This window comes from Protomyctophum parallelum, assembly GCF_964188405.1.
Source record: "Protomyctophum parallelum genome assembly, chromosome: 8".
Taxonomy (NCBI): domain Eukaryota; kingdom Metazoa; phylum Chordata; class Actinopteri; order Myctophiformes; family Myctophidae; genus Protomyctophum; species Protomyctophum parallelum.
In genome coordinates, this window is record NC_139703.1 from 40,420,325 (window position 1) to 40,636,568 (window position 216,244).

General features: G+C 43.7%; 4 protein-coding genes across 5 annotated transcripts in view; 2 read left to right on the forward strand and 2 right to left on the reverse strand.

Annotated features, from left to right (window-relative positions):
• The window catches only part of tox4b (TOX high mobility group box family member 4 b), a 17,440-nt gene extending 11,270 nt beyond the window's left edge, over positions 1-6,170 (reverse strand). The window contains exons 1-4 of one of the 2 annotated variants that reach the window (XM_083770466.1): positions 4,942-6,170; positions 3,537-3,605; positions 1,756-2,064; positions 182-448 (exon numbers count right to left, since the gene is read on the reverse strand). In XM_083770466.1, the coding sequence (XP_083626592.1) occupies positions 182-448; positions 1,756-2,064; positions 3,537-3,605; positions 4,942-5,034 (738 nt within the window). In that variant the 5' untranslated portion in view covers positions 5,035-6,170. Of the gene's footprint in view, positions 1-181; positions 449-1,755; positions 2,065-3,536; positions 3,606-4,914 lie in introns of both variants that reach the window. The other variant, XM_083770465.1, reaches the window with a different exon arrangement.
• A 40,441-nt stretch (positions 6,171-46,611) lies between these two features.
• On the reverse strand, positions 46,612-78,977 carry LOC310862614 (signal transducer and activator of transcription 1-like). The gene is made up of 24 exons (XM_083770602.1): positions 78,859-78,977; positions 77,578-77,708; positions 76,502-76,646; positions 75,475-75,564; positions 75,164-75,250; positions 72,076-72,142; positions 70,706-70,800; positions 69,843-69,994; positions 67,643-67,765; positions 66,832-66,924; positions 64,868-64,927; positions 64,753-64,767; positions 64,431-64,539; positions 63,917-63,949; positions 58,184-58,267; positions 57,595-57,690; positions 56,979-57,114; positions 55,783-55,826; positions 55,464-55,540; positions 54,915-55,060; positions 51,865-52,035; positions 50,314-50,374; positions 49,766-49,832; positions 46,612-47,951 (listed from the first exon to the last, which is right to left on the reverse strand). The coding sequence occupies exons 2-24, from the start codon at positions 77,706-77,708 to the stop codon at positions 47,889-47,891; spliced, it is 2,145 nt and encodes a 714-aa protein (XP_083626728.1). The 5' UTR covers positions 78,859-78,977; the 3' UTR covers positions 46,612-47,888.
• Positions 78,978-80,015: 1,038 nt separating this feature from the next.
• Positions 80,016-88,238, forward strand: LOC310863038 (uncharacterized protein; the record flags this gene model as incomplete). The annotated part of the gene is made up of 8 exons (XM_083771161.1): positions 80,016-80,082; positions 82,064-82,243; positions 82,325-82,418; positions 83,398-83,507; positions 84,680-84,757; positions 85,547-85,694; positions 87,728-88,105; positions 88,216-88,238. The coding sequence occupies exons 2-8, from the start codon at positions 82,145-82,147 to the stop codon at positions 88,236-88,238; spliced, it is 930 nt and encodes a 309-aa protein (XP_083627287.1). The 5' UTR covers positions 80,016-80,082; positions 82,064-82,144.
• mcm3ap (minichromosome maintenance complex component 3 associated protein) lies at positions 88,172-161,707 on the forward strand. Its single transcript, XM_083772075.1, has 33 exons — positions 88,172-88,520; positions 89,680-89,989; positions 91,467-91,592; positions 101,785-102,001; positions 103,168-103,418; positions 104,841-104,922; positions 106,001-106,148; positions 106,981-107,216; positions 108,943-109,082; positions 111,263-111,460; positions 112,083-112,259; positions 113,120-113,211; positions 113,631-113,793; positions 115,839-115,999; positions 117,607-117,848; positions 119,891-120,204; positions 121,774-121,874; positions 122,018-122,149; positions 123,750-123,863; positions 125,133-125,285; positions 125,999-126,196; positions 126,880-126,948; positions 127,763-127,897; positions 129,000-129,153; positions 130,829-131,099; positions 135,293-135,390; positions 137,172-137,402; positions 143,495-143,657; positions 143,828-144,112; positions 144,587-144,713; positions 147,902-148,090; positions 149,991-150,141; positions 161,417-161,707. Exons 1-33 carry the CDS (start codon positions 88,300-88,302, stop codon positions 161,627-161,629), a joined length of 5,862 nt encoding a protein of 1,953 aa, XP_083628201.1. The 5' UTR covers positions 88,172-88,299; the 3' UTR covers positions 161,630-161,707.
• Positions 161,708-216,244: the final 54,537 nt, after the last annotated feature.

Sequence of the window (216,244 nt, forward strand, 5' to 3'; positions counted from 1 at the left end):
ATGTGTTCCCCAGGACTCACCCGCCTGAAGTCCTCCATGTCGTCAAAGTGACAGATGTGTTCCCCAGGACTCACCGTCTGAAGTCCTCCATGTCGTCAAAGTGACAGATGTGTTCCCCAGGACTCACCCGCCTGAAGTCCTCCATGTCGTCAAAGTGACAGATGTGTTCCCCAGGACTCACCCGCCTGAAGTCCTCCATGTCGTCGTCCTGCAGGGAGCTCGTTGGCGAGCCGGCGGCCGACAGCGGGTGCTGCTGCTCCCCCGGGGACGCCATGGCCCCGCCCCCCAGGCCCAGCCCCAGCTGAGCGCTGAGCTCCGATTGGTCGATGGTGGTCAGCTGGCTGCTGCCCAGCAGGCCGTGGTGGTGGTGGCCCATGTCGCCCAGCGGGACGTCGATGGTCATCGGAGAGGAGCTGCTGAACTGAGAGCCCAGTGGGTGGCCCAGGTCCTGGAAGGACATTAATAACATTTTAATAACATGTTAATAACATGGCCCAGGTCCAGGAAGGACATTAATAACATGTTAATGTTGCACGGGGTTATTTAATCCATTCAATCAGAGCGTCCGATCGATTTATAGCAACGGAGCACTTTTACCGACTATCGCGACCAGCGACTGGACAGCGGGGGGGGGGGGGGGGGGGCGTCACTCTAACACATGATATTGTCTTAGAATTGGACGGGATGATTTAGATCAAGAGTTATTAACGTTTTAAGATTTTCGTCGTCGTCGGCTAAACGGGGGAGGGAGTTTTTCGATGACGTCTCACTCTTAACGAAACACAGAGGATTGCCCAACAGATGCTCCTATAGGCTGTGGAGCGATGCGATCCTATAGGCTGTGGAGCCATGCAATCCTATAGGCTTTGGAGCCATGCGATCCGTTCTCATATCAATAGACTTTTGGATAAAACTTGGGTGCCCTGGGTGCTGCTGGGTGTTACTAATAGAAAGGACGGTGAACTTCGTCTTCGTCTTGTGAATTCAATAGTTTTATTAGGTTAATATTGCTATATGTTTGTAACCGTTTTAGAAAAGCAATAAGCCACCCGAGGCCCCAGCTTACCGGGTATTTTACACTGTCTGGGAAGGTAGAAGACCCTCCGCTGTGCGTCGGGTCTGCCTACGCCCCCAGCCAGTGTAAAATACCCGGTGACCTGAGACCTCTCGTGGCTTATTGCTTAATTATTAACACTAGTCCTTACCCCTTGTGGCCGTGAAGGGTACTGCGCCTGGGTGCGTTTGTAATTGACTAATAAATTAATTAATAATCATTAATGTGTCAAATCGAAAAAAGGGCTTCGTTACGCCCTCCATATTCATATGGTCAATGCCTGTGTGAAAAGTGGGAGTGATTGGTGCAGGCAGTAAGGAGCTACGGCAATGTTTCTGACAGACACACACACACACACACACGGACACACAGACATTCGGTTAATTATAGTATGATGATGTGAATAAGACAGCCCCCCCCCCCCTCCTTACCATGCCCAGTCCAGACTCCAGCATGGACCCTCCTCATTAATAACATGTTATTAACATGTGAATAAGACAGCCCCCCCCCCTCCTTACCATGCCCAATCCAGACTCCAGCATGGACCCTCCTCATTAATAACATGTTAATAACATGTTAATAACATGTGAATAAGACAGCCCCCCCCCTCCTTACCATGCCCAGTCCAGACTCCAGCATGGACCGTCCTCATTAATAACATGTTAATAACATGTGAATAAGACAGCCCCCCCCCTCCTTACCATGCCCAGTCCAGACTCCAGCATGGACCCTCCGGTCTGGCCCATCAGGTGGTGGTGGTGCTCCCCCCCCCCCACCCCGTGGTGGCTGACGAAGGTGGAGGCGAAGGAGGGGTCGTCCCCGCCCACCACCACGCCCCTCCCCCCCCCGGGGACCACGTCCGAGGAGGAGGAGGAGGGGTGTCCCCCCCCCCCACCCGGCCCTCCCCCGAAGTGGGACGCCACGTCGGACACGGTGAGAGAGGAGTCGGGGTCCAGGGAGATGGGCGGGATCTCGAACTCCTCGTCGCCCAGGCTGGGGGTGTGGAACGTCTGGGGGGGGGGGGGGGGGGGGAGGGGGGGGGGGGGCACAGATAAGAACTCATGAGTGAAAATGTAACGATGATTTACATAATGCTGTACCTCCTCCAACTGTATATACTTTATGTTTACACAATGCTGTACCTCCTCCAACTGTATATACTTTATGTTTACACAATGCTGTACCTCCTCCAACTGTATATACTTTATGTTTACACAATGCTGTACCTCCTCCAACTGTATATACTTTATGTTTACACAATGCTGTACCTCCTCCAACTGTATATACTTTATGTTTACACAATACTGTACCTGCTCCAACTGTATATACTTTGTTTACACAATGCTGTACCCCCAACTGTATATACTTTATGTTTACACAATACTGTACCTCCTCCAACTGTATATACTTTATGTTTACACAATACTGTACCTCCTCCAACTGTATATACTGTATGTTTACACAATGCTGTACCTCCTCCAACTGTATATACTTTATGTTTACATAATGCTGTACCTCCTCCAACTGTATATACTTTATGTTTACACAATGCTGTACCTCCTCCAACTGTATATACTTTATGTTTACACAATGCTGTACCTCCAACTGTATATACTTTATGTTTACACAATACTGTACCTCCAACTGTATATACTTTATGTTTACACAATACTGTACCTCCTCCAACTGTATATACTTTATGTTTACACAATGCTGTACCTCCTCCAACTGTATATACTTTGTTTACACAATACTGTACCTCCAACTGTATATACTTTATGTTTACACAATGCTGTACCTCCAACTGTATATACTTTATGTTTACACAATGCTGTACCTCCTCCAACTGTATATACTTTATGTTTACACAATGCTGTACCTCCTCCAACTGTATATACTTTATGTTTACACAATGCTGTACCTCCAACTGTATATACTTTATGTTTACACAATACTGTACCTCCAACTGTATATACTTTATGTTTACACAATGCTGTACTTCCAACTGTATATACTTTATGTTTACACAATGCTGTACCTCCTCCAACTGTATATACTTTGTTTACACAATGCTGTACCTCCAACTGTATATACTTTATGTTTACACAATGCTGTACCTCCAACTGTATATACTTTCCCCATTTTCAACTTTTTTTATTGTATTTTGACACTTGCTTCGTCAATGTAAACATATGTTCTCTCATGCCAAACGTTAAGTGAACATGAAGTTGTCTGTTGTTGGCCTACAGACACCACAGACTGTCTGTTGTTGGCCTACAGGTAACAGACTGTCTGTTGTTGGCCTACAGACACCACAGACTGTCTGTTGTTGGCCTACAGACACCACAGACTGTCTGTTGTTGGCCTACAGGTAACAGACTGTCTGTTGCTGGCCTACAGACACCAGACTGTCTGTTGTTGGCCTACAGGTAACAGACTGTCTGTTGCTGGCCTACAGACAGAGAAGAGAAGAGAGGCCTACCTCTGAGGAGGGCAGGAAGGGCAGGCCAGAGCCAGGCATCGTCAGGTAGCTGTCACTGCCTCCGGGGAACTGGAACATCAAGATAGGACACAGGGGATTAGTGAAATGTAGTGGTGTTGGGTCGGCATCAGAACCAGCATGCACAGTGTGTGTGTGTGTGTCCTTGATGGCACATGGTTGTTGGACCCCAGAGTATTAGGCTGCCGTTTCACTTCATATGGATATGAAGAATCAACTGACTGAGAGAAAACGCTATTGTTACTGATGCTGAATTAGTTACATTTTCACTAGAAACAGATATATCAAGATGTATCATATATGAGTGACTGTCGTAAACGATACAGAGACACCTCCCCGACAATAACGCTGAGACAGCTTGTTTATTTTTGGACCACAACGCTTATAGAGCGTCGCAGTCCCTCCCCCTTTCAGAACGACGAGCCCAGGAAATTAATCCCAATGCATTTTGCCCATAGGCTTTTCTTAAAAGTATTTATTTAAAGACGGTTACACCGCGGACAAAGCCAACTCGGATCGTGACTAATCATGACAATGAACAAAATGTTTTGGGCCGATCGAATAATTTATAAGAAAAACAAAACAAATAGTGTTGTCTCCTGCCTTTATTTTCTTATTTCTAATGATTTGATCGGCCCAAAATATTGTGTTCATTGTCATGATTTGTCACGATCCGAGTTGGCTTTGTCCGCGGCGTAACCGTCTTTAAATAAATACTTTAAGAAAAGCCTATGGGAAAAATGCATTGGGATTCATTTCCTGGGCCACTCGTCGTTCTGAAAGGGGGAGGGACTGCGACGCTCTATAGTAGACGATATTAAGATCACCCCATGTTATTCTCCATAGAGACATTACTTCTGCGAACCAGGAAGGAAAGGGGACTTCAAAGGGGAAGGAAGGAAGGAAGGAAGGAAGGAAGGAAGGAAGGAAGGATTCTAACAGGACACATGATGGAATGCAGTCAGGCAGTGAGTTTAGTTTAGTAGTTATATTAATAAATACAGCATGTCGGTTATATCAAGATACTCTAAAATGGTGCCACTGCTTTGCAACTCGAGACTGAAGAATCCCAAAACAACACACGTGCGCACACACACACACAGTAATTCATTCTACAGTCTTTCTGACAGGACATACAAGGTAACAAACAACAGCACAGGCAGTGTGGTGTGTGTGTGTGTGTGTGTGTGTGTGTGTGTGTGTGTGTGTGTGTGTGTGTGTGTGTGTGTGAGTGTGTAGTCTGTTGGTGGCGTGTGTGTGACTGTGCGTGTGTGTGACTGTGTGTGTGACTGTGTGTGTGCATGTGTGTGCGTGAGAGAGAGAGAAAGAGAGAGAGATAGATAAATGAAGGTCTCTCTACCATGTAACTGTACTTAAGGGGCGTCACCTTGGTGCCAGAGTCAAATCCATTGAAGGCCTGCGGGTCCAGGAGTTCTGGAGGCCCGCTGCCGTCCGTCAGCTCAGAATAAAACAGATCCATTCCTTCAATAACTCATATAGATAACACCGTCCGTCAGCACAGAATAAAACAGATCCATTCCTTCAATAACTCATATAGATAACACCGTCCGTCAGCTCAGAATAAAACAGATCCATCCTTCAATAACTCATAGAGATAACATATAGATAGAAAAATGTCTTCCAAGTCCAACAAAGAGCGCGTTTTGATGCCTAAAGAAGTGGAGATAGCATCCTCCTCCTCCTCAACTCTCTCCCCTGCACAGCTGGGTTCAGACCACTGGGTCCTCCAGATCACTGGGTCCAGATCACTGGGTCCAGACCACTAGGTCCAGAACACTGGGTCCAGATAACTGGGTCCAGCTCACTGGGTCCAGATAACTGGGTCCAGACCACTAGGTCCAGAACACTGGGTCCAGATAACTGGGTCCAGACCACTAGGTCCAGATCACCGGGTCCAGAACACTGGGTCCAGATCTCTCCACAATGTCCACATCATGGTCCCTTTAGGAGACAAACCGAGCCGGGCTTAATAATGCCAGCTGCTGCAGAGGTGAGCCGACACCTGCTGGGATGGCAGACAGACAGGTCCATGTACTGTATGACCCCGAGAATAGACAGACAGACAGACAGACAGACAGACAGACAGACAGACCTGTGTGGCAGGCAGACAGTCTGTAACAGACAGTCTGTCACAGACAGACAGACAGTCTGTCACAGACAGACAGACAGACCTGTGTGGCAGGCAGACAGACAGTCTGTCACATACAGACTTTACAGGTAAAACGTGGCTGTCTGTCTCGTCCTGGACTAAAGAACACTACAGCAGCAGCTGCTGCTGCTTTGACGCAAACATTGCGGTTTATACATGTATCTGCTTCAAAACAATCGCCTGACACTCGGATTCATTAACGGTAACAACAACACATTATCTGAACGGGCAGAGAGAACAACTAATATCGCTATTATTGTCATCATTGTTATGACTGCTGCTTTTGACGCATGAAGGTTGCGGTTCGTTCCAGAAGCTACACATGTATTATATCCTCCATGGAGCCGAAGAGGCGAGGAGGAGGAGGAGGAGGACACCGGGGCTCCGGGGACATGTACGCGGGGCTCCGGTGCTCGGTGCCGGGGCTCCGCTGCTCGGTGCCGGGGCTCCGGTGCTCGGTGCTCGGGGTGTCCGGTAGTAGTCCTACCGTACGGTGTACCGTATCTCTGTCGCGGCGGAGAGAGAGAGAGAGAGAGAGAGAGAGAGAGAGAGAGAGAGAGAGAGAGAGAGAGAGAGAGAGAGAGAGAGAGAGAGAGAGAGACGGAGGCAGAGCAGACCGACCAGTGTTGCCAGATTGTGTGTGTATAGTCCCCATTTTCACACTCACTTGAATTGAGAAAAATAAGCAACAGGGTCTATGAACAAAAGCTCACAACGTGTCAACGCGAAAGTGACAAATGTGGAATATTTTAGAAACTTCGTAACAACACAAATGTGGTATGGGGGTTCCTGGCAGTGGCACAACATATGTTTAGATGTTTGTAGTCCTGGACCAGGGCTAAGATGTTTGTAGGGTCCTTCCTTTGACACATACATTCATCTGGAGGTCAATTAGATGTTTGTAGGGTCCTTCCTTTGACACATACATTAATCTGGAGGTCATTTAGATGTTTGTAGGGTCCTTCCTTTGACACATACATTAATCTGGAGGTAATTTAGATGTTTGTAGGGTCCTTCCTTGGACACATAGGCTACATTCATGTGGAGGTCCTTGACATGTTTAGATGTTTGTAGGGTCCTTCCTTTGACACATACATTCATATGGAGGTCCTTAGTGGGCAGCGGTGGCCGAACGGTTTGCGGAGCGGTCTTGATATCGGAAGGTCGCTAGTTCGTATCCCCGGACCGGCACGTTAAAATTACCACCGTTGAAGTGCCCTTGGACAAGGCATTGAACCCCTACCATGAAATGTTCTATGAGCAGGGCCTGGCTGTAAACAAGTTCTTGAGCTTAGTCCAGTTACCCTGGGTAAACATAGTACCTTTCCTTTCCTTAGTCCAGTTACCCTGGGTAAACATAGTACCTTTCCTTTCCTTAGTCCAGTTACCCTGGGTAAACATAGTACCTTTCCTTTCCTTAGTCCAGTTACCCTGGGTAAACATAGTACATTTCCTTTCCTTAGTCCAGTTACCCTGGGTAAACATAGTACCTTTCCTTTCCTTAGTCCAGTTACCCTGGGTAAACATAGTAGCCTACCTTTCCTTTCCTTAGTCCAGTTACCCTGGGTAAACATGGTACCTTTCTTTCTTTTTTTCTTTCTTGACATATATGTGTGAGAATCACAAACGAATCTTACAAATGTCACAAACGACATTAGGAAACGAGCTCCAGACGACTACACTTTAGAAACAAGCCCCCCAAAAAAACGCAACCAGCATACAGTACAATTAAGCAACCTTACAAAAAAACACGCCCAATGTCGCTTATAATTAGCGGACATGGCAACCCTGAGATAGGCCAGACTGCTCAATGGATCCCAGAGTACATGGATCTGACTGTTGAATCATCCAAAGGCTGCTCAAATGATGGCCGAGACATGGATTTGATAATACTAAGTACTAGGTCTACTACTACTACTACACTACTACTAGGATTGATTGATTGATTGATTGATTGATTGATTGATTGATTGATTGATTGATTGATTGATTGATTGATTGATTGATTGATTGATTGATTGATTGATTGATTGATTGATTGACAGTATTTCAAGCACAACTCAATACAAAACTGTTAACTGTAGACGACACCATAAAGCATTGCACTTTACAATAGTGTCCACCATGTTCAATTCATCATAACATTTAGAGACGTACAAATATACACTCCTAATCTCCTATATAGCCAAAAACATGAAACCACCATAGAGGAGGTAAAAAGGGAGGAAAACATATGCAGTGAGGGGAAAAGGGATTCAGATTTTTCCGGGGGCCATGCCGTTTCGAATTGCAGCCGTCCGTAGGTGCCATTTGAGAGCGGTTTTGAAGGAGTCAAGGGATTTGCATGTCTTAATGACTGTTGGGTATGTGGGAATGCATTCCACATTTTGGTGGCATAGGAGCGAAATTAATTTAGTCCTTTGTTTGTGCCAAATCTGGGTTGCACATTTCTGTTGAACTAGTAGGCCTACTACTATACTATAGCCTATTACAAAGAGTTGTTTAAATGAATGAATCAATCTCCATCTCACTTCATGGGGAAATAAATTACAAAGAGTTGTTTAAATGAATGAATCAATCTCCATCTCACTTCATGGGGAAATAAATTACAAAGAGTTGTTTAAATGGATGTATCAATCTCCATCTCACTTCATGGGGACATAAATTGGGCAACAAAAATGTGACTTTGAATCAATCAACCAACCAACCAACCAACCAACCAACCAGTAGGCTATTCATAAGAACACACTGCTGCTAAATGGTAATGTGTACATTTTATGAAAACAACCCTATCTGTTAAATATAGCAAGGCTAAACATCAAAGTGGTAGTATAAGTCAAAGTAACATTTAGGCCATAAGTATAGTAACATACGTATAAATACAATTCTGAGGTGTGGCCTAACTTCACTTGTCTTGAGTATTTCCATTTTCTATCTACTTCTAGTAGGCTACTCCATCATTAGGCCTATCTCTAGCCAAATGGTCCTTTTACTCCACTATATCACACTTTAGTGTTTAAATGTAGATGTAATTTAAATAGCCTACACAACATACACATTATATCATTATATATAGGCTATAGCCTCTATAACCTTTAGCCTCTAAGCAGCACATCATAAATTAATTCAGATTAGCCTGACTTTAAAACAAGCTGCAACACTAAAGTATCCTAATGATTTACAACAATCCATTCATATATAATATGATTATTCTAATGAATCTGAATTTGACGTTTGGTAGCCATGCACTATAACTATTGGACCTTCAAATTCAAAGATGGCTTAAAGCTATATTTAAGCCATTTAGAGCTATTTGTCAATTTGTCACTGGTGTCATATTTTAATCTCAATACCTACTACCTACTATTAGTTATACACTCTTACTTCTAGTTGATCTATTAAAATCCTTGTTGTTATTCTTGTCCTCACTGTATTATTATTTTAATGTTTTTAATGTTTAATGGACTGTATATGGATATATATCACTATAACAGATTGCTCAGGCTAGGGACTATATCTATATAGATAGTTATAACAGAATGCTCAGGCTAGGGACTATATTTATATGGATAGTTATAACAGAATGCTCAGGCTAGGGACTATATGTATATGGATAGTTATAACAGAATGCTCAGGCTAGGGACTATATTTATATGGATAGTTATATCACTATAACAGAATGCTCAGGCTAGGGACTATATGTATATGGATAGTTATAACAGAAAACTCAGGCTATGGACTATATGTATATGGATAGTTATAACAGAATGCTCAGGCTAGGGACTATATTTATATGGATAGTTATAACAGAAAATTCAGGCTAGGGACTATATGTATATGGATAGTTATAACAGAATGCTCAGGCTATAGGGACTATATGTATATCACCCATTCTTGAGATAAGGGACAAAACTTTTTTCAAACTGGATTTTTTTTTTTTTTAAGATACATTCAAATCAAATGGATGTATTTGTAGACACAGGTCTCAACTACCAATATTGAGAAGGAACAGGTTTTTCGCATAACATTTCTTTCTAAAATGGGACATTTATGCACTTAATACCCGATTCATGTCAACTCCGTCAGACACACTAAAATACCTTTTAATTTAATTTGATAATTTCAACAATAATATAAAGTCCTCAGTTCTCTTATAATGGCTTTCAGTAATCAAGTTAAGTAATACAATTATTTTAATATTGTTTTTTTCCAATATCACACTATTATGAAATATCCAATTTCTCAAATCCGTCATTTCAACCTCTATTTTCAATATTATAACATGAAAACCATGTAAAAAAAAAAAAAAATCATCATTACGTATCATTTCAGTTGGTGTTTCAATACATATGCACAAAATATTTAACATCACATTTTCTATTTCTTTGGAAATTAACAAAAACATCACGGGACGAACATCTGACGGAGTTGACGAACATCTGACGGAGTTGACAAGTTTAACTGATTTAGGTTCTAGATCACCTAGGATCTTGATTCTGGTGACTAATCCCACATTTTCAAGGATGAGGAATACAGTGGTACTATTTATATTGGCCCTGTGACCATGGCAGCCATTTTCAAAATGGCAGCCACCTGCTGTTATCTTACAATAACTCAAGTTCTACACCACCTAGGATCTTGATTCTGATGACTAATCCTACATTTTCAATGAGGAGGAATACAGTTTTATCTATTTAGATTTATCCCGTGACAATGGCAGCCATTTAAAAAAATGGTGGACCTGCTATTATTTTACCAATTTAGTCAGGGAATAGGCCTATTATCAGAATAATGTCAAATCTGTGAATACATTTCTTACCAAGAATTTTTTCACCAATGTGTTTGTAAAGGTGTCTACTAACATATCCCACATTGGTTTCTATTGAACCACCCTAGAGGCATTTTTGACAGCTGCTGAAAGTTGGGTACCATACCAAGTGGCTATGGCAAAACTAGGGAGTCTATGGCCAAACTAGGGGTCAAACCCCTTGGGCTAAATTCGGCCATATATCCACTTGCCCAAATGTGCTGACCTCATTTTGTGATGATGGCTATGGCCGTTTTCAGCCCAAGGAGTGTTCTTCGTGCATAGCTAATGCTTGGAATGCATTCAGAATCATGAAAACTCCCTAGTTTGACATGTCACATGCTACTTAAAGCATAATGAACATTTTGCCTTATATAGGTTGTTGATGGTACCCCAACTTTCAGCAGCTGTCAAAAGGTCCCCTAGGGTGGTTGAATATAAAGCAATGTGGGATATGTTAGTAGACACCCTTCCAAACACATTGGTGAAGAAAATTCTTGATAAGGAATTTATTACCAGATTGTATTAATATCCCCTGACTAAATAACTCATCTTCTAGACCACCTAGACCCGACTTCACAAACAGAGACCCGATTGACACCTAAACAACAAGTTTGGACAGCCCCACCAATTAGTGTTACGGAAAATAGCAAGTGTCTACCCTAGGCCCAGAGGGAGACACAGAACTTAGATGCGGCTCACATGTTGCACGACTCCTCAACAAGCTGCCACCAGGGATGAGAGCTTAATTCTGCCGCACAATGCTCTGCGGCCCAGGAGCAACCAACACCCTGTTGGAGTTCTCTGAGTGGTTGAAGCATGAGTCCTAGCCATATAGCCTGTGCAAAGGCAAACACCTTGAAGACCTGCTTGAGGTGAACAGTGAGCAGTGAACAGTGAGCGAAAGACTGAAGACAGAAGATCTGCCTTCAGGACTATCAGGCAGGATGTGCAGACACTGAAGGCATCAGTGTCGTTCTGTGTCCCCAGCATGTCAACCAAAGCAATGTTACCAAATCAAAGGAGCCTTCACCTCAAGTCACCTGGGGCTGGGTGAGCAATCGTATCCTGTATCTAGCCTCACAACTAAATACAGACACTTGGCCAGACTGCCGTTTGAAAGGGTCAAACCCTTCATCCTGATTGGGGAAGACCACCCCACCTAATCACACCAACCAAACAAGTGAGGTTGGGGCCTCCAGGTGGGCCAGTAGCCATCTGCACAAGACTGGGCTGGACCCTGCAGGAAAGCAATCTCCAGCCAAGACAATGTAAGTTGACTATAACAGAGCCCCAGAACACAGAGCTCATGAGAAGGATGGAGAAACACTGGCAGGAGGCCACCAAGATACAACGCCACACTGCAGTGGCCAGTGAAGTCAAACTGTGCGTCTGTACCTGAAAGAGACAAGTCAAAGGCCAGAAAGCCCACCTCCTTTTAATGTCCTGTCAGTAGCAACTCAACCTGCACCTGAAATAAGCCCTGACCCCTCCCAGAGAAAGTTCATCCTTGAAAATGTAATGATTAGTCGCCAGAATCAAGATCCTTGGTGGTCTAAAACTTGAGTTATTGGTAAAATAACAGCAGGTTGGTGGTCACTTTGAAAAACAATGGCTGCCATGGTCACAGGACAAATCTAAATAGTACCACTGTATTCCTCATCTTTTAAAATGTATTATTAGTCGGCAGAATCAAGATCCTATGTGGTCTAAAACTTGAGTTATTGTAAAATAACAGCAGGTGGCGGCCATTTTGAAAAACAATGGCTGCCATGGTCACAGGACAAATCTAAATAGTACCAATGTATCCCTCATCCTTGAAAATGTAGTCTTAGTCACCAGAATCAAGATCCTAGGTGGTGTAGAACTTGAGTTATTGTAAAATAACATCAGGTGGCGGCAATTTTGGAAAATGGCTGCCATGGTCACCACGAGACAAATCTGTGATGGCCCTATAGCCAAAAATGTTCCTTAAGGCATGCTCTAACTGTGTGCCAAATTAGAACACTTTTGTCAATTCCGTCAGATACATGTCAACTCCGTCAGACACAAAACCTGACGGAGTTGACGTCTGACGGAGTTGACAAAATGTCATTTGTTTTCATCTTAACCCTCTGTAGTACAATGTAGCCATTTTGTTTTTGCTTCATTTGTTAGCTAAACCTAACCCTAAACTTTTATAATAAACATTATTTTGGAATTCTTAACAAAGATCATAATAATGTCCTGACGGAGTTGACATGTAAAAGCTGTGACCACCCTGATATCAACATTGTTTGTTTAAAATATCAAACAATTGAATGCTTTTCAGACCAGGTGCTCCACAGTTGCAACAAATACAAACGGGACTTGGAAAAGGAGTCTTCAGGCTAAATCTGTCGACAATATTTTCTGATTAATTTAAGACTTTTAAAAAACCTGACGGAGTTGACGGGAGACGTGGGACACACATTTGATATGAGATATCTAATGGAAAATATAAATTAAAATTATTGTGTATATTGTTTGCTATGTTGTTGACAATCTACTTTAATTTAGTATGTATATTTATGTGATTGTGACAGTATTAGACACTTTTTTAGCAGTTTGAAATTATGACCACTTGCTGGGGACAGGCTAAATACAGGCGTTTTTGGGTACAGTGCCTGCTTTTAACTAATTCAGATGGCATATGAAAACAATTATAATGAAATTAATGGCATAATAATACACAACTGTATTACATTTAACTTTGCAAGTGCTTTTATTTGTATTAAATTAATTTATTTTTAACAATAATAAGGCTCTTATGTGTGGGACATGTTTTTTCCACTTTTGTCCCTCATCTCAAGAATGAGTGACATGTATAGTTATAACAGAATGCTCAGGCTAGGGACTATATTTATATGTATAGTTATAACAGAATGCTCAGGCTATGGACTATATGTATATGGATAGTTATAACAGAATGCTCAGGCTAGGGACTATATGTATATGGATAGTTATAACAGAATGCTCAGGCTAGGGACTATATTTATATGTATAGTTATAACAGAATATGCTCAGGCTAGGGACTATATTTATATGTATAGTTATAACAGAATGCTCAGGCTAGGGACTATATGTATATGGATAGTTATAACAGAATGCTCAGGCTAGGGACTTTATTTATATGTATAGTTATAACAGAATGCTCAGGCTAGGGACTATATTTATATGTATAGCTATAACAGAATGCTCAGGCTAGGGACTATATGTATATGGATAGTTATAACAGAATGCTCAGGCTAGGGACTTTATTTATATGGATAGTTATAACAGAATGCTCAGGCTAGGGACTTTATTTATATGGATAGTTATAACAGAATGCTCAGGCTAGGGACTATAGCCTACAGATGGAAATTATCTTAATTCTGTCTCATTTATGCATATGGATGTGGAAGAAAAAACCATGTTGATATTCATAATGTGCACTTCAGCTGTTCATGGTAAATAAATAAATATGTATATAATTGGATAATTGGATGCAGGCGATACGTGTGTAGACTTATTTTAATCAAGTATTAGGCTATAGTATTAGTATATCAAGTCATTTTGTTATAGGCCTATTATTGCACGTTTGTGATCTATAGACGGCCTATAGCCTACTGTACATTACTGTCTACATCTATAGGCGGCATATAGCCTACTGTACATTACTGTCTACATCTATAGGCGGCATATAGCCTACTGTACATTACTGTCTACATCTATAGGCGGCCTATAGCCTACTGTACATTACTGTCTACATCTATAGGCGGCATATAGCCTACTGTACATTACTGTCTACATCTATAGGCGGCCTATAGCCTAGCCTACTGTACATTACTGTCTACATCTACAGGCGGCATATAGCCTACTGTACATTACTGTCTACATAGGCGGCCTATAGCCTACTGTACATTACTGTCTACATCGGTAAAGCCTGCTACTTCATTGTGCACCATGTCAGATATAGATAATTATATTTAACATGTAAACTACATCCCGTTCTTTCATATAACGAGACGAATGTATAGGCTACATGTGCGAGGCTCCATATAACATAATAGTGTATAGGCTGACGTGACGAGGGCCATAGCATATATGCTTTCCTTCTAAACATCCATAAAGTATAAGCACACCAATACGGTTGTTATTGTGATATTATATTCAATGATGTGGAAGTTGAACAGACACCTTATTAAAACTATATGCCAAACAACACAAATGACCATTTGAGAGATCACTGTACTGGCCTGACGGCTGACGCACTGTCATGTGGATTAGAGGCGAGAGGATTATGAAAGGTTTAAATTAAAGACTGACAGGGGGACATGAATATCATAATATATACAGTATATTATATAAACGGGGCCGGGTGTGAAAAGGGCCATTATTGTGTGTAGGCCTATTCTTATTTCTTCTTCTTGTGACAAGCAGAGATGTCTGTTGTTGGTAAAGTTTGATCACATCATCATGTCATAACATAACATTATGACAAGATGCTTCTCTTCTAAAAAAAATAAAAAAGTATATTTTTGCTTTGATCTGTTTTCTTCCTCTTACCTCCATGCTCACCCCCGAATTTTGATATTATTTTTGGTTTTTTTTTATCCCACTTTTTACAGTGAACTTCGGCACCCAGAATGATTTCCTCATCCATGCAAATGACAGTAAAACATGGCACCGGGTCCGCACGGCTTTCCGGATCAAAGACATTCCCAAACAAGAGCCGCCTCTCCCATTCACTACCACAGTAAAATCAACCAGCCTCCGCCATGTTGGAGTGATGTGCAGTGTTGTTTTCGTCGACTAAAACTAAGACGAAAAAAGTTTGTCGACTAACTTTTTTCACTGACGAAAAATAAATGGAAACTAAATGAAAACTATGCTATGATGACTAAAACTAAGACTAAATATACTGAGAATTTCAGATAAAAACTAGACTCAAATGTTAGGAAGGGACTATAGTGGACAAGAGATCCAGTATAAGTAGGCCTAATTTTACATGGTTGCATGCTGAAAATAGCGCGTCGCAACCCGCGGATCCGTGCGATATTAGTCTGGTTTATTAACCAGAATTTAATTAAATTAAAAATATTCGTTTATTGTTTATTGTTTATAAGGATCCCCATTAGCTAGTCTTCCTGGGGTCCGACACAGACACACATTTAACATTTAACAAAGGCAATACTTACAATTGTTTACAAACACTAACTCAAAATTAAAACATAGTAAAATAAAATATAAAATAAGAAATAAAAAACATAGGAGAAATAAAAAACAAAGAAAAACATAGCAAAAAAATCACTTTCAACACATTATACTTTTGAAAAAATAGCAGATCTACGAGCTCGTAGTGCGGCACTCGGTACAGAACAGTACCGAACAGGTTTGTTTACCAGTGGAAAAGGTAGGCTATTATAATTTATAAATATGCATACTACTATATTTATTTAATCATTTCTTTTGTTGTAATATTCATGAATGGATAAATGCATTTTTTAAAACATATTCATTCAGAATTTCAGGGTGCATGCATGTGTGTGCACGCATGTACATGCCCATGCATAGCACACGTGCAGTACCTGCATGTTTCTGTGCATGTTTGTGTGCATGTTTGTGTGCGTGTTTGTGTGCATGCTTGTGTGCATGTTTGTGTGCGTGTTTGTGTGAGATGTGTTAAAATAATACAGAAATGATGTGCATGTGCCGCCATCTTGGATAGATGCGCCATCTAGTGGCGATTCCAAAGACAAAATTATTGGGACATTCGTCTCTTGCTCTAGATTGTCTTTGATTGTGATTGTGATTGTACGTACAAGTGGAAGTGACGTCAGCACGCAGCATGCGGCGCACCCGACGACGTTTGTACTATAGTAATGTTTTTGAAATATACATTCATTTACACTGTTGTGCAACACGTCACTAAAAGAGAAATTACCTAAACATGACTGTAGAAAATATCACATTTTTATGTGATAGGCCTATTAATATATTATATGTTGGAGGGTAGGCTATTTACTCAACCTTCCGTGGTTCTAATTAATACCATAGTTTATTATGAATATCATAGTTTAATATTAATATTATGTTGGAGGGTTTACTAAACCTTCCGTGGTTCTAATTAATACCATAGTTTATTATTAATATTATGTTGGAGGGTAGGCCTAGACTATTTACTAAACCACTGCTTCCCAAAGTGGGGTCCGGGGACCCCCAGGGGTCCTTGAGAGAGTTCCAGGGGGTCCCCAGCTAAATTATATACTTAGGAAACAAATGAACCCCCCAACCACCCAGCCCTTTCCCCCCTCACTGTCTGTTTCTTTTCCCTTTTTGCTTCCTTTATGATGAATTCCTGTTCTGTTCTTTAACTATATAGAAGTGTCTATTTGTACGTCTCTAAATGTTTTGATGAATTGAACATGGTGGACCCTGTTGTAAACAAGTGTAATGCTTAATTGGGTCGTCCACTCACAGTTAATTAACAGTCTCTGTAGGCCTATTGAGCTTGTGCTTGAAATGTACTGTAATTCTGCAAACTGTTAATAAATATTTCAATCAATCAAAAAACCCTTATGGGTCTGTAACTCTGAGAGTGTACAAATGGAACGTCCATTTGGTTCCATTTGTACACTCTCAGAGTTACATTATCATTGATTTTACAATATAAATATAAAAATCATTAGGCTATGAGTCTGTAGACTATATGTGGGTCAAACTGGGGGTCCTTGACATTAAACGGGTTGAGAATCACAGCTAGAGAGCCGTAAACATCTTCTCTTATGGGGGTCCCTGAATCACCGCTAGAGCCGTAAACATCTTCTCTTATGGGGGTCCCTGAATCACCGCTATAGAGCCGTAAAAATCTTCTCTTATGGGGGTCCCTGAATCACCGCTAGAGCCGTAAACATCTTCTCTTATAGGGGTCCCTGAATCACTGCTAGAGCCGTAAAACTCTTCTCTTATGGGGGTCCCTGAATCACCGCTAGAGCCGTAAAACTCTTCTCTTATGGGGGTCCCTGAATCACCGCTAGAGAGCCGTAAACATCTTCTCTTATGGGGGTCCCTGAATCACCGCTAGAGAGCCGTAAACATCTTCTCTTATGGGGGTCCCTGAATCACCACTAGAGCCGTAAAACTCTTCTCTTATGGGGGTCCCTGAAACACCGCTAGAGCCGTAAAAACTTCTCTTATGGGGGTCCCTGAATCACCGCTAGAGAGCCGTAAACATCTTTTCTTATGGGGGTCCCTGAATCACCGCTAGAGAGCCGTAAACATCTTCTCTTATGGGGGTCCCTGAATCACCACTAGAGCCGTAAATCTCTTCTCTTATGGGGGTCCCTGAATCACCGCTAGAGCCGTAAACATCTTCTCTTATGGGGGTCCCTGAATCACCGCTAGAGCCGTAAAACTCTTCTCTTATGGGGGTCCCTGAATCACCGCTAGAGAGCCTTAAAACTCTTCTCTTATGGGGGTCCCTGAATCACCGCTAGAGAGCCGTAAACATCTTCTCTTATGGGGGTCCCTGAATCACCGCTAGAGAGCCGTAAACATCTTCTCTTATGGGGGTCCCTGAATCACCGCTAGAGCCGTAAAAATCTTCTCTTATGGGGGTCCCTGGCATATCTTTTCAAATGGGGGTCCGCGGGGCTAATTATTAGTGCTAATGTGGGGGTCCTTGACATAAAAAAGTTTGGGAACCTTCAACCACTGTAGACTGTATTGTACTAAACCGTACTGTACTAAACCATACTGTACTAAACCATACTGTACTAAACCACTGTAGACTGTACTGTACTAAACCATACTGTACTAAACCACTGTAGACTGTACTGTACTAAACCATACTGTACTAAACCACTGTAGACTGTACTGTACTAAACCATACTGTACTAAACCACTGTAGACTGTACTGTACTAAACCATACTGTACTAAACCATACTGTACTAAACCACTGTAGACTGTACTGTACTAAACCACTGTAGACTAGCCCTTAGATAGCATTTCTGTTGGATTATATAGCATTTGATACAGACTTATAGCATGTTATGTAGACAGCACTGTAATTGTATTGTATGTAGTCATAGCACGCCATAGTACACATATATAGCATAGTAGTAAAGATGTATAGTTTATATGTATAGTGTATGTATAGTTTCACTATATAAATATTCCACTGTTACTTTCTTAGCTTACGCATGTTTCATGATAAATGCTTTTTATGTGATGTATTCCCATGCTTTGTTCTTGCTTAAATGTAAGTCGCTCTGGATTAAGAGCGTCTGCTAAATGCCTAAATTGTAAATTGTAAATTGTAGACTGTATTGTACTAAACCACTGTAGACTGTATTGTACTAAACCGTACTGTACTAAACCATACTGTACTAAACCATACTGTACTAAACCACTGTAGACTGTACTGTACTAAACCATACTGTACTAAACCACTGTAGACTGTACTGTACTAAACCATACTGTACTAAACCACTGTAGACTGTACTGTACTAAACCTTACTGTACTAAACCACTGTAGACTGTACTGTACTAAACCATACTGTACTAAACCACTGTAGACTGTACTGTACTAAACCATACTGTACTAAACCACTGTAGACTGTACTGTACTAAACCATACTGTACTAAACCACTGTAGACTGTACTGTACTAAACCATACTGTACTAAACCACTGTAGACTGTACTGTACTAAACCATACTGTACTAAACCACTGTAGACTGTACTGTACTAAACCATACTGTACTAAACCACTGTAGACTGTACTGTACTAAACCATACTGTACTAAACCACTGTAGACTGTACTGTACTAAACCATACTGTACTAAACCACTGTAGACTGTACTGTACTAAACCATACTGTACTAAACCACTGTAGACTGTACTGTACTAAACCATACTGTACTAAACCACTGTAGACTGTACTGTACTAAACCATACTGTACTAAACCACTGTAGACTGTACTGTACTAAACCATACTGTACTAAACCACTGTAGACTGTACTGTACTAAACCATACTGTACTAAACCACTGTAGACTGTACTGTACTAAACCATACTGTACTAAACCACTGTAGACTGTACTGTACTAAACCATACTGTACTAAACCACTGTAGACTGTACTGTACTAAACCATACTGTACTAAACCACTGTAGACTGTACTGTACTAAACCATACTGTACTAAACCATACTGTACTAAACCACTGTAGACTGTACTGTACTAAACCATACTGTACTAAACCACTGTAGACTGTACTGTACTAAACCATACTGTACTAAACCATACTGTACTAAACCACTGTAGACTGTACTGTACTAAACCATACTGTACTAAACCACTGTAGACTGTACTGTACTAAACCATACTGTACTAAACCATACTGTACTAAACCACTGTAGACTGTACTGTACTAAACCACTGTAGACTGTACTGTACTAAACCATCCGTGGTTTGTAGGATGGTGTTCAGAGCTACGCTGCCATCTAGCGGTGGATATGACTCACTGCTCACACTAGTCGGTACCCAGGCTTTTATTACTCACACACTTGACTAAAGGAACACTTCAACACTTTTCAACATACCTTCATATTTTGTTTTCTTATTGTCTCCACCAGGCCGAAGGCATGGGGGGAGAGTATGTTTTGCACTCCATCCGTCCGTCCGTGTGTGTGTCCGTCCGTGTGTGTGTGTGTGTGTCCGTCCGTGTGTCCGTGAGCAGCTAATCTCGGCCACCGTTAATTCAGTCGATGCCAAATTTTGCACACACACTCCCTGGATGCCAACGATGAACCTCTGCCCCAAACTTTCCAGAACGGCCTGTTATAGCGCCACCAGGAGGCCGCTTTGTGCAAAACAAGTTTTTGCACAGTACACCTACAGATTTTGTCCAAACATCACGCAAATTGGTACACAGTCTCTCTAGAGCCATTCAACGAAACCAGTCTTTCAGATTTCTCAGACTCCATCCTGATTGGTTAAGATTGGCTTCCAAAGTTCACAGGAGTGCTCAGTTTCAAACAAAATGCTGCAAATCATGAACACATCGCGTGATTTCCGTGAAATTGTGCACCCACATTCCCACTAGGCCGAGGACGAAATGCCACATGAACAATTTCAACTCAGCCTCAAGGTGGCGCTATAACTGGCCGAAAAATGTTTTTACCTCTAACTGCACGGATCTGTGGATAACTTTCTATGCCAACTCCCTAGAGGCCAAGGAAAAACCTTTGCCTGGAATTCTTCACATCTGCTCATCCTGGTGGAGACCTGTGCCCAGAAGGGCACTTTTTCTAGTGTTTGTATTATAATTGGTTGAATGTTCGCCCCCCTGGTATATAGAGATGCTAGTGTTTGTGTTATAATTCATGTCTACTGACTATGAAAACAAAGTTCATCTGTGGAGCCAAAAGTATAGAAAGTATACTAATTTTGTAGATTAGAAAGTCCCATTTTACAAGTTTTCAAATGTATTCAATGTGTACAAATCTTTTGAAAATAGCAGATCTACAAGCTCACAATGCATTTGTAGGTCCGGTATTTTAAAAAGGCCAAAATGTATATTTTACTGAAGGGCTGAAGTGGTCAATGTATGTTTTGTAATAATAATAAAAAATCTGCAAAGTAAACTAACTAAATTTGTCAAATAATTGTCGTGGAGTAAAGGTACTATATTTGTCTCTGAGATGTACGTAGTGAAAACTATTGCAAACCCTCCAGTATAAAAGTCCAATTTCCCTCAAAAGTGTACTTTAATGTACTTTACGCCACTGAGCACATTAATGAACCTTGAATCAAATGAACCATGTAAATACAACAAATTGAGCAGAGCACTGCAGGGAGTTGAACCCCATTCCGGTAAACCAGAAGTACCACAACCAGTGCCTTGGTTTTTGTTTTGTTTTACGAGGTCCATTCGTTGAAATGTAAATTTTGCATTTTAACAGTAAAGTAATTTCACAATTTACATTGTAGGCAATGATTAATTACGGTATGGCACCAGGCCAAAGCCATGGGGAGAGAGTATGTTTTGCACTCTGAGTGTGTGTGTGTGTGTGTCTGTGTGTGTGTCCGTCAGTTTGTTAACAGCTAATCTCCGGCACCATTAACCCGGTCGATGCCAAATTTTGCACACAAACTCCCTGGATGCCAACGATGAACCTCTGTCCCAAATTTTCCAGGACGGCCTGTATAGCACCACAATTTTTTTTATGCCCTCCGAGATTATGGACTTTAGCCTTTCGCTTTTCCGTGATTTTCACCTTTTTTCAAATCCTAAACAATGATGAAGAATCGCGCACTATAGCATGCCACTTAATGACCTTGACCAATATCAATGACCTTGAGCAGTATAAATGAACTTCAATAAGACTAGTAAATGACCTTGACCAGTATAAATGACCTTGAGCAGTATTAATGAACTTCAATAAGACTAGTAAATGACCTTGACCAGTATAAATGACCTTGAGCAGTATAAATTAACTTCAATAAGACTAGTAAATGACCGTGACCAGTATAAATGACCTTGAGCAGTATAAATGAACTTCAATAAGACTAGTAAATGACCTTGACCAGTATAAATGACCTTGACAAGTACAAAATGACCTTGACCAGTATAAATGACCTTCACCAGTATAAAAGACCGTGACCAGTATATGACTGTGACCAGTATAAATTACCTTCATGAGACTAGTAAATGACCTTGACCAGTATAAATGACCTTCATAAGACTAGTAAATGATCTTCACCAGTATAAATGAACTTGACCAGTATGCGGTCCGTGACCATGGACTATAGCCTTTCACTTTTCCTTGATTTTCACCTTTTTAAAAAATCCTCAACAATGATGAAGAATCGCGCACTATAGCGCGCCACTCAATGACCTGAGACCACAACAGGTATAAGAAAGACGTTCTGATCTTCATCAGGTCATGTGTACACAAAACATACACTTTTATACTAAGGGAGTGCCCCCATTAACCAATCAAAACACCACATTTTGGTGCCCCTCCCATCACTGCAGGTGTGACACGTCAACCCTGAGTGAGTATGTGGGGACCCAGACATATTAATGTAAATATAGTCTGTTCAGAAATGTTAGTGCCTCTCATAGAGCTTGTAGGTGATGCAGAGGAGGGAAATGGGTCGGTAGCTCTTCAGGGATAATGGGTCTTTGCCAGGTTTAGGGATTGCAACCACTTTGGCCTTTTTACAGACAGAAGGGATGGTTTTCTGTGCTATGCATGTGTTCAGCATCCCCACAAGCCAGGTCTTTGCGTTAGGTCCCAGGTGCTGTATAATTTCTGCCAGTATGTCATCAATCCCTGCTGCTTTTCCGGGTTTCAACCTTCCCATTGCAGTTTCGAGTTCTTCTAGGTCGAAGGGTTTGGTTTGAGGGCTGGCTGATTGTGGTTGGTCTGATACCACTGTGCGATGGTATTCTATGTGGGTCGGTGGCGGTGTTGGTTACGACTGTTGGCCACCAGTTGTGACCAAGACCGCCACCGATCCACAGGAGAATACCATCGCACAGTGGTATCAGACCAACCACAATCAGCCAGCCTTCAAACCAAACCCTTCGACCTAGAAGAACGTGAAACTGCAATGGGAAAGTTGAAACCCGGAAAAGCAGCAGGGATTGATGACCTACTAGCAGAAATGATACAGCACCTGGGACCTAACGGAAAGACCTGGCTTGTGGGGATGCTGAACACATGCATAGCACAGAAAACCATCCCTTCTGTCTGGAAAAAGGCCAAAGTGGTTGCAATCCCTAAACCTGGCAAAGACCCATTATCCCCAAAGAGCTACCGACCCATTTCCCTCCTCTGCATCACCTACAAGCCTATCCCGTCACACCAAATTGGTCGACACAGCCCTAAATGACACCTGTGGCATCATCAACAAGATTCCTTTACAGGATGTCCTCACTGGTCAGCAAAAACACCTTGAAGACCTTAACACATTGATTGCTAACTTTTGAAATTCTACTCAGGATTGCTTCTGCTAAGCGATTAACATTGGACTTTTTAACTTTTTAGGGGCCCACAGCGAGGGGCCTCTTATAGCACATCGCACATTGCATAAATCAAAAGGAAGCCAAACTAGTCCACTTCAATTTAAAAAAAAAAATATGATTCTACCATCTTCCATTCTGGAGATATTGACCTTTTTCTAAAACCTGCTTTTCACTGCACGCTGCTCTTTTGAAAAAACAGCAGAGATATGGAAGGTTGAAGTTGACAGACATTGACAGACAGATATAAAAATGAACACAAATAATATCATATACATACTACACACTGAATGAAAGCCCTGAATGTCTACTTTTAGGAGGAAAACAAATACACATGGTCCCATGTATAGTTTGTCAGTAATTGGCTGTTGAATGCAGCTTGCGCCCACCAGAGAGGATTTCAGAAAATGCATGGACCTGAAGAACCATTATTCACAAAATAAGGCCTATAGCGACATGTACATACTATATACCGTATGAAACAGAAGACTCTCTGCTTTCATAAGAAAAATACTTCTACTGTAATAATAATACAAATCACACCCCTGTGAAGTGAGCAGTGCAATGTTGCACAACATTGCACTGCTCACTTCACATGGGTGTGATTTTTATATTTGTATATAGTATGTACATGTCGCTATAGGCCTTATTTTGTGAATAATGGTTCTTCAGGTCCATGCATTTTCTGAAATCCTCAGAGTATTTTAGACAAGACAAGGAACTGACAACTAAATATTCACAAAATAAGGCCTATACATACTATATACCGTATGAAACAGAAGACTCTCTGCTTTCATAAGAAAAATACTTCTACTGTAATAATAATGAAAATCACACCCCTGTGAAGTGAGCAGTGCAATGTTGCACTGCTCACTTCACAACATTGCACTGCTCACTTCACATGGGAGTGATTTTTATTATTATTACAGTATTAGTTTTTTTCTTATGAAAGCAGAGAGTCTTCTGTTTCATACGGTATATAGTATGTACATGTCGCTATATGCCTTATTTTGTGAATAATAGTTCTATAGGTCCATGCTTTCTCTAATCAGACCAGTGTGTGTCCAGTGGAAACCTCGTATGAATCTGATCTCAGGTCAGAATGGGCTAAAGTTCTCTCTGAAAAAGAGAATTTTATAAATGAAATGGATTCAATAGTCTAGTATTGACAAACAGTATATGGGATATGTGTATTTTATTTGTTTTCCTCCTAAAATTAGACATTTAGGGCTTTCATTCAGTGTGTAGTATGTATATGATAATTTATTTATGTTTATATCTGCCTGTCATGATAACGTCATGATGATGATGATTCTATGCACATATGTGATCATTGTCTCAGTAAACAAAATCAACAGATCGTTTGATAGCATAACAGTGACTTGAGAGGTTGACATGTCTGGACATGAACCACAGGAGCGACTCAACTCGCAGTGGGGGGGGGGTTCCACGACATGTCTGGACATGAACCACAGGAGCGATAAGCGTAGCCCGGCTGGCTGTGATTTCGACAAAATGACAGACAACACGATGGCTTCCGCAGCTTAGGATTGTATTAGTTATCCATTACAAACGGGTCGATTACGTCCCAGACGCCTTATCACTGCAATTGGCTGGCGAAGGCGCTATGGCGATTATGGTGATCAACTGCCGAGAATCTTTTTTCCGAGAATGAGAGTAGCATTGCAAACTGCAAAACGATCGATCGCAACTCGCAGTGTGGGGGGGGTTCCACGGTGTGATATCTGCTAGCCTAGTACTGCTTCTTTGTCCAAACATGGCTGACGCGACGGCGAAAAAAAGACAGTTGGTCAGATGTATACTGCTTCTCCTATGGCGGTCCTTCGAGAATACGTCATTCGTTTCGCGTATACCTGTGCGTGAAATGGCGATCGACCGTTGGAGATTATTCTTGGTTTATATACGGGTTTATATTTCCGAGAATGAGGCGGCAGACCGGTGAGTTGTCGTTGGAAAGAATTAGAGAGGGCTGTGTCGAGTGGATCTGTGTGAATGAGTGGGGGGGGGGGGAAGAAACTGTAATGCGATGGAGAGATGCCTCGGGAGAAACCATGTAGAAACAGGAGGGGAAGGGTAATCGAGTGTATTCACAAATTTCACACACACTAGAAAATGGGTAGCTCCATTTTAGATCCCCTGATCTGCGTTGGTCTATGCCGTGTGCAGGACGGCGATGCCGCCTCCCCAGTACGTCGTAATGGATACGGCATGCCTGGAATGTGGTTAGACCAGGCCTCTTTTCAGGAGGTGGGGGGCTTTAAACTCCCGGATCTCACAGCGGATCTTTCTGGAGATGATCAGTGTTACATTATGTGTTGTCCGGGCGTCAGAGAAGTTGATGTACAGTATACAGTAAAAACACCAATAAAACGCTTTAGAGCGTGATGCGCAGACGGCGCTCGAGATTAATAAAACGCTTTAGAGCGTTTTGCGCAATCGATGAGTTAACAGGAGCCCTCGTACAAGGTTTCTTTGACTATGCATCCACCTCTTGGTACCACAGCACCTCAAAGGCCCTTAAAACAAGGCTCCAGACCTCCCAAAACAAACTGGTCAGGCTCCTACTTGGCCTCACCCCCCGAACCCACCTCACCCCTGCCCACTTTGACAGGCTGGGATGGCTTAGGGTCGTCGACAGAGTACAGCATCTTGCAATGGGTCTGGTCCACAAGATTCGATACACCACCAAGATACCCATGTACCTGTCTAAATACTTCCTTAATGTAAACGAAGTCCACACCCACAACACCAGAGGGAGTGCAACAAACCATGTACAACCCAGATTCGGCACAAACAACGGACTAAATTCTTTTCGCTCCTATGCCACCAAAATGTGGAACGCCCTACCAACAGTCATTAAGACATGTGAATCCCTTGACTCCTTCAAAACCGCTCTCAAAGGGCACCTACGGACGGCTGCAATTCGAAACTGGCCTCTGTAAAATCTGAATCCCCCCCACCCCCCCACCCCATTTCCCTCACTGTATATTGTATATTGTATATTTTCCCAGTGCTTGTATATTTTCCCTTTTTTGCTTCCCATATGATGAATTCCTGTTCTGTTCTTTAGCTACATAGAAATGTCTATTTGTATGTCTCTAAATGGGTGTATGTCTTTAAATGTTTTGATGAATTGAACAATGTGGACCCTGTTGTAAACAAGTGTAATGCTTAATTGGGTCGTCCACTCACAGTTGACAGTCTTTGTATTGAGTTTGTGCTTGAAATGTACTGTAAATTCTACAAACTGTTAATAAATATTTCAATCAATCAATCAATCATAGGATGCATCAAGACAACACCTGACCCTGTCCCAACACCTGTTTACATTCGAGGGTCGCCGGTCCTCTCGAACGGAACAGTTTAACGTCATGCCCAGGACGAAAAGATATAGAGAACACCAACATGACAAATAACAGCAGGAAGGCATGGGCCACAATCCACCGTCTTGGCAAAGACCACACCACCCATAATTCACAACGGTCACAGCAAACTCTATTGCATCACAACTGGTGTAGTTATTGGATGGAGCCTGCACACCACCAAAAAAAAGAAAAACAACATACTATAGTATGCCCTCCGTGACCATGGACTTTAGCCTTTCGCTTTTCTGCAATTTAACCTTTTTTCAAATCCTCAACAATGATGAAGAATCGCGCACTATAGCGTGCCACTTAATGACCTTGACCAATATCAATGACCTTGAGCAGTATAAATTACCTTCAATAAGACTAGTAAATGACCTTGACCAGTATAAATGACCTTGACAAGTACAAATGACCTTGACCAGTATAAATGACCTTCACCAGTAGAAATGACCGTGACCAGTATATGACTGTGACCAGTATAAATTACCTTCATGAGACTAGTAATTGACCTTGACCAGTATAAATGACCTTTAGAAGACTAGTAAATGATCTTCACCAGTATAAATGACCTTTAGAAGACTAGTAAATGATCTTCACCAGTATAAATGACCTTGACCAGTATGCGGTCCGTGACCATGGACTATAGCCTTTTGCTTTTCCTTGATTTTCACCTTTAAAAAATCCTCAACAATGATGAAGAATCGCACACTATAGCGCGCCGCTCAATGACCTGAGACCATGGACCAATGAATGAAATACAACACATTGAGCAGGGCACTGCAGGGAGTTGAACCCCGTTCCGGTAAACCAGAAGTCCGACACCAGTGCCTTAGTTTTTGTGTTGTTGTTCATTTAAAGGTCCAGGTGTGCATACGCATGTGCCCCTGTGTGTGTAGGTGCATGTGTGCATGTGTGTGCACGCTTCAATGACCACTGTTGGACCCAATGGCGATCAAGGACCTCAGGGAGCCACCCATAATTCACAATGGTCACAGCGAACTCTGTTGCATCACAACTGGTGGCCAACAGTCGTAACCAACACCGCCACGACCCACAGGAGAATACCATCGCACAGTGGTATCAGACCAACCACAATCAGCCAGCCCTCAAACCAAACCCTTCGACCTAGAAGAACTCAAAACTGCAATGGGAAAGTTGAAACCCGGAAAAGCAGTAGGGATTGATGACATACTGGCAGAAATTATACAGCACCTGGAACCTAACGCAAAGACCTGGCTCGTGGGGATGCTGAACACATGCATGGCACAGAAAACCATCCCTTCTGTCTGGAGAAAAGCCAAAGTGGTTGCAATCCCCAAACCTGGCAAAGACCCATCATCCTCAAAGAGCTACCGACCCATTTCCCTCCTCTGCATCACCTACAAGAGAGGCTGCTACTCCAACGCCTCATACCACTCATAGACACCAAGCTGACTAAAGACCAAGCTGGTTTCCGTCCCGTCCTGTGCTGGACAGAGCTCAACCTCACCCAACACATTGAGGATGGGTTTGAGGGAAAACAAATAACTGGAGCAGCAACTGGAGGGCGAAGCAAGCACGCAGGCAGCTTGTGCCTGCCTGCGTGCCTGCCTGCCTTCCTCATGTGGAAGCTGCATAGTTGAGTTTGTGTGTGTGTTTCTTTTTCTGTCTTTCTTTCTTAGGACGAAGATCAAGGTAGACGCCGTTGGAAGGCTCAACACAAGCCGATGCCCCTAGAGATCCATCCCAAAGCTTCCCTCAGGGAGTCCAGCAAGCCAGCTAGCCAGCAAGCCCGCCCAGTCAGCCAACGCAGCCAGCCAGCTCCGCCAGTCAGCCAGTGTAGAAAGTCAGGCTGCCAAGCCAGCGCACATCAGCCCTTGCAGTCAACCATTGTAGCCATACCAGCCTTGCTCAGTCAGCTCAGCCAGGCCTCTCTCGAGGCCTGGCTCTCTGTCTGCGTGGCCCGGTCTGCCCCGCCCTGCCTTGCAGCAACAGAACCAGCCTTGCTGGCAAGCCAGCCAGCTCAGAATACGAGCTCAGCAAGCCAGCGCAGCTGGCAAGCACGCAGTTAGTCTAAACCAGTTTCAGACTGGCAGGCCAAGGCAGACAGACAGGAAGACCGAGGCGCCTAGGCAGGCAGACAGGCCAGGAAGGCAACAAAGTGCAGGCAGGGGGACTGTCCGGCCTAAGGCTGCGCTGCAAGGGTTGGAGCCTGGCCAGCTCCTGCTGGTCTAGACTGAGTGGCTGTGGCTGCACAGTAAGGCTGCGGTAACCTAGTCTGGGCTTGCTGCTGCACTGGCTTGCTCAGCTCGCATTCTGAGCTGGCTGGCTTTCCAGAAAGGCTGGTTCTGTTGCTGCAAGGCAGGGCAGGGCAGACCGGGCCAGGCAGACAGAGAGCCAGGCCTCAAGAGCGGCCTGGCTGAGCTTACTGAGCAAGGCTGGTATGGCTGCAATGGCTGACTGCAAGGGCTGATATGCTCTGGCTTGGCAGCCTGACTTTCTACACTGGCTGACTGGCGGAGCTGACTGGCTGCGTTGGCTGACTGGGCAGGCTTGCTGGCTAGCTGGCTTGCTGTGCTCCCTGAGGGAAGCTTTGGGATGGATCTCTAGGGGCATCGGCTAGTGTTGAGCCTTCCTATGGCGTCTACCTTGATCTCCGTCCTAAGAAAGAAAGACAGAAAAAGAAAGACACACACAAACCCAACTATGCAGCTTCCACCTGAGGAACCGAGACGCGAGAAAAGAACTGAGCGTCACTTGGGATGGTCACAAACTCTCCAACCATACCCACCCCATGTATCTTGGAGTTACACTGGACAGGACACTCTTCTTCAAAAAAACACCTGGAGAACACAAAAGCCACGGTCAACACCCACAATAACATCCTGTGAAAACTAGTGAACTCCCAAGTGGGGCGCAGACCCACAAACAATCCGTGCAACTGCCATGGCCCTGTCTTTCTCTACAGCAGAGTATTCCTGCTCAAGCTGGAGCCGATCACGTCACACCAAATTGGTCGACACAGCCCTAAATGACACCTGTCGCATCATCACGGGATGGGTCAAGAAAACACCTGTCCCGTCCGTGCCTTTATGCGCTAGCCGGCACCTCCCCCCGCACATCAGACGACTGTGTAACGCTCAAGATGAATGGAAAACACAGGAGATAGACAGTGAAGTCTGGAATGAAATGATAGAGAACACCTCACACACACAGTTTCCTTTCGTGGCTGTTTACATTCGAGGGTCGCCGGTCCTCTCAAACGGAACAGTTTAACGTCATGCCCAGGACGAAAAGATATAGAGAACACCATAATGACAAATGACAAATAACAGCAGGAAGGCATGGGCCACAATCCACCGTCTTGGCAAAGACCACACCACCCATAATTCACAACGGTCACAGCAAATTCTGTTGCATCACAACTAGTGTAGGTATTGGATGGAGCCTGCACACCACAGGTATAAGAAAGACGTGATGCAGAGGAGGGAAATGGGTCGGTAGCTCTTCGGGGATAATGGGTCTTTGCCAGGTTTAGGGAATGCAACCACTTTGGCCTTTTTCCAGACAGAAGGGGTGGTTTTCTGTGCTGTGCATGTGTTCAGCATCCCCACAAGCCAGGGCCTTGAGTTAGGTCCCAGGTGCTGTATCATTTCTGCCAGTAGGTCATCAATCCCTGCTGCTTTTCCGGGTTTCAACTTTCCCATTGCAGTTTCAAGTTCTTCTAGGTCGAAGGGTTTGGTTTGAGTGATGGCTGATTATGGTTGGTCTGATACCACTGTGCGATGGTATTCTATGTGGGTCGGTGGCGGTGTTGGTTACAACTGTTGGCCACCAGTTGTGACCAAGACCGCCACCAACCCACAGGAGAATACCATCGCACAGTGGTATCAGACCAACCACAATCAGCCAGCCTTCAAACCAAACCCTTCGACCTAGAAGAACGTGAAACTGCAATGGGAAAGTTGAAACCCGGAAAAGCAGCAGGGATTGATGACCTACTAGCAGAAATGATACAGCACCTGGGACCTAACGGAAAGACCTGGCTTGTGGGGATGCTGAACACATGCATAGCACAGAAAACCATCCCTTCTGTCTGGAAAAAGGCCAAAGTGGTTGCAATCCCTAAACCTGGCAAAGACCCATTATCCCCAAAGAGCTACCGACCCATTTCCCTCCTCTGCATCACCTACAAGCCTATCCGGTCACACCAAATTGGTCGACACAGCCCTAAATGACACCTGTGGCATCATCATAGGATGCATCAAGACAACACCTGACCCTGTCCCAACACCTGTTTACATTCGAGGGTCGCCGGTCCTCTCGAACGGAACAGTTTAACGTCATGCCCAGGACGAAAAGATATAGAGAACACCAACATGACAAATAACAGCAGGAAGGCATGGGCCACAATCCACCGTCTTGGCAAAGACCACACCACCCATAATTCACAACGGTCACAGCAAACTCTATTGCATCACAACTGGTGTAGTTATTGGATGGAGCCTGCACACCACCAAAAAAAAGAAAAACAACATACTATAGTATGCCCTCCGTGACCATGGACTTTAGCCTTTCGCTTTTCTGCAATTTAACCTTTTTTCAAATCCTCAACAATGATGAAGAATCGCGCACTATAGCGTGCCACTTAATGACCTTGACCAATATCAATGACCTTGAGCAGTATAAATTACCTTCAATAAGACTAGTAAATGACCTTGACCAGTATAAATGACCTTGACAAGTACAAATGACCTTGACCAGTATAAATGACCTTCACCAGTAGAAATGACCGTGACCAGTATATGACTGTGACCAGTATAAATTACCTTCATGAGACTAGTAATTGACCTTGACCAGTAGAAATGACCTTTAGAAGACTAGTAAATGATCTTCACCAGTATAAATGACCTTTAGAAGACTAGTAAATGATCTTCACCAGTATAAATGACCTTGACCAGTATGCGGTCCGTGACCATGGACTATAGCCTTTTGCTTTTCCTTGATTTTCACCTTTAAAAAATCCTCAACAATGATGAAGAATCGCACACTATAGCGCGCCGCTCAATGACCTGAGACCATGGACCAATGAATGAAATACAACACATTGAGCAGGGCACTGCAGGGAGTTGAACCCCGTTCCGGTAAACCAGAAGTCCGACACCAGTGCCTTAGTTTTTGTGTTGTTGTTCATTTAAAGGTCCAGGTGTGCATACGCATGTGCCCCTGTGTGTGTAGGTGCATGTGTGCATGTGTGTGCACGCTTCAATGACCACTGTTGGACCCAATGGCGATCAAGGACCTCAGGGAGCCACCCATAATTCACAACGGTCACAGCGAACTCTGTTGCATCACAACTGGTGGCCAACAGTCGTAACCAACACCGCCACGACCCACAGGAGAATACCATCGCACAGTGGTATCAGACCAACCACAATCAGCCAGCCCTCAAACCAAACCCTTCGACCTAGAAGAACTCAAAACTGCAATGGGAAAGTTGAAACCCGGAAAAGCAGCAGGGATTGATGACATACTGGCAGAAATTATACAGCACCTGGAACCTAACGCAAAGACCTGGCTCGTGGGGATGCTGAACACATGCATGGCACAGAAAACCATCCCTTCTGTCTGGAGAAAAGCCAAAGTGGTTGCAATCCCCAAACCTGGCAAAGACCCATCATCCTCAAAGAGCTACCGACCCATTTCCCTCCTCTGCATCACCTACAAGAGAGGCTGCTACTCCAACGCCTCATACCACTCATAGACACCAAGCTGACTAAAGACCAAGCTGGTTTCCGTCCCGTCCTGTGCTGGACAGAGCTCAACCTCACCCAACACATTGAGGATGGGTTTGAGGGAAAACAAATAACTGGAGCAGCAACTGGAGGGCGAAGCAAGCACGCAGGCAGCTTGTGCCTGCCTGCGTGCCTGCCTGCCTTCCTCATGTGGAAGCTGCATAGTTGAGTTTGTGTGTGTGTTTCTTTTTCTGTCTTTCTTTCTTAGGACGAAGATCAAGGTAGACGCCGTTGGAAGGCTCAACACAAGCCGATGCCCCTAGAGATCCATCCCAAAGCTTCCCTCAGGGAGTCCAGCAAGCCAGAGATGCCCACGAGTCTCAGAACTGGAGTCCGAGTCAAGTCTGGAGTCTTTTGACAGCGAGTCCGAGTCGAGTCTCGAGTCTTTTGACCGCGAGGCCGAGACTCCGAGTCGAGTCCCGAGTCTCTTGACAGCGAGTCAGAGTCGAGTCCCGAGTCTTTAACCAAGAGTCCGAGTCGAGTCTGAAGTCAGTTTTCCCTTGTGTATATATTTATATGAAAAAAAAAAAATGTACTGTAGTTATGATCATCAGTTCTTAACTTTCTAATTTCTATAGCAATGATATTAAAATATATATTAAAAAAATACTTAAACCTTGTATAGCAGTATTCATCTTTATTCCTATAACACTTGTATGAATGAGAACAACATGGGTGGTTGCCAATTAGTAATTATTTCACAAAAACTGGATAAGATGATATTGATATGCATGTTTTTTTGTAGTGCCTCAGTGAATCAAGGTTCTGAGATAAATGGTTCTATAATGTTGTGTCTACTCTAGTGTCTATGTTGTGTTTTTCAATAGGCTAAGTAACAGTAGCCTACAGTACTGTAGCTTACTTAGCCTATTGAAAAACACAACATAGTGTATTTTCTTTAATAATAATACAAAAATAAAATATATACATTGGCTGTGTCAGTTATCATCTGTTGGCCCAACACTGACAACTCAGGCAATGTATATATATTATTTTATTATTATAATTATTATTTCGTTACCAAATGCTGTACACTAATCTTAGCCAAAAAGCAAACATACACGTTTACAACGCACCACATTATGGCGTGTCGATAGATCTGATCTAATAAACGGGACATGTTAACATGCTCTGCCTCCTGTTTCGTCAAACGCAGAGTAACCTAGTAAGAGAGTAATGACACTCATGTTGACTCACTCTAGCAATGGAATGCGGAAGTGCTCATTCTATCTCAATGGGATAGTTCCAGCCATAGGAACAATGTTTGGAACTATCGCCACTCAAGTGTCACCACTCTCTTACTAGATTACTCTGGTCAAACGCAAACATGAGCACAACGTTAGTTAAACTATCACGATGCATTCTGATAGTAGCAAATGTCAAGTAGGACTGGATTAACCATGGGTTTGGTGCTGAGACGCTTAAAAAGGTAAGACATTTACTGATTTACAAGCTTACGTCGCCTTGTGCGTTTTGAGGTGACGAAGAAAGTTACTTGTTGTAGACCCCTTTTCTTTAATGAACACACCGCATTCTTTACATTTCGCGGCTCTGTTTTTGTCTTTTTGTGAAAACTCTGTGTAGCCGAAAGCAATTATAGCCGGGGCACACGCCGCCGGAGAAGTTTCTGTAGCAGCAGCTACATGATGTGATCTGGTGAATGATTGAGGCTGATGATGTGAGGAGGAGAGATGGGATGTTTTTATGGTGGTGGTGGCGGCTGGGGCGTGCCACAGCAGCACAGCAACCAGCAGCAGGACGCGGCTTAAGGGGAAACCCTCCCATTTCAACAGTTTCAATGAAGCCGGTTAATTTGCGGGAGAGGGTCGGCATCGCGTTCATTAAATGCGTCCAAAATAAATATTTAATATATAAAACAAAGATTGCCCACGAGTCTTTGAGCTCGAGTCAGAGTCAAGTCTGAAGTCTTTGAGGGAAGAGTCCGAGTCAAGTCTGGAGTCTTTGAGACTCCCGAGGGACAAGTCCGAGTGTGAGTCCCGAGTTGCAAAAACATGGACTCGAGTCCAACTCGAGTCCGAGTCTCCGACTCGAGTCGCCATCTCTGCAGCAAGCCAGCTAGCCAGCAAGCCCGCCCAGTCAGCCAACGCAGCCAGCCAGCTCCGCCAGTCAGCCAGTGTAGAAAGTCAGGCTGCCAAGCCAGCGCACATCAGCCCTTGCAGTCAACCATTGTAGCCATACCAGCCTTGCTCAGTCAGCTCAGCCAGGCCTCTCTCGAGGCCTGGATCTCTGTCTGCCTGGCCCGGTCTGCCCCGCCCTGCCTTGCAGCAACAGAACCAGCCTTGCTGGCAAGCCAGCCAGCTCAGAATACGAGCTCAGCAAGCCAGCGCAGCTGGCAAGCACGCAGTTAGTCTAAACCAGTTTCAGACTGGCAGGCCAAGGCAGACAGACAGGAAGACCGAGGCGCCTAGGCAGGCAGACAGGCCAGGAAGGCAACAAAGTGCAGGCAGGGGGACTGTCCGGCCTAAGGCTGCGCTGCAAGGGTTGGAGCCTGGCCAGCTCCTGCTGGTCTAGACTGAGTGGCTGTGGCTGCACAGTAAGGCTGCGGTAACCTAGTCTGGGCTTGCTGCTGCACTGGCTTGCTCAGCTCGCATTCTGAGCTGGCTGGCTTTCCAGAAAGGCTGGTTCTGTTGCTGCAAGGCAGGGCAGGGCAGACCGGGCCAGGCAGACAGAGAGCCAGGCCTCAAGAGAGGCCTGGCTGAGCTGACTGAGCAAGGCTGGTATGGCTGCAATGGCTGACTGCAAGGGCTGATATGCTCTGGCTTGGCAGCCTGACTTTCTACACTGGCTGACTGGCGGAGCTGACTGGCTGCGTTGGCTGACTGGGCAGGCTTGCTGGCTAGCTGGCTTGCTGTGCTCCCTGAGGGAAGCTTTGGGATGGATCTCTAGGGGCATCGGCTAGTGTTGAGCCTTCCTATGGCGTCTACCTTGATCTCCGTCCTAAGAAAGAAAGACAGAAAAAGAAAGACACACAAACCCAACTATGCAGCTTCCACCTGAGGAACCGAGACACGAGAAAAGAACTGAGCGTCACTTGGGATGGTCACAAACTCTCCAACCATACCCACCCCATGTATCTTGGAGTTACACTGGACAGGACACTCTTCTTCAAAAAAACACCTGGAGAACACAAAAGCCACGGTCAACACCCACAATAACATCCTGTGAAAACTAGTGAACTCCCAAGTGGGGCGCAGACCCACAAACAATCCGTGCAACTGCCATGGCCCTGTCTTTCTCTACAGCAGAGTATGCCTGCTCAAGCTGGAGCCGATCACGTCACACCAAATTGGTCGACACAGCCCTAAATGACACCTGTCGCATCATCACGGGATGGGTCAAGACAACACCTGTCCCGTCCGTGCCTTTATGCGCTAGCCGGCACCTCCCCCCCGCACATCAGACGACTGTGTAACGCTCAAGATGAATGGAAAACACAGGAGATAGACAGTGAAGTCTGGAATGAAATGATAGAGAACACCTCACACACACAGTTTCCTTTCGTGGCCGTTTACATTCGAGGGTCGCCGGTCCTCTCGAACGGAACAGTTTAACGTCATGCCCAGGACGAAAAGATATAGAGTACACCATAATGACAAATAACAGCAGGAAGGCATGGGCCACAATCCACCGTCTTGGCAAAGACCACACCACCCATAATTCACAACGGTCACAGCAAACTCTGTTGCATCACAACTGGTGTAGGTATTGGATGGAGCCCGCACACCACAGGTATAAGAAAGACGTGATGCATTGGAGGGAAATGGGTCGGTAGCTCTTCGGGGATAATGGGTCTTTGCCAGGTTTAGGGATTGCAACTACTCCAGCCTTTTTCCAAACAGAAGGGATGGTTTTCTGTGCTATTCATGTGTTCAGCATCCCCACAAGCCAGGTCCTTGCGATAGGTCCCAGGTGCTGTATCATTTCTGCCAGTATGCCATCAATCCCTGCTGCTTTTCCGGGTTTCAACTTTCCCATTGCAGTTTCACGTTCTTCTAAGTCGAAGGGTTTGGTTTGAGGGCTGGCTGATTGTGGTTGGTCTGATACCACTGTGCGATGGTATTCTATGTGGGTCGGTGGCGGTGTTGGTTACAACTGTTGGCCACCAGTTGTGACCAAGACCGCCACCGACCCACAGGAGAATACCATCGCACAGTGGTATCAGACCAACCACAATCAGCCAGCCCTCAAACCAAACCCTTCGACCTAGAAGAACTTGAAACTGCAATGGGAAAGTTGAAACCCGGAAAAGCAGCAGGGATTGATGACCTACTGGCAGAAATGTTACAGCACCTGGGACCCAACGCAAAGACCTGGCTTGTGGGGATGCTGAACACATGCATAGCACAGAAAACCATCCCTTCTGTCTGGGAAAAGGCCAAAGTGGTTGCAATCCCTAAACCTGGCAAAGACCCATTATCCACAAAGAGCTACCGACCCATTTCCCTCTGCATCACCTACAAGGCTATATGAGAAGCTGCTACTCCAACGCCTTGTTGCCACTCATAGATACCAAGCTGACTAAAGACCAAGCTGGTTTCCGTCCCAGCCGCTCCTGTGCTGGACAGAGCTCAACCTCACCCAACACATTGAGGATGGGTTTGAGGGGAAACAAATAACTGGAGCAGCATTCAGAGATCTCTCTGCTGCCTACGACACTGTCCAACACCGCACAATGGTCAGGAAAAGCCTCCTCAACAACAGGCGCTTCTATGTCCAGTTAAATGACCAGAGGAGTAAATGGAAAGCCCAAAAGAACGGCCTCCAACAAGGTAGCGTGCTCGCCCCCCTCCTTTTCAATATCTACACAAACGACCAGCCACTACCCAATGCCTAATGCCAGCGTTTCATCTACGCCGACAACCTCTGCATTACGACCCAACAAGCAGACTTCCAGAAGATTGAGTCTGTCCTTGAAAGTGCCCTCCAAGAAATGTCAAGCTACTACAATACAACCACCTGAAACCCAACCTATAGAGAACACCTCACACACACATAATTTCCTTTCGTGGCCGTTTACATTCGAGGGTCGCTGGTCCTCTCGAACGGAACAGTTTAACGTCATGCCCAGGACGAAAAGATATAGAGAACACCAACATGTCAAATAACAGCAGGAAGGCATGGGCCACAATCCACCGTCTTGGCAAAAACCACACCACCCATAATTCACAACGGTCACAGCAAACTCTGTTGCATCACAACTGGTGTAGGTATTGGATGGAGCCCGCACACCACAGGTATAAGAAAGACGTTCTTTGTTGAAATACTGACAGCGTTTCGATCCATTTGATCTTCATCAGGTCATGTGTACACAAAACATACACTTTTATACTAAGGGAGTGCCCCCATTAAACAATCAAAATACCACATTTTGGTGCCCCTCCCATCACTGCAGGTGTGACACGTCAACCCTGAGTGAGTAGGTGGGGACCCAGACATATTGATGTAAATATAGTCTGTTCAGAAATTGTAGTGCCTCTCATAGAGCTTGTAGGTGATGCAGAGGAGGGTAATGGGTCGGTAGCTCTTCGGGGATAATGGGTCTTTGCCAGGTTTAGGGATTGCAACTACTCCAGCCTTTTTCCAAACAGAAGGGATGGTTTTCTGTGCTATGCATGTGTTCAGCATCCCCACAAGCCAGGTCCTTGCGATAGGTCCCAGGTGCTGTATCATTTCTGCCAGTATGCCATCAATCCCTGCTGCTTTTCCGGGTTTCAACTTTCCCATTGCAGTTTCACGTTCTTCTAAGTCGAAGGGTTTGGTTTGAGGGCTGGCTGATTGTGGTTGGTCTGATACCACTGTGCGATGGTATTCTATGTGGGTCGGTGGCGGTGTTGGTTACAACTGTTGGCCACCAGTTGTGACCAAGACCGCCACCGACCCACAGGAGAATACCATCGCACAGTGGTATCAGACCAACCACAAATCAGCCAGCCCTCAAACCAAACCCTTCGACCTAGAAGAACTTGAAACTGCAATGGGAAAGTTGAAACCCGGAAAAGCAGCAGGGATTGATGACCTACTGGCAGAAATGTTACAGCACCTGGGACCCAACGCAAAGACCTGGCTTGTGGGGATGCTGAACACATGCATAGCACAGAAAACCATCCCTTCTGTCTGGGAAAAGGCCAAAGTGGTTGCAATCCTTAAACCTGGCAAAGACCCATTATCCACAAAGAGCTACCGACCCATTTCCCTCTGCATCACCTACAAGGCTATATGAGAAGCTGCTACTCCAACGCCTCGTTGCCACTCATAGATACCAAGCTGACTAAAGACCAAGCTGGTTTCCGCCCCGGCCGCTCCTGTGCTGGACAGAGCTCAACCTCACCCAACACATTGAGGATGGGTTTGAGGGGAAACAAATAACTGGAGCAGCATTCAGAGATCTCTCTGCTGCCTACGACACTGTCCAACACCGCACAATGGTCAGGAAAAGCCTCCTCAACAACAGGCGCTTCTATGTCCAGTTAAATGACCAGAGGAGTAAATGGAAAGCCCAAAAGAACGGCCTCCCACAAGGTAGCGTGCTCGCCCCCCTCCTTTTCAATATCTACACAAACGACCAGCCACTACCCAATGCCTAATGCCAGCGTTTCATCTACGCCGACAACCTCTGCATTACGACCCAACAAGCAGACTTCCAGAAGATTGAGTCTGTCCTTGAAAGTGCCCTCCAAGAAATGTCAAGCTACTACAATACAACCACCTGAAACCCAACCCATAGAGAACACCTCACACACACATAATTTCCTTTCGTGGCTGTTTACATTCGAGGGTCGCTGGTACTCTCGAACGGAACAGTTTAACGTCATGCCCAGGACGAAAAGATATAGAGAACACCAACATGACAAATAACAGCAGGAAGGCATGGGCCACAATCCACCGTCTTGGCAAAAACCACACCACCCATAATTCACAACAGTCACAGCAAACTCTGTTGCATCACAACTGGTGTAGGTATTGGATGGAGCCTGCAGACCACAGGTATAAGAAAGACGTTCTTTATTGAAATACTGACAACGTTTCGATCTATTTGATCTTCATCAGGTCATGTGTACACAAAACATACACTTTTATACTAAGGGAGTGCCCCCATTAAACAATCAAAATACCACATTTTGGTGCCCCTCCCATCACTGCAGGTGTGACACGTCAACCCTGAGTGAGTAGGTGGGGACCCAGACATATTGATGTAAATATAGTCTGTTCAGAAATGTTAGTGCCTCTCATAGAGCTTGTAGGTGATGCTGGAGGGAAATGGGTCGGTAGCTCTTCGGGGATAATGGGTCTTTGCCAGGTTTAGGGATTGCAACCACTTCGGCCTTTTTCCAAACAGAAGGGATGGTTTTCTGTGCTATGCATGTGTTCAGCATCCCCACAAGCCAGGTCCTTGCGTTAGGTCCCAGGTGCTGTATCATTTCTGCCAGTATGCCATCAATCCCTGCTGCTTTTCCGGGTTTCAACTTTCCCATTGCAGTTTCACGTTCTTCTAAGTCGAAGGGTTTGGTTTGAGGGCTGGCTGATTGTGGTTGGTCTGATACCACTGTGCGATGGTAATCTATGTGAGTCGGTGGCGGTGTTGGTTACAACTGTTGGCCACCAGTTGTGACCAAGACCGCCACCGACCCACAGGAGAATACCATCGCACAGTGGTATCAGACCAACCACAATCAGCCAGCCCTCAAACCAAACCCTTCGACCTAGAAGAACTTGAAACTGCAATGGGAAAGTTGAAACCCGGAAAAGCAGCAGGGATTGATGACCTACTGGCAGAAATGTTACAGCACCTGGGACCCAACGCAAAGACCTGGCTTGTGGGGATGCTGAACACATGCATAGCACAGAAAACCATCCCTTCTGTCTGGGAAAAGGCCAAAGTGGTTGCAATCCTTAAACCTGGCAAAGACCCATTATCCACAAAGAGCTACCGACCCATTTCCCTCTGCATCACCTACAAGGCTATATGAGAAGCTGCTACTCCAACGCCTCTTTGCCACTCATAGATACCAAGCTGACTAAAGACCAAGCTGGTTTCCGTCCCAGCCGCTCCTGTGCTGGACAGAGCTCAACCTCACCCAACACATTGAGGATGGGTTTGAGGGGAAACAAATAACTGGAGCAGCATTCAGAGATATCTCTGCTGCCTACGACACTGTCCAACACCGCACAATGGTCAGGAAAAGCCTCCTCAACAACAGGCGCTTCTATGTCCAGTTAAATGACCAGAGGAGTAAATGGAAAGCCCAAAAGAACGGCCTCCCACAAGGTAGCGTGCTCGCCCCCCTCCTTTTCAATATCTACACAAACGACCAGCCACTACCCAATGCCTAATGCCAGCGTTTCATCTACGCCGACAACCTCTGCATTACGACCCAACAAGCAGACTTCCAGAAGATTGAGTCTGTCCTTGAAAGTGCCCTCCAAGAAATGTCAAGCTACTACAATACAACCACCTGAAACCCAACCCATCAAAAACCCAACTATGCAGCTTCCACCTGAGGAACCGAGACGCAAAAAAAGAACTGAGCATCACAAACTCTCAAACCATACCCACCCCATGTAACTTGGAGTTACACTGGACAGTTTAACGTCATGCCCAGGACGAAAAGTAATAGAGAACACCAACATGAAAAACCCTACACTTAAACCCTCTATATTTAATAAAAAACAATTCTGGACAGGAATCCTGTATTGCAGGGGTGCCCAAAAGGTACATTGTGATCTACCAGTAGATCACAAAGGCTGTGCAGGTAGACCATATGGCATGCCCCTGTATATAATCTATCACTTGAATTAAGGTGACTTGACACCAGCTCAAATGTTGCACACAAACATCAGTATCAAAAGTACAAAGTTATTGTGACAGTAATAATTGCTATAGTGTGTGTTCAGTAACAGGAATATTCCTGTCTCTCCAGCTCTTTAATACATATAAAAGGGTTTAATCAGGAGTTGTAGTAGCCACAGGATAATCTAAGCGGTGGATATTGCTCTTGTCTTCATGTCTTTATGTATGTCAATTGTGTTGTTTGTGTTATGTCAAATGCGTGTATATGTGTTCTGCATACTTGGCTGCTGTGTTGCAAGATAAATTTCTGAACTGACAATAAAGTACCATATCATATATATCATATCGTCACCTTATTAAACTAATGGCCTAAGTAATCTTTTGGCCTAAATCACCACCTGGTGATGCTGGCCACCTCTGGTAAAATCGCCCAAGCCCTAATGTAAAAGGCCTTCCGTTACACCCTATTCAAACAATGGCCTATGTCAAGAGGGAGACTTAGGCCATATTATTTTGCCTAAGTCATAATAAAATGTGACTTAGGCCATTTTAACACACCTTTCAAAATGGGAGTGAATGGGACTGAATGGGAGGTACTGTTACCATGGGACTGATAGAATGGGAGTGAATGGGACTGAATGGGAGTGAAAGGTAGGTACTGTTACTATGGGACTGATACTATGGGAGTGCATGGGACTGAATGGGTGGTACTGTTACTATGGGACTGATACTATGGGAGTACATGGGACTGAATGGGAGTGAATGGGAGGTACTGTTACTATGGGACTGATACTATGGGAGTGAATGGGACTGAATGGGAGTGCATGGGAGTGAATGGGAGGTATTGTTACTATGGGACTGATACTATGGGAGTGAATGGGACTGAAAGGGAGGTACTGTTAATATGGGACGATACGATGGGAGTGAATGAGACTGAATTGGGAGTGAATGGGGTGTACTGTTACTATGTGACTGAATGGGAGTGAATAAAAGTGAATGGGGAGTGAATGGGACTGAATCGGAGTGAATGGGAGTGAATGAGAGGTACTGTTACGATGGGACTGTCACTCCCATTCAGAGTGAAAGGGAGTGAATGGGAGGTACTGTTACTATATGGGACTGTCACTCCCACTCACTCCCATTCAGAGTGAATGGGACTGAATGGGAGGTACTGTTACTATGGGACTGTCACTCCCATAGTATCAGTCCCATAGTAACAGTACCTCCCATTCAGTCCCATTAACTCCCAATCACTCCCATAGTAACAGTACCTCCCTTTCAGTCCCATTCACTCGAAATTCACTCCCATTAACTCCCCTTCAGTGTCAAATGTCTTTGTGCTCTGATATTATTTTAAACACTCTGAGGCTGACCCTAAACCATGGTCTATTAAAAATAATTGGAATAAAACATTTTGCCTAAGTCACTTACTGCAGAAGTAATTTGGCCTAAATAACGTTTATAATTGCCCAAGTTAAAATGGCATGTTCAGATATTGGCCTAAGTCATTTTATCCTTACATGTTACATGATTGACATACACCTTTATTTGTATGTCAAGTCATATTTTTTGGAATTGAAATAATTTTAGAAATATAATATAGGCCTATTCTACATTTGGCACAGTTTTTTGTGTTTCCTGAAAACCTTGAAGGCAATTAGTTTAATAAGGTGACGATATTAAAAAAAAAGAAATCAGGTAGGTGACACATTTTCAGCAAATCAGGAGAAAGTAGCTATTTATGAGCTTATAATGTTCCAGTTCTAATTTTGTCTGTTACAGTCATTACAATTCCACTTGTTTAATCTGTATCCTGACTGCGTTCCTGATTGGATAAAATTGCAGTTTCAGAAAATGCTTTTTCTGTTTAACAAAAAGCTGGAGAGACCGGGAGACCTCTGTTACTGAACAAACACTATAGCAATGATTACTGTCACAATATAGAGCTATTTAACACAATATAGCAATGATTACTGTCACAATATCTATTTAACACTGTTACTGAACACACTATAGCAATGATTACTGTCACACCATAGAGCTATTTAACACTGTTACTGAACACACTCTATAGCAATGATTACTGTCACAATACAGAGCAATTTAATTTAGGTAACCAAATGGACCCCAATAGTAGATCTTTACACTCTCAATAGTTCAATTGTTGTTAAGCATCTGCTTAATTTCCAAAAAACTACACAATTAGAGAATGTAGAAGATTGCTACTTTTGATCCTTTGATTATGTAGGCTCGAGGATCGTTTGCTTTTGCCTGAAGGCTGGCGTGCTTTGATGACGCAGTGTTGTGATGCGCCAGTGTTGGCTGTGATCAGTTGTTGTGGGGATTTATAATAAACGGAGCGACCGGTGGCGTTCCAATGATAAACTCCTTGTCATCTATCCTTATAAAGAGAGTCTAAAGCCTGCATATTCTTCTAGCTGCGGCCGGCGCTACAATTATATAATGCTGATTGTAGCATAGCCATAGTGGTTAGTGACTGAGCTTTGTTAACATGAGTGCCCGAAATCGTTTCCCTCCAATTTCAAAGAATGTTTGTTGCTTCCCGACAATTTTCACAATGTTTGTCCTTTTACATACCAAACAATACTCTATTCACCTCTAGTCGATTATTTATTCAGCATTTGAGCCACTGACCACCATTGTGAGAGTCTATTAATGTGAAATGGTAGTCCGTGGCTCAAACATGTTCACTTTTGAAGTTACTTGTTGTGTTTATACATGTGAATACTACTCTTCAAAGCCGTGTTCCGGTAGTCGAGTGGGTACTGTCGACGTTAATGTAACGTTGGTCACGGGCTACTCCCCGTCCAGGACTGAGAGTGTGTTTTCTTCTTACAAAAGTTTTTGCATCTATAGTAGAGGTCCATTCAGTATCTGAGCCACTGACCACCATTGTGTCTATTTATGTAACATGGTGGTCCGTGGACCTCGACGCAAAAGCAATTGTGTTTGTTTGGTAGAAAAACACTCTGGGTCCTCGACGGGGAAGTGAACTCAGGCCCGGTGTTTATAAACCGTCGACGTTAACCACTCAGCTACTGAAACACTGTTTTATAATTTTGTAGAAACATCATATATAAACATCATAACAAGTAATTTCATAGGTGATAGACGTTTGAACACAAAAACAACAACAGCGTTAAGTAGTAAATAACATAGGCCTACCTGCTCCGATGGTGACGTGGCACTTCCAAACAAACACTGACCAAACTCGGCTCCACGCGTCTCTTCCGTATTTAAGGGTGCCGGCCGTCACTTCCTTCCGGGGTGAGGCCACGCCCGCGAGAGAAAATATATGACGTGGAACTTCCTGGAATAGAATCCGGAAGTGGCTGACGTCACAACTTAAATACACAATACAGTCTTAGCCTCTTAATTTTGCCGGTTCGAACCCCGTTGGTAATTTTCCTACAACACGGACTGCTTGTTTTTGTGAGGTTATGGTTAGGTTAGGGCTAGTTTGACATGCATTAGACTGCGGACCCCCATTTAGTGGCATTTCTATCTCTGGGACCCCCAGCCAGTAGCCTAACGGGGGTCCCCGCACACCAGCAACTGACAGGTAGGTAGGCCTACTGGGGGGTCCCCGGACACCTGCAGCAACTGACAGGTAGGTACTGCATGGGTTCCCCGGACCCCCCAGTCTGTGACTCACTGTGCTATTGTAGGCTATAGGCCTATTGTTATTGTCTCCACCAGGCCGAAGGCATGGGGGGAGAGTATGTTTTGCACTCCGTCCGTCCGTCAGTGTGTCCGTCCGTGTGTGTGTCGGTGAGCAGCTAATCTCGGCCACCGTTAACCCGGTCGATGCCAAATTTTGCACACACACTCCCTGGATGCCAACGATGAACCTCTGCCCCAGACTTTCCAGAACGGCCTGTTATAGCGCCACCAGGAGGCCGCTTTGTGCAAAACAAGTTTTTGCACAGTACACCTACAGATTTTGTCCAAACATCGCGCAAATTGGTACACAGTCTCTCTAGAGCCATTCAACGAAACGGGTCTTTCAGATTTCTCAGACTCCATCCTGATTGGTTAAGATTGGCTTCCAAAGTTCACAGGAGTGCTCAGTTTCAAACAAAATGCTGCAAATCATGAACACATCGCGTGATTTCCGTGAAATTCTGCACGCACATTCCCACTAGGCCGAGGAAGAAATGCCACATGAACAATTTCAACTCAGCCTCAAGGTGGCGCTATAACTGGCCGAAAAGTGTTTTTACCTCTAACTGCACGGATCTGTGGATAACTTTGTATGCCAACTCCCTAGTTTACTTTTGTTGCCCTTTTATCCAACCACCAGATGAAGGCAAGCTGCAATGTCCTACATTCCTATCCTGGTGGAGACCTGTGCCCAGAAGGACACTTTTTCTAGTTATTTTTTCTTATTATTCTTTTATTTTTTCTTATTATTTTTCTTATTTCTTATTTTTTTTTTCTTCTTATAAATGAGAAATAATAAGAAATGAGACCGGGCGCGGTCCAATCCGGCCCAGATGATCTGTGGTGCTGGCTGCTGCTGCTGAATTCTCCCGGTAAGCGCCCCTATGGCTCCGACTGGGTGGCAATCGCCAATCGATCACCTCCAATGACAGCAGGAGCAGCTTTCAGAAGATCGCTGTGCTGATGTCCCCCGGTAAGAACCCCTATAGTTCTGTGCGGGTTGTAACGATCATCTGATCTTCAAAACAGCAGAAGATCACATTCGCTGCACACAGCTGCTGTCGTGTCCATCTGTCCATTGCATACTTTTACGGTTATAATTAAACTTTGCCGTTTCATAGCTTTGCATAACTACTGATCCCCCCCCCCCCCCCCCCCCACCGCAGTATGACTGACGGATTGGTAACTTGTGATTTAAACACACACCGTTATATTACTCAAACACACACTTTCTCAACGTTGCAATAATGTTCGCAAACAATCACTTCATTTTGGCCATTTTATTTTCTATTACACACTCTCACACGTACAAACACACTTCTACCTAAAGTGTGTAAAGTACAGCCTGATATGCCATGTTCTGACCTGTGTCTTTGGACTAAGCCCAATCGACCATGTGCAGACCGCGGCCATGTTTCCATCAGAGTTTGGAAGCACTCGTTTTCAGTAAAGCAACGTCCTGCTGCCTCCTGCATTATGTGCTAATTCAAAACAAGTGGTGCACACAGGGCAGTTGAGTGATATCTAACGAGCACTTCCAAACTCCAGCACTTAGAAAAATAATCACCTGCAAGGACACAAAGTAGCCCATAACATGTCTACGGTGGATTTGTATGAAACAAACATGCACTTTGAGGATAGAAAGAGGATAATTCAAGCTTTCCGTACAGCTGCAGTGTTGGTGAGTTTGACGTTTTTTTATACAATCAGAGAGGCCTTTTCTGTTTGGATGAACGGGCTGCCAATGGAAGTTGCACAGTCATAGGTAGCACCTTAATCGCCATGAACTTATAAGATGGCCGCGGTGGAGAATAGTATCAACTGATTGCTCCTTAGCCAAGAATAACACAAGCTATTCAGAGTTAGCGACATTATAGGTAATAACTGAAAACAGAAAAGAAAGACAAAACACATACTATATTAATTCACAGACAGGGACTGCATGAGCGTATCATTATTGCTGTATTCAGAGCATTTTAAGCGTACATACGGTATAACACATTATAAAAAAACAGCAAACGCGTAATCCCCCGTCTGGTCACATGGTAGCCTGAGCTAACGCTAGACCTCTCTGGCCTAGGTGGGAGGAGCCTATCTCCTGTTTCTGTAGCCATGAGGCCCATAGGGGCAGGAGCCTATCTCCTGTTTCTGTAGCCATGAGGCCCATAGGGGCAGGAGCCTATCTCCTGTTTCTGTAGCCATGGGGCCCATAGGGGACAGGAGCCTATCTCCTGTTTCTGTAGCCATGAGGCCCATAGGGGGCAGGAGCCTATCTCCTGTTTCTGTAGCGTGAGGCAGCTTGATGTACAAGTACACCCCATGGACATGACGCTAGTATGTCGCAGGGACTTACCCCCAATCCAACCCTTGATGCTGAGTGTCAAGCAAGGAGGCACTGGGTCCCATTTTTACAGTCTTTGGTATGACCCGGCTGGGGATCGAACCCCGACCTCCCACTCTCAGGGCGGACACTCTAACCACAAGGCCACTGAGCTGGTGGGTTTATGCAGCACTGTTATTGTGTCGACATGTAATTTTTTAAACATAGTGGTTCACTTAAAAGATAATAACATAAGTTTACAAAATAATTCATGACTAAGTATATTCATTTTTGTATTGGATGATGTACGACGCCCCTCACTTCACAAGGGTGTGATTGTGTTGGCTATAGATGCTGCAGCAGAAGGTCACTCAGAACAGGCAGGCTGTAAGTAGTGGGAGTCCAAATCTAGAATGATAATAACAATAAGAATATTAATAATATAATAACAATGAGAATGATCCACATGTGAGACTCTCTAATATAAGGCACTCTATGTATGGATTTATGTCTGGCCTGGATAACCCATTTTGACCGTTGGTCGTTGACATGAAAACCTCCAGCTAACTTGCAGCACCAGACCAAGCTAATCGTCATACACTGAGTTGGCAGTGCCCAGATTTGAACCCATGACCTTGTGTTCCAAAGGCGGAACACAATCAATAGTTCTATTGTCAACAGCAGAATCATTCAGTGTTTGTGATGATTAATGATGTGTGTCCTGGTCCATTATTCATTACTACAGTGTGTCCTGGTCCATTATTCATTACTACAGTGTGTCCTGGTCCATTATTCATTACTACAGTGTGTCCTGGTCCATTATTCATTACTACAGTGTGTCCTGGTCCATTATTCATTACTACAGTGTGTCCTGGTCCATTATTCATTACTACAGTGTCCTGGTCCATTATTCATTACTACAGTGTCCTGGTCCATTATTCATTACTACAGTGTCCTGGTCCATTATTCATTACTACAGTGTGTCCTGGTCCATTATTCATTACTACAGTGTGTCCTGGTCCATTATTCATTACTACAGTGTGTCCTGGTCCATTATTGATTACTACAGTGTCCTGGTCCATTATTCATTACTACAGTGTCCTGGTCCATTATTCATTACTACAGTGTGTCCTGGTCCATTATTCATTACTACAGTGTGTCCTGGTCCATTATTCATTACTACAGTGTGTCCTGGTCCATTATTCATTACTACAGTGTGTCCTGGTCCATTATTCATTACTACAGTGTGTCCTGGTCCATTATTCATTACTACAGTGTGTCCTGGTCCATTATTGATTACTACAGTGTCCTGGTCCATTATTCATTACTACAGTGTCCTGGTCCATTATTCATTACTACAGTGTCCTGGTCCATTATTCATTACTACAGTGTGTCCTGGTCCATTATTCATTGCTACAGTGTGTCCTGGTCCATTATTCATTACTACAGTGTGTCCTGGTCCATTATTCATTACTACAGTGTGTCCTGGTCCATTATTCATTACTACAGTGTGTCCTGGTCCATTATTCATTACTACAGTGTCCTGGTCCATTATTCATTACTACAGTGTCCTGGTCCATTATTCATTACTACAGTGTGTCCTGGTCCATTATTCATTACTACAGTGTCCTGGTCCATTATTCATTACTACAGTGTCCTGGACCATTATTCATTACTACAGTGTGTCCTGGTCCATTATTCATTACTACAGTGTCCTGGACCATTATTCATTACTACAGTGTGTCCTGGTCCATTATTCATTACTACAGTGTGTCCTGGTCCATTATTCATTACTACAGTGTGTCCTGGTCCATTATTCATTACTACAGTGTCCTGGACCATTATTCATTACTACAGTGTGTTCGCTTAGAGCTATTTGGCATGACCCTCTACCATACTGTAAAGTTGGAAAAGCATATGACGCTGCATGTATGTATTAGGGACACAAGAATCATTTTCATTGGCTCATAAAACCTTCATTTTTTTCACTTAAACATATACTTTCCCATGTCCGTATGGGTCCAAAGTTCACGTGTAGAAGTTTTCGTACATTTTGATCAAAGATCCTGGGAGGAGATGCAATTTAATTGATTTTCAAATACATAACTTTTTGGGGGTCCTTGACATGAAATAGTTTGAGAACCACTCACATAGAAACATAGGGTTTCAGAAAACTGTCAGGATTTAGAAGACATTTGTACCAAACGGGTGGTGGAACGTACCATGTCTTCAGGCACAGGAGGGGTGTTGTTGTCCTGTTGAGGTGGAGAAGGCGGAGGTGTTGGATCACTGTGGAAGACAGAATAATACAAAACAATCACACCCGTGTGAAGTGAGCGGCGCTAATATATTAAAGTCTAAAGGTGGTTGCACACCGGCCGCGTTTTTCGAAAAACCGATGGAGAAACGCCGCGAAAAATCCGAAATTTGCATCCGATTAGCGCCCGGTGTGTGGAGACCTTAACTCACGTTGATCAGGTGATGTCATGGTGATGTAAAACAAACGGTGCAAACACAAACATTAATTAAACGCCGTTAACAATAAAGAGAACAATATGACGTAAAGAGGCACATTATGACCTACATTTTACCTTCATTGTCAATGTGGCATTTTAAAAAGAAACATTGAACTAAAGACAAACATTAAACCTGTATATAGGAGGGGCTAGCGCCCTACAAACAAATGAAACCCAAAGTTAAGCTATAGTTAGATAGTCATTACGTCATCATTTTGAAGATGTCACTATGATGTCACTGTGATGTCACTTACAAGGACATGTGACAGGGCGTTCTGCTGACATAGCCGTCGTTCACTGGCGGAGGTGGAGCTTCTGCAGAAAAGAAACATGAAAGACATTCCTATTGGTCCAGATGTCATGAAACATGAAACACATTCCTTGTAACATCTGTGCCCAGAGTCACATTGGTTCCATGCATTTTGTTTGTTTGCTATGCACCATTTTTCATGTACTTTATTATTTTCTACCAGTCCGCTGCAGCGCTATGAAATGTTTCCAGTTATCTGCTGGACTATATGCCATGAGAAACCAGTTGGATACATGTGTTGCCATGGCAACAGGCAGTGATTGGGATGCCCCGCCCCCACAGCTCACCTGGCTGACGGAGTGAGGGGCCAATCACATTGTTTGAGCCACCTGGAGAGATCGACTCTGTCAGTCCAGAGTGGAGGGGCAGAGAGACAGACAGGCTGTCAGTCCAGAGTGGAGGGGCAGAGAGACAGACAGGCTGTCAGTCCAGAGTGGAGGGGCAGAGAGACAGACAGGCTGTCAGTCCAGAGTGGAGGGGCAGAGAGACAGACAGGCTAACTGCCGTGAGCAAGAGGAATATTTCCCCAAGTCTTGCCATTCTTTCCTTTTTGGATCATTCTGACCTGAGATCAGATTCATACGAGGTTTCCACTGGACACACACTGGTCTGATTAACCAGACATTATTCAAGTGGATATGTGATAAAGGTAGAGTGAAACATATAATGAAGAATCATTATTCCTTTTTAAAACGTAGGAATGAATTAAGCGATATTACAGGAGAGGGTGTGGGTTAACGTGATTATTGCCACGACAGTGATGCGGTCAGGAACGAGACGAAGTCGAGTTCCGCAAGCATCACTGAAGTGGCAATAATCACGTTAAACCACACCCTCAAGTGTAATATTGCAATTCTACAACAGTTACCCTTAAAATTAAGAAAATCGCTGAAAGAATATATATTTTTAATGACAGATGTAGTCACTACGACCACAAATGTCCCAAGAAACTAGCTAGCCTAGCCACCGAGTTTGCTAGCGCTCTGGGAGAACAGAGCGGCTGAATTCTTTGTTTTGATTAGGTGGTGAATGGTGCTGGTTTAACCACCGACTAGAAGGCCGTTTCAACCAATCAGATTGCTTCCTCGAAACGACCTGTGGTAGAATAATGAGTAGTGATCGTACCGGCCTTGAAGCCCGAGAAGGCCTGGTCTTTGACCTGTGGTAGGATAATGAGTAGTGATCGTACCGGCCTTGAAGCGCGAGAAGGCCTGGTCTTTGACCTGTGGTAGGATAATGAGTAGTGATCGTACCGGCCTTTAGAAGGCCTGGTCTTTGACCTGTGGTAGAATAATGAGTAGTGATCGTACCGGCCTTGAAGCCCGAGAAGGCCTGGTCTTTGACCTGTGGTAGAATAATGAGTAGTGATCGTACCAGCCTTGAAGCGCGAGAAGGCCTGGTCTTTGACCTGTGGTAGGATAATGAGTAGTGATCATACCGGCCTTTAGAAGGCCTGGTCTTTGACCTGTGGTAGAATAATGAGTAGTGATCGTACCGGCCTTGAAGCGCGAGAAGGCCTGGTCTTTGGGGATGTCTGGGTAGAGGTAGAGCAGAGGGTTGGACGGAGCCTCCGAGCCCTGCTGGAACTTGTAGTTATAAACCTCGTCTGACATGGAGACCCCCGTCAGCTCCTTCCTGGTGTACGGCTTCACCGCACGCACCATGGCTGCACGCACACACACACACACACACACACACACACGCACACGCACACGCACACGCACACGCACACACACATTCTAAATATATATTGATGTGCACATAAACAGAAGTACAAGATTGCCTTACAAACTGCATATAAGGTTGCAGAACATTTCGGATTCTAATCTGGTTGTGGCACATCCACAGATGGGAATGTACTTTTTTTTAAATATAACCATAACTTGCTCCGCATAATTATATGCTTTTTATGCGACGTTCATATAAAAAAATAATATTAAGCATCCTGAATCATAGTTAGCCACGTTGCTAACGTTTGTAATAAACCAACCCGTTTGTAAATCCGTCAAGATCTGAGGGAGTTATGAGTATTTTAGTTTGAGCTGCCGTTGAACATACTGTAGGCTACTGTACATACTGTAGGCTACTGTATCCCCGAGGCATTCAGATTTTACGGGGGCCAGTTTCGAATTGCAGCCGTCCCTTTGAGAGCGGTTTTGAAGGAGTCAAGGGATTTGCATGTCTTAATGGCTGTTGGTAGGGCGTTCCACATTTTGGTGGCATAGGAGCGAAAATAATTTAGTCCCTTGTTTGTGCCGAATCTGGGTTGTACATGGTTTGTTGCACTCCCTCTGGTGTTGTGGGTGTGGACTTTGTTTACATTAAGGAAGTATTTACGTCAGAGACTTCAACCATCTAGCCTTTATGTAGGTCTATGGTTCCACCCAGCTGAAGGTGTGTTTCATGTACTTCAGTACCTCTGTAGGTCTATGGTTCCACCCAGCTGAAGGTGGTGTTGTGTGTTTCATGTACTCAGTACCTCTGTAGGTCTATGGTTCCACCCAGCTGAAGGTGGTGTTGTGTGTTTCATGTACTTCAGTACCTCTGTAGGTCTATGGTTCCACCCCGCTGAAGGTGTGTTTCATGTACTTCAGTACCTCTGTAGGTCTATGGTTCCACCCCGCTGAAGGTGTGTTTCATGTACTTCAGTACCTCTGTAGGTCTATGGTTCCACCCATACACTGTCAAAAATATGGACAAAGCGTTCGCCGGGTCTAACATGGACGTAAAATGAAGCCTGTTATTCCTGCACTGTAAGTCGCCATCTTTCTAGATCCGTTTGGTACCAGCTGGCCATTGGCTGGCTCCGTTTTGGACCAGCTGGCCATTGGCTGCCCAGATAACGAGGCGGGACTTCCCCCCTTCTTCTCCGTTGGTTTTTATTTTGACTCGAGTGGGAGGGGAATCCCGATCATAGACTGTAACGGTAGCCACGCCCCTCAGAACATACGCGATGGTTTTTTTTCTTTATGGTCATTTTTTTAATTAATGGGACCATAATTTTCCAAAAAGAATATTATGACATTAGAAATGAGACTTTAAACTAGTGACTGGAAGAAGAAAGTATTCATGACCATGTTTATTAAGGTAATACAGTCTAGGTGAAGTTGGGCCAAAATACATGGGCCTCTATGGAGCTATGGGGCTTTTTGGGTCCAGTCCAGCACCACAACAGGCCATTATATGAACTACCGATTTCAAATGAGGCTTCACGAAATATCTGGCTGACTGCCCCCCTGGTTCCACCCCGCTGAAGGTGTGTTTCATGTACTTCAGTACCTCTGTAGGTCTATGGTTCCACCCCGCTGAAGGTGTGTTTCATGTACTTCAGTACCTCTGTAGGTCTATGGTTCCACCCCGCTGAAGGTGTGTTTCATGTACTTCAGTACCTCTGTAGGTCTATGGTTCCACCCCGCTGAAGGTGTGTTTCATGTACTTCAGTACCTCTGTAGGTCTATGGTTCCACCCCGCTGAAGGTGTGTTTCATGTACTTCAGTACCTCTGTAGGTCTATGGTTCCACCCCGCTGAAGGTGTGTTTCATGTACTTCAGTACCTCTGTGGGTCTATGGTTCCACCCCTCTGAAGGTGTGTTTCATGTACTTCAGTACCTCTGTAGGTCTATGGTTCCACCCCGCTGAAGGTGTGTTTCATGTACTTCAGTACCTCTGTAGGTCTATGGTTCCACCCCGCTGAAGGTTTGTTTCATGTAGTTCAGTACCTCTGTAGGTCTATGGTTCCACCCCGCTGAAGGTGTGTTTCATGTACTTCAGTACCTCTGTAGGTCTATGGTTCCACCCCGCTGAAGGTGTGTTTCATGTACTTCAGTACCTCTGTAGGTCTATAGTTCCACCCTGCTGAAGGTGTGTTTCATGTACTTCAGTACCTCTGTAGGTCTATAGTTCCACCCTGCTGAAGGTGTGTTTCATGTACTTCAGTACCTCTGTAGGTCTATGGTTCCACCCCGCTGAAGGTGTGTTTCATGTACTTCAGTACCTCTGTAGGTCTATAGTTCCACCCTGCTGAAGGTGTGTTTCATGTACTTCAGTACCTCTGTAGGTCTATGGTTCCACCCCGCTGAAGGTGTGTTTCATGTACTTCAGTACCTCTGTAGGTCTATGGTTCCACCCCTCTGAAGGTGTGTTTCATGTACTTCAGTACCTCTGTAGGTCTATAGTTCCACCCCGCTAAAGGTGTGTTTCATGTACTTCAGTACCTCTGTAGGTCTATGGTTCCACCCCGCTGAAGGTGTGTTTCATGTAGTTCAGTACCTCTGTAGGTCTATGGTTCCACCCCGCTGAAGGTGTGTTTCATGTACTTCAGTACCTCTGTAGGTCTATAGTTCCACCCTGCTGAAGGTGTGTTTCATGTACTTCAGTACCTCTGTAGGTCTATGGTTCCACCCCGCTGAAGGTGTGTTTCATGTACTTCAGTACCTCTGTAGGTCTATGGTTCCAACCCAGCTGAAGGTGTGTTTCATGTACTTCAGTACCTCTGTAGGTCTATGGTTCCACCCCGCTGAAGGTGTGTTTCATGTACTTCAGTACCTCTGTTGAGGCCGAGCCGTTCCACCCAGCTGAAGGTAACGGCGCCGTCTCTGGCGGAGTCGCTGAAGCGAAGCAGAAACGTCCCGTTTGGCTTGTCCATCAACAGAGCCCCGGCCGCGTCTTTACTCACAAACCCCATGATGTACCTGAAACCACCCAGAGAATACAACTCCCATGATGCACCTGGAACCACCCATAGAACTACAACTCCCATGATGCACCTGAAACCACCCAGAGAATACAACTCCCATGATGCATCAAATTGTATACATATTATTTTTAAGTTAATTAACAAAAGGTTAGACGTAATAAGCTTAGGCATTTTTTTTCAGAATATGAAATGTTGTGATGAATTAATTATTTTAAATGTTTTTGTACAGGGAAAAAAACGAATAAACTAAACTAATTGTGGACTTATGTACAAACAAATCATAATGTTAAATTTGGCATTCTAGCTTAATACGTCAGAAGAGCCAGATTCATGTAATAATAATAATAATAATAATAATAATAATAATAATAATAATAATAATAACAGTATCATCTCACCCTGCATTCCAGAGGTCTAGGAGGTATGTTTTGATCAGCTCCAGGATCCCGTTGAGCCAGAACCACACACCCTCATTCTAGACAAAAACATGAATGAACAAATGTATAGTTTAACAAGTTGCGCGTGTGCGTGTGTACATGCGTGCGCGTGTACGTGTGTACATGCGTGCACGTGTACGCGTGTACATGCGTGCGTGTGTACGTATGTACATGTGTGCGTGTGTACGTGCGTGCGTGTGTACGTGTGTACATGCGTGCGTGCGTACGTGTGTACATGCGTGCGTGCGTGTATAATGCTCCTATATGCATTCACGCCCACCTTATTGCAGAAGCGGCCCCAGGTGATGATGTCATCAGGGTCTTCTGTAAGAATGTAAACAAACATCACTGTCCGGTTGCTATAGCAACAGCACAACTAGTCCAATAGCAGCGTGTGTGTACGTGTGTGTATAGTTTACTGAGACACTACACCAGTGGTTTTCAAACAGTGGTCCGGGGACCACCAGTGGTCCTTGAGGGGGTTCCAGGGGGTCCCCCTCAACGAGGGGTGGATGCTATAATAGGCCAATGTGAAAAGGGTGGGATATATTCCTCAGCCTAGTAGGAACGTCTGTCTCCTTCGGCCTGGTGGAGACAACTAACATACTCTCTCCCCATGCCTTCGGCCTGGTGGAGACAATAAAACATACTCTCTCCCTATGCCTTCGGCCTGGTGGAGACAATAAAACATACTCTCTCCCCATGCCTTCAGCCTGGTGGAGACAACTAAACATACTCTCTCCCCATGCCTTCGGCCTGGTGGAGACAATAAAACATACTCTCTCCCCATGCCTTCGGCCTGGTGGAGACAATAAAACATACTCTCTCCCTATGCCTTCGGCCTGGTGGAGACAATAAAACATACTCTCTCCCCATGCCTTCATGGTGGAGACAACTAAACATACTCTCTCCCCATGCCTTCATGGTGGAGACAATAAAACATACTCTGTCCCCATGCCTTCATGGTGGAGACAATAAAACATACTCTCTCCCCATGCCTTCATGGTGGAGACAACTAAACTCTCTCCCCATGCCTTCATGGTGGAGACAACTAAACATACTCTCTCCCCATGCCTTCGGCCTGGTGGAGACAACTAAACATACTCTCTCCCCATGCCTTCGGCCTGGTGGAGACAACTAAACATACTCTCTCCCCATGCCTTCGGCCTGGTGGAGACAACTAAACATACTCTCTACCCATGCATTCATGGTGGAGACAATACATAATGGGCCTGCATGCTATGTGTTTACCTGTCTCTCTGCATGCTATGTGTTTACCTGTCTCTCTGCATGCTATGTGTTTACCTGTCTCTCTGCATGCTATGTGTTTACCTGTCTCTCTGCATGCTATGTGTTTACCTGTCTCTCTGCATGCTATGTGTTTACCTGTCTCTCTGCATGCTATGTGTTTACCTGTGTCACTGAAAAATCTCACATCACAGACAGACAGACAGACAGACAGACAGACAGACAGACCAGTCATCTTGTCTCTGATGGCGTTCAGCTGCCGGTCGTCCAGGCCTCGTCCGCTGATGGCTTTGAACTGCCAGCTCAACACGTCTGCCAGGACCTGCCATGGCACTGGAGGAGGCCTGAGGAACAGGGACAGGTCCTGGAATACAAAACACACACTGTAGGAGGCCTGGGGAACAGGGACAGGTCCTGGAATACAAAACACACAACGACAGGTCCTGGAATACAAAACACACACTGGAGGAGGCCTGGGGAACAGGGACAGGTCCTGGAATACAAAACACACAACGACAGGTCCTGGAATACAAAACACACACTGGAGGAGGCCTGGGGAACAGGGACAGGTCCTGGAATACAAAACACACAACGACAGGTCCTGGAATACAAAACACACACTGGAGGAGGCCTGGGGAACAGGGACAGGTCCTGGAATACAAAACACACAACGACAGGTCCCAATGCAGCGTAGTCGGACAACGTGGCAAAGTGTGCGTGCGTGTCACGTGTGTGCGTGTGTGTGCGTGCGTGTCACGTGTGTGCGTGTGTGTCACGTGTGTGCGTGTGTGTGCGTGCGTGTCACGTGTGTGCGTGTGTGTCACGTGTGTGTGTGCGTGCGTACCTGTTCAGGGTCCATCATGTTGTACCAGAGAACGGAGGCCCAGGCTGCAGGAACCTGATTACTGCTGGACACCACTACCACTGGTAGACTGGAGGACTACAACACAATGCATCATGGTTAATGTAGTCTACCACTGGTAGACTGGAGGACTAAAACACAATGCATCATGGTTTATGTAGTCTACCACTGGTAGACTGGAGGACTACAACACAATGCATCATGGTTAATGTAGTCACTGCTGGACACCACTACCACTGGTAAACTGGAGGACTACAACACAATGAATCATGGTTAATGTAGTCACTGCTGGACACCACTACCACTGGTAGACTGGAGGACTACAACACAATGCATCATGGTTAATGTAGTCACTGCTGGACACCACTACCACTGGTAGACTGGAGGAGTACAACACAATGCATCATGGTTAATGTAGTCACTGCTGGACACCACTACCACTGGTAGACTGGAGGAGTACAACACAATGCATCATGGTTAATGTAGTCACTGCTGGACACCACTACCACTGGTAGACTGGAGGACCACAACACAATGCATCATGGTTAATGTAGTCACTGCTGGACCTCACCTGTATGTCGACTTTTAGGCCGTCCTTGTTCAGTTGGGTGACGAACGTAATGACGTGCAGTTCCTCTGTGACGGCTACTGGACCCTGATGGAACCAGATGGAAGACTGTGAGTCTGTGAGCACTTAACGCCAAGTGCTCAGGACGGGCTGGGAGCGTCGCTCCACAGGCTGGGAGCGTCGCTCCCCAGGCTGGGAGCGTCGCTACCCAGGCTGGGAGCGTCGCTCCACAGGCTGGGAGCGTCGCTCCACAGGCTGGGAGTGTCGCTCCCCAGGCTGGGAGCGTCTGTTGTGCAACATTCGATTTCCGATTTACGGTGGGACGTCACCGAAAATCTTAAAACGTGAATAACTCTTGATCTAAATCATTCCGTCCACTTAGAAGGTTATAATAGTTTTGGTTTTTTCATTATAGTTTAGTTTTAGTTAGTTTTGACATATTTTTTTCTAATTCAGTTAGTTTTAGTTAGTTTTTAGAGCGGGTTTGCTAGTTTTAGTTTAGTTTTTATTTTGTGAAAATGCTTAGTTTTAGTTTAGTTTTAGTTTTTTCGTACTTTGGTTTATTTGTAACGAAGTATAGGATTAAAAAAGATCAGAGCAAGTATTGTGTAATAAAAACTCAACAAAAGATACCATTTAAAAGTATATATATTCAGTCTCTGTTGGACAATCAACCATGACATACTTCGCATATTTTCCCATCCTCATCCACAAGGCACTTGCTTGCATCTCCCACACAGTCATATTCAAAGAAATCCCATATTGGGCTGTGGTGGCCACCTGCAAGACCTCAGAAAGGAGGACACTTTTGCGGGGCTCTCTCCCCAGCCCCCCCCCCCCCCCCCAAACAGACACACACAGTGTTTAGAAAAGCGCTATAAAATTCCAGATATTATTATTATTACTATACTATTGCACGCACCTGATTTTCACCACCATCATCTCCAGCAGTATGTCCACAGAGAACATATATTTGCTAATTCAATTAACCTTTTTAAATGATGGGGTACCACAAAGGTCATTCATTTTATAATCAATTTATTTTATTTCATGTTTAGATATGTTTTATGTTGAATCTCTTTCTTGTGGGGTTTTTTATACAGTCTTATGGTCATCGGTGTGGGACATAGAATGAAGCCAGTAGCCTATATTCACAGTGCTTTAGCCTCCCTTTCTTTATGATGTCGAGCCATATTGCTCATTAAATGTAGTTTTTCATTTTGCATTTTTGGTTTATTTATCCCTGCATTAACTATACTAAAGTGATTGTGAGAACACACATTCCACAAAAAACAAACAGACCATCCCACTGGCAGTGTTGACAGGTTTTGGAAGAGAAACAAGCAACCATGTCTATGAAAACAAGCCCAAAAGAAGCCTGACTAGGCTTAGTAGGCTATTTTATAAAACAAGGCCAAAGTCGCTTATAATTAAGCGGACATGGCAACGTCTCCTCTCTCTTTTTAAGACAGAGGGAGTGTGGCTGGCTCGCTGCGGAGCTGAGCAGCTCTGCGGAGATTTTAATACAGAGACAACGTAAATGACAGTTATGACACAAGCACTGTATATCACACAAAACCGGACAATTATGTGTCCGGCCAGAGGTTGAGTTGGGAGGAGGACAGGTGGTTCTAAAACCGGACTGTCCGGCGTGAAACCGGACGTCTGGCCACTCTTTCTGCCAACTTTTGCCATTTTTGCGAGATGCAAGCAGCAGCATTAAAACTTGAAGCGACCACGGGGCTGCACTGCAGAATGTAAACACGGGTCGTAAAGCGTTGTGACATGCTGCCTTACGGTGCTGAAAAGTGCCGTAAAAACGGCTCGGGAAATAAGGAAAAGAACCGAATTCATTTAAAAGGTTTATATTCTAAATGTCCGTAAGGCATATAAATATTGATAAAAAAACGATAACGAATGCCATTTTGTCTATCATTTCAGTTCGTTTTAGTTAGTTTTGTGAACACACAATACAGTTTTAGTTTAGTTATCGTTTTTTAATTTATTTTAGTTTCAGTTTAGTTTCAGTTAACTAAAATGTTTTTTTAATTCTAGTTTTCGTTTTTTCGTTAGTTATAGTTAACTATAATAACCTTGACTCTAAGCAAAGACCATGCGTTAGACGGCCCACCGCGGTCCCGTCGCTAGTCGCGTTAGAATTAATCATACCTCCCGTTGTTGTCGATCACCTCTAGAGTGTTTTGGCTACATTTAGCTACTTCAGCTACATCCGGGATAACATCCGGTCCGTCGCTAAATGTGCTCCGCTGCTATAAATCGCTGAGCGCTCTGATTTAATGGATTAAATAAACCCGGGCGTTCTGATTTAATGGATTAAATTATCCCGGGCGTTCTAGGTGTTAATGATGTATGATACCATCCCAGATGTTTTATTTTTGGTTAGATTGAGCGCGCTCACACACTCTCCCTAAGCAGGGACCGCCTAGTGGAGACGCGTCATCGTTCCAGTGAGTGGTATCGTTTGCATGTCTCTGTCAGGTTGGAACCTTCTGGCTCAGCCAACTCCCCCTCTAAATAAAACTACATGTCTCTGTCAGGTTGGAACCTGCTGGCTCAGCCAACTCCCCCTCTAAATAAAACTACATGTCTCTGTCAGGTTGGAACCTTCTGGCTCAGCCAACTCCCCCTCTAAATAAAACTACATGTCTCTGTCAGGTTGGAACCTGCTGGCTCAGCCAACTCCCCCTCTAAATAAAACTACATAAAACTACATGTCTCTGTCAGGTTGGAACCTTCTGGCTCAGCCAACTCCCCCTCTAAATAAAACTACATGTCTCTGTCAGGTTGGAACCTGCTGGCTCAGCCAACTCCCCCTCTAAATAAAACTACATAAAACTACATGTCTCTGTCAGGTTGGAACCTGCTGGCTCAGCCAACTCCCCCTCTAAATAAAACTACATAAAACTACATGTCTCTGTCAGGTTGGAACCTGCTGGCTCAGCCAACTCCCCCTCTAAATAAAACTACATAAAACTACATGTCTCTGTCAGGTTGGAACCTGCTGGCTCAGCCAACTCCCCCTCTAAATAAAACTACATAAAACTACATGTCTCTGTCAGGTTGGAACCTGCTGGCCCAGCCAACTCCCCCTCTAAATAAAACGACATGTCTCTGTCAGGTTGGAACCTGCTGGCTCAGCCAACTCCCCCTCTAAATAAAACTACATGAAACTACATGTCTCTGTCAGGTTGGAACCTGCTGGCTCAGCCAACTCCCCCTCTAAATAAAACTACATAAAACTACATGTCTCTGTCAGGTTGGAACCTGCTGGCTCAGCCAACTCCCCCTCTAAATAAAACTACATGTCTCTGTCAGGTTGGAACCTTCTGGCTCAGCCAACTCCCCCTCTAAATAAAACTACATGTCTCTGTCAGGTTGGAACCTGCTGGCTCAGCCAACTCCCCCTCTAAATAAAACTACATAAAACTACATGTCTCTGTCAGGTTGGAACCTTCTGGCTCAGCCAACTCCCCCTCTAAATAAAACTACATGTCTCTGTCAGGTTGGAACCTGCTGGCTCAGCCAACTCCCCCTCTAAATAAAACTACATAAAACTACATGTCTCTGTCAGGTTGGAACCTGCTGGCTCAGCCAACTCCCCCTCTAAATAAAACTACATAAAACTACATGTCTCTGTCAGGTTGGAACCTGCTGGCTCAGCCAACTCCCCCTCTAAATAAAACTACATAAAACTACATGTCTCTGTCAGGTTGGAACCTGCTGGCTCAGCCAACTCCCCCTCTAAATAAAACTACATAAAACTACATGTCTCTGTCAGGTTGGAACCTGCTGGCCCAGCCAACTCCCCCTCTAAATAAAACGACATGTCTCTGTCAGGTTGGAACCTGCTGGCTCAGCCAACTCCCCCTCTAAATAAAACTACATGAAACTACATGTCTCTGTCAGGTTGGAACCTGCTGGCTCAGCCAACTCCCCCTCTAAATAAAACTACATAAAACTACATGTCTCTGTCAGGTTGGAACCTGCTGGCTCAGCCAACTCCCCCTCTAAATAAAACTACATAAAACTACATGTCTCTGTCAGGTTGGAACCTGCTGGCTCAGCCAACTCCCCCTCTAAATAAAACTACATAAAACTACATGTCTCTGTCAGGTTGGAACCTGCTGGCTCAGCCAACTCCCCCTCTAAATAAAACTACATAAAACTACATGTCTCTGTCAGGTTGGAACCTGCTGGCCCAGCCAACTCCCCCTCTAAATAAAACGACATGTCTCTGTCAGGTTGGAACCTGCTGGCTCAGCCAACTCCCCCTCTAAATAAAACTACATGAAACTACATGTCTCTGTCAGGTTGGAACCTGCTGGCTCAGCCAACTCCCCCTCTAAATAAAACTACATAAAACTACATGTCTCTGTCAGGTTGGAACCTGCTGGCTCAGCCAACTCCCCCTCTAAATAAAACTACATGTCTCTGTCAGGTTGGAACCTTCTGGCTCAGCCAACTCCCCCTCTAAATAAAACTACATGTCTCTGTCAGGTTGGAACCTGCTGGCTCAGCCAACTCCCCCTCTAAATAAAACTACATAAAACTACATGTCTCTGTCAGGTTGGAACCTTCTGGCTCAGCCAACTCCCCCTCTAAATAAAACTACATGTCTCTGTCAGGTTGGAACCTGCTGGCTCAGCCAACTCCCCCTCTAAATAAAACTACATAAAACTACATGTCTCTGTCAGGTTGGAACCTGCTGGCTCAGCCAACTCCCCCTCTAAATAAAACTACATAAAACTACATGTCTCTGTCAGGTTGGAACCTGCTGGCTCAGCCAACTCCCCCTCTAAATAAAACTACATAAAACTACATGTCTCTGTCAGGTTGGAACCTGCTGGCTCAGCCAACTCCCCCTCTAAATAAAACTACATAAAACTACATGTCTCTGTCAGGTTGGAACCTGCTGGCCCAGCCAACTCCCCCTCTAAATAAAACGACATGTCTCTGTCAGGTTGGAACCTGCTGGCTCAGCCAACTCCCCCTCTAAATAAAACTACATGAAACTACATGTCTCTGTCAGGTTGGAACCTGCTGGCTCAGCCAACTCCCCCTCTAAATAAAACTACATAAAACTACATGTCTCTGTCAGGTTGGAACCTGCTGGCTCAGCCAACTCCCCCTCTAAATAAAACTACATAAAACTACATTTCTCAGTCAGATATGGGAACCTCTGTCATATAGGAACCTGCTGCAGCCAACTCTCCCTCTAAATAAAACTAAACATGGAAACTGTGTTTAAAACAAATGATCAATTTGATCTCAAGTCTGCTTGTGCGGTAGGTCCACTTAATGACGTCACACCAGCGTTAAGTGATTGGCTATAGGCTCTGTGGTGGGAGGGCTTAATATGACGTATTGGTATTCAGTGATTGGCTATAGGCTCTGTGGTGGGAGGGCTTAATGACGTATTGGTATTCAGTGATTGGCTATAGGCTCTGTGGTGGGAGGGCTTAATGACGTATAGGTATTCAGTGATTGGCTGTAGGCTCTGTGGTGGGAGGGCTTAATGACGTATAGGTATTCAGTGATTGGCTGTAGGCTCTGTGGTGGGTGGGCTTAATGACGTATAGGTATTCAGTGATTGGCTATAGTCTCTGTGGTGGGAGGGGCTTAATGACGTATAGGTATTCAGTGATTGGCTATAGGCTCTGTGGTGGGAGGGCTTAATGACATCCAGTGATTGGTTGTAAGGTTAAAACATCATACCTCAGTAGACCTCCTGGTTTTCTCCTTGAGCGACTAGAAGAAAAACACAAAGATCAAAGATCATTGGAATGCGTTTTGCGTGTGCGTGTGTGTTATGTTACGTAGACAGCACTATAATTGCATTGTATGTAGTCATAGCACTCCATAGTACATATGTATAGCATAGTATAGTTTATATGTATAGTTTCATTATATATATATTCCACTGTTACGTTCTTAGCTTACGCATGTTTCATGATAAATACTTTTTATGTATGTGACGTATTGCCATGCTTTTTGTTCTTGCTTCATGTAAATCGCTTAAGAGCGTCTGATACATGCCTAAATTGTAAATTATAAATTGTGTGCGTGTGTGCTTAATGTCTTCCATTCTACTGGTTTAGCAACATTTTGTTTACAATTTACAATTACAATTTACAATTTAGGCCTTTAGCAGGACTTAGCTCTGGACTTAATCCAGAGCGATTAGAGTGAAGTTGAGTTGAAACGTTGTTGTATATGTCGTCGTTCTCACCAGCAGTGAATCCGAAGTCTGTCCGAACTCTGCCACCAGGCCTCCGCCAGGCCTCTCCAGATCCAACCATTTGGTTTGGACTCCATTTTCGAAGGTAAATTTGCGAAACCTGAGGATATTTGGAACTTAATTACACTTGTAACAGATAATTAACATGTGCAGTGCAGCACAGCGCAGTACAGTACAGTACAGTGCAGTGCAGTGCAGCGCAGTGCAGCGCAGCGCAGCACAGTACAGTACAGTGCAGTGCAGTGCAGTGCAGTGCAGTGCAGTACCACTCAGTTTAGATGGGTCTGATTGTATTAACGATAAACATACGTACCCTTTAACACTGCTGCTGTGGATAACCCCCCCCCCACAAATAACGCGTTAGAAAACAATATTGTCATGAATTTAATGTAGAATATAATAACGTATAGACAATGTTGTTCACTTACTCCTGAAGAACTGCCTCCACTCTGAGATGACCCTGGAGGTCAGGGAGGTTGGCCAGAAACCTGAACAGTGAGATGAGTATATATATATATTTATATATTTTCTTTCGTGTCATATGAAAGCAGGGAATCATAGCTTCAAATCGACATATAGGTTGTTCAGTTTGACCCACCAGTTTTGGAGATATGGCTTAGAGAGTAATGTCTTGCAGAGAAACAGAGAGTTGAGAAAACAGGCTTGAAAGGTTCACTTCTGTGGACTCTAACATTACATAGCTACATGTTTAAGCATTTATTTCATATTTACATGTCTTCTGTGGTCTCTAACATTACACCTAGCTACATGTTTAAGCATTTATTTCATATTTACATGTCTTCAGTGGACTCTAACATTACACCTAGCTACATGTTTATGCATTTATTTCATATTTACATGTCTTCAGTGGACTCTAACATTACACCTAGCTACATGTTTAAGCATTTATTTCATATTTACATGTCTTCTGTGGTCTCTAACATTACACCTAGCTACATGTTTAAGCATTTAGTTCATATTTACATGTCTTCAGTGGACTCTAACATTACACATAGCTACATGTTTAAACATTTATTTCATATTTACAGGTCTTCTGTGGTCTCTAACATTACACCTAGCTACATGTTTAAGCTTTTATTTCATATTTACATGTCGATTTCAGCTCTGACACTTATTTCAGACATGCTCTATCTAGTATGTGAAGTCTGCCTGTGCTATTAACTCATTTTGGATTAAAAAATAAAAAGAACTCCTCTGGTGAAAAGCTGGATTTTACGCGATGGCAGGCTCTCAGTCAAATCTGGTCACATATATACAGATGAGTATATGTATGTACTATGCAGTACTTTATATACATGTATACTGCAGGGGTTGTCAACCCATGGGTCGCGAAATTATTTTGGGGGGGTCCCCAAATTATTTTCCAATTTTGAATAGCAGTACCCTATATATAATTTATACAGAGTAATTATGTATGATGTTTCCACATGTATACACATATATAGCGTATATAGGGCTGTATTTTGCGTGTCTTAAGTACCAGGTCTTATTCCCTAACTTGAGTAAACTAAAGACCTGGAGGCGTAATCAATGCTCTTTGGCCACTCAGAATAGCCAAATGGCATTGATCACGCCTCCAGGTCTTTAGTTTACTCAAGTTAGGGAATAAGACCTGGTACTTTATAAGACACGCAAAATACAGCCCATAGAGTCATAGTTCCAGATGTGTACAGTGTAGTGTGCACCTCTGCAAACATCTGTTATTATAGTAATCAATCATAGATGGTTCCAGATGTCTTAAACATCTGTTATTATAGTAATCAATCATAGATGGTTCCAGGTGTGTAAAACATCTGTTATTATAGTAATCAATCATAGATGGTTCCAGGTGTCTGAAACATCTGTTATTATAGTAATCAATCATAGATGGTTCCAGGTGTGTAAAACATCTGTTATTATAGTAATCAATCATAGATGGTTCCAGATGTCTGAAACATCTGTTATTATAGTAATCAATCATAGATGGTTCCAGGTGTCTTAAACATCTGTTATTATAGTAATCAATCATAGATGGTTCCAGGTGTGTAAAACATCTGTTATTATAGTAATCAATCATAGATGGTTCCAGGTGTGTAAAACATCTGTTATTATAGTAATCAATCATAGATGGTTCCAGATGTGTAAAACATCTGTTATTATAGCAATCAATCATAGATGGTTCCAGGTGTCTGAAACATCTGTTATTATAGTAATCAATCATAGATGGTTCCAGATGTCTGAAACATCTGTTATTATAGTAATCAATCATAGATGGTTCCAGTTGTGTAAAACATCTGTTATTATAGTAATCAATCATAGATGGTTCCAGGTGTGTAAAACATCTGTTATTATAGTAATCAATCATAGATGGTTCCAGGTGTGTAAAACTCACCTGAGTTTGACAGAGAACTGCGTCTTAGTTTTCACAACGAGAGGTCGATGAGTCAGAGATGACATGCAGGGCTGTCTCTCCACCACCAGAGCTCTGGAAATACACGTTTATATAGTCTAAATACACACATTTATATAGTCTAAATACACGACAACTGTTTTAAAGTGTTGTACAGTAACAACTAAAGTCTCTGTAATGTTTATGTTGTAATATTACTACAAAACAATCTAAAATAAAGGGATTTAAGATCATTAAAGCTGGGCTGTTGGCCCTTGCCCTGAGTCCAATGCATTTCTGCCAACTTCCCGGTCCAGGACTTGGCCCTATTCGCAATGCTCTTTGCCAATAGAATAGTCTATGTAGGAGAGCCTCCATTGGACTGATTTGAACGGAGTGCGTGTGTGTGTGTGTGTGTGTGTGTGTGTGTGTGTTTGTGTGTGTGTGTGCGTGTGTGGTTGTGTGTGTGTGTGTGGTTGTGTGTGTGTGTGTGTGTGTGGTTGTGTGTGTGTGTGTGTGTGGTTGTGTGTGTGTGTGTGTGTGGTTGTGTGTGTGTGTGTGTGTGTGTGTGTGTGTGTGTGTGTGGTTGTGTGTGTGTGTGTGTGTGTGTGGTTGTGTGTGTGTGTGGTTGTGTGAGTGTGTGGTTGTGTGAGTGTGTGGTTGTGTGTGTGTGTGGTTGTGTGTGTGTGTGTGTGTGTGGTTGTGTGTGTGTGTGGTTGTGTGTGTGTGTGTGTGTGGTTGTGTGTGTGTGTGGTTGTGTGAGTGTGTGGTTGTGTGTGTGTGTGGTTGTGTATATGTAATTAGCATCAGGTACTTTTTCAGAAGCTTCTCCAGAAGGAAGTGCATCTTCTGCAGCAGCTGTCGGGTCAATTCCTCTCCGGGGATGATCAGGACACGCCCACGCAACCGAAGGAGCAACTCTGCTACCGCCGTGAACCTGCAGAATGTGCACGCACGCACACACACACACACACACACACACACACACACACACACACACACACACACACACACACACACACACACACACACACACACACACACACACACACACACACACGCACTCCGTTCAAATCAGTCCAATGGAGGCTCTCCTACATAGACTATTCTATTGGCAAAGAGCATTGCGAATAGGGCCAAGTCCTGGACCGGGAAGTTGGCAGAAATGCATTGGACTCAGGGCAACGGCCAACAGCCCAGCTTTAATGATCTTAAATCCCTTTATTTTAGATTGTTTTGTAGTAATATTACAACATAAACATTACAGAGACTTTAGTTGTTACTGTACAACACTTTAAAACAGTTGTCATGTTGCACACATTGCCTAAAATAGCTCTTATTTGCGCCGCCCTCGTTGAAAACAACTTATTTCCGACTCCAGCTTGTCTCAGTTCAGGCTGCCTGAACAGCGCTCGGTTTTCTGCCCCCTCAATGTCTACTAGTGAGGTGTTATTTTAGGGTAGGGTAGGGTGTTATTTTAGGGTACAGAGGGTAGGTAGGGTGTTATTTTAGGGTACAGAGGGTAGGGTGTTATTTTAGGGTACAGTGGGTAGGTAGGGTGTTATTTTAGGGTACAGAGGGTAGGGTAATGTGTTATTTTAGGGTACAGAGGGTATGTAGGGTAGGGTGTTATTTTAGGGTACAGAGGGTAGGGTGTTATTTTAGGGTACAGTGGGTAGGTAGGGTGTTATTTTAGGGTACAGAGGCTAGGGTAATGTGTTATTTTAGGGTACAGAGGGTATGTAGGGTAGGGTGTTATTTTAGGGTACAGAGGGTAGGTAGGGTAGGGTGTTATTTTAGGGTACAGAGGGTAAGTTAGGGTGTTATTTTAGGGTACAGAGGGTAGGTAGGGTGTTGTTTTAGGGTACAGAGGGTAGGTAGGGTGTTGTTTTAGGGTACAGAGGGTAGGGTGTTATTTTAGGGTACAGAGGGTAAGTTAGGGTGTTATTTTAGGGTACAGAGGGTAGGCCCTCTGTACCCTAAAATATCACCTTACCCTCTGTACCCTAAAATACAGGTAGGGTGTTATTTTAGGGTACAGAGGGTAGGGTAGGGTGTTATTTTAGGGTACAGAGGGTAGGGTGTTATTTTAGGGTACAGTGGGTAGGTAGGGTGTTATTTTAGGGTACAGAGGGTAGGGTAATGTGTTATTTTAGGGTACAGAGGGTATGTAGGGTAGGGTGTTATTTTAGGGTACAGAGGGTAGGTAGGGTAGGGTGTTATTTTAGGGTACAGAGGGTAAGTTAGGGTGTTATTTTAGGGTACAGAGGGTAGGTAGGGTGTTGTTTTAGGGTACAGAGGGTAGGTAGGGTGTTGTTTTAGGGTACAGAGGGTAGGGTGTTATTTTAGGGTACAGAGGGTAAGTTAGGGTGTTATTTTAGGGTACAGAGGGTAGGTCAGGTGTTATTTTAGGGTACAGAGGGCCTACCCTCTGTACCCTAAAATATCACCTTACCCTCTGTACCCTAAAATACAGGTAGGGTGTTATTTTAGGGTACAGAGGGTAGGGTAGGGTGTTATTTTAGGGTACAGAGGGTAGGGTAGGGTGTTATTTTAGGGTACAGAGGGTAGGTTAGGGTGTTATTTTAGGGTACAGAGGGTAGGTATGCTGTTATTTTAGGGTACAGAGGGTAAGGTAGGGTACCATGTCTCCAGCTGGTCCAGGGAGGTGTTATTTTAGGGTACAGAGGGTAGGGTATGGTGTTATTTTAGGGTACAGAGGGTAAGGTAGTGTGTTATTTTAGGGTACAGAGGGTAAAGTGTTATTTTAGGGTACAGATGGTATGGTAGGGTGTTATGTTAGGGTACAGATGGTATGGTAGGGGGTTATTTTAGGGTACAGAGGGTAGGGTAGGGTGTTATTTTAGGGTACAGAGGGTAAGGTAGGGTGTTATTTTAGGGTACAGAGGGTAAAGTGTTATTTTAGGGTACAGATGGTATGGTAGGGTGTTATGTTAGGGTACAGATGGTATGGTAGGGTGTTATTTTAGTGTACAGACGGTAGGGTAGGGTACCATGTCTCCAGCTGCTCCAGTGAGGTGTTATCTGGACCTCCGATGCAGGCTCTCTGCTGCCTGCGACGCCACACAGGAAGCTCCTCGCTCTTCAGCGTTTCGACCGCCTGCTCAGCCAGCTGGAGGAGGTTCACAATCTGCTGCGCTGCCACCTGCAGGACAGACACACACATTGCAATCACCCCACACTAGACAAAATTTCCATCAGGTCAGGCCAGCAAAAAAAAATCTCTCCTAAGCTCAGGCCAGGCCAGCCACAGTCAATTTCAATTCAATTCAGGCAGTGTTGCTGCAGCACAACTACATTGTGTGTCTTATGTTAGTTGGAGGGAAGAAGTTAATCATATAAATAACATCAGATGGTACATTTCTCATGTGAAATTGCTGTAAAGGCCCCCAAAATGTCCCCCAAAATGTCCCCCAAGGGCCGCCAAAATGTCGGCGCGCGCGGTGTGGCCTGCCAGGGCGTATAACTCCCGGCCTGATTTGGAGTTCCACTCCGGGCCTGGTCGACTCCCAGAGCCCAGAGTGGCCGATGCGTTCCCCCAGGCTTTCACTTTTTCCGCCGACGAAAATGAAAGCCTGGCTATACCCATTAAGGGGCCAGTGAGGATTTCCAACATTGAAGCACGGGGCCCTAGTGGTAAGAGGAAGGACTGCAGGCGGACCCGTGGATTCATGACGAGGAAACCCCCGTGCAGCAGCTGGGCTTTAACATTGAGCGCTCGGTTACACTTCCGCATTTGGGCACCAAAATTTGGTGCGCCAGATCAGTCTCTATCCTTTTAATACTCTATGGCTATACCCGGCCGAGGCTAAGCATCATGACACCTTTAAAATGAACAAACATAATACAGACATACCGGTTTGGTGACATTCAGGGAGTCAAGGTCATCCTGGATGGAGCGTTGTTCATTTAGTAATGTCTGAGGAAGGTCTGAGCCTTTCAGCTGTTCCACTGTGGACACACGCACACGGACGCACGCGCACACACACACACACACACACACACACACACACACACACACACACACACACACACACACACACACACACACACACACGCACGCACACGGACGCACGCACACACACATGCACGCACACACACACACACACACGCACACACACACACACACACACACACACACACACACACACACACACACACACACACACACACACACACACACACACACAAATGTTTAATAATGGTATTGTTATGTAAAACCATTCCTTGTTCCTCGTTGACTACGATCATTGCTTGAGACTCGGAGTAGAACCGCTGCTCCTTCGCCTGGAAAGGAGTCAGCTGAGGTGGTTTGGGCATCTGGTTAGGATGCCTCTCGGGCATCTGGTTAGGATGCCTCTCGGGCATCTGGTTAGGATGCCTCTCGGGCATCTGGTATAGGATGCCTCTCGGGCATCTGGTTAGGATGCCTCTCGGGCATCTGGTTAGGATGCCTCTCGGGCGCCTCACTAGGGGGGGAGTTTCCCTGGTTGGACGTAGCGCGTGGAAGGAACACGTTATTCCGACCAGTTCCTTTCCCCTCCATCAGGTGCACCGGCTGGCCAGGGGGAGGCAGTTTAGAGACCAGGAATACTGCATGTTTTTTCTGAGGGTACTTACCCTAAGGTACACGGGGAGAACATGTGAGGGTACCTATACCCTAGGGGACACGGGGAGAACATGTGAGGGTACCTACCCTAGGGGGACACGGAGAGAACATGTGAGGGTACCTACCCTATAGGGGACACGGGGAGAACATGTGAGGGTACCTACCCTAGGGGACACGGGGAGAACATGTGAGGGTACCTACCCTATAGGGGACACGGGGAGAACATGTGAGGGTACCTACCTAGGGGACACAGGGAGAACATGTGAGGGTACCTACCCTAGGGGACACGGGGAGAACATGTGAGGGTACCTACCCTAGGGGACACAGGGAGAACATGTGAGGGTACCTACCCTAGGGGACACGGGGAGAACATGTGAGGGTACCTACCCTAGGGGACACAGACTCCACACAGAAAGGCTCTATCGCGCCAACCCCGTCTCGGGTATGGGCACTGATGATGCGGAGGAGGGAGCACGCCCCCCAGCGCCCACAGTGTCCCCATGCGGGAATCGAGCCCAGGACCTTCTAGCTGTGAGGCGACAGTAGCTAAAATCCAGGTACAAGACATGCACACACACTCCTCTTTAAAACACAAAACATGTGTTTTCTTTGTTCACCTTGATCATTGAAGCTTTTTAACCTGGAATCCACTTCCTCCTGTTTGTCCAAAACAGACTCCACTTCCTGTAAGAAGAAAACAACAATATTATAGTCAGATATTAGGCTATAACTCTTACAACTATAGTTTAACTATAACTCTATAGAAAAAAGGCACACAGAATAGTTAAAAAGGAGGAAAACCTTACCAACATGTTTCGACCTACTGTACAGCGGTCTTCATTCAGCCCCGTATAGAGACCGGTATACAGTAGACCTACTGTACAGCGGTCTTCATTCAGCCCCGTATAGAGACCGGTATACAGTAGACCTACTGTACAGCAGTCTTCATTCAGCCCCGTATAGAGACCCGTATACAGTAGACCTACTGTACAGCAGTCTTCATTCAGCCCCGTATAGAGACCCGTATACAGTAGACCTACTGTACAGCGGTCTTCATTCAGCCCCGTATAGAGACCCGTATACAGTAGACCTACTGTACAGCGGTCTTCATTCAGCCCCGTATAGAGACCCGTATACAGTAGACCTACTGTACAGCGGTCTTCATTCAGCCCCGTATAGAGACCTGTATACAGTAGACCTACTGTACAGCGGTCTTCATTCAGCCCCGTATAGAGACCCATATACAGTAGACCTACTGTACAGCGGTCTTCATTCAGCCCCGTATAGAGACCCGTATACAGTAGACCTACTGTACAGCGGTCTTCATTCAGCCCCGTATAGAGACCTGTATACAGTAGACCTACTGTACAGCGGTCTTCATTCAGCCCCGTATAGAGACCCGTATACAGTAGACCTACTGTACAGCGGTCTTCATTCAGCCCCGTATAGAGACCGGTATACAGTAGACCTACTGTACAGCGGTCTTCATTCAGCCCCGTATAGAGACCCGTATACAGTAGACCTACTGTACAGCGGTCTTCATTCAGCCCCGTATAGAGACCTGTATACAGTAGACCTACTGTACAGCGGTCTTCATTCAGCCCCGTATAGAGACCCGTATACAGTAGACCTACTGTACAGCGGTCTTCATTCAGCCCCGTATAGAGACCCGTATACAGTAGGTCGAAACGTGTTGCTTTAATAAAGTTGTCCTCCTGTTTAACTATTTTGTGTGCTCGGATCTCTGCCTTTTCTCTATAGATGTTTTATCCCCACTGGTCCCAGGAGCACATCTTCACTATTTTTATATATTTTATATATTTTATATCTATACCTGCATGTCTCCGTTGACCTGGTTGCTTCCTTGCCTCTGCCGAGTTTAACTAACTAACTAACTAACTAACTAACTAACTAACTAACTAACTAACTAACTAACTAACCCACTTCACTCATTAGTTTAGTTTAGTTTAGTTTATTTGCACAATAAAAACAGTACAAAAAGGTAACATCAATAGAAGTGTACAGTAACCAACTTTGTTGGTTACTGTATGTATGTGTTCTTTCCAAGACAATTTTTCATCCACCAGGATTCCTAGGAACTTGGTGGATGAAACTTGGCTAATTTCAATCCCACCAATAGAGATTTTAGCTCTATGATGACAGTATTTTTTGTTTTTGCTCACAAAAACTATAAAATTAGATGTATTTACATTTAGTGATAACTTATTTGCAAGAAACCATTCAGATAGCATAGCTATGCCAGAATTGGCCTCCTTTATGAGAGATTCAACATTTTTGTGAGTTAAAATCAAATTAGTATCATCAGCAAACAGAATTGGGGTAAAAGATGAGGATACAGCAGCCAGGTCATTGATGTAAACAATAAATAATAAAGGTCCAAGAATAGACCCCTGAGGGACCCCACAAGACAACTTGACTTTGGATGAAGAACAACCATTGGCATATACATATTGTTCACGGTTGGAAACATAACTATTCAGCCATTGTAGTGTTATATCATGAAATCCATATTGATGTAGTTTATCAAGTAATATAGTATAATCAACAGTATCAAAAGCCTTAGAAAGATCTAGGAATATGCCGAGAGCAAATTCATTGTTATTAATGGCTGAGTAGATTTTGTCAACCAGCTGTAAAAGAGCCATATCGGTGGAATGACGTTTCCTAAAACCATACTGATCCTCATATAAGATATTGTGTTCGTTTAAATGGTTAAACATTCTATTGTAGACCAGTTTCTCCAACATTTTCGAAAAACATGGTAACACTGATATTGGTCGATAATTATTAAAAAGTCTTGGGTCTCCAGATTTATGTAAAGGAATAACTTTGGCTATTTTTAAATCATTTGGATGATTTATAATTTGCAGTGATAGGTTGAGAATGTGGGTAATTGGTTTACTAATAAAAGAAGATACTGGTTTAATCAATGATGCGCTTATATCATCATGGCCAGCTGCTGATATCTTCAAGTTGGCAATTAATTCCAAAACTTCTGTTTCGTTCGTGTCTTCAAATTTCAAGAGAGTAGGGAAGTTACCCTTAATGTAATCTAAATGATTACAATTAGGTTTTCCCATATCCTTGGACAGAGAAGAACCTACCTTTGCAAAAAACATATTGAATTCATTAGCTATTACAACAGGATCATTTAGCATATTTTCACCATCCTTGAACTGAGATGGGAGGGGTACAGTAGACTTTTTTTTGTTGAGAAGTTCGTTAATAGTTCTAGTGGACTTGATGTCTGATGATTCTCTGAATTTGTTAGAAAAATACTTTTTCTTGGATATCCTCAGTAGATGATTACATTTATTTTTATATTTTTTATGAATTGCAGAATTAAGTGGAGTGGGATTTATAAGGAATTTTTTATATAGTTTATTTTTTAGAATAGAGGATCTTTGGAGACCTGTTGTAAACCATGGTTTCCAAAGACCTTCACCAGCTTTTTTCCTGGATTTAACCAAAGGATTTTAACAACTAGTTTAACTGACTGTTCAGCACCACCCACTTCACTCATTTTCAACCTAATATCTTCATATAATTGCTCCTCTCTTAACCCATTATGACACACAAATGTGTGTGTGTGTGTGTGTGTGTGTGTGTGTGTGTGTGTGTGTGTGTGTGTGTGTGTGTGTGTGTGTGTGTGTGTGTGTGTGCGCGTGTGTGTGCGTGCGTGACCTGAAGCAGCTGTCTCAGTTGTGCGATCATGTGGTCCATCTGCTGTCCTGCTTCCAGCCTGGGGTTGGCGCTGTTTACACCGTTCTCCTGGGGAGACGGGGAGCAGAGATTTACTGTACTACAATACTGTATATGTCTTTTAAGTTGAGTTTCAGTATTTTAAACTCTGTAGCAGGCTGTTTGAAAATATCATAAACATTATGTTTGAATTTCCATGACTGACAGACAGACAGACAGACAGACAGACAGACAGACAGACAGACAGACAGACAGACAGACAGACAGACAGACAGACAGACAGACAGACAGACCTGTTTGGCAGCAGACAGGATGTCTCGTTCCTTGGTCAGACAGCTACAGATGATGGAGGCCATGTAGACCGGATACTCCTGGAAACATGTCTGTCGAATAAAGGAAAGAAGTTGGATCATTTTGGTAACTATATCCCATTGAGACAAAGCAGGGTGCCTATGGGCTATAGTTCCACACATTGGAACTATCCCATTGAGACATAGCCGGGTGCCTATGGGCTATAGTTCCACACATTGGAACTATATCCCATTGAGACAAAGCTGGGTGCCTATGGGCTATAGTTCCACACATTGGAACTATCCCATTGAGACATAGCGGGGTGCCTATGGGCTATAGTTCCACACATTGGAACTATATCCCATTGAGACAAAGCTGGGTGCCTATGGGCTATAGTTCCACACATTGGAACTATCCCATTGAGACAAAGTGGGGTGCCTATGGGCTATAGTTCCACACATTGCTCCTGGCTCGACCTATCCCATTGAGATAGAATGAGCACTCCCACATTCCATTGTTACAATGGGAGTCAACGCTAGTGTCGCCACTCTCTTACTAGATTACTCTGTCTGTAATAACAGTTATTACACATCTATATCTATTGTAATAACAGTTATTACACATATATCTATTGTTTTTACACATCTATATCTATTGTAATAACAGGTATAACATGTTATTACACATCTATATCTATTGTAATAACAGGTACAACATGTTATTACACATCTATATCTATTGTAATAACAGGTATAACATGTTATTACACATATATATCTATTGTAAAAACAGGTATAACACATATATCTATTGTAATAACAGTTATTACACATCTATATCTATTGCAATAACAGGTATAACATGTTATTACACATCTATATCTATTGTAATAACAGGTATAACATGTTATTACACATCTATATCTATTGTAATAACAGGTATAACATGTTATTACACATATATATATCTATTGTAAAAACAGGTATAACACATATATCTATTGTAATAACAGGTATAACATGTTATTACCTGTAAGTCATTTCTGATCCTGGTAAAGTTGGGTCTCTGCAGGATGTTGTTCTCCAGGACGAAGGCTTCTCGAAGCGCGTCCAACTGCTGCAGGAGTTCATGGAAACAACTTCTGGCTTTGCTCTCACTCTCCGCTGCCACACCCCTGTAGAATATCAATCAATCAATCAATCAAACAAACACATAAGATAATTGATAATGCACCCTATTGTGCTGAATATAAGACGGGGTGGTGTATCATAATCAGGGACTAGAGACTATTTGACATTCAATGTTCTGTGTTTACACAACTGACTCTTGAATAAGAATCTTATAATCGGAGTGGTCTTATATATTCAGGACAATACGGTACTGTATAAACATGAAATGCATGCCAGTCAATGTGCTCTCTTTTTATTTTATAGATATTCCACTGTTACGTTCTTAGCTTATACGTAATGATTCATGATTACTACTTTATATGTACTAGCCCTTACCCGTTGTGAGATATTTGCCGCGGGGGGTACTGCACCCTGGTCGCATTTTTTATTCACTAATAAATTCATTATTAATCATTAATGTGTCAAATTGAAAAAAGGGCTCCGTTACGCCCTCCATATTCATATGGTCAATGCCTGTGTGAAAAGTGGGAGCGATTGGTGCAGGCAATGAGGAGATAATGCTTTGTTTCTGACACACACACACACACACACTCACACACACACACACACACACACACACACACACACACACACACACACAGACATTGTTAGAATTATAGTATGATGATAGTATGATTGTCATGTTTTTTGTTCTTGCTTGATGTGTAAATCCCTCTGGATTAAGAGTCTGATAAATGCCTATCTTGTACATTTTCTCTCTATCTATGCAGTGAGACAGGTACAATTTACTAGTCTGTCTTCTCCATCCAGTGAGACAGGTAGTGTCTATGCAGTGAGACAGGTACCTACCAGTCTGTCTTCTCCATCCAGTGAGACAGGTAGTGTCTATGCAGTGAGACAGGTACCTACCAGTCTGTCCTCTCCATCCAGTGAGACAGGTAGTGCCTATGCAGTGAGAGTGAGACAGGTACCTACCAGTCTATCCTCTCCATCCAGTGAGACAGGTAGTGTCTCACCTCCATGGGGAAGTGCATCGTCTCATACATCTGCTTCACCTGCTCCTGCTGAGCAGCATCTAGGCGCTGCAGCGCCACCCACTGGGCCATCTAGGAGTTACATTACACCATTAAAAACATGCAATAATTCAATGTGCGTTCTGTAGGCCTGTATTAGTAAGAGAAATCTATGAAAATCTGGGAACTAAATCGTTACCAAGAAATTTCTTCACCAATGTGTTTCTAAAGGTGTCTAATAACATGTACTAAAAGTTTTAAATTCAACTCCTGTGGGAAATTGAGTTATTAGCATAATAATATGTGACCATACCCATAACATCCTATAAAGGCAAAAAAGTCCCAATTTCATCATTCTTTCAGTAGCATGTGACATATGAAACTAGGGGTTTTTCATGATTTCATGACACAAAAAACACTCCTTGGGCTAAATTAGGCCATATCCACTTGACCAAATGGCCGTTTTCCTCCCAAGGAGTGTTTTTTGTGCAAAACTAATGCTTGGAATGGATTCAGAATCATGAAAACCCCCTAGTTTCATATGTCACATGCTACTGAAAGAATGATAAAAATTGGACCTTTTTTCTTTATATAGGATGTTATGAGTATGGTCACATATTATGCTAATAACTCAATTTCCCACAGGAGTTGAATTTAAAACTTTTAGTACATGTTATTAGACACCTTTAGAAACACATTGGTGAAGAAATTTCTTGGTAACGATTTAGTTCCCAGATTGGTCAAATACATGATAAAATGCCCTTACTATATTGCTTATTGTGAAAATAGCCGATCTACAACAAGACTTGCGCTGCGACGTTGTGAGCTTGTAGATCGGCTATATTTACAAAATATTTGCCTCTTTCATAATGTTATTTGACAATTTGGCCAATGTTTGACCAGTTTTTTATAGTTTGTTGATTGCTTTTGATGCATGATGTAGTCATGTCTTTTTTCTTTTGGGACTCGCCCCGGTTCCCTTTGTACATTCCCACGGTTATTGAAATAATAATAATAATAATTGAGACGAACTATATGCACACAAACCCACTTTTTACTTAAAACTGTGATGTGACAATAAATATGATTGTGATTGTTGAAAGCACTGATTTAATGTGTACAGATCCTTACAGATGTGTATACAGCTGTTTGTGTTTATAGTCGACATCCAAAATGTAAAAGCACATTCCATAAAACAAATCAACTATACAGTAATAAATGTATAAAGTATAGTGGTTGTTACCTGAGCAGTGTGGTGTAGTGTAGTATATAGTTGTATAAAGTTGACACACGGAATCCAGTTATATCCGTGTCACGGATATAACTCCTGGCTTCACGCACACACACATGCTATAATACTGTTACATGCCTACTGTCAGACTGTCGCTGTTGCCACATTCTGGGAGAGAAACAAGCAACCAGATCGTGAGCACTTTTAAGCCTATTTGGAAAAAAAACATCTTCAAGAGCACTACTTATTTTTATTTTATTTTAACTTAAAACAGTGGATTATTTGATACTTTGAATACTTGAAATATTCTAACAATCCGATTGATTGATTGACTGACTGATTGATTGATTGACTGACTGATTGATTGATTGATTGATTGATTGATTTTAATTCTTCATTCCCCAGTATGCATAATGGGTACATTTAAATTCATATTCGAAAAAGAGGTAAAACATATAGGCCTAGTACAGTAGCCTACGGGGAGAAAGAGCTGGTCTTTGAGAGCGGTTTTGAAGGAGTCTAGGGATTCACAATATGTATTAATGGCTGTTGGCAGGGCGTTCCAGATTTTAGTGGCATAGGAGCGGAATAAACTTTTATCCCGGGGATCTCCCTCGCACAAGACATATTTTTACATGGTTGGGGAAAATTAAGTACTTCTATTAGTAGTTACTAGTGAAAAAACAAACAAAAAATATATAGGCTGCCTATTTTTTTTTTATGTGAACTTTCCAAACTACTTTCCATGAAAACAAGCCAAAGATCTATGCTTATAATAAGCAGACTTGGCAACACTGACTACTGTCCGCCCTGCTGAACCACGTGATTCTCCGTGAACCGTGACTTGAGGTACTTTTTTTCCTTGAATAGTACACAGATTTTTGGTGGTCCCCGGACCACCTGGAACCCCTTCAAGGACCGCTGGGTGTCCCCGGACCACTGGTTGAGAACCACTGTATTGCAGTGACGCCACTAAACCACGTGATTCTCCGTTAAACTATGACTTACGGTACTTTATTGCCTTTTAAAAAAAACAGTAAAGGTAAATAAATAAAAAGTCGACAGATTTAAAGAGGTGGGAACTAAAATGAAAGGCGGAACGGACTCCAGCCGAGACCAAAACACAGACGGACCTGACCGGAACCGGAACTGAGTGTAAACAAAGTTTTTTTTCCTGTGCGCCAGAAGAAGAAGAAGAAGAAGAAGGCTAACCTGCTAACGGCTAAACGGCTAACAGTAAGTGGTTGATTTAACTTACTGTTCAATTATGACACTCTAATGAAGCGGGTCACTTTGAAATGAGTTTCACACGTCAGAGAATCCACGTTGTAACGTTAAGGGGCCTTAAAATACCTTACATTACGAGCTGCGTACACACACACACACACACACACACACACACACACACACACACACACACACACACACACACACACACACACACACACACACACACACACAAAATGTGGAACGCCCTACCAACAGTCATTAAGACATGTGAATCCCTTGACTCCTTCAAAACCGCTCTCAAAGGGCACCTACGGACAGCTGCAATTCGAAACTGGCCTCTGTAAAATCTGAATCCCCCACCGCCCCCCCCTTTCCCCTCACTGTATATGTATCTTTTCCCTTTTTGCTTCCTTTATGATAAATTCCTGTTCTGTTCTTTAACTATATAGAAGTGTCTATTTGTATGTCTCCAAATGTTTTGATGAATTGAACAATGTGGACCCTGTTGTAAACAAGTGTGATGCTTAATTGGGTCGTCCACTCACAGTTAACAGTCTTTGTATTGAGTTTGTGCTTGAAATGTACTGTAATTCTACAAACTGTTAATAAATATTTCAATCAAACACACACACACACACACACACACACACACACACACACACACACACACACACACACACATTGTTGTGTTGTGTTGTCTGTCTGTCTTTCTGTCTAATTGACAGTAGCCTATGTGCTAATTAAAATATTAGTGGACAGACAGGCTGATATAATGTCAACATATTCAGAGTTTTCATCAGTAGTCTAAATAGCTTGACACAGACCTATAAAACACAATACAAGATCAGTGGTTCTCAAACCTGGTCATTTAGGACCCCCACATCTCTATGGAGGTACCTAATGGACCCATAACGGTCCATTTGGTTCCATGTGTTACACTCTCAGAGTTACAGAGCTGTAAGGGTCCATTTGGTTCCATGTGTTACACTCTCAGAGTTACAGAGCTGTAAGGGTCCATTTGGTTCCATGTGTTACACTCTCAGAGTTACAGACCCGTAAGGGTCCATTTGGTTCCATGTGTTACACTCTCAGAGTTACAGAGCTGTAAGGGTCCATTTGGTTTGGTTCCATGTGTTACACTCACAGGCCCCTTTTCCACCGGTTGGTTCACAGTGGGAACCGGTTCAGTTCTTTTTGGTTTTTAGTCCATGAGCCAGAGCTCCAAAATTGAAACGTGAATTATGAATTGAGTGTGCAAAACCATACCTATATTAGATTGTTATCACCATTAAACTCCCCCAATTGAGTACTTACACGAAGACAATGATTTATTTTATTACAAATTTTACATTTTTAAATATGCAAATGAGGCATTATGTAGGAAAATATGCAAAATAATCAAAAACGTGAAAAAGCTACTACTGTGGAAGGGTTATCATGTTTATAAACAATTTAATATAGGGTATAGTTTGCCCACCAATTTTGGAGCTCTGGCTCATGGACTAAAAACCAAAAAGAACTGAACCGGTTCCCATTGGGAACCAATCGGTGGAAAAGGGGTCTCAGAGTTACAGAGCTGTAAGGGTCCATTTGGTTCCATGTGTTAAACTTTACAAAGTCATTAAAGCCGTTCTGGGCGGAAACCGTCAACCCCTTTTGGTGTTTTAAGCATTATGTTATACTTAAGCTATTGAAAAATAGCAGATCTACAAGCTCATAGCGTGGCACTGAGTGCCGAGCTATGAGATGTAGATCTGCTATTTTTGAAAAATCTTGAAAATGTGGCGCACATCTTTTGAATATATATTCTTTCAGAGTGAACCGTTTTTAACTCAAAATGAAAATGTTTGAGAACCACTGACACAGAAACATGGGGTTCTTCAGAAAACTGTCTTGATTTAGAAGACATTTGTAGAATCTACCTCGGGTCTAAATGGGTTGGTTTGCATGTATTTACCCGACTGTGTGTTTTGTTTTTCTGCTTCAGGAATCTGCAGCGAAGAAGAAGACAGAGAAAACAAACAGAGCAAACGGACAAACATCCATGCTTTAGTTTCTGCTCGGTGAAATGAATCCCAGCGGGGGTCTGTTCGGGGCTTCGCCTCAAGGGGGCGCCTTCCAGGTTCCCGGTGGTGGCGGCAGCAACAAGCCGGGGATGTTCCAGTCTGCGTTTGGCTCTCAGCCACAGAGTGCAGCGTTTGGCTCTCAGCCACAGAGTGCAGCGTTTGGCTCTCAGCCACAGAGTGCAGCGTTTGGCTCTCAGCCACAGAGTGCAGCGTTCTTCCAGTCTGGAACGTTCCCACAGCCCGCTATGATGCAGGGACTCACACCAGCTGTTGGAGGTAAGTAAGTAGCCTTGCCGAGCCATGGGGCCCATAGGGGCAGGAGCCTATCTCCTGTTTCTGTAGCCATGAGGCCCATGGGGCAGGAGCCTATCTCCTGTTTCTGTAGCGTGAGGCAGCTTGGTGTACAAGTACACCCCCTGGACATGACGCTAGTATGTCACAGGGACTTACCCCCCAATCCAACCCTTGATGCTGAGTGTCAAGCAGGGAGGCACTGGGTCCCATTTTTACAGTCTTTGGTATGACCCGGCCCCGGGATTGAACCCCCGACCTCCCAGTCTCAGGGCGGACACTCTAACCACAAGGCCACTGAGCTGGTTGGATGTAGGTAGCCCTAAATGACCCTATCTGGGATTAGGGATGTCACGATACACTTTTTTCGTTTCCGATCTGATCCCGATACCACAATTTCCGTGTTAGCCGATACCGAATAGAATACCGATACCAGAGAATAATATCCTCTGCCATGCACACGCGCGCACACACCATTACATTCACAGAGAACCGCCCAATGATGGAACCGCAGAACTTTCCATTAGTTGTTAACTGTTTTGTTTAATTGAATAATTGAAACAGTGATTTAACCCATTTAGACCTAAAACATGTTTCTATGTCAGTTGTTCTCAAACATATTCATGTCAAGGAACCCTAGATATATATGACATTGGCCCCTGACCCCCCCCCCCCCCCCCCCCATCTGAAAATATGTAGTTCCAGGGACCCTCTCAGTAGCAAAGATTTGAGTTAAAAACCTGCTCTGAACATATATTCAAAGATTTCAGGCACATTTTCACGATTTTTCAAGAATAGCAGACCTACAAGCTCGTAGCTACGAGCTTGTAGATCTCCTATTTTTCAATAGCTAAAGCATAACATAATGCTTGAAACACCAAAAGGTGTTCCTGCCCAAAATGGGTTAGTGAACTGTCAACACCCCTAACCCTAAAAGATGTAATAAATGGTGTCACACGTACAGGCTCAGCGGGGACCTCCATGTTCGGACAGACGCCGTCCTTTGGACAGACAGCGTCCTCCTCGCTGTTCGGACCGCCACAGGGATCTGAACCGGCGACCCCGATGAGCCAGGCAGGTTACCATGGTTACCATGCTCCAGTGTTGTTGTGATGAATACTGGACAACTCACCCCGGTGCTTGCCTGTTTTTCCTCCCGGAATTTTCCCCAGTGAGGGGGATAACTTTGTAATATGCTATTGGCTGTTTGTATTCTTTTTGGAAAAATATAAAAAGATACTCCTGTGGAAAGGCTATATTATTTAATTATATTGACCCTATAAACAATTTAGTATTTTTTAGTATTATGTAAGGTTTTGCCCACTCAAATGGTACCTCGTCAGATAATCCCCACATATCCTACAACAACTTCTGTGAACAGACTTCACTGTAGTAGCTTTTCATAAATTATATTTGTACTTAGGCTGTCTGCTGTCATGACAGGCCTCTTTCACACCTAAGACAACAATTGTCAATTACATTACATTACAGTACATTTCAGCACAAATTCAATACAAAGACAGTTAACTGTGAGTGGACGACCCAATTAAGCATTACACTTGTTTACAAGAGGGTCCACCTTGTTCAATTTATCAAAACATAGACATACAAATACACAATTCTATATAGTCAAAGAACAGAACAGGAATTCATCATAAATGAGGTAAAAAGGGAAAAGAAACATATACAGTGAGGGGGAAAAAGGCGAGGGGGGGGGGATTCAGATTTTACGGGGGCCAATTTCGAATTGCAGCCGTCCGTAGGTGCCCTTTGAGAGCGGTTTTGAACGAGTCAAGGGATTCGCATGTCTTAATGACTGTTGGTAGGGCGTTCCACATTTTGGTGGCATAGGAGCGGAAAGAATTTACACTTGTGTCCTGTGTCTTCTGTGTGTCATGGCCGCCTCAATGCCTTTCCAATGGGAGGTTTGATGAGACAACCTTGTTGCATGGCTATATTCTGCCCCCCCCCCCTCTCCCCCCATGCAATCAAACCATGTGACTCCAACTGGAAAAGCATTGACACCCAGAACACACAGGACACAAGTGTCTCTTGCGTTTGTCTTATGTGTGAACGGGGCCTTTCTCTGCATCGTCTGTGACTCTTAACTCCTGTACACTAGATCGTTTTCTTACTCTGCATCGTCTGTGACTCTTAACTCCTGTACACTAGATCGTTGTCTTACGCTGCATCGGTGAGAGATCACTAATCAATGATCTGATCTGTTCTATCCTATCCTATCCCAGGCCTTTGGTCAGAGCAGCGCTATGAGCATCAGCTCTATGTTCGGGGCGGGCAGTGGCAGCACAGCAGCTTTTGGACAGGTCAGAATCATTAAGAATAATTATAATATCCTTATTATTAATTATTATCAATATAATACATGTTTAGAAGCATAACTGGCTCTCGATGGTGACGTAATGAAGATATGTACCAATGCCAGGGTATAACTGGCTCTCGATGGTGACGTAATGAAGATAGGTTTCAGATTGAATACATGTATACATAGAGGCATTACCTTCAGTTCACCCGACACTGAAACATATCTTCATTACGTCACCATGGAGAGCCAGTTATACCATGGCATTGGTACATATCTTCATAACGTCACTCTCACATCGGAGTTTTCTCCATTGCTCTGTAAAGCAAATAATCCAGCTACGGCATACGCATAAAACAACCCAAGTAACCACAGTATACTACGCATCAACTTACAAATTATTACATAAAGCTTTCATATATAGGCATTCAGTGTCTGGTGGATTAAAGGTGATGCCTCTATGTACGTAATCTGAAACCTACTATTATGTCGCCATTGAGAGCCAGTTATGCCATGGCATTGGTACATATAATTTCAATGTTTTACAGAAAGGCTGATATTTGAGAGTTCGTAGCAGTTCGTAGTAGGCTCTGCTTGGCCTACTACTAGTGTGCAACACGCAAGTAGGCACTCGACAGAGTGCAGTTCTAGTTATTATTATTATTATTACCATCAATAAAATGCATATTTAGAAGCATATTCTATAATTATGCAAGTTCCAATTTTCTATTATAGAAATTATAATAATTATAATAATTAATTGTCATATACTGCGCTGCTCCGCTCCCTCCAGGTGAGTGGAGCCGTGTTCGGACAGACTCCAGCGTTCGGGCAGCAGTCGGTCTTCGGTCAGCATCAGCCTCCTCCTCATCCTCCAGGCTTCGGTCAGCAGCCTTCAGTGTTCAGCCTCCCGTCAGCTGCCTCCCACACTACCACCACAGGTGCGTTAGAGCATGCAGGGGCCACATGCGGCCCCCCCACCTTCACTTAACCGTTTCCGTCCCAGGGAATCCAATCGAGGGATGCATAGGACGTTTGTACACGTCCTATGCATCCTCAATCCTCATCCTCTACGGCCATATTAGCTTTCCGTTGACTTGGCTGTCAGCGCGGCAGAAGGAATGCCTTGTATCTGCTCATCTAGGGCGCTCTCCGTGTTTTTTTTTTTTTTTTTATCCCACGATTTTGTAACCCATTTTTCACCCCTGTGTCAACTAGGTTGGTGGAGGGTGTGTAGAGCCCAGGATCACATTAGATTCTAATGTGATCCTGGGCTCTACACACCCTCCACCAACCTAGTCCCCATATATGGGGGACAAGGGGAGAGCAACGGACTTGAACTCATGCTTCCTTCATGCCTGAGTGTCCAAGTTGCTCCTTTTACACCTGACAGGGGGGAGTTTCCCTGGTTGGACGTAGCGTGTGGAAGGAACACGTTATTCCAACCAGTTCCTTTCCCCTCCATCAGGCGCCCCAGCTGGCCAGGGGGAGGCAGTTTAGTGACCAGGATTACTGCATGTTTTTTGTGAGGGTACCTACCCTAGGGGACACGCAGAGAACATGTGAGGGTACCTACCCTAGGGGACACGGGGAGAACATGTGAGGGTACCTACCCTAGGGGACACGGGGAGAACATGCAAACTCCACACAGAAAGGCCCTTTCGCCAACCCCGCCTTCGGGTATGGGCACTCTCCGTGGTTTTGATCTGATGGACATACTAGCGCTCCTCATCCGCCTATATGAAGGCTTTTTGGATCATATATCGTATAAATTAAAACGATAGCAATGTAAGCTAGCAAAGTAAAGCAAACTATTTCTCCGTTTTTTCCCCCGGATTGTTTCCGGGAAGTGGGTATCAGAGTAAAAGCGGCCATGTCTTTCCGGCACCCCAGAGCTCCTATTTTGAAGGAATCCCGGCGCTGATTGTGTTAATGCGGCCCTCAGGTTAATATCAGAATACTGATATATCATTGATTTGCAAACATGACCCGCTTTAATTTGTCTAAATTAGTAGCTTAATGAGTAGTATTAAAATGTTATTGTCTTTTTTATGTCCACTGTATTTGTATGTAGTTCACAAAGTATAATATATTAACTAGAATTAAAGGCATTTGACAGTAATATCGAGTGAGTGTTGCAATATAGTGGCTCTCTCCATGGTCAAAGTTGCCCACCCTTTGGAGTAGAGGGTATAGCGCAGGTAAGCTCAGAACCGAAACACAGAGAACCGGACAAACATTTGGACATCTGGTCCCTCGGGCACTCGGGTCTCAGTCGGGACTGTCCTCCTGAAACGGATGGACCTGTGATCATCAGGCCAATAGTGAATACCGTTCACTATAGAGCGTCGCAGTCCCGCCCCCTTTCAGAACAACGAGTGGCCCAGGAAATAAAACCCAATGCATTTTCTCCATAGGCTTTTCTTAAAGTATTTTTATAAAGACGGTTACACCGTGGACAAAGCCAACTCGGATCGTGACAAATCATGACAATGAACACTATGTTTTGGGCCAATCAAATAATTTATAAGAAGATAAACAAAACAAATAGTGTTGTCTCCTGCCTTTATTTTCTTCTTTGTAATGATTTGATCGGCCCAAAACATTGTGTTCATTGTTATGATTTGTCACGATCCGAGTTGGCTTTGTCCGCGGCGTAACCGTCTTTAAATAAATACTTTAAGAAAAGCCTATGAGGGAAAATGAACGGCGATTTCTTTTCCGGGTCTCTCGAGGGGGCGGGACTGCGACGCTCTATTGTGGTTCATGTAAACGGCAGTGTAAGCTACTACTAATATGATATATCCACAGTGTGTACTAATATCTTAATTCCTTTTAAAATAATACGATATTTCTTTGAGTGGTGTGGTGTCTGTTAGACTTTGTGTTTACTTCCCACTCCATCATGGAATTGAACTGTTATCAATCGGAACCAGAAGGATCACATGATTCAAACCTTAATGTTTGTCCACAGGTTCCGCCTCCTCCACCACAGGCTCCTTTGGACACACCCCCTTCGGCCAGCCTCTGTCCACTGGCTCCTCCTCCTCTGGGGGGGTGTTTGGCTCAGCGCCTCAGGGTGTATCGTCCTCTGCCGGGGGGGTGTTTGGCTCAGCGCCTCAGGGTGTATCGTCCTCTGCTGCTGGGGGTGTGTTTGGCTCAGCGCCTCAGGGTGTATCGTCCTCTGCCGGGGGGGTGTTTGGCTCAGCGGCTCAGGGTGTATCGTCCTCTGCTGGGGGGGTGTTTGGCTCAGCGCCGCAGGGTGTATCGTCCTCTGCTGGGGGGGTGTTTGGCTCAGCGCCGCAGGGTGTATCGTCCTCTGCTGGGGGGGTGTTTGGCTCAGCGCCTCACGGTGTATCATCCTCTGCTGGGGGGGTGTTTGGCTCAGCGCCTCAGGGTTCGAGCCAAGGCTTGGCACTGCCCCAGTTCAGCTTCAAGCCCTCCAACGAGGTGCTGTTTAAGCCCATCTTCAGCGCCAGCCCTGAACCGCCACCCTCCTCCTCCTCCAACAACAACCCTGAACCGAGCAGCGCTGCTGGGTCTGGCATGGAGAGCAGCACTCCTCCTCCTCCCCCAGCACCAGCACCACCCCTGGGCTTCAGCTTCTCCCAGCCTGCTCACATCTCCACCCAGAAGGAGCCTCCGCCTCAGGCCTCCTCCTCCTCCTCCACCTCTGCGGCGCTGCAGTTCACCTTCTCCCAGCCGGCTTCGCCCTGTGGCACCAACGCTGCACCCCCCACCGAGCCCACCACCCCGTCTACATTCAGGTGAGCCCTGAAAGCTTATTGATAACGGGTACTCAATAAGCCCAGAGCTTATTGATACCGGGTACTCAATAAGCCCAAAGCTTATTGATAACGGGTACTCAATCAATCAATAAGCTTGTTATCAAGCTTTTTCGGGTTTGATTGATTGAATACTTTTTTTGGCAGAAATGTACAGGGTACAGTCAAACAGAAATGTAATCAGTTCAGGGTACAGTCAAACAAATGTAATCAGTTCAGGGTACAGTCAATCAGAAATGTAATCAGTTCAGGGTACAGTCAATCAGAAATTGAATCAGTACAGGGTACAGTCAATCAGAAATGTAATCAGTTCAGGGTACAGTCAATCAGAAATGTAATCAGTTCAGGGTACAGTCAATCAGAAATGTAATCAGTTCAGGGTACAGTCAATCAGAAATGTAATCAGTTCAGGGTACAGTCAATCAGAAATGTAATCAGTTCAGGGTACAGTCAATCAGAAATGTAATCAGTACAGGGTACAGTCAAACAGAAATGTAATCAGTACAGGGTACAGTCAAACAGAAATGTAATCAGTACAGGGTACAGTCAAACAGAATGTAATCAGTTCAGGGTACAGTCAATCAGAAATTGAATCAGTACAGGGTACAGTCAAACAGAAATGTAATCAGTTCAGGGTACAGTCAATCAGAAATGTAATCAGTTCAGGGTACAGTCAATCAGAAATGTAATCAGTTCAGGGTACAGTCAATCAGAAATGTAATCAGTTCAGGGTACAGTCAATCAGAAATGTAATCAGTACAGGGTACAGTCAAACAGAAATGTAATCAGTACAGGGTACAGTCAAACAGAAATGTAATCAGTACAGGGTACAGTCAAACAGAATGTAATCAGTTCAGGGTACAGTCAATCAGAAATTGAATCAGTACAGGGTACAGTCAAACAGAAATGTAATCAGTTCAGGGTACAGTCAATCAGAAATGTAATCAGTACAGGGTACAGTCCTGACCCTAACCTCACAAATACTATGCAGAAATTGGCAAAATTATTCAGATCTATTCTACAGTACGAGCTTGTAGATCTGCTATTTTTCCAATAGCTAAAAGTATAGCATAATGCCTAAAACACAAAACCATAATAAAATAATGCTAATCCACTTGCCTTGCCTCGTCTTGCCTCTCAGCTTCTCAACCAAAGTGCTCCAGCCACAAACCGTAGCGCCACTCTTCGGTCAGGCGAGCGGCTTCGGTCAGGCGTCTGCGTTCGGTGACCCCCAGAAAGCCAAAGACGGCCCCGCCGCAGAGGAGAGGACCTCCTCCTTGACCTCCTTGGCGGCTGACCGGGAGGCCACGGGGGAATCCAACCCGTTCACAGCGCGGCCCGGCAAAGGAACCAAGCGGAAGGACAGCCCGTCGGGTCCCGACGGTCCGGAGAGAGCCAAGAAGGAGGAGGAGAGTCCCCAGAGGGAGGGGGAGACGCCGCGACAACCACAGGTCATTATACACAATATGTAAAGGTCATTAAACACTATGTAAAGGTCATTACACACAATATGTAAAGGTCATTAAACACAATATGTAAAGGTCATTACACACAATATGTAAAGGTCATTACACACAATATGTAAAGGTCATTAAACACAATATGTAAAGGTCATTACACACAATATGTAAAGGTCATTACACACAATATGTAAAGGTCATTAAACACAATATGTAAAGGTCATTACACACAATATGTAAAGGTCATTACACACAATATGTAAAGGTCATTACACACAATATGTAAAGGTCATTAAACACGGTATGTAACACCTCGACAACCACAGGTCATTACACACAATAATATAAGTAACATACGTAGTTTAAGTGATGTGAATAGGTTTTCAATGTAATGAGTCCCAGGATGCAGGGATGGTCTTTTAGAAATGAGTCCCAGGGACATTTCATGAGTCCCACTTCAACGACGTTAGGAGTCATATTTAGCATTTTTTTTACAAATTGCGGCATTTATGGTTATAATGTGGTTATATTCATGTAGAAAACAGAAGAAGAAATGATTATTATAACTAAAGCTAGCAAAATAAACTAGAATAAAAAACAGTACAGTAGTGCATCCCGTGGATGCAGAGGTCGTTGTTTTATTGCGTCCCTTAACTATAAACTGTGTTTTGGGATGCAAAATGCACCCTATTTTAATCTCTGTAGTTTTAACGCCCAGACGGAGGGGGAGACGACATGACAATCACAGGTCAGCGTTATGGTTAGCCTCGGAAACCCAGACGTTTTTATTTCCAGGGAGAAAAGTCTGGGGCCGAGTCCACTTCAATACGGCATAGAGTAGTGCAAATGTCGCTTAATCTCTGCTGATTTCTGATCGTCTGCACCTTTGTTAAATTAACGCACACACGTACGGGGACCGCCCATAGATCCGAAGTCCCGTTAGTCCGAACATGCAGTAAGGTTGACGAACATGCACTGCTCTCGTGCTTGCGGTCTCTCTCTCACTCACTCACTCACTCACTCACTCACTCACTCACTCACTCACTCACTCACTCACTCACTCACTCACTCTCTCACACACACACACACACACACACAAAATCTAAACCGACATAATAAATATATAGGTATGAACATAGGCTAGTACACATACAAACATGTGCAGATGTTGGACTGTACATCTAAAGGCTCATACATAGTCTGGATTTACGGTGGTGAGGTGACCACCGAACTACAACATGACGTCACTGTCTGAGCCGCGGTGAAGAGCAAACCACCGCCACCGCTCCAGCCCTTCTCTCTGTTTTTACTCACCACCGCTCAACGTTATGTCAGCTCCGGTGGTCACCTCACCACCGGAGCGGTGGTCACCTCACCACTGAAAATCCAGACTATGAATGAGCCTTAAGATGATCCTTTTGAAGCTAAATCAAATGACTCCATCATGGTTTGCCTCCTGGTTGTACAGAAGAGGCCTCTGCTGCGGGCTCGGGGCCCGGTGGGGGGCCCGGTGGCGGGCCTGTTCGGCCGGGCGCTGAGCGGCGTTCTGAAGGAGGCCAGACGCGGTGAGCCAGCGCCGAGGAACAGGAGCCAGGTAAACAGCAGAGACAGTAGAACAGTAGCCAGGTAAACAGCAGAGACAGTAGAACAGGAGCCAGGTAAACAGCAGAGACAGTAGAACAGGAGCCAGGTAAACAGCAGAGACAGTAGAACAGGAGCCAGGTAAACAGCAGAGACAGTATTGGAACAGGAGCCAGGTAAACAGCAGAGACAGTAGAACAGGATCCAGGTAAACAGCAGAGACAGTATTGGAACAGTAGCCAGGTAAACAGCAGAGACAGTATTGGAACAGTAGCCAGGTAAACAGCAGAGACAGTAGAACAGTAGCCAGGTAAACAGCAGAGACAGTATTGGAACAGTAGCCAGGTAAACAGCAGAGACAGTAGAACAGTAGCCAGGTAAACAGCAGAGACAGTATTGGAACAGTAGCCAGGTAAACAGCAGAGACAGTAGAACAGGAGCCAGGTAAACAGCAGAGACAGTATTGGAACAGGAGCCAGGTAAACAGCAGAGACAGTAGAACAGGAGCCAGGTAAACAGCAGAGACAGTATTGGAACAGTAGCCAGGTAAACAGCAGAGACAGTAGAACAGTAGCCAGGTAAACAGCAGAGACAGTAGAACAGGAGCCAGGTAAACAGCAGAGACAGTATTGGAACAGGAGCCAGGTAAACAGCAGAGACAGTAGAACAGGAGCCAGGTAAACAGCAGAGACAGTAGAACAGGAGCCAGGTAAACAGCAGAGACAGTAGAACAGTAGCCAGGTAAACAGCAGAGACAGTAGAACAGGAGCCAGGTAAACAGCAGAGACAGTAGAACAGGAGCCAGGTAAACAGCAGAGACAGTAGAACAGGAGCCAGGTAAACAGCAGAGACAGTAGAACAGGAGCCAGGTAAACAGCAGAGACAGTAGAACAGTAGCCAGGTAAACAGCAGAGACAGTAGAACAGTAGCCAGGTAAACAACAGAGACAGTAGAACAGTAGCCAGGTAAACAGCAGAGACAGTAGAACAGGAGCCAGGTAAACAGCAGAGACAGTATTGGAACAGGAGCCAGGCAAACAGCAGAGACAGTAGAACAGTAGCCAGGTAAACAGCAGAGACAGTAGAACAGGAGCCAGGTAAACAGCAGAGACAGTAGAACAGGAGCCAGGTAAACAGCAGAGACAGTAGAACAGGAGCCAGGTAAACAGCAGAGACAGTAGAACAGGAGCCAGGTAAACAGCAGAGACAGTAGAACAGTAGCCAGGTAAACAGCAGAGACAGTAGAACAGTAGCCAGGTAAACAGCAGAGACAGTATTGGAACAGGAGCCAGGTAAACAGCAGAGACAGTAGAACAGGAGCCAGGTAAACAGCAGAGACAGTATTGGAACAGTAGCCAGGTAAACAGCAGAGACAGTAGAACAGTAGCCAGGTAAACAGCAGAGACAGTAGAACAGTAGCCAGGTAAACAGCAGAGACAGTAGAACAGGAGCCAGGTAAACAGCAGAGACAGTAGAACAGTAGCCAGGTAAACAGCAGAGACAGTATTGGAACAGGAGCCAGGTAAACAGCAGAGACAGTAGAACAGGAGCCAGGTAAACAGCAGAGACAGTAGAACAGTAGCCAGGTAAACAGCAGAGACAGTAGAACAGTAGCCAGGTAAACAGCAGAGACAGTAGAACAGGAGCCAGGTAAACAGCAGAGACAGTAGAACAGGAGCCAGGTAAACAGCAGAGACAGTAGAACAGGAGCCAGGTAAACAGCAGAGACAGTAGAACAGGAGCCAGGTAAACAGCAGAGACAGTAGAACAGTAGCCAGGTAAACAGCAGAGACAGTAGAACAGTAGCCAGGTAAACAGCAGAGACAGTAGAACAGGAGCCAGGTAAACAGCAGAGACAGTAGAACAGGAGCCAGGTAAACAGCAGAGACAGTAGAACAGTAGCCAGGTAAACAGCAGAGACAGTATTGGAACAGGAGCCAGGTAAACAGCAGAGACAGTAGAACAGTAGCCAGGTAAACAGCAGAGACAGTAGAACAGGAGCCAGGTAAACAGCAGAGACAGTAGAACAGGAGCCAGGTAAACAGCAGAGACAGTAGAACAGGAGCCAGGTAAACAGCAGAGACAGTAGAACAGGAGCCAGGTAAACAGCAGAGACAGTAGAACAGTAGCCAGGTAAACAGCAGAGACAGTAGAACAGTAGCCAGGTAAACAGCAGAGACAGTAGAACAGGAGCCAGGTAAACAGCAGAGACAGTAGAACAGTAGTCAGGTAAACAGCAGAGACAGTATTGGAACAGGAGCCAGGTAAACAGCAGAGACAGTAGAACAGTAGCCAGGTAAACAGCAGAGACAGTAGAACAGTAGCCAGGTAAACAGCAGAGACAGTAGAACAGTAGCCAGGTAAACAGCAGAGACAGTAGAACAGTAGCCAGGTAAACAGCAGAGACAGTAGAACAGGAGCCAGGTAAACAGCAGAGACAGTAGAACAGTAGCCAGGTAAACAGCAGAGACAGTAGAACAGTAGCCAGGTAAACAGCAGAGACAGTAGAACAGGAGCCAGGTAAACAGCAGAGACAGTATTGGAACAGGAGCCAGGTAAACAGCAGAGACAGTAGAACAGGAGCCAGGTAAACAGCAGAGACAGTAGAACAGTAGCCAGGTAAACAGCAGAGACAGTAGAACAGTAGCCAGGTAAACAGCAGAGACAGTATTGGAACAGGAGCCAGGTAAACAGCAGAGCAGTGTTGTTTTCGTCGACTAAAACTAAGACGAAAAATATTCGTCGACTACCTTTTTTCACTGGCGAAACTAAATGGAAACTAAATGAAAACTAAGCTACGATGACTAAAACTAAGACTAAATATACTGACAATTTCGTCGACAAATAAAAACTAGACTAAAATGTTAGGTAGGGACTAGTGGACAAGAGATCCAGTATAAGTCATTTTACACTTGGTTGCATGCTGAAAATAGCTGAGCTTGTAGATCGGCTATTTTCAGCAAGTGTAAAAACACTCATTACGACGGCATCAAGACGCGCCAAAATAATAATTTTAGTCGACTAAATCAACTGTAGATTTAGTCGACTAAAATCTTATGACATTTAGTCGACTAAAACTAGACTAACACTAACACATTCCAGGTGACAAAAATTAAATGAAGTTTCAGTCCAAAGACTATGACTAAACTAAAATAGAAATTTGCTGCCAAAAACAACACTGCAGCAGAGCCAGTATTGCAGATGTGGTGCTCCCTGCTTTGAAAAGTAAAGTGGGCAAAAGGCTCATTCATGTCTATAGAGCGTCGCAGTCCCGCCTCGAGAGAGAGAGACCCGGAAAATAAACCCCCGTTCATTTTCCCCTCATAGACTCAGCGACGGCTCCAGACATTTGTGCATGGGGGAGCTATGGGGGGGCTGGGTTTTTTTTAGCAGGGGCTACTGGATTTTGGCAAAAAATATGAATATATATATACTACGACAAATGGCATTCCAATGATTCAGTGGTCCTAGTTTATAGGCCACATAACTTAAATACACATAATAAGTGCACACAACAATGCAAATCATTATTCTGACACCGTCACCGGCGATTTCTGAGGGTTTAACATTGTAAGTACAAATAAAAGCTGTGCAGTATTGTGCACTTTCATTGTTTTTAAAATGTTTATTCTTTTTATTATGCCTATAATTATAATAATAATAATAGTTATTATAGGTTTATAATCCATAGTTACTATGTATAAATTATTATTATTATTATACATGATAGTAACTATGGATGATGTCAACCACATCATCTTGGTTTCTATTCCTTATTCATAACTCTAGTTAATGTTCTATTCAGATATTATTCAATGCATCATGGCCAGCATACTCAAACTACTATTATTATTTTAATATCCGGAATCCCCCCGCGCATGCACGCACACACACACACACACACACACACACACACACACGATCCTGTTGCAACGTTAGCTTGCTAGCCTAGCAAGGTTGTGTTTACTGTTGATAGCTTTAGCAGCTATCGCTAACATGAGGAACAGCAACAACAAGTCCTCTTTGGCTCAATGGCTCTCCGTGTTCATCGGATTCTTTATCTTACATAAAGAAATACGAGCGACCTGTTAAAGAAGTTAAGAACACAGCGTGGGGACAGAAGTCACAGTGACAGAACGAGACAGACTTGTACTGAGCGTATGTGAGTGATGTGACTGTGAGGCTGCGGGGAGTGCGGGCTGAGAGTCCGCAGCTCCGCTCCCAAGGCTCAGGAGGGAGGGGGCTGAGGGAGGGGGCTGTTTGACTGTACTGTCTTAAAGGTCCGCTGACACGCCCCAAAATTAATATGGGTGGTACAGCACATCACGTGGTCTGACTGAAAACAGTTTGAAATTGTTTGAGACAGGGCTACGGCCATAGAGTTCTATGGCTACGGCGCGCCGCGCTAGCAACAAGTGGCTGCTAGCTAGCTCAGGCTAGCGTTTTTGACGGTACATTTAGGTCATTTTTGCTATAAATGAAATTGAAAAAAAAAAATTATTTTTTCGCTCGAAAATCCTCGTTACAATGACATTGAGTTGACGTGTAAGTTGTACTGTGTACTGTTGCATAATCGTAATTTTCTCCGTCCTCCCCCCGCTGACATGGCCTCAAACACGGCTAAGTGCTGAACAGGGCTCCGTGGTGCGGAGCTTCACAGGTTACCACTGCCTGTCTAGCGCCACAGCGCCGGGCTAACCTGAGCCCTCTTCTCCCTCTCTCTCGACTCTCTCTCGACTCTCTCTCTCACACACACACACACACACACACACACACACACACACACACACACACACACACACTCTCTCTCTCTCTCTCTCTCTCTCTTTTACCAATGAATTAGCCTATACACAGAACGACGTTTGGACGGCTTTTGAGTCAGTCAGTGTAGATTACCCGGCGGTGTTGCTGCCCCTCCGGGGCTCATGGCTCTTCACAGACGGCACAGAGACCGCAGTCACTCCGCTGAACGTGTCAGTGTTGCTGCAGTGGTGTGAACTGTGAACCGTGCGGGCACTGGTGCTGCTGAGTTCTGACAGCCGACTCACAGCTTCTTCTGAATTACTTTATCTTTGCCTTGAAAAAGACATTTTGCGTTTTGCTGTTTCCCAAAACACTCGCTACTCTTTGCTACAAAGCGACTGGAAGGACGAGGTTTACAGACATACCAATAGTAGTCAGTCATAATGATTAGGCCAGTTGCTGTATAGTGTATACAGCCTATCCGATCAGCGCTCACCAGGGAGCAGCGACAACACACACACACACACACACACACGTCTCACACACTGCGTCTTGCATCAGCCTTCAGCGCGCATAGGATTGCCTTACGCACCGCCAGTCTCTCCCTCCGTATCCCTCTCTCTCTCTCTCTCTAATAATAATAATAAAACGCATCACAGCGCGACAACTTGTGAAGATTAGATATATTCGAAGAAACTAGCATTTAGGAACCACTGGAAAAAATAACAAGTATCCGTGCGCAACTATAGGAGCTCTCCAATAGCCACACTCAGAAGAAGGCATGACTGGATGTCTTCGTCACCACCAGAAGTATAATGAAACTTTCATCTCATTAATCATTGACATAGCGTTATTTAGGCTATAATGATCAACTTGTATGGGTGATCATTTTATGTATATCAAATATTATATTAACTCAAGGTAATTAATGCTACAGCTCTGAATATAAATGTCGGAACTGGTGTAAAATGGAGAATAAGCCTGTTGCAGTGTTGCGCACTGAAAACCAGAACAGGTACGCTCGCCCCTTTTCCAACTCACCCCCACGAAAAGTGAAGCACAGTCGCCCTGGGATTTCGAAAAGTGAAGGCGGCTTGCCCCAAAGCCATGAATAGCTCGCCCCCAAAGTGTGGTTATCTCGCCCCACAGCGTGGATATCTCGCCCCAAAGCACGGATATCTCGCCCCATGTTTATTTCATGTTTATTTTACCTTTTTTCTCATATATTAGAACCTTTTTAGAATCAATGTTGTTTGTCAAAGGAGAACATTTAGAACCAGTTTGTTGTTGTTGGTCAAATGAAAATGATGCATGGTACCCAGGGGGCAAACCACCCTTTTTTTAGGAAACCTGCATTTGCCATGACCTCAAAGGTTGTCCACCAGAAATAATATCTAAATTGTCAAAATTAATAATATCGAAATTGTGCTTTACCATGATTTCTACCATGATTGTTGACTGTTTTGGCAAACACAATCAATATTAATCCATTGGCTAATCTAATGTATGGCCCAGAAGGGACATATATCCTTGAGCTTGCATATTGTCAATATGGCTGCAAACGTGAAAAAGAAAAGAGACATTGTCTCTTTTCTTTTTCACGTTTCACGTTTCGGGTAGGCACCATCTTGTAAATATGCACAATAAGGGTCCAGACACACCCAATAATAAAAAACCGTGGACAACCTTTGAGGTCATGGCAAATGCAGTTTTCCAAAAAAGGGTGGTTTGCCCCCTGGGTACCATGCATCATTTTCATTTGACCAACAACAACAAACTGGTTCTAAATGTTCTCATTTGACAAACAACATTGATTCTAAAGGTTCTAATATGAGAAATAAGGTAAAATAAACATGAAATAAACATGGGGCGAGATATCCGTGCTTTGGGGTGAGATATCCACGCTGTGGGGTGAGATAACCACACTTTGGGGGCGAGCTATTCATGGCTTTGGCAGTTTGGGGCAAGCCGACTTCACTTTTCGAAATTCCAGGGCGACCGTCCTTCACTTTTCGTGGTGGTGAGTAGGAAAAGGGGCGAGCGTACCTGTTCTGGTTTTCAGTGCGCAACACTGCAACAGGCTTATTCTCCATTTTACACCAGTTCCGACATTTATATTCAGAGCTGTAGCATTAATTACCTTGAGTTAATATAATATTTGATATACATAAAATGATCACCCATACAAGTTGATCATTATAGCCTAAATAACGCTATGTCAATGATTAATGAGATGAAAGTTTCATCTGGTGGTGACGAAGACATCACATGCCTTCTGAATGTTACGTGGCTATTGGAGAGCTCCATGTTGCGCACGGATACTTGTTATTTTTTCCAGTGGTTCCTAAATGCTAGTTTCTTCGAATATATCTAATCTTCACAAGTTGTCGCGCTGTGATGCGTTTTATTATTATTAGAGAGAGAGAGAGAGAGAGAGAGATACGGAGGGAGAGAATTGCGGTGCGTAAGGGGGAGGCATACTTTGGTTAGACATAGCATTGGTTAGACATGGGTTACGGTTAGGTTTAGGTGTGCTGCCTCGTGGGAGGTTAGGTTTAGGGTGAGGGTTTGAGATAGGTTGTAGATGTAGGACTAATGACTAACCAACGACGTAGAGTCTGTGGGGGCCACAGCCCCCATGAAGATTCCCAGGGCCCCTTTAGGCCCCCATGAAGATTTTCGTGGACATTTTACATTTACATTACATATTTTCTGGGAATTCCGAACATTTTGGACCTCTCCGCCGGCAATCTGAGAATCCCATCGTCAAATATTCGGGAAAACAGCGCCTCCCCTGTTGTTCCTCAGGCAACAGTCTGTCTTGAGAGACACCGGCCGTCCAAGAGGTGTTAAAAAGTGCTAATCGGGTTTCTTTTGTAGTTGTTCTTGAGGCGTGACATAATAACACTGATCAAGAATTCACCAAAGAGACCTAACCCTACACAGACTAGTGAGACTACACACTGACTCGAGAAAAGACCCATATCGTCCAAAATAGGCTGATCAGTCGCTGTCTGTGTATAGGCTAATTCATTGGTAAAAGTATGCTAAATAACTCATTTTTAGACCATTTGGGAAATAAATAAATAAATCCGCGGCGGCGGCCTCGCGGGGGCTGCGGGGGGGGGGGGGGGGGGGGGCCTTGAGGATTGAACAAACTCTTCGGCTCTGTGACTAACCAATGACTAGTCTAAACCAAAAACTGTCTAAACTAAGTACTGCACCCGCGTAAGGCACTCCGTATGCGCGCTGATGCAAGACGCAGTGTGTGTGTGTGTGTGTGTGTGTGTGTGTGTGTGTGTGTGTGTGTGTGTGTGTGTGTGTGTGTGTGTGTGTGTGTGTGTGTGTGTGTGTGTGTGTGTGTGTGTGTGTGTGTGTGTGTGTGTGTGTGTGTGTGTGTGTGTGTGTGTGTGTGTGTGTGTGTGTGAGTGAGAGAGAGAGAGACACTGCCCCCCCATATCGGTGTGTGTGTGTGTGTGAGAGAGAGAGAGAGAGTGTGTGTGTGAGAGAGAGAGCGGTCAGGTTACTTGAGCCGGCAGCAGTGCTCCACTGCCCCGGGTAGTTAGAGGCACTATATGACGGCGGGGAGCCGGGGACAGAGGGCTGGATGGCCCGGCAGAGCCACAGGGCTCTGCACAAGGCTGAATTTGAGGCCATGTTAGCGGGGTTACAGAGAGCTGCATCCCAGCTCTCTGGAACTAGTCACGCGAAATTGCGAATATGCAACAGTTTACCCTCAAACTTACACGTCAACTCAATGTCATTGTAACGAATATTTTAGAGCGAAAAAATAATTTTTTTCAATTACATTTATAGGAAATATGACTCTAAATGTGACACCAAAATAGTAGCATAAGTTGCTATGCTACTACGGCCACCAAGCCCGGCGAGCCCGCATAGAAGTCGATGGAGAAAGCTTGTCACAGTCTGACGTCACAATCATGATAGCATTGTTTGATAGCCGTTCTTATCTCCCGAGGGGCGTGTCAGCGGGCCTTTAACGGGAGAACGGAGCGGCACTAAAAGTCAGGTTATGGATTATTTCAGCATTCCAAAAATAAAAAGTATGATTTTATAGTAATGGTTTATATAAAAGTAAGTCAATTCTGTCTTTCATATATTTTATTTATACCATGAATATTTTTCATCACAGTTAGGTTTGTGGGCAGGGGGTGCTTAGGGGGGGCTAAGACTCCAGCAGGGGGGGCTAAAGCCCCCCCCCCAGCCCCCCCCTGGCGCCGTCACTGCATAGACTTTTCAGAAAGTATTTATTTAAAGACGTTTACGCCGCGGACAAAGCCAACTCTTGTCGTGACAAATCATGACAATAAACGCAATGTTTCGGGCCGAATAAAGAATTAGAAAGTAGAAAGAAACGGAAGGTTACAACACTTTCTTTGTTGTTTTTCTTCTTTGTAATTATTTTGTTTGGTCCAAAATATTGTGTTTGTTGTCATGATTTGTCACGACTCGAGTTGGCTTCGTACGACGCCAACCCATTCTGGGCGGGAACCCCTATTGGTATCTTACCCCCTCAGGCCGGGAACCCATATTTGGGTTCTGTACAGTATGTACAGTATTCAAAAATGTAATTTTTTTGATGCTGCTATATAAATATTTGAAATTTTTCAGAAACCTTAGGTCAGGATTTAGAGGCGTTTTTAGAATCGGCCTTAGGCCTAAATGGGTTAAGAGGTCTTTAAATAAATACGTTTTGAAATGTCTATGGGAAAAATGCATTGGGATTAATTTCCTGGGCCACTCGTCGTTCTGAAAGGGGGAGGCAGTGGAACAGCCTGGAAACCAGTGTTAAACTGACCTCCAATCTGAGGACATTTAAACAGAAGACTAAACTATGGCTACTGGAAAAGGTTGCCCTATAAAAGGGTCCTCTTAGAGGGACGGGTAGGGACGTACTTGTTGTGTTGTGTATGTAATGTTTATGTGTTTGTGTTTGTGATGTATTTTAAAGTATTGTTTCCGTTCAGTGTGAGAGGACCTCAGTGGAAACATGTCTTTGGACTTTACTGTGAAATCCTTGAATCGCTGATTTATAATGTTGTATTTTTTTTTGTGACCAAGTTTTTATTAAGCATTTTTCATTTTAATTACAAATCCCCCATTGCCCCACCCTCCCCAAGGTTCCAATTATCATTGCAACAAGAAAAGACATTTCATCAGTTAGTTTGACATTTCACAATATATAGGCATCTTGGCTGGTAGACTTATAAATAAGATTGAAAAGCAGACAGACATACATACATGTAAAATATGGCATTATAGTTGTGCTTTGACCTTTTCTACAGCCTCTGTAAGTACTTCAATAGACTGCCTTTTTGCTCCATTAGCTCTCGCAATTGATATTTCCAACCCTAATACATTCAGAAATAGTATTTTCCATTTTTTTTTACAAAAAGACTATAATGTTGTATTATGATTATGCTTTTCTAAATGCATCAAAAGAGCCCCCAGCAGCAGCAGCCCATGAGCCAGGCAGCAGAGTGGACGCGGGACACCAGGAGCCCCCAGCAGCAGCCCCCCCCCATGGGCCAGGCACCAGCAGCAGAGTGGATGGACCCCAGCCCCGCTCAGGGGCAGGGGGGGCCCCCGTCGGGGCAGGCGGGGCCCCCACCAGGGCACGGGCCCCAGGCTCTGGACAGAGAGCTGCTGGAGACCACGGGTACGTGGCTTTATTTTATATAATAAAAGAAGGGACTTATTCCTTCCGCACACTGTCATCATTTATTAAGGAAGCAGGAACGTTTCGGCCTTCATCAGGCTCCGAGCGGAATAGTAAGAGAGTGGCGAGATCAAAGAGTCGCTTTGATCTCGCCGCAAAGTAGGGTGCCTATGGGCTATAGTTCCACACATTGGAACTATATCCCATTGACACAAAGCGGGGTACCTATGGGCTATAGTTCCACACATTGGAACTATATCCCATTGAGACAAAGCGGGGTGCCTATGGGCTATAGTTCCACACATTGGAACTATATCCCATTGAGACAAAGCGGGGTGCCTATGGACTGTAGTTCCACACATTGGAACTATATCCCATTGAGACAAAGCGGGGTGCCTATGGGCTATAGTTCCACACATTGGAACTATATCCCATTGAGACAAAGCGGGTGCCTATGGGCTATAGTTCCACACATTGGAACTATATCCCATTGAGTCAAAGCGGGGTGCCTATGGGCTATAGTTCCACACATTGGAACTATCCCATTGAGACAAAGCGGGGTGCCTATGGGCTATAGTTCCACACATTGGAACTATATCCCATTGAGACATAGCGGGGTGCTTATGGGCTATAGTTCCAAACATTGGAACTATCCCATTGAGACAAAGCGGCGTGCCTATGGGCTATAGTTCCAAACATTGGAACTATATCCCATTGAGACAAAGCAGGGTGCCTATGGGCTATAGTTCCAAACATTGGAACTATCCCATTGAGACAAAGCGGGGTGCCTATGGGCTAGTTCCACACATTGGAACTATATCCCATTGAGACATAGCGGGGTGCTTATGGGCTATAGTTCCACACATTGGAACTATATCCCATTGAGACATAGCGGGGTGCTTATGGGCTATAGTTCCAAACATTGGAACTATCCCATTGAGACAAAGCGGGGTGCCTATGGGCTATAGTTCCAAACATTGGAACTATATCCCATTGAGACAAAGCGTGGTGCCTATGGGCTATAGTTCCAAACATTGGAACTATATCCCATTGAGACGGCTGAGCTGACCGTCCAGGCCTCCTGGTTTCATTCTGACTCAAACGGAGAAGAATCATAGCTCAGCCCATTATTATCATTTCATTAAATTTTTTAAATGTCCGCCCAGATTCAGCTAAACTCGCTAAGGCGGAGCTCATGGCCACGCCCCCGGCCAGACGCGGCAGGCAACGGACGGAGAGCACGGAGGGCCTGTCACCCAATGAGCTCCAAGAGCTGGTGGTGCTGCAGTGTAAGAACGTCCCCCCTCAGCTCAACAAGAAGGACCTCCTGACCAAACACTTCGGTCAGTACGGAGCGCTGAGGACGGTCTACTGCCGGCCGCACAAGAACCTGGCCATCGTTCACTTCAGAGACCACGTGAGTCCATGTACACGGCTACTCACTGTTAACTAGAACCTGGCAACGTGAGTCCATTCACTGCTATTCACTGTTAACCAGAACCTGGCAACGTGGGTACATTCACTGCTACTCACTGTTAACCAGAACCTGGCAACATGAGTCCATTCACTGCTACTCACTACTAACCAGAACCTGGCAACATGAGTCCATGTACACTGCTACTCACTGTTAACCAGAACCTGGCAACGTGAGTCCATTCACTGCTACTCACTACTAACCAGAACCTGGCAACATGAGTCCATTCACTGCTATTCACTACTAACCAGAACCTGGCAACATGAGTCCATTCACTGCTACTCACTGTTAACCAGAACCTGGCAACGTGGGTACATTCACTGCTACTCACTGTTAACCAGAACCTGGCAATGTGAGTCCATTCACTGCTAGTCACTACTAACTAGAACCTGGCAACATGAGCCCATTCACTGCTATTCACTATTAACTAGAACCTGGCAACTTGAGTCCATTCACTATTAACTAGAACCTGCCAACATGAGTCCATTCACTGCTATTCACTAGAACCTGGCAATGTGAGTCCATTCACTGCTATTCACTATTCACTAGAACCTGGCAATGTGAGTCCATTCACTGCTACTCACTACTAACTAGAACCTGGCAACATGAGTCCATGTACACTGCTACTCACTGTTAACCAGAACCTGGCAACATGAGTCCATTCACTGCTACTCACTACTAACCAGAACCTGGCAACATGAGTCCATGTACACTGCTACTCACTGTTAACCAGAACCTGGCAACGTGAGTCCATTCACTGCTACTCCCTACTAACCAGAACCTGGCAACATGAGTCCATTCACTGCTACTCACTACTAACCAGAACCTGGCAACATGAGTCCATTCACTGCTATTCACTATTAACTAGAACCTGGCAATGTGAGTCCATTCACTGCTACTCACTAGTAGTCACTACTAACTAGAACCTGGCAACGTGAGTCCATTCACTGCTATTCACTATTAACTAGAACCTGGCAATGTGAGTCCATTCACTGCTATTCACTATTAACTAGAACCCGGCTCTCTTTCAAAGCGTTAATGTTCCAAACGAGATGCTTGATGACCTTATTCTGTCGACCCACGGGACCCACGATGGCTCCAGGATGTAAACACTTTGTTAATGTTAATGACGTCAAGCACATCTTTATGACACGGACATGTTTGAACTGTGTCTCCTTCAGGAATCTGATTTATGACAGGGACATGTTTGAACTGTGTCTCCTTCAGGAATCTGATTTATGACAGGGACATGTTTGAACTGTGTCTCCTTCAGGAATCTGATTTATGACAGGGACATGTTTGAACTGTGTCTCCTTCAGGAATCTGATTTATGACAGGGACATGTTTGAACTGTGTCTCCTTCAGGAATCTGCAGCCAAGGCGAAGAAGAAGGGCAAAAACCTCCAGCGACACGAACTCTACATTCTCTGGCAGAGGAAGAAACAGAGTAAATATCAACCGTGTGTGTGTGTGTGTGTGCATGCGTGCACTTCAGGTTTCTGAAGTGTCCTAGACCCTCCTCTGAGAAACAGACTAGAAAAAGTGCCCCTCGGGGCACAGGTCTCCACCAGGGCAGGGCAGGTTGTGGCCTCCTGGTGGCGCTATAATAGGCCAATGTGAAAAGGGTGCCAGTTCTTCATAAGCCTTTGATGGCAATTGGATGGTTTGAGGCATTTTGTTCCAAAAATGTGTTTTGCAAAAATCAACCTGTTGGTGGCGGGATATATTCCTTGGCCTAGTAACAAAATGTTTGAAAGATTTCACGTAAATTGCAGTTCATGATTTGAGGCTTTTGTTCAAAACGGGGCAATCTTGCAAACTTTGAAAGCCAATTATAGCCAATTAATATGGAATATGGAATATCGAACGGATCCGACTAGAGCACATGACTATAGAGATACTGTGTAACAATTTGTGAGATTTTTGGACCGAATCTAGAGGAGTAATATAAAAAAATGTGTTTGCGCTATAAAAGGCCGTTCTGGAATATGTGGGGCAGAGTTTCATCGTCAGCATCCTGGGAGTGTGTATGCAAAGTTTGGCATCGACCGGGTTAACGGTGCCGGAGATTAGCTGGTAACGGATGGAAGGAATGACGGACACACGCACACACGAACTGAGTGCAAAACATACTCTCTCCCCATGCCTTCGGCCTGGTGGAGACAACAAAACATACTCTCTCCCCATGCCTTTGGCCTGGTGGAGACAATAAAACATAATCTCTCCCCATGCCTTCAGCCTGGTGGAGACAATAAAACATACTCTCTCCCCATGCCTTCGGCCTGGTGGAGACAATAAAACATACTCTCTCCCCATGCCTTCGGCCTGGTGGAGACAATAAAACATACTCTCTCCCCATGCCTTCGGCCTGGTGGAGACAATAAAATATACTCTCTCCCCATGCCTTCGGCCTGGTGGAGACAATGAAAGCATTGGTCTTATAATGAGCGTCATTGATGTTGGATAAAGGGGTGAAGTAGTGCGTTGCTGTGTAGGAACTAAAGCACGTTGTTAATTATAATTAGGTCCAGCTGAGAAGGGGAAGAGAGCCCCCCCGAAGAGGCAGGAGGAGGAGACGAAGGCCCAGAGCTCCTCGTCGTCCTCGTCTCCGGTCAGACGACCAACGGCGCCACCTAGAGTTCCACCTGTCGGCACCACCTTTACCCCCCGCAGGTAAGGCCTTAGGCTTCGTACACACATAAAGAACAACTGTGCTGTGCTCTGCCTGTGTTTCATGGCTTCATACACACATAGAACAACTGTGCTGTGCTCTGCCTGTGTTTCATGGCCCCGTTCACACATAAAGAACAACTGTGCTGTGCTCTGCCTGTGTTTCATGGCCCCGTTCACACATAAAGAACAACTGTGCTGTGCTCTGCCTGTGTTTCATGGCTTCATACACACATAAAGAACAACTGTGCTGTGCTCTGCCTGTGTTTCATGGCCCCGTTCACACATAAAGAACAACTGTGCTGTGCTGTGCTCTGCCTGTGTTTCATGGCCCCGTTCACACATAAAGAACAACTGTGCTGTGCTCTGTCTGTGTTTCATGGCCCCGTTCACACATAAAGAACAACTGATTGATTGATTGATTGAAATCTTTATTAACAGTTTGTAGAATTTACAGTACATTTTAAGCACAAACTCAATACAAAGACTGTCAACTGTGAGTGGACGACCCAATTAAGCATTACACTTGTTTACAACAGGGTCCACATTGTTCAATTCATCAAAAGGGTGCTGTGCTCTGCCTGTGTTTCATGGCCGCCTCAATGCTTTTCCAATGGAAGTCACGTGGCTTGACCACTTGTGTTTTTTGATTGGTTTCTGGTCTAGAGGGGCGGGTCGTGGCAGAGATGTGCGCACGCCCTGATTGGATCTCACCGATCCGTCAGTCACTCCCGGCCCCTCCTCTACAACCCCCTATTTGAGAATGTTTTGTGTTTTTTTCTGAAAAATGCGTACGTGCGTGCGTGCGTGTGCGTGTGTGTGTGTGTGCGTCCAGTGTCAGCTCTCCGGTCAAGAAGCCAGCGTCCGCTAAGACCCTCCAGATGGACAGTGACGGTCAGCAGAGAGGGGAGGAGCCGGGCCCGGACACCCCGCCCCCAACCAGCAGCTCCGCCTCCTCCTCCTCCGAGCGCCCCGTCCCCTCCTCCATCCTGCACCTGATTGGCCAGCTGGCCGAGACCGCCGAGGAGAAGTACCGCCTCCTGGAGCAGCGGGACAAGATACTGCGTCAAGGTAGCGTAACTCCGCCCCCGTAACTCCGCCCCCGCAGCTCCGCCCCCGCAGTGTCGATTGGCTAATACTATGAAGACCAATAGTAGTACATGACTATACTACTATTGGCTAAAACTATGACCAAAAATGTTCTGCGACTACCTTTTTTCACTGACAAACTAAATGGAAACCACATGATGACGAAAAATTAATATATTGACAATTTCATCAACAAATAAAAACTAGACTAAAATGTATATATAAATAATATTTTATTTATATATATATATATATACACATATAATATTTCAGTAGCAAGAGCATTAAAATGTCTTCCAAGTAGGCTGTGCACTGGGCAAATTTACATGACATTATTTTAAATAAACTAGAAAAATTAGGAAATGACAGAGGGAGAAATCAACTTTTATTTTAACGACTGTCAGGCAGGAGTTTTCATGTTGGACGGTCAGACTACGGTCATTAGTGGTGTTGCATCACCTGGGTGGGTCAGTGTTCAACAAAATAACACTGACGGCTATGTGGTGACGGAAGCTTGACCCGCATGCCAACGTTTGCTAAACTATTTGGATTGGCATTGATTGGACAATCACTTTTTGGGGTGGGATTTAGTGAAGGGTTGATGGGTTATCTAAACCCACATGCAGGATGTCGAGACACAAAGCTATTCTAATTATAATCGCTGTCGTGGCTGATTCTTCCAAGTTCCCATGCACTTTCTTGGCCCCGGGATGAGTCTTTTAGAGATGAGTCCCAGGGATGCAGGGATGGTCTTTTAGATGAGTCCCAGGATGCAGGGATGGTCTTTTAGAAATGAGTCCCAGGATGCAGGGATGGTCTTTTAGAAATGAGTCCCAGGATGCAGGGATGGTCTTTTAGAGATGAGTCCCAGGATGCAGGGATGGTCTTTTAGAGATGAGTCCCAGGATGCAGGGATGGTGTTTTAGAGATGAGTCCCAGGATGCAGGGATGGTGTTTTAGAGATGAGTCCCAGGATGCAGGGATGGTCTTTTAGAGATGAGTCCCAGGATGCAGGGATGGTCTTTTAGAAATGAGTCCCAGGATGCAGGGATGGTCTTTTAGAGATGAGTCCCAGGATGCAGGGATGGTCTTTTAGAGATGAGTCCCAGGATGCAGGGATGGTGTTTTAGATTAGTCCCAGGATGCAGGGATGGTCTTTTAGAGATGAGTCCCAGGATGCAGGAATGGTTTTTTTTGGAGATTAGTCCCAGGCTGCAGAGATGGTGTTTTAGATTAGTCCCAGGATGCAGGGATGGTCTTTTAGATTAGTCCCAGGATGCAGGGATGGTCTTTTAGATGAGTCCCAGGGATGGTATTTTATAAATGAGTCCCAGGGACATTTTATGAGTCCAGCTTCAACCACGTTAGGAGTCATATTTTGGCATTTTTACAAATTGCGGCATTTAACTCCCATTTAATTTTATATGGTTATAATGTGGTTATATTCATGTAGAAAACGGAAGAAGAAATGATTATTATAACTAAAGCTAGCAAAATAAACTGGAATAAAAAAACAGTACAGTAGTACAGTAGTGCATCCCGTGGATGCAGAGGTCGTTGGTTTATTGCGTCCCTTAACTATAAACTGTGTTTTGGGATGCAAAATGCACCCCATTTTAATCACTACTAGTAATATCTGTACAATGTTTCTGAACTGTCCACAGCCTTCTAAGACACGTGTGTGCGTGTGTGTGTGCGTGTATCGCAGGTCGCTCTAAGAGGACGGACCTGGACATGTCCAAGGTGTTCGTGGGGACGTGTCCTGACATGTGTCCAGAGAAGGAACGCTACATGAGAGAGACACGCAACCAGCTCAGTGGCTTCGAGGTCCTCCCAGACACCGAGATGGTAACTATCTGTCCTCCCCGACACCGAGATGGTAACTAACGTCCTTAATATCTGTCCTCCCAGACACAGAGATGGTAACTAACGACCTTAATATCTGTCCTCCCCGACACCGAGATGGTAACTAACGACCTTAATGCCTGTACTCCCAGACACCGAGACGGTAACTAACGACCTTAATGCCTGTCCTCCCAGACACCGAGACGGTAACTAACGACCTTAATGCCTGTCCTCCCAGACACCGAGACGGTAACTAACGTCCTTAATATCTGTCCTCCCAGACACCGAGATGGTAACTAACGTCCTTAATATCTGTCCTCCCTGACACCGAGATGGTAACTAACATGCTTAATATCTGTCCTCCCCGACACCGAGACGGTAAAATTTCATTGAATGATACATCATATGAAAGCTTACATTCTGTACTTTAATAATCTGTAAAAATCGAGTTGAGGCACTTTCTGCTGGGCTTGGTCACATATTTACGTGGACCACCAGACGGCCATTAAGGAGTACATTATATGTTCTATATATTTCATATATTGTTCTATATATTTAATATATTGTTCTATATATTCCATATATTATTCTATATATTTTATGTATTGTTCTATATATTTAATATATTGTTCTATATATTCCATATATTATTCTATATATTTTATGTATTGTTCTATATATTTCATATATTGTTCTATATATTTCATATATTCTATATATTTAGGTGGACCACCAGACAGCCATTATATGTTCTATATATTTCATATATTCTATATATTTAGGTGGACCACCAGACAGCCATTAAGGAGTACATTATATATTCTATATATTTCATATATTCTATATATTTCATATATTCTATATATTTAGGTGGACCACCAGACAGCCATTATATGTTCTATATATTTCATATATTGTTCTATATATTTAATATATTGTTCTATATATTCCATATATTATTCTATATATTTTATGTATTCTATATATTTCATATATTGTTCTATATATTTCATATATTCTATATATTTAGGTGGACCACCAGACAGCGATTAAGGAGTACAGTATATGTTATATATATTTCATATATTCTATATATTTCATATATTGTTCTATATATTTCATGTATTGTTCTATATATTTCATATATTCTATATATTTCATGTATTGTTCTATATATTTAGGTGGACCACCAGACGGCCATTAAGGAGTACATCATATGTTCTATATATTTCATATATTGTTCTATATATTTCATATATTGTTCTATATATTTAGGTGGACCACCAGACAGCCATTAAGGAGTACAGTATATGTTATATATATTTCGTATATTCTATATATTTCATATATTGTTCTATATATTCTATATATTTAGGTGGACCACCAGACAGCCATTAAGGAGTACATCATATGTTCTATATATTTCATATATTGTTCTATATATTTAGGTGGACCACCAGACGGCCATTAAGGAGTACATTATATGTTCTATATATTTCATATATTCTGTATATTCAGGTGGACCACCAGACGGCCATTAAGGAGTACATTATATGTTCTATATATTTCATATATTGTTATATATATTTCATATATTCTGTATATTTAGGTGGACCACCAGACGGCCATTAAGGAGTACAGTATATGTTCTATATATTTCATGTATTGTTCTATATATTTCATATATTCTATATATTTCATGTATATGTTCTATATATTTCATATATTGTTCTATATATTTCATGTATTCTATATATTTAGGTGGACCACCAGACGGCCATTAAGGAGTACAGTATATGTTCTATATATTTCATATATTTTTTTTTTTTAAGATATTTTTTTGTGGCTTACGCCTTTATTGGTTTTTTAAGGGATAGAAAGTAGGCTGACAGGAAACGGGAGAGAGATGGGGGGATGACATGCGGTAAAGGCCGTGTCGGGTCCGGGAGTCGAACCCGCGGCACACCGCGACTGGATCACCAGTCCGGTGCCCAGACCGTTACGCTACGGCCTGGGCCTATATTTCATATATTGTTCTATATATTTCATATATTGTTCTATATATTTCATGTATTCTATATATTTCATATATTGTTCTATATATTTCATATATTGTTCTATATATTTCATGTATTCTATATATTTCATATATTATTCTATATATTTCATATATTGTTCTATAGGTGGACCACCAGACGGCCATTAAGGAGTACAGCCGCTCCTCAGCGGACCAGGAGGAGCCCCTCCCCCATGAGCTCCGGCCCCTCTCTGTCCTGTCGCGGACCATGGACTACCTGGTCACACAGATCCTGGACCAGCCCCGGGAGAGCACCCGGGACTGGTACGACTTTGTGTGGAACCGTACGCGGGCAATACGCAAGGTCAGAGTTACTTAATATACATTTATTTATTATCCATAATGTCAAGGTCAGAGTTACTTAATATACATTTATTTATTATCCATAATGTCAAGGTCAGAGTTACTTATTTTAAGCAATATTACACAAGAGGGTGTTGTTTAACGTGATTATTGCCGCGACAGTGATGCGGTAGGGGAACGAGACGAAGTCGAGTTCCGCAAGCATCACTGAAGTGACAGATGTAGTCACTACGACCACAAATGTCCAAAGAAACTAGCTAGCCTAGCCACCGAGTTTGCTAGCGCTCTGGGAGAACAGAGCGGCTGATTTTTTTTGCGTTTTGATTAGGTGGTGAACAGTGCTGGTTTGATCAACGGCTAGAAACCGTTTCAACCAATCAGATTGCTTCCTCTTAACGACCTGTTGTAGAATATACATTTATTTCAAGTCAAGGTCAGAGTTACTTATTGTACATTTATTTATTATCCATAATGTCAAGGTCAGAGTTACTTATTATATACATTTTCTTATTATCCATGTATCCATGGAACTAAAGGCCGTGTATCCATGGAACTAAATGCCATGTATCCATGGAACTAAATGACATGTATCCATGGAACTAAATGACCATGTATCCATGCAGGACATCACCCAGCAGCACCTGTGCTGTCCGCTCACTGTGTCTCTCATCGAGAAGTGCACGCGCTTCCACGTGCACTGTGCTCACCACCTGTGCGAGGAGCGCCTGATGACCTTCGACCCCAAGATCAACAACGAGAACATGACCAAGTGTCTGCAGAGCCTGAAGGAGATGTACCAGGTGAGAACATGGCCAAATATGGAGATGTACCAGGTGAACACGATATATCGTATATCGCGATATATCGATATTATATCCCGACCATATGTATCGATTTAGTAAAAATTAAATTCTTTTTTTTTTTCTTTTTTTTTTAGGGGGGGCTAGTGTGTGATAAGAAATGTCAGCTGTAATCATATTCCATCATATTCACATGATTTTGGAGAGAAATGAGACAGTAGAGGCCTGGAGAGGGGAGCTGTATTTGTGTCTGTGACTGTGCCCAGGTGATGGTCGTTATTGATGCTCATTAATACACCAAGGAAGGCAATTATCTTTGCAATGTAGTTAAATACAAATTGTGAAAAAAGCTTTGGGGGGAAGATAAAAAAATAAATAAAAAAAGGTCATTTGTCTGGAAAATCATTGTGTTGAAAATATCGTAAAAAATCGTATCGTGAACCTCATATCGTGATACGTATCGTGAATTGAGTGTATCGTTACATGCCTACCAAATACGGACATGTTACCAGGTGAGAACATGACCACATACAGACATGTTACCAGGTGAGAACATGACCACATACAGACATGTTACCAGGTGAGAGCATGACCAAATATGGACATGATACCAGGTGAGAGCATGACCAAATACGGACATGTTACCAGGTGAGAGCATGACCAAATACGGACATGTTACCAGGTGAGAACATGACCAAATACGGACATGTTACCAGGTGAGAGCATGACCAAATAATTATGGACATGATACCAGGTGAGAACATGACCACATACAGACATGTTACCAGGTGAGAACATGACCACATACAGACATGTTACCAGCTGAGGAGACCAATTAAGCGCTTGTGTTATTTCAACAGGATCTTGCCACGCGCGGCGTCTACTGCCCCCAGGAGGCCGAGTTCCGCCAGTACAACATCCTGGTCAAACTGGACGACGGAGACATCCTGCGGTCAGTGAATTAACTTCCTGTGATATATTAACCCATTCTGACCTGAGATCAGATTCTAAAAATGTCTTCTACATCCTGACAGTTTTCTGACAAAGCTATGTTTCTATGTCAGTCGTCAGTCATTTTTCAAAAATAGCAGACCTACAAGCTATGAGCTTGTAGATCTGCTATTTTTCAATAGCTAAACTCCAAACACCAAAAGGGATTCCCACTCAAAATGGGTTAAAATCTCATGACAAAAACACTAACTGTGTTAGTATTCACTCCCCACCTATGGGTCCCAGTTCACTGTTTGAATGATTCACTCCCCACCTATGGGTCCCAGTCCACTGTTTGAATGATTCACTCCCCACATATGGGTCCCAGTCCACTGTTTGAATTATTTACTCCCCACGTGTGTGTGTGTGTTCTCTCTACAGGGAGGTCCAACAGTACCACCCAGCGGTCCGTAACTCCCCAGAGGTCCAGTTTGCCGTCCAGTGCTTCTCTGCTCTGAACTGCAACAACTTTGTACGATTCTTCAAGCTGGTGAAGAGCGCCACCTACCTGCCCGGGTGTCTACTGCACAGATACTTCAACCAGGTATACGACACACCTCTAATGTTTACTGCAATACTTCAACCCATTCTGGTGTTAGCATTGTGTTATGCTTTAGCTATTGAAAGATAGCAGATCTACAAGCTCATAGCGCGCCACCGAGTGGCGCGCTACGAGCTTGTAGATCTGCTATTTTTTGAAAAATCGAAGAACGACTGACATAGAAACATAGACATTTTTCAGAAAACTGTCAGGATGTAGAAGACGTGTTTAGAATCTGATCTCAGGTCAGAATGAAAACTGTCAGGATGTAGAAGACATGTTTAGAATCTGATCTCAGGTCAGAATGAAAACTGTCAGGATGTAGAAGACATTTTTAGAATCTGATCTCAGGTCAGAATGGGTTAACAGGTCTAATGCAGTGGTTCTCATCCCTACACCCACCCCAAAAAACCATAGTAGATCTACAAGCTCACAACATATTGTGAGCTTGTAGATCTGTTTTTTAAGTGGTGCAACCACTTCTACATCCAGCAATGTCCGTGTACCTGTGTACCTGTTTGTGATGTGTGTACCTGTGTGAGCACGAGTGGTGTGCGCATGCGTGAAATTGGAACGAGAGAAGTATGTGACATGGCTGCCACCTGCTGGACGCAAACGATACAGAGAAGAAATTGGAACGATACAGAGAAGAAATTGGAATGATACAAATTGGAACGATACAGAGAACCAATAGACGGGAGTTGCACCACTTCGTTCACACTGGTGTGATTTTTATATATATTTTTGGGGTGGAGGGATTTTGTGTAGATAGAAAGAGAACTACTCTCTTACTAGATTACTCTGTACAGCAGTGTTGTTTTTGGCAGCAGATTTCTATTTTAGTTTAGTCATAGTCTTTGGACTGAAACTTCATTCAGTTTTAGTCATATTTTAGTCACCTGTAATGCGACGCTGCAACAACATCGACAGTATATTTAGTCATAGTTTTAGTCACCATAGCTTAGGTTTCATTTCGTTTCCATTTAGTTTTTGTCTGTGAAAAGAAGGTAGTCGACGAACATTTATCGTCGTAGTTTTAGTCGACGAAAACAACACTGCTGTACAGGACTAGTTTAGTTTAGTTTATGTGCACATATGTAAAATAACAATATGGTAAAAACAAAATACAGAAAGCAAATATTTCAAACAAGATTAGTTACATACATGATGTGCTGGAAGTGCCAAAAAAACCCAAAGGGGCTTATCGAGTGGCCTTCCTATAGAAGCTACCAGTTGAGCTTAAATAACAGAAATTAAGATATGAATAATATTGGTAAACCTAAGGATTGTAAATAATAATAATAATAATAATAATAATGAAAAAATAAATTTTAATAATAAATATCAAATAATAATTAGCTAGCTTGCACATCGATGATAGACAGCTTGCAGCTGGTAAAATAAAAATACAGTATGACCACTGGCCAGTACAGAATTCATCCCCCCCCCCCCCCCCCCCCCCCATGCCAAAGCGCCAGCTCTCACCCAGCAGTCTGACGTCACCCAGGTGGATGCGTGCACGAGACCTCACCCTTTAGGTCGCTTCTCGCCCTCAAGGCGTCTTACTGTGTGTGTGTGTGTGTGTGTGCTGTAACCCTAAGGTTTATACAGGGATTGTTCCTTTAACTGTGTTGGCGGGTTGAGTCTGGGACGAGGAGTATTATGGGATCTTGTGTTTACTTTCTGTTCTGGTGTGGAAGCGGTCACATTATTGAGAGGAAGAGAGATATTACTTTGTTGTTCACTACGGAGGTTTGATACAGAATTAGAACCCTGCCTGATCACATTTGTCCTTTTGAATTACCGGTATTTTGTTTATTAAATCACCAGCATAGCAAGAAAGCTAAGGATTAATCCGGAGAGTAGAGACACGGTGGTTATAGCGTGTGTGTGTGTGTGTGTGTGTGTGTGTGTGTGTGTGTGTGTGTGTGTGTGTGTGTGTGTGTGTGTGTGTGTGTGTGTGTGTGTGTGTGTGTGTGTGTGTGTGTGTGTGTGTGTGTGTGTGACTGTGACTGTGACTGTGACTGTGACTGTGTGTGTGTGTGCAGGTCCGAGCGAAGGCCTTGAAGACCCTGAACGTGGCCCACACGGTGGGTTCTCATCGCTCCACCAGCTTCCCCGTGGAGGACATGACCAGGATGTTGATGTTCCCCCACTCTGCGGAGGCCTCGGAATACATGACACAGTACGGCCTGGCGCTCTGTGACGGGTTAGGACTATTATTATTATTATTATTATTATTATTATACATGACGCAGTACGGCCTGACGCTCTGTGACGGGTAATATTACTATTATTATTATTATTATTATAATACATGACGCAGTACGGCCTGACACTCTGTGACGGGTAATATTACTATTATTATTATTATTATTATAATACATGACACAGTACGGCCTGACACTCTGTGACGGGTAATATTACTATTATTATTATTATTATTATTATTATAATACATGACGCAGTACGGCCTGACACTCTGTGACGGGTAATATTACTATTATTATTATTATTATTATTATAATACATGACGCAGTACGGCCTGACGCTCTGTGACGGGTAATATTACTATTATTATTATTATTATTATAATACATGACACAGTACGGCCTGACGCTCTGTGACGGGTAATATTACTATTATTATTATTATTATTATTATACATGACACAGTACGGCCTGACGCTCTGTGACGGGTAATATTACTATTATTATTATTATTATTATTATTATACATGACGCAGTACGGCCTGACGCTCTGTGACGGGTAATATTACTATTATTATTATTATTATTATTATTATACATGACACAGTACGGCCTGACGCTCTGTGACGGGTAATATTACTATTATTATTATTATTATTATTATTATACATGACGCAGTACGGCCTGACACTCTGTGACGGGTAATATTACTATTATTATTATTATTATTATTATTATACATGACGCAGTACGGCCTGACGCTCTGTGACGGGTAATATTACTATTATTATTATTATTATTATACATGACGCAGTACGGCCTGACGCTCTGTGACGGGTAATATTAGTATTATTATTATTATTATAATACATGACGCAGTACGGCCTGACGCTCTGTGACGGGTAATATTACTATTATTATTATTATTATTATTATACATGACGCAGTACGGCCTGACGCTCTGTGACGGGTAATATTACTATTATTATTATTATTATTATTATTATTATTATTATTATACATGACGCAGTACGGCCTGGCGCTCTGTGACGGGTAGGAATTCCGTCCTGACTGGGCGTTACTAATCGATAGAACATAGAACTCCGTCCTGATTGGGCGATGTTAATCGATAGAACGTAGAACTCCGTCCTGATTGGGCGTTACTAATTGATAGAACGTAGAACTCCGTCCTGATTGGGCAATGTTAATCGATAGAACGTAGAACTCCGTCCTGATTGGCCGTTGCTAATCGATAGAACGTAGAACTCAGTCCTGATTGGGCTTTGTTAATCGATAGAACGTAGAACTCCGTCCTGATTGGGCGTTGTTAATTGATAGAACGTAGAACTCCGTCCTAATTGGGCGTTGTTAATTGATAGAACGTAGAACTCCGTCCTGATTGGGCGTTGTTAATTGATAGAACATAGAACTCCGTCCTGATTGGGCGATGTTAATCGCTAGAACGTAGAACTCTGTCCTGATTGTGCGATGTTAATCGATAGAACGTAGAACTCCGTCCTGATTGGGCGCTCAGGGTGTTTTAATTGGTCGGTATGCTGAATGATGATGTCACATCATGAACCCTCTTGGCTCCGCCCCCACACAGCCAGGTGGAGCTGAGTCGGACGGCCTATCAGGAGCCGGAGCTGGCCCTGTCCCAGCGCAGGTCGGAGGTCATCCAGGGGAAGATGAGCGCCCTGATTGGCCAGGTGGTGAACGGGGGGGCCCTGCCCCCCCCTCCCCCACACACCCCCGTCTGCAGCTTCGACGCTCACAACAAGTTCACTGGAGGAGGAGGAGGAGGGGAGACCCCCCCCGAGGCCCCCCCCGGCCCCCCCCGCGGACCAGGTACACACACACACACACACACACACACACACACACACAGTGTGTTCAGAAAGTGCGCTATTTGTTTTTTCTTTCTTAAAGATGTGCCGTGATTCTTTTCGTCAGATAATCCCCACATATCCCACAGCAACTTCTGTGAACAGACTTCACTGTAGTAGCTTTTCATAAATTATATTTGTACTTATAGGCTGTCTGCTGTCATGAAAGTTTATAGTTAGAGAAATTCAAAGTCCAGCCGTCTGCTGTCCAGCCTCTCCCATTAACCCCTCACTGGGGAAAATTCTGGGAGGAAAACAGAAACGGGGCGAGTCATCTTGTTACCGTGTAGATTACCCGGCGGTGTTTCTGCCCCTCCCTCCCGGCTCATGGCTCTTCACAGACGGCACAGAGACAGACAGCCTCTCCGCTGAACGTGTCAGTGCTGCTGCAGTGGTGTGAACTGTGAACCGTGAACTGTGAACCGTGAACCGTGCGGTGTTGCTGCTGAGTTCTGACAGCCGACTCACAGCTTCTTCTTCTGAATTACTTTATCTTTGCCTTGAAAAAGACATTTTGCGTTTTGCTGTTTCCCAAAACAAACCAGCGCGCGCTACTCTTTGCTACAAAGCGACTGGAAGGACGAGGTTTACAGACATATACCAATAGTAGCCAATCATATGCTGATTAGGCCAGTTGCTGTATAGTGTATATCCTATCCAATCAGCGATCACCAGGGGGCAGCGACAACACACACACACACACACACACAATAGCCTTCTATATAATGCTGTGCACACATATTATATATATTAAAAATAATACACAGCATAATTTTTGCCGCCTATGACGTACGTCGACACTAGGTGGCGTCATATCCCAATACGTACCCCAACGTGGACTCTATCCTACTATAATTCTAACAATGAATGAATGAATGAATGAATGTCAGAAACACCGGCTTATCTCCTCATTGCCTGCACCAATCGCTCCCACTTTTCACACAGGCATTGACCATAATAATATGGAGGTCTTAACGAAGCCCTTTTTTCAATAAGATTAATAATGAATTTATTAGTGAATAAAAACCTGTTTATTTGTCTGTGGTCTATCTCCGACCAAGCCACACTATTAGCACACATCTCTCCATGCCAAAAAAAATCTGCACGCTCCCAGAATCCAGCTAGGCTACATTTTACCGACGCAACTGTCATATTTACTGTACAGATATTGTTTTTACATCACCACACGATCCCACGGGCAAAGTTGCGCTGATCTGCTCCACAGTACACCACCTCAGGCCCCTCCCCCTTTGCACAGACAGGCGATTGACGATTCAAACCACACACGGGTAAAAACAGCGCAGGCACCATTGTGGCAGACAGGCAGCTGTTTCACACGGCGCATAGCCTACTAAGGTTATTTAACCACTTTTTGCAATGCAATGTTTGAACGTCACTTCATATTATAACTTCAAACCAAACGCGGGTGACACGCCTGGTCACTGAGGCGGGAACCCCTTTTGGTGTTAGCATTATGTTATGCTTTAGCTATTGAAAAATAGCAGATCTACAAGCTCATAGCGCGCCACTCGGTGGCGCGCTATGAGCTTGTAGATCTGCTATTTTTGAAAAATCGAAGACATTTTTTGAAAAACTGTCAGGATGTAGAAGACATTTTTTTAGAATCTGATCTCAGGTCAGAATGGAAAACTGTCAGGATGTAGAAGACATTTTTTTAGAATCTGATCTCAGGTCAGAATGGAAAACTGTCAGGATGTAGAAGAACATTTTTTAGAATCTGATCTCAGGTCAGAATGAATACTGTCAGGATGTAGAAGAATTTTTTTTAGAATCTGATCTCAGGTCAGAATGGAAAACTGTCAGGATGTAGAAGAACATTTTTTAGAATCTGATCTCAGGTCAGAATGAAAACTGTCAGGATGTAGAAGACATTTTTTTTTTAATCTGATCTCGGGTCAGAATGAAAACTGTCAGGATGTAGAAGAATTTTTTTTAGAATCTGATCTCAGGTCAGAACGGGTTAACACATCAACGTGTCCACAGCGTTCACAGCGAAGCCGGACGTGCGGTCTGAGACCATCAGTGACGGCGAGTCGTCGTGGCCGCCGCCCCCCGTGGTCAAAGCCCTGCCCCCTGCCCCCCCCCGCCCCAGACCCCAGACCCCGCTACGACAGCAGCAGGACGCCTGCAGTACCCCCAGCCTGCCACCGGCGGTGGTGGACACCACCTGCATTACCCCACCGCTTCCACTGGAGGGCGCCGACGTCCCACAGCAGCAGCCTCCCACCGCTGCAGCCCAGGAGCAGCCTGTCAAACTGCCCACAACCCCCCCACCTGGACCCGTCTACACCGATGAGGTAATCACACATTGATTGATTGATTGAAATTAGGGCTGTCAATCGATTAAAATATTTAACTCGATTAATCGCATGATTGTCCATAGTTAAGTGTGATTAATCGCAAATTAATCGCATATTTTGTATACGTTTCTAAATATACCTTAAATCAGTGGTTTTCAAGATTTTTCATATCAAGGTCCATTATTTATTCTGCATTTGAGCCACGGAACCACCATTTGATGACATTTAGCCTTCCAGACCCAAACTAAAGAACTGTATTGATGTTGGCCAATGGTACCATTACGAGAGATAACAGGCCATGTTGATCAAAATAACATGTTTTCTAAGTTTTCTAATTGTGTAGACTCACTGGGAGAGAGAGAGAGAGGGGGAGAGAGGCGGGGCTCACTGACTGCCTGCATTCACATGCATGCATCTCTCAACCATTCTGTCAAACTTCACAGTGCGTTAATCGCGCATTAAAAAAAAGTTGTGCCATTAAAAGGATTGTGAGTTAACTAGTTAATAGTGCGTTAACTTTGACAGCCCTAATTGAAATATTTATTAACAGTTTGTAGTATTACAGTACTACATTTCAAGCACAAACTCAATGCAAAGACTGTTAACTGTATGAGTGGACGACCCAATTAAGCATTACACTTGTTTACAACAGGGTCCACATTGTTCAATTCATCAAAACATTTAGAGACGTACAAATAGACACTTCTATGTAGTTAAAGAACAGAACAGGAATTCATCATAAAGGAGGTAAAAAGGGATTCAGATTTTACAGAGGCCAGTTTCGAATTGCAGCCGTCCGTAGGTGCCCTGCCACACACACCTTTTCTTTTCAATTTACCTTTTATTGAATTTTAATCAGACAAACATGAAAATGAAACGACTGACAATACAAACAATACAAAACAAAACAAACAAAACTTCTCTATTGATGGTCATAAATACATATATTACAATTACAATTATTTTACTTACTTTTATTAGGGTTAAAGGTCAAAAGTCATAGGTTAAAAAAAAATCAAAATTGCACAGAGTCCAGAAACTTTTAATTTGTGTGAATTTCAGCCTCTGTGGGGGGTATTTATATGCAAATATCATGACCAATGGCATTGAAATGGCATTGCAATGAACATCACTGATGACATTTAGGTGAAAAAAAGAACACAATTTTTTTTTTTAAAGTAATTAATTAAAATATAACTTGTTGCTATAAAGCAACTCTGGGTCTTAGAGGGTTAAGTACCTCAAACAGGTGCATCTGCTTCTACAGGTAAAACAAATGAATTTAAACAAAATCATCAAAATCATTGTTGAGATATGAGCAATCCATCTTAAACCAGTTATCTGTGAAGACTTCGACCTGGCCTCTAAAGCTGAATGTAATTCTCCCCATAATAAATATACCGTAGATCCATTCATTTATATTTGGTGTCACCTGTCTTGTTTTTGTCGACTAAAACTAAGACGAAAAAATGACGTGTGTGTGTGAGGTGGACTCCAAAGGTCAGGGGTTAAAGGTCGGGTCTGAATGATGAAATGAATTAAAGGTTAAAGGTTAATGTGTTGCAGGACATTGTGTGTGAGGTGGACTCCATGGTGGAGGAGGTGCTGGGGTCGGAGGTCAACCAGGTCGCGCTCGCTGGCTTCGCGTACACCTCCGCAGCCCTGGAGTAAGTAATCACATTACATTACAGTAATCACATTACAGTATGCGATGGAGTCTTCTACAGAGCTGAGAGAGAGAGATGACCCCCACTACTGTGTGTGTGTGTGTGTGTGTGTGTGTGTGTGTGTGTGCGTGCTCGCCCTGCAGTGAGAGCAGTGTCCAGGTGGAGGCGCTGGTGAGTGAGGTCGTGGGGGAGGAGCTTCGGGAGGTTTCGTCCAATCAGATCCATCTGGAGGAGGAACGCATCGCTGAGGAGAAACGCAAAGTAGACGAAGCCAGGTTGGAATGACTGCCCCCTGCTGGCCATGACAGTAGTACTAGATGATAACTAGAACTGCACTCTGTCGAGTGCATACTTGCTTGTTGCACACTAGTAGGCCATAAATGGCCAACTAGTGCGCAAGCAGAGCGCGCAAGTACTTTCGACCGCTGTAAACTGTCAAATCTCAGTATCTCTTAGATTAGGTTATTAGATGTAACTATTTGCTACCTACCTACTTTATGCATATAAACACCTAGTATTATTAAGTATGATTCAAGTTTCTATCTATATAAGAAAAACCGTGACAGCCAACCCGCCGTATGCAAATAAAACAGCAGATTTGTGCCTGGTTTGCTGGGACCAGATTACATAAATGACCATATTTCTTACGTTATCATTGAGAGCTAGTCATACATATTATACACACCACGTACTCTGGTCCCAGCAGATCAGGCACAATTTGCTATTTTATTTGACTGATTATGTATATAGTATTATGTATGACTAGCTCTAAATGATGACGTAAGACATATGGTCATTTATGTAATCTGGTCCCAGCAAACCAGGCACGGATTTGCTGTTTCTTTTGCATACACATCAAATGGCGGGTTGGCTGTCACGGTGAAGAAAGACCGGGCGAAGTTATTACTTGCGCGCTCTGCTTGCGCAAGTAATAATAATAACTAGAACTGCACTCTGTCGAGTGCATACTTGCTTGTTGCACACTAGTAGGCCATAAATGGCCAACTAGTGCGCAAGCAGAGCGCGCAAGAGTACGCAAGACACTACCGTTGTTTTTATACACTCCAGAAACATAATGTCGTAATGAATACTGTACGTAAGTGACGAATTTGGATTGTGACGTATATGTCAATCAGTGCCTACCAACACTAAAACATATCGTCATTACGTCACCATCGAAAACCAATTACACTCTGGCATTGGGTCCTTTAATCCACATATTTCTTCCGTCATCATTGAGAGCTAGTCATACATATACTATATATATAATTTGTAAGTTGATTAGCGGTATACTGTGGTTACTTTGCGCCAAAAAACGTCCCAGCCAACCCGCCACTTTTGATGCGTATGCAAATAAAACAGCAAATTTGTGCCTGATTTGCTGGGACCAGATTACATACATGACCATATTTCTTACGTCATCATTGAGAGCTAGTCATACATATACACACCATGTACTCTGGTCCCAGCAAATCAGGTACAATTTGCTATTTTATAGATTATATATATAGTATATGTATGACTAGCTCTCAATGATGACGTAAGAAATATGGTCATGTATGTAATCTGGTCCCTGCAAATCAGGCACACATTTGCTGTTTTATTTGCATACGCATCAAAAGTGGCGGGTTGGCTGGGACGGTGCATACGGACCAGGCGAAACTATTACTTGAGCGCTCTGCTTGTGCATATAGTAATAATGATGTTTTCTAGGAGGAGACAGGAGCAGGAGGTGCTGCTGAGCCACTACAGTAGTACTAGATGATAATAATAATAATAATAATGTTTTCTAGGCGGTGCTAGAGATGTCTCTCTCTACAGTAGTACTAGATGATAATAATAATAATAATAATAATAATAAATAATGTGTTACAGGAGGAGACAGGAGCAGGAGGTGCTGCTGAGCCACTACAGTGTGAGTCTGGCTACAGAACTCATCCAGGAGGTCGTAGGTCACAGCATCACGGAGACCGCTACCCAGCAGATACGGTGAGTTTGACCTTTGACCTGTAGGTCACAGCATCACGGAGACCACTGCCCAGTGAGTGCTGCTGTAGTAACCTTTAGGCCCAGGGCACTGTCCCTCCGGTCTTATCTAAAACGTGTGGCAAATGATTCTATGAGTATTAGTAGCCTAGCCTAGCCTAGCCCCTTAGATAGTGTTTTAGACAGACTTATAGCTAGCCTAGCCCCTTAGATATCATGTTATGTCTACTTGGATAGTGTTTTAGACAGACCTATAGCTAGCCTAGCCCCTTAGATAGCATGTTATGTCGACTTGGATAGTGTTTTAGACAGACTTATAGCTAGCCTAGCCCCTTAGACTACAGACTACAGAACAGAGTCAACAGACTACATGGATACTCATTAGCCTGTGGACCCCCATTTGAAAGAGACATGCCAGGGACCCCCCATAAGAGACCAGGGACCCCCCATAAGAGACCAGGGACCCCCCCCATAAGAGACCAGGGACCCCCCCCCATAAGAGACCAGGGACCCCCCATAAGAGACCAGGGACCCCCCCCCCCCATAAGAGACCAGGGACCCCCCATAAGAGACCAGGGACCCCCCATAAGAGACCAGGGACCCCCCATAAGAGACCAGGGACCCCCCATAAGAGACCAGGGACCCCCCATAAGAGACCAGGGACCCCCCCCATAAGAGACCAGGGACCCCCCCATAAGAGACCAGGGACCCCCCATAAGAGACCAGGGACCCCCAATAAGAGACCAGGGACCCCCCATAAGAGACGTGGGACCCCCCATAAGAGACCAGGGACCCCCCCTAAGAGACCAGGGACCCCCCATAAGAGACCAGGGACCCCCCCCATAAGAGACCAGGGACCCCCCCATAAGAGACCAGGGACCCCCCATAAGAGACCAGGGACCCCCAATAAGAGACCAGGGACCCCCAATAAGAGACCAGGGACCCCCCATAAGAGACCAGGGACCCCCCATAAGAGAGGAGTGATTCTCAATCATTTTAATTTCAGGGACCCCCCAGTTTGACCTGAATGACGGTCCCCCATTTCTATCTCTGGGACCCCAATGTATATTGTAAAAGTGTGTGTGTGTGTGTGTGTGTGTGTGTGTGTGTGTGTGTGTGTGTGTGTGTGTGTGTGTGTGTGTGTGTGTGTGTGTGTGTGTGTGTGTGTGTGTGTGTGTGTGTGTGTGTGTGTGTGTGTGTGTGTGTGTGTGTGTGTGTGTGTGTGTGTGTGTGTGTGTGTGTGTGTGTGTGTGTGTGTGTGTGTACCCTCAGGGAGGCGCAGGAGGAAAAGGAGGAGCTTATCTCTCGCTGCACCGAGGAGGAATGCTCCGTCCTATTGGAGGAGACGCTGGAGGCTGACGTCGCCCTATTGGTGGAAAACGTCCTGAGGGCGGAGCTCCAGCGCATCCGCAAGTACATCAAAAGGTACCCGCCCCTTAAAGCCAATGGGATGGGAACGCTGGGATCAGATTTTAAAAATGTGTTCCACATCCTGACAGTTTTCTGAAAAAGCTGTTTCTATGTGTCGTTCTTCGATTTAAAAAAAATAGCAGATCTACAAGCTCGTAGCGCGCCACCGAGTGGCGCGCTATGAGCTTGTAGATCTGCTATTTTTCAATAGCTAAAGCACAGCATAATGCTACCACCAAAAGGGGTTCCCACAGAGTTAACAGACCACAGCAGTGGTTCTGAGAACAGAGTCAACAGCAGTGTTGTTTTCGTCGACTAAAACTAAGACGAAAAATGTTCCTCGACTACCTTTTTTCACTGACTAAAACTAAATGTAAACTAAATGTAAACTAAGACTAAATATACTGACAATTCCGTCAAGAAATAAAAACTAGACTAAAATGGACTAGTAGACAAGAGATCCAGTAAAAGTGAATTTACACTTGGTTGCATGCTGAAAACAGCCGATCTACAAGCCCACAACGCGTCGTGCTGCGACGCGTTCTGAGCTTGTAGATCGGCTATTTTCAGCAAGTGTAAAATCTGTCATTTCGACGGCATCAAGGCCCGCCAAAACACATTTTAGTCGACTAAATCACCTGTAGATTTAGTCGACTAAAACTAGACTAAACACTAAGACATTCCCAGGTGACTAAAATGTGACTAAAACTAAATGAAAACTATTCCAGGTGGTTGGACGTGGTGGCGGTCCGTCGTCAGTTAAAGAGACAGATGCGCGGCTTCCCCGCGGCCCCCTGCTGCGTGGACCCCCGCTTCAAGCTGAAGGCGCTGACCCCCAGCGCCCCCCAGAGGCCCTGCCTGGAACAGCTGGCACGAGGCCTGGTCAACCTGGGCAACGCTGGCACCGTCACCTTCTCCAGCACCAGGTAATTATAACACCGTCGCCTTAAGGGCTCGCTATGTAACTTATTTTTATATTAATCCAAACCGGGGCACTGGAACGCTGTTTTGACCAAAATGCCACCTGGGACAAAGAATAGGAGATACAGGCCATTGAAAGAAACAGATTATTATTATGGCGACGATCTAAGATGGACGATCCAGTGCTGTGCTAACAACACAGCTAGCTAATGAATTATCTCCCTACAACGACCACCTCGCCAGACATTATCCCTTACATAAAGGAGGTGAATTATCTCCTACAACGACCACCTAGCCAGATATTATCCCTTACATAAAGGAGGTGAATTATCTCCCTACAACGACCACCTAGCCAGATATTATCCCTTACATAAAGGAGGTGAATTATCTCCCTACAACGACCACCCAGCCAGATATTATCCCTTACATAAAGGAGGTGAATTATCTCCCTACAACGACCACCCAGCCAGATATTGGTGCCTGCAGCTTGCCAAGTCTGTGCAGCATTTGAGCCACGGACCACCATTTGATGACATTTAGCCTCTCGGACCCTCTAAGGGTCCATTTGGTTACATGTAAGCCAGGTCTCCCCATTGATTTTCAATGGGGTGTTTTTGTCTACGTTTATTGCGAATTACGTTGCCACCAACATTCTAATGCTAGTGAATTCTTGAATGCTTGTCTCCAGGTTTGACCAGATGAGGCAGGAGGCCGTGCATCAGATGAGAGTCCAGTATCACTTCCAACAGCTGTTGAAGTAAGTCACTGAACCAAATGGCTACCATTTACATTGTAGGCATTTATTTAGGACGCTCTTATCCAGAGAGTGACTGTAGGTTGATATAGTTTATAAATACATCAAAGGTGTGATTTATAATCCATTTCTAATGGACGTAGCCTTGGCCTGGATGAGAGGTCATCAGGTGGTCTCCAACCCTTGACCACTACACTGTCCAGTTGGCGGGTCGAATCACTAAAGAGACATAACATCTCTCTGTTGGGTCACTGGTCTGAACAACACTATGACAATAATATGTACATTGTGCTCCTACAGTATATGCTGTTGTTTCAATTTACTGCTATAGTTTCAATGAGCGTAACATCTCTCTCTAGATTGACATGCTATCTAAATTGCATGTAAACCTTTACGTAGTTCTTCATCGGTCGTCAAAACTAGATCTAGAAGTGATAGAAGGAGGAGTCTGGATGGGGTGAGTCTTCAGATTACGGTGGGAAATGGGGAGTGAGTCTGCAGTTCTGACTGCAGTTCTGACTGCAGTTCTGACTGCAGTTCTGACTGCAGTTCTGACTGCTGTTCTGACTGCAGTTCTGACTGCTGTTCTGACTGCAGTTCTGACTGCAGTTGGGGAGTTTGTTCCACAGTTTGTGAGCCAGAAGGGAGAAGAGTCTGGGACTTGTGACACACACGCACGTGCGCACACCCGCACACGCATGCACACACTCTCTTACTTATCCTATGTTCTTCAGTGAGAGGGTATCTTATCCTATGTTCTTATCCTATGTTCTTCAGTGAGAGGGTATCTTATCCTATGTTCTTATCCTATGTTCAGTGAGAGGGTTTGGAAACCACTGGATCTTCCAGCGCTGGTGATGGAGAACCTCCCCAACCCACCTGACAGGATCTACTGGAAGACCACCCTGCTGCTGCCTGGAGACCACGATGGACACACCAGTCTGGAGGACAGGTCAGAAGATCCTCTAACCTTCTAGGACGTGTGGAGCGTTGTCCAGGGTGTTTTAGAGAAGGGAGAAGAGTCTGGGACGTGTGGAGCATTGTCCAGGGTGTTTTAGAGAAGGGAGAAGAGTCTGGGACGTGTGGAGCGTTGTCCAGGGTGTTTAAGATAAGGGAGAAGAGTCTGGGACGTGTGGAGCATTGTCCAGGGTGTTTTAGAGAAGGGAGAAGAGTCTGGGACGTGTGGGGCGTTGTCCAGGGTGTTTTAGGGAAGGGAGAAGAGTCTGGGACGTGTGGAGCGTTGTCCAGGGTGTTTTAGAGAAGGGAGAAGAGTCTGGGACGTGTGAAGCGTTGTCCAGGGTGTTCTAGGGAAGGGAGAAGAGTCTGGGACGTGTGGGGCCTTGGCCAGGGTGTTCTAGAGAAGGGAGAAGAGTCTGGGACGTGTGGAGCGTTGTCCAGGGTGTTTTAGAGAAGGGAGAAGAGTCTGGGACGTGTGGAGCGTTGTCCAGGGTGTTTTAGAGAAGGGAGAAGAGTCTGGGACGTGTGGAGCGTTGTCCAGGGTGTTTTAGAGAAGGGAGAAGCGTCTGGGACGTGTGGAGCGTTGTCCAGGGTGTTTTAGAGAAGGGAGAAGAGTCTGGGACGTGTGGAGCGTTGTCCAGGGTGTTTTAGAGAAGGGAGAAGAGTCTGGGACGTGTGGAGTGTTGTCCAGGGTGTTTTAGAGAAGGGAGAAGAGTATGGGACGTGTGGAGCGTTGTCCAGGGTGTTTTAGGGAAGGGAGAAGAGTCTGGGACGTGTGGAGCGTTGGCTTCAGTGAGCAATGCATGCTGGGAAAAGGCATGTTCCTTCTTTCTTTCTATAATCGCGATTTTTTTTTTTTTTTAAGATATTTTTTTGCGGCTTACGCCTTTTATTGGTTTTTTTGAAGGGACAGACAGTAGGCTGACAGGAAACGGGAGAGAGATGGGGGGGGATGACATGCAGTAAAGGCCGTGTCGGGCTCGGGAGTCGAACCCGCGGCACACTGCGACTGGATTACCAGTCGGGTGCCCAGACGGTTACGCCACCGCCTGGGCTATAATCGCGATTTTAACGCTACTGCCTGTCCTACACGGTAGGATCCTCTCTGATTGGCTGGAGGTGAAGCTGGGCGGAGACAAGAGGTCAGAGGTCACGGAGAAGCGGCCGGACGGTGCGCTGCAGACACTCTACGTCAGCAACACACTGTGCCGCGACACCCAGCGCACACACACCGTGCACGTCAGCATCAAGGTACACACACACACCGTGCACACTGTGCACGTCAGAATCAAGGTACACACACACACACACCGTGCACACTGTGCACGTCAGCATCAAGGTACACACACACCCACACACCGTGCACGTCAGCATCAAGGTACACACACCGTTTTAACGCACCCGTCACCAACCTTAATCCGGTCGTTTTATCGCACCCCTCGCCAACCTTAATCCGGTAGTTTTAACGCACACCTCACCAACCTTAATCTGGTCGTTTTAACGCACCCCTCACCAACCTTAATCCGGTCGTCTTAACGCACCCCTCACCAACCTTAATCCAGTCGTTTTAACGCACCCCTCACCAACCTTAATCCGGTCGTTTTAACGCACCCCTCACCAACCTTAATCCGGTCGTTTTAACGCACCCCTCACCAACCTTAATCCGGTCGTCTTAACGCACCCCTCACCAACCTTAATCCAGTCGTTTTAACGCACCCCTCACCAACCATAATCCGGTCGTTTTAACGCACCCCTCACCAACCTTAATCCGGTCGTTTTAACGCACCCCTCACCAACCTTAATCTGGTCGTTTTAACGCACCCCTCACCAACCTTAATCCGGTCGTCTTAACGCACCCCTCACCAACCTTAATCCAGTCGTTTTAACGCACCCCTCACCAACCTTAATCCGGTCGTCTTAACGCACCCCTCACCAACCTTAATCTGGTCGTTTTAACGCACCCCTCACCAACCTTAATCCGGTCGTCTTAACGCACCCCTCACCAACCTTAATCCAGTCGTTTTAACGCACCCCTCACCAACCTTAATCCGGTCGTTTTAACGCACCCCTCACCAACCTTAATCCGGTCGTTTTAACGCACCCCTCACCAACCTTAATCCGGTCGTCTTAACGCACCCCTCACCAACCTTAATCCAGTCGTTTTAACGCACCCCTCACCAACCTTAATCCGGTCGTTTTAACGCACCCCTCACCAACCTTAATCCGGTCGTTTTAACGCACCCCTCACCAACCTTAATCCGGTCGTTTTAACGCACCCCTCACCAACCTTAATCCGGTCGTTTTAACGCACCCCTCGCCAACCTTAATCCGGTCGTTTTAACGCACCCCTCACCAACCTTAATTCGGTCGTCTTAACGCACCCCTCACCAACCTTAATCTGGTCGTTTTAACGCACCCCTCACCAACCTTAATACAGTCGTTTTAACGCACCCCTCACCAACCTTAATCCGGTCGTTTTAACGCACCCCTCACCAACCTTAATCCGGTCGTTTTAACGCACCCCTCACCAACCTTAATCTGGTCGTGTTAACGCACCCCTCACCAACCTTAATCCGGTCGTCTTAACGCATCCCTCACCAACCTTAATCAGGTCGTCTTAACGCACCCCTCACCAACCTTAATCTGGTCGTTTTAACACACCCCTCACCAACCTTAATCTGGTCGTTTTAACACACCCCTCACCAACCTTAATCCGGTCGTCTTAACGCACCCCTCACCAACCTTAATCTGGTCGTTTTAACACACCCCTCACCAACCTTAATCCGGTCGTCTTAACGCACCCCTCACCAACCTTAATTCGGTCGTTTTAACGTTTTAATTTGATTCTTATTTTTATCTTGTACCAAAGTATGCCTCCCCTTCTTTGGGTGAGTGAGTAACGACATCCCATCCCTGCCCGTTGCAGGTGTCCCGCGGGCCTCTGAGCGAGGACAGCCTGCTGAAGGCCGAAGAAGGCCTGGACCTCCAGGGGACCGGCGGCCTGGTGCTGCTGCTCCCTGCCCAGGCCGGGGCCTCGTGGGCGGGCCGGGAGGACGCAGACGTGTCCCTCCTCTCGGCTCTGCTGCAGCTCAGACAGCTGCAGCAGGTCAGCAGCTGGCACTGCCCTCTGCCCCTGGTGGTCCTGGTGCCCGGAGCCTGCAGCGATGCTGCTGCCCACGCAACGCAGCTGGAGGAAGGTATACTGTCTGTGTGTGTGTGTGTGTGTGTGTGTGTGTGTGTGTGTGTGTGTGTGTGTGTGTGTGTGTGTGTGTTGCCACACTATCAAAAGAGCCGTGCACGTTTTCAGCTTAAAAACCGGGTTTTTAGACAGCTGGTGGATGGAAAAAAAAGCTCCACTTCCCGCGGACGACTTGCGCGACGGCCAGCTTCCCAGGAAGCGCTCTCCTCCGCGTCAGTCGTCCGCGGAGGTGGAGCTTAATTCTCATACGGCAACCTTCCCTGTGTTTCTACACTAGTCCACCCATCGACTGATCTAATATACGGCAACCTTCCCTGTGTTTCTACACTAGTCCACCCATCGACTGATCTAATATACGGCAACCTTCCCTATGTTTCTACACTAGTCCACCCATCGACTGATCTAATATACGGCAACCTTCCCTGTGTTTCTACACTAGTCCACCCATCGACTGATTCTAATATACAACAACCTTCCCTGTGTTTCTTCACTAATCCACCCATCGACTGATCTAATATACGGCAACCTTCCATGTGTTTCTACACTAGTCCACCCATTGACTGATCTAATATACGCAGGGATTAAAGTTCTCAGTCCTGGGGACTGATTTCAGTCCTGAGGATCTCATAGGGGTCATTTAATGAGATCAGTGCAGATTTGCAAAAACACATTTTCAGTCTTGGGATTGTTTTTGGCTTTAAGCCCTGTATACGGCAACCTTCCTTGTGTTTCTACACTAGTCCACCCATCCACTGATCTAATATACAACAACCTTCCCTGTGTTTCTACACTTGTCCACCCATCGACGGATCTAATATACGGCAACCTTCCCTGTGTTTCTACCCTAGTCCACCCATCGACTGATCTAATATACGGCAACCTTCCCTGTGTTTCTACACTAGTCCACCCATCGACTGATCTAATATACAGCAACCTTCCCTGTGTTTCTACACTAGTCCACCCATCGACTGATCTAATATACGGCAACCTTCCCTGTGTTTCTACACTAGTCCACCCATCGACTGATCTAATATACGGCAACCTTCCGTGTGTTTCTACACTAGTCCACCCATCGACTGATCTAATATACGGCAACCTTCCCTGTGTTTCTACACTAGTCCACCCATCGACTGATCTAATATACGGCAACCTTCCCTGTGTTTCTACGCTAGTCCACCCATCGACTGATCTAATATACGGCAACCTTCCCTGTGTTTCTACACTAGTCCACCCATCGACTGATCTAATATACGGCAACCTTCCCTGTGTTTCTACACTAGTCCACCCATCGACTGATCTAATATATACGGCAACCTTCCCTGTGTTTCTACACTAGTCCACCCATCGACTGATCTAATATACGGCAACCTTCCCTGTGTTTCTCATTATCATCATCATCATATTTAACTCACGACCATGATCACATGGTTTGGAGCACAGATTCATAAAAGTATACAATCGAAAGTATACAACAGAATACAATCCTGGTCTCTAAACTGCCTCCCCCTGGCCAGCCGGGGCGCCTGATGGAGGGGAAAGCAACTGGTTGGAATAACGTGTTCCTTCCACGCGCTATGTCCAACCAGGGAAACTCCCTCCTGTCAGGTGTAAAGGAGCAACTTGGACACTCAAGCATGAAGGAAGCATGAGTTCAAGTCCGTTGCTCTCCCCTTGTCCCTCATATATGGGGACTAGGTTGGTGGAGGGTGTGTAGAGCCCAGGATCACATTAGATGATGAAATCATCAAGGTGAAAAATGGGTTACAAAATCGTGGGATAAAAAAAATAAAAAAAATAAAAAAAAAGTATACAATACATTACAGATTACACGATATACATAGACATATCGGAAGGCTTTCCCTAGTTGTACAATGGAAGAACATTTTTCAGAAAAGCACCCAATTTATAGATTACTTTTTGTTTTTCAGATTTTAGTAATGCAATTGATTTAAACATAGAAGGGTGGGTAAAAAAATAAAGTGGCAGGAATTTTTGCCTGAAATTCATAATGCCAGTATTCTTACATTCCAACAAAACATGGTACTCATCTCCATTTCTGTCTTCATTACATAGGTTACAAATCCTCTGACTTCTTTCCAGTCCTTTATATCTACCGATGACCTTTGGGATTCTTGTGTTGTTTAGCCTAAGGTTGCAAATAGCCTGTCTATACTTATGGTTGTCACATAGAAGGTATTTTTCTAGTTTGAACTCTTGTTTGTATTCAACATAGATGTCACATGATGTCATACTATTGAGTTCACTTTGCCACTTTTGCAGAAACTGGTCTTTCAACCTTTGTTCAACAGTTCGCTTCAACCAGTCAATGTTATTACATTTCTGTGCCAACCAAATGTAAGACATACCACAGTCATCCAGTATTTTCTTCACCTGTGCAACCCAAGGTGACACATGGGCACCTGTGTTGAACAGGTTAAGCAGACAGTCGTACATTATTCGACTCAGTTTACTCTTTCCCTTCGATCAACCGCGCCCAGTACCCGATAAGTCTCTTTTTTTAACAGCGATACAAATTGGGTACCTCCCCAGCTCACCATACACCTTGTTACTACAGGTAGTTGTTTTAACTTTTAGGATATACTTGAGAAATGCAAGATGTAATCTTTCTAGTTTGTCTAGTTTTTCGAACCCCCATATTTCACATGTGTACAGCATGACTGGTGAGACCAATTTGTCGAAAAGATCCAATGCAACATTTACTGGTAAATCAAATGATCTACATTTACTAAGGAGGGAGTACATGGCACGTGAGGCCTGCTTGTGTAATTCTTCGATAGCAATCTTAAATGATCAACAAATGGGTAAATGGGATCCACTTAAGGCAGACGAGTACATGAAACACATTCAGCTTGATAAATTGAATAAACTGTTAATTGACCAACAATCAGTGGATGAAATAACAAAAGAAACCTGTAATTTACTGATTAGTAGCGGAGCAGTCACATTCCCTAAAAGAATGGATAGACATCGAAATGCAAAGAAGATAAATAAAAAAGCAGTATGGTTTAACAAAGAGTGTTGTCAAAAAAGGAAATTATAACATAGATGTAACGTTATAAGATGTTATATTGTATATTATGTATACATAGATACGTTATAAGATGTTATATTGTATAATGTGTATACATAGATGTAATGTTATAAGATGTTATATTGTATATTATGTATACATAGATACGTTATAAGATGTTATATTGTATAATGTGTATACATAGATGTAATGTTATAAGATGTTATATTGTATAATATGTATACATAGATACGTTATAAGATGTTATATTGTATAATATGTATACATAGATGTAATGTTATAAGATGTTATATTGTATAATATGTATACATAGATACGTTATAAGATGTTATATTGTATAATATGTATACATAGATGTAATGTTATAAGATGTTATATTGTATAATATGTATACATAGATACGTTATAAGATGTTATATTGTATAATATGTATACATAGATGTAATGTTATAAGATGTTATATTGTATAATATGTATACATAGATACGTTATAAGATATTACATTGTATAATATGTATACATAGATGTAATGTTATAAGATGTTATATTGTATAATATGTATACATAGATACGTTATAAGATGTTATATTGTATAATGTGTATACATAGATGTAACGTTATAAGATGTTATATTGTATAATATGTATACATAGACACGTTATAAGATATTACATTGTATAATATGTATACATAGATGTAATGTTATAAGATGTTATATTGTATAATATGTATACATGGATACGTTATAAGATGTTATATTGTATAATATGTATACATAGATGTAATGTTATAAGATGTTATATTGTATAATATGTATACATGGATACGTTATAAGATGTTATATTGTATAATGTGTATACATAGATGTAACGTTATAAGATATTAAATTGTATAATATGTTTACATAGATGTAATGTTATAAGATGTTATATTGTATAATATGTATACATGGATACGTTATAAGATGTTATATTGTATAATGTGTATACATAGATGTAACGTTATAAGATGTTATATTGTATAATGTGTATACATAGATGTAATGTTTCTTTCCTCCACATCTCTGATGTAATGATGTGATGATGATGTAATGATGTGATGATGATGTAACGATGATGTAATGTTTCTTTCCTCCACAGCTCTGATGCTGGACTCTCTGGTGGGGGAGGGGCTGCTGTCTGAATACACACTGACCTACATCCCTGAGATGACCTCTGACCTGCAGGGATCTGAACAGGTCACACACACACACACACACACACACACACACACACACAAACAGTCACACACACAGTCAGACACACACACCATTGCACCATAAGCAAGCTAACACATAACATCTAACAGTAGAACATCTGTACAACAGTGTTGTTTTCGTCGACTAAAACTAAGACGAAAAATGTTCATCGACTACCTATTTTCACTGACAAAAACAAATGGAAACTAAATGAAAACTAAGCTACAGTAGAACATCTGTACAACAGTGTTGTTTTCGTCGACTAAAACTAAGACGAAAAATGTTCATCGACTACCTATTTTCACTGACAAAAACAAATGGAAACTAAATTAAAACTAAGCTACGATGACTAAAACTAAGACTAAATACACTGGAAATTTCGTCGACAAATAAAAACTAGACTAAAATGTTAGGAAGGGACTAGTGGACAAGAGATCCAGTACAAGTCATTTTACACTTGGTTGCATGCTGAAAATAGCTGATCTACAAGCTCACAACGCTTCGCGACGCGTGATTTTCCGTGATTTTTTCTTTTTCTCCTTTTTTCAAGAATGTTATTATAATAAAAATATCAATTCTGTTATTTGTGTAATGTGTAGGCTATATAGCTTACAAGTATGTATTTATTATGAAGAGGGCTGCTGCGCTATGGCGATTCATAGGAAGACGGAGGAGTGGAGGCGGGGGGCTTGGAATGGATTACTGACTGTGCGCAGGCAGAGAGAAGTGAACGGTGGGGTGGTTGTTTAATGTTTATACCGCTGGCTGGCCTCTGGTTTGTGGCGCACCAAATGAGCTTCAGTTCATAATGCTAAATGTTTTATAAATCAATTATCACAAACGATAGACTGCAACATGACGAAAACAGTTGCACTGAGCCATCTCGTTAAACCCAGCTGGCTGCGATGAATAGCCTAATCATTAGGCCTAATCAACGTCATATAGTCACCAACCGATCCATATAATTCTGTAGTATTATTCACAAAATGATTAGTATTATAATGTTACAGTCCACTGCAGGCTACCGGCTATTTGATTCACAAATTGATTAGTATTATAATGTTACAGTCCACTGCAGGCTACCGGCTATTTGATTCACAAAATGATTAGTATTATAATGTTACAGTCCACTGCAGGCTACAGGCTATTTGATTCACAAAATGATTAGTATTATAATGTTACAGTCCACTGCAGGCTACAGGCTATTTGATTTACAAAATGATTAGTATTATAACTGCCGTCCCTCGTTGCGGCGGCACTCCTCGTTATATGTGCCCGATTCAAAATAACAGATCTCTAAGCTGTCGAGACACGCCATGAGCGGAGCCGTGCGTGGATGGTTTGTAAACATTGTTGTGTTGTTTGTTCTTTTGGACACCGAACGGGGACGATACTCGGGGTCTTGGACATTATAGCTTCACTTCAGAGGAAAATAAGGGGAGCTACTGTACTCACCACCACTGGAAATGGTGGTGTAAAATATATCACAGATTTTTCTTTTGGCATTAAAATGACGAATTTAAAAATATGAATAGTGCAGGCATAAGGATCAATCCAATGTTAAATTAGGTTGGTCAGTAAGGGGGTTAATGACTTCCACATACAGTAACATAATAACATGATCTTTACAGTAACATAATAACATACAGTAACATAACATGATCTTTACAGTAACATAATAACATACAGTAACATAACAACATGTTCTTTACAGTAACATAATAACATGTTCTTTACAGTAACATAATAACATACAGTAACATAACATGTTCTTTCTCCAGGTGAAAAGGGCCATGTCGTGGCTGCTGTGTCGCTCCCCTCCCTCCGTCCACATGTCCAGCCAGACTCTGGTGCAGCTGGTGGATAGCGCTCTGACCAGAGAGTTCACGTCCAGGCTGTGCGTTCACCACGCGGAGCGCCACAGCTCCGCTCTGGGCCCCGAGGCCCCGGGCCCCGTCATAGGCCTCTACAACGCCGTGCTGGCCCACCTGGCCCAGGTGGTCAGCTCACAGGTAAGACACACTGCGTCTTGGAACGGCGTCGTCAAACCAAACCGGTTAAAAGGGGGCACGGTGGTGGCACAGATGGTGGTGCTGTCGCCTTACAGCTAGAAGGTCCTGGGTTCGATTCCCGCTTCGGGACGCTGTGGGCGCTGGCGGCGTGTTTCCTCCTCCGCGTCGCCAGTGCCCATAGCCGAGGCGGGGGTTGGCGAAAGTGCCTTTCTGTGTGGAGTTTGCATGTTCTCCCCGTGTCCCCTAGGTTAGGTACCCTCACATGTTCTCCCCGTGTCCCCTAGGGTATAGTACCCTCACATGTTCTCCCCGTGTCCCCTAGGGTAGGTACCATCACAAAAAACATGCAGATATCCTGATCTCTAAACTGCCTCCCCCTGGCCAGCCGGGGCGCCTGATGGAGGGTAAAGGAACTGGTTGGAATAACGTGTTCCACGCGCTACGTCCAACCAGGGAAACTCCCCCCTGTCAGGTGTAAAGGAGCAACTTGGACACTCGGGCTTGAAGGAAGCATGAGTTCAAGTCCGTTGCTCTCCCCTTGTCCCCCATATATGGGGACTAGGTTGGTGGAGGGTGTGTAGAGCCCAGGATCACATTAGATAATTGACACAGGGGTGAAAAATGCGTTACAAAATCGTTGGATAAAAATGTATATATAAAAAAATCTAACCGTCAATTGATCGATAAGGTTATCAATTAATTAATTAATTGTGACCAGATTTGACTGAGGGGGGCGCCATTGTGCAGCCTGCAGCTTTTCACCAGAGGAGAAAAACTGAATTTATTTATATTTTATCCCAAATGAGTTAATATCACATATCCTGCCACACTAATAGACAGCGCAACACCACATCCTTTGTCCGTCTTCTCCTACCAAACCACACCGTTTGCACACATCTCACCATGCAGAAAACCAACAGCATGCCTGTCCAGACATCAACCACTACTTTGCATTCATACAACTGTCATATTTACAGTACAGTACCCATTTATATGAAATAACACATTATTGCGCAAGCTCAACAGCCTACGTCAAAATCGTCATGTTGGCGTCTTTTTACGCCAACTGCGTTCACTTAATGGGGCCAGTCCTTCACAGTGACACACGCGTTACATGAACCACGCGACTGGGATGGTTTCTTACCCCTTAATGTCGTGAATTCACGGCGCCCTTCTAAGCCTGCGCCACTCCTACTGCCTACTCTACAGTCTACACTCTACACTGCTTGCAGTAGCAGCACTCGTGCCAGCAGTTTATTAACCAGGCTATCGCAGCAGTGTGTGTGTGTGTGTGTGTGTGTGTGTGTGTGTGTGTGTGTGTGTGTGTGTGTGTGTGTGTGTGTGTGTGTGTGTGTGTGTGCGTGTGTGCGTGTGTGCGTGTGTGCGTGTGTGCGTGTGTGCGTGCGTGCGTGCGTGCGTGCATGTGTGTGAGGAGGAGGAGCAGCCACGCATATCCTTCTGGGACAGAAACTTGTGCTAAATACTGTTATTCATGACAGCAACAGCTGCTGCAGCCTCTGATAGCTACTGTGCTAAAGATGCTAAGGCAACAAAAAAAACATCCATGCGCAAGCCAAAACAAAACATATCGTGGATGTGAGTGTGAAACAAGCAACCAGGTCTATAAAAATGTTAATAGGCCAGTTCAAAGTAGGTAAATCAGAAATGCTCCGAAAATTAGTCTTAAAATTATCAATTATAGTGCTGACTGTCAAACTTCGTTGTCTAATGTTGTTTTAGAGCAGTGGAACTCAAACATTTCCATGTCAAGGACTACCAATATTTTAAAGCAACTTTACAGTCCAAGTCCAAAGTAGCTTATAATGATCAGACTTGGCAACACTGTCTCTAGGTTGAACATTCTACTTTACAAGCTCACACATATGAAATATATTGTTGGATTGTTATTTATTATCCATAATTTGAATCTTCAAACTGAGATATATTTTATGATAATACTGTTAGCACAGTCATCATACTCCAAGAGCATACAAATGGAACCAAATGGACCCTGATTTTCAGAGTTAAATTAACACTGATGATAGTGTACTCCCAGAGAGCAAATGGTATCAAATGGGGGTCTGTAGCCTAATGCATTTCAAACTGGGGGTTCTTGGTATTATATTGTCTGCATATCTTATCAACTTGGGGTGAATATTTCACCAGAATACTTTACTGAATATTTCACAAGAGTCAAATGTACGGTCAAATGTAATCACAATATAGGCTACAGATGTAAATATATTTATTGTCTATTAGTGTGGCAGGATAACAATAAGAAGAAGAAGAAGAAGAACAACACTAATAACAGTACAGTACAGTACAGTGCAGAGGACAACATATACAGTACAGTGCAATACTAAGGAGTGCAGTACAGTACAAAGGGGTACAGTACAACATGTGAGCTAAAAGGTGTACCCATGCAGTGTTTCCTGCAGGAAAAAGCTTTGGCATGGTGCTGGGCGCGGGGGGGGCTTCTGGCGCGCGGCCAAAGGAACATTTTGATTAATTAATTAATTAATTTGATTAATTAATTAAGATTAATTTGTATTATTGATCGTATATTGCTATTGGAGACATGGGGGGACACTGGGCAGGCACTGGGGAGGCACTGGGAAGACACTGGGAAGACACTGGGGAGACACTGGGGAGGCACTGGGGAGGCACTCAGGGAGGCACTGGGGAGACACTGGGGAGGCACTGGGGAGACACTGGGGAGACACTGGGGAGGCACTCAGGGAGGCACTGGGGAGACACTGGGGAGGCACTCAGGGGGACACTGGGGAGGCACTGGGCAGACACTGAGGAGGCACTGGGAAGAAACTGCAGCCACTGGGGAGGCACTGGGGAGACACTGGGGAGGCACTGGGGAGAAACTGCAGCCACTGGGGAGACATTGGGGAGGCACTCAGGGGGACATTGGGGAGGCACTCAGGGGGACACTGGGGAGGCACTCAGGGGACACTGGGGAGCCACTGGGGAGGCACTTGGCGGACACTGGGGAGGCACTGGGCAGACACTGCAGGGCAGACACCGGGGAGGCACTTGGCGGACACTGGGGAGGTACTGGGCAGACACTGGGCAGACACTGCAGGGCAGACACTGGGGTGGCACTTGGGGAAGCACTGGGGAGGTACTGGACATTTCATATCACACACACACACCATGATTCACTAGCCCCCTTTTCTTTATTTTTTTGGCAGCTTGGCATGGCGCAATTTATTTCAAGCATGGCGCAGCGCCATGCCAACAACATTGTGCAGGAAACCCTGCCATGTTGTATCATACATGGTCACCTGTAAACTCACTCATTTACAAACAAGCTCACATCAGAACAATAATCCATGTAATAATAACAATAATAATAATAATAATCATTGTAAGAAGAAGAACAATAACAACACTAACAGTACAGTACAGCACAGTACAGCACAGGACTACAGTACAGTACAGAGGACAACATTACAGTACAGTGCAATACTAAGGAGTGCAGTACAGTACAAAGGGGTACAGTACAGCACTCGCATCCCGCTATTGCCTTCTTCGAATGGTGCTAGGATGAGCGGGCCGCAGGCCCGCGAAATTCTAGTTAATATAATAATAATATATCACAGGCAGACTCTTCACATACTAGAGCATGTCTGGAATAAGTGTCAGAGCTGAAATCCACATGTAAATATGAAATAAATCCTTAAACATGTAGGTAGGTGTAATGTTAGAGACCACAGAAGACATAAATATGAAATAAATGCTTAAACATAATAGCTAGGTGTAATTTTAGAGTCCACAGAAGACATGTAAATATGAAATAAATGCTTAAACATGTAGCTATAGGTGTAATGTTAGAGACCACAGAAGACATGTAAATATGAAATAAATGCTTAAACATATAGCTAGGTGTAATGTTAGAGACCACAGAAGACATGTAAATATGAAATAAATGCTTAAACATGTAGCTACGTGTAATGTTAGACCACAGAAGACCTGTAAATAGGAAATAAATGCTTAAACATGTAGCTAGGTGTAATGTTAGAGACCACAGAAGACATATATGAAATAAATGCTTAAACATGTAGCTAGGTGTAATGTTAGAGACCACAGAAGACATGTAAATATGAAATAAATGCTTAAACATGTACCAGTCAGGGTCGGAAATATTTGGACAGTAACACAATCTTCATAATTTTGGCCCTGTACGCTACCACACTGAATTTGAAATGAAATAATTGAGATGCAATTGAAGTGTAGAATTTCCAGCAAAATTGGAGGAAGGGTTTAGGAATTGCGACAATTTTCATACATAGACCACTCATTTCAAGGGACCTTAAGTAATTGGACAATTGACTCAAAAGCAGTCTCATGAGCAGGTGTGGGCCATTACTCGTTATTTCATCATCAATAAAGCAGGCAAAAGGCCTAGAGTTGATTTCAGGTGTGGCATTTTCATTTGGAAGTGTTTGCTGAGAATCCACAACATGCGGTCTAAGGAGCTCTCAATGCTCCACAACATGCGGTCTAAGGAGCTCTCAATGCAAGTGAAACAGGCCATCCTCAGGCTGCGAAAAAAGAAAAAATCCATCAGAGAGATAGCAGAAACATTAGGAGTGGCCAAATCAACAGTTTGGTACATTCTGAAAAAAAAGGAACGCACTGGTGAGCTCGGCAACCCAAAAAGGCCCGGACGTCCACGGAAGACATCAGCGGTTGATGACCGCAGGATCATTGCCATGGTAAAGAAGAACCCCTTCACAACATCTACTGAGGTGAGACAGACTCTCCAGGAAGTAGGCGTACCATTATCCAAGTCTACCATAAAGAGAAGACTTCACGAGAGCAAATACAGAGGGTTCACCACAAGGTGCAAACCATTCATAAGCCTCAAGAATAGAAAGGCTAGATTAGAGTTTGCCAAAACACATCTAAAAAAGCCAGCCCAGTTCTGGAACATTCTTTGGACAGATGAAACTAAGATCAACCTGTACCAGAATGATGGGAAGAGAAAAGTATGGAGAAGGCTTGGAACGGCTCATGATCCGAAGCACACCACATAATCTGTAAAACATGGTGGAGGCAATGTGATGGCATGGGCATGCATGGCTTCCAATGGCACTGGGTCACTAGTGTTTATTGATGATGTGACAGCAGACGGAAGCAGCCTCATGAATTCTGAAGTCTATAGGAACATTCTGTCTGCTCAGATTCAGCCAAATTCAGCAAAGTTGATTGGACGGCGCTTCACCATACAGATGGACAATGACCCAAAACATACTGCGAAAGCTTCCCAGCAGTTTTACAAGGCAAAGAAATGGAAAATTCTACAATGGCCGAGTCAATCACCTGATCTGAATCCGATCGAGAATGCATTCCACTTGCTTAAGAGAAAACTTAAGGCAGAAAGACCTGCAAACAAACAACAACTGAAGACAGCTGCAGTCAAGGCCTGGGAAAGCATCAAAAAGGAGGAAACCCAGCGTTTGGTGATGTCCATGGGTTCTAGACTTCAGGCAGTCATCGCCTGCAAAGGCTTTTCAACAAAGTATTAAGAATGAACATTTTGTTTATGATTATATTAATTTGTCCAATTACTTAAGGTCCTTTAAAATGAGGGGATTATGTTTGAAAATTGTTGCAATTCCTAAACCCTTCTTTCAATTTTGTTGTAAATACCCTCAAATTAAAGCTGGAATTCTGCACGTCAATTGCATCTCGAGTGTTTCATTTCAAATCCATTGTGGTACCGTACAGGGCCAAAATTATGAAAATTGTGTCACTGTCCAAATATTTCCGGACCTGACTGTAGCTAGGTGTAATGTTAGAGACCACAGAAGACATATATGAAATAAATGCTTAAACATGTAGCTAGGTGTAATGTTAGAGTCCACAGAAGTGAACCTTTCAAGCCTGTTTTCTCAACTCTGTTTACTCTATTAGCCATATCTCCAAAACCGGTTGGTCAAACTGAACAACCAATATGTCGATTTGAAGCTATGACTCCCTGCTTTCACATGACATGAAACGACGAAATCCAATGACAGCCCCTCAGTCAAATGTGGTCACAATGATAATTGATAATGGCCCCTCCCTGCTCCCAGGCCCTGGCCAGCCTCTCGTGGCCCCCGGGGGAGTTCTACGAGGCCGAGCCCAGACACCTGCTGCCTCACCTGGGATGGAACTCTGAGCGCCACCTGGCCTGGCTGCGTCAGACGCTGCTCAGCCTGCAGATCCCAGCCTGGACCCCGGAGCCCGCCCCACACGGTCAGTGGAGATACCGTTTATTCATTCGTACTAGTACCGATACGAGCATTTGAGCACTTTATGCTCTAAATTTTAATTGTAAATGGTTTATAGTGTTATTGTGTTCCAGCCTCCTGGTCAGAGCTGGTCGGGTCCATCTACTGTTATAATAACATGTTATTGTGTTCCAGCCTCCTGGTCAGAGCTGGTCGGGTCCATCTACCGGTACTGCTCCCTGATCCCAGCCTCGCGCCACAGAGCTCCTCTCCTCATGTCCAGACTGGACCACCTGCTGCACAGCGTCAGCATGCAGGGCTCCCAGGGGGCCCCGTGGACCCCCCGGGGAGCAGCGGCGGGGCCCCCAGGAGGAGCAGACGGCCCTGCGTACCGCCACGTCCCCTGGGACGATATCGTGCTGCTCTGCATCGACCACAAGATGAAAGACTGGCCCCCCACCGGACCCCCTGTCTGTGAAGGTCTGTCTGTCTGTCCGCCCGCCCGTCCGCCCGCCCTCCCAGGGCGATATGCCACAATGTTCTTATGTCTTATTAGCCTGTTTAACCAGACCTGGATTATTTGGGGCGGGCGGTTAACTAGGTTAGCAGGTTATTAATCCAGGTCTGGTTAAGCAGGAAATGAGCATGAAATGAGCACAATGCGCGCAACGATTTCCCAGGACCGCAGCCCACGTAAATACGCTGGCGTTGCGTTGTCGTTCTCCGCGCTTTACAGAAAACAAAAACAATGATAATTGAAAATGAATTGCTCATCACGTTAATTGTGTGTGTGTGTGTGTGTGTGTGTGTGTGTGTGTGTGTGTGTGTGTGTGTGTGTGTGTGTGTGTGTGTGTGTGTGTGTGTGTGTGTGTGTGTGTGTGTGTGTGTGTGTGTGTGTGTGTGTGTGTGTGTGTGTGTGTGTGTGTGTGTGTGTGTGTGTGCGTGCGTGCGTAGGCTCAGTCACTGAGGACGGGGAGGTGTTGGTGTATTTCCTCGCGGATACACTAGGGGGCTTCGAGCCCCCTGAGGAGTGGTCCGAAGCTGTGAGACGCACACACACACTGAGAAAGCAGAGAGACAGGTACACACACACACTGAGACAGCAGAGAGACAGGTACGCACACACACGCACACACACACTGAGACAGCAGAGAGACAGGTACGCACACACACACACACACACACACTGAGACAGCAGAGAGACAGGTACGCACACACACACACACACACTGAGACAGCAGAGAGACAGGTACGCACACACACACACACACACTGAGACAGCAGAGAGACAGGTACGCACACACACACACTGAGACAGCAGAGAGACAGGTACGCACACACACACACACACACACACACACACACTGAGACAGCAGAGAGACAGGTACACACACACACACACTGAGACAGCAGAGAGACAGGTACGCACACGCACACACACACACACTGAGACAGCAGAGAGACAGGTACGCACACACACACACACACACACACACACACTGAGACAGCAGAGAGACAGGTACGCACACACACACACACACACACACACACTGAGAAAGCAGAAAGACAGGTACGCACACACACACACTGAGAAAGACAGGTACGACGCACACACTAGGGCTGACCCAAAAAAATCGATTAAAGGCCGTTCAATCGATACGCACGGGAATCGATTTTGAAATAAAACATCGAATAGTCATATTTAAAAAAGTGGCCGCTTTTGGTCCGCGACACGGCCCATTTGGTCCGCGAGCCATGCTCGCGCCTCGCAGCACATCGCAATGCCTCCTCTTTCCCCGTGTTAACAACAAGGAAGTCAACTGAACAAGTGCAGCTGCAGTCCCAGGAAAAATAAATCGAAAGTGTGGTTGCATTTTAAAATACCCTATTTGAATAAAGGTTGTACACGAGAGTGAAAATAACCGCTGAGAAAATCCCTAATTGAGAGAGTGTAGGCAAGCACACCACAGCTCAGTGGACATTAAATATAGCCTACCATGTTTGATAATTCATATAAAAACATTACTTACACCCAAATGAAAATATTAACTTCACAGATTATAGATCACTTGGAATTATAACAATCTGTTGAGTATTGCCTGAATAATGCCACTAGTGAAATCCCAACTTTTATCGATGCGCCATTGCGCTGAGAACCTTGTGGAGCCTGGCGGTGTACATTATACTTGTGAGGACCTGCTTGGATTCACATGGTGAGTGCGCGCACCGAAAATTCAAAGATCTGCAATCTCATGCGCTGCGTTGTGCATATAGGCTAGTATAATGGCACGAATTAAACTAGGCCTATAGATTTATTTTGGCGATATATATATATTTTTCTTGTCTGAAGACTGACCTGTTCCATCACTGTGAACTCCCATGCAGCAGAGCAGCTCCTACAGACCCAGACCAAAACACCTTTTCTCTTTGGCATTTAATTGCACCTGATCGTATTATTGTAATTATGTAGCCTATACTATTTGCCTGTGTTTTTTTTTTTAATTATGTTCTTTTTGTGCGCCGATGGTGATGCTCCACTTGTTTCAGCCTGTAGGCCTACAGCACTTTGGTCAGCTTCTATTGTTTTAAATGTGCTATATAAATAAAGTTTGATTTAGGCCTATATTGGAGCAGGTGCTGGCAAATAACAATTTACTGTAATGCCATGCAGTGAAGGCAAATGTCAACTCAATTAGCAAGCGGAGCTGCTCTCATGCACTCTGCACTGTCTGCAGCACAATGACTGCAGATCTCTTCTTAAAGTTGACTTATTATGGTTTACTTTCAACCCTAAACCATAATATGATTGACAAACCTTGGATTATAATTCTTCATCGACCAACAGCGCATGCAGCATGACTATGAGGTAATTTAACTATGTGGGATTTCTCCATCGGCATCGCATGTCGATAAAAAAATGGGATTTCACTAGTGGCATTATTCAGGCAATACTCAACAGATTGTTATAATTCCAAGTGATCTATAATCTGTGAAGTTTATATATTTTTTCCAATACGCACACTCAGTCACATTAACTTTATGATCAATCAAATCAACCGTGGTTGATTTTATTTCTGACAAGTGTCAGGCTTGAAGAGTTCATTCATGTTACCGTTTGTTTACAATTGACAGAGGAGTTTGGATTATATATATTTTTATTTGATGGAGAGGTAATGCCTGTTTCAGGCGCTGTTTAATTGTTAAATAAAAGACCAATCCAATATGCGCTCCTCTCTATCTTCTGCAGCTATATCGCTGTTTTATTTTAAGCCTAATTCATTGTGCGTCAGCGTCACTGCTCGTCTCGCGCCCCCCACCCAGTTTATAAGATGCCCCACGAAGCGTCGACGATCGAAACAAATTTATTTAGAAGCGTCGATCATCAAAAGCGTGATCGAAGGTCAGCCCTAGCACACACACACACACACTGAGAAAGCAGAAAGACAGGTACGCACACACACACACACACACACACACACTGAGAAAGCAGAAAGACAGGTACGCACACACACACACACTGAGAAAGCAGAAAGACAGGTACGCACACACACACACACACACACTGAGAAAGCAGAAAGACAGGTACGCACACACACACTGAGAAAGCAGAAAGACAGGTACGCACACACACACACACACACTGAGAAAGCAGAAAGACAGGTACGCACACACACACACACTGAGAAAGCAGAAAGACAGGTACGCACACACACACACACACTGAGACAGCAGAAAGACAGGTACGCACACACACACACACACACACACACACACACACTGAGACAGCAGAGAGACAGGTACGCACACACACACACACACACACACACACACACTGAGAAAGCAGAAAGACAGGTACGCACACACACACACACACACACACACTGAGAAAGCAGAAAGACAGGTACGCACACACACACACACACACACACACACTGAGAAAGCAGAAAGACAGGTACACACACACACACACACACACACACTGAGAAAGCAGAAAGACAGGTACGCACACACACACACACACACACACTGAGACAGCAGAAAGACAGGTACGCACACACACACACACACACACACTGAGACAGCAGAAAGACAGGTACGCACACACACACACACACACACACACACTGAGACAGCAGAGAGACAGGTACGCACACACACACACACACACACACACTGAGACAGCAGAAATTCTGCGTAGAGCCTGCATGTGTTTAACATTGAACTGTGTTGTGCGTGTTCGTGCGCGTGTGTGTGTGTGTGTGTCCTCAGCGCTGCCCCCCCCACCACCTCCACCCCTTCCAGATCTCAGCTGTTCTGGCGGAGCCGCTCGGACCCTGTGGGGCCCCCGGGGGCCCCCCCTCCCCCCCCCCTGGACGTCACACACACCCCCAGCCCCCTGGAGATGTTACCCCACCGGGTGTTACACCGTCTGGAGGAGGAGAGGGCTCTGAGCCACCGGTACACACACACACACACACACACACACGCACGCACGCACGCATGCACACATACACACACACACACGCACCTCCACTGACCACCAGGTGAAAACCTCTGGATTAAGTACATATAGGATTGAGGCCGATTCTAAAAAAACATTCTGAAAACCCTGTTTCTGTGTCAGTGGTTCTGAAAGGGTTAAAACCCTGTTTTCTGTGTCAGTGGTTCTGAAAGGGTTAAAACCCTGTTTCTGTGAAGGTGACATGATAAGACATACGTATACATATACTATATAGAGTATGTAGTTGTAAGTTAATTAGCGGTATACTGTGGTTACTTTGCGCCAAAAAACTAGTCATACATATACACACCATGTACTCTGGTCGCAGCAGATCAGGCACAATTTCTATTTTATTTTACTGATTATGTATATAGTATATGTATGACTAACTCTAAATGATGACGTAAGACATACGTATATATGCGTATATATGCGAGCATGGGGCTAAATATGTATTTCTTTACAAAATGTTATAGCGATTTATTTATTTATTATTTACTATAGTCCTAATAAACCCCAGGAAATTACATCTGGCCACAAATACATCACAGGATCTACTGAATGTGAAGGAGGCCTACTGGGGGGAAGCCACACTGTGTGTCATAGGCTCAATGTCAGTCTTCAAGATCCTAGGTGCCTCTGTTCAACCAGAGGAATGACTTACAACTTACAACTTACAACTACATACTCTATATAGTATGTAGTTGTAAGTTGATTAGCGGTATACTGTGGTTACTTTGCGCCAAAAACCGTGAGAGCCAACCCGCCATTTGATGCGTATGCAAATAAAACAGCAGATTTGTGCCTGGTTTGATGGGACCAGATTACACAAATGACATATTTCTTACGTCATCATTGAGAGCTAGTCATACATATACTCACCACGTACTCTGGTCCCAGCAGATCAGGCACAATTAGCTATTTTATTTTACTGATTATGTATATAGTATACGTATGACTAGCTCTAAATGATGACGTAAGACATATGGTCATTTATGTAATCTGGTCCCAGCAAACCAGGCACGGATTTGCTGTTTTTTTTGCATACACATCAAATGGCGGGTTGGCTGTCACGGTGAACGAAGACCGGGCGAAATGATTACTTGCGCGCTCTGCTTGCGCAAGTAATAATCCTTATATATATATATAAGGCTGGGAGCTATATGACAAGAGGTACCCTGAGAGAATGGTCCTGAGCATGGGAGATGGGCTATCCAGGGTCGGAAGCTAACTATGACCAGTGAGTGTGTAGATGGAGCCATGATTTCAGGTCTTTCCTAAATATTGCAATAGAATTTAGGGATTTCAGGGCTGGAGGGAGTGCATTCCACAGAGTAGTGGCTGCGTAGAAAAAAGCATTTTTTCCCATGAGTGTCCTGAAACTGGGGGGAACTAGATCATAGGGACTTCCTCTGGTTGAACAGAGGCACCTAGGATCTTGAAGACTGACATTGAGCCTATGACACACAGTGTGGCTTCCCCCCAGTAGGCCTCCTTCACATTCAGTAGATCCTGTGATGTATTTGTGGCCAGATGTAATTTCCTGGGGTTTATTAGGACTATAGTAAATAATAAATAAATAAATCGCTATAACATTTTGTAAAGAAATACATATTTAGCCCCATGCTCGAATGCCCCCGCCCCCCTGTACAAAACAGCTAAAATCCCTAAAACGAAAGAAAGCAGCAAATGAAAAAGAATTAACACTCATCTTTTACTTTCTCTAATAACAACCTAAAACATGAACCTTGGTTGAAAAAAACTAAAGTTGTCCTTTAAAACACCAAAAGGGGTTCCCGTCCTGAATGGTACAGTTTGATACCAATAGTAATTGTCCGTTTCGTCTCATTGGTGCAGGAGCACAGAGCAGCTCCGTGATTGGCTGAACGCAGACCCTGCGGAGCACCTGGCCACGCCCCTCTTCATGCCCTCCTCCACCCTGCTGGCCACGCCCAGCTGGACCCTGCCAACAACAACGCAGCACAGCGCCACCAACAGGCCGGCCTGGGTAAGACACCGTCCTCCGTTTGGCCTTTAGATTCCTGTGTTAGATTATTTTGGTCGACTAAAACGAAAAATGACCTTTTTTTTTTCACCAACGAAAACTAAATGGAAACTAAAATTAAAACGAAGCTATGATGACTAAAACCCATTTAGACCTGACGTCGAAATTAAAATAAAATAAAAGTCTTTTCATACGACATGAACCGGGCTTGAAAGTTCTCCATCCTGGGGAGGGATTGTAGTACAGGACCAAACCCTCAAAAAGAGGCTTAGTTTTCAAGGTACCCCTCCCCGAGGTATAACAAAACAGGACATAGTTTTTTCATATCTTTAGGATGTCCCCTTCATGAAATGAATTGTCCCGAGATTTACTTTTACTGCAAAGGTCATGAAATTGATCCATGAAGTTACTCACCACATAGGCACCAAAAACGCCTACTCTGAAAGATGGAGTTCCAAGTCAATCCTTTGCCATTTTCTACCTGTTGGTTGTTTTTACATCATGCTTGCATAGATTTTCTACAGGCACTATGCCTACATCCCAGAACAATCAGAATGCAAATATTTGGTTCCATGTTGAATCAGCAGCCTTTTATATAAGGACTTTCTATAGGCGGAAATTACATTTCTGAGGAATGTTCCCTTGTTATCCTGGTGATACTCTTCTAAAATGGGGTAGTACAAAACCTGACTGTGTTTTTTCATAACTTTGACTTGTGGATGGTCAGTAGTTTTACTTTTACTGCAAAAGTCATGAAATTAATCTATGAAGTGACTCACCACATACAGTAGGCAAAAAAAACCGCCTATCTGAAAGAGGGAGTTCCAAGAAAGTAATCTGTCATTTTCTACCTGATGATTGTTTTTACATCATACTTGCACAGATAATAATAATAATAATAATAATAAAACTTTATTTGTATAGCACCTTTCATGACATGGAATGCAGCTCAAAGTGCTTTACAGAACAATGGAGAATAAAAGAAAAGCAAGGCAACGACAAAAAACAAGCAGTAATGCAATACAGTGAGGACATGAATAACAAAGAAATAAAAAATAAAAGATCAATTAAAAGCAATGTTGTAGAAGTGGGTCTTGAGCTGAGCTTTAAAAATGTCTACAGAGGCTGCCTGACGAAGGTACAGTAGGAGCTTGTTCCATGCCGACGGCCCGTAGAAGCAAAAAGCTGCTTCCCCGTATTTTTTTGTTGCCATTTTTTTAGGCAAAGCGAGCAGGCCAGCAGTGGAAGACCTTAGGGGGTGGTTTGGGACATATTTAGGCAGGCAGGTGCGAGACCATTGAGAGCTTTATAGACAAGTAAAATAATTTTAAAATCAATCCTAAAAACAACCGGAAGCCAGTGCAGTGATGCCAAAACTGGAGTAATATGTTCTCTCATCTTAGTTCTAGTTAAAACTCTGGCTGCTGCATTTTGGACAAGTTGTAATCTGTCAGTTGTTTTCTTAGGCAGTCCTGAAAAAAGTGCATTGCAGTAATCAAGCCGAGAAAAAACAAAGGCGTGGATTAGCGTTGTTGCATCGTCCAAGGACACATTCGTGCAATATTTCTAAGGTGAAAAAAGGCAATCTTGGTAACATGATTAATGTGTGAATTAAAATTCAATTCAGAATCAATAATAACCCTGAGGTTCTTTACTGTACTGTTACTTTCTACAGTCAGGTTGCCAAGTCTGCTTAATATTGATTCTTTCTGTTCACTAGAACCGATTATGAGAACTTCTGTCTTATCCTCATTTAGCTTGAGAAAGTTCTCATTCATCCAACATTTGATGCTAGACAGACAGGTAACCAGCGGGTCTAAAGCACAGGGATCATCTGGAGCCACAGAAAGATATAGTTGGGTATCATCAGCATAGAAATGAAAATTTACTCCGTGATTGGCAATGAGTTCGCCCAATGGCAGTATGTACAAGGAGAAAAGCAGAGGGCCAAGAATCGAGCCCTGTGGAATACCAGAACTGATGTCGTGTTTGTCTGAGTCAAACTCGGCTAGATTGACAAAGTAACTTCTATTTTATAGGTAGGAGGAAAACTAGGACAGGGCCGTACCAGACAGGCCTATCCAGTGCTCCAGACGCTGTATTAAAATTGAATGATCAATCGTGTCAAATGCAGCCGTTAGATCTAGAAGTAAGAGAACGGATACATGTTTCTTGTCAGCAGACACCCTAAGATCATTCATTACTTTTACAAGTGCTGTTTCTGTACTGTGACCTTTCCTAAAGCCAGATTGGAATTTGTTGTGCACATTGTTCTGTAGAAACACATCCAATTGATGAAAGATGCATTTTTCTAAAACCTTGCCCAGAAAGGGTAGATTTGAAATGGGTCGATAGTTACCCAAAACAGAGGGATCAAGATTGTGTTTCTTGAGAAGGGGCTTAACTACAGCAGTCTTCATTGGGACCATTAGCTGCTGTTTGAAGGTTTGCGCTAGCAGCAGCACCATTCATAATATCAGCTCTGTTAAAAAAATGGTTGTCAAAAAAGCATGCAAACTCATTACACTTAGCTTTAGAGGCCGGGAATGACTGCTTGTAGGACTGGGGGGGGTTTAAAAGTCGTTCAATGGTAGAGAATAGGACTCTGGCATTTTTCTTGTTCTCATTAATAATGCCAGAGAAATATGCCTGCCTTGCTAGACGCAAGGCTTTGTTATAGGCGACTGTTGACTTTTTAAGAATCTCTAGGTGGATGGTGAGTTTGTTTTTTCTCCAAGCTCTTTTTTATGGTATATTCAGTGATGTTTTTCTCTAGATCAGAGACAGTCATATTAAAACACAGCAGATAGTGGTCTGATAGCTCAGGCCTTTCAATAGTCCTTTCCACAGTGATGTTCAGCCCTCTAGAAATAACCAGGTCCAGAGTGTGCCCATGTTTATGTGTAGGCCCAACAACATGTTGGATAAATGGCCTACAGGTAGTGTCCCTAGATCCCAGAACAATCAGAATGTCAATATGTGGTTCTATTGTGAATCAGCAGGCCTTAAAGTTGACTTTTCTGAGCAATATTCTCTTGTAATTTTGGTCCTACTCTTTATCAACAATGTGACATTATTTTTTTCATATCTTTAAGATCCCCTCTTCATGAAATGGATAGTCAGACATTTTACTTTTACTGCAAACGTCATAAAGGTCATCCACGAAGTGACTGTCACTGCAAAGAATGCCTACCCTGAAAGAGGGTCAATCATGTTCTACCTGCTGGTTACATCATATGCAGGCATGCGCAAAGGGGGGATTGGTGCTTGGGTACCTGCCCTTTTGCCTCAAAGTCCCCAAATAAATATATATATTTTTTGATATTCAGCTATAGTGTAGATTTTCGTCTTACACAAACATTAAATTCCCATTGACAATGTGTGGAGAAGTTACATAGACGAGCAAATCGGCTATTTTTGTCCTACAAAAAGAATGGATGATGTACAATGATAACCGCGCCCTCACTTCAGTTCACACAGGTGTGATTTTTATGTATACATGGTAATGAGAATGTATTGCTTATTTTACTAACCAAGGATACGGGCCAAGTTATTGTGGAACATAGGTCTGCTATAGTTGGTTATTTCTGATGTGAAATGGCACAAGGGATGCCCAAAAAAGACCACCCCAAAATTAAATCGGTGCACACTACACATGCACACATGTGCCCTTTTCTGGGCTTTGGGCAGCTGCCCCCTCAGTGCCCTCTGCCCCTAAAGCAACCAGGATGCCAATATTTGGTTCTATTGTGAATCAGCAACCTTTTATATAAGGCTTTATTATAGTCGGAAATAGCTAAACGTGGAATTTTCTTATAGCCAATATGACGCTAAATGTACCGTCAAAAACGCTAGCCTGACCTAGTAGCCATTTTGGTGTTTTACCATAGACTGTAAAAAATATGGACAAAGCGTTCCCCGGGTCTAACATGGACGTAAAATGAAGCCAATAATTCCTTGCACTGTAAGTTGCCATCTTTCTAGATCCGTTTGGGCCCAGCTGGCCCATTGGCTCGCCCAGACAACGAGGCGGGACTTCCCCCCTTCTTCTTCGTTGGTTTTTATTTTGACTCGAGTGGGTTGGGGATCCCGATCATAGACTGTAACGGTAGCCACGCCCCTCAGAACATGCGCAACTTTATGGTAATTTATTTTATAAATGGGACCATAATTTTCCAAAAAGAATATTATGATATTAGAAATGAGACTTTAAACTAGTGACTGGAAGCAGAAAGTATTCATGACCATGTTTATTAAGGTAATACAGTCTAGGTGAAGTTGGGCCCAAATACATGGACCTCTATGGGGCTATGGGTTTTTTTTTGGGTCCAGTGACAGCGCCACAACAGGCCATTATATGAACTTTCATTTCCTTAGTGGCTTCACGAAATATCTGTCTGACTGCCCCCCTGTGTTTTACCCACTCAGATCGGGAACCCATATTTGGGTTCTGTACAGTATGTACAGTATTCAAAAATGTAAACATTTTGATTCTGCTATATAAATATTTGAAGTTTTTCAGAAACCTTAGGTCAGGATTTAGAGTTTTTAGAATCGGCCTCAGGCAGTGAAGTATTTAAAACCTTTTTATTCTTCTGTAACATCATTCAAAAAGTGAAACTTTCATATATTCTCAATTAATTCTGCTTAAAGTGAAGTATTTAAAACCTTTTTTTGTTTTAATCTTGATGAGTATGGCGTACAGCTCATAAAATAAAATAAAACATATCTCAATGAATATTTTACGAGACCACAAAAACAATTATTTTTTAAACAAGAAATGTCGACCATCTGAAAAGTATATTAATGTATGCAGTTAATACTTGGTCTGGGCTACTTTTTAAGGAATTATTTCATCAATGGGGGCGTGGCATGGAGGTGATCAGCCTGTGGCACTGTTGAGATGTTATGGAAGCCCAGATTTGCTTTGATAACAGCCGTAAATTAATTTGTATTGTTCAGTCTCATGTCTCACACCTTCCTCTTGACAATACAACCTAGATTCTCTGTGGGGGTCAGGTCAGGCCAGTTGGCTGGTCAGTTAAGCACAGTAATACCATGGTCAGTACACCAGTAGTTTTAACACAGTAATACCATGGTCAGTACACCAGTAGTTTTAACACAGTAATACCATGGTCAGTACACCAGTAGTTTTAACACAGTAATACCATGGTCAGTACACCAGTAGTTTTAACACAGTAATACCATGGTCAGTACATTAGTTACTAGTAGTTTTGGCTCTGTGGGCAGGTGCCAAAACTAGCTAGAAAGGAAAATTAGCATCTCCATGAAGCTTGTCAACATGAAGCACAATGTACTCTAAAAAGATGGCTGTGTTGAAAGGGATGCACCGAATATTCGGCCGCAGAAAATATTAGTCAGAAAATGGCTAAAAATGCATTTCCGGCCTATTCGGTTTCGGTTTGTAAATGAGACGCGTTGTGAGCTTGTACATCTGCTATGTATTTAAAACGTTAATAATACATGCAGGCCAGCCAGGGTCTTCAATGTTTTTTAGGTCAGGCCAAGGACCACTTAGCTGAGAGTGAGAGATCAAGCAGTGACCCCCACTATACATAGGCAATTATATTATAAAACTGTGTTGCAGATTAAACTAGACATAGACTTGTTTGAAGTGTGACCTGTAATTTTTATTATTTGTTTCTTTTCTATTTATATGTTGGTAACATTAATTGATGAACGATAGGCTATTACATTTTAATCTCTTGAACCCACTATACTCAAAACCTCAAATTGACCTTTGAGATATAATAATTATAATTATATGATTATTAGTAATCTAACAATTCCACAATAACCAGCAGAGAGCAGACCCTTTGTTTACTTAAATAATTCTATACGTTGGGTTGTTTGAGATGCAGAGCTATAATACTAACCTACAGTAAAACAATAAATTGCTTTGAATTTAAATGTAATGCATTTTTACATGTTTTGGGAAATTAATAGAGCTTTAATATAAATCTGAATTGAATCGCCATCAAATCGCATCGTATCGGTAGAGGGGTGAATCGTATCGCATCGTATCGCCAGGAGATTCCATGTATCGCTAAAGTATCGTATCGCTGGCAGTGCATCGAGATGCGTATCGAATCGTGAGATGAGACGAGATTCACATGCCTAATATATAGTGTATGCAATGAATGCATTCAAAATAGCTGAATAAATGGATCCATAATAGTGATTATTATTTAAGTTAAGTTTTGCCATAACCATAACATTTGTAGAATCAAACTCAGGTCTTAATGGGTTAAGTGGGGATACTAAAACAGCGATATTTAGTTACACTTCATACCAATGATACTGTGCGGGTGTAGGTACAGTATGTTAAGTGATAACCACTTTCAACATGGCATTATAGGCAAAAGCTTTCTAAATCTTTCACATTTCCCAAACATCTACATCCTTGTAGGTCAACTATTTTCACTATTTGCCATTCATAACCTCGCCCCCCCCCCATACCTGTCTGACCTTGTCCACGTCAACATCCCCACCCGGTCTCTCAGGTCTGCCTCCTCCCTCACCCTGAAAGTCCTCCCAGCCCGTCTCTCCACCATGGGGCTCAAGAGCCTTCAGCCGCTCTGCCCCCACCTCTGGAACTCCCTCCCCCCTGACATCATAAACATGGACCTCAAAACACACCTGTTTAGGCAGGCCTATGACTCTGTGTACATTAACATACATTAATATACTTTTCAGATGGTCAACATTTCGCATTAAAAAAAAACATTTTCTTAGTGATCTCGTAAAATATTCTAATTCATTGATAGGTTTATTTTTTGTATGAGCTGTACGCCATAATCATCAAGATTAAAACAAAAAAAGGTTCTAAATACTTCACTTTATGCACAATGAATTGAGAATAATATATGAAAGTTTCACTTTTTGAATTATATTACAGAAGAAAATCAACTTTTACAAATGATTCTAATTCAGTGAGATGGAGCTGTATAATAGTGCCCACTGCCCACCTATCGCTGTATCCAAACCAATGGCTTCTCTTGACTTTTGTTCTCACTTGCAACCTCATAATGCAGGTGCATAATGGCCTACTAATAATAATAATAACTATTTGTATAGCAACTTTTCAAAAACAAGTTTACAAAGTGCTTCACATACAATACAGGCAACAATGGAAATAAATTAGTCAAATACAAAATACAAAACATAATAGACCAGATAAAAAGCAGAAACTGGAACTGTTCATTCAAACTCATTAAAAGCCTTTAAATAATAGTGGGTTTTTAAGAGTTTTTTAAAAGTGGACACTGAAGTGGTCTGTCTGAGTTCCAGAGGTAGGTGGTTCCACAGCAGCAAAGGCTCTGCCGCTTTGTGTTGGGGGGGTTGAGTAAAACTCTGTCTGCTGATCTGAGGTTACGGGAAGCCTACATGCCTATAAGTGTCTTCCTCTGGGGGTTTTTACTTTAACACACTACTTGCTATGCACCATGCTATGCTGTAAAGGTAACAAGAAGACTCGCCCCGTTTCTGTTTTCCTCCCAGAATTTTCCCCAGTGTGAGGGGTGGGAGAGGCTGGACAGCAGACGGCTGGACTTTGAATTTCTCTAACTATAAACTTTCATGACAGCAGACAGCCTAAGTACAAATATAATTTATGAAAAGCTACTACAGTGAAGTCTGTTCACAGAAGTTGTTGTAGCATATGTGGGGATTATCTGACGAGGTACCATTTGAGTGTGCAAAACCTTACATATACTAAATAATACTAAATTGTTTATAGGGTCAATATAAGTAAAATAATATAGCCTTTCCACAGGAGTATCTTTTTATATTTTTCCAAAAAGAATACAAACAGCCAATAGCATATTACAAAGTTATCCCCCTCACTGGTGACAATTCCGGGAGGAAAAACGGGCAAGCACCGGGTCGAGTCTTCCGGTATTCGCTGTAAAGGCAAGCCTTTTATCACTGTCTAGGACAGGGGTAGATCCATACAGCCTTTTATCGCTGTCTAGGACAGGGTAGATCCATACAGCCTTTTATCACTGTCTAGGACAGGGGTAGATCCATACAGCCTTTTATCACTGTCTAGGACAGGGTAGATCCATACAGCCTTTTATCACTGTCTAGGACAGGGGTAGATCCATACAGCCTCTTATCGCTGTCTAGGACAGGGGTAGATCCATACAGCCTTTTATCGCTGTCTAGGACAGGGGTAGATCCATACAGCCTCTTATCACTGTCTAGGACAGGGTAGATCCATACAGCCTTTTATCGCTGTCTAGGACAGGGGTAGATCCATGCACATTTGGGGTGGTTCGCCACATCGGTTGAAAATTGGTCTGACATTTTTTCTGGCTTTAACCCCTGCATGAAAAAACAGAAATTCAAAGAAATCCCATGGCAGTCAAATTTAGTCACATATATTCAAAGGTTTGTGCCGCATTTTCACGATTTCTCAAAAATAGCAGATCTACAAGCTCATAGCACGACACTCGGTGGCGCGCTATGAGCTTGTAGGTCTGCTATTTTTCAATAGCTAAAGTATAACATGATGCTTAGTTAAAACACCAAAATATACAGACAAAATATACAGACAATTTCGTCAACAAATAAAAACTAGACTAAATGTTAGGAAGGGACTATAGTGGACAGGAGATCTAGTATAAGACATTTTACACTTGGTTGCATGCTGAAAATAGCAGATCTACAAGCAGATCTTTCAATGTACATTGAAACAATAACTATTAATTATAAAATCAAATTAAATCAAATTGTATTTATAGAGCACATTTTCAAAGACCAGGAGGCCAACAGGAAAAACATGACACAAATAACATAGTAAAACAAAATCAAAGCAACACAAAAAAGTACACAGGTTAATTAGGTCAAACATTGAAAGCCAGGGAGAAGAAATGGGTTTTGAGTAAAGACTTAAAGGCCTCTAAGGAGGGAGCAGACTTAATATGAAGGGGCAGACAGTTCCAGAGTTTGGGGCCGGCCACCGAAAAGGCACGGTCACCTCTGGACCTGTAATTGGAGTTGGGCACAGTCAGGAGCCGCTGGTCGGCTGACCTCAGGGCCCTGGATGGGGTGTAAGGGACCATGAGTGCTGATAGATACAGGGGGGCCAAACCGTTTAGGGATAAACAAATAATAGAATAAATTCTAAATTTAACGGGAAGCCAGTGGAGGGAGGCAAGAATGGGAGTGATATGATCACGCCTCCTCGTACCAGTGAGTAGGCGTGCGGCGGCATTTTGGACAAGCTGCAGACGTCTGAGGGTGGACTGGTCCATGCCTACATATAGACGTCTGAGGGTGGACTGTCCATGCCTACATATAGTCTGAGGGTGGACTGGTCCATGCCTACATATAGACGTCTGAGGGTGGACTGGTCCATGCCTACATATAGACGTCTGAGGGTGGACTGGTCCATGCCTACATATAGACGTCTGAGGGTGGACTGGTCCATGCCTACATATAGACGTCTGAGAGTGGACTGGTCCATGCCTACATATAGACGTCTGAGGGTGGACTGGTCCATGCCTACATATAGTCTGAGGGTGGACTGGTCCATGCCTACATATAGACGTCTGAGGGTGGACTGGTCCATGCCTACATATAGACGTCTGAGGGTGGACTGGTCCATGCCTACATATAGACGTCTGAGGGTGGACTGGTCCATGCCTACATATAGACGTCTGAGGGTGGACTGGTCCATGCCTACATATAGACGTCTGAGAGTGGACTGGTCCATGCCTACATATAGACGTCTGAGGGTGGACTGGTCCATGCCTACATATAGACGTCTGAGGGTGGACTGGTCCATGCCTACATATAGACGTCTGAGGGTGGACTGGTCCATGCCTACATATAGACGTCTGAGGGTGGACTGGTCCATGCCTACATATAGACGTCTGAGGGTGGATGGTCCATGCCTACATATAGACTGAGGGTGGACTGGTCCATGCCTACATATAGACGTCTGAGGGTGGATGGTCCATGCCTACATATAGACTGAGGGTGGACTGGTCCATGCCTACATATAGTCTGAGGGTGGACTGGTCCATGCCTACATATAGACGTCTGAGGGTGGACTGGTCCATGCCTACATATAGACGTCTGAGGGTGGATGGTCCATGCCTACATATAGACGTCTGAGGGTGGATGGTCCATGCCTACATATAGCGCATTGCAATAATCGAGCCGCGATGAGATAAAGGCGTGGATAACTCTCTGAAGGTCAGGTTGGGAAAGGTAGCCCTTGATCCATGGCCACTAGCCTGAGTTGATAGAAACTTGCTTTGACCACGGAACTAATCTGTTTATCAAATTTAAGGTTGTTGTCAAACAGATTTTTCACTGATGAGTAGATTAGCACTGAGGGGTCCCAAGGTGGCAAGGGACGGGGCTGACTGCTAATTATGAATATGTGAAACTGTGCGATAGCATGTTGTTTAGGCTGCTATCCTAAATTACTACGTTTTAACCTTAAAGATAATCACACCCGTGTGAAGTGAGGGGCGCTATAGTATTATTAAAGTCTAACTCATGTTGATATGGTGATGTAATGGTGATATAAAACACTAATATATTAAAGTCTAACTCATGTTGATATGGTGATGTAATGGTGATATAAAACACTAATATATTAAAGTCTAACTCATGTTGATTAGGTGATGTAAAACACTAATATATTAAAGTCTAACTCATGTTGATTAGGTGATGTATTGGTGATGTAAAACAAACGGTGCAAACACAAACATTACATTATCTTTGTGTTTATAGGGACAAAGATGACGTACATTTTTCCTTCATTGTCAATGGCGTTTCAAAAAGAAACATTGAACTAAAAACAAACGGGGAAAAACAAGCCGGTTAAACAAGAAATGACCAAAGGCATGTGTGTGTGTGTAGCGCGCCACTCGGTGAGCTTGTAGATCTGCTATTTTTCAATAGCTAAAGTATAACAAAATGCTTAGTTAAAACACCAAAAGGGGTTCCCGCCCAGAATGGGTTAATTGACAAATTGACTAATTAACGAGCCATCACCACGTGATGATGAACCGTACACACACGTACGTACGCAGAGACGTGGTGCATTTATAGTAGGATATTTAACTCATTGATGAATTTCTACATTTGTATTTCTTTCCTGGTGAAAACCGATGAAATTATCTGTATTATTTTGAGACCCTTCCGATGCCGATATGGCATTAAAATTTTTATGGACGATTCCGATTATTCTACCGATCCCTAATTATCATGCACCCCCCCCCCCCCCCCTGTGTTCTAGGAGGTGAAGAAGACCCCTCCGTCTCTGTCGTCCAGGGGGACAGAGGGCTGTCTGTCCTCCAGGGGGACAGAGGGGTCTCTGTCCTCCAGTAGGACAGCGGGGTCTCTGTCCAGACGTCTCCAGGACCTCCAGCGTCAGATCGCAGCCGGTCAGGAGGAGGAACTGTCCTTCAGGCTGAAGCTGGACAACCTGATGACCATCGTAGACGACTGAGTCTTAAAAAAAAGAAACCGCTTTTTTAAAAATTCCACGGAAAAACTCCCTGGCTGGACTCTTGGGCCGCGTGCAAGTTGGAAGCAAATAATGGACCCAACTTAATGTGCGCTCTCAATCCACGTTGTTTATTAGCAGTTTTCCTGCATTTCTTGAGAGATTAACGTTTGTTTAGAATTAACAGTTACTCATTATTGGCTCAGGAATGCAATGTGTTTTTAATGTTTTTCGAGCCGTTTTACTTTAGCAGATTTCTCTTTGTATTTAATAACGTAAAGTGTGTTTATTATTGATGGTAAAAACAACAGCTTAGTGGAATTATCCTTCTCTTTCTATGTTGTTCTTGCTGGGATACTGTTTTGTTTGTTTTTAAGACATATTTGTGTCAAACATTGAATAAAACTTACCAACAAAATGATCCAACCTACATTGTTATGGTAACCACTAAACAGTGGATGAACGGGGATTTATTTTCCCCTCACATGTACTTCCTAGTCAGTGGTTCTCCAAAGTGGGGTCCGGGGACGCCCAGGGGTCCTTGAGGGAGTTCCAGGGGGTCCCCAGCTAAATGATCATTTGGAACCAAATTGACCCTTATGGCTCTGTAACTCAGATAGTGTACAAAATTAATGGTTCAATTTGTACGCTCTCAGAGTTAAATTAACTTGGATTTTACAATATAAATTGGGGGTCGCAGAGATAGAAATGCCATTGAATGCCTCAATAATAATTTGACCAAAACACCTTGTCATCGTCTCTGTATGTGCTGCACATTGTAAAACATGTCTGTATTTATACTACTGAGCCACTTACAAAGGCACAAAGACAAACCCTAATTGTTTTGGTCCTGATGGCACCATCGGTCCAAGACCTTCAGCTCTGACTGGACCGGTTCACAGTGATGTGGTCCTGATGGCACCATCGGTCCAAGACCTTCAGCTCTGACTGGACCGGTTCACAGTGATGTGGTCCTGATGGCACCATCGGTCCAAGACCTTCAGCTCTGACTGGACCGGTTCACAGTGATGTGGTCCTGATGGTACCATCGGTCCAAGACCTTCAGCTCTGACTGGACCGGTTCACAGTGATGTGGTCCTGATGGTACCATCGGTCCAAGACCTTCAGCTCTGACTATAGATGATCATATATATACTGTATATATATATATATATGTAAAACCTTATAAAACCTTCATTCCGTCGGTAAATCCCTGTAGGCTATACCCACATATTGGTAACCTATATTAGCCCAATATTGCCGTTACGCATTTTACTTGAATAATGTTGATAAAAACCGCATCGTAATCAACAGTGCATGCAGAGCAAACTTTTGGACATTGTGCGCTGTGTGTGTTTGTGTGTGTGTGTGTGCGAGCGCGCGCGTGCATGCGTGCGTGCGCGTGGAGAGAGACAGTTATTTAATGAAACTCAAGATTATAACGTCCTTTCTCGCTATAGCGCTATATCACAAACATGCCGCCCTGTGTGTAGCCTGCATGGCTATTCCTGTGTGTGTGTGTGTGGCGTGCACGCAGAGAGAGAGATGCGCCCTGTGTGGGTCTCGCGCTTGTATCACGGCATCCTGCACGAGCATGTCAAAATGTATTGGAATAAAAAAACATGATGTAGCCACTGCCTATAGCCTATGTATCGGGTCTGGATGGCATCTGGGTGAACTCTGTCAGTGTGTGATCCCTGGTCGTTTAGTGTGAAAGCCACAAAGATATAATGACAGCCGAGACTCCTGCAGTGTGAAACGATCTGATGACTCGCCGACAACTTTAAAACTCCTACAGTGTGTAGGGGCCATTAGAGATAGGGCGAGAAGTTCAGTCACACGAGAGAGACTCGGAGTAGAACCGCTGCTCCTTCGCCTGGAAAGGAGCCAGCTGAGGTGGTTCGAGCATCTGGTTAGGATGCCTCTCGGGCGCCTCTCGACGCACGTCCCACTGGGAGGAGACCCCGGGGAAGACCAAGGACCACGTCCCACTGGGAGTAGACCCCGGGGCAGACCAAGGATCATGTCCCACTGGGAGGAGACCCCAGGGCAGACCAAGGATCACGTCCCACTGGGAGGAGACCCAGGGGCAGACCAAGGACCAGATGGAGGAAACACATTGACTCACTGGCCTTGGAACGTCTCGGAATCCCCCAGGAGGAAGTCACTAATGTTGCTCTAGGGAAGTCTGGAGCTCTCTGGTGGAGCTGTTGCCCCCGCGACGCGACTACGGATAAGCGGTTGAAGATGGATGGATGAATAATAATTGAGTCTCCTCAGTGTTTCCATTTGAAAACGGCCACTTAGCTGCAGAGGTGAGTGGGTGTGTATTACACATCACCACCACCACCCAGCACCATTGCTGAACCAACTATGACTGAGACATCTCCACCAGGAACAGTCACAATCTCACTGCCCACAGCAGACGTCTCAATTAGCTACACCCCTGGGTCTCGTGAGTGTGATGAAATTATGATTATTCTCTTTTTAATCACTGTCCTGTCGTAACTTAAAGTCTCACTACCATTTTCATTTATTTTTAATTAACAACATCACACTGTGGACTGTCTCACTATTGTAAAGCTGCTAAATTTGTCATGTCCTGTAGGTGGCACCAGGGGCCTGAAAGTGCGAATCCTCTCAAAGACTCCTTTGACCAAGAAGACATCAGGACAATGGTGCTGCCAAAGGTAACGATAAAAATCACACCCGTGTGAAGTGAGGGGCGCTCTTATCATCTTACAACATCGAGGAGGGAATTCTAACTCATGCTGCTATGATTAGTGTTGCGACGTGGGTGGAGCTTAAAGAGGAAGTGGTCAGACCTTATGACTTAACATTGTGTTGTGTTGTTTCACCTGCAGCTTAAAGAGGAACTGGTCAGACGCGGACTTCCTGCAGACGCCATCTTGAAGATGCTGAGCGTTCAACAGAAGCAGAAGCGGAAGCGGTCAGAATTATGACCCATTCAGAACCGGTCAGAATTATGACCCGTTCAGAACCGGTCAGAATTATGACCCGTTCAGAACCGGTCAGAATTATGACCCGTTCAGAACCGGTCAGAATTATGACCCGTTCAGAACGTATGTAAATGTCTATTTAGTGTGCAAGGCTTACTCGGCCGGTAAGCCCAACCACTGTATGCGCTGATTTACATACACAATACATACACGATCCGTATCCTCTCCTCACCGGATGTTGAATTCACAGTGCTAACGGCAAATGCGATGTTTTGCGATGTTTTTTATTAATTAAACTGATATAACAACATAACGTGGCTAATAATTGTTTATTTGGAATGTACTTTGGCTGGTAATTTAGGTAAATATAACGCGACTCACTTGTATAAGTAATTTACCGCGGACAGGCCGCATTTAATGCAATACATTGGCTTTAGTAATGTTGTTAGCTTATAATATTAGCAACTGTAAGCTAACGGCTGGAGGACTACGGACAATCCGGTCAATAACATCATTACACTTAAACATTAATACAATTATGTCATGTTTACATGCCTAGTCAAGCAGTCTGTACATCGCGTGGGGTCACATATATTAATTACATCGATAACACACAAGAAAAGACAAGTGATCTTGCTCTTTTGGAAGAAAAAAAATAACAACAAAAGGCAGCAACGTGACACTCTTCCATGGCTATGTTGCAATATAGTACTAACGGGCAACGGCAAAATATATATTTTTCACATGTATTATTAGTTTTATACATTTTAGGAGTTAAAACATGTGTTAAGAAACATATTATGATTTAATTCGTTGGAAATGGGATGCAGGCTTGAACAATGTCTTCTCCAGCTGGAGAGGGACGTGTGGGGGAGAGAGTGGCCAATCAAATCACACCAAAAACACGGTCCCCCTGACCGTTCAGCCGACTGAGTAGTAGTGAATTTTTTTCAGACTTCGTAGTGTTAAACGTATATGGCATTGCAAATACGTTTGATAATCGCTACTCTGCGCAATATTCTTTTGGAAATGCCGCAAATTGCATTGCAGTGAACGAGAGCAAATCACAACTTACCCTGGGGGTGGGCCATAGTCGTATGGAGCCATTTCAGGGCCAAAAGTTTTGATCATTTATTAAAAACAGTTGACTTCAGGGCCAAAACAAGACGTAAAAGTTTTCGACCTGAAAGTGAAAAAAGTTAGAGGCGAAAGAGAAAAAAAAATCTGAAGCCGTAAAAATAAGATTTGAATCCGTAAAAATAAGATTTGAATCCGTAAAAATCTGAAACTGAAAAAAATAATTTTACTCAAAAATCTAAATATATTTTGATTCAAAACAAAAATACATTTGAACTGAAAAAAACTTTTGAATACGTTTTTTTATTTTTCAAAGTTCAAGATACGAATGTGAGACTTTCGGTTTCAATTCTTATTTTTCCACTTCAATTTAAATGTTTTTTCGTCAACTGTTTTTAATAAATGATCAAAACTTTTGGCCCTGAAATGGCTCCATACCCTTGAGCCCTTCTTGAAGCCTACTGCCACCAATCTAGGTTTCAAAATCGACTCTGACCTAAAGATGGACAAACAAATAAATGAAGTAGTAAGAAAGAGCTTCTTCCAGCTTAGGAGGCTATCTAAGGTTAAGTCTTGTCTATCCCGCTCTGTGTTTGAAACTGTAATTCATGCTTTCATGACTTCCCTCCTTGACTACTGTAATGCCCTGTATATTGGAGTAAACCAGGTTTCCATATCTCGATTACAGCTAGTCCAGAATGCAGCTGCTAGGTTACTTACAGGCACACGTAAGCGAGACCACATCAGCCCTGTACTAGCCTCCCTCCACTGGCTTCCTGTGCGATACAGGATTGACTTCAAAGTATTGCTCTTTGTCTTTAAGTGTCTAAATGGTTTGGCACCCATTTATTTATCTGAACTGCTGAAACCCTATGCTCCGACACGGACGCTCAGGTCCTCTGACCAGCTTCTCCTGGTGGTTCCTAAAACCAAGCTGAAGCTCAGAGGTTATCAAGCTTTTGCAGTGGCAGCTCCCAAGCTCTGGAATGAGCTGCCTCTGCACACAAGACAAGTCCCCACCCTCCAGGTGTTTAAGTCACGCCTCAAGACTTACCTTTATTCCTTGGCTTTTCCAAGCACAGTATGAGATATTCGATGTTTAACGTGACACTGTGCATGTTGTTTGTGGTTGTTTTGTGGTTTTTAAATGAAGTTGTTTTTTAATGTTGAAGTTGTTTTTTAATGTTTTACTGTAAAGCACTTTGGTACAACGTTGTTGTTTTAAAATGTGCTATATAAATAAAGATGGTATGGTATGGTATGGTGCAACACAGAGAGTAGAGGCCTCTGCCCAATGCTGGGTGGCATCATGGTGCAACACAGAGAGTAGAGGCCTCTGCCCAACGCTGGGTGGCATCATGGTGCAACACAGAGAGTAGAGGCCTCTGCCCAACGCTGAGTGGCGTCATGGTGCAACACAGAGTAGAGGCCTCTGCCCAATGCTGGGTGGCATCATGGTGCAACACAGAGAGTAGAGGCCTCTGCCCAACGCTGGGTGGCATCATGGTGCAACACAGAGAGTAGAGGCCTCTGCCCAACGCTGGGTGGCATCATGGTGCAATACAGAGAGTAGAGGCCTCTGCCCAACGCTGGGTGGCATGGAGCAACACAGAGAGTAGAGGCCTCTGCCCAACGCTGGGTGGCATGGAGCAACACAGAGAGTAGAGGCCTCTACACTCAGGTTGGGGGACCTGTCAATCAGGATTCCACACCCCTCTCGGTTGAGGCCGCTCCCCCAGGCAACTTCAGGGCCAAAACAAGACGTAAAAGTTTTCGACCTGTAAGTGAAAAAGGTTAGAGGCGAAAAAGAAAAAAAAATCTGAAGCCGAAAAAAAAAATATTTGAATCCGTAAAAATAAGATTTGAATCCGTAAAAATAAGATCTGAAACTGAAAAAAATAATTTTACTCAAAAATCTAAATATATTTTGATTCAAATCAAAAATACATTTGAACTGAAAAAAACTTTTGAATACGTTTTTTTATTTTTCAAAGTTCAAGATACAAATGTGAGACTTTCGGTTTCAATTCTTATTTTTCCACTTCAATTTAAATGTTTTTTCGTCAACTGTTTTTAATAAATGATCAAAACTTCATCAGTGTGAAGGCTGGATTAGCCGAAACTTTTGTCCATTTTTTCAAATATGAAATAAACTATTTGAAGTCTTGGTGTGTGCGACCCTCTACCCTTGATTTTGATATGTTGTGAACGGGTAGCGCACCTACATTCAGAGTGCGGTGGTCATATCTTTTATTTTTATTTTTTATTCTCCATTGTTCTGTAAAGCACTTTGAGCTGCATTTCAGGTGCTATACAAATAAAGTTTTATTATTATTATTATTATTATTATTATTATTATTATTATTATATGAAGAGTGATCATGGACACTGCTAAAATCTAAAATATCTAAAACCACATATTACACATATGACCCCCAGGAAAGTGTTCCGAGTGGTGTTGTGTCTGAATAGCTAGGGTTAGTGTGTACGCGTGTCACTGTGTGTGTGTGTGTGTGTGTGTGTGTGTGTGTGTGTGTGTGTGTGTGTGTGTGTGTGTGTGTGTGTGTGTCACTGTGTGCGTGCACGTGTGTGTATTCAAACATTTTAACTATTATTGTCTGGTTTTGGTCTCACTTTGTGTTTATAAAGTGCATGCTCATTAAATGACGCTATTCTTGATCCTCAACACAGGATTTGATTAATCCATGGAGTCAATTAAGTCCTGTTTAAAATAAAAAATGATCGGAGAATCTGTGATCTGCTTGTCGAGTCTAGTTTGATCATCGATTGCTCTCCCCTGCAGAGGAAGAGGAGTCTGATGCTAATGCTAAATGCTAACGCACGCCGCACGGTACGCACCCCAACAACACCACCTCTGGTCTGCGCGTTTGTTTACGTTGCGTAACCACGGTGATTATGACTGCATATCTGCACTAAGCGGTGAGTCAAAGCTGTGCTTATTATTATTATTGTTGTTGTTGTCCATTTGGTTGATAGGAATGTTTTGTTTGTGTCAGAGCCATTATAATGGAAGAGTTGCGAGTGCGACATTGAGGGGGGCAGAAAACCGAGCGCTGTTCAATTTCATGCAGCCTGAACTTCAAGCTGGAGTTGGAAATACATAGTTTTAAACGAGAGCGGCGCAAATAAGAGCTAATTTAGGCAATGTGTGCAACATGACAACTGTTTTAAAGTATTGTACACTGTACTTTAAACTGGTTAGTTGTTACTGTACAATGTACAGTAACAACAACTAACCAGTTTAATTTCAAGGACCCCCCATTTAATGGCATTTCTATCTCTGGGACCCTCAATTTATATTGTAAAATCAATGTTAAGTTAACGCTGGGAGCGTAGAAATGGAGCCAAAGGGACCCTAGCGGTTCTATTTAGTTCCTTGTGCATTTAGTTGGGGACCCCCTAGCCTAGAACTCCCTCAAGGGCCCCTGGGGGTCCCCAGACCCCCTGGAACTCCCTCAAGGGCCCCTGGGCGTCCCCAGACCCCATAACATTGTTATCGTAGCGATGTAAATATGTGTGTAAATGCTACTGTCTGTGAAGCTGCCAGAGAGAGAAAGGCAGCAAAAATAAGCGTATTGAAGTTCACGATTCTTTTTCATCTTGGTTTTTTTATGGTTTGAAATGAAATGGTTGAGATATCACCAGAGCCGAAGAGTTTGATCAATCCTCAAGCCCCCCAAATGGTCTAAAAATGAGTTATTTAGCATACTTTTACCAATGGATTAGCCTATACACAGACAGCGACTGATCAGCCTATTTTGGACGATATGGGTCTTTTCTCGAGTCAGTGTAGTCTCACTAGTCTGTGATCAGTGTTATTGGGCGCGTTCGGAAATAGCGCACTGAGCCCACTTTGCAATGCAAAGTGCAAACTAATAGGCGAGTGTGCTCCGGTGTGGTATTTCCGAACGCACCCTTTATGTCACGCCTCAAGAACAACTACAAAAGAAACCCGATTAGCACTTTTTAACACCTCTTGGACGGCCGGTGTCTCTCAAGACAGACTGTTGCCTGAGGAACAACAGGGGAGGCGCTGTTTTCCCGAATATTTGACGATGGGATTCTCAGATTGCCGGCGGAGAGGTCCAAAATGTTCGGAATTCCCAGAAAATATGTAATGTAAATGTAAAATGTCCACGAAAATCTTCATGGGGGCCGAAAGGGGCCCTAGGATTCTTCATGGGGGCCATGGCCCCGTGGCCCCCACAGACTCTACGTCGCTGGATATCACTGCTAGAGCCGTAAAGAAATCTTCTCTTATGGTGGTCCCTGGCATGTCTTTTCTAATGGGGGGGGGGGGGGGGTCCGTCGGCTAATCTGTGTCAATTTGGGGGTCCTTGACATGAAAAGGTTTGGGAACCACTGTAAAATGTATATTTTTTGAGGGGCGCTAGGTTTGTCTTTCGTTCCATGTTTGTTTTGTAAACGCCATTGACAATGAATGGAAAATGTACGTCACAATGTGCCTCATTACGTCATATTGTTAACGGCGTTTAATTAATGTTTTATTAATTGTTTATATCACCATTACATCACCTAATAAACATGAGTGAGACTTTAATATATTAGCGCCCATCACTTCACACGGGTGTTGTTTTTCTCATTCATATGATGATATGATATTCATGATGCAGCTCGTCTTCCTCGACAGGTCCTCTACAGCCAGCTTCAATCCGGCCAGAGGTCTGCAGGAGGCCAACAGAAGCGCTACAAGGACCACATAAAGATGCTACTACAAGAGCTGCAACATTCCACCCTCAAACCTGGAAAGGATAGCAGTAGACCGGGACGCTTGGCGCTCCTCCTGCAACTCAGGTGTCTCCCGCTGGGAGGAGAAGACATCCCTGAGACGCAGGCAGCGGCATGAGCGCGCTGCAGGGACTATCCACCCAGGCTCAACACACCCCTGCCCCACGTGTGGAAAAGTGTGCGGATCAGCTATTGGTCTCAACCGCCACATGTGGGCGCATGAGCGCGCCAGGCGCTGAAAACCCCCCCTTACCCCCGGGAGATATGAAGTCATCATCGACTACGATGGACTGCCATAAGCAAGTAAGTGTGACAATGTACCTGATGATCCATCTACATGGAGAGACATTTCCCTCCTCCCCACCATCTATAAAGTGTTCATGAAATGTATCCTGTCTCGTGTGCTTCCCTGGCTGACAGACAATGGCATCTTGTCACCTAAGCAGAAAGCATACATAAATAGACAGGGGATGAATGAACATGTTTTCTGTCTTAAAACTGGGATCGATGATTTTAAACATGAATCCTGTCAATTATACTCTGTATTCCTGGATTTTCGTGATGCTTTTGGTTCTCTGACCCATAATGTAATGATTAATGCCTTAGAATCAATACATCTACCTGAGGTATTTATTGACATTATTAGGGATGTGTATGAAACATCATTCATACAAGTCATCTGTGGGAAACAGCTGACAGACCCAATACCTCTCCAAGTAGGCATTAAAACAGGCTGCCCATGGATTGCCATTAACTTTGTTCTTGCCATCAATGGGTGGATTAAGTGGTTGTGTGACTGTGCCCCACCCAATGTGCTGTCCCCAAACCCTGTCCAGGGTTATGCGGACGACGTACAGTTAGCCTCTCGGGAAGAGAGTGTTATTAAAAATATGCTCGCTAGAACAGATAGATTTCTGGACTGGTCCGGTCTAGAGGCAAAACACACTAAGTGTGCTGTTCTCTACCAGAGGCGTAGTGGTGGCAACCGCTGGTATAAGTCTAAGGCTGACAAAACCCCTGAGTTCACCATCAACTCACAGCCCATACGTGTGTATGACCTACATGAGTCATACAACTACCTAGGGCATAGATTTAATATTGCAGGGGAATGGAAAGAACAGGTTGAGTACATTACACCTGAGTTTACAGCTAGGCTGAACCTGATTGATGCTTCACCACTACCACTGCTGATGAAGTTGGAGGCTATCAGGCAGGTTGCCCTGACTAGAGTACAACACCTCTTCTCCAACGTTCATCTGGCATGTAAAACACTTAGTGATCTAAATGACAGTGTAGTTCACTTTGTGAGGAAGTGGTTCGGGCTCAACACCCACACCACCAGAGACATTATTTTCCAGTCCAAACAGGACGGTGGGTTTGGCGTGCCGAACGTGGAGTGGATATATAACGCCACAAGGCCGGCTCATTTGATGAACATGCTAAACAGTGATGACACGACTGTCAGGGAACTTGCTAGATCTTCTCTGTTTCTAGATATGAAATGGCGTAAAGTGCCCCTGGCAGCAGAGGGCGAGCCAAGTTTCCTGGGGTTTAGAAGAAAGCCCAACCTTAAAATGGACTCACATGCTACTGGGTTTGGGGTGTCGTCAGATTGGCCTGACCTCAATGACCTCTGTGTGAGAACTGGAGTATCTCTGTGCTGGGTTCGACCTGACTCTGAATCTGTAGAAGTTTCTGAGGACATTATTACCAACTGTTCGATCTCAGTAAGGAGTACTGTAATTCAGGGGTAGGCAACCTTAGGCACGGGTGCCAACATTGGCACAGGGGAGGGTTATCACTGGCACACTGGCATAAGAGTGAGACAGAGAATAATTTTACTTTTCAAATTAAATATTCCAAAAAAAGGTTTGGTCAGTTCAAATAAGTCCACTGACACTCACATGTACATATTACATCCTGCACATAATTGTACATTCATTCAAACTTCTAACTCATGACTGGGGAGGAATTCTGGGACATACTGTAGGTGGGCTACTGCTCTGAGTTTAATAATCATTACATCCTGATGTGAAAGAAAATATTTCTAAGCTTGTTATGTGTATACTACTGTATATGGACACTCAAAATCTGTTGGAAATATTTCATTTTGATGTGGTGTCATAATTATATATGGCACTGACTATCACGAAAATGAAAACGGGGCACTTCATGTGAAAAAGGTTGCAGACCCCTGCTGTAATTGATACGGAACACCATGTATCACCAGTCAATGCACGGAGGTACCTTATAATGCTACAACAACAACACTGGACTGGTTTAAAACTACAGGGGAAGCTAGCTTGCCTTCCCGATGCAGACCACACCGTATCTCATACAATATTCAAGAATTATGCAGTCGATGAGGACATAGTCACCTTTACAGTCAAAGCCAGATTACAGGTCCTTCCAACCTGACTCAATCTCTCTCTGTGGTACCCTAACACGTTTCCTCCTCATTGTCTGCACCATGACCACACTCCAGTTACAGAAACACTGTCACATATTCTTAATGGCTGCTATGTCTATAAGGGAATGTACATTGCTAGGCATGACAGAATTGTTGACCTATTAGCTAAGGACATAAGTTCATATGTTTCATCATCTGCCAAAATGTATAAGCACTCACGTGTCTCAACTGCCATGTTCATGCACAATAATGAAAATTATGCTTTTTCAGATGTCACAGCTAATACACCAGATATTGTTGTTGTTGATGAGGACAGTAGAGAAGTGACCATTTTGGAAGTGGCATGTACATTTGACCACAGTCTGGAACAGGCATTCCTTACCAAGGTGCTTAAGTACCAGTGTCTTAAGGATGCTATTATACAGCTTGGCTACAGATGTAAACTACTTGTGTTCATATTTGGAAGCCTCGGTAATGTCCACAAATCAGTCGTGAGGGGCCTGCAGATTGGGTTAGGGTTAGGCATGCCCAAGCCGAGAGCTAAGGCATCGGCAAAATTCTGGTCAGTGTCTGCAATAATTGGCAGTCGCCATATATGGAGAAGGCGATGCTTTCTGTACCCGTGATCTGTATCTGAAGCACTTGTTGTAGAGTTTTCTCAAGTTTGCACATCCACTATTGTTTGTGTTCAAGAAATTTCTTGTAAAATGTAAATACAAATAAAGATGTTAAATGTGTGTGTGTGTGTGTGTGTGTGTGTGTGTGTGTGTGTGTGTGTGTGTGTGTGTGTGTGTGTGTGTGTGTGTGTGTGTGTGTGTGTGTGTGTGTGTGTGTGTGTGTGTGTGTGTGTGTGTGTGTGTGTGTGTGTGTGTGTGTGTGTGTGTGTGTGTGTGTGTGTGTGTGTGTAAAGCAGATGTCTACCAGTGACGTCCATCTATCCAGTCAGGACCTGAGCAATGCTGCCCCCTGGAGGACTGCTGCCTGCATGACTCCCACCTACTGCACTGACACTGAGACGGCCTGTGAGTCACACACACACACACACACCCACACACACACACACACACACACACACACACACACACACACACACACACACACACACACACACACACACTGTTATGACCTTCTGTGTCTAGGGCAAGAGTCGCAACATAATTGAAAGACATCAGCTTTTGTGGAAATGAGTGCATTTATTAAAATGATTATATTCACAGGGAATGAATTAATGAAGCACTAGTCCTCTCCCATTCACATAATGGTCCAAACCCCCAAATTAATTAAATACAAAAACACGCCCCCTACCAGGCCGAGGAAATGATTCCCCGTTCATTTTCCTCATAGACGTTTCAAAAAGTATTTATTTAACCCATTTTGACCTGAGATCAGATTCTAAAAATGTTCTTCTACATCCTGTCAGTTTTCTGAAAAAGCTACGTTTCTATGTCATTCGATTTCAATTAGAATATAGCAAAAATAGCTGATCTACAAGCTCAAAACGTGCCGCGCTGTGACGCGTTTTGAGCTTGTAGATCTGCTATTTTTGGAGTGAGTGTGGAAATATAGTGGCCCTCTGGAGTGAGTGTGGAAATATAGTGGCCCTCTAGAGTGAGTGTGGAACTATAGTGGCCCTCTGGAGTGAGTGTGGAACTATAGTGGCCCGCTGGAGTGAGTGTGGAACTATAGTGGCCCTCTGGAGTGAGTGTGGAACTATAGTGGCCCTCTGGAGCGAGTGTGGAACTATAGTGGTCCTCTGGAGCGAGTGTGGAACTATAGTGGCCCTCTGGAGCGAGTGTGGAACTATAGACCGATTCCGAAACGGGTCTCATGGTCGCAGGCAACGTATTTCCTGTAGGCGGAGACGACACATCTGCGGTTTCCCCTCACCAAGCTTCTACTGCAGTGAATGGAAAAGTGACTGATGTTAGTCTGCTTCAAACGTTACTCTTTTACCTGCTTTTTACTAACACTAACATTACAAAGACGCCCAGAACATCGAGATGAACCTATGTAGTTTATGGCTGCTCCAACAGTAGTGGCAACATTAAAATAAAAATAAAAACTGAACGTCAAATTATCTACCGCGGTGGCTGAGACCAGAGCCATAGAGTAATGGTTGAGACAAAGCAGTGAAAGGTCCTGAAAGACACATAACGTCAGTCTTACCCAGTACCCAATCTTTCTGTTTTAGGAACACAAGGCTGCTTGTACTTTATACCTCATACTTGCTTATAGTCCTGTGACGGACAGTCAAAAAGTGCTTTAGTTTTCGAGATACCCCTACCGGAGGTAGGACCAAACACAACATAGTTTTTCCTCATCTCTAAGGTCTCCCAGACATGAAATGGATTCTTGTATAAAAATATTTTACTGCAAAAGTGGTGAAATTGATATTTAAAGTTATACACCTCAAACTAAAAATACAGCCTGTCCGTCTGGGGATTAAGGCATATAAACTCATGTAGAGTCACAATGGAAGCTCTGAGGGGTTTACAACTTGGCATACTTGAAGCCAGGACATCCCTCTACATTGAAAAAAATAAAAATGTCAATATGAACAAGCTCAACATTAGCAGTTTCTGTATGTAGGTCGTTTTATGTAAAAAGTGGATAGTTTTTTGCTATTTTGGCCGATTTCTCATAAAAAGCCAATTTTGAAATTTTACACATTTATATGTACCTCTAGACATGAGTATTCTGAACATTTTGAGCACCTCAGGAAATCTGTCGCACAAACAAAAATATAGCTACGTTTGAAGTAGTGGTCAGATTGTGGTCATTTCGAAAAGGGCGTGGTCATTTTCGGGTATTTCGCCCCGGATAGAGATTTGTGAGATTTGTGAGGCTGCAGTTCTGACTGCAATGGGAAGTGCATTCCATAGTTTTGGAGCCAGAAGGGAGAAGAGTTTGGGACGTGTGGAGCGTTGTCCCGGCGTTTTTAGTGAGGTTACTTCCAGCTTCCCTGCGTTGGCTGATCTGAGTGCGCGGGAGGGTTTGTAGGGTTCGATCATACTTGCAAGATATGGGGGAGCCATACCTTTGGTTGCTTTGAATGCCAGCATCAGAGTTTTGTATTCTGTGCGGGCAGCGACCGGGAGGCAGTGGAGGGACAGTCCTTATTCAATTCAGTAAGGCAGTCTCTCTCAGCTTTAGACAAATTATGGAAAACTTTGTATTCCCTCTTATCTTTCAGAACACTTTGTACATCATGTTGAATCAAGCGACAATATGTATCAAGAGAAGCATTTCTGTTCTTAGGAGGAATAAAAGTAGATTTTCTTCTGAAAGTAACAGATTTATTATTATTCAAAGGCGTAGCAGGCAACACCCAGTGTTGTTTTTGGCAGCAAATTTCTATTTTAGTTTTAGTCATAGTCTCTTGAATAGTTTTCACTTAGTTTTAGTCACATTTTAGTCGCCTGGAATGTTCTAGTGTTTAGTCTAGTTTTAATCGACTAAATGTCATACGATTTTAGTCGACTAAATCTACAGTTGATTTAGTCGACTACAATGTGTTTTGACAGGCCTTGATGTCTTTGTAATGACATATTTTAAACTTTGGTTGCATGCTGAAAATAGCAGATATACAATCTCCGTTTTGAGATTGTATATCTGCTATTTTCAGCATGCAACCCAGCATAAAACTGGATCTCTTGTCCACTTGTCCCTTCCTTTTTTTTTTGTACATTTTTGTACAAACTGATACATGACTCACATATACATACAGACTAACCGACATACCTACATACATTATACATACATACGTCCATACATCATCTTCTTCTTACTACTTATATAATTATTCATGTAGTTTTAGAAATCATAAAGCCTTTGTTCTTAACATGAATAGTTCCTTAATTTGCCAAACCTCTTGATAATATTTCTGCGTATTCTACTCCCATGTATTCCACAACTGGGCCCCAAACCAAGTAGAATCCATCCATGTCTCCTTGGAGAACATGTGTGAGCCGTTCTAGTCCCTTCCTAACATTTTAGTCTAGTTTTTATTTGTCAACGAAATTGTCAGTACATTTAGTCTTAGTTTTAGTCATCATAGATTCGTTTTTATTTAGTTTTAGTCAGTGAAAAAAGGTAGTCGACGAACATTTTTCGTCTTCGTTTTAGTCGACGAAAACAACACTGAACACCACAGGTTCCATATCATCTGGGATGGCCTCATTCTGTGTAGTAGCTGAGGACATACTTCAATTAAATGATGAAGTAGACTCTACTTCATCATTTGAGAATGTTTTCATCCCTCTACTTAGTAGAGGGATGAAAAAAAATCTCTGAGCCTAAGTGTACGGAAATATTTCCCAAAGTCATTGAACCAGGCCCGGCTACAGAATGGAATGACTCAGGGTGCCGTCAATAATTCTTAGGGTGCAAAATAAGTGTTGTTTTTTCCCATTCCATACAGCTATTGCGCTGTTAAATTAAACGGCTATAGGGTGCGACCTGTATACGTTCCTCTGCCTGTAGATGGCGCAGTGGGCTGTGTGGGGGTTTGGAGAAGTCATCTGACAGAATAAGAATGGCTTGTCTGTGCCCAGCGGCCCCAGCCCTGCACACATTTTATATAAACAAACTGAACAGTAGGTAGGTTATCACCCTGTAGCCATATGTTGATTGATAGGCCTATTTATTTAACTTACCGTAATTTCCGGACTATAAGCCGCTGCTTTTTACCCATGATTTGAACCCTGCGGCTTATACAACGGTGCGGCTAATCTATGGATTTTTACAGCTAACGCAGAGCCATCTCAGGCTCTGAGCTAACGTAGCTGCGGTTTATAGTCCGGTGCGGCTTGTATATGGGATTTTCCCTAAATTTGGCTGGTGCGGCTTATATTCAGGTGCGGCTTATAGTCCGGAAATTACGGTAATTAAGTGGTGGCCTACAATCTGCAAACCAATTACCAATTAATCAATACAAAAAAAGAATTTCTGAAACTGCAGCATTTATTTAATGAAGACAATCAAATGTATTAAATCATGAATCAAACAAAAAAGTGCAAATGTTTAGCCTAACAGGCTATTCAATAATTAATTATCAAACGGAGTTGAAGTTTTGAACTGCAGTCCATGCTGCCCAGCCAAGACACAACATTTTCTAAAACAAGAATTAAACAGTAGGCTATAAAATCTTATATTTGGATGTGGCCATGAAAAACAAAAAAGATGAGATCGGAGAGGAGATCCTAGGCCTATATTGTCTCTGGTCAGTCTGGTGTGTTACGCAGCTCGGCGGCTGTCAGTCAGTGTTTGTGTCTCTCTCTCTCCCTCTCTCTTTCTCGCTCTCCCCTCCCTCCCTCTCTCTCTCTCTCTCTCTCTCTCTCTCTCTCTCTCTCTCTCTCTCTCTCTCTCGCTCGAGAGCTTCTGGCTCGTTGCCAAAGCCAGGCGAGCCAGCACTTCACCAAGTTCAGCATTCTGCTGCAATAATACAAACAAAAGAGAGAATAGAAAAAATGAAGCCTATATGCATAGCCTAAAAATAGCCCCTCTCAGACAGACATGACAAATAATAAGCAGCAAAACGAAGCCAGCTAAAATTCTGCCTTACCCTTGCAGTCAGTAGAGTTAAATTCTGCCTTACCCTCGCAGTCAGTAGAGTTAAATTCTGCCTTACCCTCGCAGTCAGTAGAGTTAAATTCTGCCTCACCCTCGCAGTCAGTAGAGTTAAATTCTGCCTTACCCTCGCAGTCAGTAGAGTTAAATTCTGCCTTACCCTCGCAGTCAGTAGAGTTAAATTCTGCCTCACCCTCGCAGTCAGTAGAGTTAAATTCTGCCTTACCCTCGCAGTCAGTAGAGTTAAATTCTGCCTTACCCTCGCAGTCAGTAGAGTTAAATTCTGCCTTACCCTCGCAGTCAGTAGAGTTGCAGCCTCCTCGTCTCTGTGTTGAACCTCCTGAATAAGCGCTCCTTCCATGGGACGTCCCGACATTTCTTTTGTAAGGTCCGCTTCAAACGCTAATTGAATCAAGTTGGCCTTTCTTTTGTGAAGCATGCTTCGTCTGTGCGGACTGAAGACATTGGTCAAAGTTGAGAAGGTGTTCTCACACGTAGCTGAGGATGCTCCAAATGTAATACTGTGTTTCAGTGCAATAAGCACGCATGGCATGGCTTTAAGAGGCGCATGCAGAATAGCGCTGTAGGATCACAGCGGGGTCTATTTCTCTTTAGTAGTTGAGGACGCGTCTGCCGCGGCCATTTGAGACTGTAAAAACTCTCGAGCTACAACTAATTGAGACTCCACCACAGCTGTGTTGGTGAGCTCTAACAGTGGTTTTACCTTCTGTACATCCAAAAAGTGTTTACTGGCTGGGTCAAGGGCGCACATCGCCTCAACAAGCTGGCTGTTCCGTTCACTGAATCGTGTTTTCATCTCTCCAGTAACACTGTCTAGTGTGCTGAAAAAAAGCCAACTTGCATTCTGCCTCACTGCTTCTCTCCTGCTGCTCCTGGCCTACTGTGCTCTCCACAACATACTCGCGCAGGTGTGCAGGGACTTGACGCACTCTCTTTGGGAGTGGAGGTCCAGGTGTTGTATCTGTTGCTTGCTGTGGCTGTGCGTCTTGTGCGCTCTGCGCGTCGTTGGAACGCTGTGCTGCTGTAGCCTGTTTCCAAATGGCCTGGAACTCCCCATCAGTTCGAAGTCTCTCCACACAAGTCAACGCACTTTTTACAAGCGTCACTCCTGTACAGAGGTCTGTTGTTTTAGCCTGTAGCTGTCTGTTAGGGGGATCAAGTAGTGCCAGGATTCTGTGCACCATCACTGCAGTAAACTTGAAATGCTTTTCAGTGATGGCATTAAGGAGCCCGGGCTGCCTCTATTTTCAGTTCCGTGGGCACAATGCCACTGCTGCTTTCATCCTGGGCAAAGAACTGTACTATATAGTCATAGCTGTTAACTATAACTGACACGGTAGCCAGGTGACCGGTCCATCTTTGGTCGAGTAGCCTTTTCAGTCGTTCTCCCTTGTACACCACGGCCACCGTCGGCTTTTTCAGGAAACGGTAAAGCATATCACACACTTCGAAAAAGGCTTTTAGTGCATTTTCAGCCGACATGGAGTGGATCACCACCAGGTGTAGTTGATGAATAAAACAATGCACATATGGGACAACTCTTTGTTTGTTTGTTTGTTTATTTTCACATTTCGGAAATGATACACTAGGTCAATACAAAATGAAAGCCTAAAAACCCTCCAGGGGCTTGCAAGTGGCTTCTCCAGGCATGTTTATACATTCAAAGTAGGGATGCACCGAAAATTCGGCCACCGAAAATATTCGGCCGAAAATGGCTAAAAATGTATTTTCGGCCTATTCGGTTTCGGCTCAAATAGGCCGAAAAAATATCACCGAATAGTAGTGAGAAAACTGCGGGAGAAACACAGATATACAAGCCCAACGAGCTGTGCATTGCGACGGGTAGATAACTTGTAGATCTGCTACTTCCAGCGCAGGAAGGGCGCATGCTTATGACGCTCTTTAACAATGCATCAGCAGCCAGCGACGCTGCGACAGTCACTCACAACACGCGAGCAGCAGACGGAATGCACAGGCAGATCCGACACAACATCCACGCTTCCATAGCCTTTTAAATCTTATTTCCCATCCACGGGCACAAGCAACGTGATATCCAGCAGCTTCCACCCGATCTGTGGTGGTTCAGGTTCAGGTTTATTTGTCATTTGTATAGATACAGAGTATACATACAATGAAATTTATTTTGCTCAGAGCACTCTCCGTCTTACATACACAGGACATAAACAAACATCTATAGTGCAAGAAAAGACAAAAAAACAGTAAAAGAAAGTGCAAGTGAAGTGAAGTGCAATACAGTTCAAGGTCAGCTGTTCAGCAGCCTGACTGCCTGGGGGTAAAAACTGTTACTGAGACGGGTGGTACGAGATTTGATGCTCTGGTAGCGTTTTTTGGAGGGGAGTAGTTTGAACAGGGTATTTGCGGGGTGGCTGGTGTCTTCCATGATGTTATGGGCTTTTTTCATACAGCGAGTGGTGTAGATGTTATGGAGACTGGGTAATTCTGTAGTGCCGATGATTTTAGCTGCTGTTTTAATGGTCCTCTGCAACCTGTTGCAGTCCTGAGCGGTCGTGTTACCGTACCACACTGTGATACAGCCAGTTAAGACACTTTAAATTATACAGCGATAAAAGTTCACTAGTCCTTTTGTACTTAAGCCAAATTTTTTAAGGCGCCTCAGAAAGTACAGTCGCTGCTGCGCCTTCTTGAGGATGTACTCGTTGTTGAGTGACCATGTGAATGTGTCTGTGATATGTATGCCCAGGAATTTAAAGTTATCAACTATGTCGACAGATGACCCTTTGATGGAAATGGGGGTGTGGATGCCTTTGGACTTCCTAAAGTCTACAATGATTTCTTTGGTCTTATTGGTGTTAAGTGAGAGGTTATTGTTATCGCACCATAGAGTTAGATCCTCTATCTCCCTCCTATAGGCCCTCTCATCACCGTCGGTTATTAGTCCGATCACTGTGGTATCATCCGCAAATTTAATTATGATGTTATTCTCGTATCTGGCGACACAATCAAACGTAAACAAGCTGTACAGCAGAGGACTGAGGCAGCAGCCTTGGGGCGCACCGGTTCTGGTGAGAATTGTGGATGAGCTTCTCTCTCCTATGCGAACACACTGGGGCCTACCCGTCAGAAAATCAAATAGCCAGTTACAGATGGAGCTGCCCACACCAAGTCCACTGAGTTTCAACACTAATTTAGATGGTACAATAGTGTTAAATGCGGAACTATAGTCTATGAACAGTAGTCTGACATAAGAGCTTTTCTTGTCTAGATGTACCAGGGCAGTGTGTAAAGCAAGAGAGATTGCATCATCCACAGATCTATTTGCACAGTAAGCAAACTGTAAAGGATCAATACTAGCAGGAATTATGCTCTTGATATAAGAGATAACCATTTTCTCCAGGCATTTCATGAGAACAGATGTCAAAGCAACAGGTCGATAATCATTGAGACAGGTAACAGGTTTTTTCTTGGCAATGGGTACAATTATTGTTTTTTTAAAACACAATGGCACCATGCACAATGACAGGGACAGGTTAAATATGTCTGTGTAAACCCATGACAGCTGGTTATAGCATGTCTTAAGGACACGAGAGGTGTTCTGTTGACGAGGGAAGCTACTAGCTAGTAGCTAGCATGGGAGCTAACGTTAGTTTTAACACTATGTACTTTCCATCCGTTCCCCAACCCCATCACACTCGCTGCTGCGTTTACACGGGCAGACACAAAGACGAATGGGAATATCATTTGTAGCTTTAACAATAATGATAGACTGTATCGTTGCGTCTGCCTGTGTTTAATGCTCAGGGTTTCACTGTCCACAAAATGCACTTCCCAAAACTCAGAGACATGCCACCACCTATAAATTCAAACCCACCTCTGGAATCTCATTCCACTTTAATTTATTTTATTCCATAGTCTTAGTTTTTCTCAAATAAAGTTGTTTTTATTTGTTTTCTCATGTTCTCCTTAAAAAGTGTCTTTAAGTACTCAGAGAAGCTATAAATAATATTATCATCACTATTATTATTACTACTTGTTTTATTGCCTATGCTTATGTAGAAAAAAATGCTCACTGCTCAGGTCAAATAGGCCTATTGATATACGATTAAAATGTGATTAATTGAGATGAATTAATCACAAAGCCTCTAATTAATTAGATGTTTTTTAATGAAGTCCCAACCCTATTCCTTATAGATCTAGCTTCAAATAAAAAATCTAAAAAAGGTTAAATGTGTCGGATCACATCGTATCGCATCGCATCAAATTCCACATTCCACACAAGATGTATTCGGCTATTCGGTATTCGGTTTTCGGCCATCTGTTTCCTATATTTGGTATTCGTTTCGGCCAAGAATTTCCCTTTCGGTGCATCCCTAATTCAAAGTGTTTTTGAAACAATTATATTGAACATGCAGATCTTAAACATTAGAATACAGATAAAATACAGGGACAGTGAAAGGACGGAAATGTACTATATAACAAGAAAAAGGAAAAAATAGACAGAAGTCAGACAATAAAACCGCTATAGGAGAACATTGAGTACACCAGGTTAGTTTAGCAGACCGTATGGGAAGTACTTGGTGGTTAGGAGAAGTGATTTTAGAACCTTCTTGAATTGATGAAAAGACAATTGCCATAGATGTAAAGGTAGGGAGTTCCATATTTTAGACCCTCTGAAGCCTATATTAAATTGAGATTGAGACGTACGGGCATTTGGAGGTCTGAGGTGATTTGAGCTACGTGTTGCATAATCATGAACCTGAGAATTATAACAAAATAGATTATGGAAAAAGGTGGGAAGGGATTTCCCCAGTGAGCCATGAACAAATAGAACAATTTGAAGATGGCTTACTTGGTAAACACTGAGGATCCTAATCGACTAAATAAAGCCTGAGAAGAATGTCTTGGATGTACACAACTTATTGTTCTTACAGCTCGTTTCTGAAGACGGTATAATGGCTCAAGTTTGGTCTGATGAGTACTATAGCCCAGACTATATTACAATAATTAATATATGGATAAATCATAGAATAATATAACATAGTGGCTACTTCAGAGCTGATCAAATGACGGATTTTACGTAAAATACCAATATTTTTGTAGATATAGACATAATATGTGATTTCCAGGATAATGATTCATCAAGCATAATGCCAAGGAATCGTGTGGAGTTATGGGGATAGTATCAATATATATTTTAGATGATTTGTTCAGACTATGTGGTTTAAGACCAAAACACATGAAGTTAGTTTTTTTAATGTTAAGTGATAATTTATTGGACCTAAACCAAATGGACATCTTACCAAGTTCTTCATTCAAGACCTTAATAATGGTGTTGGGATCTTTATGAGAGTAGAGGACACTTGTGTCATCTGCAAACAAGATTTTAGACAGTTTATCTGAGACATTTGACAGGTCATTAAAACAGTTTGACTGTTTTAAATGCGTAACCCGCATTTTAATCAAATACCCTACGCTGCCGAGATTGTTGTATTACCTTTAGAGCATACGCTGAATTATTTGGGCTTTTGATCCGTGAAAATCCGGCGAAAAAAGGTCCCTCGGTTTGTTATGAACCGATCGCACCATCCACCATCTTGGTGCACCCGGAAGACGCAGCACAAGACCCGTCTCCATGAGGCGTTGTACCCCATTCATTTGCATTGGCCTCAATTTCCCAGAAGTTTTTAGTTCAGAGGGAACTATTCCCTGTTCCAATGAAAGGTTGAAAATGTGAACAAGAGGTTGTACAATATACTCATGAATGGTTTTCATCAATTTACTATCAATATTATCATAACCTGGTGAGGAATCCTTCAGAGCAATTAGTGTCTTCGAAACCTCATCCTCTGATACCAAGTATAGGAGAGTTCATAAATTGAAGGGGATTGTGGTTACTGGATGAAATCTTGGAAGCCAAATTAGGACCAACTTCAGAAAAAAAGGTGTTAAAATTATTGGCAATTTCTTGAGGGTCAGAAATAACCCCCATATCAGCATTAAATTATTTGGGTAATTTTTAGCATTTTGTTTTTTTGTTGAGAATACTATTGATTGTTCTCCAAAGGAGAGTCATATTATTTTTATGTTTTGAGAGTTCTTCATTATATTAATGTTTTTTTTGCTCCTCTAATGATGTGATTTAATTTATTTCTATATTTTTTTAATTGAGCATGATTAAATGGTGTTGGACTAAGGAGATATTTTTTGTACAGTCTATGTTTAGTATTTGCGGATTTCATGATGGCTGAAGTTATCCATGGTTTAGTTGGGTTATGATGAGGTTTGGAGGACACCAGTCTAAGGGGAAAACACAGATCATAGGCTTGAGAAATAGATTTTATAAACAAAGACTCTTGTGGGTCTACAGAAAGAAGGATATCTGTCCATGTATACTTGCTGATCACTGATTTGAATTTAGCAGTGTTTGATACATTAAAACACTATCAGTGCCGGAAGTGCTTCAAAATAGGAGCTCTGGGGTGCCGGAGTTGTCTGAGTGCTTTTACTCTGAAAGCCATGACCCGGAAACAATTTCCTAAAAAAGTTGACTTTACAAAGTTGACCTTAAATTGCGATCATTTTAATTTATACGAAATATGATCCAAAAAGCGTTCATATTTTGCGGGAGAGACGGATGAGGAGCAGAAATGAAGCGCCAGCATATCGATCCATTCATCACCACGGAGAGCGCCCTGGATTAGGAGATACGAGTCATTCTTTCCGCCGTGCTAACATGTGAGTCAACGGCAAGCTAATAATTGCCCAGAGCGTTAGCATACGGCAAGCGAAAAGCGAACGGACAAAAAAAAAATAGGAAGAATTCTGAATATTCTTATCTCTCCCCGTATCATTGAGGATGCGCTAGGACGTCCACCGACATCTAAGGCACCTCTCGGTTCGAATCCTTAAGACGGCCTGAGGCGTCCTATGTAAAAAATGTGTTAAAAGATCTCTTATATTATATTATATTATATCTATACTTATTATAGACTCTATATGTTCCTTGAATGTTATTAGAAAGATTCGACAATGATCAGCAACCTCCATACACAGAACCCTTTGAACAGAACCCAACCTCCATACACAGAACCCTTTGAACAGAACCCAACCTCCATACACAGAACCCTTTGAACAGAACCCAACCTCCATACACAGAACCCTTTGAACTAGGGATGTTGAAAAATGTTGAAAATCGACTCGATTATCGACTCATGCCTCCCGCGACTCAAAACGTATGAGTCGAAAAATCGTTTTTATTTGTATTATTATTTCAGTCAGTGCCGCTCGTCACATGCAAGTTAACTTTGAGCAGAGCCTGTGGCTCTGAGTTTGAGAATAGACCCCATCGTCCAAGGGTGTGTGTGTGTGTGTGTGTGTGTGTGTGTGTGTGTGTGTGTGTGTGTGTGTGTGGTGGGGGGTGGTATCTTAGCAACACTGAATGATCTGTCCCATTGGTCGTGTGCTCGTATCATGAGCCAATGGCTGCAGCTCTGAGCTTCCCAGACCCAGACCCAGGTTCACATCTCATCTACACATGCCGTAAAGTGAGCTGACAGCCACAGGTCTGCTCTGTAATGAGCGGTGAGCGCTCTTCTCTTCTTGTGAAGAAAGCAGGACAGATCGTTGTCAAATAAATCCCGCCGTCATTTATACTGTATTTATTCTCCGACCCGACATTAAAATACGGAACAACGTGCGTCCCGTATCAGTTCATTACGGGGCTCGTGACAGGCTGCAGACACTTGAGAGTTGGGACTAGCGGCTAGCCGATAGCGCCGCTGCTCCTTCAGTTTCATTGTTTACAAAATAAAGTTTATTTTGTATTATTGGGATTTGATCATTGATGCGAATTCTAAACATATGGATGCAGCTGCAGAAGTTGTGTTGCTTAAAGGAATGCATAGTTGCGTTCTCCTCAACTGCTGCGCAGCAACAACAAAAATATAAAAATGAAAAAAAAAGGAAAAAAGTCGTTCGACACGTCGATTTTCGGCCTCGATTCGTCGATTGGCCAAATATGAGTCGTTTGGCATCCCTACTTTGAACAGAACCCAACCTCCATACACAGAACCCTTTGAACAGAACCCAACCTCCATACACAGAACCCTTTGAACAGAACCCAACCTCCATACACAGAACCCTTTGAACAGAACCCAACGTCCATGCACAGAACCCTTTGAACAGAACCCAACCTCCATGCACAGAACCCTTTGAACAGAACCCAACCTCCATACACAGAACCCTTTGAACAGAACCCAACCTCCATACACAGAACCCTTTGAACAGAACCCAACCTCCATACACAGAACCCTTTGAACAGAACCCAACCTCCATACACAGAACCCTTTGAATTTTTTTCCTGCAATATCTTCTGCACCCCCCCCCCCCCCCCCCCTCTTTTCCCAGACATTACGCTTGCACCATCATAGCATTGACTGAGACTGATCTTGTCTGTGCCCACGCCTGCTGTATTCAGCTCAGAAAGGAGGTTTGTCAGACTTAAGGCAGTGCTTTGTAGTGGCCATTATTAACAGCCTTTCACGCACCTCGTTAGCTTCATTCAGAAAACGGAGAACAATTGACACATTCTCGCACCCAGTAGGATCCTTTGTCCCATACACCTTCAATGTGTACCAGCTATCCCCTATTTCTTCAACTATTTCGCTGGTCACAATGTCACTCATTAGAGCTATGATTTCGTTCTGAATTTCGTGTGACGTGTATGTGGCATTTTTCGGAATGTGGGTATATGCCTTCGCTAGTTCTGGGTCTTTCCTCAGCGTGTAATCCATCATTGACAAAAAGAGTCCCCTCTGCTCTCGACGCCATATCATCGATGCTCCCTCTCAGCGGTTGCTGGTGGGTCACAAGGAACTCAATGACATCCACGATCGCACTCAAATACAAGCGGTTTCTTGCCAGTTGCCCCTCGTTTACAAGGCTGGAGACCTCTGCACCGGTTACTTTACGAGCACGGTATTCCTTCCATAGACCTCTGCACCGGTTACTTTACCAGCACGGTATTCCTTCCATAGACCTCTGCACCGGTTACTTTACCAGCACGGTATTCCTTCCATAGACCTCTGCACCGGTTACTTTACCAGCACGGTATTCCTTCCATAGACCTCTGCACCGGTTACTTTACCAGCACGGTATTCCTTCCATAGACCTCTGCACCGGTTACTTTACCAGCACGGTATTCCTTCCATAGCGAATTGCATTTCATATGTTCCTTGCTGGATGCATGTCTAACAAAACCTTTGTCTTTCTCCATCGCTGTTTTCCAGTTAGTGAAGCCGGTTTCAGTGAAGGCTTTGTCTGAATTTGCACTTGAACCGTTATGAAATGTCCGACATGGATAACAAAAGGCAGCATCAGAAACCACGGAATATTCCAGCCACTCACGTTCATTATACCAGCTCCTGTTAAATGAGCGTGCTTTATTATAAAACGTTCGAGTTGGGTATGTTTGTAGCACTACCTGTGCTGGTTTCTCCGTCCCCAAATCATCCGGCACACGCCCAGCAGCAGCAGGGCATGGGCGAGGGGGCTGAGGCAGCAGCAGGGCATGGGCGAGGGGGCTGAGGCAGCAGCAGGGCATGGGCGAGGGGGCTGAGGCAGCAGCAGGGCATGGGCGAGGGGGCTGAGGCAGCAGCAGCAGGGCATGGGGGCTGAGGCAGCAGCAGCAGGGCATGGCGAGGGGGCTGAGGCAGCAGCAGCAGGGCATGGGCGAGGGGGCTGAGGCAGCAGCAGGGCATGGGCGAGGGGGCTAAGGCAGCAGCAGGGCATGGCGAGGGGGCTGAGGCAGCAGCAGGGCATGGGCGAGGGGGCTGAGGCAGCAGCAGGGCATGGGCGAGGGGGCTGAGGCAGCAGCAGGGCATGGGCGAGGGGGCTGAGGCAGCAGCAGGGCATGGGCGAGGGGGCTGAGGCAGCGGGTGTGGCTGGCTCACCGGCGCCGAGGTGGAGGGCTTTTCCACGGGGGGAGGAGGCGGCATTTCTTCGGTCTCTGAGTCCTCGGGGCCGGGATCGGTGGTGTTGTTATTTTCATCGCTAGTGCTGCTACTTGCCTCCGCCCGGGTAGTTGCAGTGCCAGTGACAGTGTTTTCTTTATTTTTACTAACTCCTAACCACTTCCTAATGTCCATTTTCTGCTGTCTGTGCTGTGTAGGCTCCACAGAGAAATTTGTTTTTCGCGCTTTCCACTTCCCGGTGGGTGTAGCCTAGTCTAGAGGACGTCACTAAACAGCTCTGTGGTGCTGACTGCTGAGCAGTTGCAGCGCCTCAGCGGGCAGGTGATTTTAAATTGGGATTAGATGGGAGCTCGCAGCAACGAGCAAAATAATATTATATGCTATATTACTGGGGGGGAAACAGTGTGTTTTACGTTACGGTTATTGTGATCTCTATGACAATTATAATATTCCGAATATATTTTTGGTATTTTTGGTATTTACATAACTTTTCATAGAACATAAACTGAGGGTGCACATTTTTCAACTGAGGGTGCTATGCACCCCCAGGCCCCCCCCTGTGGCGTCTCAAAGTCATTGGGTGTAGTCGTAGGAGGAAAGTAGGGATGTTGAAAAAAGTTGAAAATCGACTCGATTATCGACTCATGCCTCCCGCGACTCAAAACGTATGAGTCGAAAAATCGTTTTTATTTGTATTATTATTTTTTCAGTCAGTCAGTGCCGCTCGTCGCATGCAAGTTGACTTTGAGCAGAGCGCTGTGGACCCCATCGTCCAAGGGTGTGTGCGTGTGTGTGTGGTGGGGGGTGGTATCTTAGCAACACTGAATGATCAGTCCCATTGGTCGTGTGCTCGTATCATGAGCCAATGGCTGCAGCTCTGAGCTTCCCAGACCCAGCTCATCTACACATGCCGTAAAGTGAGCTGACAGGCTAGCCACAGGTCTGCTCTGTTCTGAGCGGTGAGCGCTCTTCTCTTCTCGTGAAGATAGCAGGACAGAGTTGTCAAATAAATCCCGCCGTCATTTATACTGTATTTATTATCCGACCCGACATTAAAATACGGAACAACGTGTGTCCCGTATCAGTTCATTACTCGTGACAGGCTGCAGACACTTGAGAGTTGGGACTAGCGGCTAGCCGATAGCGCCGCTGCTCCTTCAGTTTCGTTGTTTACAAAATAAAGTTTATTTTTTATTATTGGGATTTGATCATTGATGCAAATTCTAAACATATGGATGCAGCTGCAGAAGTTGTGTTGCTTAAAGGAATGCATAGTTGCGTTCTCCTCAACTGCTGCGCAGCAACAACAAAAATATAAAAAATAATGAAGAAAAAAAGGAAAAAAGTCGTTCGACACGTCGATTTTTGGCCTCGATTCGTCGATTGGCCAAATATGAGTCGTTTGGCATCCCTAGAGGAAAGGATAGCCCCTTATTCAGGGCAGAGACCGCTACCTCGGTAAGAGGTTTTGATGAAAAGTTCGTTTACAGTGTTTTCTTGTTGTTGGATCGGGTATGACGAACGCGGTTTCTTGCCCTTGCCCTCGTCGGATTCGTCTGACGCGTGGTGGTTGGTCCTGCCGCGTCCACGTCCTCAACCTCGACCTCCCCCACGACGATGACGCCGGGTTGGATCTCCTAAAAAAAGGGGCCCCCCGTCTATTGGAGTCAATGGAGGAGGAGGAGGATGGCCAAGTGGCTGATGGAGGGAGACCCTGTGGCTGTGGATGCTCACATTGTGACGGTGGAGCTCCATCTGGTGCCCGGATCCGGTACTGCAGTCTTCCTCCAGAAATAGACATTATTTGTTCTGTTGTCTTTAGTGTCTCTAGCGAACTTTTTGTGCTCCTTGGCTTTCAAATCTTTGTAGGTTTTGTCTTTCAACAGGTCGATCTCTTTCTTAAGATCAGAAAAGACGGTTTTGTCTGTGTAAGCGTTGTCGAGGCGACTAGTAGTAAGCTCAATCTCTTCTCTCGTCTGCGCCAGTAGTTCTGTAGTCTTCTGTAGTCATCAAACCATTCTGTGCCGGTGATTATTTTTGTGTGTTTGAGTTTGGAAGCACTCGTTTTTATTAACTGGTCGCGCTGCTGCCTCCTGCATTATGTGCAAATTTGAAACGGTTGGTACGCAGGGCCGGTCAGTGACTTTGACGAGTGCTTCTAAACTCCAACACTTGCACAGAATGTCTTGACAGAAAGTAGCTCATAACATGTCTACCTACGGTGGATTTCATGAAACGCACGCTTAGCAGATTGAAAGAGGATGATTGATTAAATAAGCCATAATACAATTAATAGATTCGTTGTTTTTGATTCCTCGATTATGAAAATAATCCTTAGTTGCAGTGTTGAGACTAAATGGGTTAATTTTATATTTGCAATTTGGCATCTTAATTGTTACTGTCAAAATATTCTTTATCAAATCTATATTTAAATGTGGAGTAATGGTTGATGGCCTTAGTCGGCACAGTTGCATATTTATCGCTGCGGTGGACAAAACTGTTACTTTTCAGGAAATGGATCCAATGTAGTTATTATTTAATCACAAGCTCCTGTTAATAGTTTTCATTGCTTAATTATTTATAAAAACCCATAGACAAATCTCACCATGTTCTCTTTTTATTTATTTTTTATTTTTTTGTGAGTCACTGCTGTAGGACAAAGTGTGAGTCACTGTTGTAGGACAAAGTGTGAGACACTGTTGTAGGACAAAGTGTGAGTCACTGTTGTAGGACAACGTGTGAGACACTGTTGTAGGACAAAGTGTGGCAATGATTTACAAACAAATGGTGAATGTCAGAGATGAGAGGTTCCTGCCAGATGGAAAAGTTAACACTAATTCATACTTACATTTTGACACATGTTACTTGACAAAAATGTAAATGTATGTAAATGTAAACTTAATGTAAATCGCTCTGGATTAAGTGAAAAAGGAACAAACACCCCCACACTGTCTTCAAATGCAGTGACCAACTTTTATTTAGGGAAACGGCAACGTTTCGGCCTATGCAGCCTTCATCAGGCTATCTTTATGCTCTGGATTAAGTAAAATGCCTACATTTTTAAATTGTAACAAGAAAAGAGTACAACAGTCATTACAAAACAAACTAATTAGAAGAATGAATATACAATCAGAATATACATTGATTTGTTCTCTGCTCACAGTACATACATCCTCTCTCCTTGTAGATCCGACACTCCTTCCAGTGTGTCCAGAGGAGGTTTCCCCTGAACAGCAGGAGAGGAGTCCCAGTCCGGTCCAGGTGACACTAGAACCTACACAGATTAAAGATGAACAGGAGGAGAGGAGTCCCAGTCCGGTCCAGGTGACACTAGAGCCTACACAGATTAAAGATGAACAGGAGGAGATGAGTCCCAGTCCGGTCCAGGTGACACTAGAGCCTACACAGATTAAAGATGAAGAGCAGCAGGAGGAGTTACTTCAAAGACCAGAGGAGGCTGCAGGGTCATCGTTGACATTACTAGCAGTGAAAAGTGAAGATGATGATGATTATGAAAACAGAGAGACAGAGCCTGTAGCCGGCATCTCAACTGAACACATGAAAACACAAGCTGATGTAGAGCACTGTGGGACATCACAGCCAACAGGTGACGAGCAGCTCCTCTCGTCACACTGTTCTGAATCTGACATTACTGAGGACAGTGATGACTGGCATTCACACTGTTCTGAATCTGATACTGAAGACAGTGATGAGCGGGAAGGACAGAAATTGCCTTTGAGCAACAGGTTCAAACTTAAAGAGAAATCTAAATTGTTAAAACAAAAGCCATCGATGACGAGCCAAAAAAGTAAGAAAGGCTTCCGTTGTATAGAGTGTGGAAAGGTCTTTGGTTACAATGGTGATCTGAAAAAACACATGAGGATTCATACAGGTGAAAGGCCCTTTGCTTGCACGGTATGTTGTCAAAGCTTTACCCAAGTTGGCAATCTGAAAAACCACATGAGGATTCATTCGGGTGAAAAAACAAGCACGAAAAGCTTCGGTTGTATAGAGTGCGGAAAGTTCTGTGGTTCCAATGCCTCTCTGAAAATACACATGAGGATCCATACTGGTGAAAAGCCCTTTGCTTGCACAGTATGTGGAAAAGTCTTTGCCGCACATGGAGACCTGAAGAAACACATGAGGATTCATACTGGTAAAAAGCCCTTTGCTTGCACAGTATGTTATCGAAGCTTTTACCAAGCTTCCGTTGTGAAATATCACATGAGGATTCATACTGGTGAAAAGCCCTTTTCTTGCACAGTATGTAGTCATACCTGTAACCAACCTGGAGCTCTGAAAGCACACATGAGGATGCATACTGGTGAAAAGCCCTTTTCTTGCACAGTATGTAGCCAAATATTTACCACTAGTAGTCAAATGAAGAGCCATATAAGAATTCATCATGAAGGCGAAAAGCTGTTTGCCTGTGCAGTCTGTAGTCAAAGCTTTAACCGAGCTAAGCCTCTGAAAGCGCACATGCGGACCGTTCATCGCGGTGAAAGGCTCTTTGCTTGCACTGTATGTGGAAAAAGATTCACTTCAATTTGGATTCTGAAGAAACACACCATGGAGATTCATACAGGTGGAAAGCCCTTCGCTTGCACCGTTTGTAGTCAAAGGTTTAATCGAGCCGCCACTCTGAAAACACACATGATGATTCATACAGGCGAAAGGCCCTTTGCTTGCGCAGTATGTAGCAAAAGCTTTCGAACTAAGGGAAAAGTAAAGGAACACATGACGGCGGTTCATACAGATGAAAAGCCCTTTGCTTGCACCGTTTGTAGTCAAAGCTTTAAACGAGGTGACTCACTGAAAAAGCACTTGAAGATTCATACTGAAAAGCGCTTTGCTTGCAAAGTATGTAGCAAAAGCTTTAACTCTAGGGCGAAAATGAAGAAACACATTACTGTTCATAAGCTTGTTGTTTGCAGAGTTTGTAGACAACGCTTTAACCAAGCTGGAGGTCTGAGAAGACACATGAGTATTCATACAGGTGAAAAGCTTTTTTCTTGCACAGTTTGTGGTCAAACCTTCAAACGAAGTGATACTCTGAAACAACATATGGTGACTCATACAGGTGAAAAGACCTTTCCTTGCACAGTTTGTAGTCAAAGCTTTGGTCGTTTGTGCACTCTGAAACAACATATGGCGATTCATACAGGTGAAAAGCCCTTTGCTTGCAGAGTTTGTAGTCAAAGCTTTGTCAGGGCTGCCACTCTGAAAACTCACAATTGTAATAAAAGACTGAAAAAACGCATGAGGATTCATACTGTTGAAAATCCCTTTGCTTGCACCGTTTGTAGTCAAACCTTTGAACAAGCTGCGACTCTGAAAAACCACATGTGGATTCATGCAGACAAAAAGCTGTTTGCATGTACTGTACCCTTAAACAAGCTGCAACTCTGAAAAGTTGCATGTACAGTTTGTAGGAAAAGCTTCAATGTATTAAAAGTCTGAAAATACACATGAGGCGGTTTCATGCCATAACCTCCGGCATGAAGGCATCCACTTGCGTCCTGGATCCCATGCCCTCCTCCCTAGTTATGGTCTGCCTCCCAGCTCTCTCCCCAACCATCACCAAAATCATCAACACCTCCCTGTCCTCTGGTTTCATCCCACCTGCCCTTAAACTGGCTGCTGTCACCCCCATTCTCAAAAAACCCGGACTAGACCCTGACACCCCCAACAACTACCGCCCCATCTCCAACCTCCCCTTCATCTCCAAAATCTTAGAAAGAGCAGTCGCCTCCCAATTAAAATCACACCTGGACTCAAACAACCTCTATGAAACATTTCAATCTGGCTTCCGCTCAATGCACAGTACAGAAACAGCCCTCCTCAAAGTCACCAACGACAACCTACTCTCCGCCGACTCTGGTTCCCTCTCCATCCTCATCCTCCTGGACCTCTCTGCCGCTTTTGACACCATCAATCACTCCACCCTCATCTCACGCCTTCAGTCCTCCCTTGGAATAACACACACTGCTCTCTCCTGGCTGAAATCATATCTTTCTGACCGCCACCAGTTCATCTCCATCAACAACTGTCACTCCTCCACTGCCCCAGTCACCCACGGCGTCCCCCAGGGCTCTGTACTTGGTCCTCTCCTCTTCATCATCTACATCCTACCTCTTGGGCAAATCCTCCGTCACCACAACCTCCAGTTCCACTGCTATGTCGACGACACACAACTCTACCTCTCCACCAAGACCATCACTGCTGCCACCCACTCCACCCTCACCACCTGCCTCACAGATGTCAAAATATGGATGCAAAATAACTTTTTAAAACTAAACTGCAACAAATCAGAAATCCTTCTCATCGGCCCTAACTCTCTCACTAGCTCCACCCAGAACTTCACCCTCAATATCGATGGCTCCACTGTTACTACCTCCCCCCACATCCGTAACCTTGGTGTCATATTTGACTCCACCCTCTCATTCCTCCCCCACATAAACCAGATCACCAGAACCGCCTTCTTCCACCTCAGGAATATCGCCCGCCTCCGGCCCTCTCTGTCTTTCACTGCCGCCGAAACCCTCATCCACGCATTCATCACATCCCGGATTGACTACTGCAACAGCATACTCAATGGCACCACCTCCAAAGTCCTCAACAAACTACAACACGTTCAAAACTCCGCTGCCTGCCTGCTCACCAGTACACGCTCCAGAGACCACATCACACCCGTCCTCCACGACCTACACTGGCTTCCCGTCAAACAAAGAATTCACTACAAAATCCTGCTCACCACCTACAAAGCTCTCAATAACCTGGCTCCCCCCTACCTCTCCGATCTTCTTGAACCATATGTCCCCCCCCCGCTCCCTCAGGTCCACTGAAGCCAACCTCCTGAAGGTCCGCAAGGCCAAGTACCGTACCTGGGGGGACAGGGCCTTTTATGTTTCGGCCCCCAAACTCTGGAATGAACTCCCCAACCATCTCAGAGCTGCTCCCTCTCTCCTCTCCTTCAAAACCTCACTCAAAACACACCTCTTCCGAATAGCCTTCCCCAGTTGAGGTCTCGTTTATCCTTTTATCTTTTTAACCCTGTATCTGTTATGTTTTAGCTTTGATCTTTTTTTCTTAATAAAGTCTGTTCCTGGTGTTCCCTTGTAAAGCGCTTTGGGTATTTAGAAAAGCGCTATATAAATCTGAGCTATTATTATTATTTATTATTATGTAACATTGCCTAATCGGTCAACGGTGAAGTCCCAGTAACTGTTGTTAACTGCACAGTTGATTTTGTCTACAGAAACTACCTTTTTTCACCGACAAATAAAAACTAGACTAAAATGTACAAGATCCAGTATGAAGTAATTTTACACTTGGTTGCATGAGGAAAATAGCAGATCTACAAGCTCACGACGCATTTGTGACGTCTGCGACGTGTTGTGAGCTTGTCGATCGGCTATTTTCAGCGAGCGTAAAATCAGCCATTACGTACGGCATCGAGGCATGCCGAAATACATTTCACAGTCGACTAAATCTTATGATGTTTAGTCGACTAAAACTAGACAAACATTAAGACATTCCTGGTGACTAAAATATAACTATGACTAAAAATAAAATCAATTTGTTTTAAAAAACTAGTGCTCCAGAGCCTGGTGTAGTGTCTGTAACAGGACACTAGGGGTCTCCAATGTGCACCAGGATACTGGATGCTGTCTTCCTTCATCTCAGTAGCTTCCAACCCATTCTGACCTGAGATCAGATTCTAAAGATGTCTTCTACATCCCGACAGTTTTCTGAAAAAGCTATGTTTCTATGTCAGTCGTTCTTCGATTTTTCAAAAATAGCAGACCTACAAGCTCGTAGCGCGCCACTCGGTGGTGCGCTATGAGCTTGTAGATCTGCTATTTTTAAATAGCTAAAGCATAACATAATGCTATATAATAATAATAATAACACCAAAACGGGTTCCCGCCCAAAATGGGTTAAATAAAAAAGAAGCATAATTAATTCACAATCATGACTGTTCAAAATGTGGACATAACTGTACTGTACTTTAAGTTTAATTCCTGTCATCTGTATCGCATTGTCTTTTATTATTTGAATCAAATCTCAATAGTTTTCTATTCTTTTTTTATTTTATTCTTATTTTCTATGTTCAAGTGTATAGGAGTTTGCAGTGTTTTTTTTTTTTTTTTCTTTTTTGCGGGGGATATCGGAGAGAATTTCGGAGGACATAAACCAAATTGTGAGTGAAATGCTTGTTTGCTTGAAGCTACGAAGTTAAGAACACCGACCAGGGCCTTTAGGAAAGAGGCATTGACTGTTAACAGTATCTTGAGTTCTTTGTTAGTTTAGTTATCAAGTGTTTATTTCTGTTAAAAATGTTTTTTTTTGGGAGGGGCACGGTGGCACAGTTGGTAGTGCTGTCGCCTCACAGCTAGAAGGTCCTGGGTTAGATTCCCGCTGGGGACGCTGTGGGCACTGGCGGCGTGTTCCCTCCTCCGCGTCATCAGTGCCCATACCCGAGGCGGGGGTTGGCGAAAGGGCCTTTCTGTGTGGAGTTTGCATGTTCTCCCCGTGTCCCCTAGGGTAGATACCCTCACAAAAACATGCCGTAATCCTGGTCTCTAAAACTACCTCCCCCTGGCCAGCCGGGGCGCCTGATGGAGGGGAAAGGAACTGGTCGGAATAACGTGTCCCTTCCACGCGCTACGTCCGGCCGGAGAAATTCCCCTCTGTCAGGTGAAAAGAAGCAGCTTGGACTCCTCATGCATAGAAGGAGGCATGAGGTCAGTCCGCTGCCCCCCCAGGTTGGCAGAGGAAGTGTAGCGCCCAGGATTACATTAGATAATTGGCACTGGGTGAAAAGAAAACTGGGTTACAAAATCGTGGGATAAAAATTTATTTAAAAAAATTGGTTTTTGTAAGTGTATTTGTTAGTTTTGGAGGTCAATAAAATATGAAAACTCTACATTCCTCCACTTTGTCGATTCTTGGAGCTGTGACCATCAAACCACCAAAGAGTATTTCATGCTGCTGAAGCTGCATCTGTGAGTGACTGTGCTTGGACCATACACTTATACATTCTATACAATTTAGGCATTTAGCAGACTCTCTTAATAACGTAACAGTGGAATATCTATATAATGAAACTATACATATATACTATACTATGCTATACATTATGTACTATGACGTGCTATGACTCCGTTCTCAGTTCAGACATTCAAGTATGTCAAACTGTCACATGGATATGGTAGAAATCCATGGATTGTATGGTATGGATGGTATTGGTAAGTGAATAACCCTGACAGTTATAAGAACTCCACGTCTCAGCCATAGACTGTAAAAAATATGGACAAAGCGTTCCCCGGGTCTAACATGAACGTAAAATGAAGCCTGTAATAATATGCTAATTCCTGATGTAAGTCGCCATCTTTGGTACCAGCTGGCCATTGGCTGGCTCCGTTTTGTATACCAGCTGGTCATTGGCTGCCCAGACAACGAGGCGGGACTTCCCCCCTTCTTCTCTGTTGGTTTTTATTTTGACTCGAGTGGGAGGGGAATCCCGATCATAGACTGTAATGGTAGCCACGCCCCTCAGAACATACGCGATGGGTTTTTTTCTTTATGGTCATTTTTTTAATTAATGGGACCATAATTTTCCAAAAAGAATATTATGACATTAGAAATGAGACTTTAAACTAGTGACTGGAAGAAGAAAGTATTCATGACCATGTTTATTAAGGTAATACAGTCTAGGTGAAGTTGGGCCAAAATACATGGGCCTCTATGGAGCTATGGGGCTTTTTGGGTCCGGTCCAGCGCCACAACAGGCCATTATATGAACTACCGATTTCAAATGAGGCTTCACGAAATATCTGGCTGACTGCCCCCCTGGTCTCAGCCTGTAAGGGGCCGGACGTTATTCAAATAGGGGGGTGGTGTGCATTATGTAGCAGTGTGGCTCAGAGCATCTGCCTGAGGGCCTCAAATGTCTAGTATCTCCCCCGGTCCAATGATGATGTACGGTTACTTCACACAAGTGTATTTGTGACTGCACCTAACAATGTAACAAAGACATTAAAAGAGAACAATGTCGATCAATGGTCATTTTTAATTACTATGCTTAAGAAATTACCATTTGGATAATATAAATTCATAATACCAATATTCAATATTCATCATATGTCATTTCTAACTGAAATAAATTGTATTGTAGATTTTATATAAAGCATGGGACAACCCATGGGAGGGAAAACATCATATAAATCTAATCTACGGTAAATATACAAGTCAACAGCTTTTATATTTATAATGGGCTTTTTTTACTTGTAACAGAGTATTTCTATATCGCAGCATTGATACGTTTACTTAAGTAGAAAGTGTGAGTACTTTTTCCTCTACTGGCAAAACTGTTATGTGCTCCTACATTACAAGGTGTACTGTTATTGCCTTCCAAATTGTATTTAATGTCATTGACTGCAATTACCACACACAGTAGGCTACTCATATATGTTTCATACTGTTTCAGATTTAATTTGTGCCTTTGTACCGTGACGCTCCTGCCATGTAAAAGCGCCTGACGAAAGGTAAACGCATGTTTCATGATGAATGCTTTTATGTGATGTATTCCCATGCTTTTTGTTCTTGCTTAATGTAAGTCGCTCTGGATTCAGAGCGTCTGCTAAATGCCTAAATTGTAAATTGTAAACAGTGTGTGCTTGTTCCTATGATACAGACCGATGTAACTGTTGTGTCACGTCGGTCTCTCGCACAGCTGCCAACTCGCTGACTCAATGAGCCCAGGCGCTGACTTAGTGGGGGCAGGATCACTCGGGCACCCTGGGTAATGTCAAAGCAATGGCCTCTTGCATGCTTTGAGAAAGTAGCCCATGGCATCATTTACCATCTGAAGAGTTGTTCACTCCCCCTTCACGGTGGCGATATTGATGTGGTAATTTACAACTGAAAGGGTATTTAAAGGAGAATTTCATACTAAAAGGCTTTCTTACCTTTCTTTGTAGTTGTTACGTCCCCACCAAAGAGGTCCAGGTGTTATTTTGTGCAAAAGCTCCTTATTGGCTATTTCCCCTACCATAAGCCCTAAATGAATTGCATTGAATTGAATGGGGCTATGGGGTGTTGTGCTAATTCGCTTATTTCCATCGCTCAAAATTATATATTTTTTGTATATCCTCTCTTCATAATGTAAATAATAACCCAAGCGGCACACTTTACTACTTATTTCGATGGAAATAAGCGAATTAGCACAACACCCCATGCATCCCATTCAATTCAATGCAATTAGGGCTTATGGTAGGGGAAATAGCCAATAAGGAGCTTTTGCACAAAATAACACCTGGACCTCTTTGATGGGGACGTAACAACTACAAAGAAAGGTAAGAAAGCCCTTTAGTATGGAATTCTCCTTTAATGTCATTGACTGCAATTACCACACACAGTACTCATATATGTTTCATACTGTTTCGGATTTAATTTGTGCCTTTGTACCGTGACGCTCCTGCCATGTAAAAGCGCCTGACGAAAGGTATAAACCGTGTGTGCTTGTTCCTATGATACTCAAGTGTGTGTGTGTGTGTGTGTGTGTGTGTGGGGGGGGGGGGGGGGGCAAACTGGGGAACTGGGGATTATGCTAGCCGCAATAAATGAGTTAACCCATTCTGACCTGAGATCAGATTCATACGAGGTTTCCACTGGACACACACTGGTCTGATTAAGTAGAGAGTGTGATATACTTTTTCCACCACTGGGTGGCACTACTCTGTGCTCCTACATTTCAAGGTGTGTTATTGTCTTTCCAAAGGGTATTTCATGTGATTGAATTACCACACACAGTTTGCACACTATAAACACAAACTCAAACAACTCTTTGACTTTTTTTTTTACCTTTATTTGAGACTGCACAACTTTTAACGTGTAACAAAGTAATAAACAGATAATAATGTGTCACTACATAGATCAAATATCATTTCAATTGCTATGCTAAGACAAAGGAAAACAGTATTCATCATATGACTAAATATATAGGCAGTTTGTTTTAGTCATTGAGTAAGGTTTCTCCCCAGTGTTAATTCATGGTGTAGTTTAAGGTTAGACATTATAGAGAAGTGTTGTCCACACTGATCACACCCCTAGTTTTTTCTCTCTAGTGTGAATAATCTGGTGTGTTTTAAGGTGTGACGTTTGAGATAAGTGTTGTCCACACTGATCACATCCATAGGGGAAAACATCATATAAATCTAATCTACGGTTAGAATTCTCTGGTGCTTCACTGATCACACCCCTAGTTTTTTCTCTCTAGTGTGAATTATCTGGTGCTTTTTAAGGTGTCCTGTTTGAGAGAAGTGTTGTCCACACTGATCACATCCATAGGGTTTCTCTCCAGTGTGTATTCTCTGATGGGTTTTAAGGCTGTTCATGCGAGAGAAGTGTTGTCCACACTGATCACATCCATATGGTTTCTCTCCTGTGTGAATGTTCTGGTGTCTTTTAAGGTGGGACATTCCAGAGAAGTGCTGTTCACACTGATCACATCCATAGGGTTTCTCTCCAGTGTGAATTCTTTGGTGCTTTTTAAGGCTAGACATTTCAGAGAAGTGTTGTCCACACTGATCACATCCATAGGGTTTCTCTCCAGTGTGAATTCTCTTGTGTTTTTTAAGGCTGGACATGTCAGAGAAGTGTTTTCCACACCGATCACATCCATAGGGTTTCTCTCCAGTGTGTATTCTCTGGTGCGTTTTAAGGCTGGACATTTGAGAGAAGTGTTGTCCACACTGATCACATCCATAAGGTTTCTCTCCAGTGTGAATTCTCTGGTGGCTTTTAAGGTGGGACATTCGAGAGAAGTGTTCTCCACACTGATCACATCCATAGGGTTTCTCTCCTGTGTGAATTCTCTGGTGCTTTTTAAGGCTGGACATGTCAGAGAATCTGTGTCCACACTGATCACATCCATAGGGTTTCTCTCCTGTGTGAATTATCTGGTGCGTTTTAAGGCTGGACATTTGAGAGAAGTGTTGTCCACACTGATCACATCCATAGGGTTTCTCTCCCGTGTGAATTCTCTGGTGTGATTTAAGGCTGGACCGTTCAGAGAAGTATTGTCCACACTGATCACATCCATAGGGTTTCTCTCCAGTGTGAATTCTCTGGTGGCTTTTAAGGTGGGACATTCGAGAGAAGTGTTGTCCACACTGGTCACATCCATAGGGTTTCTCTCCGGTGTGAATTATCTGGTGTGTTTTAAGGTGAGATATTTGAGAGAAGTGTTGTCCACACTTATCACATCCATATGGTTTCTCACCAGTGTGAATTCTCTTGTGCGTTTTAAGGCTGGACATTACAGAGAAGTGCTGTCCACACTGATCACATCCATAGGGTTTCTCTCCAGTGTGGATTCTCTTGTGTTTTTTAAGATTTGCCATTTCAGTGAAGTGTTGTCCACACTGATCACATCCATAGGGTTTCTCTCCAGTGTGAATTCTCTGGTGGATTTTAAGTTGAGACATGTGATGGTAGCGTTGTCCACACTGGTCACAGACATTCATTTTTGGTTTGGGTTCCTTTACTTTTGGCAAGACAGGGAGGCCAGACTGATGATGCAACACTGGAGACAAAGATAACAGGAAAACAAATGCAATTTGTTAATAAAGAAATGCACAATTTAGATGTGCTTTTAAATAAATGAATAGTAAATCATAATAAATAAATATAGCAGAGTATACATGGTTATGTAATACTACAAACACTTTTATTCACATATTCACTGTGAGATAATGAAGTCAAATCCAAATCAAATTACAATGAAACAAGAGGCAAATCTAAAGATTTACAGTGAAACAAAATTATTGAAAATGTGAAAGTGGAAAAGTAACATACTATGGTCTTTGGGTTCCTCCTGTTCAGCAGAGTTGAGGTTGACAGAGTTCATCTTCTCCTGAAGTCTGGAGTCCAGTCAGATCTGATCAGAAATTATTGATATCCTGGAGCAGTTGTGGAGAACTGACACAGACCAACTCTTCTTATACTAGAGAGCCTGAGGTGGAGCCACTAACTGCTTGGATTGATAGGCCAAGGAGGAGAACAATAGAGCCACATCTCAACAAACTCCCTCCCTCCTCAAACTGCTGCATGCTCCGCCCCTCCCTCCTCCCCCAGTCATGCTATTATTATGCAACCTTCTAGAATCTAGAAAGAAACTGGTAACTGTGATATTGCTTCGTGAACCTAATATGTAACATGTGAATCTATTTATATCCAATATGTATTGACATTGTGCACATACAGTGAGTATCTTGGCAATATATGTACAGTCAAATACTATTGAATAATATAAGTGAATATTAATTCATTTTTTTTACTGAAGCAGAACCATTAAGTAGAATAAATCACTGCTCATTATACTGTGTGTGTGTGTGTGTGTGTGTGTGTGTGTGTGTGTGTGTGTGTGTGTGTGTGTGTGTGTGTGTGTGTGTGTGTGTGTGTGTGTGTGTGTGTGTGTGTGTGTGTTCTGTAGTGCTACAAGATTGGTTATGCAGTGATACCTTTGCAACAACATCAACAAAGTCAACAAGGACTCACTGGAGCTTTTCCTACAGGCCTGGTGGAGCTTTTCCTACAGGCCTGGTGTAGCTTTTCCTACAGGCCTGGTGGAGCTTTTCCTACAGGCCTGGTGAAGCTTTTCCTACAGGTCTGGTGTAGCTTTTCCTACAGGTCTGGTGTAGCTTTTCCTACAGGCCTGGGGGAGCTTTTCCTACAGGCCTGGTGAAGCTTTTCCTGCAGGCCTGGTGGCAAAACGTGTAGCTTGTTTGAGTAAAACACGAGGCATCACAGCACAAACTATCTCTGACTTTGGTCAGTAAAGTACAAACAAACATTTCTCTCTAAAGATCTATTATGCATGTCCTGCTGTCATTTACATGTAAAATAAACAACACCATTCATGTGTGTGTGTGTGTGTGTGTGTGTGTGTGTGTGTGTGTGTGTGTGTGTGTGTGTGTGTGTGTGTGTGTGTGTGTGTGTGTGTGTGTGTGTGTGTGTGAGGGTTCATGATGAATAAGCCTAACGGGGGTGTGTCTGTGTGAAGCAGTGTGTACAGCTGTGATCTGCATTACCATTGATGGAATGTGGACTGAGATGAGGCAATGTTTTGGGAGTCTCACGCCTTACTGTTGATGTTACTATTAGTAGATATGGGGATGTTGGATTTGTCATTGGTAGCATATATAATTCAGAAATTTATTTTCGACTACATTTCAACATGTAGGCCTATTGTACAAATTACAATTTACAATTTACAATTTACAATTTACAATTTACAATTTACAATTTACAATTTACAATTTACAATTTACAATTCACAATTCACAATTTAGGCATTTAGCAGACGCTCTTAATCCAGAGCGATTTACATTAAGCAAGAACAAAAAAGCATGGGAATACATCACATAAAAAGCATTTATCATGAAACATGCGTAAGCTAAGAAAGTAACAGTGGAATATCTATATAATGAAACTACATATAAAACTATACATATATACTATGCTATACATATGTACTATGACGTGCTATGACTACATACAATGCAATTATAGTGCTGTCTACAATACATAACATGCTATAAGTCTGTATCAAATGCTATCTAAGTCTACAGAAATGCTATCTAAGGGGGTAGGGTAAGTGCTATGGGCCATGATGGAGTCTAAAAAGGTGGGTTTTCAGACTACGGCGGAAGATTGGGAGTGAGGCTGCAAAAGTGCATTCCACAGTTTTGGAGCCAGAAGGGAGAAGAGTTTGGGACGTGTGGAGCGTTGTCCCGGCGTTTTTAGTGAGGGTATTTCCAGCTTCCCTGCGTTTATATGTTTAAACATATAAATATAATATGCTATTGTAGTTCACTGCTAATGGCTCAGTCAATACAAGCAGTCAAACATAGTTTTAGTGTGTTTTACTTGTAACATATGGTATTTCTATATTAGTACTTTTTCCACTACTGGAAAATAGTCATTATACTGTGATTTACATCCGAGCATCTTAATTTATCTTGGAAAAATGTTAGTTGCTTTAATATGATAATGTTTTCTGTGTGTCTTTTCTGATTTTTTATTTATTTAAAACTTTTAAATTCATTTGATTAATTTCCTCATTTTCCACTTGGTCTATGTATAGTGAGTATAGTGACACATTATTTTATGTTTATTTCTTTGTACAAACAGACATTCTTCCTTTAAGGTTGCTGCTATCTATTATGCATGTCCTGCTGTCATTTGCATGTAAAATAAACAACACCATTCATGTCCTTGGTCATGTGTGTGTGTGTGTGTGTGTGTGTGTGTGTGTGTGTGTGTGTGTGTGTGTGTGTGTGTGTGTGTGTGTGTGTGTGTGTGTGTGTGTGTGTGTGTGTGTCCTTGGTCATGTGTGTGAATGAGTCTCTCTTGTTATTCGACCAGAGCCATTGAGACACTTTCAAGGTCTTTCGGGTTCCCATGTAGAAACTTAATTTGTACATGATTGCTCCAAATCCCTCCTGGACAATACAACCTATTGCAGTGAAGGAACAGCATCTTATTTGTATTGTCTTTATTTGTGGCACTAATATAATGATTTCTAGTGAGACATGCTGTGTTATTATACCTTCCAATGCTTCCATGTGGTCTGCTTTATATGACAGGTAGACTGACATGTTCCTATAAAGAACACATGTATAAATGTTATAATATGTAGGCTATTGATTATGTACTCATTGTACTGCTTATTTTAACAGCATAACATTTAAAAGGGGATTTTGTTTCCACCGGAAAAAAAAATGTTAGTTACTACGCTGCGCCCTCTACTGATATTGCCCAGAGAACTGCCTCATAGAGAATATTTTTCCTCTGGTGGAAAAAATCCCTTTCTGGCCAAAAAGTACCGTTTATACATGTGGTGGTGGGGGGGGGGTCAGAGTGCTTCCACTAAGGAAAGTAGTCTTTCTATTCACACAACCCATGTTTGTATTGGTGAGAGTGAGTTCGTGAGATTTCCACTAAAGAGGAGAGGCTGGTCTGATTTCGATTTGATATCTAAAACTGAAAGTCCCATAGCCTTACTGCGAAGCGGAAGGTTATGGAACAGAGCTAATACCCACATACTGCTTATTGTCTTTGTATATGTTGCTCTGTTTTGACTCTTTGAGTTAATGCTTTTCCTTCATCTTTGCTTTTATCTATATTTCATCCCCTTCTTCTCGTTTTGCCTCTATGCATGTTACAATTTACAATGTATGTATATGCATTCATCAGACGCTCTTAATCCAGAACGATTTACATGAAGCAAGAACAAAAAGCATGCCAATACTTCACATACGTGTGTGTGTGTGTGTGTGTGTGTGTGTGTGTGTGTGTGTGTGTGTGTGTGTGTGTGTGTGTGCGTGTGCGTGTGCGTGTGCGTGTGCGTGTGCGTGTGCGTGTGCGTGTGCGTGTGCGTGTGCGTGTGCGTGAAGCCTGTGAAATTTCACATTGCAGTGAAATTTGGAACAGCGCCACAGTATTGACACCCACGTTGTGGCCAGAAATGTCATTACGTCCGTAGTGGTTCAAGAATGAATGGGCGTTTTCCGTTTGGCTAAGGGGGAATGCAGCAGGTCCTGTCAACGTCGTATGGACGTCGTATGGACGTCTTTTAGCAACGTATCATGGTCGTATCCTGAGTTTGACTGTCAGGTCGTATCGACCACGTTGTATGGACGTCGTATGGACGTCTGGCTGGGACGGCGACCTGGACGGGACGCTTTGGGGTGGTGGTTTTACAGAGAGGTCTGTGTGACGTCGTATGGACGTCGTATGGACGTAACGGCTGCAGCCTGCGGGATGCCTGTGGCCTGCAGGCCAACGACTTTACTGTCCCTAGTGGCAGCTTTCGGAACTGCGCCCATGGCCATTATTAGTCTGCTGGTAGCTTTATAATAGTTAAATCATCAGTCTCATCAAATACTTCATCAAACCCTATGTACATTCTTTACCAGCATACATTCGAGACTCTACTGATTTTATTAACAATATTTCTGGTATCATTGATGTGCCGGATGATATTATTTTGGTTACTTTTGATGTTGCCAGCCTCTACACAAACATACCCCATGACGGTGGTGTTGAGGCTTTAGGCTATTATCTCAATAACCGTGACGCTACTGTTAATCCGCCTAATAACTTCATCATTGAACTTACAAAATGGGTAATGAAAAATAATTACTTCAAGTTCAATGGCGATTTTTATTTACAGGTATCTGCATGGTACTGCATGGGTTCCATTTGTGCGGCAAACTATGCAAATTTATTAATTTATATATAAACGAAGTCCACACCCACAACACCAGAGGGAGTGCAACAAACCATGTACAACCCAGATTCGGCACAAACAAGGGACTAAATTATTTTCGCTCCTATGCCACCAAAATGTGGAACGCCCTACCAACAGTCATTAAGACATGTGAATCCCTTGACTCCTTCAAAACCGCTCTCAAAGGGCACCTACGGATGGCTGCATTTCGAAACTGGCCTCTGTAAAATCTGAATCCCCCCCCCCCATTTTCCCTCACTGTATATTGTATCTTTTTCCCTTTTTTTGCTTCCCATATGATGAATTCCTGTTCTGTTCTTTACCTACAGAGAAATGTCTATTTGTATGTCTCTAAATGTTTGTATGTCTTTAAATGTTTTGATGAATTGAACAATGTGGACCCTGTTGTAAACAAGTGTAATGCTTAATTGGGTCGTCCACTCACAGTTGACAGTCTTTGTATTGAGTTCGTGCTTAAAATGTACTGTAAATTCTACAAACTGTTAATAAAGATTTCAATCAATCAATCAATGTTGGGTTCTTTGAAGAAAAGTATGTTTTTAACCCAGAACGAAATGCACATTTGCACAACATTGTAAAATGGTATAGGTATAGATGACGTTTTTTGCCTATATCAAGGAACCAGTGATGAACTTAACGAGTTTCAGCTACTTTTGAACAGCTTTATTAACCTACAATTCACTTGTGAATACAGCTCGGAAAAGGTTTCATTTCTTGACATGTGGGTCGTCAAAGACAACACCACACTTATTACCACCCTGTATAGGAAATAAACTGACAAGAACACCCTCTTAATGGCTAACAGTTTCCATCCTACTCCTCTAAAAAGAGGGCTTCCTAAAAGCCAATTTCACCGACTCAGAAGAGTATGTTCCTCAACTGATGATTTTATTAAATAAGCGGATGATATGACAGCTAGGTTCCTACAAACCTATGACACGGCATTGAAACAATCTCGGGCAGATCTCCTCAAAAAGAGCGAGAGAAAATAAATAAAGTTTTCGGTCACCTGCATTACCACTTTTTCTCCCCACTCGGGCGTCATCAAGCCGGTTTTTAATAAACACTGGCATGTCCTGACGTCCGATCCTGCTCTAGCGCCTATTTTCAAACACAAACCCCTGTTTGTAAACAAGCGAGGGCGCAATATAAAATATATGCTTGTTCATGCAGACCAAAGGCATGCGCCTCTACCGGCCAGCCAGACACTGCTATAGCCCCGCTACCCAACGGCAATTACCACTGTGGCAGTTGCGCCCAATGCAACAATACATACAAAACGTATCATTTTGGCCACCCGCACTCTAGCAAATTGTTTCCCATCAACCGTGTCATTACTTGCGCTTCCACTCACGTCATTTACATGCTGCGCTGTCCTTGTGGTCTAGCCTATGTGGGCAAAACCACTAGGAAACTGAAGCTAAGGATAAGCGAGCACAAAAGCTCTATTAGAAGAAATGATAGACTACCCAGTGGCGGTACATTTCAATGATCACAAGCATGACATATCTTCTTTACGTTTCTGCGGCATTGAACAAGTTGATCCGCCACACAGAGGTGGCGATCATGATTTGCTGTTAAAAAGACGTGAAGCATTCTGGATCTTCACACTCCAAACATTGGCACCTAGAGGCCTTAATGATGAACTTTTATTAAATGTCATGCTGTGATCTTTGATTTTATCCTTCAGTTTGCTCCTTATAGTTTTTAACTTATTGTATTGTTGATTTTGATTTGATTTTGTACCTGGTTTTAACCTCTTGTAAACTGTTCCCTTTTGTCTTTCACAGGGAAAATTTTTCATGAAGTTTCAACCTGGAATATGTTTCTTGATCATGATTTTTGTATACTTTATTTAATAATATTACCATTAATATTTTTCTTATTACTTTGCACGGGTGTATTGAGTTGTTTATATTACTTTTTTGTTCTCATTTAACCACGAGTACCTGTCACCTTAAGTTGAGTGATGTCATGTCATTTTGTTTGTTCTGACAGGCTTACCTTTAGGCCAGACAGCCTACAAAAAGGATGCTTTCTCATTTGTGTTCATAAAGATAGCCTGATGAAGGCCGCATAGGCCGAAGCGTTGCTATTTCCCTGTAAGTAAATGGTGGTCACTGCATTTGAAGACACTGTGCGGTTGTTTTCATTTTTCATTTTTGGGGCACCGTACCCTTTCCTACGCACCTGTCGCTTGTAGGTGTGCAAAAGCTTTGCTTTTCATTGATTGATTGATTGAAATATTTATTAACAGTTTGCAGAATTACAGTACATATCAAGCACAAACTCAATACAAAGACTGTTAACTGTGAGTGGACGACCCAATTAAACATTACACTTGTTTACAACAGGGTCCACCTTGTTCAATTCATCAAATTCATCAGAGAGGACTGACCTCATGCTCCCTTCTATGCATGAGGAGTCCAAGCTGCTCCTTTTCACCTGACAAGGGGGGAATTTCCCCGGCCGGACGTAGCGCGTGGAAGGAACACGTTATTCCGACCAGTTCCTTTCCGCTCCATCACCGGCTGGCCAGGGGGAGGCAGTTTAGAGACCAGGATTACTGCATGGTTTTTGTGAGGGTACCTACCCTAGGGGACACGGGGAGAACATGTGAGGGTACCTACCCTAGGGGACACGGGGAGAACACGCAAACTCCACACAGAAAGGCCCTTTCGCCACAACCTGGATTTCTAAACAAATTTGTTTAACGCAAAATGTAGTGTTCAAGTTTAGGATACTGAATGCTGCCTGCCATGGAAAGGAGAGGAGGGCATTTGCATTTATTTCACCATGTAGTAAATGCTGCATTCGTGGTCTGGAGGGGGCAGTTGTTTTACAGACGGGTAAAAGGGCAGTTGTTTTACAGACGGGTAAAAGGGCAGTTGTTTTACAGACTGGTAAAAGGGCAGTTGTTTTACAGACGGGTCAAAGGGCAGTTGTTTTACAGACGGGTCAAAGGGCAGTTGTTTTACAGACTGGTAAAAGGGCAGTTGTTTTACAGACGGGTCAAAGGGCAGTTGTTTTACAGACGGGTCAAAGGGCAGTTGTTTTACAGACGGGTAAAAGGGCAGTTGTTTAACAGACGGGTAAAAGGGCAGTTGTTTTACAGACGGGTCAAAGGGCAGTTGTTTTACAGACTGGTCAAAGGGCAGTTGTTTTACAGACGGGTCAAAGGGCAGGGGCTGAAGCCCCCGATATGTGACACATTACAATCATTATACACGCATCATTCAAATCAGATTTGTTTTGACTCATAGGTTTCTAATGGTACCCCAACACTTTACCATGATCCACTACTTATATAATACTCTATTCTTTATATTTGGATGAACCTAAGGATCATAAAAAAAACCTTGAACGATTATACTTTTGCAATTTCTTTTGGGTCAGATCTTAGACTGACTGCTGCATTCACATGGGATCAGGGTATAGATCCAGATTCACATGGGATCAGGGTAGATCCAGATTCACATGGGATCCGGGTAGATCCAGATTCACATGGGATCAGGGTATAGATCCAGATTCACATGGGCTCAGGGTAGATCCAGATTCACATGGGCTCAGGGTAGATCCAGATTCACATGGGATCAGGGTAGATCCAGATTCACATGGGATCAGGGTAGATCCAGATTCACATGGGATCAGGCAGGCGGTAGATGGCAAATGGGCAGATATTTAACAATATATATATATTTTTTAGGGGCACTGTGGCACAGTCGGTAGGGCCTTTCTGTGTGGAGTTTGCATGTTCTCCCCGTGTCCCCTATAGGGTAGGTCATCAAATGGTGGTCCGTGGCTCAGATGGGTCTGAGAGGCTAAAGGTCATCAAATGGTGGTCCGTGGCTCAGATGGGTCTGAGAGGCTAAATGTCATCAAATGGTGGTCCGTGGCTCAGATGGGTCTGAGAGGCTAAATGTCATCAAATGGTGGTTCCGTGGCTCAAATGGGTCTGAGAGGCTAAATGTCATCAAATGGTGGTCCGTGGCTCAGATGGGTCTGAGAGGCTAAATGTCATCAAATGGTGGTCCGTGGCTCAGATGGGTCTGAGAGGCTAAATGTCATCAAATGGTGGTCCGTGGCTCAGATGGGTCTTTAGAGGTTAAAGGTCATCAAACGGAGGTTCCGTGGCTCAGATGTTGGATTAATAAATAATGGACCTTGTAAGGGTTGAAAACCACTGACCTACAGCGATGGGTGAGCGAGGTCAGAGATGCATGGGGCTACATGCTCTCTCTCTACAGCGATGGGTGAGCGAGGTCAGAGATGCATGGGGCTACATGCTCTCGCTCTACACCGATGGGTGAGCGAGGTCAGAGATGCATGGGGCTACATGCTCTCTCTCTACAGCGATGGGTGAGCGAGGTCAGAGATGCATGGGGCTACATGCTCTCTCTCTACACCGATGGGTGAGCGAGGTCAGAGATGCATGGGGCTACATGCTCTTTCTCTACAGCGATGGGTGAGCGAGGTCAGAGATGCATGGGGCTACATGCTCTCTCTCTACAAGCTCTCAGGTCATAAAGGTTAATTCTGAAGTCTGTTAGACTGCTCTGAGAGTCTGCCTGCCTGCCTGCCTGCCTGCCTGCCTGTCTGTCTGTCTGCCTGCCTGCCTGCCTGCCTGTCTGTCTGTCTGCCTGCCTGCCTGCCTGCCTGCCTGTCTGCCTGCTTGCCTGCCTGCCTGTCTGCCTGCCTGCCTGCCTGCCTGCCTGCCTGCCTGCCTGCCTGCCTGCCTGCCTGCCTGTCTGCCTGCCTGCCTGCCTGCCTGCCTGCCTGTGCCTGCCTGCCTGTCTGTCTGTCTGTCTGTCTGTCTGTCTGTCTGTCTGTCTGTCTGTCTGTCTGTCTGTCTGTCTGTCTGTCTGTCTGTCTGTCTGTCTGTCTGTCTGTCTGTCTGTCTGTCTGTCTGTCTGTCTGTCTGTCTGTCTGTCAGCCTGCCTGCCTGCCTGCCTGTCTGTCTGTCTGTCTGTCTGCCTGCCTGCCTGTGCCTGCCTGCCTGCCTGTCTGCCTGCCTGCCTGCCTGCCTGCCTGCCTGTGCCTGTGCCTGTGCCTGTGCCTGCCTGCCTGTCTGCCTGCCTGCCTGCCTGCCTGCCTGCCTGCCTGCCTGCCTGCCTGCCTGCCTGCCTGCCTGCCTGCCTGTCTGTCTGCCTGCCTGCCTGCCTGCCTGCCTCTATGTAAGCTATAGTGAAGCTAGCGTATAATCACGTGGAGACAAATCAATAATTGGGACATGATTCGTGTCCAGTTATAGATTTTGCTCCTCAGTAGTTAGTTATGTAATGTAATGATGTGTCGGGTCTCCTCTGACTGTCTGACAACACCACCCTGCCCCCGATGGCTCTGCTACACAAACACAAGGTTATCTTAGACATGTAGGGAATTAACCGCTAGTCTCTCAGTAGTGAATTAATATTGAAAACAAACGGGTTAGACGTATAGGCAAGCGCTATAGTCTCTCAGTAGTAGAAAAGAGTCCTCCTTGGATGTTAAGGCTGTTTGAACTTGGAAGCAGGGTGAGCTGGGAGGATATACACTTTGTTGACCGCACAATGCGCACATATATACTTTGTTAGTTTGATTCATTCACAGTTTGTTCACTCACTGTTTTGATTGTTATTTATTAGATTCTTTGCACATATTTATGGTCAGTCTGCTGAAGGCAGCGGTAGGCTGCTCATCGGCCGTCTTTCAGTTTGCCTATAGGAGCAACAGGGGTATAGAGGACGCAGTCTTGACCTTGGACCATTTTCTTTTGAAACACCTGGACAATAACAAAGCCTATGCACGCCTTCTTCTTGTAGATTTCAGCTCAGCGTTTAACACAATACAGCCACATCTCTTAATAAAGCGGTTGAGGGACCTAAATGTCCATCCGCTTATTATTAGATGGTACCATTCATTCCTAACCAAACGCACACAAAGGGTCAGTGTGAATGGCACTATGTCAGAGAGCAGAACCATGAGTACTGGAGCACCCCAGGGCTGCGTTAGCTCACCTGTCCTTTTTACCCTGTACACTAATGAGTGTAGAAGTGGCAACCCGAACAATTACATCATAAACTTTTTGGATGATACTGCCATCTTAGCCCTTCTGGATAAGGATAGGGATTTAGCTGACTACTTTTCAGAGGTACAGAACTTTGTAAAGTGGTGTGATGACAACCACCTTATTCTTAATGTTAAGAATGGTCATCCATGACTCGACCATCTCACAGGTCTCCTCATATAAATACTTGGGGATCTGTATTGACAACTCAATGACTTGGAATACACATGTTGACAGTCTCTGTAGTAAACTACAGCAAAGACTGCACTTCCTCCGACGTCTCAGGGTTCATGGTGTTGACCAAAGATTTATGTTAGTGTTCTATCGAGCAGTCTTGGAAAGCCTGGTCAAGGTTTGGCATCACAGTTTGGGTTCGGTAACCTCTCAGTGCATGAAATGAAATGAAAAGATCATAGGGGGGTAAGACAACTCCTCTCTCTGCAGTCTATTTATGAGCAGGCTACATTAAAACAGGCTCAAAAAATTGTCAGTGATGTTACCCATGTTCTAAATGGCGAGTTTGTACTTCTGCCCTCTGGGAGAAGATACAAAGAACCAAAGTGGAAGTACATTAGATTTTAAAAATCGTTTGTATCAGCATCAACTAAGATGCTGAACGAGGCTCTGAAACAGCGGTAACTACGTGAGGCTAGATTATCCACATCATGTGTGCAATTGTGTAATGTTGTGTCTTCCTCTGTAATGTATTTTTGTTGTCATTATGTGTGGCTGTAGGTGGGGTGAAAGCCCAAGATGTCCCTTGTGGACAATAAAGTTTACCTTGACCTTGACCTTGGCATTTATATATATATATATATGTATTTATTGTATTGTAATATTTGGTGCACTGAACTATATAAACATTTTAAACTTTGAGCTTGTTTGGATATGAATCATTTTATCGTTGCTTTATCGTGCGTCATTACAGTTTGTTTTAGCTCCTGCCGGCACGAGTAATTTATTGGTAATTATTATGAGCCACAGAAATGACTCTTATCCACTAGTCCCTTCCTAACATTTTAGTCTAGTTTTTATTTGTCGTCGGAATTTTTAGTCTTGGTTTTAGTCGGCGAAAACAACACTGCTGTGGAGGCACTGGGAGAGGTCAGAGGTCAAGTCGGGTCTAGTTTTAGTTGACTAAATGTCATAAGATTTTAGTCGACTAAATCTACAGGTGATTTAGTCGACTAAAATGTATTTTTTGCGGGCCTTGTTGCCGTCATAATGACTTATTTTACACTTGCTGAAAATAGCCGATCTACAAGCTCACAACGCGTCGCAGCGCGGCGCGTTGTGAGCTTGTAGATCGGCTATTTTCAGCATGCAACCAAGTGTAAAATGACTTATACTGGATCTGTTGTCCACTAGTCCCTTCCTAACATTTTAGTCTAGTTTTTATTTGTTGACGAAATTGTCAGTATATTTAGTCTTAGTTTTAGTCACCATAGCATAGTTTTAATTTAGTTTACATTTAGTTTTCTTCAGTGGAAAATGTAGTCGACGAACATTTTTTGTCTTAGTTTTAGTCGACGAAAACAACACTGCTCACCAGTACACGCTCCAGAGACCACATCACACCCGTCCTCCACGACCTACACTGGCTCCCCGTCAAACAAAGAATTCACTACAAAATCCTGCTCACCACCTACAAAGCTCTCAATAACCTGGCTCCCCCCTACCTCTCCGATCTTCTCGAACCATATGCCCCCCCCCCCGCTCCCTCAGGTCCAGTGAAGCCAACCTCCTGAAGGTCCGCAAGGCCAAGTACCGCACCTGGGGGGACGGACAGGGCCTTCTATGTTTCGGCCCCCAAACTCTGGAATGAACTCCCTAAACCATCTCAGAGCTGCTCCCTCTCTCCTCTCTTTCAAAACCTCACTCAAAACCCACCTCTTCAGAATAGCTTTCCCCAGCTGAGGTCTCGTTTATCCTTTTATCTTTTTAACCCTGTATCTGTTATGTTTTACTTTGTTTTTTTTCTCTTAATAAAGTCTGTTCCTAGTGTTCCCTTGTAAAGCGCTTTGGGTATTTAGAAAAGTGCTATATAAATCTGAGCTATTATTATTATTATTATTATTAGTCATACATATACTATATACTATATGTATAACTAGCTCTCAATGATGACATAAGAAATATGTGGATTAAAGGACCCAATGCCAGAGTGTAATTGGTCTTCGATTGTGACGTAATGACGATATGTTTTAGTGTTGGGAGGATTAAAGGTAATGTTCCTGTGTATACATGTATGTAATCTGGTCCCAGCAAATCAGGCACAATTTGCTGTTTTATTTGCATACGCATCAAAAGTGGCGGGTTGGCTGGGACGGTTCTTGGCGCAAAGTAACCACAGTATACCGCTAATCAACTTACAAATTACATATATATATATATATGTATGACTAGCTCTCAATGATGACGTAAGAAATATGGTCATCTATGTAATCTGGTCCCAGCAAATCAGGCACAATTTGCTGTTTTATTTGCATACGCATCAAAAGTGGCGGGTTGGCTGGGACGGTTCTTGGCGCAAAGTAACCACAGTATACCGCTGATCAACTTACAAATTACATATACATATAGTATATGTATATGTAATGATGACGTAAGCAATATGTGGATTAAAGGACCCAATGCCAGAGTGTAATTGGTTTTCGATGGTGACGTAATGACGATATGTTTTAGTGTTGGGAGGATTAAAGGTAATGCTCCTGTGTATACATGTATGTAATCTGACACCACTGCCGTATCAGGCTCAATTCTGCAATTATGATAATAGGAGATTTCAATGAAGACCAATATAGTGAGAAAGGTAGAAGTATAAAGACCTTCATGTCAAGATTAGGCTTTAAACAATTAAATACAAATCCAACTACAGATTACGGAAGTATTTTAGATCATGTATATTTTAACAAATGTGAAAGTATTATTACAGAAATTGAAGTTAGAGACACATATTACTCTGATCATGATTTAGTATTAATATCACCATAGTGATGAAATACATTTAAAACAATTGACAATTTACAATAAATAATAAAATAATTATAATTTTCTTGACCTTTACAGCACTTTTACAGTTGTTTTTAAATGTAATAAATGCAATAAGCCTTAAAATACCACTACTACTACTACTACTACTACTACTACTACTACTACTACTACTACAAGTAAGACGCGCAAACGCGGGAAGCGAACGCAGCTCGTGTGTGTGTGGTTGTGTGTGTGTGTGTGTGTGTGTGTGTGTGTGTGTGTGTGTGTGTGTGTGTGTGTGTGTGTGTGTGTGTGTGTGTGTGTGCTACAGCTGCGCCCTGTGTGTGTGTGTGTGTGCTACAGCTGCGCCCTCTGGTGGCGGGCGGGTGGTGTCACAGCGGGACAGACACACAGACATGAGCAGCAGGGTCTCATAGTAAGTGGCTCACTGCGTTCGCAACTAATAATAATAATAATGGGTCAGTCGGTCAGTTTAATTTCCCTGCCCATCTCTCGCTCTC

What these genes read in the sequence shown, in the direction of transcription:
- mcm3ap (XM_083772075.1), top strand. Translation starts at nt 88,300, where the DNA reads ATGGAGAGCAGCACTCCTCCTCCTCCCCCAGCACCAGCACCACCCCTG. An exon ending in GCCTGAAGGAGATGTACCAG is followed by an intron (nt 112,260 to 113,119) that starts GTGAGAACATGG and finishes TTATTTCAACAG; the next exon opens with GATCTTGCCACGCGCGGCGT. An exon ending in ACCGCTACCCAGCAGATACG is followed by an intron (nt 123,864 to 125,132) that starts GTGAGTTTGACC and finishes GTGTACCCTCAG; the next exon opens with GGAGGCGCAGGAGGAAAAGG.
- LOC310862614 (XM_083770602.1), bottom strand. Translation starts at nt 77,708, where the DNA reads ATGGCCCAGTGGGTGGCGCTGCAGCGCCTAGATGCTGCTCAGCAGGAG. An exon ending in CCCTGAATGTCACCAAACCG is followed by an intron (nt 69,995 to 70,705) that starts GTATGTCTGTAT and finishes TCTGTCCTGCAG; the next exon opens with GTGGCAGCGCAGCAGATTGT. An exon ending in CATCAGAGACAAGATGACTG is followed by an intron (nt 55,827 to 56,978) that starts GTCTGTCTGTCT and finishes ACATTCTTACAG; the next exon opens with AAGACCCTGATGACATCATC.